This window comes from Acinonyx jubatus, chromosome C2 (assembly GCF_027475565.1).
Source record: "Acinonyx jubatus isolate Ajub_Pintada_27869175 chromosome C2, VMU_Ajub_asm_v1.0, whole genome shotgun sequence".
In the NCBI taxonomy this organism is placed as follows: Eukaryota; Metazoa; Chordata; class Mammalia; order Carnivora; family Felidae; genus Acinonyx; species Acinonyx jubatus.
Window position 1 is genome coordinate 16441031 of NC_069384.1, and position 288358 is coordinate 16729388.

The window sequence follows — 288358 nt, forward strand, 5'->3', positions numbered from 1 at the left end:
TCCTTGATTTATGGCAATATAACTAAATCTCTGCCTCCATCTTATTCCCAGCATGCCTCCCTGTGTCCTCTCTTCTAATGAAGTCATAAATCATTGAATTTAGGGCCCATCCTGAATCCAGGGTAATTTCTTCTTGAGATTCTAAGTAATTGTATCTGTGAGGCCTTATTTCCAACTAAGGTCACATTTTCTTTTAATTTAATGCTCATTTATTTATTTTTAAAGCTTTTTTTTTAATGTTTATTTATTTTTGAGAGAGAGAGAGAGAGAGACAGAGAGAGAGGGCAAGCAGGAAGGGGCAGAGAGAGAGAGAGGGAGACCTAGAATCCGAAGCAGGCTCCAGGCTGAGCTGTCAGCACAGAGCCGTGTGTGGGGCTTGAACCCATAGACTGTGAGATCACGACCTGAGCCCAAATCGGATACTTAATCGACTGAGCCATCCAGGCGCCCCTAATGTTTATTTATTTTTGAGAGAGAGAGAAAGAAAGAGGGCACAAGTGAGGGAAGGACAGTGAGAGAGGGGCACAGATAATTCAAAGCAGGCTCCAGACTCTGCATTGACACCAGTGAGCCTGACAGGGGGATCGAACTCAGGAACCCCGAGATCATGACCTGAGTGGAAGTTGGACACTCAACTGACTGAGCCACCCAGACACCCTTCCAACTAAGGTCACATTTTGAATTCCAAGTAGGTATGAATTGGTGGGGGTGGGGACATTATTTAACTCATTACAATACTCTAACACACAAAGTGTTTCTTTATTCTCAGTTTCTAAATCTCATCATGTTGAATTGCAGTATTTTGAATTTCATTTATTCAAAAAGTAATAATTGCTTAGTGCAATAGACTGAACACAGGTGTCCCCTGAAATTCACGTGTTGAATCCCTAATCCTCTCACCCAGGCTGTGCCCCAGAACTAGTGACCCACTTAGAATTGGCCTAACAAATCTTTCAGTTACAGGCAAAACCACAAAGAAGAAGCAAGGTAACAAAAACCAGTCAGACCCCGAATGATCCAAGATGGTGGCTGATTTGACCTTAATCAATCCTAGGCCTAATTATATGCTAATTATAATACATTGGCACGGTAAATGACACACCCTCAAGAGCCATGACAGTTCCGACTGTCGTGACAGTTTCTTCCTTCTAAGGAAGAAAAACAATTGACACCCCAGTTCCAGGTAACGTCTGCTTCTTTCTAAAAAAGCTTATGCATAATCTTCCCCTTATCACCCTGAACTCATAAAACTCTACCCCAAATGCACCCCGAACAAGAAGTTGATTTGTGAACTTGATTCCTGTTTCTCCATTCTTTGACAACTGAATAAATCTTGGGCTGTTAAATGCTCAGGTTCGGTTTTGTTCTTGGCTTTGCTGCATGTAATGGAAAAAGAACTCACAAGGAGAGACAGGGGATTCCCTCAGGGGTCCCAACTCTTTACTGGGGAAAGGGAAATGAATCAGTAAAAATCCCTGTTGGGATGATATTTAAAGCAGGGGACTTGGTGGAGTAATTAGGTCACGAGGGTGGGGCCTTTGTGAATGGGATTAGGGCAGGTGCAGGAGTCCCCTACTCTGTCTCTGTCACATGAGGGACCTAGAGGAGGGCTGTTACCAGAATGCAACTATGAAAGCACCTGACTTTGGACTCCCAGCCTCTATAAGTGTCACAAATACAATTTGGTTGCTTATCAGCCACCCAGTTTGTGGTATTTTGTTCTGGGAGCCCAGTCTGACTCTGACTAAAACACGTAGTGAGTATCAGCACTGAATTAGGAGCTAGAAGCTCTGTACCCTGAGTTCCTCAATTTTCCCAAAGCTAAATTACTTCACACGTCTCCTTTTCTCTTGGTATTTGTCACATCCTTCACTGGGCTCCAGCTTTCACACCTTCCTTTCCAGAGTGTGGCTCTTGCTGTCTCAGTTTGTGGACCCAGTGCTGCTTAGAGGAATGTGAGCCTTTTCCACACCACACAGTGGCTCCTTAACTAAGTGTGGCCTCAGGATCAGTTTTGATAACGGGACTTTGGGAAGCTCTCCTCTCATCAACAGCCCAGCACTCATCACTAGGTCCTGTCTTAACCTTTGGGGCCAGATTCTTGTCCCATATATGTAAGGAGAGGTGCAAACAGTATATTGGTGCTTTAACAAGGAGCCAAAGAGGTGACAACATCTGGAAGAATGATTAGGGAGGAAGGACCAATAAAGGTAGCAACAAATGCAGGGCCCCAGAGAGGGGACAGCCTCTGGATGTTGAAGGAGATACAGGTGTTGCTTATGGTGCCATAGCAGTAGGTGAGGTAGGTGAAGCTTGTGTGGCTTCACAAGAAATGTCACTGCTGTGAGCAGTGACAGACTCAGGCAGCTCTTTGATCTGCTGGGTTTGGTGCAGCTGAAAGAAATTTCCCTTTGATCCTCTCTGCCTCACAGTAAGGCCCTCAGAGGTGTTAGCTGGTTTCATGCATTTTGTGGCTAACCAGAAACATAGTTGGACTCTCCATGACAGGATATTATTCTGGAGGAAGGGCACAAGACACAGATTACTGTACTATTCTTGATGAGAAAGGCTGACCCAAAGTCCTGGGAATGGAAATAGAATGGAGAGTCCAACGTACCTCTGAAAGCTGCTTCATGGATGTGACAATATGGCAGCTGGAATCAGCATTTAGTCAAATAGTTACCTAATGTTTGCCAAATTGCTTGATTCTAAAATGTACATTATTCTTTCTTCTGTTTCAACATCTCTGAAATTGCAATGAATCTTACAGTTACTGACGGCATGTCAGTAGTAGTGATGTAGTAGTTTTACTTAATTGCCTAAGCATAGACATGAAAAATTCTAGAAGAGACAAGGTGAAGCACTCTTTTTAAGAAATACTATGCAACCAACATTCCTGATAATGCAAGAAATGTCATTGTGTGGGCAAATATAGACACTAACCTGGGTGGGTCATTTTGATCTGAAAAATATTTCAAATTATTTGGTCTCTGAATGGATATGAAGACGTTTCACAAATACTCTAATAAGTATCTTTGTTTTTTATTTTGCCAAAGAAATATAGGCATAGGTAAGCTTTCAAAATAGGTATAATATAGGGGCGCCCGGGTGGCTCAGTTGGTTAAGCATCCGACTTTGGCTCAGGTCATGAACTCACAGTTCGTGGGTTCGAGCCCCGCGTTGGGCTCTGTGCTGACAGCTTGGAGCCTGGAGCCTGGAGCCTGCTTCGGATTCCGTGTCTCCCTCTCTGTTCTCTGTCTCTGTCTCTCTCTCAAAAATGAATGAAGACTAAAAAAAATAAAATAAAAATTTAAAATTAAAAAAATAGGTATAATATAAAAATTCCAAGTGATGGGAATGCAAGTGCCATGGGTTAATTGGAAATATTTTTTAAGTAATATATTTTAAAATTAACAACTTTGATTTGATGAAGTACAGTGACGATGATCACTGTGCATTTGTGATGTACAGACACATGGAACACAAGCAAGTCTAAACTGGAGCGATAAACTGAGTCCTATAATTTTGGGAGGGCTGTCCTGAGGAAGTGGTACTAAGGATAAAACTTTACAGATAAGTAGGAGTTCGCTTAGTAAAGAAGTAGAGGGAGAGCCCCTTTCAGGCAAAGGCGTATGCTGTGCAGAGGCCCTGTGAGAGACCGCCATCATGGTGGAAGTGTGGATAGCAAGTAGGGGCAATTTAAGAGATGAGCCCGGAGAGATAGGCAGTGGCCGCTTCTGGAAAGGCCAGGTTATGGATTTGGGACTTTATCATGAGGAACTGTGTGAGAGGAAATTCTTACTTTAAGCTATCAAGTTTGTGGTAATTTGTAATGGCCATCGTGGAAACTAATACAGATGTCTAGGATGAGCTTTTAGGGAGAGGAGAGAAGGACTGGTTTTCTTGTTTGATTGTTTTTAAAATTTATTTTTGAGAGAGAGAGAGAGAGAGAGAGCGAGAAGGGGAGGGGCAGAATAAGAGAGAGGGGGACACAGGATCCAAAGCAGGCTCCAGGCTGTCAGCACAGAGCCCGACGTGGAGCTTGAAGTCACAAACCATGAGATTATGATTGAGCCGAAGTCAGATGTTCAACCGACGGAGTCACCCAGGCATCCCAGAAGGACTGGATTTGAATGAGAAACTCCCACGTGTAAAGGCCTCTAGAGGAGCACAAGTTGACTCCTCTAGAGAAATAAGAAATGAACAAAGACAGAGGGAAGTGTGGTGTTGTGGAAGCCAAGGGATAAAATGCTTTTTTGAAAAGGAGGGAGTTGACAACTTCATCAAAACCTGCTGAACTATGAAGCAACATGGCTCTCGATGTGGTCCTTGGGTTTAGCTACGTGGACGATGTTAGAACCCACACAGATATAAAACAGATTGTTTACCAGGAATTAAGATGTGCCGAGTATCTCCCAGTAGTACTCCTAATGTAGTAGTTTTACTTACCTGCCTAAGCAAAGACAAAAAATTAATTGCTTAAACATAGATGTTAAAAAATTCTGGATAATAATGTTTTATTATATATTGTTATATATATATATATACACATATATACATACATATATACATACATATATATACATATATACATACATACACATATATACATATATATACATACATACATATATACATACATATATATGTGTGTATATATATATATACGTCTTACCCCCTTGTAACCAGCAGAATGTTCTAGAAGTGATGCTGTGTGTTTTCTCAGCTTAGTTTGTAAAAGATAACTTTCACTTGTTGGGCTCTTCAGGTGAGAGCCTTGAGCTGCCACGCGGTGAGGAAGCTCGCAGTCCACACAGAGACCCCACACGAAAGAGATGCTGTGAGACTACATAAGGAGAAAGAGACTGGCAGCTGCTCGAGGCTGCATGGCTCCAGCTGCAGCAGACTGAATGTCAGGAGAGACCCCAAGCTGGAACCATGGAGCAGAACCCTTTTTCCTGAGTCAGAAAAACCCGGACAGATAATAACTAAGTGCTTCTATTTTAAGCCGCTTTTATTTCATGCAGGAGTAGTAATCAGAGCACGAGGTACAGAGTTAGGTGAAGAAAGGTAATATGCTTGCATTATTTGAAGCCGTTCTCAACAAGAGCACGAAAGAGAATCTCAGAACCACCTTGAATTATTTAATTTTATCAGGCCAAATTGGCACCTGAAAACCTGATCCCATTGGGGCGCCTGTGTAGCTCAGTTGGTTGAGCATTCGACATCGACTCAGGTCATGGTCTTGCAGTTTGTGAGTTTGAGCCCTGCATTGGGCTTGCTGCTGTGAGCTAGGAGCCTGCTTCGGATCCCCTGTCCCCCTCTCTCTCTGCCCCTCCCCTACTCATGCTGTCTCTCTCTCAAAAACAAATAAACATTTTTTAAAAAAGGAAAACTATGATTCGATTAATATTGCATTTTATTTTGTGATTAATAATCCCAGACACCTTTGAAGTTAGAGAATGAGTAAGGAAATAGTGTAAAATAAGGTGCCAAATCACCCCGCTTATGGCAAAATGGTCCTCAAGTGCACAGACTCAAAACCTTAAATTCTGGCGATTAGAGTTATATGGTTCAGGTCAGCTTTCTTCTTAAAATACTATTTTTGGCAAATAGATCTTTAGTAGGTGTTATCTGTACATTTTCACCATAAAAATAACATTTTGAGGTAAAATACAATCACAGGAACCAATATCATCACAGAGTGGAAGCACATCTAGAGTGCTATATATTCTTTTTCCACATTGCATCTCTGAGAGCATCTAATATATTTTTAAAATATATTATTCACCTCTGTTGACCTTAGGCTTGTGGATTATTGTGTTATAAACAAAGACAATATCAGGAAAATCGCTCTATGTAAACGTCCAGATTTCACAAGGGAAGGTTCAGGATTTATGTTCTGAGTTATTTCTCAGTTGGACAAATATTGCTTATCTTTTGAATTTCAAACCTTCTGGAGTAAGAGAAGTAATGGATTTTTTTTGTTGTTATCTTTTAGGAAGGATAATTATCATGTAACATATGATCTGTTTATAGTTTCTGTGGATGTTATCTAATGTAAAAAGTGAGTGATCAGTGTGAAGCGAAGCAGATGGCCAAGTGTCTGTTTTGTGTCTCAGCGGGAGCATATCTGAGAGCTGTGAAGTCCTCACACAACTGTGGGTCATCGTCACGCCTGCTGGCATTCAGCAAGGGGCTTAGTTGAGCCCGAAATCACTATCAGGCAATCATTTGGGAACTGTGAGGGTAGAACCATTGGACAAAACATATAAACTTTCTCAAGTCTTCTGTTTGGATTCCTGTGCATCGTGCACGCATGGATATACGCACATAGACAAAAATAAAGAGATTCTGGGATGAATGATTAGGCTCAATTTAAAACATAAGACATTCAAGTTTTGGTTACCATGGATTAGAAGTTTTATAGAAATGAATATTGAATTTTGCTCTTCAAGATGACATGAATTTCTCTTTGGTGCCCATAACCATCGTTAAGTTCTTTGGGCTGGAACTGTGTTTTACAGACTTTGTTACAAGGTTCTCCATAAACACATATCTCCGAATGAATTTCAACATTGGATTATAATCTGTTTCTGCGTCTGTCTTCCCACTATGAATCCTATTGACTCCCACTATGAATCTTATTGTTGTAATCTGGCACCTTATGCATGCATGGGCCCATCCTAGGTCTTCGATCAAAGTTTTCTTTAAGACATAGGTGTTTTATACATTTGTTGATTATAAATACATGCTTATACAAACAAACAAACAAGAGTTTACCTTCTCATTTACAATATACTTTTTATTTCTCATGGGATCTGGAATAAGAGTATATTTAATAAAATATACTTACCTTACATTTTATTTAGTAGTAGTTTTTACATCACTTTTATCATGCCAAATTCTGAAATGAACCTGAAATCAGTTCTAATTTTAAAATTACGTTAAGTGTAATTATCGGTTCATATATATATGTACATCAGCAAGTCAGTGGAGATGTATAAAACAATTAACTCATAAAAAAGCATGTTTACGGTATATTTTAACTACAATAAATTGTTAGTGTGAGCTTTTCTTAGCGCATGTTTTATAAAGTGTGAGTAAATGCTCTTATAATTGCACATTTAATGTTTGAGCTATCTTAAGATTGCTATGTAGTCAAATGTAGCAGTAAGAGACACGATTCCTACCTATTGCCTTTCACCAAACGTATTCGTGAATTCAAACACTGGCCTTGGACTTCTGTCTCATCACAATGATTGTGTTCTTTCTCAGAATTCCTTCCGGGATGGCATGTTCTGTGGGATCTCCCAACAGCTTTTGTTAATCCAGGTATAATTTACATGCATTTACATGCACAAATCATTAAATGAACTGGTTTGTTAGTTTTCATATAATAGTTTTCATATAGGTATACACCCACGTCATCACCACCTGAATCAAGATATGTCAAGCATGCTAAAAGGCTCCCAGTCAGTGTTCCTCCCCATAGTACCAAAGTAGCTGCCGCTGATTTCTGTCACCACAGATTTGTCTTGCTTGTTTTGGATTTCATGCATATGGAATCATAGATGTACTATCTTCTACCTTTTGACTTAACATTATGCCTCTAAGAATAATCCATGCTGTTGTGTGCACCAACACTTCATTCTTTTTCATTTGCTACCTAAAATTTCATTCTACCACCATACGCCCTAATATATTTATGGATTCTACTGGTCTTTTTCTCTGTCTCCTTGTCTCTGTCTCTTTGTCTCTGTTTCTGTTTCTCTCTCTTTCTTGGTATCCAAAGGAAATCAGACTTGTCAGCCTGATAAACATCCGGCTGTGTGCCTAAGAGAAAATGAGGATACTTTGGGTTTTATTTATCAATTTGTTATTTTTATGTGATGTTTATGACACACTAATTTTATTAAAAGTTGTTTTTACAAGTCTAGTGATGTGATAATGGAAGCAGAGAGTAAAGGATGAGAAAGTTTTGACACCTGGGTGATTCATTTTTAAACTCTTAGAAGATTAAACTATGCACATAAATCAAATACAGTTTAAATACTGAGCTTATACTGATAACTGCATTCATTTTTTTGTTCTTTAATTATTTAGATTAGAGGCATTTTAAATGGTCCATTTGCTTTAGCAAAATTGCCACATTGTCAATTATTTAAGTCTATTACTTTGTTTTTTTATGTGTGAGTTGCAATTCTAGAAGGTATAAGTAGAACAACTCAGAAATAAATAGAGAAATAGCCACTTGTCTTGCATTCCTGGTCTGAAACCAGGAATCCCACTTTCTTCCAAGCATGTGCTATTTCTTGACTCATTCAATATACCCAAATTAAAAAGAAAAGAGAAAAGAAAAGGAAAAAAAGAAAAGAAAAGAAAGTAAGAAAAGAAAAAGAAAAGAAAAGAAAAGAAAAAGAAAAGAAAAAAGAAAAGAAAAGAAAAAAATCTGTTTTGAATTTCTGGAAGAATTTATGCTTCTAATTCTTATTTATTTATCATGCAATTAAAATGTCATCAACTGTAGGTATCAAAAAGGGTCAACCTCATGATCATGCAGAAAGATGCAGATCATACTTCTAGATGGCTTTGCTTTTACCAACTTTAGGAGCATACTCTGTGCAAGTCCCCATAACGAGTAGCAGAACGTGCATTGGGTTTGATCACAATTCCCTGACATATGCGAATCACTATCAAATAATGCAATGTTTGCTTTGGAAACTTTTATTGCCTTATTTTATATGATTATTAATTTTACCACCAATTCCATTGTTTGGTGCTTCTATTACACTTGAGTAGAGGTAAAGTATCTTTCTGGCATTTCTGTATATTTCTACATTTATTAGAAACTATGTGTAGCTTTATTTATCTATATGTAATTTTATTAGAAAGTATATGTAACAAATTACAGTAACTTAAACATGTCCCTTATCTCTTTTGACCTCTTCCTTGTTATCAGCTTCTCAATTTTCACATTTAGACTATTGGCAAACTATGTGTCTATCAAAGACCACTTACAAATCCTAGTTAACAGCAACTCAAATGTACTGACATCAACCTATCATGAAGATTTCAGGTTTTTTTGTCTATGTAACACAAGACTGGAGTTCATACTTTTCTCATCATACTCATTTGCAATAATATCTAACAATTAGAGGCAATTATTATTATTCAGAGTGAATGATAAGCCCAGAAAAAAGGGAGAAGTCTCTAAGAAGTGAAAAACAAAAATGCTAGTAACAATTTCTATAACTTAATCCCCAGCAGTAGTCTATTTTAGAATTATGGTAAAAGCTTAATTCATTCCAGAAACACGCTTATAATCCAAAGCACTTGTATATCAAGATGAATTTCCCCATAAGAAATAATGGAAACTCAGACGATTCATTCCACAGCCCAAAAATATTCATATAAAAATGACTATGATACTGTAATATAATACAAATAATAAAAAAACACAAAATATAAAGAAAAATAAACAAATTAACCTGCACTTACCTGCATTTACCTGCATAAATTCTTCCAGAAATTCAAAACAGATTTTCTTTTCTTTTTTTCTTCCCTTTTCTTTTTTAAAAAAAGAATTTTTTTTAATTTGGCTATATTGAATGAGTCAAGAAATAGCAGATGCTTGGAAGAAAGTGGGATTCCTGGTTTCAGACCAGGAATGCAAGACAAGTGGCTATTGAACCTTACCTTTGAAAACCTTCATGGCTGGTGTAAGCAAGAGAGAGGAGGGTTGTTGTGTAGGACGACTTTCACTGCCTCAAAGAGAATCACTGCTATCTATTGGCTCAATGGAATCTTTTTCTTCATTGTATACACTTGCATGGATGTTGACTACAGTACAGTATTAATAAGCTCTTGTCATATACTGTATTTAATGTAAGTGGCAAGAAGGCAGGAGAGGAAAGGCTCTATATCTGCAGGCAGCCTGACCTAGAATGAAGCAAAGCATTCCTAAGCTTACTCTTGTATGGAAAAGCCAAAGACCGTCCATAGGTGCTTTGAAGTGACAAAATAATACACTAGTGCCAGTTAGGGCACATTCCAACATTTGAAAAACATTGTTCTGAAAAATGTTCAGAAATCACTGATTTCTGCCAAACACTGTAGCCTAAGACTGGACTTCCAAGCACGGAAGATGTTCACCCACAATTTTGCAGAGAGAGAGAAAGAGAGAAGAACCATTGGGTCATTTGTGATCATGTGATGTTCAGTGTCACATACTACTCATATTGTAAGACATCACTCCTTTATCAAGTTAAAATTTATTAGAAATGTTTGCACGTCTTGCAGAACACTCAGAGAACAAGTTACTTGCAAGCCAAGATTTTAGTCTATACACAAAATCAGGCTGTCTCTCTTCCCCATACTCATTCTTTTCCCTCCCTTACTCTTTCTTTTGTTTTTTTAATTTTTTTTAACGTTTATTTATTTTTGAGACAGAGAGAGACAGAGCATGAACGGGGGAGGGTCAGAGAGAGGGAGACACAGAATCTGAAACAGGCTTCAGGCTCTGAGCTGTCAGCACAGAGCCCGACGCGGGGCTCGAACTCACAGACCGCGAGAGCCTCCCTTACTCTTTCTTGATGTGGGGGTCACTTGGTCACCGTTCCTCCAGTTTCCATGTGGCCTCTGTCCTCATCCCTCACCCCAGTCATTCCCTCAGAGAAGATGAGATATCCAATTGGTGAAATGGGAAAAGCGACTGGGGTGCCCAATTCAGACCCTTTTGCTAGGGGTCCCAGACTGTTCATGAGAAACGGAGTCTGGTTTACTCTCTGCTCTATAGTATGGGGCTTGCCTTCGAGCGTAAGACTTGCAGTTAAACAGTTGTGCCAGCCTACTCACACCATCCAGATAACAAACCCATGTTTCTCACCAAACATGATCTCCATCTCTGTGTCTTCTATGTCGGGCCACAATTGAATCTGAGTTTAGATGGTGAAAGAGATACGATTTGTTGTCTCACCCCAAATTCCCAAGATTTTTTTCTTGCATTTTCAATTTTATGCCTTTCATTTCACTTCCTCCTCTGCTACTTCTACAAATACAAGTCTCCCCTAACTTCCTATCAGTCTTTGCTGTTTACTTTCTCTTTTTTTTCTCATTTTCTTAGCATGAAATCTCTCAAAATTTATTTTGTCTTTGCTCTTTCAATGGCTTCCTCTCTGTTACTCCTTTAACTTCATTGAAACTACTTTTGGAAAGGTCTCCAAAGTTCCCCAAATCCTGTATCTTTTCATTAGTCATCTTCCTAAATAAAAGTAGATTCAAACTTGACTATAATCTTCCTGATGAAAAGGCAATATATTCAGTTTTAGAAGAGCCCATGGTTTTGAGCACTCTGGTCTAAAGTCAGTTTCCCATTCTTGGCTTTACAGAGAGAGCCTTAGTATTGTAGTGAGTTATATTTTCATTTGAGCAAACACACTAACTCTCTAGTCTTTTGATAAAGGTGAGAAAAAAAGCAGTCAGTGAAGGAGATTCTCCAGGTGTAGGTATATCCCCAGCGTTAACAACTTAGAATTCTGAAAGAACTGGATGAAAGACATAATGCTCAAACATTCAACAAGCACCTCTTTATTAGCCAGGTTTGTGAGATCTGCCCTCTGTGAAACAGCCAGGATTATCAGCATTCTGTGCTCCTGAAGGAAGGCAACTGAATATGCTTTAGAAATTTTTAAAAAATCATATTTCTATTGCTTAACCACCTCTTGGATTACATTCTGAATGTCTGGTAGTTTCCTGTTTATCCTTGTAGCACATTATACTCAGAAAGTTTAAAAGGGAACTTTCAATTGTGTCAAATAGAGAATCTCAAATGATTCTTAGCAGTAATAGAGTGAGATAGATTTAAAAGAAGCTAGCAGAGGAGAGTTTGGACCAGTTACTATAGCCATGGAGGAAAGAAATATTTCTTTCTGTGAGTGATTATTCTAGGACTTGTGTTTCTTTTATTTTTAATGTTTATTTATTTATTTTGAGAGAGAGAGAGAGAGAGAGAGAGAGAGAGAGAGAGAGAGAACCCTATGAGCAGGGCAGGGGAAGACAGAGAGGGAGAGAGACAACTCCAAGCAGGCTCCATGCTGTCAGTGCAGAGCCCAATGTGGTCTCTATGAACCCTGAGGTGATGACATGAGCCAAAACAAAGAATTGGAAGCTTAATAGACTGAGCCACCCAGGCACCCCTCGTATTTGTATTTCTGAGTGTCTTCATACTATATGTATGTAAATATGAGGCTGTGGATATAGGGGGAAAAAAGCAAAAGAATTTTAGATGCCAACCATGATTTTCAAGGAGCAAAGAATCCTGGAAGCACACATGTGGTACAGTCCACCTGTTCCATGGGATCTTAGGGCCAAGGCCATATTGGTACAAGCCACATGAATCTGTCTCCCTACATCTCTCTTGGAAACCTGCAGTAAAGACAACTGACCAATTGAAGATTCTTGGCTATACTTCTATGTCTTTATATCAGAGACATGACCAAAATATACATTATTTAGAGTTACCTAATGAAAATTAAAAAGTAGAGATGTAAAATATTCTTCTTAATTTTGAGCTTAATGTCATGTATATTATACTTCATTTGTTTGCCTCCATAAAGCTGCAGCATGACATTTTGATAGGTGTCACAGAACCTCATAGTAATCCATTTTCAATAGTCACAAAAAAGAAGTCTCCATTGGAAATGGACCTAAGTCTTCTGGTATCTTCTTTATTTAAAATAAAATAAAATAAAATAAAACAAACAAACAAACAAACAAACAAAAAACACACGAAAACAATAATAATAACAACAAACCTAGATATTCTTAATTTTTCAAATCTATTAGCACAATCAAATCATCTTTGGAGATTATTTGAATTACCAACTGATGTTCTTGGTCTTTCATAGTATATGTATCAGCTTTGAGGCTTCTTTTTTCTTTCTAAAAAAGCAATAATATTGGGCATCATATTTTCTAAAATGAAACATGACTCTCTATGCTGTAATTTTTAACAAAACTGGATTTTGTAGTCTTGGTCTTCCTTCACTATTTATTTTGATTTTAAAGTAAATGTACCTTCTCCAAGCTGATGGAGTCAAAAGAGAAAGTTTCATGACTAAAGGCAAAACAGATCTATTCATCAGAAATTCTGATGTTATTGTGGTAGAGAGTTTTCAAAAAAGTAAATTAAAATTCATATTTAAGTTTATTTCAACTGGGAATAGAGTGACTGACTGCATCCTTCTGGATCCTTTGCTCCCATAAAGTTTCAAAGGAAACAACAATTAATTCAATTGACCTAATTCTAAACTAATGTCTTTTAGTCAACTTTATTAATGTGCTTAAAAAGGAAAGTAAACTATTGACCAATTCTTAGAAAATTAATGAGTCTGCTGACAATAATTGATTTCAAAACAATTCCAAATCACTTATCTGCCAAATGGCAGGAACTAATTCAAATACCTTGGTATTTGAGGATTTGGGAAAAGGTTTGGAAAATTTGATTGAACTTTCTTATTTCCTCTACCCGCTTGTTATCCTTTCAAACACTGGACTTTTTAAAACAGAAGCCAAATTCTTGTGGAAAAATTCATTTTTTATTACACATACCCATGATTTTTAATCAATCTGAACCCTCTAGGGATTGCTATATTTATAAATAAGAAATAAAACCATTGCTGCAACTACTACACATTTTTTTTTCTGCCTAGAATTAATAACAATTCATCCATGCTTCTCTTATGTAACCATCATTTTATTGTTGAACGAATTGAGATCCTTAAATTGTAAGATTTAATTTTATGCTACTTTAATGATCTTACTATATATTTTTCTGATTATTGATGTAAAATTAAATAAAGCTTCTGGAGACATATAATTAAATTTTGAAGAGAGTAAATTTTTCTGTCCTAAAGTACTCTTCCAGAACAAAGTGAAAAATGAGTTAATATTTATTGGGCTTTCAGAAATATGAAAAGTTATTGTCATTCACGTCATGGTCTACCAGCTTCTCATAAATTAATAAAATTGCTTCTATAGAGGCCAATGCATGAAAATAAAAACGTTGTATATATTTAACAGCATGGGGTCAAGAGTTGGCCTCTTGAGGGTTAGTCCTGTCTTCATCACTTACTGGATATGTGACCTTAGGCAAGTTATTTCACCTCTGTGTTCTTCCTTTTTTCTACTAGGAAGTGATCTACATCCAAGGGTTTGATGTTTAAATAAGATGATCATATGCTTAACATATGGCAAGAACTAACTCTATGATAGCTATTATTATTTCATCAAAATCTAACTGAAATTAACATTTCTCATTAAGTGGGAAATTACATTTTTAGCTGTCACAACCTGCTGATAATATATCCACGTGGATAGCAATTTCCTTGCTTTGCCATTTAGCTTTCATAATAACTCCAAGGCTTGACAAATGTCATCCATTAGACAACTTAGCACATCAAACAATGACTTATGTCAAGAATATTAGAATAATAATCATGTGAGCAGGGCACATAGAGATAAATTCGCCTTTACCTTAAGGGCGTGGATCTTCTGAGCAGATTTGGGCTACACATCTGGTAGCCTTCAAGAGAAAGGGGGACACAGTCAAGGTCTTAGACCCGCTAGGGTAGGAAATGTATGAAAGGCCCTCCCCTATCATTAAAGTGGGTCATCAAAGGGTTAGACACTCAGAGGAAGGGTGGCATGAAGTAATTATACCTCTCCTTCTTACGGACCTCAGGGAAGTCTCCCGTGGTTCTGAGTTGAGCATAGAGGATAAAGAAAGATGGAAAACAGTAACCTGTGGATTTGCATGTCATCCAGGACCATAGTATCCTCAAACTATGAAGTTGAATTGAGGGTTTCTTAGACTTATAGCGCCCCTAGAAACAAACCTAAATGAAGAGTAACTTCATCCCATCCTTAAGGAGAGTACTATGAAGTTTTTAATGATCATCCCCTTCTAAAGTAACCAAGGACAAAATGAAACAAAGCAACATGAGTGAGACACAGCAGGAAAAAAATGAAGGAAAAGAAACAGCAGAAAGAAACCTATATTGGTTTCAAATATAGTTATTACAGAACATAAAAGACTAGCTTTAAAATCTGAGAGAAATGAGTAATGTAAAACATAGCATGGTAGATTTTTAAAAAATCAAGTTGACTTTCTGGAAATGAAAAATCAAATAACCAATCATAAAATCTCAGTGGTTGGGCTGAACATCAGAATAGCACAATTGAAGAGACAATCTAGGATTGAAGTCAGAATTTATCCAAAATATTACATATGGGGCCAAAAGATGAAAAATATGGAAAAGAGGTTATGAGACATGAGGTTGTCAGTAAGTTACAACAGATGTTTAATTGTAGTTCAAGAAAAAGAGGAAGGAGAAATAGAATACATACAAAATTTGGAGATATCAGAGTTGAGAATTTTGTGGAAATGATGAAATATACCCATTCATAGACTCAAAATCCAAGTTAGCTAGGCAGGGTAAATAATAAAAAATCCACACTGAGATGCATCATAGTGGCACAGCAAGGCATTAATTACTAGAAGGAAGAGTTTCAAAACAGCCGGAGATGAAAGGGCTTGTTCCTTTCAAATGAGTGTGGGGGAGACTGTTAATGTATTTCTCAACAGCTGCACTGTCACCCAATGAAAACTTCCATTCTAGAATACCATACTTTGCAAAACAAACGTCAAGAATGAGGACTAAATAAAAAACAAGGTGAGGGGCGCCTGGGTGGCCCAGTCAGTTAAGCATCCAACTCTTGACTTCAGCTCAGGTCATGATCTCATCGTTCATGAAATTGAGCCTTGCATTGGGTTCTGCACTAACAGCATGGAGCCTGCTTGGAATTCTCTCTCTCCCTGTCTCTCTGTCCCTCACATGCTCACGCATGTGCTCTTTCTCTCTCCCAAAATATATAAATAAACTTTAAAAGCAAACAAAGACAAATCGAAACAAGGTGAGAGGGGTGGAGAGAGAGAGAAACCACAAAATCTAAAAAGGTTTGTTAAAAGCAGATCCTTACTTCAGGTTGAAGAACCATGAGCTCAGAGGAAAAGCATGAGAAGCAAGGAAAATGAAGTGTAAAGAAAAGGTAAATGTGGGCAAATCTGACTTAGGGTTTCTCAATGCCAGTGCTATTGACATTTAGAGCTGGGCTTTCTTTGTTGTGAGGAACCTTGCTGCTCATTGTAAGATGCATAGTAGCGTCCTTGGCTTCCACTCCCCAGATGTCAGTGATACTTCTTACCTTTCCAGTGTCCCAGTTATGACACCCAAGAATGTCACTAGACACTGCCAAACGTTCCCTGTGGGGTGAGATTGCTGTTGAGAACAGCTGAGCTAAATGAATATTCATTTATAAGACAAAAATAATGAATAGTGTCTTGTGGTTAAAAACGATGGAGTTAAAACACACAAGAATACTATATAAGTCAGGAATGGAAAAGGAATCGAATAGAAGAGGAAAAATTAGGGGGACCTGGGTGGCTCAGTCGGTTGGGCGTCCTACTTCGGCTCGGGTCATGGTCTTGCAGTGTGTGAGTTCAAGCCCCGCGTTGGGCTCTGTGCTGACAGCTCAGAGCCTAGAACCTGCTTTAGATTCTGTGTCTCCCTCTCTGTCTCTGCCCCTCCCCTGCTCGTGCTCTGTCTCTCTCTGAGAAGTAAATAAACATTAAAAAAAGTAAAAAAAAAAAAAAAAAAAAAGAAAAAGAAGAGGAAAAATTAACAATGATAAGGATAACCCAAAGGAAAGGAAGTAAGGAGAGAAAAATCACCACAGAGCAAGCAGGGGACAGAGAAAACATCAATTAAGATGGGAGACTTAAGCCTAAATATATCAGAGGTAAATCAAAATTACCTTTTACATGAAAGGTAGATGGAATAAATCTTCCATTAAAGCTAACACTTTATGGGGCGCCTGGGTGGCGCAGTCGGTTAAGCGTCCAACTTCAGCCAGGTCACGATATCGCGGTCCGGGAGTTCGAGCCCCGCGTCAGGCTCTGGGCTGATGGCTCAGAGCCTGGAGCCTGCTTCCGATTCTGTGTCTCCCTCTCTCTCTCTGCCCCTCCCCCGTTCATGCTCTGTCTCTCTCTGTCCCAAAAATAAATAAACGTTAAAAAAAATAAAATAAAGCTAACGCTTTACTGGTTAGTCAGGGAAATAAAATTTTAACTACATGCTGCCAATGAGAAATACTATTAAAATCAAAGAACAGAGACTATTCGAAAGTGGAAAAAGAAAGAAAAGATGAATCTTGAATAAAGGAACCAAAAAAAAAAATCTGGTGTAACTATTATTATCAGACAAAATAGATTTTAACCATTGTGGATTGGTTAACATTTCTATCTTGATTATTTCACCTCTGTGGTGCAATGGAGAGTCAGCTTTTTCTTGTCCTTCCTTGATGTGTTTGTACAGTTTGTTTTGCACACGTAAATCCAGAAAAGAAACACTGCAAGAAAAGAACAGGATTTTACTGTAGCCAGAAGCAAAACCGATAACAGTGAGAACACTTCCAGCAGTTTCTACACTAAAACAGGCTGGCTTTCATCTCAGTGACAGAAATAAAAACATTTTAGACAATATATGTTGAAAATCTTTAGTTGAGAAAGCAGTCTCTTAAAAAAAAATAATCATTTAGAAATCTGCATTAGCAGGCTTTTGGTGACTCTAAATCGTGGCCTTCCTCTCTTACTTAGGTTTGTATCTCTCTCTCTCTTTCATACACACAATAATAAACAAGAACCAGCTTATGGAGACATTTTGTACTCCCTTAGAAAGAAATCTGAACCTGTTTAAAGAATTGTTTAGCATAACCCCACAGAATCATCTGCTTAATTTTATTTATTTTGGCCAAGATGCTGTCACAGATGTTCATTATTACAAAATGAAAACGCGCCCATAGTTTAGTAGGTGGCGTAAGATGGAAGGGAAGACCAGTGCACGGAGCTAAGAACCCCAGTACCTTTTGCAAGTAAGTTTATCTGTGACCTGGTTATGGGTTAGTCAGTGTATATTAGCACCTTGTAAGAATCTGGTTTCCTTTTAGGACACAGTGATTCACTTAACCCTATTAGAAGCTGTTGAGATAATTGAGCAGTCTTGTTAATGGAAAAGGGACAGAATTGCAACCAGGTAAGAAATGCCTTTAAAGGCACGTTTTAGAAGATCTGGGGAAGATAAAATGCCCAGGCTGCTCTTTTATCACTTTCTCATGCTAGTGCTCCTTCTTTTCGACCTGGGGAATTTGGGCCTTGAGGTTACAGTCTCTCTTCACACGGGAATTCTGCATGACCTTGTCAACTCTGAGAGCAGTAGGATAAACAGCCCAGAGCTCTTTGGAATGACCGTGTTTTAAAAATTCTATAAATAGACTCTGTGGTTAATTATTACTCTCAAGGCTGTCTAGTAAGTGAACAATGAAACTATCAACCTGAAAAGCTAATGTCTACGCAGATTCAAAGCCTCTGAAGTTTGGATCGACTTCCTTCCTCATACTTGTTATTGACAGAAATTCTTGGTTCTCATCCTGTATTAATGAAAGTGCATATTTCTTTTTATATCTTCATATTATTTGCATTGCTAATAAAAGTTCTGTACAGACTGGCGGCATCCCAATTTCATGAATGCATTACAATTACTTCCTTACATTAAATATAATTTTACTGAGGATCTACTCTTAAGGAGGGGAGCATTTTATATAGACAATTATATTATACATTTGCTTAGGCTTTCTAAAATGCACAGATTCAGTTATATTCTATTTTCTTTATTCTGACCTGGCTTACAAATACCTTCTTAGAAACACTAGCTCTTTAGTCCCTGAAGAAGGATGTCTGTACTGTTATGAACTCTCTGGACCTTCATCTTCTTCAACTCTTACCTCCCCAGACCTCAACTCCGTATTTTGCAAAAGCCTATTAAATTTTAAAAGCAGCTGATACCATATTCGGATACGGTAACCCCAAAATGATAACACTGAAACAACATTGTCTTTGTTTAAACGACTTGCTCCCACATAGCAGGGCTGGTGAAAGCATACGTTAGACAGAACTTCTCATTTAATAAAATTTTTGGTAACTGAATCAGGCAACCGCTGTTACTATAGGCTACCTGCCAGGACATATTACACTTGTATGGAACCAGCCATTACAATGGTTTTCATTTAGATGAATTCTGTTTCTGGGGCCAAAAACATGCTTAGGCTCATGAAAATATTCACTCTCCCCAGTGTGAGTATGTTCTGCACACAGCACACTCATTTTATCATTTGGGTTGTCATTTCCCATGTTTATCCTTGGTCTAAAGTTGTGTTGTCCTCTCTCATAAAAAGTGATGTGGTTTTTTATTGTATTTTCTCGGTTGTGTTTCCAGAAATGTTGATCACTACCAAGTTAGTTCTGCTGTCATTATCCTGCATCAAAAGCATGCTTCTGTCTTACATAAAAAGAAGCCTTTAATTGTGCTAAGTGTGTTGAAGAGCTCTGACAAGTTGCCCCCACCTGTCTCTCCCTGCCAGATTATTCTGTTGTGTAATATTCCCAGAGGATGGAAGTACTCACATATGTATCAATTCAGAAATGATGTAAGTCGTCAGAATGTGAATAGCAATATTTTTAAATGTTTGGTAGAGGCATTTTAGTGATGAATTTTTACAGGTAAGATGCATGAGACCTTGAGAGAGTAAGTGATTTGCCACTATCTTAAATCCCTGTATTTAAATAGCAAGACAACAAAGATAAATATGAAAGAAGGGTAAAAACAGGCCGAGCTTTGTATTTTCATTATGATATTATTTCTTGATAATCAGACAGATTCAACAAAAGGACACAGAGCCTTTCTTTGTTTTGGGTCCTATTCTTGGTGATGGAGATGAAAAGACCCAGTCTCCAGGGTTGACAGCCTGGTGGGGAAGTTACCAGACCCCTTGTGTTTATTACACATCTATGGCTGTTAGAACGTAAGCTTCACAAAAACAGAAATTCTTATCTGTTTTGTTCACTGGTGAATCTGAGCCTCTACAAATAGGCCTGGAAAGTTGTAGGTACTTAGTAGTTATTTGTTGAGTAAAAGAACGAATATATACACACTCTATGCTAATATTATATGCCATAAGGTTTATTATACTACAGATATCATTGAGTTTCTTCCTGAGAGTAATGAGGATGTTGGGCCTTGAGGAAGGCATGAACTAGTCAACAGTTCAGCTCCAATGAAGAAGGTAAGGGTTGGCATTTCTTTGACTTGCCTGAAGTTTTAAAGTGTGTTAGTGTGTGTTTTGGTTAACACTTTAAAAAAATTTTTTTAAGCATTTATTGATTTTTGAGAGACAGAGAGAGGCAGAGCATGAGCAGGGGGAGAAACAGAGAGAGAGGGAGGCACAGAATCTGAAGCAGGCTCCAGGCTCTGAGCTGTCAGCACAGAGCCCGACACAGGGGCTCGAACTCAGAAACCGTGAGATCGTGACCTGAGCCGAAGTCGGACGCTCAACCGACTGAGCCACCCAGGCGCTCCTTATTTATTTATTTTTTAATATTTATTTTTGAGGGAAAGAGAGAGAGAGGCAGAGCATGAGCGGGGGAGAGACAGAGAGAGAGGGAGGCACAGAATCTGAAGCAGGCTCCAGGCTCTGAGCTGTCAGCACAGAGCCCCACACGGGGCTCGAACTCAAGGAGTGTGAGATCATGACCTGAGCCGAAGTCGGACGCTCAACCAACTGAGCCGCCTAGGCACCCCTGGTTAACCCTTTTAAGAGATTATATGTTCTGGGCATCATATACCTTAATACATAAATGAAAAACTTACCTTATTATTGCTATGTAAAATCAAAGCTATTAAAACTATGCTCCAGTTTTTCACAGTTTAAGACCAAACGGAGACTTGAAAATTAGTCACACAATACTACTAGCGGCACATCTGCATCGCGTGCTGAAGGGAGGAGGCAACAGAGACAGAAAATACGCCCTGGAATATGTGAGGGTGTCCACAACATAATACCCTGTTAAATGAAAACATTCCAGAAAATGAATTCACCGTGCCATGTTCGTAAAAAGAATAGAATAAGCATGGGAGGCAAAGGGGGTAAATTAAAGTCTGTGCGTTTTTTTTTCTTCTTCTTTTCCCCACTATCTTCTCTTCTGAGAAAATACAAAGCACAGCCCATCTTGAGCAAAGTCAAAATCACAATAATGAGTCATTATACAGTATAAGTATGCATAATAAAGGCAGAGTATTGTTTCAAGCATTTGCATTATATTTAAAGAGTAGAGGCAATAGATTTAGAACAGTATGTGCTAGGGAAGCTCAAAAAATAAGATTCAAAATACCACGTCCTCATCCCAACAAATGCCACTATAACATTGGAGGTTTGCATTCTATAAAGACTTGAGATGCATTAGAAATGCTTGTAGATTGCAAGGCAAAAAAATATTGTGTTAATTACTATTATGTGGGATAAAACTCTACTCATAGCATGTGAATAATAATTTTCTGGCTGCACACTTTCTTTCAGGAATATCTCATGCAGTGGGCCAGAAAAACTGCTCATCGGTGACTTGTGTCTCAGTTAGCAACACTCAGGAATGTTCTGAAGGTTTGAAAAATATCACTATGTACTGAGAGTGTTTAATTAATCCTATGACAAGTTTATTTAGCTGAGCTTCTTCGCCATCTCTCTTCTTTTCTCCCACGTGGAGTTTCCACATTTTTCTTACTTCTTCTCAGTTTGATTAGGAGATTAAAAATGTGCTTATGTTTCCTTAAGATAATTTGCGATGCCATTCATTTGCCATTTCTAATACACAGAGACGATTTGACAAGATAGACAATACTATGGAAAGCCTGTTCTGTCTTCTTGAAAAAGTTAGCTTTACATTAACATTGTGGATACTTGTACATTGATACCACAAACAAGTAACATATTTAAGATATGTTTATGGTAAGTGAGAGAAGTGAGGCCATAATACTCTACCTGTTCGGCTTGCTTCATCAGAATGCAAGGCCAGTAAATGTTTCTTCTGTTCATTTCAGTGAAGTTTATGGACAGCATCTGAATACTGACCTGAGTAGGGTAACCAGATTTGGCAAATGAAACTATAAGATGACCAGTTATGGGGCGCCTGGGTGGCTCAGTCGGCTCAGGTCATGATCTCACACTCCATGAGTTCGAGCCCCGCATCGGGCTCTGTGCTGACAGCTCGGAGCCTGGAGCCTCCTTCAGATTCTGTGTCCCCCTCTCTCTCTGCCCCTCCCCTGCTCATGCTCTGTCCTCTCTCTGTCTCAAAATAAATAAAAACATTAAAAAAATTTTTTTTAAAAGATGAACAGTTAAATTTGAATATCAGATTAACAAAGAATATATTAGGTATGCCCCAAATATTGCATTGAACATATTTATCCTAAGAAATAATTCACTGTTTCTATGAAGTCCAAATCTAATGTCTGTTTTATCTGATCATACACAATGCAAGGGACCGTTTTTTTCTAAGGGACCATTTTTAATAATATTGATCAGAAATTTCCTCTGCAAGATGAAGAAAATGCCACACAGGATAGGATTCATACTATGATTAAGCCAGTACTATAGCAGATTAATTGAGATAGGGCTGAATTTTCTGTGAAGAGACTTCGCCTCAGTCTGGATAGTGCCCTGCAGTGAAGGTCTGCGTGCAACATATCCCTCGTGTATATTGTTTGGTTGTAGAAATGTATTTCATTCAACAGACGTTTATTGTCTGTTCTCTGACAAGCATTGTAAAAACAGCCTGTGGTGTTAGGACCGATCAGTTCGTAAATAAACAAATTGCTCTCCTTCCTCTTTCTTCATTACTGAATTTGATTTGCACACGCCACTCCATGATTCAACTTCCCATATGTATGAAAATGGGTGATGTAATAAAGTGTTCTGTCTATTCTTTGAATTTCTGGAACTTGGATACACTGCAGTACATTACTAATGTAATTATAACCTGTCGTAGATGTTTTTGATCTGATAGTTGCCCATATAGAAGCTTGCCTCACAAATAAAACAAAACTTTCTTAATTATTTTGTTTTCCTTTAATAACTTGTGGTGTCTGCTTTGTTGAATGAAGAATAAGCCCCGAGGAAGATTTTAATTCGCTTGGAAATTTACTCAGAAACTTTCCAGGTAACTGATGTCAGCTAATGTTTACTTCACATGATTCTTGTAAGAATAATCGTGTAGTCATGTAATCAAGTGATAAGTAATAAGAATAAGAATAAGAATAAGAATAAGAATAAGAATAGAAGTAGTAAGTAATGAAATCATCATGGATAATCAGGAGAGTTTTTCCTCATGGTATTTGTCTTTAATTTTTGTATTCAAATGGAACCATACACATTCCTTATAGTCGGAGGAGCGTGGAACCTAGCAAGTAGATGAAAAATTGCACTACATCCATTAAGTACAAGTTAGTATATAATGATGATTTATATTAATTGTTTTTCATTGTAATGACCTCAGCAATGATTGACATACCCAAAGGAAGCAGGTTTTACCAATACGAAGCATTATCTAACAACCACCACAATAATGTGCTACAATTCAAATAAGTGGTATAGGAGATCTTTTGCGCAGATACCTCATAACATACTCTATTTGGTGACTTTCCTATAAAAATGGCAAATGCCCATGAATTTTTTTTCCATTTGACTCACACATATCACCATACCTTCCCTTATTTATTTTGTCATGCTTCTACTGAAATACTGAATTTCCTGTGAAACGTGAGTCATTTTTTATGCTCTTTTGAAGGCATTTCATTCTGTTCATTATCATTTTCCTTAAGTAGCTCTTTAATGATAGGATCATCAATAAACTAAGTGACTTTACATTTCATAAATCATTAATTACTTTAAATTAGTTTTTGCGAGAAAGATCAAGAAGCCCCCCCATATGTTGATTAGGACTGAGTAAAATAGAGAACAACTTGAAACCTGGGGAAGCGTTTTGGGGAAGCTTTTGACTCCAAACACAAAGCAAAAGGAGATAAATCCTTTGCTGTGGTTTTAAGTAGTCTGGCGCCCAAACAACATGATAAATGTGCTGATATTTACGGAGGCCCCAATTAGAGCCAAGATATCTTAATGCACTCTTTGGCATCTCAGAGCACACATACTCTATACGAAGAGCTTTGAGATTTATGGTGTGAAAGCAGCCTACCATATGGGACACAGCTCTTTCTTATTTAACACTTTCCTCTAGCATTCTACAGATGTGCTCTTTTGTTTTGATCAATCCTTTTTAAGGATTTGTAGACTGCATACTTTTTCCCCAAAAGTCTTTCAATATTTTCTTCTCATTCAAATCTTTCAATATCCATTTGAAATAGAAAAAAAAAAAAGGTATTTATGCCCATTTCACCACCCATAACAGGAGTTCTTATGTAGAACTAACCCACCTATGATATTCTCCCTTGTAAGGTTGAGTCTAACTATTTACTCCTAAGTGTATTTTCAAGAGAGAATGGGTGAGGGATGTGGGAAAACATGTATGTTAATGTTTTTCTTATGTTCTGGATGACATTTACTGTGCAGTTATTTTCACTAAGAAAGTACTGTTTAAAAAAGAATAAAAATTGAATCATATAACTAATAATTTTTGAGGATTATGTCTGATAACCACTTAAGTTAAAAGACACTCAAATGTAAAATGATTACCTGGAGATTATTTCTGAAATGAGTTTGCTGAGAATTTGATGGGGTAGCCAGTCATACTATTTGCCATATCACTGCAATGCTTTTTTGAATATTTTAGGTGCTAAAAATGTCATAAATAAAGAAAAGGCAATTATTTCCATGAGGTGTGCATCTTAATATTTTTAAAAGTTTTAACTGTTTATAAAATGATGAAACGTATTGAATTCAAGGTCATTTTGCTTAAAACTATCACTAATTTGTTGAATTCATGTGGATTGATTGGCTCTCTTTTAAATTCAGATGGCCAGCATTCATTTCAATTTAAAACATGAACAGGATAGCTTAGGAAAGCTCTTTGAATGTGGGTTCACCAGGGCTTCTTGCATGATAGCTTATGATTTCCTAAAGTTATATTTAAATGACAGTTGCATCAGAAATTAGCTTTCCATACTTATCAAGTTGTAAAATTCATGACATTGAAAGTGAGTAAAATATAAAATCAAGTTTATGAAACTCACAGACATAATTAATATCACATAAATAGTGTATATTTGGTAATCTGAAATTTTAATTAATAAATGATTTTAATAAAATTATCACATGATGATAATTCTGTATCCATATTTGCTGTAACTCATTTACATGTCATCTGATGTTAATATTTATTTTTGTGATATAATCCAAAATTAGTGTTTTAAAATGAGCATTTGCCTGCAAAAATGGGCTTAAGGGAACTAATTACACACATATTTAATTTTCTTCATTTTTTGAGAGAGAGAGAGGGTGTGCATGCGTGCACACGTGCAAGTGCAAGTGGGGGAGGGGCAGAGAGAGAGAATCTTAGGCAGGCTCCAAGCTCAGGGTTCAATCTCATGAACCATGAGATTGTGACCAGAGCCGAAATTAAGAGTTGGATACTTAACTGACTGAGCCACTCAGGTGCCCCCACACATATTTTAAAACATTTTTGTAGATAAAGTGTAGACTGTCAAGTATTTTAATACGAGATGAGTTATTTCAGGTCACATGTTGAATATATATTTAAAATATGTTTTCTTAATTATAGTATGTATTAATGTTTCATAGACGATATTGTTTGATGTTTTAAAAAGCAGTATGAGAACTTAGGGACATCACCATGTAATTTAAATGAGGAATCCTTCTAGGTTTTAATTTTTTCTCCAAGTTTTTATACCTTCTTGTCCACACCTGAAACTGGCAGCAATTTTTATCTAGTTTTGTGAATTCTTCAATGATTTTCCCTGAAGTGATTTTTTATAATTATATTGAATCTATGTGTGTATAAATGAACATATATGACAAAAATAACAGGAATGAATAGAATAAGCAGATTTAAGGAAAAGGTAAATGACTTGGGAGTTAAACTAAAATTAAGAGGGTAATATAGTCTGCAAGCAAACTAGCACGAGGTGTCTTCCGGGGGGAATAAAGAGAAGTAAGCAAATCGTTTAAGTAGGATTCCATTAAGAGAGCTTCTATTGAATTGCAAAAAATATGAAGAAAATAAAAATGTCATTTTCCAAGAATACATACTTCATATTTTGGATATTACTTTTCAGACATATAGCGCTATACTCAGCTGGTATGTTTATTTAAGGCTAAGTATTGTATCTTACCTAAATATCAAGACACTTAGATGCCGTTCAGAAATGCCGGTTTGCAACCTAGCCAGACAGTAGTTGACATTATAGTTGGTAATATTCCCCAGAGCAAGGATACAACTGACAGGTGGGGAAAATGTTTTCAGACTAGAATATTCCTTAGTAACCCTCATATTTCCAAAAAAGTCACTAAGGTTTACTGGATCAAATAAAAAAAAAGTCTTTTTCTTTTTCTTTATTATTGTAATAATATATTGACATCATCATAAGATTATATCCAAGATTCATTATTATTAATGTTATAAGGAAAGATTGGTAATGATTTCAATATGCCAGCGCTGGTTACTCAAATCCCTGTTAGTGTAAATATTATAGGAAGTTGGAAATGTAGAGAAAAGCAAAAAACAAAAACAAAAACAAAAAACAAAAAAAACAAAACGGAAAGTAAAAATGGTTACCTGTGATCTCATCATCCGGTCATATTAATGACTACTATTTGGTGTCTAGTCTTTTAGTAATATTCTGTGTTTGTTAGCAACGCATGATTACCGTAGGCAGGTAGTTCTACATTATGGTTACCACTGTTTGGTGTGGCCTGAGAACAGATCTCCATGTTGTATGGTGTTTAAAAGCTCAAGCTCTGGACTCTGCCTGAGAGATGAAGTTGATTTCATCTCTTGCTAGTTGTGTAGCCTTAGCAAACCGGAGTGTCTCCCAAGCCTCTTAAGACTCCTCATTGCCAACATGAGAATAATGGAATAACAATAATATCTAGCTGATAGGTTTAAATTGGGGTGACCTGTGAAATATTTGATTTTGGAAATATTAATCTTTTCTATTTGCAGCTTAGTGAGCCATTCTTTTTAGATGCTTAAGTCAAACAAACACGCTACTATTTCACGGAAATTCTTTTATAAGTTAGGGGAAAAATATACATGTTGATGCACTAATTTTCAAAAGAGTGATCATTCAACTTTAATTACAGTCATTTACATAGCCAATTAAATGATAAAAGGGGAAACTTCACAGTAAACAAAAAGACAAAGGTAATACCAACTGAACTAAGAAACTAGTTTAAGAATAAAATTAAATTATAAATCCTCCATTTAAGTGAACTTACTTTTTTCTGTTACATTTGTTCCTTTTAAAGGAATATTTGTTGCCCATTGGGAAAAAGGAGATTATATCTTGAGTATTTGTAATTTGAATTTCCAGAATGTGATCAAGGTTTTCAACTGGTTACTAAGCCTGTGTTGATAAAAAACTTAACAGATTAATGGGGCATAAAACATTTTTAAAAGTTGTCGTTTCTGTTCTAACACAGTGGTTAATATTTTACTGACTTACATGTTTTTCCTGTTCATGCTTATTGAGTCTCTTAAGTCCCACGATTCAAAGAAATTAATTAACTGAAAGAGTTTCTATTTGCAAGCATGTCACTTCTGGGAATTAATGTGTCTACAGTAAAATCCATGTCATTTTTTACACCAACTAGTATTACTGGATAAAGTTGAGTCATACAATATCTGTTAATTTTTAAATGTCTCAATAACATATTATAGAACCAAGAACTTCACTTTTTCTCAAAGATTACATGGTAAAATCCTCTTGGGGATTAATAGTTTGAGTTTGTATCATGATGAATGATGATTTTCAATTTCTCCTCCCTCTATAAGATCATAATTGGCATATGATTTTCAAGGACATCTTTCTCTTCCCATTTTCATATCCTTCTGAAATTCTTTAGTCTTGTGGGTCCTTCCCTCTTTCAAGGGTCCCTTTTCTCAAGTGCTTTATGGAATATGAAAAATCTGGAAACACCATTATGAAGGTTTGGAAACTTCAATAATCTCAGCCATCTTGACTCATGTTCGAGGGTCTAAACAATATTCTTTCCTTTGTTTAAAAAGTTTTTAGTTTGGAAGGCTGATGTAAGCTTACCATGATCAAAAGTTCAAGAATCCCTGAAGCAGTAATTGGCAAAGAAGATATCTCAGTAATAAAGCACTGTTTGCCAGCGTGCCTCTATATTTGATTAATAATCTACTAATCTCTGTGCCCCTTGAATGCTGAGATATTTTATTTTTCTCCGTATCGCAACTATGTTGCCTGACCCCTAATATTGGCTTGGTCAATATTTGTTGAATAAGTGAATGAGAAAATAAATTCATTTTCTAATCTGTTAGAATAAAGAATCCTTTTAACATCCTGACAAACAAAAGTCCAAACTATATTTAGATTTAGTATCTTAAATCTCACCATTCCACAAATTGTTCATTCTGAGTACTAGATCTTATTAAGAAATAACTGTTTTCTGGGAGATCTTGGGCAAAGAATTTAAATGCTTCAAAAGTCAATTTCATTATCTGTCCATGTACTGTATGGTTGTAGTGTATGTATATTATATGCTCACATCAAGACTATTATGAGAATTCAGTTATTAAGCATGGAGGAAACACTTGAGTGCAGGTAGCATTGGGCTCCCAGTTTGTGCTCAGTATGTTGTAAGTCAGTGTCAAGTGGATGATCTTTTCTTTCACTCAGTCGGTTGCCTAAAACAAATGTTCCTATTTGTTTTAGGCATTCTTGCACAACTTACTATTTTCCCAGCATCTTTCAGTTGACTTTGTTGTTATTGAATGAAGAGATATATATCCTTATTACAACTGACAGGTCATTCTTAATCACACTATTTGAGTAATGAGTCATTTTCTTCCCAAAGAAATTTTTGGTACCGTGTTACTTCCTGTTCAAATCACTTTGTAATTTCTTTTAATGTCATTCTTCAGTTTGGATCATTCTTATAGATCCACGAATTCTTTCTTGCTATACGTTTTGGTTTTCTGGATTACAAATCTCAGTTTTAAAAAATATTTTTTGTTGTTTTCAGAAGAGACTCATGGACACTAGGACCTGGCAGCAAAAAATGCTTTCATTTTAACTTCCTTTTTGTATTTAATAAAAATTTGTCTTATGTATAGAATTTTAGATTGAACATATGTTCTGGGAGATTAAATTCCTTTTTTTTCCTGACATTTAGTGGTACTAATGGGAAGGCTGATGCCAATCTCATCTTCTTTTCTCTGAAAATTACTTTTGTTCCCATTGACAGAAGTTTTATGATTATCTTTTTATGCTCAGAATTCTGAAATGTCACTACTCTCTCTTTGGGTTTGTACCTTTTATCATTTTTCGTATAATCTGCAAACTCCTTCAGTGTGAGTCTTTTCCTTAGAGATTTGTGTTACATTATCCCTGTGACAATTCATACCTACCAGTGGTCTCTCCTCTTTTTTTCTGGTTCTCCAAAAGTCTTGAACATTCTGGATATAACTGATAAGCATCTAAATTTCCAAATACTTTCTATTTCCCAGTCTTTTAAACTTTATATTGTGGATGATATCCTTGTCTTTCTCTTCCAGATTACTAATCCCGGATCACTGTTATTAAGTATTCTTATTGATTCTTTTCAATTAATTATGGCAACCATACTTTCAATTTCAAAAAATCCATTCTTGTTTGCACCTTATTCTTTTTAAGGGCAGCTTGTTTTTTATTTTAGGCATGGAACATCCTCCAAATCTCTCTGGGTTTGCTAACATAGATTTTATTATGTATTTATTTATTTATTTTTAATATTACTAACATGGATTTTAAAAAATTATTTCTCTCTTTTGCATTTCCTCCATATCTTCTGGGATCACTTGTTTTTCTCTGATTAGATTTTACAAGTGGTGAATTTCAGTGTATCAGTCATACTTGTGAATTAGTTGCTAAACTGATGAATCTCTTTGCCAGCAAGGATTGCTTTGCAGTTTGTAAGTCTGTTGCCCTAAAGGCCCTTTACTGTGTAGACAGTAAGCCTGACTGTGAGCCAGTCCAGTTCCCAGGCAAAGCTCTCTTCAGATTAAAGCTGCTATTTATAGCAGGAAGACTGGCAATGACCACAGTGTAGAGGACTTTACTCTGAGGGTGAGGCACTTGGATTTAGTTCATCCTGGGTAGAACTGCTCCTCCTTCTCTATGTCCAACACCCAACTCCATTGAACAGGTCCAAAACCATATCAGCTGTTTTCTGCCTCTCTGCTCAACCACCACAACTGCCATTGGGGGGGGCATTTAGGAGAATCATCTGCTCAGAGTGAAGGTGAGGTCCTCAGCCAGGAAAAGACTATAGATAGCTACTCTGCACCTACTGAGGAGGGGGTGATGGCTGAACAACTCAGCAGCTCTGTAAATGTGCCTTTAACTTAAATTCTGTCAAGGTCACCTAGTGGCATATTCTATTCTCTGTAATTCACAACTCCTGATTTAGAGCCACTTAATTTTATTTTTTTCATCACTGTAAACAGTTCCGGTCACCTGTAATCTTCATGTGTATATTGAGATGTGATTTCTGTGATCTAAATTATATTTCTATACCACCCTATTTCTTTACTGTCTTCTAAACTTTTGTTGACATTTCTTTTCTGCTTAAGACAGACACTTTTTTCACTTTTAGCACTGTCATGAGTTTATTATTTTTAGTAACACAATGTATACAGTAATTTCAATAGTATATTGGAAAAGATTATGCGGTATGCTGTGTTGTAAATGAAAATGGGGTGTTTTGTAAATGTGATTTAACTATAGACACAATTTTTGAATATTGACAACTATATATCAGTATTGTGTTGGCAGAAAGAGATGAGAATCAAAGAAAGTTTAGTAAAGTGGGAGTCACGTCCAACACTTTGAACCAAGTTTAGGGAAACCAATTTAAGGTGGAATAATACTTTAGGGCCCCTAAAAATGAGGGTAGGTTTACATCCCAAGCCTTAAGGGGCATAAAGTGGTGAAGGAAAGAGTAGTTACTGGAACTCAGAAGAATGATGAAAAGATTGTCTTAAAGGATCTGTGGCCTTTGATAGAAGGACAGAGTCAACTGACGGGAAGGAAATAAATAAATATTTCCTCTCTCTTCCCCCTTCATCTGATCTGCTGGTGACTCCCATGAGTCCTATTGGTAGTGAGAAGGTGAGAGAGATCATTGATATCTCTTGTATAGGTCAGCCTCCACACAACACAAAGGAAAGAAAAAGGTGGGGAGTGGATCTGGACAGACAAATGGGAAATCCATCAGGGCTCACCTTTCCGCATCTCCTTTTATACTTTCTCCAGATGAAATATTACAGGTTCAACACAAGGACCACCCAAATTCCCATCAGCTATGTTGATGGCAATTCAGTGATCTACCCACTTGAAACTTAAAATAGGAGGTATCACCACTATGGTCATATAAGGTAGGAAAGTTAACAAGAAGGGGAAATGAAAAATAAATAATTTACACAACATTTTACTGCTGCAGTTCCCATTTCTGATACTAGTAATAAGCCTCATTTGGTATTTATAGCCTCATTTCTTCACTACACAGTCCATTTTTGTTTGTGTTTTTTTGGCTTGTTTTATTCATTTTACTTCTGCCAGTCACCTCAGCTATATGGAAGTCTTGGACTGGTGAGATGATCCTGCATGATCTGAGTCCATGATGGTTCTGTCTTTATTGTGTTGTTATACTTTCCATTGACCAGGGCTCTTGAAAAAGGAAGTACCAAGAAGCACCCAAGAAAACCTCTGTGCTCCACACATAGACCTTCTTATCCCAACTAGTAGCAGTAATTCAGTTTCACCTTGGTGATTAGGATCAATCATTTCAGTCAATATGTGATCTCCTTCTCTTTCTATGAGCTCAATAGTTTGAGAAACCCTGAATGGCCAAGAGGAAGTTACAGCTCCCAATTAAATAGACCGTGACTGTATTTCTTGATTAAAGCATTTCTTTCTTTCTTTCTTTTTTAATTTTTTTTAACGTTTATTTATTTTTGACAGAGAGAGAGACAGAGCATGAGCAGGGGAGGGGCAGAGAGAGAGGGAGACCCAGAATCCGAAGCAGGCTCCAGGCTCTGAGCTATCAGCACAGAGCCCCAGGCGGGGCTGGAACTCACAGACAGCAAGATCATGACCTGAGCCAAAGTCAGACTCTCAACCAACTGAGCCACCCAGGCACCCTTAAAACATTTCTTTCTTAAAGAACACAAGTCTAAACCCACTTAACCTAAGGTTATAGGGACTAGAAGTAAAATTTTTCCAGTGAGTTACTTTGTTAATAATAAAACAGTTTATTCTCACCTCTAAAATTTAGTTCCTTTTCCCATATATTCTGGTTATGGGAGTGATGGCTCCATATATGAAGCACTAGTTTAAATCATATAACATGTCCTGTAGGACAGATCTCCAACCTTGCAAGTTGTTGTTTTCCATTTGGTGAGTTAATTGAGTCTGTAGTTGGCCATGGCAATGTTACATTAAGGCAGCAACTCTTGGGTTATGGGCACATGGTGAGGCCAGTAAGATTTGTGGCTATCAATCCATTGTACCATTTCATTTATGTAAAATGAGTCTTTTTTTGGAAATGATATTGCTTGGGTTTCCATGGTAGTGGACAAAGTTAACAATGGAAATACTTTCAGGGGCAGAGTAGAGTAGAGAAAAGTGGAGTGGATCTGTAGAGGCAAGTGGCAAATATTCCAGCATACAAAGAGACTTTACTGGTTGTAATGAAGAAGAGGGAGGAGGAAAAGGAAAAGGAGAAGCAGGAAAATGAAGAAGAAGAAGAAGAAGAAAAAGAAGAAGGAGGAGGAGGAGGAGAAGCAAGAGGGGAGGGGGAAGAGGAAGGAGAGGAGGAGAAAGGATGAAGAGGAAGAAGGAAGGAGACAAAGAAGGGGAAAGGGAAGGAGAAGGAGAGAAGAGGAAGAGGAAGAGGAGGTAGGAGGTAGGGAAGGAATACTGGATTAAAGGATGTTGAGAGAAAACTCACTTGGAGGGAAATGCAGGTAGGTTACTATTAAGAGAAATATTTTCTTTTTTCTTTTTCTCTTAAAACTATCAGGGGAAAAAAGGATAATATGGGTTTCAGTTTAAAAGCAAATCTTAATTGGAGAAAGAATAATAAAAAGTGAACTCTTTTGAGCTTCTAGAACATTATCACGGGAACTCACATCTACCGCAAGACCAATATGGTCCTTGTTATCTAAGTGGTTCTGTTAGCTAGTTGTGATCAAAGAAAGCAGTCCAGGGGCACCTGGGTGGCTCAGTCGGTTAAGCGTCCGACTTTGGCTCAGGTCATGATCTCACAGTCATGGGATTGAGCCGCACATGGGGCTCAGTGCTGACCATGCAGAGCCTGCTTGGGATTCTGTCTCTCCTGTTCTCTCTCCCTCTCTCTTTGCCTCCTCCCCTGCCCGTCCTTTCTTTCTCTCTCTCAAAATAAATAAACTTTAAAAAAAAAATCACTGCCTTAAAAAAAAAAGAAAAAAAAAAGAAAGAAAGTGGTCTAAGAAGTTTTCCTCAACTGGTGAAAAAAAATCTGTCATTCAGTCAACTGAGTATCTACTATGTGCCACATTACTGCCCCAGGTACCAGGCATACAGGAATGAAAAGGCCTTGCCCTCAAGAAGCCAATAGTATAATAGGCAAACGCGCAAACCAGCATATAATGCAAAGTGATAATTACTGTGTGCAACATGTGTTGTGAAGAAAGGAAAAAAGTTAGCTCAAAGGGCTAGGATGAGAAGGGAGAAGTGTCAGGGTGAGTTAGAGAAAAGTTCACAAAATACTTGACTCCTTGGGGGTAAAAGGTATTATACTAGTAAAGAATAAAGGGAAAAAGAGATTGTAGGCCGATGGAAGCAAGTGCAATTATACATAGGTATGACATATTTAGGCTACTAGTTTCATATGGTCTCCAAAAATCAGGTGAGAAGGAAAGAGGTAGAAGATAAGCCTTGGGGGGAAAGCTGATGGGAACAAGAGGCTGATGTAAATTATTTTCATTTTTCTTTTTCTTTGTTGAAAAAAATTTTTTTTGTTTATTTATTTTGAGAGTACAAGTGGGGGAGGGGCAAAGAGAGAGGGAGAGAAAGAACCTCAAGCAAGCTCCACACTGTTAGTGCAGAGCCTGATGTGGGGCTTGATCTCATGAACTGTGAGATCATGATCAGAGCAGAAACCAAGAGTCGGACGCTAACTGACTGAGCCATCCAGGAGCCCTGCATTTTTCCTTTTATTATTATTATGTACAAATGATTGGTATCTGAATGTTCTTAAGCTCTATATTTATGAGAATAAGGTAAGTCACAAATAAGTTTTCTTTCTCATTACTTGTTCTAATAAGCAATACAATTCTGGATCCTGCAATGGATATTATATTTATGGTCAGGGATCAACCATTTGTATCTTCAGTCTCTTAAAAATTATGATAGTGGAATTATTAAATTGGCTATATGTTCAATAATATTGTATTTATTTTTTAAAAATATTTACTATTTATTTTTTGAGAGAGAGACAGAGTGTGAGAGGGGGAGGGGCAGAGAGGGAGGGAGACACAGAATCTGAAGCAGGCTCCAGGCTCTGAGCTGTCAGCACAGAGCCCAACACGGGGCTCGAACTCATGAACTGTGAGATCATGACTTGAGCTGAAGTCGGATACTTAACTGAGTGAGCTACCCAGGTGCCCTTCATATTATATTTCTAAATAATATAAATATAAAACTGATTAAATGTGTTATTATGCTGTTTTTCAAAAGAATTTAAAACTACTTCAAATATACAGAATATACTAACATACTCAATATTAGACTGAGCTATTATCTATTAATAATAACCTTTAAAATAACATGTACAATAACTTAGAAATTTGAGGCAGGACGAGAAAATTTAGCTTTAGTTAATACATTATAAGTTTAGCAATGCTTTCTGGCTTCACATATAAAATCATGTTATATGCCAGAAGTGAACACTTGAAAATGTACTTGAAACACTTTATTTATTAAGTTAAAAAATTTCCCTAGATTATTTCCAAACTTCCACCCAACCTTAGCAATCTTCTATCTCAAATATTTAACAATCAGTGACAAAAAAAAATAAAATAAAATGTGTAATTTGTGCAGGGACATGTGAAGATTGCCCACCGTTTTTCATGTTCTCATTAGAAAAGAGAGTAAGCAGTCTCTAGGGCCTGAACGTGGGACATTTAGCCATGCTTACATTGTTAAAGCAAGTTCAAGAACAAACAGTTCAAGTACATACATGACATATTCCTAAACTTTTCTTGGAAAGGTTGAAGAAATGTTTTTAGCTGCTGACATATTATTTAGTTTTTATTTTTTCTGACACGAGTGGTGGCAAAAGATACCTACATCACTCTTGCTTTCTGTTTTTTTTTTTTTTGCCTGTTTTAATTTCTTATGTGAAAATATATTCTGTGCAGACACAGCAGGCTCTGATCTATAAAAGAAAGAAACAGACGTGACCCTGTCAGAGTGCTGTGGATTGTTTTCTCTTCCCTGCTGGACACTCTAGTGCCCAAACAGACAGAGCTCAGTAACACTTTTAATCTCTAGCACTTGAGTGCATGTTTACACACACACACTCACACACACACACACACACACACACATTCTCTCTCTGTCAAAGATTTGCATACATGGTTAATTAACTTCACTTTTAATAGCAGAGCAAAAACAAAGAAGGATGAAAAAGCTGAACTAGGAAATGGCAAGTAGCAGAATTGATTCTCAAGAAACAGACTGATGTTTTTCTAATCGGTTGTTCCTCCAGGATTTGGATAGATAATCTATATACGCAATTTCTGTTTTCTCTCTTCCCCTGTCTGCTGGTTGTTTTCTTTAGTCAAACCAGTGTGACGTTAGCTTATCTTTATGAGGTCCTCTGCTCTTCAAACATTCCTTTTTACTCACTTGTGTGTGCCACCCAATCTGGAATCTTTTAGGCCACGAGTAGAGATATTTATTTGAAAAAGAAAACAGAAAAGTAGGAAGAAGATTCTTCAGAAGATATTTGATTATAATTTGTACCTTGGGGAAATGTATTATGTAAATATTTTAAATAGTCTCATCTAATATATAACGACATAGTATAAATGTTAGCAGAGTATTAATCCTCTATGGATAAGTGTTGTCTAAGGACACTTGAATATCCTATTAATATGCAAATTATGTACCCCTAAAACTCCCATGAATGAATAAGTGAAAGTCATGGATTTTGTTCTTTTTCTGGCTAGAATTTCTGGCCTTTGTTCTACATCTTTCCTTTTTAAAATTTTTTTTAAATTAAAAAATTTTTTTAATGTTTTGTTTATTTTTGAGAGAGAGAGAGAGACAGAGCACCAGTGGGGGGGGGGGGGGGGCAGAGAGAAGGAGGGAGACACAGAACCTGAAGCAGGCTCTAGGTTTTGAGCTGTCAGCACAGAGCCTGGCACAAGGCCTGAACTTGTGAACCGCGAGATCATGACCTTAGCTGAAGTCGGACGCCTAACCGACTGAGCTGCCCAGTTGCCCCTACTTCTTTCCTTAATAGAAATGATTATGGAATATATCAGCCTAATGAAAGTACAAATAATTAACATTAATTAAATAAATGTATGCATTACTTGATAAATTTTCAGAATTAGACGTGCAAGAGTTACAGCTAATTCAACTTAGGCCATTTTCATTAAAAAATCTTTAGATATTCTGGATACTACAATAATGTCAAGTTAAAACTTGAATGTGGTACTCTATGTTTAACCGGACTGTAATGTAATAATGTAATAATGTAATGTAATAATAAGAGTGAACAGAGTTGCAATAATAATTTAGTGTAATAATAATAACAATGATTGGTGAAGAAAAGACACTTAGGAAATGACCTTCCAATGTTCCTGCTGGGACCATTTGAATGTCTGCTGACTCTCAGGTCTGTCCATTTGTGGCCGGTGTGGAATCTGTGAATTCAGTCTTAGTTCACAGACACTTGGCATAGACTGAATGAGATGGGTGACTATGTGGATTGTATCTTGTCTTCGTGTATGCTCTACTCTAGAGTCAGATAACATGGTCAAAGGAAAGCCATTCTTCCCTCCCCAATGCTGCTGCCTTCTGAAGTAGCAGGAGGACTGGCGGCCATGAGAAGAGCATCTGGTGATGCTCCAGTGACTTCTGGAACATTCAGCCTCAGGGTCCTCACTCCCAAGAGTAAAGTGAAGACTGAGTGACATCTGAATGTCTTTTGAGAAACATATGTAATATTTTTTTTCTCTTTCAAGAAAATATTTTTAATTAGGCTTATGCCAACTATTTACTGTCTGTGTAAACTACAGCTGCCCCGCAACTCGTGGCTGCTAGCTTCCCTCTGTGAACTGTATGAGATCCTACCACAGCACATCGAATGTTCATTCCCATTCAGTCTCTGGACTTAAGAAGTTTTGCCTCTCAGGTGGGCCAAAGGAAAATGCATACCCCTGCCATAGCACCTAGGATGAACCTTTGCTATTCTGATATGTACTGGAGCCTAGCTTCCTCAGAGACCATTTGAGCCTTTATTTTAAAAGGACAGCTTTTAGGGGCACTTGGGTGGCTCAGTCAGTTGAGCATCTGACTCTTGATTTCTGCTTGGGTCATGATCCCACGGTCTTGAGATGGAGCCTCGCATCAGGCTCTGCACCGCCACTTACGCACTCATGCGTGCTCTCTCCTTCTCCCTCTCTCTCAAACTAATTACTTAATTAATTAAGGAACAACTTTTAGAGCAACTACAGAGATTAAACAGAAGTGTCATTCATGGTCACTGAAAAGCCACTATTGTCATCAAAGTGTGATCTGATAATTGTGTGTGTGGTTTTCATACATTTTACATGTTATCCATGGTATAATTTCCTGAAAAGATTGGTTGGAGCCATTTTCCTTACAGTTTTTGTGGCAATCAATCTAAATTTGGAAGAATATTAGTCTTTATATGAAACTAAACCACAAAGATTTGGCTACAATCTTGGCAGATAAAAATAGTTTTAATTTTTTTAAATTTTTGATAATGAATAAGTAACTTGTATAAACACTATTTTATATGTCTAATTATGACTTTAAATGTACAAATAATTAGAAAAATCACAAGAACTAAAAATACATAGAACCGATGTACTTTTATTCTTTGAGGTGATTTTGTATATTAATTTATTTAATCCTCACCACAGCCATATGAGGTAGGCACAAGTGTTGTCTACAATTTTCCATGAGTAGTTGAGACATAGAAAGATTATGTAAATTTTCAGAGTCACACAACCAATAAGTTGCAGAGCTGTGGTACCAACCCAAGTTCTCTGGTGCCAATATTCATGCTTTTAAAATATTTTTTAACGCTTATTTATTTTTGAGAGACAGAGAGAGACAGAGCATGAGCGAGGAAGGGGCAGAGAGAGAGGGAAACAGAATCCAAAGCAAGGCTCCAGGCTCTGAGCTGTTGGCACAGAGCTTGATGCAGGGCTCAAAACCCCAAACCCCAAAATCATGACCTGAGCTGAAGTCAGATGCCCAACTGACTGAAACACCAAGGTGCCCCAATATTCATGTTTTTAATGACTGCTATGATGTCTTACTACAGACTGAAAAGTAACATAAAATATAAAATTCAATGCAAGTGCTTGGGAAAACAAAAAAAATGAAAAAGAAATTTAATATTGTTTTGCCCAAGTTTGGCCTTTAAATAATTTGATAGGGATACAAAAAACGAAAAAGTACATGGCCAAGATCTATTTTGATACTCTAAATACACAGGCAACCTTAGTGATGCATCATTAAAAATATATAGAAAAATAAATTTAGGAAGCAAAACACGCTTTGAAATAGAAAGCACTTGATATTTGAAAAAGGTGGCTGATAATTTTTGTAAAAGATAGAAGGAAATGAGCTGTTTTTCACTTATGGGTTAATTAATGACTAAACCTCATTCCTAATTGCATGCCAGTGGAGTTAGCTGAGCACATTCATTTTTAACTTTAAAAGTTGCTCAAACACAGCTTCAGGTGTTCAGAATTTCTTTATCTACTGATGTTCATGCTTTCAAACTCAACTCCAGTCAACAGTGAAAACTTGATTCACATTTTTGATAGAAGAGCAAATGCTTTCTTCAGAAGTCTAAAATCAGTTGGTACTGTCTTGTAATTCAAGTTTAATTTTAGTCATGAATGCAGCTTGAAATTTCTAAAAGTAGCCTACATTGTAAATTAAGATCTAAAGTCCAAAAGGTTTTAAAGTCAAAATATTTGTGGTGTTTTATTTGTATGGGATCCACAACAGGCTAGTTCTACCTCTTCTGGTACATAATTCCAACTCTGGGCTCTGTTTTAAAGAAGAAATTTCCCCTTTGTTTTTTGCAGGGATAAATAGTTTATGACATACATTCCTGGATGACTTACATGTAGGTATAATAGAGGCATCCGAATGGAAGCAAATACAGCACTGAGGTTTTAATTGCTGTTTGAGAATAGTTTTTCACCTTGTGGACAAAAACTATTTAAAATTATGTCATGGAATATGATATATACAAGAAAATAAATATGTACCTGAACAATACGAAGAAGAAGAAAATAAATACCTGTGTAACTCAACCTTTTACTTAAAAATATAGGTCATTATGAGAACTTCTGAAATGCTCCTGCCTGGCCACCTCAAATCCCTTTCCTCCCTCTCCAAATACCAGTTTAATTAGAGAACACCATGTTCTCTAAACCTCTATGTTTTATAACTGTTCCCAAGCTCTGTGTGTGCGTTTTTCCCACAAATGAATTGTTTTGTTTTGTGTGTGTGTGTGTGTGTGTGTGTGTATGTGTGTTGTCAACTTTACATAAATCAAATTTCTAGTAAATTTTGTGATTTGCTGCTTTGGTTCAACTTTTATGATTTAAGAATTCAGTCATGTTTTTGCAAACAGATGAATTTCACTTATTTCCCTGGTAGGGAATATTTTGCCACTAGGCTACAATTGATTCATCTTATCTTTTGCTGAAAGACAGTGTAATATTTCTAGTTTCCAGATTTTATAAAATAAAATATGTGACAAATTTCTTATATTTGCTTTTAAGGACAAATATACAAGAATTTCTTTAGGATATGTCCTTGGACCTAGGAGTGAAATTGCTTCATCATGACATATAATCAACTCAGTTTAGTAAGGCCAATATTTTTCCAAAATGGTTTTAGTACTTTTTACTTACATCAGCAATTGAGATTTCCTGCTACTCTATATTCTTGTCAAAACTTAATGTTCTAAAGAGTAATTTTTGTCAAATTGTCAACTGGAAAAAAATTTCTCTAAGAGATTTCAATTTTATTTTCCTGAGGTTGAGCATTTTTAAACATAATTACTGTAAACAATTTATCTACCCTTTCCCATCAAGTATTTCCCATTAAACATTGACCCACTGGTTGAAGATTCACTCCTAGGTATCTGGTTAGGTCGCTGGACCCCTTACCAACATGGGAGGTCCCAGGGCACAAGGTGAGAAGTTCAGGGCAAGGGCACAATCAGGTTGATTCTGCACAAAACTGATATGAGTCAACACTGTGTTGACGGTGACCCTGGGAACAAAGGAAGTGGAGGCCAAAGGGATCTGAAGTCACTCAGAAGGTGTGTCTGACTCTATGACAAGTTTTGTGTGATGCTGGAAGAACAGATCTGGGAATAATGTCTCAACTGAGTCACATTAGAGGTCACTTAAAGACTCCCCAGTATGTCCCCCCTGCCACCACACAGTATTGCCAGACACTGGACTTCACTCTAATTGCTCCTGCACTGACATTGATGCCACTTTTGCCTTGTAAATGCAAATCTGCAACCACTACCTACTCCAAAGATAACACATCTTTTACCTCTTCTACTCACTAAATGCAGACTCACCCCAGAGTCTGCTTCGTCGTTCTACTCTGAATTAAAGTCTCATATGGATACAGTTGATTTCAGGACACTAATCTATGTTCTAGAGGCATGATGGCTGTGAACTTGTATTTTGAATTCTTCCTAGGGAATTGGGATACCCCAACTATAGAAAGGTAACGCAAAACGGATATGCAAACATGGGTGTAAAAAATGCCCACCACAGGCTTCTGGGAAAAATTTTCACTCCTGCGATGGAGCCCCAGAAAGCTTCTGCCTTTTCTACTAGACATGAATGTGGAAGTCCGTGGTCTCCGTGGCTGCTGGTGGCCAGCCTGCAAGCACGACAGGATTAGTCTTAGGAGAAAACAGTCAGTGTGGTCAGCAGAGGGGGGGTGGATAGGACGACCTATCCCCTGGGTCAAACAAGTTTGAGGGGCCCACATTGTCCCTGAACTTCCAGTTTTGTGAGCTAAGAATATTTTCTCATTGTTTACACCACTTTGAGCTGCTTTTCATCCTCTTTGCTGATGAAATAATCCTAAATCATATAGCTATTTTTATTTATTTTTATGAGAAAGATCACCTCAGACTTCAATCTAAAATTACTAGGGAGAAAAAAAAACCCTTCCACTTAATTTAGAATGTAACTTCAGAAGATGTCAAATTTTTATCGGTTATTTATTTATTTTCAGCAAAGATCATTAGGATAATAGTTATAATATTTATAATTATGATAATGATAAAAACACACTACCAACTTGCTTTGTCTTTTTTAGAGTTCATTCATGATACTAACCTCATTTTAAGTCCTCCACAGCTGTATGATGTGAAAAGTTCATGTTGTGCTTCACTCCCTTTAGATCTGAAGAAACTGTAGCTAAGAAAAATTAATTAACTTTCCCAAGATCATGTGTTTAATAAGTAAATAAATTAGATTGAGAATCTAGGTCTTCTCAGATCTAGTCAAACAAGCGGTTTGTTAGAAAACATTTTATGATCCATGTACATGCCACATAAACTAATAAATTACATATTCATTAAACAAAATATATTTAGGTTATTTATTGTATCTACAAAGGAAAAGTAGTGCCTGCTTTGGGGGAAATGCCTCTCATGAGTCAATTTCCATGCAATGTTATGCTATGGACTCTATACAACTTTTAGAGCAAGACTGAAATGAGAACTTGAGTTATTATGATTCTGAACTCATATCTAGATCCTTCACTCATGTTATGGGGGTCAATAAATGTTATTCATTTTGATGAATATTTAATTTCTTGCCATTTTTAGGTTTAAACTGCTCCTTCCCTTGGTACTATCAAGAGAGAATTAACAACATATTTTTTAAATTATGAAACGTTTTCAAGTAAGCCTACAAACAGGTTTTTGGATACTTTCTCATATGAAAGGTTACTTCACAGATTATTTCAATCAACCGATCAACAAATAACATTTATTACTGCTATGTGTCAGCTAATTTCTGGAGACGGGTGAATGGGACTACAAAGGTCCTTGCCCTCGTAAAACTTGTATTCTTTTTTAAGGATGTAAACAACTAATGATTCAATTACAATACAATCTATTAGGAATTATGTTGGGTGAAATGAGAACATACACACTGAGCCTAGAGTGGCTGAAAGGCAGACTGGGTAGGAGTGGTCTCTAAAGGGTACTCTGGGAGCAGAGGGTTTCAGGCAGCAGGGGTAAGGCCCTGAACAGAGAACCAATACATCTTTAAAAATCGGATGGAATTGAATAGCAAGCCCCACAGTGAATGGTGGAGAATCTGAGCTTTGGATTCTTTCTTGAGTTCAAATCAGAACTTCATCATTTTCTAAGTGATATGACATGGGAAAGGTTACTTCACTTTTCAAATGGTCATCCTTCATAAAGAAAAGGGAAGTAGTCCTACCTTGAACATCTTTAGAAAGGATTAAACGTGATTTTTATGGAAAGTATCAGAGAACTGTATCTGGTACATAACATGTTCTTGATGAGTGCTCTTAAGTTTGCTGCGACTAGGCTGTAGAGAGCTGGGAGGAAGGCCTTCAAGAAGGGGGGGCTGGAGGATTGGGCCGGTGATGGCCACGTAGGCCATGTTCAGAATTGGAACTTTGTCCTAGGAGTAATGGCGGAGAATGTGAAGGTCTTTAAAACACAAAGTTACACCATCAGATTTGCATTTTAGAAAAATTTAATCCTGGGATTCAGTCATGAAGTATTACAAAAATGAAAAGTATTTTATTTTGTAAGTTATTATGAAGGTAAGACTGAATAGAAACAACTATGTGAATAAGGCATCAACAAAAACTACTCCTCAGAAATTTATACTTTATATGTATTTTTTTCTTATACACAGAAAATTCCTGGTAGTCAAACAGGATCCTTAGAGACTCACATATATATATATATATATACACAGGGAATGTCTCTGGACCACCAAACCAGTACATAACTTATTCATAATTTTTTAAAAATGTATGAAGATACCAGTTGTTGACATATCCACATGTGCAGAAAAATAGAAATCACATGCCTAGGAAACGGTCAGAAATTTTTATTACAATCAAATTCACTATTGAACATTTGTGATTTTTATGTAAATTGTTATCTGTTATTTATTATATTCTGTGTTTGCATTCAATAAATGTTTATTAAACCAACATTTATGTGCAAATCATTTTATTTTTATACCATAAATCATTTTACTATATACATTTTATTTTTATACACTAAATGTTATTTTATTGATTCTGTTAATGTGTTGTCTTACTACATGATATAAACTTGCATTTTTTTGGTTAGATTATTTGTTCATTTTTATTTCACTGTGTAAGATACGTCCCCAATAAATGTTGTTGACACTGCATGTCTTAGGTGCCTGCATCATATTTCTCTTGATTAAAATCAGTACTCCCCCCTTATGACATATAATTGCCAATATTTTTCAAAAGTATGGTCAGAGGACCAATTATATAGGAAAAAATCTAGGGAGAGGGGAGTTTTTGTACAAGTGCAGATTCTTGAGCCCTACTCCATATTTACTGAATCAAAATGCTCTGGGTATGAGTTCCTGGAAACCACATTAAGAAAAATTGTTTAGGTTATTGTGATATAAATTCAGGTTAGAGGGGCACCTGGGTGGCTCAGTCGGTTAAGCAGCCGACTCTTGATTTTGGCTCGGGTTATGATCTCATGGTTCATTTGATGAGATTGACCCCTGCATAGGGCTCTGTGCTGATGGCAGAGAGCCTGCTTGGAATTCTCTCTTTCCTCTCTGTCTCTGCCCATCCTGCTCTCTCTCTGTCTCTGTCTCTCTCTCAATATAATAAACAAACAAATAAATAAATAAATAAATAAATAGATTCAAGTTAGAAACCCACTTCAGAATGTGCATTACAACTCTTTTCTGTTGAAGTGAATACAAGTGGACCATCTCAATGTTGCCATTTCTGTATCACCTGACTGATGAAACAACATCCATGATAGAATATTTTGATTTCTACTAAGTTATTCAGAAAAAAGAATCTAATGAAGCATTGATGAATAAGCCATTGCTATTGTCTGAATGTTTGTATTTTCCAAAAATTCTTATGTTGAAATCCTAATACCCAATGTGATGGTATTAGGAGATGGGGCCTGGGGGCAGTGATTAGGTCGTGATCTTAACCTTCACTAAGTGTAGTATAATGCTGAAGGCAAGGAAAATCCTAGCAGAGGCCTGTTCCATGCATGGCCCTGGCACACAGCACCACATCTGGAGATGAGCTCCCAAGGGGATGGAGTCTGGAAACATAAGGCCAATGACCCGCCAGAAAAAGATTCTTAATGGAATCATGAAAGCTATTTTATGTGCTTGAAAGGCTCATTTTGTAGAAGAGGGATCACTAAGTACTTTTATTTTTTTCTCTGTTTGTTTCTAAAGAACACATTTAGAATCAATTGACTTTAATTCAACAAGCCCTAATTGATTCTCTGTTGTATTCCAGGCACTGGGCTTGGAGTTTGGGGCTAAATGGATGAGGAAGATACAATATCTTAGAGTTTACTTGAAAAACAAATATGAAACTCCTTCTCGACTGCTTTTACAGCTCCTGGGATGAATTTTCCAAATTGCTTTCCCAAAGTACTGCATCAAATTTCTCTCCCATCCGAATTATATGAGAGAGACCTTTCAACATATCATCATAGAAACGTTGTATATCAACTCTTTCCCTCTAGTTTTACATGTAAATGGTGTATCATTGTTTTTCGTTACTAGCATGATAAAGGTTTTTCAAATGTTTATTAATAATTATATATTATGTGAATTGGTTAATTTTTATTATGTAAGAATTATTTAAGTTGTTATTTTGTTTGGTGTGCTCTAAATAGACAATCAGCTTGTAATGCCCCCGATTTCGAATCTGAGAGACCACCAACGAGCCGATACCGATGCAAACGCACGAGGGTTTATTTGCAAGCTCGAGCTTGGGCCCAAGTATACCCGACACAGGGGAGCAGGGACTTGGAGCCCTAGGTTAAGAGGCGTAGCAGTTTTCTGGGGGGCAAGTGGCCAATGAGATTGTAACACACACAGAAAGTTGCATAGTCATGTCAGTCCACACGCAGGTGGCCAATTGAATTACAATTTACCCTATAGTAACTGTTTGAACTAGCCTATCACTCTGGTCAGAATTGGCGCAAGTTTGGCCGGCAAAAGGCGGGGTTTACATTCTTTGGCGGTTAGGGGTTCCGCATTCCTATATGAGCCGGTTTCCAGTAAGGGTGTGCTCAGCGGCTTGACTAGGGTGGGAGAGTGTCTTAAGCAATAAGTAGGTCATGTGGGGGTTATACACGAGATGGTGGGTGTAGCACAAAATGGAGTTAGTCTTGCTTTCCTTGTCCAGGGGTAGGGGATTTTTGTTACATTCCTTGGGTCCCACAAGCTGATGTTTACTGAACATCCAGTGATGTTTACTGGAAATCCTTCCTTTCTTCAGTGATTTCCAGTACTGCTCTTATTTGAATAAAATTCTCATAGTTAATAAAGTTAGTTTCTGAATTATCTATTTGGTTTCATTGCTTTATGCTAATTGAATTCTGCTGATTTTATCTAGTTAGATAATTCTTTATTAGTTTATTTATGTTCCCCTGTTTGTTTTTCTTCTAGATAATTCATAAAATTTTTGTGAATATGTTTTTGTGTGAATTATATTAAGATTATGAACTAATTTTAGAAAAACATCTATATTTAAAATAATATTTTATATCCAACAATATGGCCAGCCTTTGAAAGTAGCCTTTTATTAATTATTTCCAAGTATTTTTTTTCCTGTTTGTAAATGGGTCAGATCTAAATATTATTTTGCAATTTTTATTTATTGTCATGAGTAAATGTGTTTGGCACTGTGTTTTTAAAGAGCTGTTGGAAGAGATATAGAGCACAATGCTTCTGCTACTTTCTACCAGCAAGAACTAGGCATTTGATCTGGCCTTAATGCAAAGAAGTCTGGGAAATGTAGTTCTTGGATGAGCAGCTGTTCTCAGCTGTAAGAACTCGCCACTTCCCAAAGGCAGCAAAAGCCTGTCAGCTGGTCAGGACTGGTCAGCTAAGATGTCTCTCCTACACGAATACTGTTCTTTGCATTTGCATATTTATATGTGTCTAGATATTTTGCTCAATTACCTTATTATTTATAATAATTTTCAATGAATTTTTACAAATTTTATTATATACATTTATTGCATACAAATATATATCATCAAAAGGATATAATTTAGTCTTATTTACCTTCAATAGTTATATATTTTATTTGTCTGACCTGTCAGAACTTCTTTTTTTAAATTTTTTTAATGTTTGTTTATTTTTGAGAGAGAAAGAGAGAAAGCATGAGCAGGGGACGGGCAGAGAGAGAGAGAGAGGGAGACAGAAACCAAAGCAGGCTCCAGGCTCTGAGCTGTTAGCATAGAGCCCGATGCGGGGCTCGAACCCACGAACTGTGAGATCATGACCCACACTTAACCAACTGAGCCATCCAGGAGCCCCTGATCTGTCAGAACTTCTATAAAAGTGGAAATACTAAAAACAATAATAATTATTATATGTTTTAGATTTTACTGCAAATAATAGTTAGCGATTGATTTGAGATATATATTCTTTATCAGACTCACACTTTTATTTTCCAATATTCCTGTTCATGTACATGGAAATATGTATAGTGAGTTTAAACAGTAAACAAAATAGAATTTGAAGTGTGTTTTAAAAGTTAATGGTATAATTTTTTAAGATTTTATAAATTAACTTGGTCAAGTTTACTAATAGGTTTTCTAATATCAACTCATTCATTTTTGGTGTGAATATTATTTAATTTTCACATTTAATACTGTGTTTTAGGGACACCTAGGTGGCTCAGTCAGTTAAGAGTCCGACTCTTGATTTTGGCTTAGGTCATGATCTCACGTTTCCCTGGGATCAAGCCCCATGTCTGTGCAGAGCCTGCTTAGGATTCTCTCTCCCTTTCTCTCTGCCCCTTTCCCTGCTCATTTTCTCTCTTTCTTTCTCTCTCAAAATAAATAAATAAACTTAAAATATACCGTCTTTTAGATATTTTTTACTCAAAATATCTAGTATTTATTTCATCCACTCAATTGTCCTCCACAGGATATTCATATCTATCAAAGTACTGGACTTATTTGTATTTAGTGTTGGAAAAGAGATCTCTGCCAGGAAGACCGAATATAGGATCTAAAATAATCATCAATCACGTAGTGAGTCTTGAATTTAGATAGTTATTCAGATTGTCACTTTTTGTATGCATCTGCACATAGGTCTGGATAATTGGTAAATATTTGACCCATTTAGCTTATGACTTGCATGTGTTCTTTCAGCAATCATAATATTTTATATTTGAAAAAAGATTGGCTATTGAGGGACTATTTAGAAAGTTCAAGACATAAATTAATTACCAAAATTTTATCTTTTAAATGATGACGATCATCAATAAGTCAGTACACTTTGGTGTCCGTTGAAATGAATAAATATACTGATTTGGCACTGAAACAGTTGTGAATTTTAGTGTGAACTACATGGTTGTTATTGTGATTAGTGCTACCATGGACTGGATTATGTCCCTCAAAATCCATACAGTAAAGCCCTAACCTTCATCATGATCATATTTGTAGATGTAGCCTAGAAGGAGGAAATTAAGGTTAAAGTTGTAAGGATGGGGCCTTGATGTGATAGAATTGGTGTTCTTATGAGAAGCAACACCAGGGTACTCTCTCTCTCCATGCATGAAAATGGAAGGAGTCATACAAGCACACACTGAGAACCCAAGGACAGAGTCCTCACCAGACAACTCTGCTGCCACTTTTATCTTGAACTTCCAGCCTCCAGAACTCTGAGAAAATAAATTCCTGTTGTTTAAGCCACTCAGTCTGTAGTATTTTGTTATGGTAGCCTGAGCAGACTCATACAGGTGCTATCAAAGAATGAAATACTATATTTCCTCTAGATAGAAACATTACAAACAAAACCAACTCAAGGTTCTTGGTTCAGCAGAACATTATTTGTCCAATCTCTATACAACAATAAATTTTCTTGGCAAAGAGGAAGCATTGCCTTTCCAAATGACATATTTTCTTGTAAGCTACGGTATTATTTTAAAAAGAGACAAAATACGTGTAAATATTTTCAGTTTCTTATTATGCTATGTGGCTGTATGAATATTGTATTTTACATGTTACCTTTGCAATACATCCTTCTGTTTATATAATCATATACATTTATTGTTAATGATGATACTTCAGAAATGTTGACACACATTCGTGGAGGACTCATGTTCTGTAGATGAAGAAAGTTCAGCATGAAATTACTAAAATTGGCATTAAAATTAGTATATGATAAAATTTCCAAAAGGGCAAATAAAATGAAGTTAACGCATTGATTGATATGCAGGAAAATTAAATTTGGCAATCTGGGGATTAATGACAAAGTATATTTTCACTAGCAATGATTCAGTAAAGAATTTATACTTGCTTTTTTTTTTTTTTAAGTTTATTTATTTTTTGAGAGACAGAGAGAGCACAAGCAGGGGAGGGGCAGAAAGAGAGGAAGCTCGGAAGCAGACTCCACACTGACAGCAGAGAGCCCAATGTGGGGCTCGCGCTCACAAACTATGAGGTCATGACCTATGCCGAAGTTGGATACTTAACCAGCTGAGCCACCCAGGCACCCCATACTTGCGTAATAGTAGTTATGATTGTATCTTTTGAAAGAGATAGGAAATATAAGCATATTTACTTTATAGTCCTCTATTAGATGACTCCTAGAGTTGGGTGTTCTTATCTTTGATCCTCAGGTTTACAAGCAGTGTGTTAATTACATAGATAAGACTTGTATTTTACATTGTGTAAATTTGACTTTGCATAAAATTTCAGGTGCACACACTTTACGCCCAAATCTTAGCTTCTCACGAATGGGAGCCAGAGATCCTTGGAGAAATGACTGATTCCAGGATGGGGCTGGGAAAATACTAGATGATCCTGGAATAACTTGTTGGGCCAGCAATGTTGGAAATACATCAAGAAGGAAAAACAAAACAAAACAAAACCCCAAACCAGTTTGAAAGCTTCAGTCAGAAGAAACCAATGACCCCAAAGGGGCAATTTGAGAATCAACATAAAAAAATAATAGTAAAGAATTAGAGCCCATTGAGTAAAAATTAGAAACCGTGAGCTACTATAGGTATAAATAGGTTGAATGTTTGAAGGAACAACATGACATTACTTTCTACAAAATACTTACTAATTATGAAGGGAGAAGAATATAGGAGAGGCCTGGTGGTATCACCTTAATCAAGTGATAAAAATAACAGAACATTAGTAACGGCACAAACCAAAACTGCGCACAATCTTATAGAATAAAATGAAAGTAACACACCATCATTTAGTTGTTATGCCTGCTAAAAATTCATAACCTAAATCCAATCACAGGAAAACAACATGATAAACTCACATTGAAAGGAATTCTGCAACAGTGTCTGCTTGTGATCTCCAAAATGGAAATTTTCTCCTCTTTCATTCTTTGGCGTATTTCCAAATAAATCAGTACGCATCACTGCCTTAGGAAGTCAAGTTAAATGTACTTGTGATAAGTGTGTTTGATGATCTATCTGCCTCAGAGCATGCCATCTGTCAATGTTCTTATTAAAGGCTTTCAGTGGAGCTACTCCGGGTGGAGCAGATGGAGTGAAATCTGTGACTTTTTTGAAAGATATGGTTTCTGAAGTTGCTTTCAGGGATAAATCCTGGACATTGGCTAAGGCAAGTAAAAAATCTGGCCACATTGCAAGGATTCAGACGGTCTGATTTTCTTATCAAAAGTTTCCTCCCATCTCCATTTGCTAAAAGCTTTTGGCAATAAAGGCATTAAGTCCTCTTTTGTTTCCTGTAATGGAAAGCTCTAGATGCCTTTGGCTATTTGGTTTCTGTGCCTCGGGGTCTTTGCTGTATAAGGAGAGATATATTGAGAGAACTTACTTCACAGAATTCTCATGTGGACCATGAGAATAAAGTATGTGAATGAAAAAACCTTCGGTAAGAAGTGGCTCACTCAGATAAATACGATTAGTGGATGGAAATGCCTAAAAGCACTTCCACTTAGTTTTTCCCATTGAGGACATCAGGATCTCGATTTTAAGAGTCAGTATCCAATATCTGAATGGGATCTTTCTATAAAAACTGGAAGAAAACAACGGAAGAATTTGTGGGGTTTTTTGGGGATATGACTGCTCCACAGAATGAGAACCACATTTATTTTACTGAATTCAAAATAATAGATGAATAATTGTATAGAATAAGGAAAAACACTATGCGATGGGATTTTGAGCTGGTTTGAATTTCTTACTTCTTGGCTTGGGTGAAACCTCTAACTCAGGAATAGCTGAGAATGCATGATCTCTGTTCTGGTTCAGCCTAGATCATCCCATTGCTTCTCCCTGTCTACCTTGCATTTCTCAGGGGTTATGCCAGTTTACAGTGAACTGTTGCTTCCTCTGATCAGAGCAATTAAAAACTGTAAAAACACTTCTCATTCTCTGCCCACAACTGCTTAATTTTGAAGCAACAATATCTGTATTAATTATGTTGTGAAGGGGAGATTCATTCTGCCCCTAGCCCGAGATTAGTAACTGTTAGCCCGAGAAAGCACTGGATCCTCTCTTTGCTACGGTTGTCCTACAGCTTTATATTCCTGGTGAATCTGCAGGATCTGTGATCCCATAAGTCTCTGTGTTGTTCTGCACAGGCTCTTGGCTATAATCTGGCCATAGGAAGAATATTGTCCTCATTAAGGGCCAGGCTAAAAACACATTTGACCTTGGTGGAAGCATGCGACCACCATCACACTGCTTCTTGTCATGCCTCAAAGACATTTACTAGGTTACCACAGTGCAGAATTTAACTGCTGTTCTTTTTTGAATCCATATTATAAGGGCACAATTTCATATATATTGATTTTTATTATTAATTGCCTTTAATATTATAGAGAATTTCATGGGTAAGGATAAGTAGGGTAGGGCAGTGTTTCTCTCCAAAAAACATTTAAGGCAGTGAGAACGTCCAAATCACTATTACTGTTGGAGAAACTAACATTTCTCAAGCTGTCTCTTGGCATGGAGCAAACCATGTTTTTAAGTGTTTGAGTCAGAAAAACCATCCCCTATGACAAGAGAGTGTTAAGATTACGAAATGACACTCTTTAAATCTCCAATGTGTTTCACTGAATGTTTTGCTCATCACTCAGGCTCTCCACAATGCTGCAGTCATCAAGCAATGATCACTGGATAAATGAGTAAGTTTTACATTAGCCTTTCCCATCTCCTCTATCCCCACAAAGAAGCATCATCAGATACTAATGCAAGTGTGATCAGTTGATTTGAAAAGCAGTTCTTTGTACCATTTATAGTCGTCATTACATATTGAACAACACACAAATCATTTTTCAAATTGAAGTTCTAAAATAAGATTATTTAAAATTATTTTAAAAACAAGATTTATTTCAGCTAGAATTAATTCCACTGGGACCATTATAATATCTGAAAAACTAAATGTTGAAAGGTGGGAACAGAGCAAGTAATAAGACTTTGTTTGAAAGCTTATATGAATGGTACTGATACATCATAAATGAGAAAATTATCAATAATCTGAGAGAAAATTTTCTGTGAAGACTGTGCTTGACATGTGGTAATAGAAACTTGATTAGCAGGGGCTGGACTAGAGAGCAGTTTATTTTGCACAAATAACAAAAGCATGAAGGTGGGCATCCAGGGCAAGCATGTCTGCCATTGTAGATACTTCTGCTACTTCCATTCTGCTGGCCAGCAGGGGTTAGCCTGTGGCCTGTAACCTCAAGTTTCTGCACCTCAGTATACTGTGACAATGATCTGCGAGAAGAGCACGGGGCAAAAAGGCAAGACCAAAGGGGAACTGTCAACTGACTCTGCCCTTCTCACCACCTTTGCAAGAAATCACACGCAATGACTTCCCCTTAAATCTCATTGGCCAGAAGCATGACACGTGGCTCGCTTAATGGCACTGACTTCTGTAAATCTGTTTTAAACTAGACATGTTGCCATCTCACACAAAAGTGGAATTCTGTGAGTAACAAAAGAAATGGAGAATGGCTATTAGGCAGGGCACTAAAGGTGTTGGCCCCAAATAACTAACTAGAACCTCACTAAGATAACAATTGTTGGGTTCCAGAATTCTTTTTGAATTCTGATTAGTAAAATATAAGTTCCTTTTTACTCCTTATAAAGTAAAAGATTTTCCAGATGAGATAGTGTGACTTAATGCATGATGGCATTTACTTGCTAATATCAGTAGTTGGTTTAAAATGCTCAGGATTATTAATTTTTGACAAATGAAAAACAAAGTACATTTCAAGCGATCTCTGATACATCTTTAATCATCTTTTTTTTAAAGTGTTTATCTTTGAGAGAGAGAGAGACAGAGACAGAGCGCAAGTGGGGGAGGGGGCAGAGAGAGAGAGGGAGCAGGCTCCGAATCTGAACTCTGAGCTGTCAGCATCATGACCTGAGCCGAAGTCAGACACTTAACCAACTGAGCCACGCAGGCAGCCCTCTTTCGTCATTTTATAAAATTGATATATTCATTTCTTCTGGGATTAATGGATTAAAGGCGAAATTTTATATTAAAAATTAGTTAAAAGTAAGTTGAATAATTGTCTTTGGATTTTACAAACAGAACCAATTATTCTGATTTAGAAGGAAAATAAAATTTGAATTTTATTTGTTGTTTTATGTTGTACCAACATTATACATTAAAAATACTGTAAAATACATTTTAAAACTAATGTGATTCAGCAGAAAATATGTAAGATGTTTACTTCGTAAGTGTTGCATTAATCAATATTTTTATGAATTATCTTTACCAGCAAAAGTATTTATTCCAATTTATAAACAAAACAAAATAACATTTGGGTAAAATGAGCTCTTAAACAGAGCTACTCCAAATAAATTCTTAATTAAAGTTAGCTATTCATGTCTGAATTAATCAAATTCTGTAGCTTGCTATTAAAATTATTTATAAAATTAATAAACTTTGTTTTCCATTGTTTATATACATCTCATTTCATTTAAATAATTTTGATAAACACTAAGCTAATAATTATAAGAGTACTAATAAGTAGTTTGTAGTCTATATTCAGAGTTTGTAAATGTGTGTGTGTGTCTGTGTGTGTGTGTGTGTGTGCATGTTTGGGGGGAAGATAATATGGCAACTAGGAGGTCTAATAAAAGGGAAGAAAGGATCTTAAAGATTACCAGCCTCTTTAAAATAGCCCAGAATATCTGTTGAAAAAGGAAGTGCTATCAAGGTTTTCCCATTTCCAGACTATTGTTCAGAGAATGATGGATGCTACAGAAGTGCATGGAAATAGTAACAAAGTGGAGACGGCCCTGGTATGGAGCATGTAATGAGAACTTAGAAAGGAAAGAAAAGTATGGTGTCCAGCCAGACCTGCATAGGATCCCAATGAAGCTTTCCTTCCATCATGACTTGCTGCCTTAAAACTACTGAAAAAGTCCCTAAAGCATCATGTAAAATAATTTGAGGCTATGGATGACATTGCAAAAATTCACTATGACCAAAATAAAAACAAATGGCATATATATGTATGGGAAAAGAAAGACAGAAAGAAAGCATGAGGTCAAGGAAAGAAGATATTGAGCCAGCAAGATGATTGAGTAGTATTTTCCAGCCTTCATCCACCCACAAAAAAAGATAGCTTTCCAGAAACGGACTTCACGATTTCAAATTATGTTACAAAACTATCGTAATCTAAAGGCTATGGTATTGACATACAGACAGACACATAATGGTCAACTAATTTTTGACAAGGGTGCCAAAAATACAAAAGGAAGAAAGAATAATCTCTTCAACAGCGTTGGGAAAACTGGATATTCATATGCAAAAGAATAAGATTGGACCTTTACCTTAACTATACATAAAAATAAAGGACTTTTATTTGGGCTAATCTTTCTAGTTATTCTAATTATGTTTTGCTGTTTTCTCCCATGTCTCTCTGCCTGGTACCAAGACTCCATCACTGCGATAACCTCAAGCCAATAGATGATCCTTTCTACTCAAGGAGGTTCATACACATTACCCACATTAGATCCAGCTGCCTCTGCCTTTTGTATCTCCCCTATAAGTTCCCTGACTGACCAGTATTGACCCATATAGGTAGGGACAACTCTATTCCCCTACTCAGCAGGAAGAAGCTACAGCAGATGAGACCTTCCACCTTCAACAACCTTAAAGATTTAAGGGTCAAAAGTTGTTCAGGGGAATATGATGAGAGAGCATAAGGCAGGCTGAAGGCAAAGCACAAGCTAACACACTCCCACCCCAGGTGGGATCTGTGTGCTATTCCTTGGACACTCCCAGCTACCCAAGAGCAAAGGAAAGGGGTTTAAGTGCTTGCCATGGTAATTTGGGAAACTAAGGCAAATGAAAAATTAAATTCCTTTACTGCCTGCCCACTGACAAGTCCTTGAAACCAGCAGAGTGACTTCCCTCCAGGAGCTCAGCTGCCTCGATGATGACACTTTGCTAATTAAAAGAATTATTCAGCATGATCAAGTGGAATTTATTCCTGGGCTGAAGAACTGGTTCAATATTTGCCAATTAATCAATGTAATACACCACATTAATAAAAGAAAGGATAAGAACCATATAATCCTCTCCATAGATGCAGAAAAAAACATTTGACAAAATACAGCATCTATTCTTGATAAAAACCCTCAACAAAGTAGGGATAGATGGAATATTCCTCAACTTCATAAAGGCCAAATATGGAAGACCCACAGGTAATATCATCCTCAATGCGGAAAAACAAAGTCTTTCCTCTACAGTTGGGAACAAGACAAGGATGTCCATTCTCACCACTACTATTTAACATAGTTCTGGAAGTCTTAGCCTCAGCAATCAGACAGCAAAAAGAAGTAAAGCGCATCCAAATTGGCAAGGAAGAAGTCAAACATTCACTATTTGCAGAAGACATGATACTCTATGTATCAGGTCTTTCAGAAAACTTGAAAGACTCCACCAAAAAATTATTAGAACTAGTACATGAATTCAACAAAGTCACAGGTTATAAAATCAATGTGCAGAAATCTGTTGCATTTTTATACACCAATAATGAAGCAGCAGAAAAATAAATCAAGGAATCAATCCCATTTACAATTGCACCAAAAGCAATAAGATACCTAGGAATAAACCCAACTAAAGAGGTAAAAGAGGAAAACTATAGAATACTTATAAAAAATACTTATACTTACAAAGAAATGGAAAAGCATTCCGTGCTCATGAGTTGGAAGAAAAAACATTGTTAAAATGTCTATACAACCCAAAGCAATCTACACACTTAATGCAATTCCTATCAGAATACCAGAACCATTTTTCACAGAGGTAGAACAAACAATCCTATAATCTGTATGGAACCACAAAAGATCCCAAATAACCAAAGCAATTCTGAAAAAGAAAAACTAAACTGGAGGCATCATGATTCTGGATTTCAAGCTGTATGACAAAGCTGTAGTCATCAAGACAATATGGCACTGGTACAAAACAGATACATAGATCGATGGAACAGAATAGAAAACCCAGAAATGGGCCCACAACTATATGGTCAACTAACCTTCGACAAAGCAGGAAAGACTACCCAATGGAAAAAAAAGTCTCTTTAATAAATAGTGTTGGAAAAACTGGACGGTGACATGCAGAAGAATGAAGCTGGACCACTTTCTTACACCATACACAAAAATAAATTCACAATGGATGAAAGACCTAAATATGAGACAGGAAACCATCAAAATCCTAGAGGAGAACACAGGCAGAACCTCTTTGACCTCAGCTATAGCAACTTCTTACTAGACACATCACTGAAGGCAAGGGAAACAAAAGCAAACGTGAACTATTGGGACTTCATCAAGATAAAAAACTTCTGCACAGGGAAGGAAACAATAAACAAAACTAAGAGACAGCATACATAATGGGAGAAGATATTTGCAGATGACATATCTGATAAAGGGAGAACTGATTTTTCAAGGCAAATTTACCACAATATTCCAGAAAATATGAATAAAATTTGATTGGTATAGCACACTTCCTGGCTAGTTATTAAGCTTCCTGGCTTAGAAGGCAAAAAAAATTCAGACACCCAGGGGAAAACACAAGACACCATCAAGGAAGAAAAATTTGTTTAGCTATATTGAGAACCAAAGAAACCCAAAACCAAAACCAAAAATAACAACAACAACAGCAACAACAACAAAACCCCGAGACATTGTCTAAAATGATATGAAGAAAATAAAAGAAAGAATAAACTAAAAGTATTACATGAGCCAAGTTACCATTCAAGCATGAAGCATGAAGACATTCCTGCAAGCTAAGAATTGCAGCTAGGATTCCCTGAGTCCCTGCTCGGGGCTCAACCCTTTCCTGCATGCTTTACAGGTGTTGCCATATTAGATTCTCACAACTATCTCATGAAATGGGGTTCAATATATCTCTCTTTTACAGTGGAGGAAATGGAGGCAAGTTATTCACTTCATTTGTCCAGGATTTCACATCTCATTAATGATAGAGCTTGGGTTTGAACCCAGGTAGTTTGGCTAACGATACTGCATGTTTTCCACTATGCCACACTGCTAAGAATCTGAAATAACTTACAGAATAATGAACGCAAGATCTCTTCTGAAAAAGTCAACGTCTTCTAAGAAACCTGTAAAGTGGTGAAGTGCAGCCAGTAGAAAGATAATTAATTATGCTTACTGACTAGCCCTTAGTGCAACTAAAATGTTGATATGATATTGCATGTACTAACACAACCAACAAAAATGAGAGCAGAAAGAAGGGTGGTGGACATGATGTTAATAGTTACACTTTGCTTACATCTCTCATCAGGGAGAAAATGGATTCTGCTCAAAATTAAAATATATTAATTTTCATATATAATAAATAGATTGGCCCCCAACTATTCACATTATTCATAGTCCTTTTTTTTTTTTTCTTAAAGGAGTTTCATTGAAGATTCTGGAATAATAAAGTATAGAATGATTGGTGGGAATGAAGACTATGGTCATTGGAGGGATGGAACTCAACAAAATTATTGGATGCATTATATTCATGGATATTTAAATAATCAGGAATTAAAGCAATATTAATGGTAGACTACAGACAGTTATCCGGTTAGCTAAAATCTAAAAATAGGGGTGCCTCGGTGGCTCAGTCAGTTAAACGCTAGACTTCGGTTTGGGTCATGGTCTCAGGGTTCATGAGTTCGAGCCCAAATTGGGCTCTGTGCTGACAACTCAGAGCCTGGAGCCTGCTTTGGATTCTGTGTCTCCCTCTCTCTCTGCCCCTCACCTGCTCACATTCTGTCTCCCTTTCTCTCAAAAATAAATAAACATTAAAAATATTTTTTTTAATCTTCTAAAAATAAATAAAATAAAGACACCTTCATTCATCCTTGGTAGAAAGGGACCTGCTGGTAGTGTGAGTAGATAAACTGATCAAGGTGGAGGTGAGGGATTTACATCAGCATGACCAGCACTTGGCACTTCTGGGTTCTCAGCAGCTGGAAAACAGAACAAGCAATGGAGGCCAAGAGGATCCATTGGCGGAGGGAAAGCATGTCACTGGGGTCCTTGGCAACTTGCATGGATGCTTTGAAACAGGTTCAGGGTCTCCTGGCTGGGAAAGTTAGGCCACCCTACTGAAGGAATAAGTGTGTTGGTCACAGTGTGTTCATGTTTTTCTCATCTCTTTTCAGGTTCCTGATCTACTTCTCCCATCTCCACCCCACCCCCAAATTATAGTTATCTCGTTTCTTGCTGTTCTTCTGCAGCTAGAATCTGCCCCTTCTCACCATCTTGGCCTCCAAAATCTATGCAACTGATATTGTTTCCTGCTTTGGTAGTGTAATGCCACAGACCTTTTGTGCAAGTATCTGATTTCAGCAAGCCACCTGATTTATTTCAGCAAGGCATCTGATGAGATCTCTTCTGATAAATTTTCCCTAACAGTCACCAACATTAAAACTTAGTGCATTTTACAATTCCTTGTGGACGTATTTTTCAGTTATAACAGAATGACTTTAATCTTTCTGATAGCAAAGATTAGGTCCACCAGTTCTGCCACCACTCCTGATACCATCGAGGGCTTTGCCTAGATTAAAGTGTGCACTGGACTACATATGTTTAGTCTGGTTTTAGTAGTTATTGATTTTAAGAATCAAGTGTTGTCATGTAATGGGGCTCAAAATGTTTCAAGCTCTGGAGATATCTTCATGGTAAAATTTTAAAATTCCAAGGCAACAAGGCAGGCGGAAAATTAATGATCCCAGCATTGTATCTTATTGGAAGAAAGACTTTTAGCTACTTTTCCTCGTGTGCTCGCCTGTTCCTTAGCATTCTTTTCTCCATGTCCCCAACCTCCCATCCAAAGAAACAGTTTAATCTGATTATTCAAATCTGGACACCCTGATTGCATACAATTATTAGTTTGTGTGCAATCAGTGGGTATATCTTCAAGACCAGGGTACGAGGTTCTAAGATTTCTCATTGTCCTTTTCCTGTTTACATCATGTTGCAGAATTGGTAAACTAAGTCAGGGATTCCTCTTAAATTTTGGGAACCTTTTTTTGACTCTCATACTGTGTATGGATGGGTGAATAGACTCCAGCCGTATCCTTCTCTCTCATGCAGGTACCCCAGAGCATGATGATCTCAATATTCTCAAATGGGATAGTCTTAGGTGAGGGTGGTACTTAGGAGGTTCCTTTTGGACTTAAAGCCTAATCCAGGAGCTTCCACTGTCTTTAATCAGGGCTATTAGTCAAATAATACAGCAACCAATGGCAGGATACTCTTGTTCCTGCTTTGCCTTGGGTATCCTACTTAATAACCATGTGGGAGAGATTGTCGGGAGTTATGTTACTCCCAGATTTAAGTTTTCCTGACCTCCTGTATTAGTCAGGTTCTCCAGAAAAAGTGAGCTAATAGAAGATTTGTTATGAGGAATTGGCTGATGTAGTTATGGAAGTTGAGAAGTCCCATGATTTTCCATCTGCAAATTGGAGACCCAGGAAAGCTGGTGTGTAATTCAGTCTGTGGCATAAGATCTGAGACCAAAAAGGCTGACTGATATACAGGGGGTGAGATGAAATATGCCAGCTCAATCACTGGCGCGCACACACACACACACACCCACCACAAAATGGGGATGAATTCCTCCTTTCTCTGCCTTTTGTTCTATTCAGGCCCCCTGCCCCCAATAGATTATATCATACCCACCCATATTTCGGTGAGGGCAATCTACCTTCTGAGTTCACTGAATCAAATGTTAATCTCTTCTGGAAACACTCTCACAAGCACACCCAGAAATAATGTTTAATCTGGGCGCCCTGTGGCCAGTTGAGTTGACACATAAAATTAGTCATAATACCTCCTGACTGCAAAATAATTGTAATACCATCAAAATCTCTACTTGACCTCTTAAATACCTTAGACCATTTAATGAGAAGTACTATAAGCAGTTAGTTATAAGGCTTTGTCTATATTAGTTTTTGCTACCTGAGGACAGGCATTTCATTTCTATATCTCAGGCAGCTGGTATAGTGCTTATACACAGATACCATTTATTCAGTGAATGATAACATAATTCTAAGTCTTTCATTCTGAAAACATATTGTTCAGATGTTTAGAGCATTTTTAAAGGCAGCATTTAGTGGAGCATATGCTCTATGCCCTAAAAGGCATTATACTCATTTAGAGATGGGGAAATTAAAGCTCCATATGGGGCTCATCCAAGTTTGCATGCCTTGGAAGTAGCTGAGGTGAGGTTCACATGGAAGTATATGCAACTCCAGAGCCAGCTCTTGGCATAGCATCACTGCCTCTAAGCTAGATCAAGTACAAAGGGGGATTTCTAGCTCTCGTCCTTGCCCAGGCAACATTTCCTCATGTGAATCCATATCAGTCTTCCTGGCTCTGGGCAGCAACTTGACCATTCTTGGCGATGAGATATTTTTGTCTAGTGACTGCCCTGAGGACATAGTCAACTAAAAAACATGCTCACAAATAAGAAGTATCTCCCTCATTGTGCTTTATTTACAAAAGATTTGGAGTTAAAAAGAGAGAGAGGAAGGCGGGCAGGAAATCAAGAAATCTAAAGAATGAAAAGTAGAAACATTTGTTAGAAACTGAATTCCATCTTTCTATTAGTGTATTTTAAAATATATATTATATTGCATATATTAAGTAAATTATATTAACAATGTTATATTAATTATATTAAACTAAATACATTTTATTAAATATAGTAAACACATATAATGTAATATAATAATGTGTAATAAAATATTGAATTATAATACATAATGAGAAAACAATCTCTGTATCCTCAGTCTGGTCACTTCTGCATAGAAGGGGTCAAAGATTGAGTCTCTCTAGGAGTAATTAAAAAATAGTTACTGGAATATAAATATTGGAATACTGATTGAAATAATCAAGGAAGAGAACAAAAGCCATTTATGTCCTTTCCATTATATAGGGTCTTAATCACAACTAGACTTAGCAACATTAGGATATTCTCTATTGTTAAGACCAACCAATGGGATATAGAAAATTGGTTTTTATTGTTTCAAAAATATCGCTAATTTGACCAAGGCTTCCGAGTTTAATCTGAGTCATTCTAAAGAAGCAGAAGAGCAAGACACTAGCAGAATTTTGTTATTATGCGTTTATGTTGTTAATGATTTATATATGTTTGAATACCTTGTTTTGATGGTACAAAGAGACTGGGGCAATTCGTTAGATATAACATAGTAAAATAAAACAGGAAAAAAAGATAATAACATAGGGACATAGAAAATAAAGTTAGAAAATGCAAAGAACATATCAGGGAAAGTGTGGAAGGAGAAGCATGCCTGAATTTCCTAGATTGTTACTGAAGTTAGGACTAGAGGTTTAGCTTTCTGAGCTTTCTGGAAGCCAAAGAAGAAAAAAGAAAAGAGATTAGTTTTGAATTTTATGCTGTTCAGGAAAAACATTTCTTTAGGAGTTATTAGTATGACAACCATATCTGAGTCTTGTCGTTCGTGCACATTCTTGAAGTTTTCTCAATGAATGCTTATGATGGACAGTCTGTAGCCAGTGTGTTCATGTGCTCCCCAGAGGTTTTTCTCTCTTCTATGAAGATTTTCCTAAACCAAATGTTCACACTTCTGGGTACCATGGAACACAGCACAAAGGAGTCATGGCCATTATGTCCCATTTGGGTTCATATCGACAGAAACTTTTATCCTGCGATAAGAGAACCAAGGTTGTCTTCTGTCTTCATGTTGTTCCTTTACTCCTGGGATTGTAGATAATTATGAGCTATGGTCTGCCCCCACCCTGTTGCAGGGATGAAGTCCTGCCTACTGATTTCCATCTTTAAACGTATGACTTTGTGAATTGAGAGTACTTCTTTCTGTTCCTTTGAGGGAACACTTTACAATTGAAATCTCTTTAAAGCCAGAAAACATAGCAAAGAGAAGCAATGTGATCCTAAAATATACAACATTTTCCTGGGGAGAAGGAAGAAGAGAGGGAAGTATGTCCCAAAGCAAAACTCTATTTTCCTAGACACATACCAGAGAAAGATTCTTTTTTCTAGGTGGGCAATTCGATTATAGGAGTTCCGGGGCATCAAGAAGCATACCCCTCCCCCCAAATCCTTTTAATTCTAAAATATTTCCTCTCATCAGTAGCTGAGGGTTCAATTATTTTCAATTAATTGATATATTATTGGTCTAAAGCATTAATGCCTTAGTAGGAAAATATTCTGTTCAACCAGAGACTTTGCTCAAAAATATCTTGGGTATGATGAGAGACTAATGACATATTAAATATATTTTGGTTGGGAAGAATTGGAAAATGATTTAGAATCCAGTTTATTGCATAATAGTTAAACCCTTAATTATAGGAAAGCTCAGCCAGGGGTCTGATTAGTATGTGATTCAATGTCAGATGTATGAATGGTGAAAATTGCTGTGTTTACTTCATATCTCTTGTAAGATCTAACTTATAAACATGTTTGGGAATTTTGGACCATCCCTAAGCATTTTTAGAGGTCTTGATAAGAAAACATTTATTTTTTATTTTTAACTAGAGGTAGAAGACAATTAAGGAAACCAATGATAGAGTATATAACCTTAAGTTAGATATAAGTTAAGTATATTGTTGACCTTAAGTCAAAAGTTACTTTAAAATATACAGATAATATATAATATAATCTACATCTTTTCTTAAAGATTACAACAAAAACAAAACCTTAAAATAGTGTGTTATATTACATTACTTTTATTTGATCTAAAAATGACCTATTTTACCTCTCTGGTTAGGAATACCTAAGAAGTATAGTGAGTTACACATAGTAGATTCTCTTTTATGTATTCAAAATGAGGTAGGCCTACATAATTCTTTTCTGTCTCCTTTAATGGTAAGCTAAGTCATATGAAAAATCTATCGCACATGGAACATGGCTGATTAATGACAGTTCACACACACACACACACACACACACACACACACACCACCCATTTCACCCAAAGATATAATCATTCGTAGGCTACCTGTGTAAGACTGAAAATTATGACCTTATGTGTGAATTATAAATGTAAATTAAACAGTTTTTTTCCACCATAAGTAATATAATAGTCTGGCTGTTGTTAATTTTGATAACTTTACTGAATGTGAATAAAACAAGATTTTAGAAGTGGAAATAGTGTGCAATTTTGAGAGAATCTAAGAAACACAATTTCTTTTTCCCTTTAGCAGGCCCACAGCCAAGCCATTGAGAGACAAACCAATGGGAAACAAATTAGCTCATGTACCTCATGTGCTCCTGGAGCTTTCCCACAGTACCCCTTGGCCAGTGCTTGGACAAGGTAATTTACCATATCTCTGAGTGTCCTACTCCCAAGGGGACATTCATCTTGCCTTCCTAGAAGCAGGTTGAGGTCTGGAGTTTCATGTTTATGGTCATCAAATATATTTTGGCTAGCAGAATGAGAGGCACAGTTGTGTTTTCAGTAAACTCATCCATTACCTTGACTTCAGAGCTATTGAATTTATACTACCTGATGAAAATAACCAATTTCAAATGACAGACAAACCTGAAATATGGTTATACCATCAGAGGTCTCCCTGTGACAGGAAATAAAAATCAAATCATCTGGGCATTGTCAAGTAAAATGAGAGTTAGTAAAAAAGAAATATATAATTTTAGAGTCATCAAATGATGAAATACTGGAAGGGATATCTCTTTATTGAGGTTTGTTTTAATACCAACCAGACTGTCTTTTCAAAATCTGTGAATCTCATTAGGATCAAAGTAGCCTGAAGGGCATTTATGGAAGATTTTAAAGGCTGGTATAGGGTTTGAAGAACTTATATATAACTGTGAATATTTGAGGGAAATAGTTGATCAAAAGCCTCTAAAATGTGAACCCCAAAGACCGAAATTAATAAAAGTAGTTAAGAGATTTGGTTGTGAATAAAGTGGGGAAAAATTAACTAGATAAAAAAAATATTTATTGATAAAATACCTCTTAAAGGTATGATAACATATTTTAAATCACGCTTTGTCTAAACTTCCTAAACCTGGAAATATCTAAGAATAAGAGAAACTTCATAAAGTATTAATTATAGACCACAGCACTCTTTTTAGTATTAGAACCTTTCTTTTTCCCAATCTATTCTCTAATTAGGGAAACCATGGCTGCCACTCTCTACTTAGAAATCTACTCTTTTTTCTTCTAATCCATTATATGTAGTTGAACTAAATATACCAAAACACATATTTACAGAAAATGATCACATTATAAGGAAAAAAGTGGAGTGGAATGTTGTGGAATGTTGTATTTTTTTTTTTCTGATACAAACCACTACTTCATGATAGGTGCAATCACTTCTTGTATTTATTTCCCTGCCTTTTATTTCATTTTGAATTACTTTTTCTTGTGTTTTTGATGAAATTAAATTTTAATTATTGGATTGTTCATCATACATGTTTGTTCTGATCATGGTCATTATGATCTCATATAAGAGAAATTACAATGGACTTTAAAGGGTGCTAATGGCAGCTTCTGGAATAACCACTGAGGGTATTAGTGGAGGTGGAAAAAATCAGAAAGTTAAGACAGGCTCTAGATTTATGATTTATTTATGTATTTTAGAGATTCTGATCCATGGGAAGAAAGGGCAGTGAAATATAAACCTTGGTCTTGATGGAGAGAGACAAAGAGAGAGAGAGAGAGGGAGGGAAAGAGGCAGTGGGTGAAGGTTCAAGCACCAATTAGAGATTTAAATTTAAAATTTAAATTTGAAGTAAAAATATATTCATATAATTTTTGAGCAAAATCTAACAATTTGGTAAATTTAAGTCAAATATTTGCATTAAAGAATCTGTAATGATATGCTGAATATCTGTTCTCTTCCAAGTCAAGTAAATCAAATTGGACATTAAAGGACCACCAAATAAGGAATGACATGAACGTCTATTTTTAGACGTAGGTTATTTAGAGTAGGTTATTTAGAGTATTTAGAGTAGGTTATCACCACTGAATTTGTACCTTGCCATCAAGAAGACATTCTAGCAATATTGTCTCTAGCCTTGGCGTAATTGTATTAGTTGTCATTTAGTCACATTTTTGTTTTTCCTCACATGTGATTTTGTTTCAGAAAATGTCTTCCAATATAAAACATACCAAGTTACTCTTTGGATGGCAATGACAAAAAACTTGAATGGAGTGTAGCACAGTTTCGTGTAGCACCTCATCCCTGAAGTGACAATCTCGGTTCAGGTCTTCAGTCTTTCTTGCCTGGTTTATTGCAATCACTGGGCTCTTTTCCATCCAGGCATCCTCCCTCCACCTCCACTGGCTGCCATATTGATTTTTCAAAATGTAAATATGATTATGTCACTCTTGTTGAGAAAGTTTTTAAGAGATGGCTTATAACCTACAAGATAATAGAACAACTGAGATTGGCATGCTGGGCTCTTCAGGGCTCAGCTTCGTCTCCCTCCACTCTTGATCCTCTCCACATTGGCTTTGCCCCAAACATATCATGTCAAGCTGATTCCTTGACTGGGGCAGCTCTTTATCCTTGCTGTTCACTGAAAGCTCACTCTCCCTTCAAGTTCAAATGTTAACTTTTCCAGTTCACTGAGTAATACCATTAGGCACTCCCTTTTCTCTCTCTGGCACCTAATATGTAAACCTTTTAGACATCAGTTATTACTGTTTTGAACTTCTTGCTAGTACAGCACTTTCATATACAGGCCCTTTAATAATCGCCTGCTGAAAAAAGGGCCGGTTGATAAGACAAATAGCTTCTCCATAAACATCAAGGCCATGGGATGTTTTATTGCTGTGTTCCAGCAGGCTACTGAAAACTTTTGAGATCACACACATAATATACTTGATTTCCTCATATGACCAGAAATTCTATGACCAGATCTTGTCCCACAATGGAAAGTCCTCTGAAGACCAGGTTATCTGTGGATGGTTCACTCTAGTTTGAAAACATTTTAAAACTTAAAGGAACTCCTTTATTATATGCCCAAGAGAAATCAAGACCAGAGAGGTAAAGACAATTTCCTGGAATAACAGCTAAAATGAATGATGGGACAGAACTAAAACAAACTGTCCAGATACCCAGTCAGATAATCCTTATAATAATATAGGAAGATCTTCAGCAGGCCAAGAAATGAACCAAAATAACCCCCCAAATCCATGAATAGTACTATGTTAATAACTATATGTTATTAAATACCTACCATCACTATGTTCAAGACATCATACTAGGTGTTATGGGTACTAAAACAAATAGCCCATGGAGTCTGCTCTTCAAGTATTCATGCTTCAGCTCTTACCTGTCTCCTTTCTCTCCCCTTACCATTTACTCTTCCTCTCTACCTAAGGAGACTCTCTCAGAGGGGCTTCAGCTAAATCCTCTGAGTGAGTTAAGAGATGGAGGAAAACAAACATGGGATGGGGCATTGTAGGTTACACTCTACCTCCAAGCTTTGAGGTCCTGGTAGTGACTTCATCTTTCTGAGCATCAGTTCATAAATATAAATAGTCACAGTGATTCCTACTCTGTCTCTGCATAAGCCATTTTAAGAAGCAAATGATGGCTATGCTGTATTTCAAAGCCATTGGCTTTTGAGCCTTGATGGTTGGTTTGAATCTCTGCTCTATTACTTCTTAGGTGTGGGAATGTGTCTTCTCATGTTCAAAATGTGGTTATATTATCCACCTTATCTTGTTAGGGTTAGCAATACTGTTTTAAATAAGTTTATTTACCTATTTTGAGACAGAGAGAGAGAGAGAGAGCAAGAGAGAGAGCATGAGCAAGTGGGGGAGGGGCAGAGAGAGAAGGAGAGAGAGAATCCCAGGCAGGCTCCACACTGTCAGCAGAGAGCCTGATATGGGGCTGGAACTCACAAACCCTAAGACCATGACGTGAGCCAAAGTCAGATGCTTAACCTACTGAGCCACCCAGGCATCCCTAGGGTTAGCAATGTTGTAAGTACAGATAAAGGTCTGACCTTTAAGACATTATCAATTAATGTAAGTCTTATTCTCGTTATTGTTTTCAGATATGTTTAAGGGTACTTCATCTGTCTGAAAATTCTGTAGACACTTAAGAAATTATTTCCCCCAGACACATGCAGACTAAAGCGTGCTGTTTATGAGATGACTGGCATACTAGTGGTGTTAGAATTTTTCCCATAATTGCACACCTTTGCTACAAAGATCAGCAAAGATGCTGGATACACAGCAATGGCCGGGAGCCTGAGGCTATGTGAAATGAGGGCTACTCTGGAGTAAATTGTCATTTTCAAAAAATAAAGAATGAGTCAGACCATGCCTAATTCCACAGGAAAGAGATTAGTTGCAGCAGAAAACATGTGGAGTTAATTTGGTTAGAAAGGAAATATTAACATCTTGAATTCCACAAAGACTCCTTCCCTTGGAGTTTGTTGGATGATTTACAGAGCTCGTTTATAGATCTTCATAAATGCAGTGGGTACATAATAAAAGGGCAAATCAAGGATGACTATTGTTACAGTGACTGTGTTTTATGTACATTCAAAACCTTATCCCACATATGTAGCCTTTACTGATACAGAGCCTAGGGATTTTTGAGGGAATTAAAACAAGAAGTGATATTTACATAATGTTCTTTCGAGTTCCATTTTGGCTAAATTTTGAAATCTGATTTTAGAATAATGTATACTTGGAATGAGTCAGAATAGTATGTTTCTACAATATGGAAGTCAGCTGCAGCTGGAATAAATGGATCTTACGCTAATTTAGGGTCCCAAATGACAGCTAATTTTTTGTCATTCAGAACTTGAAATTTGCTTTTTGTAATAGTTCCTGAAATTACAATGAATTTTCATAGTTTTGGAGATCCTTGCCTTCATCATTTTTATTTTCTTTCATGCTTGACATAGGAAGAATGGAATATGTTTCTATCCAATTCTATCTGTAGGCTCATCCCCTAAGCCTCTGTTTTACTTTGCTTTTTACTTTTTGCTTTGGGACTTTTCTTTCTTTCAAACCTTAGACCGAAGTTGTCCTTCTTCAGGTACATCATCAACATTTTTTAAAAAGAAACTTCTGCAGGTGATTGTAAAAGGATGCTTAAAGATACAATACTGGAACATAAATAAATTAGGACCTTAGAGATAACCAAATCAGGACCAATATGTGATAATTTAGTTCATCACTAAAACTAGTTACACACAAAAATAATTATCTAATTTTTCTTACATTTTCCAAATATTTTTCTACATTATCTGAATACCTTAGCATTCTTTTATGTAGGTCCAGGGTAATTAAATTTTTTACTGGATTTCTTTGTTTTCAGGAATACATTTTTCACTTGTAGAATGCTTCTTTGCAAACAGTTTGAAATTAATTTTGTTATAATCAAGAAATGTATCTCTTTAAAACTTTAAAAATATAGACTGATGTTATTTTTTTTCTTAAGCTCCTGAAGTTTAAAATCTAAAACTCTCAGAAAAGTATATTTCAATTGCATTATGCAATGGTGTATGTGTGTGTATATATAATATATATGTATATATTTATATATATAATATGCAACTATATATTCATACTATACACATACACAAAGGTATATAAATGATTTGGAAATACTCACAATTAAAAATAAATGGTTTTAAAATTATATTTATGTCAATCACAACAATTTTGCTTTACTATGAATTCTCAAATTAAACCTTAAACAATGGTTACTTTTTATTAATGATTACGAATCAGGCAATACACAGTGTCCTTCACACATATTCATTCTTCATAAAAACCCTAAGTCTTATGAATTATCCTTATTAAAACCAAGCTCAGGGACAAAGTAATTCAAGGTCATAAAGCTTCTGAAAGGCAGAACAAGGATTACATTAACTATTGACCTTAATCATGACACTGTTTGTTGTTGTTGTTTGTTTTGTTTTGTTTTTACATGAACTGTCTTATCTTAATCAAAGGGAAGCAATTGAAAACACTTTTAGAAACTCAAAAACAGGAGCAATATGCCCATATGGTTTATATCAATAATACATAATGAACAATAAATATAGCGATTCCTCATTTTAAGCAAAGATATTATTTCATGAAACAGAAATATCGGATTGGGATTAATACTTCTACAAATGGTATCACTGTTGGTATTTCTCAGATGGCCATTAGGATCTAGGTGGAAAAATTAAACCGTGTTAGGTTAATTGATACAGGAAAAATGGTCAACAAGCTGCAAATGAGGCCACCCAGAAATTAACAACAGCAGGAAGCTGTTGTCACCCTCGTTCTGGAAGGGCACTAAGAACAGGTGGCCTTACCAGCTTCCAGAAATCATGGCTGCTTCACGGCTGCTGCAGTCATGATGGATGGGCTGTGGTCAGGAGCTGGAGCCTCAGAGGAACCAATGACAGCCAGAGACACCACAAGAGCAGAGAGAAGGGGAATATCCCGGCTTCTCCTTCATCTGCCATTCCCATCATTGGTTCCAGCTTCCCATTGCAGACCCCACTGGAAGTAAGAGTGCAAGGGCTGCACCCTAAAATCGAGTTTCCTGTAAAATGCAGCAAAACAGAAGGGAGAATATGGATATTAGAGAAGACAGTTCAACTATCCTCCCTCCTTCTCAGCCCACCACCCTCTAACGGGATGGTTTTGGATAAATCGAACTATTACAAAACTGTTTCCTTATGTAGAAAAACAACAACAACAACACATTACTCCTTATTTCTGCCTCACAGGATGATTTGAGAGAAGTAAATGAGATGGTGAGTTTGAATTCTTCATCTATAGGAAGCCCCAAATAAATGCAAATTTTACTACGTTTGTATGCAAAAAACATAAAAATTCTTGCTCTATTGATAAATTAGCTGTAGCAACCATTTCCAATGCAATTATACACACACACACACACACACACCTGAGGTGCCTTTCCAATCCATGTGTTTGGGAAAACTTTTATTGATTTTATAGCAATTGTATAAAGATATAATTATCTCTGATTAATGCTGGAATTTAAGGTTTTGTATACATTAAGTTTTTAATTAAACAAGAAAGTAATGGAACATGGAAGCAATTAGACTGAGGTGGTTCTCATGCCTTAGCAGCCTATATAAACAAACCAAAACCTAAGCCAGCATCAATGCACTTGAGTCCGAGACCTGAAACTTACAAAGGGCAATTACAATCAGTGAAATAGGTTTTCCTAAACAGGACGAATGCTTAAGCTTTAGCCAATCAAATTGTTTCCTTGCTTTGCTTCAGCTTCTATATTAAAAAACTTGTCTTTGTCTCCTATCAGCAGAATGCTCCTGACTACCTTTGGTTTGGTGCTGCTGTATTGGAATCAATGTATGCTGAAATAAACTCTCAAAAATTTAAATGTGCCTCACTTCCTCTTTTACCATAAAAAAATATATATAACTATATATATAACTATATATATATGCATATTTTACTTTGAGACCTAACATGATATGAGGGTTCTATTTGATATAATATACTAATTTAATATTAATATTTAAGGAGAAAATTTTAAAAAAATTTTAATGTTTCTTTTTTGAGAGAGAGAGAGCGTGAGCAGGGGCAGGGCAGAGAGAGCGGAGACATACAACCCGAAGCAGGCTCCAGGCTCTGAACTGTCAGCACAGAACCTGACAGAGAGCTCAAACTCATGAACTGTGAGACCATGAACTGAGCTGAAGTCAGACACTTAACTGACTGAGCCACCCAGGCGCCCTAGGGGGAGAATTTTTTTAATGACATGTAAATTTTGATACCCCAACTTGATTAAGTCAAACCATCTTTGATAACATATTAATACTGCAGAAACACTTTTTGGATAATTTGTACTGGCACTATGCAGGCAATACTCAAAAATGCATAAAAAGTTGTGTTCCTTAAGCTGATAATGTCAATTTTAGTATTTAATGAGAATTTGAAAGTCTTTTTTACATAGAATCGCAAGACCTTCTAGTAATAGCAAATTTTATCCACAATGAATTATAAATACCGGTTGCACTTGAGTTAAAATCAAATGTCATAAAGTAACTTTTCTTTTTCAAACATAGTCAAATGTATTTAAACTACACAACACTTTTAAAGAAACAGCTCACAGTGCCCTTGTAATGCCTGACCGAACACCAAACCCTGACTCTTACCAAAGAGCCAAAATGTCAGTTTTGCAGCTTACTCCAGTAGAAGCTAAAGTGGTACTTTTTCACCAGAATTGTCCTGGCCAGAAGAATGTGCCTGGTGAGAGAATTCCAGAGATGGGCAAGCCAGATAAGCAAACAACAACAACAACAGCAGCAACAACCACAACAACCAAGTAAAAAGAAAATACAAATTCAAGAATACTATGGTATCAGAGAAATTTATTTCTGATAGTTCTGGAGACTCAGAATCTGAGATCAAGGTGCTAGTCTGGGTAGGTTCTGATGCAAGCCCTCCTTGGGTTATAGACCTCTTGAATCCTCACATGGTGGAAGGACCATGAGAGAGCTCTCTGGGGTCCTTTTTATAAGGGCACTAATCTCATTCACTAGGGCTCCACACTCACGGACTAATCACCTCCCAAAAGCCCCATCTTCTATACCAACATATTGTAAGTTAAGATTTCAACACATGCATTTTGAGACGACACACATCCAGTCAATGACACAGCTGTTGTACTTGTTAACCAGCTAGAGGTGACTAATACTGATTTTAGTACCGAGAAATGGATGTTGCTCTAACAAATGTCCAAAAATATGAAAGTGTTTTTGGAACTGGGTAATGAGTAGATGCTGGAGGAGTTTTGAAGTGCATTCTAGAAAAGGCCTGGATGATTGTGAACAGAATGTTGGTAGAAATACGGATCTTAAACACCATTCTTGGGAAGTCTTGGAAAAAGTGAAGAACAGGTTATTAGAACTCTCAGGAAAGGTGATCCTTGTTCTAAATTGGCAAGAAGCTTGGCTGATTTGTGATCAAGTGCTTTGTGGACAGTAGAACGCAATTGCAAGTCATGAAATTCGATGTTTAGCAGAGGAGATTTTTAAGCAAAATATTGAAGGTGCAGCTTTGGTCTTCTGGATCATTTATAGTAAAATGTAAGAGAAGAGACATGACTTGTGGAAAAACAAAAATTGTGAGGCAAAAAGGAGCCAGAACTTGGAGATTTGGAAAATTCTCAACCTATAAATATTCCAAAAAATGAGAAGGCTTGTTCTGAGGGGAACACTAAGGGTGTGGCAGAAGAACCATTTGATAAAGAGATTATGTGTGTGACTCATGGACTTAATCAGCCATCTCTGCAGAAGCCAGAACTAGAGATGGGATTATACCAGTACAGTAACTGCCAGTTGGGGTTGAAGTGGACAGAAAATAAGAGACAAAGTGAAGGAAAGCTGTTAGACTTTGTAAATCCTACAGGATTGGAGCAAAGAGTTAGTTGACTGTGAACGTGCACTATTCTTCAAAAAAGGGAAGAATGGCCCCACAGGAAATCTGGACATCGTCAATACTGCTCTCTAGATTTCAGAGGGTTAGATCATCACCTCAGTATCAACATGCCCTATGGCCTTTAATTGCAGCCTTGGGGGTGGGAGCATCCTGCAAATCCTTAGAAGTGGGGCTGCCCACAGAGCTTTGAGGGCCTGGCCCCCTAGAGACTCAGTACGGAACCACTGCTCTCTGGGGTTTCTGAAGATGGGGCCACTGTCTCAATGGTTTGAGAGAGCAAAGCATTGAGCCAAAGAGGGTTGTTCTTAAGCCTTAGGATCTTGTAGAATTTACCTTTCAAGGTTTTGTACTTACTTGGGACCTATCACCTCTTTCTTCCTTCCAATTTTTCCCTTTTAAAATGGGAAATGTCTATCCTTTGCCTGCCCCACCAGTGTATTTTGGAGACACATAGCTCATCTGGTTTTACAGGTTCTCAGCTGGAAGAAAATTTTGCCTTACAATGAATCCCATGCTGAGTCTCACTCATACTTGATTTAAGTGATATTTAGAAAACAATTTGGACTTTAGACTTCAGAATTGATACTAGAATCAGTCAAGTTGTTGGGAGCTGTTAGGGTGGAATGAACATATTTTCCATGTGAGAAAGACATCAATTTTGGGGGACAGGGATAAAATGCTATGCCATAGTCCCCAAATTCATATGTTGAAGCCTCAATTTCCAGTGTGACTATATTGGGAGATTGGGCTTTCAAAAGGTAATTAAGGATAAACATGGACATAAAGGTGGAGCCCTAATCCAAAAGGATTGTTGGTTTACGAGAAGAGGAAGAAGAGACAGAGATCTCTTTTTCTGCCTTGAGAGGACAGTGTGAGAAAGCAGCCATCTGCAAGTCAGGAAGAGAGCTCCTATCAGACTTTGAATCAGCCAGAGCAATGATCTCAGACTTCCAAGCTCCAGAACTTTGACAACATAAATTTCTGTTGTTTAAGCCACCCGATCTAAGGTACTTGTTATAGCAAACTGAGCTAATACAACCTCCCCATGGTGCCAACCTGTTTTGGAACATGACACGAACAGGAGAAAAATTACATTGTTTTAAGCTAGTAAAAATTGGAATTGTTTGCCGAAGCAGTCAAACTGCTCTGACTAATACGGTAACAGAAGAAAATATGTGGAAAGATAATAATAAAAGGACACATAGTAGCTGCCAGGAAGCTAGAATAAAACAATTATTTACCGTATGAGGCAAGAGATTTAGCATAGGATTTAAACATGCAGAATATTATCACTCAGTGTCTGACAAAGAAGATAGTAATTATGTTACTTCCTTGAGCTCTGTGAGACTTTCTTTCTTTCTTTCTTTCTTTCTTTCTTTCTTTCTTTCTTTCTCTTTCATTCTTTCTCCCTCCCTTCCTTCCTTTCTCTTTCTTTGTTGCTTTGTTGCTTGCTGTCTTTTTCTTTCTTTCTTTCTTTCTTTCTTTCTTTCTTTCTTTCTTTCTTTCTTTCTTCCCTTCTTCTTTTTAATAAATTCTTCACCAGAATGTCCTAATCATATGAAAGCCTGAATCAGATTTAGCAATTATGGGTATAGCAAAGTACCAGCTTGTTTTTTGTTTTTTATTTTTTTAATAGATGTCAAAATAAAAAATTAAGAATAAACTCTGAACAGAAGGATATATCCCTAACAAACACATTTCTGGTTTGGGGAATGAAACAAAAGTGGAAGAGTAACAATTAGCTGAAACACAGCACACAAATTGTTAAATCTGAGGTCTTGGCCAATAAAGAAAGTCAATTTAAATCATGGCCACAGTCTTGAATCGGAAAGTTTCCTTTATTTCCCAAATAAAAGAGTATATTTTCAACAGTTTGTTTGAAAGAGAGAGAATATGCATGACATATTAGAGCCATTACTTATCTGTTTCCATGTTAACATCTTGCTAGAGAAAAGCTTATTTTGTTCATCACTCCTAACAGGCGAGGCTATGCAAATGTGCCCCCAAATCTATAGCAGCAACTACAGTCTCAGATCTTAGTGGTTGTACAAATCCAAATTTGGTAGGCAGAGTAGTGGTCTACCAAGATGTCCATACCCTAATCCTTAAAACCTGTTGAGTATGTTACCATGGCAAAAGGGAATTTGCAAATATGATTAGGTTAAGACTCTTGATATGGAAAGATTATCCAGGACTATCTGAGCAGGCCCAATATAATCATGAGCGTCCTTATAAGAGAGAAGCAGGAGGGCCAGAGTCAAGAAAAAGATGTGATGATAGAATCAGATGCTGTGGTGATGTGACCATGAGCTAAGAAATATGGGAAGCCTCTAGAAGTTGGAAAAAGCAAGGAATGGATTGTCCCCAAAGGCTTCAGAACGAATGGAGATGGGCCAACATCTTGATTTTAGTTCTGTGAGGACCACTTAATATATATGTTTTTAAGTTTATTCATTTATTTTCAGAGAGAAAGAGAGTGCAAGCAGAGGAGTGGCAGAGAGAGTGGGAGAGACAAAATCCCAAGCAGGCTCTGTGCTGTCAGTGCAGAGCCTGATATGGGGCTCAATCCCATGAACCGTGAGATCATGACCTGAGCTGAGATCAAGAGTCAGATGCTTAACTGACTGAACCACCTAGGTGCCTCTGTGTGAACCATTTAGATGTCTCAGCTCTGGGGCTATTAGATAATTTTTTCTAAGTCATTAAATTTATGGCTATTTGTTATAGTAGCAATAGGAAACTGATACCACAAGTTTATTCTTATCAACATCACAATACAATTGCAGTTCTGACTGTTTTTCCCTTAGCGGTGATTCCGGGATTCTGAGTCTCTTCAAACTAGTAGCTAAGTAATATGAACAGATTCCGAGTTTGCTGCAGAAAGCAGGAGACGACTGACCGATTCCTTAGGAGGTTTTTATGGCCAGAATTACCTGATATAAATTTCTTCCATCTTCTACTGACTAGAATTCACTCATATGGCTCCAATCTAACTGTGGGAGAGTCTAGAAACCTAGCTGAAACACAGAAAGAGGGCCTATTTAGTGAATACATAGAATTTTATTAACAGTCATGTATAAAACCCTTTCTTCTCAAAACCTTTTAATGACTGTGATACATCTCCTTAAATTTACCGTCGGCACGGAGGTGGTTGAAACCAATAAGAATATTGTTCCTTTGAACAAAATTTATTATTTCCTCCCTAGATTTTCATAGGATGCTTTTTATATTTTCCTCATATTTCATTTTTATCAAAGAATTATTTTAGAAGGAGTATATTTTATAGATATTTGCATAGAACACAGTAAGTCCTTCAAATTGAGTTGTATTGCTACTAATATGATATATACATATTTATATCAATTGGTAGTTTTTAAAGTGGAAAAATTTTTCTTTGGTTATTTCAGATTATTACTTCTTTTTCCTGTTTTTTTTTTGTTTGTTTCCAAATCAGGATCCCTTACATTTCTTAAAATCAAACTTTGTTTCCCTACTTTTGTATAATCTTTTATCATTGACCTTTGTCATGACTTTTCTATGCTTTCTGCAATAATTTCTCAAATTTATCCTCAGAATCATTTAAAAATACTTTCCATAACGTGAAGTGTAGTGATTTTAAAAATATGGATGTTAAATTTACCATTAAAATTTGGCTTGGAGTACATAGTAACTGTTTACTTGATGTCATAAGTGAACAAGCAGAACCAATAAATATTTTGTAGTGTTTATGTGAGGATAAAATTAGATAAAACTGTATGTCAGATATTTAGAGGTAAACCTCCAAACCCAGAATGACTGTTGACTCAAATATTTTGCACTTGGGAATATGACAATTGTTGAAAATTTTTCTAGGGATAGTGACTCAAAGATGAGGAAGACAATCTTCCTGTCTTTGGAGTGCATCTTTACATAATCAGAAATGACCATTTGAAGAGATAGTTACAATTTTAAGGAGATCGTATGTGCTTGGAGAGTTTTCGTTGACACACAATGTTACATTAGTTTCAGGTGTATAAAAGAATATCTTTATGCTGCATATATTCAGAACCTCAAAAATCCATGTGTTGGCGCTGAATTTACAGGCACATGGTAATGTGTCCTGGGTTTTTTCAAAACTCCAGTTGGAAACTGTACAAAAATTCGTCTCTAATAGCAGCTGAAGCGTTTCAATTTGAGTAAAAACTGGTCACTTAACTTATAATTCATTGTTATAATTTGAGAACCATTCTCACATTCATTCTCCGGTTTTGTTGTTTCAACATTTGTGGGTCATTGGATTTCTTAAAACATTAAAGCAGATATCCTGTTATTTTTACTAATTATGATTTAATACAATTGGCAAACTACAAAGTCTAGTTCAGCATATCTAAAATTAGGTGACTCTCTCCCACTGATTTTAATAAATGTGCCAAATTTTTTCTCTGGAGCATATGGATAAATATTGAAGTGCGGTTTCAAAAAGAGTCATCTAATAATCACCTCTTGGGAAGAATTTTGTTTTTGAAACATCCTGTTTTTTCATATGGCATATATTATAGAACTTGAAAGCTGTATTATAATGACTATTGCCTCTTGCAACTAAGGAGAGTGTTTATACAATAAGAATGGCAGGTTTTAAAGAAAAACGTCCCGAAGCACTTAAATAAAGCAAATTTTCAATAATCTTTGCAACTTTACCTTACCCAGAATTATTTTACAGGATGACTGAAATAAAGTCAAAGCAAACATTTCTGTAATCATGTAAGTAATATCTATTCCTGTTTTATTTCCACAGATTGAACTATTTAGTCATAATGATGTATGTTGCCTAATGATTAATGATAGAAAATCAGGTTGAATCATTTCAGACCTTTTATTGTACATAATAATGATATGAATAAATTGATAAAACTAATAGCTGTTTGAGTAAGATTGATTACATTCAATCAATGTTTCACAATTTCCAAAAGTGTACATATCCATTATGTCTTTTTATCTTTACCACTACTCTATGAGTAAGATGAGAAAGAGGTAACATTTACATTTTACCCAACATTTCTATTTTACTCATGGCCAAAGAATTAAGCAACCTGGCAAAGATCATAAACAAATTAGTTATAGACTTGGGAATAGAACTACTTTTTAAAATTCTGATAAATAAAATCAGTCCCATTAGTCTTTGGCAAATGAAACCTAGAGAATTATATGAAGATACATAAGGTCCTTTTCTAAACGAATGGTGGTCCTGTCATATTTATCGTCAAGCAATATTCTCAATTTATCTTGTTATTCTGATTTCATTGTTACTGTCTCGTTATGAGACAAAGTCATCTTTCAACTGAACTCCTCACAACTAAGTTTTTTAAATGTTTATTTATTTATTTTGAGAGAGAGAGAGAGAAAAGGGAGGCAGGGAGGGGCAGAGAGTGAGGGAGACAAGAGAATCCCAAACAGGCTCTGCACTAACAGTGGGGAGCTCGCGGGGCTCAAACTCACAAACCGTGAGATTCTGACCTGAGCTGAAATGAAGAGTCAGATGCTTAAGTGACTGAGCCACCCAGGTGCCCCTCCTCACAACTAAGTTTTGTGTCAGACCCAAAGAGTTTCAAATGAGTTCCAATTGAGTTAAATGTTTTTTTATGCCTGTATATTCCACATTATAGAAACTACCAAATCATTTTTTCCTATGTGTTTGTACCATTTTGTACAGCAATGCATGAGAAATCCAGTTGTTTCACATTCTTACTCACACATGCTGTTGGTAAGCTTTTACATTTTAGTCATTTTAATTGGGTTTTTATTGTTATGTTATTTAAATTTTGATGTGCATTTTTCAGATGCATAATGATGTTGAGCACCTTCACACATCCTTATTTGCCACTGGTGAGTTATCTTTTGTGAACCATCTTTTAAAATCTTTTGTACATTTTTAAACAACTGGGTGAGTTTCCTTCACACTGAATTGTTGAATTTTAAGGACTCTTTATATATTTTAGACACAAGCGTTTTGTCAAATATATTTCACAAATATTGAAAATATTTTATCGTTGTTTATGGTTTGTCTTTTCACTTTGTAACAGCATCTTACAGAGGACAGAGGTCTTCAGTTTTGATGAATTCTAATTTATCTTTTTTTAAGTCGTCTTCTTTTATGGTTTTGCTTTTTATGTCCTCCCTGAAATGGTTAGAAGATGTGACCACAAAGCAAAACCTCTAAATATTACATAAATACTTAAATTGCCAAATATTTGAGTCTGGGTTTCTTGGTATAGATTAAAAGAAAAAAGATATGTACAGTAGCAACTATTTGTTCTGGCAATAAGCTAATCCTTTCTCGAGTAAAACCATTTTCACAAACAATTTATACTGCGATGAAGGTCTTTGTTTATTTATATAGGGAGTGTTTATTTTTCTAGGAAAGTGAACTTTCCTCTTTTCTCACATGTGTCATGAAGAACTTGAAGCTTTCTTGAGTGGTGGAAACATATTGATGCTTTTTTAATCAGCTCAGACTCAAGCATTGTACCGTAAATTGCACATACAAGCTAATCCTCTTAAGGAATGTGACGCTCAACAGAGAGCAACATCCAAGTCAGAAAAACGCCAGGAGCGCAATATGTTTCACCACTGCACCCACACAAACTGCTGGGGTGATGGCTACTGAGTGGGGCACATGGTAGCAGAATCTCCCAGATTTTAATGCTTTATTAGAATGGGATGAAGACAATCCACATTCAACAATAACAGTGTGCTCTCATGATATCTATCTTGTCCAAATCTCCAGAAACTTGACTACATTTCATATATGTGAGTGTTTTTCTGAAGTGAAACTGACTCCAAATCCTTCCTGTTTAGAAGCATTACAGTGAATACAGCTCTTTCTAAAATAAATTGACAATAACATTTCTTCAGTATGCTGACTTCTCCCATAGCACTTTGTTTGTTTGTTTGTTTTCTGTTAATTTGTTTCTGTAGAGTATGGTTGGACCACCAAATGGATCCAATTTGGCTAACATTTGCAAAACTGAAAATAATGGTTAAGCCTGTTTCATAGCCCAAAAGAGAAACAAGTTTATTAAGGGAGTTTATTTTTAGTGGTTTTGTTCTCTTCCATGTATGTGAGAAGTAATCCATAGAAAATTAAGGTCCTTCTTGCTTCCAAATAGTGGGTAGAAATTTTATATATGGTCCCATATTGGATGATTAGTATGAAATTTGGTACAATCTGGCAATTTGTTGGGATATGGGAATTCTATAATAATGGAATATTTAGAGTGACCATAAACTATCACATCAAACTGATGTTAAAGAATGGTCTGTTTTAGGGGCACCTAGGTGGTTCAGTTGGTTGAGCATCCAACTCTTGATTTCAGCTCAGGTCATGATCTCATGGTTTGTGGAATTGAGCCCTGTGTTGGGCTCTGTGCTGTCAGAGTGAATCCTCTCTCTCCCTTTCTCTCTGCCCCTCTTTCACTCATTCTCGCGCCCTCTCTCTCTCAAAATAAACATTAAAAAATTGTCTATTTTCTTTAAATAGTTTTCTATAAAATGATGGGGCAACCATGGATTCTTATAGGATGACTTTGAAACAGGGGTTTTTACTGACATATCTAATGACCATTCTGGCTTGGCCACCAGCAGACTTGGATTTAAAGAGGGATAGATTTCTGGAAGATTCTTTCTATATGAATTTCAGGGCCATACACTAAGAAACACAAAATTGGTACCCATACTAAAATTGATTAGCAAGGGATCCATTCTGATCTCTACATTGCTTCCCCCCTCCCCTTTATATTTTGCTATTGCCAAATGCAATCAACATGCAATATTAGTTGTGGAGCCTAATCATGTTCTAGAAAATTCACACTGATGCAGTATGCTTTTCCTTTACTATGCAGAACCAAGAGCTTATAGAAAAAAGCAGTCTTTAAAATTCTGCCCTAACTTTTTATCTTCAGTAATTCCCTCATTCACTCATGGTAGACAAATTTTTGCTTCTATATTCCTATCATTTAGTTCTCCTGCTGGTTCTTTGGTTTCTTAGCCTTCTTTTTTAAATGTTGGGATTTCCTAGGCACAATAAAGAAAACAATTACCTTAATTATCTAGTAAGTTCACTTTCCATTTTGCAAAGTATTTGAAATATTTACCATTCCTATAAAATAATTCAATTACAAAATTAATCTTTGCTTATTTAAAATTCTGACACAGTAAATGATGTATACAGGAAATATTAACTACCTCTATTTTCCATACCTTGAGTACAGAAGTGTGCACATTCCTAAATACTATAGTTTATTGCCCTACAGATCATTAAACAAATGTCTCATATAAAAATAAATAAGTAAATAAATAAACAAACTATTTCAGTGTACCTTTTCTAATAAACTGTTTAAGTTCCTGTTCCTCAAATACTCTTTGAACCCGCATCACCATATTACTGGTTCTTTCGCTAATGAATTAGTTATTATTAATTAGTTATTAAATCATTGATATGAGCTGATTTCATACTTGCATGACAAAAATGTTTTCAACTTTTTAAAATTATGTTTTAACAGTATCATCAGAAATGCATACATGTGTGCACAAAAAGGTATGTGCATGAAGCTCATAGCAGAATTATTTGTAATAACCTACAAGTTAGGAATATTCTATATGTTGTTGTATATGTAGGAGGAGGATCTTTTTGAAAGAAATCTTCAAGTTTCGCTGGTGTTCCCTTTACCCAGTCTATTAAAGTGTGAAGTATTCACTTCCTTGGCTTCTATGACCATAGATTACTTTGGTCTGTCTGTCTGTCTGTCTCTCTCTCTCTCTCTCTCTCTATATATATATATATATATTCATTATAGTGTATAGTCTTCTGTTTCTGACCGGTTTTACTTACTACAGCAGATGTGAGATTCACCCTTGTTGTCACACGTAGCAATAATTGCAGAAAATTTCATAATATATGTTTTATATTCTTTCTTCTTTAGAAAGATATTTGGGACTTTATTTGTAATAACTAGCAGCTGGAAAGCGCCACAAAGACAACCTTTGTTGTTTCTATTGTTGTTATTGTTTCTACCGATTATAAATCAACTGCATGCCCCCCCCCCCGAAGGTATTTAGTTGCATTGAAATGGGACAAAAATTCTAGAATGGCCTGATGTATAGAAATCAAACATGGGTACACACTGGGTCATAGGGAACATATGTTGTCAATTTCTCTTTTTCTTGCACATAGTCTTTGCTTAATTGATTAATTTTGGTTAATTCAATTTACCTTTTTTTAAATTTTTTTTTCAATTTACCTTTTTTTAAATTAACTATGCTTTTGAATGTTTGAGTAACAACTTTTTCTATTTCTAAGAATCAAATTAAACTTGTTCTCTGTCCTTAGATAAAAATAAGAAAGCTCCTCTTAAGATGCTTTAATTTTACCTTCCCACATCCTTGATTGATATGAAGTCTTTACAGTTTGTTTTTACTTCTGTACTCCCAGAACAAGACATTTAGAAAGATTTTTTACTTCATTCATTTTTCCATTTGGCAGAAGGATTTGATCAAGAGAGTTAAAAAAAAAAAGTGACACTGCCCTCAAGTCTCCCTGGATGTATGTGGGGTTTCTCTCTCTGTCTCAGACCCTGAGACCATTTCAGCCAAGATGTTCTCTTTCGTTCTTGCCCCATGCCCCTCCCCCGGAAGTCCAACAGCATCAGCAGGATGCAGCAGGCCTTTGGTACCAAATATGATACGCAAGAAGATGTTAGTTACCTTCAGGAAAGCAGTGAATTACAGAGACAAGTTCACTTCTATGGCCACTTGGATGAAAACTTCGGTTTGGTTTTCTCAAAAATAAGTCAGACTTGATATGCTGAAAGAATACCCATGATCTTGCCTGACTTCACTCATATCTGGTCCATTTCTAGTGTTCCCTCTCTCAGGACACCATCAAATTATGCAAAGTAGAAACTTTGATCTCCTTCTTCCTCTTACCCTATATCCAAGCCACTACCATGATCTGTTGAATTTTAATTTCTAATCCATGAATTCTTCATGAGTTGTAGATTGGCCTTAAAGGAATGAAAATTAGTTATTTGGGGGGGGGCAACAAAACATTTTCCTTTTTTTTGGTTCAAATATATATATATATATATATATATATATTTTTTTTTTTTTTTTTTAATTTTTTTTTTTCCCTGTAACCCGATGGAGCTGATTTGGTCATTGCAGTATTCTTTGACATACTCCCCTTTCTTAAGACATTAATATTCCAGCAGCAGTCATAGCCCTTCATTTCAAGGGAAAGAAGTTAATCTTACAATCTTAAATGCAAATTTTGGAAGTCACTTATCCTTGTATGGGCATTAGAACCACTTGGTCAATTAAAGCTTAAATCCTGTCAGAAAACTAATATTTCTATAGCTTCTCTGAAATAAAACTGCCAAATTATTTTTGGCTTCACAATGTTTTTTTGTGTGTGTATATTACTAAAAATAAGGTCAAAGATTTAAGAGTTTGGGTTTCATTTTAAATGAGGCTTAAATGGAAGAAACACAATATCTTTACTAAATAGCTACAGAAACAACTGGGCCATCACTGTTAAATTAGTTTGAAAACTAGGTTTGAATTTACATATTTGGGAAATCAAAACTTATGGAAATACTAGCTGCCAGATCTGTGACAAGTCCATGTTCCTGTTCTTTTCTGTTTTCCTTTTCAGATAGGCTTACAAAGTAAGTGCTAAATTGAAGGGAAGGACAGTAACATGGTAAATTAATAAAAACGATATCAGAATATTCTTATCACAACAGGAAACTTTTTGCTTTCTTAATGCCTTTAATTTTCAATAATTTACTCCCTAAATTGAGCCTCTCCTTTTTTTTTTTTTTTTTGCCTAAAGTCATAGTTTGTAACTCTTCTGTGCGTTTTGTCTATTTTGTCTTTCTTTACATTTCTTCTAAGCAGAAATAATCAACATATCTAGAAGGCCTGCCTTCTAAGAATATTAGGTCTGAAATGGAAATAACTTTAGTTAATATTCCTAGCTCTGCTTAACGTTGAGACAAATTTGAAACTTTCCGACTGTGGTAACTTCTAGACCTCTGTCCTCTAGACTTTTGAATGGACTCCAGAAGGAAAAGCCAAGCTTTCCTTCTAGTTTACATATCAGTATAATGAGCTTAGTTGATAAGGTCTCTGAAAATACTTCCAGAGTCATCGAACCCACTGGATTTCCTAAGCATTCTGGCTTCGTAACTTTCTTGGTTACAGTACATTTTCAATCCTGTGGATTTGCAGTGTTGGCGAGTTAAGTCCATGATCGTGTTTTCTCCCTCATCTGAAAGACTGGAACATACTTAATAAATGTGTACTTTTCCTTTTTTCCCCCTACAACTGGGAGATGTTTGTAGAGTAATGTTAAGCCATTTACTCTCCATGAAGATTTGTGTTTTCTAAAAAGGAAAATCATGGCTAAACAGGCCTCATTGTCCTGGAATTTATTTAAACTCACAAGCCTGTTATTTAAAGATAATTCTCATGCTTCATAGAGCTATATCAATTCACTGGAAAAAAAGGGAGGACTTTGTTATTGATGCTTTCCAAAACCAAAATAATGTTTATATATTTGGGCACAACTAATTCTGAAAACGAATAGGAACCAAAATGTGAACTGTACTTTTTCAGGGAATGTGTATATATATGAAATATATAATATATATAACATACACACACATATATATTATGTACATACAGATATTTGTACATATATACATAATATGCATATATACACATATATGTGTATATATATACTATATATGACATTAAAATTGTCTAAAATAAATTATATATAAATTGTATATGTCATATACTATACACAATATATATACATATATATACATACAGATATATGCACGTATATACATAATATGCACATATACATATATACGTATATATAAACATATTATACATGACATTAAAATTGTCTAAAATAAATGAAAATCTGTTATTTGTGTTTTATTGCTATTAGCAAATAAGAACATGGCTTAACATTTTCCAGCTATACCTTCCAAAGCTGTTATAACAATTTCGCACAACTGTATTCACATGACTATCAAGGATTCTACAGTGTTACTAACTGCATTGAAGCTTTAACTTGTACCTAAAATAACACAGAATCAGAAAAATACAAATAAGTTTTTTCTTTTCATTTCCTTTCACAGTATTGTTGGACAGAAATGTAATTTTATAAATTTTAATGTTTAGACCCTTTAACATCCATTGACTTTTCCACTTTAGTCTTCAAATTCCGTGTTCTTATAACGCTCACATTTTAAAGTAGGAAAAGGCTGGCTAAACTCAGCAGCTACTACAATGTCACGCGTGCGGTTGAAGACACTGTTACCCAAGTTAAGAAAGTTCTATGTAGCTTCCAGTTATACCACTCGCATCATTAACAGATCCTAAGACGCAAGCACACTGCATGCTTTCCAATCACTTGAACTAGTTTATTTTTTCATTAGTAAGATGCCAATGGGCACCCTATCTGCCAACTCCACATCTCTGGAAAATATCTGTGCGAGGCCAACTTCACCTCACAAAACTTTAACAAGAAATCACAGAACTTGGCTGCTTTGAAGGGCTTTAGTGCTCTCTGGTGTCTTTTGTGGATGTTCTTTTTTGGACATTTTTTTTTTTAAGATAGAACATGGCTATAAATAATTAAATTTGAAAAATGTATTAAGAAATGTTTAGTAGAGTACTCATAAATTTCAGAAGGTAGGAATATCCTACCACCAAGTTACAGATACAAGGGCTGCAAAGGAATCTAAAATTGTGCCTTATTTCTTAAAAAAAAAAAAAAAAAAAAAAAAAAAAAAAGATACTAGAGGAGCTCAACATAAGGTTTTCTCCCTGCATTTAGAAGCCTGAAATCAGAGTAATTGCTATCACCAGCCCACACGTAAGATCAAGGGATAGGTTTTGAAGTAATGGCAACATGTAACAGGCTATGTCCCCCTCTCTGGCTGAGATACTTTTGGAGAGTGGTTTACCAGTTTAACAATGTAAGATAAGCTGATCTTGACAATTTCAGTATCATTTCTTCTAATGACATTAGTTGCTCTTTCTACTCCAATTCCTTCTAGATGCCTATTTATGTTAAGAAACACTGCTTTTGTTTAAACAAAAGAGATTTTCTTAGGAGGAGAATTTACACCACCTGCCCCTAACCCCAGTATCCCTCATGTAGCTTAGTGCTCAGGAAAAATATGGTCCTTCTGTTTTAATTAATCAAATATCTTCCTTGTTAAATTGTGTTTATTTATTTTTGAGATCGAGAGAGCACAAGCGGGGGAGGGACAGAGAGAGAGAGACACAGAATCTGAAGCAGGCTCCAGGTTCCAAGCTGTCAGCACAGAGACTGACATGGGGCTCAAACCCAAAAACCATGAGATCATGACCCGAGCCAAAGTCAGATGTTTAACTGACTGAGCCACCTAGGTGCTGCTAATTCATGAAATATCTTGATAGAAATGATTACTGCTGTTTTGCTGTTTACTCGCAGCATAAAACTATACTCGTTCCAACAAAAAGATTCTTTTTTTTTTAAATTTTTAAAAAATGTTTATTTATTTTGGGGACAGAGAGAGACAGAGCATGAATGGGGGAGGGGCAGAGAGAGAGGGAGACACAGAATCAGAAGCAGGCTCCAGGCTCTGAGCCATTAGCCCAGAGCCTGATGCGGGGCTCGAACTCATGGACCGCGAGATCGTGACCTGAGCTGAAGTCAGACGCTCAACCGACTGAGCCACCCAGGCGCCCCCCAACAAAAAGATTCTTAACAATCAGTCATCTACAGCCCACACTTTTAGACACGCTGTGTTACTACTGTGTGACCATCTTCATGCTTCTCTCTTTCCTCTTAGTAATAGAACCTCAAAGTATTAGCCAGGGCACATGTTCACCCCTCTTAAGACTGTATTTACCAGCCTTTTTTTGCATATTTGTATGATCATATGACTAAATTCTGTCTGATGGCTTAATAAACATATGATATGTGAAACTGGGGTGTCATATCTGTAAAAGATAGCTTCTTACTCTCTATTTTTTCATTCCTTTTTTCTGCTGGTGGGAGGCCATCCTTGAAGAGGTAGACAAATATTGCATATTAAGGGGGGTGACATGACAACCAACATGAAGAAACTATGATCCTTAGATGATGTAGTGACAGAGAAGTGTCTGTTGATCTAGCTAAGATTAGCCTCTATTGTAACATATGTAAAGCAATCTCTTTAGTTGTGAAAAATTCAAATAAAAACAAAAGCATAGAGACATCCACTTGTGTACCACCCAGAATCAGCAAAATTTAACCTATTATTAAAAAAATAATAATGTTTATCTATTTTTGGAGGAGAGAGAGACAGAGCGTGAGCAGAGGAGGGGCAGTGAGAGGGAGACACAGAATCTGAAGCAGGATCCAGGCTCTGAGCTGTCAGCACAGAGCCTGATGGGGGCTCGAACTCAGGAACCGTGAGATCATGACTTGAGCCGAAGTTGGACGCTTAACCAACTGAGCCATGCAGATGCCCCAAAATTTAACCTATTATTAAATAAAAGAAAACACTAAATAATTTATCTTTCTTTCTTAGAAGTAATTGCTGTTTTGAATTTGGTGTGTGTCTTTCCATTTGTGTTTTTGTAAGTGTATTACAAACATATGTATCCACCAAAAACATAGTATTTTTGTTGCATTCCAAAAAAGTCTTATATGAAGGATATCATATTATACAATGGACTGTACAACTCTCTTTTTCTTCACACACTAGTGTGCTTCATTCATTTACTTCTATTATGCTTATGTATATATTTTAATCTCTTTTATTAACACTTTGTGAGTGTGTGTTTACTTCCCTTGATTTCCTGTGCTTTTCACAAATACTGCCTCACCCCCTTCTGGTGATTTATTGATATGATTTTTATTCTCTTCTGCATCTATTCTTTACTGATTTTCAAGTCACATCACCTGTATCTATTTTTTCAGAGGTTATTTTATTTATTTTTAATTTTTTTAAGTTTATTTATTTATTTTGAGAGAGACAGAGACAACGTGAGTGGGAGAGGGGCAGAGAGGGAGGGAGAGAGAGAATACCGAACAGACTCCCAGCACTATCAGCACAGAGCCCCATGTGGAGCTCGAACCCACGAAACCGTGAGATCATGACCTGAACAGATGCTTAGCCGACTGAGCCACCCCGGCGCCCCTTTCAGAGATTACTTTCAAAATACAGGCATTATCGGGGCACCTGTGTGGCTCAGTCGGTTAAGCGTCTCACTTTGGCCCGGGTCATGATCTCAGTGTTCATGAGTTTGAGCTCCGGGACAGGTGCTGACAGCTCGGAGCTTGGAGCCTGCGTCAGATTCTGTGTCTCCCTCTCTCTCTCTGCCCCTCCTTAGCTGACGCTCACACTCTCTCTCTCTGTCTGTCAAAAATAAATAAACTTAAAGAAAATACATGCATTATTAATAAACTCTAAGATAAATAAAAAGTCTGTATTCCACTCTTTTTTGTTTGCATTTTATTTTCTGTTCTACTCTTAAATAACGTGACGGTTAAAACAATTAAGTGTACGTTTATGTTTTTTAGATCTACCTTATTCATCTTGCTTTTATTATAAATACTTAATTCAATTCACCAAAAGGCTCAATTGATCTCTTTCTTCTCCATTAATACTTGCGATATCTTTCTTAGTTCAGTTCCCTTTTTGCCTAAGTATACACGTTAGCACTTCTTTCAGTAGCTTAGAGGTAGTCAGGGTGCAGCTTCAGGAGGGTGAGTAAAATGTTTATTATGCAGTTTCTCCCCTAAAATACCCACACTTACACACATGCACAAATGGAAAGTAAAATATCTCATGTGTAGTATATAGTCTCTATAAATGTTTAAAATAGCCCTGAAATCAAACATTTCTCAGGAAATCTAAATGACCAGCTTTTAATATTAATTTTTATTGAATAATTGTAAATGTATGGAGAGAGACAATTTCAGAGGATTGAATTCATATGGCGAATTTAACACAAGTAACATAGAAAAGAACTCTTGTTGGGGTGCCTGGGTGGTTCAGTTGGTTAAGTGTCCGACTTCTGTTCAGGTCTTAATCTCGAGGGGTGTGAGTTTGAGCCCCGCATTGGGCTCTGTGCTGACAGCTCAGAGCTTGGAGCATGCTTGGGATTCTGTGTCTCCCTTTCTTTCTCTCTGTCCCTCCCCTGCTCATGCTCTGGCCTTCAAAAATAATAAACAGACATTAAAAAAAAATAAAGAAAAGAACTATTATTAAGTGTGTTTAAAACCATAAAGTAGATCTCTACTAAGAGGTCCACAATGGAAGATGGAGAAAGAAAGCTAAAACAAATGAATTCAAAAGAATTTTGTGTGTGTGTGTGTTTGATTTCTTAAACATCAAGTTAAAATAATATTAAAAATAGTATCTAATGGAAATCCTCCACACAACAATTTTATTCTTTTGACTGTACCATCATTTTATTTTATTATTATTTTTTACATTTTTTAATGTTTATTTATTTTTGAGACAGAGAGAGAGCACGACTGGGGGAGGGGCAGAGAGAGAGAGGGAGAAACAGAATCTGAAACAAGCTCCAGGCTCTGAGCTGTCAGCACAGAACCCAATGCGGGGCTTGAACCCATGAACCGTGAGATCATGACCTGAGCCAAAGTCGGACGCTTAACCCACTGAGCCACCCAGGCCCCCCCCCATCATTTTATTTTAATATAAATTCTTATCCTCTAAATTAATCCCCACTCTACCTATGTCTGAAATGAAGCAATGTGTGTTGCATAATTATTTTTATTTAATTATTTGTATCATAAACACTTCCCTGTTAATCTGCTTTGCATGCAATTGGATTGAAATTACTGTTTCTAGTAAAAATTATTTAAAAAATTTGTTTATATTCAGTGGCAATCAATGTCCCTTTCAGCTTTAAGGTTGCAATCAAAACAGAGGATATAATGCTATGATGAATAATCAAACAAAGATAGTTTGTTGTCCAAGCATCAATAGCCACATTTTATAAAGCACGTGCCCAGGTAGATAAATACTGTCACATATGTCTATTTATATTATCTAGCCTGGTCAGTTCACTCATTTTTAAAAATATAAACATTCAGAGGTTGTTCCATGAATAATGTTTCGTTTTGTCTTTGTTTAAATCAAGTAGTTGTCTTAGGTGGAAATTTGGGATTCATCCTTACTATTCTCTTCTTAGCATTGGTGTCTGAATAGTCATAGGTCCTGTCCACTTTAGAATGCACGTTAAAGCATGTTTTAAGAAATAAATCTAGTATGGACAGCACACAGCGTAATGTGATTAAATATATCATAAGATATTAACAGTTTTCTTATGCACCATGGCATGAAAGAGGGTTCTAAAGCACTAGACGTTTTCCATATGGTGATTCCTGAAGCCACAAACACTATAATTTTAGTTATTAAGAGATGGAGTGAGACAGGAGGAAGAAACACAGCTGTATGTGGTGGCAGTGACATGAATTTTGCCAATGCATTTTTCTCCAACTTAGGATTTCCCAGGGTGAGGAGAATGTTTTTTGTAACATTTTCAAGGAAAAAGGCATTTTCTCTTAGAACGTTTTGTTGGTAGCTCCTTCAAAATGGAAATAAATTAATCTAATAGACCAGTAGACAGGATAGAGAAAGTTTATATGGAACAGAAGTTCTTAGTTTAATCTTCAAATGTCAAATGAAGATAGGTGAAGGAATGGAGTGTTTAAACAGACATTTTCAGTTATATGGCAAAGAGTACTATGTGCTCACCATCCTACTTCCTCTATCCTGGACCTGGAAAGACTACAATCCCCAGGCTGCATTCAGTAAATGTTGGTGTCATGTGACTAAGTTTTGATCCATGTTGTGTAGATGATGTCGATGGCATATTTTTATAAAAAAATAAGTCCTGCTCTAAGTCTTTTTTTCCTATCACATAGTAACTTTAGAGGCCACCTGCACCAAATGACATAGCTAAAACATGGACACAGCCTGGTTCGTGAGTCACTGCTTGAAAAGGAGAGGTGCTCAGCAAAGCTCAGAGATGCACACGCCCGTACTGGGCTGGGGCACGAGTGAGAAATCCACTTTTATCACAGTGAGCCGATGAGATGTTGAAATGTATCTTTTTATCCTGTCCTGACTAATTCAGAACACTGCAGTAAAATATATCCTGTCTTGACTAATACAGAAAATAAAAATAAAAAAAAAACACCCTAAAATATGTGGTAATAGTGAAGAGCTAAGTGCAGGTGGTGAGGACTCAGGTGTTAGAGGCTAGAAGGCTGGCGATCACTATTATCGAGTGGGAAAACATTTAGTAAGTCTAAGATATACAGTTGCTGAACCGACTGAGACACCCAGGCGCCCCAGATATTTGTTTATTTTTAAAGTTCATTTATTTATTTTGAGAAAGAGAGAGATAGAGAGAGCATGCACGAGAGGGGGAGAGGTAGAGAGAGAGGGAGAGAGAGTGACTCCCACAGGCCTTGCATTGTCAGTGCAGAGCGCGACATAGGGCTCCAACTCAAAAACTGTGAGGTCATGACCTGAGTCAAAGAGTCAAGACTTGGACGCTTAACCGAATGAGCCACCCAGGTGCCCCTCTTCCTGATACTTAAATTGAGGAAAGAATTGTGGGTATGATTTCTGGCACAGTGAACTTACTGGAAGTAAGTAGAGCAGAAGCCTTCTAAGATTTGACAAAAATATACTAACAAGGAAACCTGGCTTTAACATCTAAAATAAGACGTGGGTGGGGCGCCTGGGTGGCTCAGTGGGTTGAGCCTCCAACTTCGGCTCAAGTCATGATCTCACAGTTCATGAGTTCGAGCCCCTTGTCGGGCTCTGTGCTGACAGCTCGGAGCCTGGAGCCTACTTTGGATTCTGTGTCTCCCTCGCTTTCTGCCCCTCCCCCGCTCATGCTCTGTCTCTCTCTCTCAAAAATACATAATCATTAAAAAAATAATAATAAAATAAAATAAATAAATAAAATAAGACGTGGGTTTCCATTATCAAGAGGCAGGCATCTACTAAAGAATTCTCATTTCATATGGAGACAAGTAGACTCATAGGCAGGGAGTAAATTCTTAGAACCTGGAGTCTGGGAAGACATGTATAAGAGACTTGTTTCCCTAGAATAAAGGAGGAATCTCCCTCAATCCCTAAGTAAAGTGCTTTCACAATAGCTACCCAGTGAGATTTCAGTGTTTCTATCAGCCCATGACTGCGGCATGTCTGATTGCACATGTTCATTGCAGGCATTCTTTCCTAGTATCAGATTTGCAGGAGCAGACAACTTGTCATTGCATTTTCTAGGTCAATGGACCTACCGCCACAGCCAGACTTGTGAAAGACTACTGATGGTCCTGGTCTTTAGACACATGCACTGATGAAATAGGACTAAATAGAACTGACTCCTTGAGAGGTGGCACGTATGTCCAGTACATGGGGAAAAATAGAAGAGGCTGGGGACCATAATAATGAACTCTTGGAGAGATCATACTGGGTTTTCACCACATCCTATACCTGATTCTGACCAATGGAATGGGGACAGGCTCATCCTAACATTGTCTCTCCTACAGTTCATTAGTATGGTCACCAAACTGTAGCCCAATTCTGTACCCAGACCTTAAAAATATTTTACATGACCCTGAAGTCCTACAATGTGTTTGGAGCCTTGTGTTCCAAATGGCCGAACTACAAGATTATTGGAACATTGGTAGCTGTTGTGCATATTTAGTATTTGTTACACAGAGATAAATAGATATACATGTGTGTATGTGCGTCTCTCTCTCTCTTTCTATATATATATATATATATAATTTATATAAATAATATAAATATTATATATCATATATATTCACGTATACATGTTACTTTGTAATATAAAGACATCCCTATTAATTCTGTATTAAGAAGTATTTCTTATAGCAAGTAATTCTATTGGGAGAATTGGGAGAGTTGGGAGAATACAAAATATTCTTGTAGACAATACTTCTAAAATACTACTGAACAGTGGGAACCTGTAGGAAGGTGATCCTGTTGAATTATTTCTCTGTAAAATGCACATAACAAGGTGTAATTTTCCTGTCTTTTGGAAGACTAGCATGGATGTGTGCAAAACACCCAGCACAAAGCCCGACATATGGGAATGATTGATAACTGTTAAGTGTTAGTGGTAATGCCATTTTACTTTCAGAATGGAGAGAAATTATGAATAATATGCTGTACAAACAGGGCAAATATCCCATCGAAAGGGATATGAGGCTCAATTGCTCCTCACATCTGACCCTCACAAAATGTGTCATTTGACAATTCTCTTTCCAAAATTTGTGCGTTTAAATGATAGAAGAGAAAGAACCCACAGCATAAAGGGGAAGTGACAAGATACATGTTCAGTGGTTTTGAACACAATGTGAGATTTTGTCTCCCACTCGTACTACCTAGGGGCTCCCACTCCCTCGGGTCCACTTGCAGGGCTCAGGTATATTTCACGCTGGAGTGGATGGAAGGAGAGGAGCAAAGTCACACATTAGGCACCTGCTCTGTTGACTGAGAATCTACTTGGACCTCTAGCATGTGCTCTCTGTTGTATAATTAAGAAAGCTTCATGTGCCATATCTTAAAATATAAACTGATTCATACCCAAAATTTTAAAACACGTAGTTATTTAGGAAATTGTCTTGGGGCTGAGTCATTTGGCTGTTACCTTTTCATTGTCCACTTTTTCCCATCATTTTTCCCTCTCTGATTTACACTGTGCTCCTTTTCTGCCGTTATATCTATCACTTTAACCGTTTATCATAAAAAATGTTTCTTAATGTAAACTTTGATTAATCTGTTGGCAATATGCCACCTGGATCCACAAATAGAATTCTGAAAATCAAGACATCAAATTAGACTGATTGAGACAGATTTCCTTTTAGAATTCTGTAGATGAGAGGGGAAATTATTAAAGCATGAGTTTGAAAATAATAGATATCAAACTCTTGCAAAACAACATTTTTGTCAGCTAATTGTAAATGAATGAGAAACATATGGATTAAGTTTCCATCAAAAACACACACATTTATAAATTCAAGGGAAATTTGTTTGGCAGAAGCCTTTTTTTATTTTGCCAATTTCAAAATATTTGAAAATAATTTGAATGTTTATTTCAAACATAAAAAGTCATAGGATATTCATTATTACAAACTCAAAAAGAAGAAAAAACTATAAAGTGACTTCTACAAAAATAAGCTTATACAGTTGTAATTTTGATAGCCCCTTGGATTATTTCAAATGTAATTACCTGAAGGGAAAGAACATCATGTTCTGCAAACCAGAAGCGTGTTGGAAAACTCAGGAAAATATCAAGGACCCAAGACACGAATCTATGCTGCTTACTCTCAAATAGAAAAAGGGCAGAATATTTCCAAATAACTTAAAAATACATTTCATATTACTAATAGCATTTATCAAATTTAATATAAGAGGATAAAATGTACTGTGTATCGTTGGTTTCAAATACTAATTAGCCAATTTGACATTAGCTCTTATAACATTAAACAAGACTCAATTGGAATTTGATTAGAAATAGTGGCAGAAATACTAGGTGATCATGTTAGTCAGGACTTTTTTTGGTTTAGTAGTAGAAACCCTACTTTATTTTAGATAAAAACATTTAATTTTTTTTTTAGCAGAAAAGGAGTACATTGGGTCATACAATTGCGGAGTCCAGATCTTGGGCTGAATTTTGTTAAAGCAGGGACCAGGGGCTCACTTCCTGATTCTTATTTCCCCTCTCCGTGTTGGTTTCTCAGGCAGTGTTTACAAAATGTCTGTGAAAAACCCCTAGCTCCTGGGTCCCTAACATAATAGCATTAGGGGAAAACAAACTCCTCCTTTCGAAAGTTTTGTCAAAGAACCTAAGGAACTGCAATGATGCTGTGTGATGTGTTCGTCTGTTCCCAGGCCTCACTCATGGGAGAAACCCTGGCAGCCTAGGAGTCAATGTCATCCAAAGCAGATAGACTGAGGGCAGAGGCCTTGGTTTCTTAGTAAGTAGGGCTGATAGTTCCAAAAACAAAAGAGAAGGAATATTGAATAAGGCACCTCAGAGATTCATAGGAAAGAACACTTGATTTTCTTCCAATACTATCTACAATTTCTATAAAGTTGTTGGTATTATTCACTATTCTGATACAATATACTAGATGAGTTGTTTTTTCTAAAATATGAGAAAATGAACAATTTAATGTTCCCTGTTTGGTTAATTGCATTTTCCTCCAAAACACTCTAATGCGTTTTAATTGAACAGGGCTAGGGAAAGTGAACTCTTCCCTCTTGTAACTTTCTTAGACTATTTTTGTTTTTCTTTCAGATTGTTTTCTGATTCTCTTTCCTCTTCCTTACCAATCTTCAATGAGGCCGGGGTGGGAAGCCTGACCCTAAGTGGTGGCTCTCCTAGGACACCTTGACTTCAGAAAGGCTGGGACTGAAGCAAACAGGCAGGGGTCTCAAAGAAGGAAGATATGGATAGGGTGACAGGTCAGTTCTGCTTAGAATTGAAGAGATATCTCTCTTTGGTTTTCTTTTTTGAACTACACTCATCATCAGAGTGGTAAGAATTAAGAGCCTTGGTCAGTCAGTTGGGGACAGGCACAGGGGAAAGGAGTCTAAGAAATAATCTGGTCAGTCTCTAAAATATGTGAAGTGGGTTGTAGAATCTCAGGCTATGCAATGAGATAAAAAACTAACTGCATAGAGTTTTGGACACAGCCCTGGCTAGTGATAAAATATATCCTCTGTGTAAAATCTATTCACTCTGTAATCAGAACAGGGCTGGTTGAGGATTCTAAGATTGTGCTTGTCATTTTTGTATCTTCTTTGATGACAGGAATACTGGTCATAGAGGTCACCCTCTACGTGGTTTCAAAAAGGAAAGATCTTCATGAAAAGGCCTAGACTATACCAGAAGGGGAATGAGGCTGGGTTTCTGTGTCCCTACTTTCTATGAGTGTTATTAATAAAACAGATATTCTAAATTCTTTCTTCACTTGCAGCAAGGAGCTACCTCATCTTGGAATATTAGTGCCTTTTAGGTCTTGAGTATTTGCATGTACTTCAGAAATTAGGCCACAGGGAAATGATAAGGAAAAACTGAAGCACAATTCAAATCCTTAATAACCAGAGAAGCATTAAAATCATTGCTACTATAATCTGGTTAAGGGCTTATCTTGGTATCATTTGAAAACTAATGATCTAAATCATGTACTTGGGAAAAAAAAAGAAACAGTATTTTTTTAAGGAAAGGGAGTAAGAAAGAAAGAAAGAAAGAAAAAGAAGAAAACCCTTAAGCGTAAAGAGTGTTTTGTTTTAAGTATAGAAAAATCAGGGCGTATATTAGCTATTTGCTTTGTGGTTTCTTGAACACCTTCAAAAGGAATATTTTTCCTGGACAGAAAAAAATTAGGTGTGATTAAAAAAATAAAGTCTCAAGGATGTTTTCAGATATTTTTTGTCGGATTTTATAAGAATTTTATTTGGATAATGTTAAGCAATATAATCCTTGTGCTTGTGTTACATTCCATTGTAACAAACCAGGTGGACAATGTCTTTGTTAGTGGGCCTTAATCGACATATGTTTATGCTTTCATTTGTACCACTCATAGAGTGAAGCAGTATTTCTGTAATTCCTATTTTATGATGTAAATAACTCGGGAAATATTTACTTTGCCTAATAGGTGTAGTACGATAATGTTTATTAGCCTTTGAATCGTCTTTGCCACCTTCACTTCACGGAAGTCTTGCATGTAGAAATATGTCAACACTTAAGCACGAACTACTCATTAGTGTAACATTTATTTTTCTAGTACAATACACAGACACATCATGAGGCAAACAAGGACAACAATACTTGCTAACATTTCTCCAACACTCTTTCAGGTAACTGTCATTATTCTAAGTGTTTTACCTGTGTGAACACACTTAATCCTTAAGGCAACCTAATGGAGTAGCGAATTATTATCCAAATTTCACTATGAACACTCTGAGCACAAAAAGGTTAAGTAACGACTGAAGGTCATGCGACCAAATAAAATCCCACCACTTTCTTTCCTACGTTTAATTTTCTAAAGCAGTTTTGAACATGCATTAAAAGGATGCTTAAGGGGGGCATAGGTGGCTCCACTGGTTAAGCGTCCGACTTTGGCTCCGGTCACCATCTCACGGTTCACGGGTTCGAGCCTTGTGTTGGGCTCTGTGCTGAGAGCACGGAACCTGGATCCTGCTTTGGATTCTGTGTCTCCCTCTCTCTCTGCCCTTCCCCCGCTCATGTTATGTCTCTCTCTTAAACATCAACATTAAAAAAATTTTAAAAAAATGCTTGATTCCTTGAAATGAATTATTGTTAACAACAAACTTTGTAATTAGTGTATATCAAGAAATCATGTGACACAAAATATACCAAAATGGCGTTAAGAGCAATAACTTCCTAAAATTGAGAAAAACAAGGAACAAAAATATAATACTAAATATTCTCAAAATGTATACATAAATTGTTTGTCAAGCTTAACGTTGGAATAACATCATTTGATAAAGAACTCAATCATTCAACAGACCTTTATTAGACACCTCCCTTCTTGCTGTTTTTGGGTAAAACTTGCATATGGAGGCACAGTGTATCCTTTTAGACAGAGAGACAATTCCCTCTAAGTAGATGGAATGATTACATTCAATTTTTTTTCTTTTTTTTGTCTCCCTCTGTCCTTTTATATTTATGTAGTATATTTTTTCTGATATAACTCAAGTAATACAAAGTTCCCTGGTGGGTTATTAAAATGCCTAGCTCCTTTGTAATAGTAAAGATTTACTTGCTTTAAAGACAGGGCTTATCCTGCTTCCTTGTTCAGACTTGCTTCAGAGAGGAAGCCAACAGTCGAGGTAAAAAGTCAAGTGGCTGATTTTTTTTTCTCTTTTTCTGCTTTATAATTTTACTTGTTGTTTCCATTTTTGGCAACACAGGTTCCTGTCCCCATAAAGATCAAGGGACAGGGAGGGACAGGAGGGGCTACTGTTATACTCCTTTGGGCCTAAAAATATTTTGAGGCTGATGCCTTTTATTCTGTGGACCCTTTTTTGTCTTCTATTCCTCACCCTCGGGTGATGTTCCCTTCTCTGTTCTTTGTTTGCTTCTTTTTCAGCCCCTGCGCATTGGCAACCTTTCTAGTTTTTCTTTACCTAAGCCTGTTTGTCCCTTTAGGCAAACCTCTTGAACACACACACACGCACACACACACCTTTTTGGCATTGATAAAGGTTCATCTTCAGTAGATATCCTGCCTTCATCTCACATTTTAAATTTTTTAGGCAGAGCCCAACATCAGTTGACCTTGTCTACCAGTTGTAAGAAACACTTCTCAAGCTCCCGGAGTTATCCTGTTGAGAAACTTTTTCTAGGTTCGAAGTAAGGGAGGGTATACTCACTCCTTCCCCTTTCCTCTCTCAATAATCACATTAAACATATATATCATTTGCTTTCCACCAGCCTAGGGGTCAAAAATGGTCACCTCACCCCTCCTGCTGTAGGCAGAACCTTCTAAGGATTTCTCTCAAAATCAGACTCTCTCAAGTAGAAGCGAAGGGGAAAATTGTTACCAGGTTTTAGCAAACAGATTTGTAAATTCGGCATAAAGCCTACGAAGGCCTTTGGAATGTGATATCGTCTTTTCGTATTTCAGCCAAGTATTTTGGTACCATGTTGTGTGTGTGTGTGTGTGTGTGTGTGTGTGTGTAATTTTGGTGGCCAAATATCCTGAAGTCCTGCTCTGGTCAGGATTTGGTCTGAGCCCTAGGTCAATCACATTAGCATACCCCTTCCAGGGTACACACCTTGGCTGGGAGCAGCACCTCACATAGTCAGCATCTGCCTCCCTGAGAAGTGCAGCAAATATAGCAGTAGTATTAATTAGCTTTAAAGTGAGTTCATCGTATATCAATAAGTAGATGAGAAAGAGTGGATGAAACAAATCCAACAGTAAAATGACACCAACGTTTAGCTCTGATAATATCTTCTGAAATGTGACCATACAGACTAGCTACATAAATTCAAACCAAGCAAAACTCAGTTCCATTTCCTAGAATGGCATTGCTGATTTATATATGTGTGTGTGTGTGTGTGTGTGTGTGTGTGTGTGTTTATCTATTATCTATCTATTATCTATTATCTATCTATCCATCTATCTATTATCTATCTATCTACCTATTATCTCTTATCTATCTATCATCTATCTATCTATCTATCTATTTTTATCTATCTATCTATCTATCTATCATCTATCTATCATCTATATACATGTATTCCTGAAAATAAGGAAATGAAAGACACTCCGTCAAGCACACACAGTGTTAGCCAGAGTCTTCAAGTCCCTTTCAATTAAAGGACTCGAATCCCAGCTCAAACAACTCACTCTAATAGAACAAAAATAATTCATTGCTGAGTAGTGCAGGTGTAGCTCTCCACACAGGGCCAGTGGCAGCAGCTCAACTGATGTAATTTGGACCCTTCTGTTCTCCCTGTCACTCATCCTTTCTTGTCTGCAACTCTTTATGACTTGACTTCCTTATCTTTTCCATCAGAGCTTCTTCTGCACAGCACCAAAACCCTAGGCAAGAAGTGGCTCTGATAAGAAGTCCTAGGAGGAAACTATGGGTGTAGGGACTCTAATTGACTGGGCACCGGCATGCACCTATGAATGCTGGAGAAACTCCAAGCAGTGGAGACCAGGAGAGGAGTTTGTTGAGGAAAGTGGAGGCACCAAGAATGAATTTGTAAGGGCTTCCATGATAGCATGCTACCAAGTGAGTAGCTTAAAAACCAGAAATGTATTGCGTTACGATTCTGATGTCCAGAAGTCTGAAATCAAGATGTCAACAGGGTTGCTTCCTTCTGAGGTTCTGATAAAAAGGTCTGTTCCAGGCTTCTTTCCTTGGCTTATGGGATGGCCAGTTTCTCCCTGTATCTCTTCACACTGTCTGTCTTCTATGTTTGCCTGTCTATGTGGTCAAATTTTCCCTTTTTATAAGGACACTGATCATATCGGATTAGGGTCTACCTTAATAAACTCATTTTAACTTTTATTTCTGTAAAGACCCTATCTCCAAATAAGGTCACATTCCGTGGTACCAGGGGTTAGGGCTCCATATTTTTTTTTTTTTTGAGGAGGGGCACAATTCAACCTGTAACACACTGTTCCTTAAAACGGGGAAGGGTCAGAATTAACCTTGAGGAGACAAATTTCAACTACCATACTATAGACACATATGCTCTATGGCAACTATATCAATCAAAACATTTAAGGAGATTGCTATCATTCTTCTTTCTCTTTTTGTCTCTTCAAATGTGTAGACAAACTTAAGTTTTCCTTATATTTGTACTTATAAAATATATATCTTGTCTTCTTATATTTGTGTATATTTTTATTGCTTCTAGTCCCAAGAAATCCTGCTGTTTGGTGATTTTTTTATATGTATGGCCTGATAATTTTGTTTCATTGTACTTTAAATGCCATCTTTCAGTCTTTTAGAAGAAAAAATATAACTAAAAGTAATGGTTCATTATAATTATTTGTATGTGAAAATAATGTTACAAAATCCATTTTAATCAAAACATGTATAAATAAAATAGCAATATGCATTTCTTCCCTATACCCATCTAAACATTACTCCAGAGTTTCTAACTTAGACAGGATTTAACATCTCAGTTGAAATATACAATTACTTCAATAAAATCAATGAGATTTGTTTCACAAAAATCTTACCACACATATTGAATAGTCTATTGCATAAGCTAGTATGTGTCATTATTTCTTACTACTTCATTAACTGTAAAGTCCAGATCTTTGTCAATCACAAAAATTTATTAATAGAATTAAATAGAATTAATAGAATAGAATTAATAGAATGAATGAAAGAAAAGCCAAGTCATCCATCAAATAAAAGAAAATAGTATCCTTATCTTTATTTTCCCTAAAAGAAAAAGACAGAAGGCAATTAAGAGATAATACAGAAACACACACACACATACACACACATGTTTAGAATCTATTTTCCATTAAAGCAAATCATTGTTTATTCTGATGTTCTGATATGTTTTTACAGCATTTTTGAAGCATGATTGACAAAATTGCAAAATATTTAAAGGATACATCATGATAGTTTTATATACAAATACATTGTGAAAGGATTCCACTATCTAGTTAATTAATACATATTTTTATTTGTTTGCTTTTCTGGGTTTTTATGAGCAAGGAAATCTAACAAACAATATGGGTTGGCTTGATATTCAACCACTTTAGAATAAATACATGATGTAATTTAAATATAATATGGAGTGGTTTGTTTTTAAATTTAATAGTTGTATGTCCACAATTTTTTTTTTTTGTTATTGGAAACTCTCTTCCCAAATAATACTCTTTGGAACAAAGTTCCTTCTGGAGCTGATATAAGTTTTTAATGCCAAAAGATATGCCCCCACATCATGCTGTGATGTTCATCTTACTTCCAGATGTTCACATCATCCCTCTTTACACAAAACAGCCCCTAATGAATAACTATGTCAGAGATTTGAAAAGCAAATATCCAGATTTTGGTACTTTCTATCAATAGATTTATACAGATTGAAATGGATGCCTCCAAACTCCCTTCCTACTCCCAAGATTCTAGAATCCCCCTTGGTTTATTTATTTTTGAGAGACAGAGAGACAGAGCATGAGAAGGGGAGAGGCAGTGAGAGAGGGAGACACAGAATACGAAGAAGGCTCCAAGCTCTGAGCTGTCAACACAGAGTCCAATGCGGGTCTCGAACCCACAAACTGAAATCATGACCTGAGCCAAAGTCTGATGTGTAACCAACTGAGCCACCCAGGTGCCCCTAGAATCCTCCTTGTTTGAACTATATGGTTAAAGACTACACGAAGGCAACAGTGTTGTGATCCCACAATTAGCATCACTGTCACATCTGGCATTAGTCATTGTTAGCTTCAAGATGTCTGATGTTATGATATAGCAATTTAAATGTAGCTAGACTTCATTTTCTGGAGTCAGTTTTATCATTTTAATATGGAAGCATACTATGTTGTATGAAATATAAAAAAAAGCATAGCCCACCTGTTTGGGGAAGACACAAAGATAGGAGATTAAGTCTGCCTCTGAAACACTCCATCAGTTCACTAAACGTAACATATTAAAAACCTATGAACCTAGACTTTGCAGAGATCTAACTGAGCACCAGTTTCCAGCCACATTATCTTCTGGACTCTCTCATTTTGGGGCAAGACAACTGACATTTTACAGGCTAGAGCTCCCTTGTATACAATAGGAATTATAATAACTACTCACATTGTGATGCAAAAAAAAATTGAATGCAATGGGAGAAAGATACCTGGCTTATGACAGTTTCCTAAATGATGATTTTTTCCTTTACATTTGCATTAATAGAAAAAAAACTTAAAAGAAAAATTATCTAATAATTAAAAAACACTTATTAGAAGTGCTTGTATACACTTCTATTTACTATGCCACTCTTTAAATGATGTTTTGGGGTGCCTGGGTGGCCTAGTTGGCTAAGTGTTCGACTCTTGGTTTTGGCTCACAGTTCATGAGTTTGAGCCCCGCATCCAGCTCTGTGCTGACAGTGTGCCTGCTTGGGATTATCTGTCTCCCCTTCTTTCTCTGCCCTTCCTGCATATTTTCACGCTCTCTTTCAAAATAAAGAAATAAAAACTTTAAAAAAATGATGTTTTGATTTTTAATCACAAACATAAAAGCTTTTAGAACTCATAGATACAATGGAAGAATGGGAAAAGGATAAGATGTATAAAAATAATTAATAATTAAGAACCAATTAATTAATAATTAATTAATAATCAATTGCACTGCATGCTGACAAAAATTAAATTTAAAAGAAATATATTTACTACAACACAAAATTTAGGTTGCTATGGTTCTATTTTTTTTTTTAACGTTTATCTATTATTGAGAGATGGAGAGACAGAGCATGAGCAGGGGAGGGGTAGAGAGAGGGGGAGACACAGAATCAGAAGCAGGCTCCAGGCTCTGAGCTGTCAGCACAGAACCCGATACAGGGCTGGAACTCACAAACTGTGAGATCATGACCTGAGCCACAGTTGGTCGCCCAACCAACTGAGCCACCCAGGCGCCCTGCTATGGTTCTATTTGAATTAATTACTAAAGAAATATATGGCCTTGATCTAAGGGTTACTGACATTCTCAGTTTATCACAGAAGAACTGACATAGATCATTGACAAATAATTTGATACATTTCCTGTATATGTTCTTTGTCTTTGGATTTACCATTTAGCATTTGAAAATGTTTGTGGAAAACATGAAATGTGTCTATACATTTGCCCAAACTTGAATTGTGGAAAATTTCAAGAAAAACATATGTAAGAAATGTTTTAATATTTTCTAAAACATGGAGTACTGAATGACATAGTTCATATTATTACTAAATTTAATATCTATGAGGCTACATTACTAAGTATATAATTATATTAAATACATTGCTTTTATACAAATAAATAGTTCTTAGCTGCTTAACAATCTGAACTTGTGTGTAAGAATGAATAGTTATTTTGAAATATTTTTCCCCTATCTTACTGATTTTGTGGTAAATTCTTGAAACATACATTATTAAGAAATGTCTATGCAAAAAGTACTTCACAGTGAGAATTAAAATGTGCAGCGACATCTTGGCCATTACAATAGTCGAGGCAGAAATTGACTCCAGACACTGATTTTGGTAGTTAGTACAGAAAAGGATAACCAGAATAAAAATCATCTTCTTCTCCCTAATTATAAGTCTATTTGATAACTGAAATTTACAGGCAAATAACTTTCCCTACCTAACATAATTGAGATTCTATTCATCTCTCATTGTAAAAGTGAGAGAGATCCTGAAAGCTAATAAGAACTTTTAAAGAATAAAAATCAATTTAATTCCTGTGCTTGCAAAGATGGAGGTATTCAAGATTACTAAAAAATGTGATATTACTCTTTCAGCTATAAGTAATATCTGTGAAACACAAATGCTGTAATTGGTACATAATGAATGATTAAAAAAGGAATCAATTAGGTGGCTGAGTTCATATCAACTACTATAATTTATTATATTAACTTTATGAAGTAGAAAATCAGTATGATTAAATTATTAAAAATCCATTTCTACACATAAATATATCTTTAATAATAGATTTTCCGCTAAATATCTTACCCCTTCTGGTTTAGTTCAAAAAATGGTTAGTAATTTGTATGAGTTGCTTTTTTCAGTTCAACCCCTATGAAGAAAGATTTCATGATAAATTACCAGACTGGGCCAAATTATATATTATATAACCAAGTATTTTATTTTTGAATGACACCAAAAGACATGTAATTAAAATGGGACACAAAATTGGCCATAGGACCCATCCCTGGAGAATCTTGTTTATATTTTTTTCATCCAAAGATGAATTATCTCTTTGGTTTACTGTTTCTTAAGCCAGTTCTCTAATCACGTCAAAATATTTTTCATGATCTTGTGATTTTTCTGTAAAATCACTTGTGTATGCACACCTCATACACACACACACACACACACACACAAACACACACACATAGATACTCCTTTGTTCACACTTTTTTGCTGTCGTAAAAAATATAGACAAACTACCATAAGTTTTCCATGACTATCTGGCAGTGATTTATATTTACTTAAGATCTTTTTTCAATTTTTTTAGTAGCGTTTCAAGGGGTTTCTTGGTAGGACCTCGGAGCTATCACACAGCAGTTTCTACTAATTAAAAAAAAAAAAAAAGAAAAGAAGGATAAGGTTCTGTTTTAGTCCCTTCAATCTACTATAACAAAATACCACAGACTGGGCGGGGGGGAGCTTATAAACAATAGAAATTGAGTCTTGGAGGCTGGAAGTCTGCGAACAGGATACCAGCATGGTCAGATGAGGGTTAGGGAACTCTGTGGGAACCCTTTGCAAAAGTGCTAATCCCATTCACGAAGATTCCATCCTCATGACCTTGTCTCCCTAAGTCACCAGCTCCTAACGGCATAGTCATGGGCATTAGGATTCCAGCATGTGAATTCTTGGGGGACACAAGTGTTCAGACCAGAGAAGATACATAGATAGAGGAAGACTGATAGCTTTTTAGATAGATAATAAGGGTGGGAAGAGGGATCCCAGGAAGGCTGTCTATGGGAGCTGACTCTTGAAAGACATGTTGAAGGATGTAGAGGGGCTCACCAGATAAACAGCAACTTGAGCAACATTATGGAACCTAAGGCATGTCGAGAAAAGTGCATTTTTTTTTGTTTTTTTAGCGATTAGGATATAAGGTCTATTTGGGATGAGTAGCTGGAAATACAGGCTAGGTAACAAAGTTATTTATTTAAAATGCCATCTTTACAAGCATTTTTCAAACTTTTAAAATTGAGGATTGCACTTTTCTTTGTAATTCAAGACTTCTCTCTATATAGTTAAGTCTTCAGAGATGGACAAGACAGTTCTTGCTCTGCATGATCCTTATGGTTCTATAGGTCAGAAATCCAATACAGACATGGCTCACTGGGCTAATATCCAACCTAGTTACTAGGTGTTGACAGGACTGCATTTCCTTCTGGAAGCTCTAGGAGGAGAATATCTTTCCTGGCCTTTTCCAGTTTCTAGAGACCAGTCACTTTCCTTGGCTTATGGCACCTGCTTCCATCTTTGAAGCCATCAGTGGATCAAGTTGTTCTCATACTACCATCTCTCTGGATCTGCAACAACAGGAAGACTTGGAGAGATTTGGTGCTTATAAAAACTCATGATTACATTGGGTCTACCTGGATAATAATCTGTTTGTCTCAAGTTTTTAAAAACTTAATCACATTTAAAAAATCCCTTTTGTCATGGAAGGTAACCTACTTATCAATTCCTGGAACTAGAATATGGACATCTCTGGTGACCCATTATTCTATCTAGTATGGTCCACTTTTTTGTCCCCTAAAATTTACATCTGTCCCCCACATAAATTTCACTCATAGGACCCAAAGTCCTCAACAGTCTAACTCATTAGACTACCAACTAAATGTCCCAAATTTTATTAAGTCTCATCAGTTCAAAAGTTCCAAGTGTCATCATCTGAATGATGTAAATAAGGAATGGGTGAGGTTCTGAGTTTAATCTATCCTGGAGTACAACTCCTTCGCATCTGTGGATCTGTGAAAATAAAGAAACACATTATCTGCTCCTGAAATACAATGGTAGGACAGGCATAGGATAATAGTTGAAGACAGGAGAAAATTTTAAATAAGGAAAAAATTGGGGTGCTGAGTGGCTCAGTCAGTTAAGCATCTGACTCTTGATCTCAGCTCAGGTCATGATCTCACGGTTCATGAGATTGAATCCCATGTGGAGCTCTGTGCTGACAGTGCAAAGTTTGCTTGGGATTCTCTCTCTCTCCCTCTCTCTCTGCTCTTCCCCTGCTCAGGCTCTGTCTCTCTCTCAAAAATAAATAACATTAAAAGAATTTTAAAAAAGTAGTTACAAACAGAGAGGGAGGGAGGCAAACCATAAGAGACTCTTAAATACAGAGAACAAACTGAGGGTTGATGGGAGGTGGGTGAGAGGGGAAAGTGGATGATGGGCATTGAGGAGCGCACTTGTTGGGATGAGCACTGGGTGTTGTATGTAAGCCAATTTGACAATAAAATATATTAAAAAATAAAAATATAATTTTTTTTGAAAGTTTATGTATTTACTTTTGAGAGAGACCATACATGTATGCAAGCAGGGGAGGGACAGAGATAGAGGGAGAGAGAGAATCCCAAGCAGGCTCTGGGCAATCAGTGCAGAGCCTGACACAGGGCTCGATCTCACAAACCATGAGATCATGACCTGGGTCAAAATCAAGATTGGATTTTTAACAGACTGAGCAGGCACCCCTCAAGTTATCTTAATACAATTAGATATCCAAATATAGGAATTTTAGGCATTCCTAACATTTCTTATGGTGTTTTCTTATGGTAGCCACTCAATTCCATTTGTGAATGATATTGCAAAACATGACAGAAGAATGGTTTAAGGAGGGAAGTTTCCTTTATGAAGTAAAATTTTTAGAAAGTCAGAATACTTTACTAACATCAAGACGCTGTGCATGTTTTAAATAATAACTTGTCATTACTTCAAATTTATAAGTGTGGCTGTAAGTAAAATATAAAGTATAAATAAAATATTTTAGCTTATAAATCCTTTTAAAACGTATCATCTCATTTGATCTTTATACATTCACACAAACACTCTTACACAGAAGAGGAAAATGGAGTCACATGTAGATTTCAGTTGTATTTGCTGACATGTGCACTGTCAAGAAAGATGTTAGGAGCAAAACAAAAACATAAATCCAAGACAAAGGATTCTAAAAACCTGTGTTTTTCCCACTCTTCTGTATGTACTCCTTTCATATAGATTTTAGAATAAATTGGTACCATTTGTGCCATTACATTGAGTTCTTGAGAAATGGGGATGGTACAGGAAGGAATAATTAATTTTAGGGACTTCACTTTTGGTTTAATCAGTGAAAATATGGTAACGTTGTATTTGTCAGAGAAAGCAATTATTTTCATGAGAAAGGAGGTCACATCATGAACAGTTGAGTTAACTCACTGTAGCAAAAGAGCATTGACTAATTTCATTTTTCTAAACGTTCAATACACTTTGATTATTACTATAATGCCTTAGATTGAGTGTTTTTTGAAGTTGTTATCAAAGCACATTATTAATTGTAGGCTGCGCCTAACGTATACTAAAGGTAGTCCCAAAAGTTAGAAAGAAGTCATAGTATTGAAAAGTAAAGTATGGAAAATAGGTAATTAAATGGGTGAATGAGCAATCTTGGTTCAGGGGCTCATTACTATTTGAGAAATAGCAAAGGAAAAAGTTTGACATTCCAACATACCAATTAGAATACATAGCATGAAATATTGAAAACTAGAAATCAGAGGAGAAATAATTGATAATGCTCATTCAAATACTTAACAGAGGTTTAGAGAAACTCCAAATTTCTTCTTTCTTTTTCTTTTAGCAGAAGAGTCCAGCTAATGAGGATAAATATATATTAGGGCCCCATTATTTGATCCTGTGATTGATTGTAACCATGTGACTTATTAAACTCATGGACACAAAGCCAACCCCTTGCAATTTTACTTCTTCTAAATAAATACATTTGCATTAACTTCCATAAGACCATCTCTCATTAATTTTTCTTTTTTCTGAATCAACTTACTGCCTACAAGCAACAGAAATTGTCTCTGGTTAACTTCTGCAGCCAAGTTCTTTCTTAGAATCACATGAAGAAGTGCACAGAATTGGTATGAGGGTGGGGAACCAGAGTCATAAAATGGTCAGGAATCAAAAGAATCTAGGTCAGACCCTTCTTTTATATTGTTGTACAAGGACCTTTTCCACAAGATTTTCAATGCTGGCAGCACTGGCATTATGAATAATTTCTTGCTCATAGTGTCTTGTTCCCTGTTTCAGAGTCAAAATTCTAGGTAGGAACATCGAATTGGCCAACCCTATCAGGACGTGAGGAAAGTAAATAGATTTCCAGTGTGGGTAACACTCTAGATCAGGATATTGAACCTGAAGCCTAGCTTGAAGACATTTTTTCTTCCAAATGCTGCCATCTGTAAACATGTTAAGCAGTTTATCACTGTCTTCATTAACTATTGATTTAAAACCACAACAGCAACAACTGAGCAGAACAAGGTCAAGTATAAAGTCCTGGGACTTGTCCTTTAAAATCACTATCAGATGATATCATGAAAGACTCTGATGGATGCGTTTTGGAAATACAGATCTGTAATATTTTGTGTAGGTGTTCTAAGCTGTTGGAAAGGTGTCAATATTCTTACAGGGCTTTAAAATATAGACATTCATTTCTTTCTATAGAGAACAGAAAACCTCCCTCAATATCTGCATGATTTATGTGGTGGGAGAAATGGTTTGGTTTTAGGTCTTTTACTCTTCAAATGTATCCATTTATCTGAGTGGTTGAGGTCTTAGGATATTGCCACATACCATCCCAAGTTATGCGGTGTATAATTTATAATAGTACATATTATATACATTATGGCATGCAATACTGTACCTGTATTATGTGGTTAGGGGAAGGGCTGTCTTTTCATCAAATTAATATTTCTTTGGTCCTCAACCTCCTTGAGAGCTTCTTGGGTGAAATCCGAAACTGGCTCCTGTACCCAGAAGGCAGAAAGAGACCGAAGAAAGAGGCAAGGCCATCCCAGATCACTAGGTGGCAGGTTTAATAAGCAATAGAACTTGCCCTTGAGACTTATCTTGGGGGACTGTAAGACAAGTAGATTTCCACACCTGCCTGTGAGAATCTTAAATATTTTTATAGAGGCCTTAACTGGGTTCAGTCACATATTCCGTCTAGGACTTCTTGTCGCTACGTCCTGTGTCCTTGGGGCAGCCTCTGAAGGGTGGGGAAAGCAAGTGGAATGCACATTCCAAGGACAGGGGAAGGGGTTCAGCTCATGGGTCAACTGGAGGTCACATCCTCTCAATGACTTCTTCTAACATTTTATGAAACCCCCAGAGTACTGAGGATTTTTCCCTTAATTTAGGGCCAGGCAGATACTGTAAATTAAACAGAATTAAATACATATGATTATTCTTCACCTCTAAAAAGAAATACTTTCATTTTCATTCTGTTTTATTTTATTTCTATTTATTTACTTTAAAATGTTTATTTATTTTGAGAGAGAGAAGGAGTGCATGCACACAAGCAGAGGGAGGGGCAGAGAGAGGACAAAGAGAATCCAAAGTAGTTTCCATGCTATGAGCATGGAGCCCAAGTCAGACTCAACCCCTCGACTGTGAGATCATGACCAAGCAAAAATCAAGAGTTGGACACTCAACCAACTGAGCCACCCAGGTGTCCCAAGAAATGGTCTCATTTTTAAAATCTGTTTTATCTTGTTTTTGCTAAAGATGTAGATGTGTACAAAGAAATATTTCTTTACTCTTTAAAACTACAGGTATAGTGATAAACGTCCAGTGACACTCACGTTCAGAAGTGGAGAATATTAGAGAGTGGTAGGGACTGTGTTAAACAGAAGGCATTCCTTTCTTGTTGGAAAGCCATCATAAGTATCTAGCCAATTATCACGCAGGCACGTAAGCCCAGTGTTGCCAGGTATTTTCAATTTTTTTCAACAGAAGCCAGAAATCTGGATTTTTATGTGAAATTTCCCAGTTTTAAATGTTGGTAACATTTTTTTAAAAAAAGAAAGAAACAGTTTAGGAGCCAAATAAAACATATCTGTGAGCCAGGTTCAGCTTGCAAGTTGCCAGTTTGCAACCTCTTCTAGAAATGTAGAGCTGGAACCTAACTACAATAGCGATCTGCCCAGTAATTGTTGTTCCCTGGGGACTTGTGGCTCTTAATAGAAACTGAACCTTGATATACCTATCTTGGCAGTCTGCCCACCTGTATCCAAATTCCGATGGTGGCAAGCCAATGTACTTCCTCAGGGGCTCTCACCACATTGACTTTAACCATTAACTTTCCCACCAGACCATGAATTTCTTAAGAGAAGAAAGTCTTTGTTCATGAGCAAATTGTATAGTGGCTGAGGTATGTTAATTACCATGAACAAGCCTCACTTTATCAATGGTTCTTCTATAGTAACATTTCCAACATTTCTTTCCCTTTGTTCTAAGAGACGACCTTCCTGAAACACTGACTTACTTTTTTTTTTAATGTAAAGAATGAAAGATAATTATTGATCTTTTGGCTAAGCAGTCTTTCTGACTAACTCAGAGGAAGAATTAATTCTTTACTGTTAAAGGCATAGAGTTGATATGATGTTTCAGGATCAGTAAATAGTTACTGAGTATATACTATATGCCCCAAAGTTTCAGATGTAGAAGTAGCATGCCCAATGTGAGGAGCAAATGCCTGCCCCCAAACCCCCATGCATAAAGGAAAAAGTGCCTGTCAAAATTGGCACAGAAGTGTCCACATAAAGGTCTTAGGTCCAGATCTTGGGTAAGAGTGGCATGGGCACCCCATCTAAAGGATTTTTGCGTTTTGGGTCCAAGGCTAAGCTGTGCTCCACTGGGTCCCCTCTGAGGGTTCTCAGAGACAGGACTCAATGTGCACCCATAATTCCCATTCTCCAGATCTCCCCACTCATGCCACTTCTGTAAATGCCAGTGTGGACCTTGGACCACACACGTATTTTAAAATAAAATTGAAAGAAGAAATTAATAAATGCCAAAAGTTAGTTGTGCAAGATAGGTGTTTGGGTGCTCACATCTGGAATTATAATTTTAGACCAGTTTCCTTTCACGAACACAATTCTTAAGTTAATGTAATAATAATAACTATGTTTATAGAGTGGAGACTTTATGTGTTAACTATTATTCATGTGCTACTTTGTTAAAGCCTCACCAAAGATGGTCAAGGGATGATTATACATGCTGTATGCTTTACATCTGTTACCTTTTTATTATTCACTAAAAAAATTAGGAAGAAATACATTATTATTACACTTAACATTAGAGGAAAATGAACTTTTAAAGAGGCTTAAATGTTTTGCTTAAATTTGTATGGTTGGTTAAGGAACCAAGCTTGGATTTGAACCCTAACCCATGAAAAGTCACACATTTTTTATTATACTTACAGAGTCTCTTTTATTGGGGTCTAAAACAGTTTTACCCCGTGGTTTCTTTACTAGTCTCTTCTTTACTAGACTTTACTAGTCTCCCAATTGTCTCATGCCTTCATGTATAAATTAGGAACAATTTTGGCCACAAAAAACATAGTCTAACAGTGGATTAAGCATATATTGTAATTTGGTTTTGTCAGAAGCAAACTGGGGAAAGAGGTTAGCGTCAGAACTTTTTAGAGGAAATATTTTCAGAAATATCATCCTAGGGGATGTAAAGGAAGCAAGACTCTGGAAGGATAGTTGGGCTAAAGTTTCTTTATAACAAGACCCCAGCCATGCTACGGTGAGTGCCAAAGATAAGATGGCTCTTAGAGATGGTTATCTTGTGTTGAGGTGTTTGCACCGCACATCAACCAGTCATTGAATATGAGTCCCCCCAGAAGAGGACATATCCTCAGGTCAGGAGGCATTCTTTAGCTGCAACAATTCTGGAAAAGGGATTGACAGCAGAGAGATGACAATCCATAACTTTCCTAGTGGCTGGGAGATTAAGTCCTTTAATCCTGAAGGGGCGGTGTATGTGTGTGGGGGGGGGTGGGGGGAGCGGTAATCTAGGCAGCCCATCAGCGTATTTGCCACAAATGAACATTTTGATTTTTCCCTCATATGAGAAGACTAGACATCTATGGTTGTTGTGGTTTTGGTTCAGCCATTTAATAATGTTAGGACTTCGGCATGCTTCTCTTAGTCTTTTCTTGGTCCTTTTCTCGATCTGTTCCTCTTGGTCTTTCTTCATGATGGCACAATGGCAACTCCAACCCTAGCCTTCAAGATAAGGAAAAGGGAGAAGTGGATGGTACCAATGGTCATGGTCTCCTTGATCAGAAAACTTAAAGTCCTCCAGCTGACTTCCTTTAATTCTTAGAGTCCAGAATTGGTCAGAGAGCAAGGAAAATTGGCAAATTTAATAGTTCTTTGAAAAACAGAATTATCTTGATTGACTTAGATTCATTTTCTGAAGCTGGGAATATTGCTGTCTGATGAGGTCTATTAATAAGACAGAGGATGCGATTAGTGTGCTGTAAACAAAAACCAGTATTTTCCACAGGTCCTTTTATTCTTAATCTGTAACCATATTGATCCTTCAGAAATGTACACTTTACGGCCATACATGGAGCATGTGAACAATTGGGTGAGGAGAAGGATAAGATGAGGCTTGGAAAACAACTAATGCTTTGCTCAACTCAATCCCTTGGGATCTATAGAGTATAAAGAAGATGAAGAATAAAGTGAGGATGGAAAAGATCCCAGGATAATACACTGAAGTTAGGGGGAAAACCAGCCTTATATGTAGTAAGTACCACAAAGAATGACTGAAGAAATCCAGTTCTATCTAATGAGAACTAGACTGTGCTTTCATTTATATCAATATCTGTTTGCACCATCAAAAACATTTAGCGTCTTATTAGCTGTTTCTCAATGTTTATTGGCATTGATATTGGACAAGAGTACATCTGTGGTAAATTAGCTGAGGAAGACTTGAAAATGGGGTCATAGAGTCCTAGTAATTCAGGGTTGGAAAGACTTTGGAAATCATTTAATGCAGACTCATCATTTTACACACAGGGAACTGAGATTGAGAAGGGGCAAGTTGCCCAAAATAAATATAGGTATGAACTTTTGAAAAATCCTTTCTTTTTTAAATTTTCCATTAAGCAACAGTTATGGGTTTTGCTGGTCTTGAGCTTCTCTGTGGACAAATTTGAGCAAAATGTGATTGTCACACACACACACACACACACACACACATTGAAAATGCTTCATTTGTATTCAGGGAAAATAAATGTATTATAGTTCAAGTAATTTATATAAGATTGAAGTCTTATATAAAGAGCCAAAGAAATCAAACGTTAGAAGTACCACCCTTTGACAAAGTAATTATTTAGATAATAATTGATATAATCACTGAATTCACAGAACAATTAACATGTTTCTGAATCAGCAAAATAAAACAGACATTTAAGCAAACATCTATTTAACTTGGTGATGTCCCAACATCCCAAATCTAAACATAGATTTCAATGACAAAAGTTTGTTTAGTGGGAAAACCTATCCAAAGAGAAACAATTTGTTTCATGTGTAGTGGGGAAATATCCATCTGCTCTTAGGTTAATACAGAAAGCCAAGAGTTTTGTAAAAATTTCCACTGGTTGGTTGTTGCTTGTAATCCAAGGGAAGTGACTTTTTGAAAAAACATTCAGTAGGGGTGGATCAATTACTTTTAAAAGTGCTACTTTGGCAAAAATCTGCATAAGGTTTGGGTAGTTCAATTAGTGAGCAACATTTTTCTGTCACTGGTTGTGCTACATTTGGGAGTATAAACAGAGTTTCAGCACAAGTGAATTGGCATAGGTAAATCCTTCAATCTAAATAGCAAAGCAACTTATAATAGCGACTATTGTCATATGGACACTTAAGATGTGTGATGCTTTTGGGGCTCCTGGGTAGCTCAGTCGACTGGTTAAGTGTCCACCTCTTGATTTCGGCTCAGGTCATGATCTCACAGGTTCGTGAGATCAAGCCCTGCCTCAGGCTTTGCACTGTCATTGCAGGAGACTGCTTGGGTTTCTCTCTCTCCCCATCTCTCTGCCCCTCCTCCCTGCTCTCTCTCTCCCTGTCTCTCTCTCTCTCAAATAAATAAATTAATTAAATAAAAGATGTGTGATGCTTTTTAAGATTTATTTTTAGCTTACATCAATTAGCAAACCATCCAAATTATTACTTTCCATCTCCATTCCATTCATCATTTCAAAAATATGTATTTTTTAAAGTTCTTTATTTATTTTGAGAGAGACAGAGTGTGAAAGCTGGAGGGGCAGAGGGAGAGAGAGAGAAAATCCCAAGTAGCCTCCATGCTCAGTGCTGAGCTCAAGGCAGGGCTTGATCTCACAACTGTGAGATCATGACCAGAGCCAAAATCAAGAGTCCAGTGTTTAACTTATAATAATATAGTTGGGTTAGATGAGTGATAAGTATTAAGAAGGGCACTTGTGATGAGCACTGGGTATTGTATCTAAATGATGAATCACTGAATTCTATTTCTGAAACCAATATTGTACTCTATATTAACTAAAAAAAAAGTCAGATGCTTAATAGTCTGAGCCACCCAGGCACCCTCTTTTTTTAAGTTTAAAAAATATGTATTAATTCTGATTGAGGTTTACACCATAGAAATTTATGTCTAAGGTGGGACTTTGAAGAGATTGTTAGTTAAACTTCCTCATTTTACAAACAAGGAACCAAGGACAGATAGAGTAAATGACTTTGCCACGATCATAGAACTAGTTAGTGACAAGTTTCCAGATTCTTTCATTATCTTGTGTTAGTCTGTGAAGAAAGACTGGAGACTCCCTTAGTCTCTAGGTCTTAGCGTATAAAATTAGACTATTCATTGAACCAATATAGTTTTTATTCTAATTTTTCAGAACAAGATAGGGTAGGAGGGACAGATTAAGGGACAGTTGTTAAGAATTGACATATAAAAGGGAAAAAAAATGCTGTGAAGTACAGGGGTTTAGTGTACTTACCAGAAGGGCAAATATCATATTTCAATAGACCTTAAGGAGTGAATTACATGAAACACACTTCAAAAGTTGAAGTTTGTGTAGCCTATTTTGAATGAAGAAGGCATTTCAGTATATGTGTACTCCATATTGTATATATCTAATATCTTCAGGGGAAGAAAGACTACAGTAGTAATCTGAATAGGACAGATTTTGTTTACAACCTCCAGCACTTAGAAACAAAATATAATTCAGTGATATGCAAAGATTTCTTGTGACTTCTGAGAGAAAATTATGTATTGATATATTTATAATCAATGCATTGTATCACATATAGTTGGATTATATTTTAATATTCTGCTCTTAGTAATTCCAATTTCACTTCTAAATGCACTTAGAGGTGAATTAATCATAATAGAAATTAACCATTCATTCAAATAAACATGTTTCCCTTGTAATTTGCAACTAGAATTCATTTTCAATCATAAAGTCATTGTGGAAATCTTCTATTTCTTTAAATTAGGACTTTAAATACAGGATATTAGTGATATTTGTGGCTTATTAATCATTGTTTTATGGTGAAGTATAATGTAGACTTGCTCTAACCAAATGTGACAGGTAAGAAACATTAGCAACAAAATTATTTTAAATATAATATCTCATGATATTTATTAAGTATGGAGTCTATTAAACTGATAGGTAGAACTCTATGAAATTATTGGTTACTAAAAATAACTCTTCCAATCATAAAAAAACTAGAAAGTTACATTTATTATAATTTTCTCATCCCTTTCCTTCTTTGCAAATTAGACAAAGCTTAGCATGATTCATTTTTCTTCTGAGATAAAAGTTTAAATCAATAATCTTCCAATTGTTGTAAATAATAACAATTCTAAAAAAAATGCCTTCAAATGTTAAATAAAACTGAGGCTCCAGAGCTGGATATGTCAATGTCAGGAAGAAGGATTCTTAGGATCAGTCATGAATTTCTGGCTAGAAAACAAATAATGTTGCTGCATATAAGTAACTGTCATTTGTTTTTTAGTGCAAACCTAGAAATATACATTCTTAACAGTTATAATTTTTTCTTGTTTCATTACAAAACAATTAGATCAAAACATTAAAAAAAAAGAACAGAGACAAACCAAGAAACAGACTCTTTTTTTGAGACAGAGAGAGAGAGAGAGAGAGAGAGAGAGAGGGTTGGGGGAAGGGCACAGGGAGAGGGAGAGAGAGAATCCCAAGCAGGCTCCATGCCTAATGCGGACCTGAGCCAAAATCAAGTTAGTTGCTTAACTGACTGAGCCAACACAGCACCCCCTAAAACAGATGCTTAACTATGGAGAACAAGCTGATGGTTACCAGAGGTAACCTACTAGAGGGTAGGTGAGTGGGGGGAATGGGTGAAATAGGTGATGGGAATTAAGGGGTGTACTTGTCGTGATGAGCACTGGATGTTGTATGAAAGTGTTGAATCATTGTATTGTACACCTGAAACTAATATTACACTGTATGTTAACTAACTGGGGAATTTAAAGAAAACTTAAAACAAAACAAAACACTCCAGTGCCATTCTGTGCTGTTTTTCTATTAAATCCCTTCCCTGGTTGTGCCTTCTATCGTGACATGAAGGATCACAATGGAGAGTGGATTTTTTTTTATCTCCTCTCCTACGTTTGTTTAAGATTGGTCTCCACTATCAGTAGAACAAGATACAGCTACCTGACCCCCATCCTTGACACCAAAATAAATCCTTTTATGTTAAAATAGTTACAAGTTAATTCTCCAATATTATAATTAAAACCTTGATATTATTTTAATCAACGTTTAGTCATGAAAACTGATGTTTCAGAAGACTTGAAGCCAGCTGGATGTGTAAGAGCAGTATGACCATGTAACAAACCCTGTGCCAACATCAAAACCAGCCGAGATGTTGGATATTGCCGCTTGGAAAATAGCTTACAAGTTCTCTCTCTATACCACTCAAGGAAAGGTAGAGCAATAAAAAAATTGACAATAACATAAAGATTGAATGAGTGAACCCCTTAAGGTAATAATTTACATGCCTGAAATAATTTAATTTTTTCTAGACTTATTTATTTTTGATAGATAGAGAGAGACAGAGCACAAGTGGGGGAGGGGCAGAGAGAGAAGGAGACACAGAATCCGAAGCAGGCTCCAGGCTCAGAGCCAGAGCCCCACGCGGGGCTGGAACTCACAAACCATGAGATAATGACCTGAGCCCAGGTGGGTTGCTTAACCGACTGAACCACCCAGGCGCCCCCTGAAAAAATTTATTTAAAAGGACACCTAATGTAAATGCATTTCCACCCAAGGTCTTAAGATGCATTTTTAAAAATTCTGTGTATATGATAAAAACAACTTATGCATACTATATATTTACATGATTTTTTGGTAATATTTAAGTAAGTTACCAATCTTTAATCTTTCAGTAACTAGTTTGAGAATCACTATATTTGCACTATATCTTTCCTGGAAACATCAAAGAATTGGAAATGTCCCTGTTCTGTGAAGGTTTAGCTGTGGAATGAAAACTATAAAGAAGCTTATTCCTTATAAATAGGTGATCCAACAATTTCCTATAAAACAACCTAGACTCAAACATAAACATGTTTGGATAATTTATTAAACACCCTGACATATTTGTGCTCTATGCTTTCTACCTTTGTGGTCCTGGTAAAATTCAGATACTATTGGAGGTTGTTGTTGAATGAATATGGCAACATCTGAGTAGCATAGCTACCGCACAACACTAAAATGGAATTAATGAAATATCTTATTTATTAGCAGAAATTTATGGTATATTTAGTTTCATGCTTCTTTTTTCCTTTCTCCTCACATCTATACTTGACTCTCCCTTTAAAAAACTCCCAGTTCCATAGAAGATAAGATTAAAAATATAAAGATGAAAAAAGTGGAGAAAAATGAATGGAAGGAATATAAATCCTAAGGTGAGCTTTACCCTGTAAAGTAAATAAAAACTTAAAAGTACATAAGGAAAAATAACATTGCCATGCAAATCAGGGCGATGGTTAAGTGGCACCTTCCTCCTGGATGTTGGTGCCGCATTCACTGGGGAAAACTCATGAGTCGCTTATTTATTTCAGAGCAACACAAGGTCTAGCAGGGAAGGCTATCAGTCCTCGGAGAAGAGTCCTGGCCTCATGACTGTGGGGCTTCTGAGCTGCAAGATTTCAGAACTTGACCTCTCCATTAGCCACTTGATAGGACAGAAACTTTGCTCCTGTCCTATCTTGCCAGCCCATTCTCTGGATTAGGATCCATGCCTTTCGGATGATTAAGAATTGAACGCCTTAATCACAGTGTCAAATTTGGTTTATATGAAGGTTTGTGAGACAGCAACTGTTTTTTCTGACAGGCCAAGGGGAAGGGCTCAGTCTTGGATGAATTAAACCTTGCCCATCAGACATGAATAAGCATTATTCCACATGAATATAAAGATCATTAATTATACATGGATATCTCACGTAAATGATCTTGCTGTTTAGTTTCTCTTTTATCACTTCACTGAATTATTAATGTGGCTGCTTATTAATATCTGGTTTACGTTTCTGGAAGGTACTATGACTCAAATATGAGAAGTTAACTTCCTTCCTTCTTCCTTCCTTCCTTCCTTCCTTCCTTCCTTCCTTCCTTCCTTCCTTCCCTTTTCTTTTTTTCTTTCTTTTTTTCTTTCTTTCTTTCTTTCTTTCTTTCTTTCTTTCTTTCTTTCTTTCTTTCTTTCTTTCTTTCTTTCTTTCTTCTTTCTCCAGATTATAAAATCAGGAAAAGGTCATTTAAATTAATTTACTTGAAGAGTCCTTGTGTTTAAGAAAATGTTCGACTTGTAGCAAATTTCCTTTAAAATTGAATTTCTGTTAAAGGAGCCTTATTTGTCTGTATGTACAAGAGTCAGATACTAGCCATTTATCAAATTTGTTTCTCTCTTTTAGATGCCCAGTGTGATTCCACTATCCAGCCAGTTGTGGTCACATGACTGAGCTCATCTAATAGAATGTGGACCTACATCCTTGGTTCACAAGAAGCTACTTCCCACCACCAATTCTCTCTCTTTACCCAAGCCTGCTAATCATATGTCAATATTCAGCATGTTCTCAAGATTTGCAAACTATGTGTTGAAGATGATAGAGTTTCCTTCAACCTAGAGCCCTGAATGATTTTGTGGCACACCCCATCCCCCCACCAATTGCTGATAAAAACTTACACTAGCGAAACTTAAACCGATGTCCAAATAAAAACCCTGCAATTTTGGGTGTATCTGTACGGCAGCTGAATACACCCATTCTAACTTCAGAGATAGAGGCCCAGAAAAGATATATAGTCTGTAGACCATACTCAACAAAACATTAAAAATTAAAATATTTAAAAATTATGTATTTAGGGGGACAACTTTCTGGTAGTGAACTGATCATTAAATTTAAAACCATAAGGGTATTCTATGCTTTTTTATGCCTTAGGAACTAGTAGTGGTTTTAACATTTTGAAGGGTTGTTTTAAAAACTAAAGAAAAAAATCAAAGGAGAATATGTGACAGAGACTATTATGTGCCTCAGAAAATTTATCTGGTCCTTTACATAAAAAGTTTGCTGACCCTTATATTAAAGTGTAGCAGGGCGAGGATGGGGGTGGGTGCCTGGGTGGCTCAGTTGGTTGAGCATCTGACTCTTGATTTTGGCACAGGTCATGATCAAGGAATCAAGCAAGCCCCTTGTCAGGCTCCACACTGAGCCTCTTAAGATTCTCTCTCTCTCTCTCTCCCTCTCTCTCTGCCTCTCTCCTGCTTGCGTGTGCGCGCGCTCTCTCTCTCAAATAAATAAATGTAAAAATAAAATAAAGCGTAGTGGGAGGATTTTACTGATTTGATTTGGAGGATGTGTGGATCAAAGGGTGTTTGGAGGTACAGATTGAAAGTTGCTTTTGTTATTACAAACATAAGATGTATGAACCCACACTTCTCAGATAGCTTGTGGTTATTCGTGCTTTGGTTTTACAGGTAGATAATGGATAACTTATTACCTATTATGCCCAATTTTAGTCAAGAGAAGCAACCGTTTCTCATCATATTCTATTTTTGGAGGGACAGTGGCCAGGTGGGAAATGTAAGTTTGAGTGTAATAAGCAAGTACTAAGATTGATGAATAAGAATTTCAACATTTCTAGAGGTGATGAGATTAAAACAATAGGCATCATAAAGTTAACAAAAAGAGTAGATATTTAATTCATGAAGTAACAGAAAATATGTGAGTCATCAAAGGTGTAGTTTACTATAAAAATTAATTACAAGATTTCTCAATGACCACTCCATGAATTAATAATAATAATGCTTTTATCCAGTATTATGATCAGAAAGCAACAATTTTAACTTTTCCCTTCTACTTCTGAAAGGTTAAAATGGGGTTTATGATAAGCAATTCAATTTGCAGCATGAAGAATATGAATAGTTTCCTTAATAGTTCTGGATAATAAAGTTTAGCTAAATCTGGGAAACATATCACAGCTGGTATTGACTCATCATTTTCCCCCTTGCACATGCCCTTTGAACTAATGTATTTTTTTTATTAAACTGAGATATAATTTACTTATTATTAGTTTTTGGTGTACAGCATAATGATATATGTATATATCACAAATGATTATCACGATAATTTAGTTAACATCCGTCACTTAAGTTTTAGGAACTAAAACTTCAGGGAAAATATTACTACCATAAAAATTTTTTTTTCACAAGAGATTGCCTAATCCCTCTTTCATCAGATTAAAGAGTATCCATGGCACAGAATCCTAGTACCATTTTTTTTTAAAAGACTAAAACCTCACAGAGCTCTTTCTAAAATAATTCATTTAATATGACGTAGATTTGCAAAATGAACTACATCCTAGTGTTTTAGTTTGCAGAAATTATACTGAAATTTTCAAGTTGACCAACAGAGAAAGAAGGAGAGGGAACAGAAAAGAAAGGAGAGCAGTGGGGGAGAGAAAAAGAGAAGGAGAAACAGAGGCAGGGAGAGAGAGAAGAGACAGAGAAACAGAGACAGAGAGATGGAGACATAGAGATAGAGATAGAGAGAGATAGAGATAGAGATACAGATACAGATAGAAATAAGAAATAACAGTTTTGCTTTGAAATAAGGAAGAAAACAGATGGTAGATGTGAATGATCCTGGAAAGTCATGGGATCTCACAGCAGAAAGAAAATACTTTAAACATAAGAATTATTAATGACTCAACCTAGTGCTGGCTTCTGTTAAAGAAAAAAATCACCAAAAATTTGAATTATAGTGTATTAATTTGTTTAGAAGTTTTCTAACCTTAAATTTCTAATTATATATATAATTATATTATGTATAATATATTATATATATTTCATATATATATTTCACATATATATGAAAATCCTTTTTTAAACATTTGACTGCTCCTTTAAATTACAATGTCAAAATACGTTTAATAGTTATATATTATGAATCATTTAGAAATCATATTATAGTGGGTCAACTATTTAGGTTGGGCTCCATTGGGAAAATCTTCTTATCTCAGCTATATTTCCTCACATGTAATGTGAGGCTGTTGGATTATTTATAAGCAATTTATCTAGGGTGATTGGGAAAAGACAGCTGTTACGTATCTCTCTTCCATCAATCCAGTATTCTAGACTAAACAAGTTTTCTTATTTAGGGCAGTGACTTAAGAATGAGCAAGCCCAGTCAAGCAAGAGTTTCAGAACAGAAATGAACACATACCCTGCAAGCTTCAGCAGGCACCACACTGACTATTCTATCGTTGACCAAAGAAAGTCACATGACTAACACCAGAATCAAAGTGGAAGGGCATTTCATTTCAAGGACATAGTCCAAAATGCTTGCGTAAAGGAGAGTCATTAACTGGGGGAGCTTGAATACTTCATATTCTTATTTCTATATATACCTTTTTCTCTGAATCACCAACCACCATGTCTACCCAACGCCGCCTCTGTCGAAATGATTTTTAAAAAGTATTTCAAATCACGTTTATTGAGGCATAATTTATATACAACAAAATCCATCCATATTGAGTAGACAGTGCTTGAGTTTGGAAAAATATATACACTCATATTGCTACTATCCCAATCAAGTTATAGCTAGAACATTTCCATCATTTCAGAAGGTCTATTCATTTTTCTTTGCAATAAAAGACAAATACCCTAGATGAGTCAAACTTGGTATTTATTTTCCTTTTATATAGACTTTATTATTTAGAAATTTAAGTTCACAGTATAATTGAGCAGAAAGTAGAAAGTTGCCACACATCCCTTGATCTCAAACATGAACAGCCTTCCCCACTATCATGTATATTTCAACTGATAAACCTACTTGGACACATCATTATCACCTATGGTTTACATTAGAGTTTGTTCTTCGGGTTTTACTTTCTATAGGTTTTGTCTAATGTATAAGGAGATGTATCCATCATTATGGTATCATAGAGACTAGTTTCACTGCCCTAAAAATCCTTTGTGTTCCATCTCATTATCTTTCTTTCCCCTACAGATTCATCACAACCATTGAACTTTTTCTCCAATTTTGCCTTTTCCACAATGTCATATAGTTGGAATCCTACAGTATATATAGCCTTTTTAGATTGGCTTCTTTTGCTGAGTAACATGCGTTTAAGGAAGACATTCCTCCATGTATTTTCATGGCTTGAGAACTCATTTCTTTTCTGTGCAATTTATTTACCACAGTTTATTTATTCATTCACCCACTGAAGGACATTTTGGTTGCTTCCAAGCTTTAGCAATAACACATAAAGCTGCTGTAAACACCCACATGCAGGTTTGTGTGCCTTTGATATGATTTTTATTATGAAATATTAGTTTTTCTCTTCTGGAATTAGGATGCAATCAATTACTCATTTTGTGCCACTTTGTGTCTGGCTTCTTTTGCTCAGCATAGCTTTTTCAGTTTCATACATGAATCAATTGTACATATCAGTAGTTTGTTCTTTTCTGTAATTAATATTCCATTGTATGAATATGTGAAATATATACAACTTGTTTATCTCTTCAGCTATTTTTAAAAAATGTATGTACTTAGCTTGAGAGAGACAGAGACAACACGAGTTGGGGAGGCACAGCGAAGGGGGGGTGGAGAGAGAATACCAAGCAGTCTCCACACTGCCAGCTCAGAGGCGGATGTGGTGCTCCAGTCTATGAAACTGTGAGATCGTAACCTGAGCTGAAGCCAAGAGTCAGATGCTTAACTGACTGAGCTACCCAGGTGCTCCTCTCTTGAGTATTGATGGAGGAATAATTTCCAGTTTGAAGATATTAAGGATAAGGATGCTATAAACATTTTTGTTCAGGGCTTTTGATGGGTGCACTTTTATTTCTCTTAAGTAAATGCCTCAAAAGGGATTTTGCATCATATTTTATGTGTATTTTTTAACTCTATTAAAAACTGTCAAAGTGTTTTCTAAAGTGAATGTATGATTTTCCACTTCCAACAGAAATATGTAAGATTTCACTTAGCATCACACTCTCCAGTTCCATCCACGTTGCCACAAAGGGCCATATTTCATTCTTTCTCATTGCCATGTAGTACTCCATTGTGTATATAAACCACAATTTCTTCATCCATTCATCAGTTGATGGACATTTAGGCTCTTTCCATAATTTGGCTAGAGAAAGACAGATACCATATGTTTTCACTCTTAGGTGGATCCTGAGAAACTTAACAGAAACCCATGGGGGAGGGGAAGGAAAAAAAAAGGAGATTCCAGTGGGAGAGAGCCAAAGCATAAGAGACTCTTAAAAACTGAGAACAAACTGAGGGTTGATAGGGGGTGGGAGGGAGGGGAGGGTGGGTGATGGGTACTGAGGAGGGCACCTTTTGGGATGAGCACTGGGTGTTGTATGGAAACCAATTTGACAATAAACTTCATACGTTGAAAAAAAAAGAAATATATAGGATTTTCAGTTGCTAAACATCCTCTCTCACAGAAAAGACTTATGATCTATTTACCTACAGTTGATCTTCTTAAAATCAGCCATTCTAGTTTTTGTCTGTGGTATCTTTTTATGGTATTATTTTTAAATTCAACATTATTGAGGTATAATTCACATATAGGTAAATGCATCCTATTAAGAGTGCAGTTTGATGAGTTTTGCTAAATGTACGTATCAATGTAATCCCCGCAATCGAGAAATAGAATATTTCTATGTCCCCAGAATCTTCCTTTGTGGTCTTTTGCAATCTTCCCCACTCCTCAACCCAGTCAACTGTTGATCTAATTTCTGCCACTATTAGATCATGTGCGTGGAATCATATAATATATGCTTTTTTTTGTATTCGAATTTAGTTGCTCAATATAATGCTTTTGAGATTTATCTGCATCCTTTCGAGCTTCAATAAGTCATTCCTTTTCCTTTCCAACTAGGATTAATTGCAGGATTATAAACAATTTCTTTTCCAAAATAGTTATTCCATTATACGTTTTCACCAGCAATGTATGAGAGTTCCTGGTGCCCCACATTCTCTCTAACACTTGACGTTATTAGTCCTTTTATTTTAGGCCATTGCATGGTAATATCTCACTGTAGTTATACAGGAATTTCTGCTTTCCTGATGATCAATGATATCGTGCATCTCTACATTTATTTATTTTTCTTTATGCATATTTTCTTTTGTGAAATATCTGCTCATATTTTTGAACAATTTTTAAACTGCATGATTTGTTCTATCATTAAGTTTTGAAAGTTCTTTATAAATTCCTTTTCAGTGCTTATTCAGTTATTTCACAATGAAGAAAATATCATAATTAGATTGCTAAGTAAAATTTCATATTATATTATATAATTTATAGTAAAAGCTAAACTATCTGAAAAAATACATAGAAAATGATATAGTGAGATTAACATGCCTTCTTTTCCTTTTCTAGAATTACCATTGTTAGATGATGACCATGGAGAAAAAAAAAAGACGCTGCTCAAAAGAATATGCAACTGAATACATATAGACTAGCCTTTTAGTTTTAATGAGGTATAAGTGATATAAAAATTGCACACATTAAAAGTACATATCTCGATGAGTCTGAATGTATGCATACACCTGGGATGCCATACTAAACATATCTATCACCTCCAAAGTTTCCTTCTGTACTTTTGTCTTGTCTTGTCTTTTTTTCTCCCTACCTCCTTTCCTTCCTTCCCTTCTTTCTTTTACTTTCTCTTCTTTCTCTTTTTCTTCCTTTCTTTTTTAAAAAAAATTTTTAATGTTTATTTTTGAGAGACAGAGAGAGACATAGCGTGAGTGGGGGAGGGGCAGAGAGAGAGAGAGAGAGAGAGAGAGAGAGAGAAAGACACAGAATCTGAAGAGTCTCCAGGCTCTGAGCTGTCAGCACAGAGCCCCACTTGGGGCTCAAACTCACAAGCTGTGAGATCACGACCTGAGCCTAAGTCAGATGCTTAACCAACTAAGCCACCCAGGTACCCCGTCTTTTTCTTCCTTCTTTTCTTTCTTTCTTTCTTTCTTTCTTTCTTTCTTTCTTTCCTTTCTTTCCTGTAACAACATTTAAAATGAGATATATCCTTTTAATATATTTAAAATTTTTCTAATGTTTATTTACTTTTGAGAGACAGACACAGAGTGCAAGTGGAGGAGGGGCAGAGAGAAAGAAGAGAGAGTGAGACATAGAATCTGAAACAGGCTCCAGACCCTGAACTGTCAACACAGAGCCCATTGTGGGGCTTGAAGCCACGAACTGTGTGATCATGACCTGAGCTGAAGTTGGTTGCCTAACTGAGCCACCCAGGTGCCCCTTAATATATTTTAAGGTGTACAATACTATATAATGAATTATAGGGACTATGTTTTACAGCAGATCTCTAGGACTTATCTATGTTACATAGCAAAAACTTTATTTCTATTGAAAAATAATTCATCATTTTCTCCTCCCCCAACACTCTGGCAACCACTGTTCTACTCTCTGCTTCTATGAGTTTGGCTATTCTAGATACCTAACGTAAGCAGAATCATGTGGTATTTATTCTTCTGGGTTTGGCTTATTTCACTTAGCGTAATGTCTTCACAGTACATCCATATTGTGGCAAATAGCAGGATTTATTATCTTGACCATGTACCCTGCAATCTTGCTAAATTTACTTATGAGTTGCAAGAGATGTTTTGTAGATTATTTAGGATTTTCTACATACACACTTACCATTTGCAAACAGATCTGTATTGCTTTTATTTGTTTAATTATTTTTACCTTATTCTACTGGCCAGGTCTTTTGGTGCAGCGCTGAGTAAAAATAGTAAGAATGAACATTATTGCCTTGTCCCTGATCTTAAGCAAGTTGGGTTTTGTCTTTCATCATTAAATAATATTAGCCATAAGTTTTTTGGGTTTTTTTGTTTTTGTTTTTTGGAGGTGGGATAAACTTTATCAGGGTGAGAAAATTCTCTACTATCTCTTGACTACCAATGCAATTAATTTCCACAAACAGCTTGTATTCTTTACATTTCTGTTTCTATTTTAAGTTGTTTCTTTCTTGCTAAGTTTCCATTTTTTTTTCAATGGGATCTTTCTTTTGGTTTTACTTAGGGTCTCTCATATAGCTATGGTCAGATAGTGCCTGGGGTAGAGGTCATGGAAGGCTCAATTGAAATGCTGGGACAACTATACCTCTCTCCCTCACTACATGGACTTAAGGCATTGCCACATAGTCTTTTCAGCTGGATAACTGGATGCTTTTCATGGTGGTGGCTCAGGATTCCTAAGATCTGAATATTGGAAACCAATGAACTTTTTCAACATATAGGCACAAAACTGACTCATTATTTTTTTAGGAAGGGACAGTGCAAGAGTTTAAGTTCTAGAAGGCTGGTTCTTTGGGAGCCACATTTGGAGACAAACTACCACAACCTGCTAGTTTACATTTAGTTAGTAACATTTTAAGTGCTTTTCTTGGCTATTTCTGTAATATGAATTTCGGCTAACATCCTTCAGCTATGATCTGAACAGCTCAAAGTGGTAGATTTAGCAGTACATCCCACTGCTTTTTCTGAAGCACTTAAAAACAAATTTCAGACCATTTAATATCATTGATTTGTACTCTTGCTAATTTATATTTTTGTATATTAACACAAAACATTAAACCCATAATACTAAACCAGCAGAAAAACATATTGGAAGTAAATATCAAATTAATTCACTTACATAAAAACTTCCATGAATTTGAAAGGTAAATTCTAAGCCTCAAATAAGAATAAAAGAAAAACTGGAGAACTGAATAAAAAGTGTTCAAGAGTTAATGTGAATTGGTAACAGCATGAATAAGAAAATACACTTAATCTTTAAATAATGTTATGTTTATAAATATTGAAACTAACAAGAAGGCAAGCAAATATTCTAAAACAAAACTCTAGACTTAGCCTTGCACTGCTGAGGGTTTCCACAGGTGTTTGCCTTCAGGAAATCTGTACAAAATAGTGTGTCTCCAAAGGAATTCTTCCTGTGTGTGTAACGGATTTCTAGATAAATAAACACAAGAAAATTGTGTAGATAAACAAGCTAACATAGTTGATGAATATCGTATTTGCAGAAGTAAAATACACTACAAAATGTTGTAACTAAAGTCATTTCTTGATTATTTAAAGATGACTATCCAATTGTGAATTAGTCATCCTGGAATCTTGTTCTCCAGTTTACCTTTTAGTTTTTGCTCATTCTGTTCACATTCTTGGTGCTCCATTCATTATGCCTTCTCTTCCGTTCTCTGGACATCTGACTGACTAGGGCAGTGGCAAACACAAGTCCTAGTTCTCCAATAATGTCTTCCTACAGTATGTTGGTCCATAGTGAGCTCTCCCTTCATTTTAGTCTGGTAATTGTTACACTTCTCACTTTGGATTATCGGCCATCTTGTACTGGTATTTTATTGTTTTTTTTTCAAGTTTATTTACTTATTTTGAGAAGAGAAGGGAGAGCAGGAGTAGGGGAGGGGCAGAGATAGAGAGAATCCCAGTAGGCTGCGCACTATCAATGTAGAACCCGGTGGGGAGCTTGACCTTACTAACCAAGAGATCATGACCTGAGCAGAGATCAAGAGTCAGACGATTAGCCCACTGAGCCACCCAGGTGCCCCTCATCGTTATTTTTTAATTGAGATTTTCTCATTGAGATTTTTGATACTGATATGACGAGAAACTAAGCCTTGTATCTATTGTGTCTTCCATATTTTAAACAGCAAAAACATAAAGATTCTTTAAATATGTGTTAAATTAAACAGAATGCAATCTAGGATTTTAAGTTTCTCTCAACATATTTTTCACTAACTTCTTAATCAGAAGTCAGTAATGCAAATATGATTTGCAAAATAATTTGAACATATGATGTAATATTCTTATCTTCAAAGATTCAGATACTAGAGAATGGGCATGTGCATATACACACAATGAGCCATGCTGAAGATTCCTTACATTGAAAAACAGTGAGAGAGTCTATGTGTCACTTAACTAAAACATATGTTGTGTTCACTTTAAACTGTATTCTACAAAAAGTACTGAGTTTTATACACTCACCAAAATAATAACATCTATTAATGATTCTTAAGAACATAACTCCATTTGGCATCACTCTATCATTCAGCTCCACAAACTCCATGGATGTAAAGATTGAGCTGGAGAGTGCCCATAAGTCACTTAGGCTTAACAGGTAGCATCGGGAGAGCAGGGAGTGTGTCTGAGCATCGCTATATCGATAGCAGTTAGCAGGAACTGTATTGAATAAACACTCTTGCAAGTTTCGGAAGCCAATAGTCATTTACATTTGTAGGTCTGTTTGGGTATTTGTAAATATGATAAAATAATTTTCTGCACAATTCTGCACAATTTTCTTCAAGCATTATGGCTGTCATTATAACACAGCAAAGTTATTAATTTAATGGATTAAAGCTACGTTTCAAAATATACTTCATTCTGTTCATGTATGCAAAAGGTTTCTATAGAAAGAACTTTCAATAACTTTTAATCTCTGCATGAAAGAAGAACACTCGCCAAAACCCAAACGTTCTTATTAACAATCTGTCTTACTAAGGATATAGGGAGGTGAGGCCAAAAAAGGAGAGACACCAAGTGAAGCAGAACACATTTACTTATAAAGCAAACACAGAGCAAACTGAACAAGCAGTAACGTTTTGTGACAGCGCAACGTCAAACCTACACAATCATGAATGAGGTGCCATGATAGCTTCATGATTCTAGTAGCAACTAATAAGGTCAAACAAGAGAATTTCTGGCAAAGCATGAAGGTTTGAACTTCAGCCATGAGATAACTGCAGTACTCTACTGTCAGGCTACGCCACAAGAAACACCCAATAAAAGAAAACTTGGTTTGCATGAAGTCAGAACATTAGCAATGTTAACGGTGGCCTTACGTTTGCTATAGAAGAGTATAGTTTGCTGTTGTAACTTCGGTGGGTTACCTCCTATTTATTGTTCACCAGTGACTGGTACTTGAATTCAATTTTTGTCTGAGAAGCAGAAATCTGCACTATATAGTAGCAGGTCTCTTTGGTTTCTGAGAGTGGTCAAAAGTCCTTCTGTGTGTGTGTGTGTGTGTGTGTGTGTGTGTGCGAGCGCGCGCGCGCAAGATGTATTTCAACAAGAATTCCAAAATATTGCTTTTGGGGAAGGAATTCAGATTTTGGGAGAATATAGTATTTTTGAATATATGTTTAATTATGTCTTTTGTGAATTTAAAGAATAAGAAGTCTTCCAAATGTTGGCCTCTTTGTCTCTTCTCTCCCTTCACCACTGCATTGTTCTGCAACGCAGAGCATTTTAACCTTTCAATTTGATCTTATTTTCTTTTGCATGGATAGCATGGTACAGGTAAGCCGTAAATTGCTTTATTGCACACTAAATACTTTTTAAAAGCATGGTAGGAACCAGCTATTGCAAGAACTATTATTTATCCTAATTGATCCCAGCTGAGCTTGGAAGGTAGTCTGGCCCGAGAGCCTTCCGAGACTTGCCAAAAGGCTGTCAGATTTGATAACTCACATCACTCTGAACTTGGCTCGGAGGGGTCAGTTACGGAGTGAACACTAAGCTCCCCCTGATATCCAAGCCTGCTGAAAAATGCAGATACACTGCCAGCTGACTTGCAAGCCACTAGATTCTCAACTTTGTTTTAACAGGCTCATGTGTTCTTGGAACTGGGGATCGGCTGCTCAGCAATGAGAAGATGTTCCCATGTGGAGCTACGGAGCAGATGTGACTGTCCTGTGTGCTGGGAGGCATCTGTTTTTGTTAAAACATGGTTTATGCGTTGGCCTAAAGATTTAGGATGAGCTGGGGATATAACAAAACCTTAAATTATGCCTCTTTGATTGAATAACTGAATGCATCCATGAATTTGTATTTTATTGTTTTATGTTACATTAATCTTTTTCACATAAAATTCTCATTTATAGATTATACAAAGACGGTTGTTGTTCTATGCTATCAAAGCTCCAACTGAATGATCTTTCCAGTTGTTTTATAACATTAAGTTGTAAGCACTATGAAGGAAAGAAAACAATATTTGTCTCTTTATTATTACAACTTCTTTGTCTAGTACAATCCCTGGGCCCATGAAATCCCTCAAAAAATATTTGTTGGATGCATGAAAAAACAAAGAAATAATTATATGAATGAAGAAAATGGACAATCTATTTGAAGGGATTTCTTTTTCTCTTAGCTCTGATAAACTTCCTCAACTGATGGATGTATTAACTAACCTTAACGTGATAATCATTTTGCAATATATACAATCACATTATACACCTTAAACTTACATGATGTTATATGTAAATTATATCTTAGTAAAGCTGGGGAAAAAAGAATCCAGTATGTAGAGAAGTCAACTTTCTCACTATTGTCACAAGAGCCAGGGAGAGAGAGAGAGAGAACATGAGTAGGGAAGGGACAGGCAGAGAGGGAGACACAAAATACTAAACAGGCTCCAGGCTCTGAGCTGGCAGAACAGAGCCAAATGCCATGCTCAAACCTGCGAACTGTGAGATCACAACCTGAAACAAAGTCGGCTGCTCAACCGACTGGGCCACCCAGGTGCCCCACTTTTACCTTGATATCTGAAATCTGGCTTTATATTATGATCGATTCAAGATGACCATAAATTCTTTGCCTTTCTTAGATGAGAAGAGGGGTCTATTTCCCTTCTCCTTGAAACAGTGGGCCCTGTGATTAATTTAGACCAGGAAAATTCATCATAAAAGGCCTGGTATAATTTCCAAGCTAGAGTTTAAGAAACTTGCACCTCTGCTGGTATGCTCCCCCTTGGAAGCCAGCTGCCATGTAAGACATGCAGGTGACTGTCATCTTGTGAGGAAGCCTAGTCTTCCTAAGTGGAGAGAAACAGAACACAAGAGGAAGCATATGGGTGCTAGACACATGAGTCAACTTTTTGGACCTTCCATCAGAGTGAGGGGAGACAACTGATGAAGCCAGTGCCACATTATATAGGCTTCCTGAGACTTCTTCCCAAATTCCCGATCCATGCTCTCATGGGCAAATAAAGGGTCATTCTAAGCCACTAAGTTTGGGGATACTTTGTATACACAGTAGTATATAATAAACTTGCACCTTCATTATTAAGAATAATACTCCTCTAACTATAATAGTTGAAAACATACTAAGTATTCTCATCGTGTGTGTGTATGTCTGTGTGTGTGTATAATTTCTCAAAGTATATATAACTTCTCAAAGAATATATATATATATATATATATATATATATATACTTTGAGAAAAGTGACAAATGACTCCATATTATAACTTTTTTAAGTATGAGCCCTCAGGGGATAAAGCATTCTAATATTTATCTATAATATCTATAGATATTATATCTATAAAAAAACACTTGTAGTTAAAAATAAAACTGAAACTTTATCATGCCATTATAACCCTCAGTATTCAAAAGTTCAACTTTTGAGGGGTGCCTGAGTTGACTCAGTTGGTTTGGCGTCTGGCTTTGGCTTAGGTCATAATCTCACTACTCCGTGGATTCAAGCCCCATGTCAGGCCCTATGCTGACAGCTTGGAGCCTGGAGCCTGCTTTGGATTTTGTGTCTCCCTCTCTATCTTTGCCCCTCCCCACTCGTGCACACTCCCTCTCTCTCTCAAAAATAAGTAAAGAAACATTTAAAAAAAAGTTCAACTTTTGAAAAGTGATTCTCAAGTTAAATGTTTACTAGAGTTGATTTTATGAACATATTTTAACTTGAACATCGTCACACTGGATTCCAATTGGTTACATTCTCTTTACTACAAGCAAATACCCCAAGTCTCTGGGTTATATGTAAAAATGGTATTAAGTAATGGGGTTCTCCCTTGCCTAAGTCGCAAAATGCTTTCTATCATTTTCCTCTGTGACTTGCTATAAAATGATTCAACCAACTATCGACTTAGCAATTACTATAATACAGATGGTTAGGCTGAAGCCATGAGAAATGCTGTATCTTGCCATACTCTCTTCCTCTCTGCATTAGTTAGCATTTGAGTTCAAGAGTGAGGAGTAACTCAAGTGAGGAAGAATTAAGCATGACAGAAGTTTATATTTCTCTCGTAAAACTCCAAGCAGCTATGACAACTCTACCCTCAAAGTCAAAATGAGCCCAGTTCTCTCCATCCGGCAGCACTCTATCACCTCCTAGGATGCTGCATTTAACTTCAGAGTTCATTATGGACCAGCCAGAGAAAGAAAAGTTGAAGGGGATGTGATATTCTTTCCTGTAAGGCCATTACCTGGAAGGTGAACTCATAACTATCTCCCAAATCGCAACCTATCTATGTGAGTTACATGGCCACACCTAAATGCAAGAGGCTTGAAATCGTTTTTTATTCTGGGTATTTTTGCAGAGTTAACATTTTGACTACTATGGGAAAAGGGAGGTAAAGATATTTCAAGACAGCTAGTGTTTGTTACATTTGTTTTGACCACCTGTTCAATATTTTATGAACGTTTAGTAGTGAACTGACCTTTTCTGCCATCATGGTCAATCCTAGTGAAAACGATGAAGCTGAAAACTAGAATAATACTTGTCTTTGGTAAACATCTCTCTAATCATTTTGTGCCCTCAGTCTGACTTTTGCTTCCTCAAATTTCTTCCCTGAACCACATAATGCACCAATGTGGCACATTAACTGTTTCTGAAAAAGATTCTAAGGTGCATCCCATCCCTCTGTCTCCGTCCTAGGATAAATTAAACAGATATCTTAAAACAAAACAAAACAAAAACAAAACACCTCAACCTATCCTTTAATTACCAAAGAATACTGTATTCTGTTGGGTGATATTTGGTGGAAATTGGTTAATCATTTTTTGGAAAAAGTATTTACTTAGGACTCCTTAAAGTTAAATAGTCAAGCTGATGATAAGCATTCAGAAACTAGATTACACAAATGACAGATAGTTTTTCATTAGAAATGACTTTTTAGCTTTCTTCAATTATTCTAGGCAGGTCCTGCTCAAAAGTTCCATCCAACAGTATCTGGAATCATCCACTTTTATTTTGAACTATTTTATCTATCAATTATCTATTATATGTATGTATGTATTTATGATCTATCGTCTGTGTATCTATCTATAATATATCCATGTTTTTAGCTAAAGTACTGGGAAAAAAAGCCAACACTCAGAACAGGAAACTTTTATTATTTATTTATTTATTATTTATTTTTATTGGAGTATAATCCGCATACCGTGTTATATTGGTTTCAGGTGTACAATATATTGATTCAATAATTATATACATTACTTGGTGCTCGTCACTTAATCTCTTTTCTCCGTTTCACACATCCACACACCGACCTCTCTGGCAACCATGTTTGTCCCCTGTATTTAAGAGTCCAGGGCACAAAGTTTTTATCCATACTTGCTTATTCTCATGGTGAACCCCATGAAAAAAACCATTCCCCACCCACTGGGTGCTAGATCAGCAAGACCTGGGATAAAACCCTGCCCAACAGCCTCTCACCCTGCAGTAATGAGGCAACACCTGTCCCTCATGGAGCCTGTGGGCAGATCTCTGGCATCACCTTTCTTCTTTAGGGTGAAGGAGTAATCCTCTTCCACAGACTCAGGGCAGAATTTTGGCATCCACCCCACCCCAAGAGGAGGCACACCTACCTGGTGACGTTTGTGGGTGGTGCTGTGCTCTCTATTCCTGTTCTGCACTAAGGAGAAGGTGTCCTTCCTCAATAAACATATGAATGGAACAGAGTTCCACCTTCCCCCACTGTGGTCATATCCTGCTCCAGCCCTTGCCGTGGGAACTGTGGGGCAGAGTCTTGTCCTCTGAGTAACACACAAGTGGAGGAGACCAGACTCACTGCAAGAGACGTTTCTGTTAAATTGGCGCCTGGGTGGTTCAGTCGGTTGCGCTTCTGACTCTTGGTTTCCTTTTGCTCAGGTCATGATCTCATCATTCCTGAGCCTGAGCCCCATGCTGGGCTCTGTGCTGACAGTGTGCAGCTTGCTTGGGTTTCTCTTTCTCCTCCTCTCTCTGCTCCTCCATTGCTCATGTTCTCTCTCTCAAAAAATAAATAAACTAAAAAAATAAATAAATTGGGGCGCCTGGGTGGCTCAGTCAGTTGAGCGACCGACTTTGGCTTAGGTCATGATCTCACGGTTTATAAGTTCCAGCCCCGCGTCGGGCTCTGTGCTGACAGCTAGGAGCCTGGAGCCTGCTTCAGATTCTGTGTCTCCCTCTCTCTCTCTCCCCCACTCATGCTCTGTCTCAGAAATAAATAAACATTAAAAATTTTTTTAAATAATAAATAAATTGGCATTTGATAAACAGCCTGCAAAAGTGAGCTAGAACATGTATTTTGAAGATAAACAGGTTGACTGCCAGCTGAAATAAAATATATATATATGTATACACACACACACACACACACACACAGACAGGAACCTTAGTCTTATAATATTCAAATCATCCAAGATATAGTCCAAAGTTACTCACATACCAAAAACTAGGAAAATCTCAAGTGAGAAAAGATAATCAACAGAATCTAGCATTGAGATGATATAAATGTTAGAATGACCAGACAAGGATTCTAAAGGAGACACCATAAAAATGTACTCAATAGTAATAATGTGTACAATTTAAAAAAAAAAAACCATGAAAACATACACAATTTCATTAAGAAATAGAAGATATAAAGAGCCAGATGGAAATTTTGAGACTAAATACAATAATGAAAATAAAAATCTAACTATATGGGCTAAATAGCAGACTGGAAATGACAGAAGAAAGAATCAGTAACAGTAAAGGTAAATTAGCAGAAATTATCTATTCTAAATAACACAGAGCAAACAGATAGGAAAAAAAAAAGTAAACTGAACTTCAGTGATTTCCAGGGCAATAATAGAAGATCTAACATTTATGTCATCGGAGTCCCAGAATGAGAGGAAAAAGAATGTGGGGCTGAAAATGTATTAGAAGAAATAATGACTGAAACCTTCCTAAATGAGGTGAGACACAAATCTACATATTTAAGTAACTCAGTTTCTTCTTATCCAAAGAGGATAAACCCATGAAAACCAAAATAGTCATTTTATTATTCACTACTCTAATTTGGTCAGAAATAATGCTATAAAATACTACTATTAGAGAGTATTTCATGTGCTAGAATCCGAGCATAAAAAACAAAACCATAGGCACTTTAAGCAGCCTAAGCACATAACCACTGAGAAAGCTATATTTTGGGTCTTGGTTTATGTTTGACCCAGGTGAACAAGGCAACCATTCATTGCATGAAAGAATCCTTTTATTTTTTCATTTTTTCAAAGTTTATTTATTTACCTTGAGACAGAAAGAAAGAGTGGGAGAGAGAGAATCTCAAGTGGGTTCAATGCGGTCAGTGCAACGGGTCTCCAACTCAAGACCGTGAGATCATGACATGAGCTGCAAATGAGAGTTGGACACTTAACAGGATGAGCCACGCAGGTGCCCTGAAAAATCAGCCTTTTCTTGTAAAACATCACTTGATATCACCACAGTTGTTTGTTATTTGCTCTTATTTTCTTGTAAGAAATATTACCTCTATGTCCAACACTCCACATTTACTTATTCTTGTTAATCTTGCTTTTTCAAATGTGACAAATACTTCTCTTTGTGAATGTTTGAAACTCCTCCAACGCTCTAGATCCAACTAACTGAGATATTTTAAAGTTAAAACTTTGTCCCAATTTTATACTAAAAGGTAATTTTATACAAGCCATGAATCACTTTTTAGGAATTTGTGTTCCTTTTTCAAATGTATTTCAATTCATTGATTATAAAGATTGACACACACTAAAACTAGTTATGCTTTTTGAAATAACGTGATGACTAAATCATGGTGAGTACCCAAGAAACAAAAACGTTGAGACTTAATCAGGAATAATTTCAGGAATAAAAAGAATTTATTTTTATAATAACCATTATCAAGTATAATCACATCCTTCACCAAAGGATTCAGTTTTAGCATGTACATTTTAACAGCTTTTTTTAATCCAATAAGTGTCTTCTTTTGGCTTCAGAGATCTGAGTTACAGTGAAACATATATACTATATTATATTTTCTCTTCTCTTTTGTAGCCACCTAGAATGGAAATTTCAACATATGCCTGAATGTTTGTATGTGTCAGTATCCTGCTTTCATCTGGTAAATCCAGCAGCTCCAAATAACTCTGTGATTTTAATAAGTGTTTGAAAGGAAATATTTCACTTCTACACCTCTGACAGCTCTCACATAGCCAGTTTTGGTTTATCATCTCTATGCTAAGTTTTTTAGGAAAACATATTAATTTTCATTCTGTTGTCAACATTACATATTTTGGTTGTCTCTTCCATGTTCCATGTGAATATTTTTAGAGAATCCTTTTTTTAATGTTTAATTTTTAAAATTTATTTTGACAGAGAGAGAGAGAGAATGTGCACAAGTAGGGGAGGGGCAGAGAGAGAGGGAAAGAGAAATCCCAAGCAGGCTCCACGCTGTCAGCACAGAGCCCAACACGGGGCTCTATCTCAGGGACTATGAGATCATGACCTGAGCCATAATCAAGAGTCCGACACCTAACTGACTGAGCCACCCAGGTGCTCTTTAGAGAATTCTTATTAATGTTATTAGGTAATTCAGTCTCCTGGGTTACTCAATCAGTTAAGCATCTGACTGTTGGTTTGGCTCAGGTCATCATCTCACTGTGAGTTCGAGCCCTGTGACTGGCTCTGTGCTGACAACGCAAAGCCTGCTTTAAGATTCTCTCTCTCCCTCTCCCTCTCTGCCCTCCCACTCAAAAATAAATAAACTTAAAAAAACATTACAAATATTATTATGAAAAAAATTAGTAAAATACAAGCTCCAAAACTTGGCCACATGCTGTGCCAGAATTTCTTCCACATCTTATCTGTGGCTGATAGTGAGCTTTCTCTGATATCTAAAATTCTCACTACCTTTCTGATAGTGGTCTCTTTTTCCACCTATATAAAAATGAAGTATCAAAGATTACTTACTCATGATTTCCCTTACATGTGGAATCTAAAAAAATAAAACAAACAAACAAATAAACAGTAAAAACAGATCCATAAATACAGAGAACAAATTGGTGGTTGCCAGAGGGAGGGAATGAGGAATTGGCAAAATGGGTGAAGAGGAGTGGGAGATAGAGGCTTCCAGTTATGGAATGAATAAGTAATGGGGATGAAAGGCACAGCACAGGGAATGTATTCAGCGGTATTGGGATAGTGCTGCATGGTGATAGATGGAGCTACATCTGTGGTGTATAACATAATGTGTAAACTTATCGAATAACTATGCTAAACACCAGAAACTAATGTAACATTATATGTCAACTATACTTTAATTAAAAAAAATTACTTAGGGGTGCCTGGGTGGCGCAGTTGGTTAAGCGTCCGACTTCAGCCAGGTCACGATCTCGCGGTCCGTGAGTTCGAGCCCCGCATCGGGCTCTGGACTGATGGCTCAAAGCCTGGAGCCTGTTTCCGATTCTGTGTCTCCCTCTCTCTCTGCCCCTCCCCCGTTCATGCTCTGTCTCTCTCTGTCCCAAAAATAAATAAACGTTGAAAAAAAAAATTACTTACCTATGGCCATGATTTTCAGACATGTCTTTCACCATTCAGTGATTTTTTTGATTTTCTGTGATTTTTGTCGTAACATATAGTTTCTCCCCTTTGGCAATCTACAACCTCCTAACTTTCTCATTTCTTGAGTGTTTGCTCCACTATTTTTTCTCTCCACTTCAGTCCTATTATTAGCTTATCAACCAAGTAAATGATCCTTCTAGAGTACTGACTCAGAACCTGCCAATCCCTGTAAAACCAAAGTCTATCCATTTTGTTTGTTACCCACAAACATAAATGTAATGTTGATTGAAATAGTCACATCTCTGTTTCATCTCTATAATTTTGAAGGCTGAAATTTTTCTGCCTTGAAAATGAAGTTATAAGAAGAGTCGTTTTACTAACATGCTTCATCTCTCACCTCCATAACCCTAGTAAGACTGATCATTTTAAAAAAAAAAGACTGATCATTTAAAAATCTTAATTCTAACTTCTACTATTACTTTATTCTCTAAATCCAAAACTTACTTCTGATTTTCCTTTCCTTCAGTGCCAACCAGGATACCAAAGGCAGCCAGGTCATTTGCCACACACAGCTTCCAAGGGCGCCAAGACATAGGTTACAGTACTGTGTTTGCACTGACAATTTTTTATTATCTCTACTGTCTGTTTTTTCTACATTTGCCCTCCAAACTGAAGTTGTTGATTAAAAAAAATTTTCAAAAAACATGTTCACCATATCCACTTCAAGGTAACTTATTTCATCATTCTTCACTTGAAAAAAATCATGATCATGTCCCTTTCAGCAGACTCAACTAACTGCCAAGTAGACTCAACTAATTGCCATTTCCTCTGCTCCTAGAGGAGCCCATTTGCTCCCTCCTCAAGAATAGTGAAGTCGGAGGCACCTGGATGGCTTAGTTGGTTTAGCATCTGACTTTGGCTCAGGTCATGATCTTGGGGTTTGTGGGTTCGGGTGTTGCGTCAGGCTCTGTGCTGACAACTTGGAGCCTGGAACCTGCTTTGGATTCTGTGTCTTCCTCTGTCTCTGCTCCTCCCCCCTGTTTATGTTCTGTCTGTCTCTCTTTCAAAAATAAATAAACATTAAAAAAAAGTGAAATCATATGGAGGATTATTTTACCTCCATTGAGCTATTGAATAAATATATGTTGAGGAACCTGCCATGTACTAGGTGCTAGAGACAGAAAGATTCTAAGCCAGGGTTCATCTATCCCAAAAGTTCATTTCTGAGAGGAAACACATAAACAGTGATTCTGATTTCATATGTTAAAGGTTACACCTGTGACTCTTCTTTCTTTCTTTTAATTATTTCTTAAAATTTTTGAAGTTTTTATTTATTTTTGAGAGACAGTGAGAGACAGAATGCAAGTGGGAGAGAGGCAGAGAGAGAGACACAGAATCCAAAGCAGCCTCCAGGCTCTGAGCTGACAGCACAGAGCCCAGCCCGATGCAGGGCTTAAACTCATGAACCACGAGATCATGACCTGAGCTGAAGTCAGATGCTTAACCGACTGAGCCACCTAGGTGCCCCTACTCTTCTTTCTTTCTTAATTCCTCTTCTTCTCCTCCTCTTCCTCCTTCCTCCTCCTCCTCTTCTTCTTCTTCTTCTTCTTCTTCTTCTTCTTCTTCTTCTTCTTCCTCTTCCTCTTTTTCTCCTCCTCCTCCTCCTCCTCCTTCTTCTTCTTATAATAATTCTTCTTCTTCATCCTCTCCTCCTCCTCCTTCTCCTTCTTCTTCTTCTTCTTCTTCTTCTTCTTCTTCTTCTTCTTCTTCTTCTTCTTCCTCTTCTACTTCTTCTTCTTCTTCTTCTCCCCCTGCATCTCTATCTGCTTATTGCTTCCTACTTTGGAGGAATTAATATTTTTCTCCTTTCCCATTTTCTCTCCTTAAGTAAAACACCTTTGTCATTGCCACACAAATACTTGGCTATTTTGATTGGCTGCTTATAAAGGCTTTTCCCCTAACTTCTTTTTCTCTTTCTTAGTCTACAAATATTTTGAAATATTAAAATGAAAATTGTCTTCCCTGGGTCTAATTATTTTTGATAATTTTAAAATAATTTTCTATAATTGGTTCATCATACCGTTAAAATCTAGCTTCTGTCTCTTACCACATACTGACATTTGCTTTACCAACTTCTAATTCAATTATCTTTATTCATTCTTCCTCTTTCCAAAATATCTTTTTTTTTCTGAAATTCTTTTCAACTGTCCTTTAAGTTACTGCTCCCAGCAGGCAAAAGCTACTCATCTTTCATATATTAGTTTCAGTGTTTCCCTTCAGTGAAAACATCACAACACCTCCAGACTCTCAGAAGTAATGTGTTTAATTTCACTTATGGTTTGCTCATAGTGCTATCATGGTAATTCATAATTGTTCATAGTTTAGAGAAAAAACAGTATGAGCAAGGAAAATGAAAAAGTTTTCAGACTATAATAAGCTGTTGAGCTTATTATATATATGCTCAATATATGACAAGGTATGTATGGGAAATGAAGATCAGTGGTAGATTAGTGTTGAACTGGGGAGGTCCTGGAGAGCCACAGAAGCCTTCAGAGCTCTAATCTGATTTTTCATTTCTCCATATGGAAAGTTGTAGACCCATTTTTTATTTTGCCTTTTAATAGGGTATTTTTGGTAGGGCAACATTGATTTAGGCAGAGTTATTTGATCAACTGTTGAAGGAACAGCTTCTGGCATACTCTGTATTTGTAATAGCTTTACCCTTTATTTGATTCTGATGCAGTTTTCTGATAACACTGAGCTGGATTGTCTAACATATTTATCTCTATGCTATCTATGTAGACAGATCCATAGATAGCTGGAACCAATTTTAAAAGCCTTAAGAACATTACATATTCAGAGCTCCTATTGAATGAAACTAATTTGATGAGAAGAGTTTAATGTCTGCATTGACCATGAGTCTCCTGAAGCTTCATCCATAGGAAATCTGGATTGTGGCCATTACTTCCCTATGGGCTATTTCTCCAGGGATAGATGCCTAAACAAAGAAAAAAAAATGTCAGTGTTCTTTATGGTAACACAATTCTAAACATAAAGAATACGCTTAGGGGAAATTTCTGTCACATCCTTCGTTATGCACCAACTTTATTGAATGATAGTCAACCTTCATTTTATTTTCCCTATGCTTAATATATTTTAGAACAGAGTCTCTTTAGATCAGATTGAAAATGATCCTTACATCCTCTATACCACAAATTTGATTATTTGCCTAATTGTGTGGGTGTTATGTCGGGGGGAGGTGAGATTATGGAAGTAATTTGCTCCTTTCAATTGCATAAGTAAATCTGCTGATGCCAAGGAAGACACACTATCCTGCTAAAATGGTCTTTTGGGGGTGAGGGGAAGTTTTTATCTAATTACATACAATTGGATTTTATAAAGGTTTAAATCAGCCTTGACTACCACATGTCTGGGCAATAGTCCATCCTGTATTCTGAATCACTGAAGACTGCTGGGAAGCAAAATGAGAGTTTTATCCTAGCAAAAGTAGCAAAATAGTGCCATAAGATGTTTTCAGATGATGTCAGTACAAAGCTATTGCATTCAAATTATCCTTATTTCAGCAATAGCCTTTGGGAGTGGGAAGAAAGTGTGGCACAGATATTTCCTCTGGAGGCTCTGAGCTGATCTATGAGAACCTGAAATGGATACAGGTTCGAAGATGTGAAATATGCCATGGCTTCTATTAAAGGTTAAATAGTAGCATTTTTCTATATTGGTGACTGATAGCACAGTTTACTTGAGTTTAAGCCTTAGGAAGTTCCATCTGTATTTTATATTATCAAGAATTCTCCCTAAGGTTCTGAACTAGCTCACAAATCACTGAAAACTGGAAAAGATCCAGAAGAAGCTCTTCTACCACCAGAATTGTTCTTATTCTGCTTGGTTTTATGGGCTTCAATTATTATTAAAACATCACCCCTAATCTGCAGATAAATTTCAATAAGCATATAACATTAAGGCAACTGTTTCTGGAAAAATGTATTTAAAGTTAAGAATTCCAAGTGTTGTCTAGGAGGCAGAGCAAATAGAACTTTCGTCCATTGCTGATGAGAGTAGAAAGTGGTGTAATTATTATGTTTTTATTTTTTAATGTTTATTTTTGAGAGAGAGAGAGAGAGAGAGAGAGAAAGAGTGTGAGTGGGGGAGGGGCAGAGAAGGAGGGAGACACAGCATCTGAAGCAGACTCCAGGCTCTGAGCTGTCAGGAACCTTGAGATCATGACCTGAGCCAAAGTCGACACTTAACCAACTGAGCCACCCAGGTGCCAAATTATTTTTAAAAGGTTTAGCCAGTCTTATAAAGTTAAGCTAAAACCTACCCTATGATTATGCAGTTTCTCTCCTGAGCATTTACCCAAAAGAAATGCAAATTTATGTTCCCAAAGAGACTTGAACAATAATGTGCATAGCAGTGCTATGCAAAATAGCCAAAGACTAGAAATAATCCAAATGTTTACCAAAGGAGAGTTAATAAACAGATTGTAGAACACAACTCCATACTGAAAAAGAATGAACTACAGTTGTAAACTACAACATAGATAAATTTCATAAGTATTATGTTGGTACAGAGAAGACATCTCTGTGAAGATATCGCACAAAAAAGGATACACAGTGATTTCATTTCTATGACATTTTAAAGTAGATCAGTGGTTTCCTGGTTCTAAAGGTGACCAAACAGGAATTCAGTGTTAAGTTTTATTATGTACTGGGTATAATAGTGTACGTATTTGCATCCAAATGTATCAAACCATACAGTTAAAATGTTCATTTTATTGTATGTATTTTATCGATATATAGTATATCAACTGATTTACAATGTTAGGAAATCAATTAATACTATAATGCATCAATCATTCTAATAAGAAAACCCAGTATTCTCATAAGAAAGTCATTTCAATAGATGTATAAAGTAAAAAAAAACAAACAAACAAACCTTGAATGCTCATTTTTCTGAAAAGCAAAGCAAAACAAAAGGAAAAAGGGGCAAAAGTTAAAACTGGAAACTCACTTTTTAAAAGTATGGTTAAAAATAACTGTATGAAATTAAAAAAAGAAAAACTTTATGAAATCAATAGCTATTGGTACACTTAATTATGAATTGGCAAAGGCTTTGCAATTAAAATCAGTTAAAAGGGAAAGAAAAAAATTCTTCCACTAATAACATAAGATATGCAAATATTGGAAATTAATCATTATTGAAAGACATTTTGATTAATCCTAGAAAACTCAGCTAACTGAGGCAGCTAGTTAGGCAGCTAACTAAAACCAGAAATATGAAAGGGGTCAGTTAGGAGAATTAGAGCAAATACAGAGAATACTGGCTTCCTGTGTAAGTGATGAGTTAGAGAAAATATACACACACAAATCAAATATGGAGAATATGCAAATCCTTATAGAACTCATATAAGACCTGTTCAAAGAGGGTTAGAAAAATTATGCATATATATATATAATATTTTGAATAAATTAAAATATATTTTGTTTAAGCTATTAATTGAAAGCCCAAGCATTGTGTCCCATTTCCCCCCTAGATTAATTAATACCTTCGTGGTAGGCAAGGAGCGAGAAAATGGTGACTTTAGCGTGACAGCTGCAAGGAACAGATTCTGCCAAGAGCAGAAAGGAGCTTGAAAAAAGGGCCCTTAGTTCCAGATTAGAACTCAGCCCTCTGTCATTTCAACTTCAGTCTGAACAGAGAGGCCAACCACAGCATGCTAGACTTCTGAAGCAGAGTTTTGAGCTGATAAGATTGCGGTCATAAATCACACGACCATAGAAAGCTAATGTAACATTTAAATATATCCAGAATCCTGAGGAAACTTCTTTAATCTTAACATGTTAAGGCTTTTTGTCTGCTAGAATGAACAGTTTTTTAAAAAGTTACGAACATATGAAAAAACTTTAGAGTAGAAAAGGGCACCTCCAGATATTTTAGATATAATTAGATGTGTTCTATTGTCTCAGGAATTTAAAGCTGTATTGAAACAGAGATTAGAAAACCCATAGGCAACCACTGTTTCTCTAAATTCTTTTTCTAGATGCTTCTACACATATGTTCACTAATTTATTTTTTTGAGTTTTTATTTAAATTCCAGTTAGTTCACATACAGTGTAATATTAGTTCCAGCTGTACTATTAAGTGATTCAACATGTACAACACTTGGTGCCCATCACGACAAGTGCACTCCTTAATCCAAATTCTTAATATAGGATTTAGGGTGCCTGGGAGGCTCAGTTGGTTAAGCGTCCAACTTTGGCTCAGGTCATGATCTCACAGTTTGTGGGTTCAAGCCCTGCATTGGGCTCTGTGCTGATAGCTCAGAGCCTGGATCCTGCTTCGGATTCTGTGTCCTCCTCTCTCTCTCTCTTCCCCTCCCCTGCTCACTTTCTGTCTCTCAAAAAAAAAGACAAATATTAAAAAGAATTAAAAAAATGAATACACAGCAAAAAAAATTTTTTTTTAATTCTCAATATAGGATTTAAAACCATCAAAATCCACAAGGTAGATATTTCTCACTCAACAAAATGTGTTTCAAACATTGCCTAGGAAAGAAAATTAAATTAGGTCCTAACTATACAAAAATAAGTTATAGTTGGAGTAAATACTTAAAACTGAAAAATTAAACCACAATAATCTAAGAAAAAAAAACAAGCTTAGAATTTGCAATGGCCTTCTATATATAAAACAATGCAAGAAAATAAAAACCTTTCTGTATGTCAAAAACATAAACAAAATGAAAGACTAATGAAAACGTACAATATTGGCAAGGTATGTATCCTGAATATAGAAGGAGCTTTAAGAAATCATTGAAATCAGTGGGTAAAGATGTGGATGCACATAATAGGGTTCTCACAGCAGTAGTGATGGAAATGGATAGATGCATGTTCATAATAAAAGGAACTAAATAAAGTATGGTAGTTTTCATTTATGAAACTGGTAACATGTTTTAAAAAGTAATAATGCTAAGATAGATATTGCAGGCAATTTGAAACAAAAGTGTTAATATGTTCTTATCCTTTGATAAAATAATCCAACTTCTAGGAAACATGATAGGAAAAAAATCAGAAATTTGGAAAATTATTAACCCACAAATTACTTACAGCACTAATAAGACAGTGCAAATAATCAAAATATTTCACACACAAATAAGTTATGGAATAACTACATAGCACAATATTCTGTGGATTTGAAGACATTTTAGAAAAAAAATTAATGACATGGGGGAAATGCCCATAGTTTGTTAAGTAAAACAGTAAGATGTAAAACTCCATATGTATTAGGCAGCTATATCCAAACAAAATTTTACTGGAAGGAAATGCCCAGTCCATGAATGATGAGTTCAGAATTTGAAGACGGCGATGCTTTTGTTTATTCTTAAAACATGTTTTTAAGTTTTTCTTTCTTTCCTAGGTTTTCTATAGAACATTCTTATTGGCTTTTAATCAGAAACAGATCTATATAAATTATTACTTTAGGAGTTGCCTGTACCCTTGCTACTGAAAGTGTGAAGTAGTCCATGAGGTTCCTCTACGGTCAAAGAAGCCTTCCTTGTCCCCGCCCCCCACCCCACATATCCTGACATTTCACAATGTTTGTTGCTTCCTTCCATGTGTTTTATTTTAATATTTTTGTGTCTTAATTATTCCCATCTCTAAGCAGAGCAAATCAATCTTTAAAGAAAAACATATTGGTATTTTGGCCATGGCTTGTAGATAACAGTGATCTTTGTATAAGTTTCTTAGTTTTTTTAAATAACAAAATTGATAATATTAGTGAACATAATATTTTAATATTCTATTCATTCAGTAACAAATTAAGTGAAATGTCACATTCCCCAAAACTTTATTTTCTCAGTTGAAAATCATAACTTAAAAAAGTCAGAGTTCCATTAATTATCCATTATTGGGGATCTACAATATTAATCTGTGTACTAAAATTTATGATTCAAAGCTTTCACTAAATGCTGTCTCCTTGGCTTTTACAGAGAGATGTTAAAAATGAATTACAGTAAAACCTTGGATTGTGAGTAACTTGTTCTGTGAGGGTTCCACAAGATGAGCAAACATTTTTAAGAAATGTTAACTTGAAAAACGAGCAAAGTCTTGGAATACAAGTAGTGCATGGTACCGAATGTCACATGATCACAACTGAGCCAGTGGTTCTTGACATTTACTTTGATATACAAGTGCTTTGGATTACAAGCATGTTTCTGGAATGAATTAGGCTTACAAAACAGGGTTTTACTATAATCTAATCACACTGACCATAATGTTATGCAATCTAGCATAAGTACAATTTCCGAAGATAAATATTTTCCTGCTAGAAAAAAAATAAAACTCTGCATCGATGATGTTTCCAGTGTTAAATTGTGAGTGTTATTGAAGATAATAATTGTTTTCTAATGAAATGCACTTTATCTTATGGTTTTTTAACTCAGAGCCAAATCAGTGCTAAAAAGCTAATAATTCACGCATCCTGGATGTCTTATACACATACCATTATTCACTTAAATGCCTTTTGACTTTTTTCCTTTAACTTATGCAGATTACACAAGTTTATGTATAAAATGGGAAAAACCATCTTCGCATGGTGGGTTTTGAGAATTAAATAAGATAACACATGTTCTTCAGAATTTAACTGACTTTCAGATACATGATGATATTCTGCAGTTATTATTACCATCAATTTCCTATTTTTAAAAGTATTTTGAAACATAATCCAATATAAATTTTTGGAAATAGGTATAAATACAAATATCATTCTTATTTCTATAAAGCCTCTTTTAGAAACTTCTTAAAGAATCTCCCTCTAAATATTGCAATATATTTTAAAACTTTATAGTATTTTGAGATTTAAAAACACCAAAAGGGGTGTATTAGTTTTTTGACTATTAATCTTAAAGCAATTTGCCTACAAGTTACCAATTAACCACAGACTAGATTTTAACAATGTGTAAGTCAAGGGGAAAGTTGAATTGTTACATACCGGCCTAAGGGTTAGAAGACCTGGTTTCTAGACCCAATTCTTTAACTAATGAAACCATTTAATTTCCTTTGAACTTTAATTTCCTCATCTGTATTGTGACAGAATGAGACAAGTTTCTCGATAGCCTTCTTCTGACTCAAAAATTTCAAAATGTCATTTATGTCCTTCTAATCTGAATTTAGTCCTTTAAAGTCAAGAATTTTTTTCTTTTATATTTTGCTTTTTCTTTTTTCTTTCTTTATTTTTTTAATGTTTATTTATTTTTGAGACAGAGAGAGACAGAGCATGAGCAAGGGGGGTGCAGAGAGAGACGGAGACACAGAACCAGAAGCAGGCTCCAGGTTCTGAGCTGTCAGCACAGAGCCCGACGCGGGGCTTGAAATCACATGGGAGATCATGACCTGAGCTGAAGTTGGACGCTTAACCAACTGAGCTACCCAGGCACCCCTCTTTTGTATTTTTCAAAACTTATATTGAAAGGTTTAAAATACATTTTTTAAATGAAAGAAGCTAGACAAAAAAGAATATATTCTGTATGATTGCATTCATCTGAAATTGTGGAATAGGCAAAACTAATCCATAGTGACAGAAATCTATAGGGGCATTTATTTCAGTGGTTGCTTAGGGCAGAGGATGAGGGGTGCATATAAATCCACCGTAAAGGGACAATGATATTTTTTTGAGAGATAGAAATGATCTATATCTTGATTGTGTTGATTTGTCATAACTCATTAGACTGTAATCTTAAAATAGACACACTTATGTGCAAACTATTCCTCAATAAAGTTGTCTAAAAAACAAAAAAATAAAATACATTTGCATTTTAGAAGTCTTGATAACCTTGTTCTGACTCAGAAATTTCAAAAAATCATTTATATCTCTCTAATCTGAATTTAACTCCTTAATGTCAAGAATAATGATCTTTACTTTAAAAAATATAATTCAGGGGCGCCTGGGTGGCACAGTCGGTTAAGCGTCCGACTTCAGCCAGGTCACGATCTCGCGGTCCGTGAGTTCGAGCCCCGCGTCAGGCTCTGGGCTGATGGCTCAGAGCCTGGAGCCTGTTTCCGATTCTGTGTCTCCCTCTCTCTCTGCACCCCCCTTGCTCATGCTCTGTCTCTCTCTGTCCCAAAAATAAATAAACGTTGAAAAAAAAATTTAAAAAAATATATATATAATTCAAAATTTACTTGGTAAGGTTTAAAACACATCTGCATTTTAGAAATCCAAGTCCTGAAGAAGATTTTGGGAGAACAGAGCTAACCATTATCAAATATTCCAGGAGCATACAATGGCTTTCAAATTTTGATTTGTTTTCTTTGAGGTCTATAGTGCATACCTGTTCTTAGATCTTGTTTCTGATTCTGCTATGTTCTTGGGAAGCTGGAAATGTTGAGATAATATGATGTTAGTTGGGAAATTTAGTCAAAAGCATAGAAACTCTTCAGCAGGAAACTAAATCAGGTGTATAGAGGAAGCTAGATTAACTTCACAAAGAAACTTGGTGCAATCATCTATGTATCTATGTATCTATGTATCTATCTATGTATCTCTATCATCTATCTATCTATCTATCTATCTAATCTGTCTCTATAATCTATCTACCTATTATCTATCTTTATCTCTCTACCTAGCTATCACCTATCATCTTTTTATCTACCTCTTATCTCTCTCTCTCATCTCTGCTGACCTATCATCTTAGTAGAGGTTCTAATTTGATACACAAAAAGCAAGCCAATGCATTCCGAATGCAGAATTTGCATGTATGCGATTAGCATGTGCTTCTGTTTCCTGTCTCAATAATAATATTGAGATTGATATTATGGAAAGGAGACAAAATGCCTGTCAAGAGTATTGCTGGAAATTAAAATACAGTCATGCATTATAATGAAGTTCTAACTGCCACACTAATATTTCATCCATTACTTAAATTAAAAGCAGCATATTGAATTGGTTTGTGAATGAACATATTTAGTATACACTATAGGCCACAGAATACTTACAAGCAGGGTGGTGGTTCTATTTGGACCAGATGGAGTTTCTGGGTGGTCTTCAAAGTGAAGCTCGAGAGAAGATCTATTACAGCAAGGTAATTTGAAGGGATTAATAAAAGCCGCGGATCAATACTATGTGGGCTATATTACATCGAAAAAAAAAAACCCTTAATATTTTTGTAGAGGCAACTAACAAGCTTTTTTTTTATTTGGAATGCAAAAGTCTTGTTTATAAGATCACTTAATGTACTGCTTCAAAATATTTCAGACTAGGAATTTAGTCTAATCTGGTTTAAGACTTGGACTAAGACCAACTTCAATATATATGAAAATTCAGTTTCCAAATTTAAGGCTAAACCATATGCTATATGTCAGATTTATTCTCGGTTCTCGAAGAAAAGACAGCCAAACCAGAGCAACACTTTTCAAACACGTTTGTTCTACACCTTTTTTCCTTAATACAACTTCCATACACATAAAAGTAGATATCATCATAGGATATTTATTTTGATAAATATAAACTTACAACTTCTTAATTTAAAGAATGGTTTACAAAAGATATATCATGTTATCAGCTTTATTGATTGATCCTATTTGTGAAAAAGTTTTAAAACTACAAATAGAAATGTCTTAACACAAGCAGTGTACTGAATTCTTTCGCTAAAATATTCCCTTCCATTAGCTTATCAGAAAACTTTTCTTTTTTAAAAAAATTTTTTTAACATTTATTCATTTATGAGAGATAGAGAGCACAAGCAGGGTAGGGGCAGAGACAGAGAGGGAGACAGAATTGAAGCAGGATCCAGGCTCTGAGCTGTCAGCACAGAGCCCGACGTGGGGTTGGAACTCACAGACCATGAGATCATGACCTGAGCCGAAGTCGGACGCTCAACCGACTGAGCCACCAGAAAACTTTTCTTGATGACAAGCCCAGGATGCTCTTCGATGCATTGCAGTTATAAAATTTATTTCACTATTATTTACACCACATTCACACTGCACAGAAATATAGCTATTATTTTGCAGCTGTAGCTGGAGCTTCCACAACACTATTACTGAGAAATAGAATTTGGTCTTCTGGTCCCAAATTCTTTGATCTTTTCACCAAACCATAGGATGTATCCTTGGGATTCTGTCATATTATTTCAGGTAATTGAGAAAAAAAAATGACAACATTTCATGTAATCAGAGATAATTTCTAAGTTGATATCCTTCTCTGATTTACAAGAGCCTCAAATTTCCTTCTGACTGTGAGCATATTTGCTGGCAACATCATTTTCCTCCATTTACCTGATATACAGTGATGAACTTTATTTTTACCTATAATATAAATGATCATATTGTGGTATGTCTGTATGCAATACTGAGCAGGTGTTAGTTGGAGCACAAGTTACTCAAGTGTTTTTGGATACTTTATACCATGATTAAAGATAAGCCAATGGCTTCTGGCTGCGTTGTAGGCTTGTCAATATATATTCTTTGTCTTAGAATTGCACAACTTTGTTCAGAGCTCCCTGAACTACAGCATTTAGGAGGACAATGATCAAGATTATAATCTTTGCATTTTTAATTGATCGAACTTTTGAAAATAACTTTAATTATTTAAATAATGACTTTAATAAGAATTTAATAATGACTTTGCCGAAAAAGATATTTGAGATAATATTATACTCCTATAAATCTTAACCCAGGTGCCTGAGTAGCTCAGTCAGTTGGGCGTCTGACTTTGGCTCAGGTCATAATCTCTCTGCTCATGGGTTCAAGCCCTGAATCAGGCTCTGTGTTGACAGCTCAGAATCTGGAGCCTGCCTCAGATTCTGTGTCTCCCTCTCTCTCTGCCCTTCCCCCTCCGCCCCCCCAAAAATAAGTTACAAATTTTTAAAAAAAATCTTAACCCAATACATGATGAATGTCGTTTTAACAACCTAATGTTAATTTATAATCCCTGCAAAGTAATACACATTTACAAAATGTGCTTTAAATTTCTATATTAGAACATTTAACTGTTACCATATTTATTCTGTAGGATACTTTTCATTGCATATTTTATTTCTTAAATGTATTATGCATAATATACGCAAGAGAAATAATGGAAGTAATCTGTCAGGACTGAAAGTCATTTTATCATCATCAACTAATCTAGAATGTTAGATTCACCATGCCAAACATTTTTTGCCTGACAGGAGCTACTAGACCGAGCAGAATTTAAGGAGAACCAATTAGCTCCAGGATGGATCTATTAAATGTTAAGTCAAGTTATCGGAATTCTATTCTCCATGCATTTGTGCTGTTATTTTATATTCCATTTTTGCCAAGAAATGTAGTCAGTGTGATTTAGCTTTTGTACAATAAATTCAGTAAGATCTTTGAAAAATGTAGTTCCATAAAACAGCCCATGTAAACCAGCTCCCATTTAACAACATGACTCTTAATACAGAGAACAGTATCAAATAGTAGCTCTTAAGCAAAAGTAGAACAATTCACCAGTTCAACCAAATTTATCATTTCACTACGCTCATGGTGAATATTTTAGTGAGGCTAAAGCTAAAAAAGAACACTTTTAGAAACACATCTATACAGAAATTTAATGATCATTAAATATGGAATAGCTTATTTTGAATACATTTTATTATTTTTTGCTCTTAAACTTGATGTGGACCTTAACCACCAATTAGGATACAAAGCAAATACAAATTTAATATGTGTTTAAAGACAATTAATTTGAATCTTTCATTTATCCATTCAGAAAATATTTGCATTAAAAGAGTATGAAAAATTCACACCAAATTATTAATTGGTTGCCTATGAGGATAGAAGTAGCTTTTGATGGAAGAGAAAAAGTTAGGGAGTTTTGTTTTCTTTCCTGGGCACTTGTAATTGTTTGCTATTTTTAATAAGGATAACATACGTATATTATGCAGTGAGTTAATTACATGGTATTTGAAACAGTGGAAATTAAGAATAAACATTACATTTTGCATTGACCCCTTACTTAAAAACCTCATCTATTAACACAGGAAAGAGCATGTATGATGAAAAACAGAGGATCTGGGCACCTGTCATGGAAACTCCATCCTTGCTTTGATTCTTCATGCTGATGTGCTGGTAAAAGAGGTGGGGGTAGGAGAACCCTGATTAGTGACATCAACTGATTTATGTGGGGTGAATATTCCTAACATGGTCAATTCCAAGTTACCAACATGATGTCACTGGATGCAAAAATTTGTACAGGGGCACACAGAAATAACCTCAAGCACATGGAATAATAACATGTAATACAATAATTAGGGAGTGATTACTTTGAGTATTTGATGCTTTTGTTTGTAATATAATTCACTTATTTCTAAGTTTATGTGGTTTGTTAAAAAAATAATGCATTTAACAAATTGCAAAATTCAACAATTGACTTCGGTAAGCCTCATTGGTTGTGTCCAGCACACCACTGGTGCCTCTTTGCTCCCCATGGTAGCCTTGTCCCTTAAGGGCCCATAGATCAGTCCTAGTTAGGAGCCTGGCCCTCGGTGAAGCAGACAACCAAACAAAACCATACAAAAAATATGGATCCAGGCAGAAGAGTACATTTTACAGTAGTTAAAACTGATATACTACCATCAGAGACAGAATAAATGAAGCATTTTTCTAAGGAGAATTTAACTTAGATCGTGATACAATAGTAAACAATCCCCCAGTTTAAAAATAAGTAAAAATATGCTATATAGTTAATTCTTTAATTATAGCAAGAGGAAATGGATCAGTAAATTCTATAAATGAATGCTGTTTTCTGCTAGACCTTCGACTTTGATGTTAGATCCACAAGTACTAATGTAAACCAGTGGTTCTTGATTTTTGGCATGCATCAGAATCATACATGCTGGGCTCCAGTCTTAGAGTTTCAGATTGCGTCAGTCTGGGATGGGTCTGAAAATTTGTATTTCTAACTCATTTCCAAGTGAGGGTGATGGTGTTGGACTGTTGACCACAGGCTGAGAACCACAACTATGAACAATACCATCGATTGAAGAGAAATCTGACCATCTGATATAAAATTATGAAAAAATTCATGGACATGATAATTTGCCTCTGTGTGTACATGTGTGTGGGTGTGTGTGCGTACTGGGAAACTGATGTAGGGAATTACATAGAACACACAGCTCTATTAGGAGCAAATAGGTTCAAAAATTAAACTGAGTAGGTAGATGAATGTTTTTGACATCATTGTTTAAAGAGTTTGTATGTCTCAAATCTTTCATAATTCACTTTTTATAAAAAGAAAAAGTTGCAATGACTAAACTTGTATAAAATTAAGTACTTCTAACCAGGCACATTGTATTAGCCAAAAAATATAGAACTTCTAGCTTTTAGGTTTATTTTAATCAAATAGCTTAAGTAATATAACCTGAAAAACTTAGAAACCCTTCCTTAAGTGACATCATGGAGAAAAATATTGATAATGACTGCTCTTTTATATTCATTAGTTCATTCAACAAATATTTCTTGACTGCCTACTATGTGTCAGAAACTGTTGCAGTTTGAAAAAAACTGTTGTATTGAAAATACAATAATGCAAGTTTCCAAAACAGATGAAAATCTTCCTCTCATGGAGCCTACATTCTATAAAAGTCATTTTTATTTTTGCTTAATGACAAGCAAACAAGCAAACAAGCCAGCAAAACATTACCAACGTTGAAATTGGCAAAAGAAAAGACATGTAAACCTGGATTTAAAAAGTAACTCCCCCCAAAAATAAATAAAAATTTAAAAAAAGTAAACCCAGTTTTGAAATATAAAAACAGTAGGGGGAAACAAGGCAATTCTAAGGTAAGGAATTTCCTGCAGGAATGCTAATAAGGAAAAGTGAGTCTGACAATAAATATATCAAGTGAAAATTAAAGTTATAAGTTTCATCCAAATTTTATGGGAAAAAGGAGATTTTTTTCCCTTTAATGTCATAATTTCCCCCCCAATGTTTTTCTTGTTGAAGTCAAAATCAGTCTTATGTAACATGACTACAAATGATTTATACATGCAATGCATTTTACAAGGTAACATCTCTAATTAAAGCCTGTGATTTGGAGGTGAGGGTAAAGTGACTCCATGGCTCCTCCCCCACCAAGCAAGAATTTTTTCCCTCAAGGGTAATGCTCCCTTTTCAGTTGGGAGTTAATGAACTAATTCAGTAATAAAACATGATTTTTCCCTATTTCTTTACTGCTTCACTAATTTTACTCAGCAGGCATATTTGGACGTCTAATAAATTACCAGCACAGGGCACAACACTGAAGATAAAAAGATTAGTCAGATATGGTCGTGTTCTCAAATAGTTGCAAAGGGGCTGGGGGAGATATGAAAATGGACAAGTGACAATAGGAGAGAGAGAGGGAGAGAGAGAGAATCCAAAGCAGGCCCCACACTGTCAGTGCAGAGCCCCCTTGAGGTTCGATCTCACCAACCATGAGATCATGACCTGAGTGGAAATCCAGAGTTGGAGGCTTAAATGACTGAGCCACCCGGGCGCCCCTCTTGCTCTTACATTCTATGATTTTAATGCTATGAAAACTTTATTTACAATACCACAGTAATTAATTCATACATTTATATTTTTCCACATGTCAAGTACTTTCCTATGGAGATATTAAGTTTGTCTATGAAATGATTTTAGTAGACTTTTAGTATACTTCTTTTTTTTGGATAGTATCTGAAAGGAAATTCAAAACAAAACCGACAACTGACTAAACAAAACAAAAATCCTGGTTTTTCTCCAACTATAAAATGTACCAGTGGTCTCTCTGCTTTCTCTCAAATACAAAGTCATATATTGTCATATATTTTAAAAGGTATCTGTTAGCTATTGTTTTTGGTTATTTATACCTCTTTCTATATTAACTCAGATGATATTTGCAAGTAAAAGCATGTGTTCTTTATACTTTTAGACTAATAAAAATATGCTGAAGTAGTGGCAACTAAAGAGAGATTATTCACCCAAATATGTTATGAAATTGTGTATACAAAACACACAAAGCAATCTAGGAACATGGCTCATCATACGTTTTCTCCCTTATATCAAATTATATCCTGGGGGTGTATTGTAGTTCATGGAAAAAGTATTAGCGCCTTTTAGAGTTTTGTTTCCTAAATTGGTTCATGTTGTCCTCTAAATTGAATCCTGCAAAACTTAAATTATTTTTTCTTTGTTAGCAATATTAAAATGAACAACATGCATAATTTTTTCTTAATTAGGTTTTAAATTCAGGGAAGTCAGAAACTATGTTCGGCGTCCTTTATGAAATTTATACTCAGCTGTCATAGCAAAAACACAGTTAGCTTGGTTACTAGCATGAAAAATGAATGAAGCTTTCTTTTTACTTATTTCTAAAGTTCAGTTTTACGTTCACTAGTGCTTTGGTAATACAGCAAATTTTAGAATTAAGGTTAGAAACCTACTGATCCCCAGATTTCATGCACAATTATCTCATGGAAAACATATTATTTAAAATAAGTGTATGGTTCGAGACAGTTAAAAAATGTGTTTTGGCGGACCAATAAAGGAGCAAGGATGATAACCCACGTCCTTGCCCTTTTACAAATATTTTTCTTTTATTCTAGTGAGGCCATAGAGGTATCACAAAGAAACTTTCAAATCATACCATTATTTATTTAGTAGCAATAATTCAGATATGGACAGTCCATTAAGAAAGAGCTCCCCAGAGCTCCTGACACAGCATACTCCAAAACGAAAGTTATTATGATTTATCACTCATCACAGAAACTTACCAGCCACAACAACACTTACTACACTCAGTAAATGCTAGCTTGTTAAGACATTTCTTGATGTATTATCACATTTATAAGGTAAACTTCCCACTTTTAGTTCTAAACCATTGACTCAATCTTGTACCCATCAAATAAATTGATTTACATAAGGGGGAGAAAAAGAATCTCATTTATTTATTCATTGATTTTTTACTCTTGTGACAGACACCTACTGTAAACCCAATGCTCCAAACCTACTAAAATGCATTCAAGCTCGTATTGGGGAAACAAACGTGTGACAATCTTGCCAGTGAGACAACATACTCCCTCGAGTCTATTCTCATCCTTAGGCAGACAAGTGAGGAAGAAAATAGGTTTGCTATGAAGATTTTTTCCATTCTGTTTCTATGTTGGTATTCTTCTGGTTTACCTCTAATTTTGTGATGATTTCTGTTTCTTACTGTAGTTGCTAAATTGTTAAATTCTTCCAGTGATTGTGCATTTCACACTGGGGGTCACAGTAACCCAACAAGAGAGTTTAAGCAAAGAACCATTCATCCTCCTGCTCATTCCTAAGTAGGATGGCAGAGACTCTAAGACAAAGCAGTATTTATTTCCAGCCCTTTGCATTTATGTTTAATGCTTAAAATATAATCTCTCTTATTGGAAACTTTTGGAAATCTTTAAGTTTTAAAGTGAAATGTTTAGGAAGGTTACCTTAAAGGAAACCTTTGGAAATCTTAAATTTAAGTCTTAAAGTGAATCTTTATTTCCTAAAACAATAAAACGAGCTGTAGCAACTTTTGACCCAGTCAAGACCCGAGGTGAGTATTTAACATTTGCATCTGAGAACCAGCCCTTGAGCATGATTGCTTTTTGAAATTCTTAATCCGTAAACTTGGTTGAAAATGCACTGCTATGTCCACTGATAGCTTAAAGTAAACCCCCAGACTCCCTAACTGCATTTCTAGGAGATCTCACTACTTTCCAGAATGAGTTTTGTGTCTCTATTGTCTCATATTCTGGCCTTTTCTTGTTCTGCCATGTTAGCGAAAGTCGATGAAAATTAACTCATTCAAAACCAAATTCTAGCATATTTTGAAGACACGCTTTTGCTTGTGAGGGTTGTTTTGGGCTCCCAACCTTAAACATTGGATTCTTTAGTAAGCAGAAAGCCAGATAAAGTCAGAATCGATGTACATCCGATTCAGGTGTCCTGATATAAGACCACATCTGGAAGTGGTGGGTTTTAGGTTAAGTGCCTAAACCAATGAGATGGTATTCCTTTGTATGTAATTGTCCTTCGATTTCCTTCCATCTCTCTCTTTTTAATTTCTTTTTAATCCTTATGGAGACCTTGGGGGTCTACATAGCCCTGTTGATAATCACAGCCAATACTTTGTAAACTTGCACCTTGGCAAGACTAGTAGGTAGCAAGGTGGTTGCTTACATATTGGAGAAAAATGATACAAGTCTTCAAAAATTTAGAATCTGGATAGGAAAATCAAGCTTGAGTTATTCTTACAGCTATACCTCTTAAGACCTCTTACATAACACTCATTTGACACAATGTAAGTTCAATTTCTTAAAAAAGAAAAACATTTAAAACCCCCAGAATACTTTGAGGTAATAACATGCTGTCATTATAGTTTGCCAAATTTCAAGAAGAAAAGGAATAATATAAGAACTAGATTTATTTTCACACTGAGTCAGTGTTTTGCTTTCATTGTGGTGTAGGGCTAATGCAATTTTCAAGATTTTTAGATATTTATTTTGTGTGATTTCCCTAGACCAAAACGTATCCTCTTTGAATTTTGGTACTTTTTAATGGGAAACAATTTTGCAGCAAATTAAACTGGTTGGATTTTATAGTTCTTGCTTAGAATGTCTCCTACCCCACCCCCGACTATTCTTTCATCAAATAGCAATTACTCACCGTCCACACACCATATTACTTGATTTCTTTTTCTTTTCCGGAGACCTCCAGTCACACCAAAAAAAAATTAATAATAATCATTTTCATCCTAAGTGTTCTAGTATAGAATTTTCCTTTCACAAAGCATCTATCTATGTTCCCTATTACAGTGATTAAAATCAGTTTCATGTAGTGCCAACAGGAGGATCATTTCTCTCCCTCAAAGAACTATTGTAAACACCTAATCTCTTTTATTTATATTATTCCTACTGTATAAGGCCTCTTTTATGATATCTCTGATTCTAGGGTCACACTGTCATGTCCCAGATCTTTATAGGTGTGTAACGCCTTTCATCTTGCTCCAATATTTGCTTTAAAAATGGATGAGATTTGATTTTGACTTGGGTAGTCTACACTCAGACAGCAGCAACTGACTTATCAGGATCCAAACACCCTCCCTACCATCTGTGGGCAGTTGGCACATCCAAATTAGACAACAGATCAGATTGTAAGGTCTTCTCTGACTGCACAGACTCAAAATGAGATCTGAGTTCCCTTCGCAGCCTTCATCTCCTTAGGAATGTTCCAGAATACACTGCCTTCTAGTTCTTTCTCCCGATTCCCCATAGCTAGTATTTAAGTAAATCCTTCAAAAACAGTTTAAAATTATACTTTACTGACACTCCCATATTGGGAAGAACACTAAAAATAGTCCCCTCTGAGGCCCCAAGTTTGCCACTTCACCAGTAGGAGGTCTCGTCAGGAATTATGATCTCCCATCAACCCGCCAGACAAATATGTCTTTTAGGGGCTGATGTTCCTATTGCAGAGGCTTTTCTTCTAACTATGTAGAGCCAGGTTTACATTGTTATGTTTAACCCTGCCTTAAAAGGAAAGGCCTACTCAAATAGAAGCAGACTCCCCTCCTCCACTCACTAGTTACAAATTCTGAAAGGTTACATACTGAGGCCTTTATATCACAGATAAAATCCAGATTTTAGTGTGTATTAATTTTGTGAGTTGGGCTAATTTCGTTACTTAAACTGTCTTCCCTTCAGTTGCCTCATCTTTAAAATAAAGCTAATATGGGGCAACTGGGTGGCATAGTCAGTTAAGCCTCCGACTTCAGCCATCTCCGGTTTGTGAGTTCGAGCCCCGCGTCCGGCTCTGTGCGGACAGCTCAGAGCCTGGAGCCTGTTTCAGATTCTGTGTCTCCCTCTCTCTCTGCCCCTCCCCTGCTCATGCTCTGTCTCTGTCTGTCTCAAAAATAAATAAAACATTAAATTTTTTTTTAAATAAAGCTAATAATATAGCATCGAGTTCATACACAGAGTAAATGTAAGATAGTACAGTGCCTGATAAAAATATAAACACTCAATGATTATTAGCTATTATTGTCTTTTTAACATCAGTAACTCTGAGTTATTCATTCTCTTTCAATTATTCATGGTCTTTAGCAGGTTGAATAATAACAGAGCTCTCTGGAAAAATGAGGGTTGACATGTACTTTGAGTAGGGTCCAACCCAGATATATTTTTGACATATTTATTTTATTTACCTTGTAATACATGTTTTCACAGTATGGAAATAAAATATGATCAATATCCAATATTGCATAGCATTTTTATTTATATATATATTTTAAATATTTATTTTTGAGAGAGAGAGAGACAGAGACAGACAGAGACAGAGCATGATGGGGGGAGGGGCAGAGAGAGAGAGACAGAATCGGAAGCAGGCTCGAGGCTCTGAGCTGTCAGCACAGAGCCCGACTGGACATTCCAATTCACCAACTGTGAGATCATGACTTGAGCCCAAGTTGGACCCTCAACAAACTGAGCCACCCAGGCACCTCCTGTATAGCATTTTTGTATACCACACTCAAACATACCTAATTCATTACACATTAATTATTTATTAATTTACAGTTAATTATTTTATGTTATGTTATATATAATATTATGTTACATATATGTTACATTACTTTATATTCTGCTAGCTTGTTATTTTGTCATTGAAGTATGTCTTTGTAATATGGGAAGACATTGCTTGGTATTGTGTGGGCTAGACATGTGCTCTGGTTATTTTTCCTAAAAAATAAAATAGAACATGAGATTTTGCTATTTGAATTTTCACTACCCAACAAAATTTTAGGATTACAGATAGCAAGCATTACATATTCTACCTCATTCATTCTCTCTTAACCATCATACTCTCTGTTGACTCTTACACTTTCAAATCCTGAATGAGCACTGTCCCTTACTTGTTCACTATTTGCACAATTCAAGTCCTCTGACTACTTTTGCACCTGTCCCTTAACCGATCTGCTTTCTAAAGTTGACCAGTGTCTACTGAGTAGTAGTCTTTCACTGGAATTATTTTATTCATGGGCATTTGTGATATTTAAAATCACTGATCCCTCCTGCCCTTATTACAATCTTTCCCTCATCTCTCTGAAACGAGAACGTTATTTTTTGTATATGTCAGTTGGTAGCTAACTTTGTACCCTGTCCTGTTCTTTGAAAAATAAATGTTTAACAATGTCTTTCTTTGGTTGGTTTGTTTTTAGTGGGTCTCCACTTCTCATAAATTCAACCATCGTTTCACAACTAGATGCCCCTGAAAGCGCTAGCTTCAGTCCTAATTCTAGTTTTTGGTGTACTTTTAGTAAATTTCCAGGATGTCTCCCATTTAAAATAACTAAACTGATCTCATTTGTCCCCCAAATCAGCTCTTACTTTCTATGTTCCTATTTGTGTGCATGGTATTATCATTCTCCCCGTCACTCAGATTTGAAACCTCAGTCATCCAAACGCTGTATTTCTCCTCATTTCTCACAAATTTTCAATCTCCATATCCCACTTTTTAAAATATGCTAGCACCGGTTGAATCTTTCCCTTAATCTTTATCTCAATTTGCGTTACTCTAGATCAAACCCTAGTTGTACTGTCCTGGTTGTACTACAATATACCAACTTTTGTCACTTGTGAAGACTGATAAGACTTTGACAGGTACACAAAAGACGACATTATGTATCAAGAAGATACATTTCTTTGAAAATATAGGGCTCATTTTGGTAAGTTTAAACAGTAGTAGTTAGAGAGGTTTATACAGGTAAAGAATAATATCGTCTGAAAAGTAGCTGGGACTAAAATCTTGAATCCTAGACCACTGAGAAATATTAGGGAACATGCTTTCTTTCCCATTGCTGTTTTTTTCTTCTTTAGTATCCATAGTACCTTGCAAAATGTTTTGCATACTTTAGATGTTCAAGAAATTTTTATGTTAGGAAACAAATGGAAATATTTTAAGCATATTGAATTACTAAAATGCACATTGATTCAAAGCTTTTAAAAGTATAAAAGACACAGGAATTATCTTTATTCTGTTTCTGTAGTTTATTTATTTAAACAATGATATAAATTTTAATGTTTTCCTTAATTGTCATTGATAAGTATCATATACATATATATCACATGTATTTGTTCACTATATTACACACATACACATATATGTATGTGTACTATATTCAAAGTTAATAATTGATTGAAAGAGCCTATCTGGTGCCAGAGTCTTGCTTTACTTTTGAATTCTTATTTTTGGTCTGCTCTGTTTACAGAACATCCCTTTCTGTATGATATTTGAAGAAACTACTGAGTTAAAAATAGTAACTGTTGTAAAAGAACTCAGCTCTCGGTACTTGGTCCTATTATTCATCTTACGTGGCTGATACACTTATAATGCAGTGATTCAGATACATGTGGCTTTTCAAATTTTTTCAGAAAATATGAAGTCATACATCATAGATTAATATTCTTCTCATGCCCTCCCTGCTACACCCATACACAAATGTCTCTTGTGGTTAGGGATATTAATCCTTTCCTGTGGTTTTGCAGTCCAGGAGAATATAGTGCAGCATGCCTCCTGGTTTAAAACAAAAAGGCTTATGGTGTTCTTTGACTTTCTGTTCCCTTGGCTTTCTGCAGAGGTCAGCATCCATGGGAGGGATTTGCTTTGTTTTTCTAATTATTGGCAGCTGGGTGAAACAGCATCCAAAATGGGGGGGGGGGGAAGCAACAGAGAGAACTTCAGACCATGCTAATAACAGGTGTTTCCAAGGATCAAGTTCTTAAACAAACTTAGGAGTAAAATGAGATCCATTTTGCAGCTGAATTGTCCCTGATGATAGATGAAAACCACCAGGAATTTGCATACAATAGCACATTTGGTTCACTTCCAAGTGTATTAAATTGATTTAATAATTTTTTAGAAGGTGATTTTGAGTAGAGAAGGAAAGTTGTTCAAACATGGAATGCCTACAGAGAATAATTTCATTTTGGCTTGGTTTGTTGCTCTTCCTCTCCTAGTCACATCTTTACCCCCAGAACACACACATATACACGTGTGCATGTGTACATACACATTTACATGGACACATAACTCACCGATAACCTTGTTGTAACTGTTACGATGACATACAAGGCCATTCATTTGTAATTGAAGTTATAAATTTCATAGAATTCAAAAGAGCACAAGAATACATGGTGAAATAGGTCCTTGGGGTGATCCTGAGTTGCAAGACTCCTTAAATTATTTAGAAAGTTATCTTGAGTTTATAGAACTTGGTACAAATGTTGACATGATAAATTTAAGCAAAGAGAGGTAGAAACTATTAAATACTCCCTCATGAAAGTATTCTGTTATGTTAATTTGAGAGAGAGAGAGAGCATGCATGGGAGAAAGAGGTCAAGGGAGAGAAAGAATCTTAAACAGGTTCCGTGCTCAGTGGTCGTGACCTGAGCTGAAATCAAGAGTCGGACACTCAACCGACTGAGCCACCCAGGCACTCCCTTCATGAAAGTTTTCTTAAACAAATATGAGCATAAGCCAAATTTATAGCAAAATCATGATCCCAAAGAGGTTATCCCTCATACATAAGGTGCCAATGTTGAAGTTTTAGCAACCTATACATTCTACCAGAGCTTTTAGGAGGTGGGTGAACTAGCCCATTAACTTCCAACACTCACAGGGCTCATTCACCAACATGTGAAAATATGTTATGTTATAGTGACTTAGAGTGTATCAAAGGCTTGCAATCAACATTAGAGACAGAAGCAGTGACAATAAGAAGAAAGGGAACCACAAGAACAGACAGTGAAGTAAAGACACTCTTTCCTTTGGTGCAGGTTTCTCCCCTGCTCCAGGACATTGAAGAGAACAAGGAGACAGCTCAGAGCTGGAGCCCACCTCATCCAACCCTGGCCTCCTGCAAACACCGGGTCTCAGCTCAAATCCAGGCTGGCTTAGGAGAAGTTGACTTCTACATTGAATTTGAGATTAAACATTAAATGGTACCTCTTTCAATAACTAAAGGTTGCCAAAACAATTTTGAATCCACTCAAATATCACCAAAGGAAGAGAAGGGATAATCGATGAAGCATAAGTGAAGACAGTAATTGAAGAAAAATCAAATCAGATCATTTAGTTGACATCGTGTGCCATTCTAGTGTCATATGGACGAGACTGAAGTGCTTTGTACTGAAGAAACATAGAGGCAGAGTCTTGAAAAATTCCGGAAATGACCTTGTATTTTTCTCTTTTACCTCTGTAAAATAAACGTAAGAGAGGATAAATGGGAGACTACCTGCTTTTCTGGGCAAAATGCAGTCAGTATTTGAACTATTCATTAGTACTCAATGATTAGATCCAAGTTGCATTTGTCAAGCCATTTTAACATCATCAACTATGTCTTGGGCACTTCAGTTTTCAATGAATTTATATTACATGTGAATTTGTTTTCTGCATCATCTTTGTCTTTCTCTGTTATTTTTATTTTAAATTAACGAGGGATAAGGTATGAAATATGGTTTATTTCTTCCAAAATTATAGGACATTTTTCTTATTATTTTACCAACTTTTCCTCTTTAGAATATTTTTGGGAGTGGGGCGCCTCGGTGGTTCAATAGGTTAAGCGTTTGACTCTTGATTTCGGCTCAGGTCATGATCTCACAGTTCTTGAGCATCAGGCTCTGCACTGGTAGTGCAGAGCCTGCTTGGGATTCTTTCTCTTCCTTTCTCTCTACTCCTCCCCTGTTCACTCGCTCTCTCTCTCTCTAAAAAAAAACCAAAAAGACAAAAAAACAAAAGCAAAGAAAGAAAAGAATATTTTGGGGGAGGAAAGGTTATTAAAATATGAATGAAAGTTTCTGCTAGCATTTTTACACTTACATTTTCACTAAAATCTATGCTTATGTAAAATAATAACTTTCTTTTTTTATTTTTTTTTAAAGTTTATTTATTTTTGAAACAGAGAGAGACAGAGCATGAACAGGGGAGGGTCAGAGAGAGGGAGACACAGAATCCGAAACAGGCTCCAGGGTCTGAGCGGTCAGCACAGAGCCCGATGCAGGGCTCTAACTCACGGACCGTGAGATCATGACCTGAGCCGAAGTCAGACGCCCAACCGACTGAGCCACCCAGGCGCCCCAAAATAATAACTTTCTAAATTGTTCTCTATATAACCTGAATAATGTCTTGGTATATAGGTACTATCAATAGGTAACATTTAGATCAACAAATTTTATCAGTTAGTAGTATTTCCCAGGAATAAAAATAATTATTATAAAGACTCTTACCAGACTAACTGCTTTAGCAAAGAAAGCTGTTAATTAATATAAGAATTTGTGGGAATTATGTTTCCAAAAAGACTAAATGTTTACTTCAGTTGATCGAAAACACCTACAGAGAGAACATTAATTTCCTTTTATCCTGTATGAGAAAAAGTGGTGATCCCATCAATTTTCTCTTTGCTACGTGGCATTCTTTATTCAAATTACACATGCTCTCTCCTCAAGTGTTCAAATTACAGCTTTTTCTTTATTTGGAACCTGGGTCTCCTGGGCTCTCTGGTCTCTTTACTTCACCAAGATTCTGAGTATATATATCTAAATATAAATGTATGTATGCATAAATCACACAATAAATAATCTTGAGTACATTTATGTGAATTTTGAGACCTGCTAACCTTAACAGTTTTCAGATACAGTACAATGCAGGAGGACGGCTTCTGCCATGTGTAATTTGGTAAAGTCGACAACTCACCTTTACACTCATGTTGAAATTTGTATTTACCATACTGCTCTGTGTATTCTTATTTGTCTTGCTTTTCCCATCTCTAGGAGTTTTTCAATCCTTATGCCCCTGCTGCATTGTGGCCATTTCTAGCTGCCACTCAAGATTTTTTAGTCTTTGCAATTAAAATTTTCCTTTTGTAGCCATTTTCTTGGATCCCAGCACCTCATCTTGCTGCACAGATTTTTCCACTTATTTCAGCTTTTCTTATCTTCTGAGCTCTGGCCCTTGAATGACTGTTTTTCTAGCCTTTTGTTCAGTGGTTAGCTAACCAGGCCCGCCACTCGTTTGGATTTAGGATCTTCTTGGTTAGTGAACTGAATTATCGCCGTGTTTTCTTTACTTCGGCTCTAATGAACTTTACTTGAACTAGAGTTTTAAGTTCTTCCTTTGACTGCAACTTCTGCCCTTGGAAAAAGACAACCATGACTTGAGGGTTCTGCTTAATCAAAGTGTTACTGTACTTGAAAGATGGTCTCACATAAATGAATCTGGCACCCAAGAAGAAACATAATTATGCTTTCAACCTGACTTTTGTAGAATTAAAAAAATAAATAAATGAAGCTACAGCCATGTTTTTTTTATTCAGTCAACCAAATCAAGGCTGCTTTTCCTCTTTTTTTTCAAAAAGCTTGAACTCAATAAAATGCACATGATCTTCTGCCAAACAATTCTTTTTTTTTTCTTTCTTTCTGTGTGTTTTTTTTTTTTTTAATTTTTAAGCCCATGGGTATTTTAAGGGAAATTCAACCCACATGTTTCTGATTCATTTACACTTAATTCATTAAAATGTTGTTTTGTAAGAGCTATTTGATGTCCAAGGGCCTTATGAGTCTCTTTGTATGACTTTTTATGCCATTTTTTTTCCTCAAAAACAGGAAGTGGTATTTTGCTAAGAACTCAAACTCCAAAAGGGTTGAATTTCATCTGAATCACATAAAGCGCGTCAAGATGATTGTATCTCTCCTGGGTCATCTTTGCTACAGGAGAGCACCTAAAACTGTTATCTGAACAGACTATGCATTGTTAATGAAATCCTAAATCTGCCCAGCACAATGCCGAAGTCTCCCAAGAGAGGGAGACTTCCAAAGTCAATTTTCAAAGGGTCATGTAAAATGAAGCTCATTTATGTGAGCTCAATATTTAGCTCAATATTCGCATGAATATAATATTATTAATTAGGACTGGTGTTAGAGAAGAGATATCTCACATGTGATACCACTCAGGATACCACTAGAGTCTGTTGATGGAAATTCAACTTCTCTTTCTTTTCCGCATCTCACTCCAAGAAAGGAACTTTGTGTGAAAAGCAGGCAGGAGAGAGGAGACAGACTGTAACAGATGAAGCAAACAGAAAGTGTGTGTTCACTGACAGTAAGAAACACTCCAGTATAAAGTATCTTTGAGTCAAGCTTTCCAAATTGAAGGAAAAACTTAACCAGAGATGTTTAAATAGCAGGTATGCAGTATTTTCTTGGTGGGAAAGCATTGCTGAAGTACTTGTATAATGGATCTGCACTTCATTTGATCTGCTTTCTTTACTAGGACAGCACTGAAGGGTCTTCTCTAGAACTCCAGTTTAAAAGCAGCTTGGGGTACCTGGGTGGCTCACTCCATTAAGCACCAGACTCTTGATTTCAGCTCAGGTCATGATCTCCTCGTTCGTGAGTTCAAGATCTATGTTGGGCTCTGTGCTGTGAGTGGGGAGACTGCTTGGGATTCTCCCCCTCTTTCTCTGCTCCTCTTGTGTACATGCTCTCTCTCTTTCTGTCTCTCAAAAATAGATAAATAAACATTACAAAAAAAATAAAAGCAGCTTTGCAATCTCTAAATGAAAACCAGCACAACTGCCACTCTTGAGTGTTCTGACTAACCAGTGATTGGTTTCCAATGGAGGCAAGTCTTATAAGCCATAGTCCTAGTTTGGATCAGGGCTTCCACAGCCCAGATCAAAATTATTAGAAACACTAAATTCACAGGAAATTCAATCATAATCAGATGGCTTATTTTTCTGGGGCTGGACCCGGTCCTAGGTAACATGAGATCCTTATAAAGGATTCTAGTGTTCCCATTATCTTGTAAAAGACTTTCAAGGTAGTTCACTGAGTTTCAATTTTGAATGTTCTAAAACAAGTATTAGATGATAACAAAATAAAGTCACTAGTCAATTATCATTAGTATTTTTTTGGACATACAATGTTTAAAAACAAAAAGAAAATATGCGACCCTAATCCTAGAGTATTCACTAGAGACTTAGAAAATTAATTAAAACACACTAATTCTGAGATCCAGTTAGAGTTTTAAGGATGTATTGAACACAAGAACTTAAATAAAAACTCCTGCTCCACATTGTGAAAGAAAGATAAAGTGCTGTCTGTAGAATCATTAAGCCACACTGACTTCTAAAAGTATCACAGGTGGGAAATAGTGCCTTGGTCAAAGAATATAACAAGATCTCATTCAATATGGATGCTTATGTAGACATGGTTGCATTTCTAAAAGTATATATATTATTGCCCCATTTAACAATGTTGTATAACAAATAACTCTAATATTTAGTGGGTAAAGCCATATCACTTTCTGATTATTTTACAAATTTAAAGTTGGTTGGGTAGTTCTGCTAATCTGGGCCAGCCTTGACCAACCTCTGCTGGTTTTGCTCATGACTCTATCAGCTGGTGGTTTGGCTGAGGGCTGGCTGGTCTGGAAGGGCTTCTCTAACATGGTTGGGATCTCTTTCTCCCTCATGGTCTCTCAGCCTCCAACAGGCTAGTGTGGCTTGATCTCATAGCAACAGCAGAAGTAAAGAAAAAGAACAGACTCTCCAGAGAGTATTTCAAGACTCTGTTTGCATCATATAGATTAACATCCTACTGGAAATCTCATGGCCAAGACTGGAGTCAGAATGGGAGGAAACTACAAAATTTCAGCAGAAAGGGATAGATTGAGAGGAGCTGCTAATCTGAGCCACTGATATGACTGATCTATCACACTTATCTAGAAAAATCCTTAAAGTATTTTTCACAAGGAAATCCTTTCTCAGACTTTTCTGTGTGAGTTAGCACGGTAGGTGATGCATATGACTGACATGAATATATTACATTTCCAATTTTCATAATTAGCATTCTATATATTTTATTCTTTCCCAAGTTATTACAGTGGAATTATGCTACTTTTCTTCCTCAAGGAGGCTTTCTTTGCTTCTTTAGTTCATCTTTCTATATGCTCTCTTTTTCTTCCTTTTCCCAAAACTCATCTCTTTATTTGAACATTATAAAATAGATATCAAATTTGATAGCTCATTTCTTTTTATTAAGTTTATTTATTTATTTTGAGAGAGAGAGAGAGAGAGCCAGCAGGGGAGGGGCTGAGAGAAAGAAGGAGAGAGAGAATCCTAAGCAGGCTCTGCACTGTCAGCACAGAGTCCGACATGAGTCTCAATCTCACAAAACGTGAGACCATGACCTGAGCCGGAATCAAGAGTCTGATGCTTAACTGACTGAGCAAACCAGGTGCCCCAATAGCTCATTTCTTTTTAATGCTGAATAACAGCTCATTGTTTGGGTTTACCACAGTGTATGAATCTACTCATCTACAAAATGGCATCTTGGTTGCTTCCAAGTTTTGGCAATTGTGAATAAAGCTCTATAAACATCCATGGGAAGTTTTTGTGTGTGTATAAGTTTTCAACTCCTTTGGGTAAATTTCAAGGAGCAGTATTGCTAGATCATATGGTAAGAGCATATTTAGTAAGAAACTGCTAAACTGCCTTCCAAAGGGGATGTACTATTTTTGTATTCTCACCAGCAATGAGTGAGACTTTCTGTTGTTCCACATTCTCATCAGCATTTGGTGTTGTCAGTGTTCTGTAGTTTGGGCATTCTAATAGTATATAGTGGTATGTTTTAATCTGCATTTCCCTGATGACATATGATATGGACAATCTTTTCATATGCTTATTTGCCATGTGTATATCTTTCTTGATAAAGTATCTGTTAGGATTTTTATTTTTATTTTTTTAATTATTATTTTTTTAATGTTTATTTATTTTTGAGACAGAGAGAGACAGAGCATGAGTGGGGGAGGGGCAGAAAGAGGAAGACATGGAATCCGAAACAGGCTCCAGGCTCTGAGCTGTTAGCATAGAGCCCGACGCAGGTCTCGAACCCACGAACCATGAGATCATGACCTGAGCTGAAGTTGGACGCTCAACCACCTGAGCCACCCAGGTGCTCCTGGCCCATTTTTAAATCATGTTGTTTCCTTATTGTTGAGTTTTAAAGATTCTTTGTATATTTTGGATAATAGTCCTTTATCAGATATATCTTTTGAAAAAGGTTTCTCTCAATTGGTGGCTTGTCTTTTCATTCTCTTGACAATGCCTTTAAACAAGTCCAACTAATCGACTCTTTCTTTTGTGGATTGTGCCTTTGGTGTTGTATTTGAAAGGTCATTGCCAAATGCAGGGTCATTTAGATTTTGTACTATGGTATCTTCTATGATTTTTATTGTTTTGCATTTTACATTTGGGTCTGTGACCCATTTTGAGTTAATTTTTGTGAACGGTGTAAGGTCTGTGTCTTGATTCATTTTTTGCATATGGATGCCGAGTTGTTCTCGCACCATTTGTTGAAGAGACCATCTTTGCTTCATTGCACTGCCTTTGCTCCTATGTCAAAATCTGTTGACTATATTTATGTGGGTCTGTTTCTGGGGTCTCTAATCTGTTCCTTTGATCTGTCTATTCTTTTGCAAAAATCATGCTGTCTTGATTACTGTAGCTTTGTCATAAGTATTGATACCAGACAGCATCAACCCCCAAAAAGACTTGGTTCTTCTCCTTCAGTATTGTGTTTATTTTTTCTGGGTCTTTTACCTCTCCATAAACTTCATAATGAATTTGTTAATATCTCCAAGATTACTTTTGGGGTTTTAATTGGGATGGCATTAAATCTATAAGTCAAGATGGGAAAAACTGACATCTTGACAATATTGAGTTTTTCTATTCATGAACATGGAATATCTCTCCACTTAATTTTTCAATTTTATTTATCACAATTTTGTGGGATTTTGGCGCTTTAATCTGTTAGTGTGGTAAAATAAACTAACAGTAATTAAAATATCCTTGATTTTTGGAGATTACAAAAAAATAATTTTGTAATTTTCTTCACACAGATCTTGTGTGTATTTTTTAGATTTATACCTAAGTATTTCATTTTTGGGTGGTGGTAATGAAAATTCTATTGTATTTTTAATTTCAAGTTCCATTTGTTCATTCCTGATGTTAGTAAAACAATTGAGTGTGGTATATAACTTTGTGTCTTGAAATCTTCCTATAATCACTTATTAGTTTCATGAGTTTTTTGGTTGGTCCTTTCAGATTTTATACATAGACAATCATGTCATCTGTAAACAAAAAACGGTTTTGTTTCTCCTTCCCAATCAGTATACATTTAGTTCCCTTTACTGTGTCATTGTGTTAGCTAGTACTTTCAATATGATGTTGAAAATGACATATTTGCCTTGTTCCTGATCTTAGTGAGGAAACTTCTAATTTCTCACAATTAAGTATGATGTTAGCTCTAAGTTTCTTGTAGGTGTTCTTTATCAAGTTGGGGCATTCCCTTCTATACTTAGTTTACTGAGAAATTTACATTTCATTAATATATTGTGGTCCTAGCCAATTTTCATGATAAAACACTCATTCTTTGGAGATTAAATAATAATTGCATAAAGCAGTGGTTTTTAAACAGACCAGAAATCCTAGCCTAATATAAGTTCAGGAACTTATTAGAAATGCAACTTCTTGGGCTCTATTAGAGACCTATTGTATGAGCCCGGCAACCTATAATTTTTTTTTAAAAAATTCTTTTTTTAACGTTTATTTATTTTTGAGACAGAGAGAGACAGAGCATGAACGGGGGAGGGTCTGAGAGAGGGACACACAGAATCTGAAACAGGCTCCAGGCTCTGAGCTGTCAGCACAGAGCCCGACGCGGGCCTCGAACCCACGGACCGTGAGATCATGACCTGAGCCGAAGTCGGCCGCTTAACCGACTGAGCCACCCAGGTGCCCCAGCAGCAACCTATAATTTAACAAGCCCTCTGGGTGATTCTAGTGTGTCCTAAGGTTTAAATAACTACTGATACAGAAATCTTAATACATTTTGATAAGTTTAATAATTTCCAAAAAGTTAAAGAAAATAAACTGAAAAGCTAGTAGAAAGTAAGAAAAGCAGCAAAGTGACTGAGCAGATAATAAATTTTATAAAACATTCTCATATATTAATAAAAAATTATTAGGAAATGAAATATAGAAATACATTAATTATATAATAATCAAATCCATAATATAAACCTGAAAAATAGCTTATATGAATAAAAGTATTGAAGTCTTACTGTCAGAAAGATACTTAGGGTGAGGTGTTTGGAGAATATATGAGAGAAAATATCATTATAAGTAATATATAAAATATATTTCAAATAAATGAATAAAAAATGGATAAAATATATGAATAAAGCTAATATAAATGACTAATAAATATAAATATCAAATAGAATCATAAAATTTAGTGCAGGAATAAAGCATAAGGTATTTTTATCCATTATATTGACAACATTGAAAGGTTTAAAATCCAGTATTGTCCAGGATATAGAAAAATGCACACTCCTTAAATATTATGGGCTCATAGATCGTTAAAGTTTTTGGTAGGAAAAGTGAAAGATTAGTATTATTCATTAAAATTAAAGTTACATTCTTCATTGGTCCAGCATTTATACTGTAGGATTCTAGTCCCATAAGGAATACTACAACTTATGTCCTGTCAAATCTATTCCCTTATACCAGGACTATACTGTCTTTATCACTGTGGTTTTATATCCAGTTTGAAATCAGGAAGTGTGACTCCACCAACTTTATTCTTTTTTCTTCCTTACTTTTCAAGATTGGTTTGTCTCTTCTGGATCCCTTGAATTTCCGCATAAATTTGAGGACCAACTTGCCAATTTTTACAAATAGGCCATCTGGGATTTTTATAGGATTTGCTTTGAATATATAAATAAGTTTGGAAAGTGTTGCCATCTTAACAATATTAACACCTTAATCCATAATTATGGACTGTCTTTCCATTGACTTAGCTCACCCTTAGTTTCCTTCAACAATATTTAGTAGCTTTCAGAGTACCCATTTTGCCTTCTTTTTATTAAATTTGTTCCTAAGTATTTTACTTTATGAGGCTATAATAAATGGAATCAATTCATTCAAGTGTATATAGTGTACTTGACTTGTCTATATTTTAAAAAATACTTTCCATTATAATTCCACTTCAAGTTCAATTGACTTGTCTATATTTTAAAAATATTTTATGTTTATTTATTTTGAGAGAGACAGAGAGAGAGAGAGAGAGAGAGAGAGAGAGAGCACGCACAAGTGGGGCAGGGGCAGAGAGAAGGAGAGACAGAATCCCAAGCAGTCTCCATACCATCAGAACAGAGCCTGAGGTGGGCTCGAACTCACAAACCACAGGATCATGACCTAAGCTGAGATCAAGAGTTGGATGCTTAACCGACTGAGCCACCCAGGCACCCTGACCTGTCTATATTAATTTTGTGACTGACAATTTTGGTGAAACATTTCTCAGTTCTAATGTTTTTTAGTAGATTATTTAGTATTTTCTTTATATAAGACCAGGTCTTCTGAAAATAGAAAAAGCTTTACTTCTTTTTTTCCAGGTTAAAGGGAGGACAACGGGTTTGGAGCATTTCTTCCCCTGGCTTTCTCTGCTTGGTTACCATTTATTGGCTATATCTATACTCTGATTGTCACAGTTCATGTCAGGGCAGCTGTGACTCATGGCTACTTTTATGGGGGCCAGTAATCAGCCCCACTATTTTTTCCATTAGGCCTATGGGTGGTAATGGCTTCTTGTGATTCTTAGCCCCAGGGAGCTACATCAACACTTTTTCATTTCTTCTATCGCTACAAATACAAGTTTTCTTCTCTTACAATCTTCTTCTGAACTGTATTTTAATGTATTAAAAATGTGTAAGGATCTAGAACATAGTATAAACTAATAAAATAATTTACATTGTTTAATATTATACTATCGCTGCTTCCAAGGCTAAATAGCTGAGGTCCTAAATCCTAAATCATTACTAATTTACCTTTCTTTTAAGGGTTTAGAAGTATTAATGCAACGCAGAGTAAAACATTTCTGTAATATACTAGTAATTATTATTTTGAGAATTTCTTCGTGTTCATATAGTGTTCATAATTATTGAGTAAGATAGATTTGGGGAATAAATAAAATCATTATAAAGAAAACCATTAAGAGACAGAATTGCAGATTTTAACTTAAAAGTATTATGCTTATATTTCAATTGACTGTAATTTTCCACTTTTATTAAAATTCTAATTAGATAGATATTAATTCCAATATTAGTTATTAAAGACAAAACATTTGAAAATGTATAGGATTTTGCCTTTGAAAAGTATCCAAATTTTATGCTAGCCTCAAAACGAGCATGAGGATATTTTTTCCATATAAGGTAAATATATTCCCTTCTGTTGTTCCAGGGATATTTCATACAAGAAACTCAGGCCCTCTAGCATTTGTCTGCTTTATAGAATGTACTCTACTTTGCTGGTATTCAACTTAGAGTCAGTTTCATTCCTTCTTCCCCACCTCTTCCCCATAAGTCAACCTGCAAAGATGTGTTACTGGCCTGTGGAATGTTATCCTTCAACATATGCAGGATTGTAGAGAGGTCTGTATCCTTGTTGCTTTGATCTCCCCAAACTAAAAGAATGCAAACGTCATTATTGGGGATCACTTTGGAAAGATCTTAAATCATGAGTAATTCCATCTCTCTGCGTGAGGAATGATTATCTACAGAAACAAGGAAGGTGTGGAGAACACATAAAACCCCTGGGCCCACGTATGTTTATCATAAGAAGGTTGCAGAATCTGAATTTATGTCCAAAGATAATGGTAATGAATATAGATCACTTTATAGCTTCTAAAATGTGTTCCAGATACATCATTTTATATATATCCCCCCTCCCCTTTAAGGAACAAAACTATAGTTGCAAAACTTCCCTCCAAATTCACACATACCCTCACTGACACCATTCTAAAATAAATTTCTAAGCCATTTAATAAAAACTTTGCCAAGACATGGCCCCAAACCTATTCTGTGAGCACTCATACTTTGCCCATTATATAAGACAAAGGTTGGAAGAGAGCAAGAGAGAGGGAATATCATTGTGACTGACATGCCACACATCTATCATCATCCGTGGGGCAAAAGAAGAAGACATTTCTTTTTTAGCTTAAGTCAAGTGACAAGGAGAAGTTCAGGGGGAGAAGAAAGCTCCACCTCTGAGAACTCGATTTGACCCCTGGACTTCAGGAGCAACTGGTAATATTACCGCTTACTGAATAAGATAAAACCAAGCTCTGTTTTTTTTATAATTGCAAAACAAAAGCATGGATTTCCCAAACACCAAATGTAAGAAGACACTGGGCTTGTGCTATTGTATGAGGGTTCTTGATCGGGACAACCATTGAGAGGAAATGTGATTCCAAGAAGGAGAGAGAATCTGACATCTAACAGCCTGTTTCAAAGAATAGTAGTTGAAGGTCCCCAGAAAGGATCTCAGAGGAACCTTCAGTAACATCCTACTGGAGGACAAGTCCACTTTGAACTCACCAAGTCTAGAGAGCATCCAAGTTATGTTGCAATTGTACCTTACACATAAGCCTATGTTCACTACTCCAATATCACCTTACCCAGGGCTTATCCGGCAGCCTTTGTAGCAGAGGGGAAGGGAAAGGAAGGAGAGGGAGAGGAAGTCATTGGACTCTCTCCTTCCACTCCAGGCTCCCAAGGTTATAGGTCAGAGTCAGGGAAGAAGGAAATATTAACCAGATAGATTGTTTCAGTTTGGATTTTTACACTAGACTGGACTTCAGTTATTGAATGTGTTGTAACTTTTTTTTATGCCAAATCATGGATAATAAATGTCAGGAGTGGTATGGTCTGCTGAAGATTTTATTTAGTGGGACAGAGAGAAAAATAATAAAATTGGTTTCTCCTACATACAAGTGAATCCAGGATATTTTGTTTTTATCTTATAGAAACAATAATTTTACATGCAGGTGGTCAGAGAAAATCACATGAACCCACCTTCTTACCATATAAAATTGATATGTATTTTGGCCTCACAAACACAGATGAGCAGCCATTTCCTTCTTTTTAAATCATATTTTTAAAATCATATGTAGATGGCTTTATCAATCTGTCTCAAATTGATTTATGCCAAATATGCCAGATATAAGGTTAGCTCATTCCAGATGTGTTCCAAACCAGAATACCCAAAAGCCAAGTATATCGAGGGAAACGGATATTTAATAAAATATGGAACTTTTGTATGAAACCCAACCTTAGGTATGTTCAAGAGGTATATGGTTTTTAACTATTGGGAATTTAAATATTTTAAAATTAAATATACGTAATATATCTTAAAATTAAAATTGTATTATAAATACAATTAATAAAGGGAAACAGATACAAAAAGAAACTGTCAATGAAAGGCATTTCATAAATTATCAAGATATGAACACATTTTAATAAGGAAAAGTGCTGAGTATATCTGAAATATTTAACCTTACCAATGTGGTAGAACTCGTTTTCAAGCAATCAAGAAGCCCAACTATGGATTGCATTTCTTGAAGGTAGCAAGTATATTCCTAAATCTGGCTTTTGTTTTTTAAGAGCAGAAAAAAAGTAGCAGAAATTGGCAGGATGAAGCAGATAAAAGGACAAACAGTACAGAGTTTAGTATTTTAGTATTATTACTTGGTTCAAATTTAAATTACATTCCATATTCCTTTGAAGTCTGTTAGTCCGTTAAAAGCAAACACACTCTTCCCTTTAAGGGTTATCAATCAAAAATATTCACTGAGAAAATATCATAGGCCAGACTCAATATTCAGGCTATAATTCTTTCACTATTTGAAATAAGGCTTAACCAGAAAGTTTACATGGAGTTAAAAAGTGACCAAATATTTAAAATGACTCCAACAATATGCTTTGTTTGGTTCAGGTCTGTTAAATATCAAGAGTGGAGATTCCAGCCTTGCATAAGGTCAGTACTTAAATCGGTCAGCTATCTCCTACAGATAAATAGCAAAGAGGCAAAGGTGACATTGTAAACTAAATGGTCTTGAGAAATTGATACCTGAGTCTTCTGGAAACAAATCCATAGACACAACTATACACACCCGTACAACACCACTCTGTCTCTCGCTCATTCTGTCTCTCCCTCCATTTGGCCTCTCTTGTAGGTGCGTGCAGGAACGCACACACACACACACACACACACACACACACGCACGCACACGCGGAGTCATTTCTCAGCAAACAGTTTCTTCAACTAACTGCACACATTTGGGGAAAACAAACACGGGAGAAGATAGGTGAGAATCTGTTTTAGTGGTAGCAAAAAAAAAAAAAATGCTTCCATAGCATCCTTGGGTCTTCTTAAATACAATACCTGGGTTAGAAACAAAGAGTGTGCTGGAAAAGGAGTTTACTTTCCACCCACTTTCTCAAAGCAAGGGACAAAACAACCACTGTGGGATTCCAGATCCGTCAGCAACCTCTCTTCCAGTTCACTCATCGCGAAGCCCTGGATTTAACTAGCGTTCGGCATCTCCCGCTTCAAAGACCACGGGAAGACCCACCTCTTCAACAAAAGTCTCCTTTGAGCCTAAGTGGATTTTTTTTTTTCCCTCACTGTTCATCCTGGAGGTTAGTTCCTGGGTTCACTGATAATAGTGATCTTGAACAACAGACTCCGCGAACCTGAATGCGAATTGGCTGACCGTCTCTCATTTAAAATAAAGTTATTGTCATTGAAGTTATGTCACAGGTGTTGAGTTTTTATTAAAAAAAAAAAAACACCTGCATTTCAGGAGATGTAACGCTTTTAGTTTGTATTGTGTTTGAAAGAGCACCCACTGGCAATAGAAAATGAAAAAATAGTATTTATAAGTGATTGCTGGGTTTCGGACCTCTGTTCCATTTCCATGGCATGCACCTTAAGAATTCACAGCTTGTGTATTTTAAATAGATAGCCATAAAATATTTATGATCCCTTTTCAAATTCTCTTGGATATGCCTTGGTGTCAGGAATACAGTATTTGTTTATTATTCTTGTTTATTTTTCTCCTGGTTCATTTCCCTTTGTGTACTCTCGGGAAACTTTTGACGTAAACACTTTCCTTTTTTATTTACACGTAATACAAATGGCTGGTAATTCACCATGTGACAGGCACTGTACTAATCTTCACCACATGAAATAGATGCTAAGTTTTACTCTGTTGTACAGATGAAGAAACTAGAATGGAGAGTCGGTAGATTGTTCAAGGTCCCATTGCAGGAAAGTTGAGAAGCCAGAATTCTCACTTCAGCCATCTGTCCTTTTAGCAGCAACTTATCCTACTCTTCTCTGACCTCTTGAACTCCAAATCCTTTGTTGCATCCCCGAGACATCCATTGTGTCTTTTATTAGAAACATATGTACCATTTAACATTGTCCTCTAAGTGGACCTAGAGCTTGTAATGAGCAAATCCCAAACCTTGTATCATCAAGAGACCTAAACCTAACGACATCCCTATGAGTAAATGCTTAGTAGTTGCTCTGTTTTATAGTGTTTACAAGGATGGAAACAGGTTATAAAGAGTTTTAAAAATATAGTTTGAATAATAGGGTCATAGATTTTAATAACATTCCTTCACATTTCCTACTTGTGTATATACAGTGTTTATTGTCACACAGAGTTTGAGGAAAATTGAAAGGATCTATTCATTTTCATCTGATAATGATCACCCAAGTCATTCTATCAAAAGTAGGTACTGATTACAGGCAGATAGGAAGGCTTCACAAGCCCCAGCCAGCACAGATCACCGACAGTCTTTTTCCTTGATATGCAGACTAAGAAACATAAATAGTTAAGAAAGGAATGTTTTTTAACTTTGAAAGCGAAGCATCTCTGTATCACTCTTCCTTTGATGTTAGGAATAAGGACTCTGGAATAAATTGTGTCCCCCGCCCCGCCCTGCACTAATCAGAATATCCTCAAATTTTCCAGTTCCAGCCACTAGATGTCATACAGAGACCACGAAGTAGACTATCTTGGGCCTTTTTCACCTCAGTCAATACCAATTTGGGAAGCTTCAAAATTTAAGGTGGTTTGGAAGAATTTTAAGCACCAGCCATTAAAGATGCAGGCCAGTAAAATCTATTTCACAGGATGCATGCACGTACTTTGTTTCAAAAGCACAGGGAATGAAAAGTGTTACCTAATCTATTACAAAGCATTATTTCAGGAATCTGAAAAATTAAGGCAAGAGAGTTCAGGAGAAAGATTCTACAATCTTTCTAGAGCAGTAATCAGGTCCTTCACCCTGGTAGGAGGAACCTGGAATTCAAACAATGGGAAAGAAAAAGTCATAGAATAGGAAAAAAAAAATCAAAGAATTTGGACTCGAAAAGTTTTGGATTAAATATTAGTTTGGCTGTGTGCTAATTGAGTCAATCTGGTACAATGCTTACCTTCTGTGAGTATTTGTTTTGTGGTCCATACAGTGAAAATAATACCTAACAAGCAGTGATCGTGGCGATTCAATAAAAATACTGTATATCTACCATTTGGAAGAGTTCTTGGCATAAAGTAATAAAAAATTTAACCTTTCGTTTAATTTAGCATCATCTTCACAATGAAAACATGATGTAAAAAATATTATAATAGAAGTCTAAAGCCTACATAAGGAACTTACACTTTGGAAGAAGAGAAGCAAGGGTGGCTCACATATAAAGTCAGCAGTGAGGGGTGCCTGGATGGCTCAGTTGGTTAAGCATCTGACTCTTGGCTTCAGCTCAGGCCAGACTTTGCAATTTTGAGAGTTCAAGCCCCCGTCTGGAGTTGGGCTCTGCACTGCCGGTGTAGAGCCTGCTTAGGATCCTGGCTCCTCTCTCCCTGCCCCTTCCCGACTTGCACTGTCTGTGTCTCAAAATAAATAAATAAACTGAAAAAAATAAATAAATAAAATAAAGTCAGCAGGGTGTAGAGCCTGCTAGGGATGCTCTCTCCTCTCTCTCTGCCCCTCCGCCCACTTGCGCTGTCTCTGTCTCTCTCAAAATAAATAAATAAACTTTAAAAAATAAATAAATAAAATAAAGTCAGCAGTGAATTCAGTCTTGGAGGAGGGTAGTAGTTCCTCAGGAAGAGGGGAGAGATTCCTTGCCTGGGGACTGTTTCCTCTGAGAAAGAGAAGAAAGCATGGGTCTTTTGATAAATGGCAAGGAATTTGTTATGCAAATAGAAGTTGATGGTGGGTGAGTAGTATATGGATGATGATGAGAATAAGATTTTTTCATTAAGAAGGGTAAAAAGGATAAATGTTCCTACAAGCCATTTGAGGAATTTGGAAATTTTTTTAGTATTCGTGTGTTTTCTAAGAATTTTAAGTTAGGCGAGTCGTAGGATTAGATGCGTGCTTGATAAAGACGTCCGTGTCGCCAGGGTATAAGTTGTATTTGCAAAGTCTAAGCTTAATTGGTTATAACAATGGGTTAGGGTCTAAAATAAGACAGTGTCAATGTGTCGAAGAGAGTAAGTTCAAAAGAAGCACACAGATCCAAGGTTATAGGAAAAGAAAAGAATTTGATACAGAATTCAATGTTTTCCCTTGAGAAGTAAGTGAAAGAAACATTAACTCAGGGGAAAAAAGGAGACTTTACCAGGTTAAGTGTGAACAAGGCCTGATGCCCTAATCCATTAGGTTATTGTCAATACCTATCTGGATCTCAGAGGAGAGTTATTGATTTGCAGTTAGCAACCCGTAAACGAGAGCTGAAGCCACTGGGAGAAGATTACGTTGCTTAAAAAGAACATTAGATGGAAAATAACATCTGCACAGGACAATTTAGAAATTAGTAAGTGAAAGAGGAGAAAGGGACTGCAAAGAAAACTGGATATATAAGGAGAAAAATAATTTCAAAATTATTTCTCAGTTGTTTAGAACTGGATAGGCTCACATTAGTGGGAAAGGAGATAGATAGGAAAAAGAGAAAATTGACCATAAAATGTCTCAGGGAGGTCAAAAGGGAGGCGATCCAGCTCCAGACAGGACTGACTGGCAAGATAAAGGGTATCTTCCAACGTATAATTAAAAATTTAAACAGTAATAATCCAAAATAAGTATAAGGAAGGCCAACAAAGTTTGTGGAAGAAAAAAACCTTACTCACCACCCCCTTAAACTAGTTTTGAATTTTTATAAAATAGAAAATTTATAACATAGAAATCATAGCCTTTATTAGTAAGAGCCATACTAGACATAAAAACCTCTCTGTAGCACAAAATATGTATAAGATATGTATATGTAAAACATATATACATATATGTAAATATACATAACATGATATATATAACTTTTTTGAAAAATAAAATAATAGCGAATTTCTCTTCATATAATTTTTGCTTACATCCAAAAATCCTGCAGTTAAGTTATATGAGAGGGGACACCTTTTCTTAAACACCACACTTTGACTATATAGTTTATTTTTAAAAACTGGGTTAACTTTTTCTTATGAAAAAAATTAAAACTAATTTTTGTGTTGAAATAATTTTGAATTCTCTATACTTAAAGATGTTATTGAGGTTACTACTGTAGAGAACTAAATTGAAATGCTAAATATGACATTGAAATAATACATTCTTCTAATTAGTACATTAAAACACGAGGCATTTAAATGCTTTATTTTTTAATGCATTTCATAGGAAGATTTTGCAATTTGTGACATACCATAAAGGTGGGATAAGGAATTTTTTAGGTAGGAAAGAGAAAAGTAGGAAAAAACTAGTATTCTGGCAATAAAGGGGAATTTTAGGATACCCAAAATACTTTTTAAGCCTTCAAACTTTCTTAGTTTTCTACACTCTTTCCAAGCCATAAACTCATTTGATGGTTTTTATAATTCATTGAAGTAACTGAACTGATAGGAATGTTTACAATGACCATATTGACCACATATTTCTTAGCAATCTTTTATGCTCCCAAAGGTATATGTTTGCACATTAAATTCCTGTTAATAAAGATTTGTGTGACCACTTCTTAAAAAGAGGAAAGGAAGGCAGAGAAAACTGATTTTATTTCTACTCAGAGCTTGATTTCAAGTATGCACACCCCAACTACGTAATCTGGTACACAAGGATCTCATTGTTTATTTTCATAGTTGCTGCTTTATTTAAAATTTTGTCTCTCACTAAACTTTATATTTGGCAAGACCAGTAATGAAAATAAGCTGGTTTATATTTTTCTTATTCCAAGGTGTGCGTGTGTATATATGTGTGTATGTTTTAATTTTTTGTGGCTTATCCAGATGAAGGTATCGTTCTTAGAGACATGGCAACCCATGTGGGAATGTTTATATACAGTAGGGTGGAGAAGATCAACCATGTCCAAATTCTAATTTAGAGCACTTTCACCTTGGTAATGTTAAAACTGTATGACTCTTCAATTTCTCTACTCTCCCCTTTTCTCCTATACTCTTGCTCAGAAAAGCATTTAATTTCAACTCAGGTGCATTTATTAATAAAATCTTTCGATTTCAGATTTTTGAAAGTCATTGGAAGTAGAGCCCATGTCCTTATAAATTTGAACAATAAGACATTTACTTTTATAAACTGTGTATGTCGATGGTGAAGTTTTTGTTAGGGAAAAAAGAGAGAGAGTGAGAGAGAGAGAGCGCGCACATTTGGTAACTATGGCAACAGAGATGTTTCAAAAGAAACATTAACTCTTTTTCCTTGAAGAAATGAGATATTTTCCTTGACTGGTACTTAGGGATCCAGGTCTAGAAAAAGAACAGGATTTTTTAAGGTTCACTATTTTAAGGTTCTTTCTTTCTTTTTTTTTTTTTTTTTGAAATTGTTCCCCAGTCACATCTGACAAAATAAAAGATTAAGTTTGAGGCTCTAGAAATAAAATACTGTTAAAATTTGCCAGCATCTAGGCCACATGAGGCAAACAACCATGATCGATTCCCATTTATCTAAAATTTAAGCAATGGTCATGCTCAAAACCAGCATTTGTTTTCTTACAAAGATTTATTGCAGAAAGCCACTTCAGGTGTAAGTTATTATGTAATGATTCAGCCTAACTTCTAAGTCAGTAGTTTTAAATTAACTATTTTCATTACAAAGATTCTTACATAATTTATGACTCTATGACTTAGATAGTCTAATGGCTGTAGATGAAATTATCATCTAAATCAGACACATTTTTGTTTGGTATAATTTTATGGTTCCATGTGCACTATTCACCTATGAAGTCTTTGAAAATGATGATAGTGAGTGTAGTATGCTTTCAGCCATCATCCTATAACAGGAGATTTCATCGTGGGCACAGAGGAGGGGTGAGCACACTGAAATTTGTCACTTCAAGAGGATGTCAGTTGCACAGGAGAGCCTGAATAAGACAAAAGAATAAAATTAAAATAAAAAGGAGTTAGAGACAGGACAAAACTATTCCACTGATATACAATAAGGCATCAAATGTCAGCGTGTGTGGGGGTGTGTGTGGGTGTGAATAAGATCCAGAGTTAGTGAACACATCCAAGTACGGTCTGGCATCAGTGAATGCAGAGGTGTTATGAGGAAAGTAGATGTTGTTGCCAATAATTTGGTTGGATTATGATGATGTTTTTAGATGTCTGAACTTTTGAATGTGTAAAACATTAAATTCATTCGAATATTTAGTTGACACATCTATTTTATACTCATTGTAGATGAACTAAATTTCAATGTATATAACTGTGAATCATTGAACACACCTAGGCACATGCACAGAGATAAACTGCCTTCTAAGTATAGTTTCTGCCTGCAAGAAAGCAAGAACCAAGTGTTGTCCATGTGTTCATGTGTCCAGCTGAATTAAAATGGATGAAACTCAGTGCTACTTGCTATCACGATAGCTTTTGCATAACATTCTGTTCCATTAAGGGGAAAAAAAAGCAAAACATTGAACATAAACATAGTGTATCATTCTCTCCAACAGGTTGAAGACTGTGTCTTGATGTGTATATTAATTTCCTCTGGTCTTCTTTGTAAGATAGTTTACTTTCCCCTCCTCACAGGTGGATAGACAGATAGATAGATGGCTAGATAGATAAATAGATTAAACAGACATAGTACTCTGATATTGCAATAGAAACTCCTGAACATGATTGGACTGCTCCGTGTAGTGTTTTACTTGGAACTGGTCAATTGCCAAAGGGTTTTGTTTTTTTCAAAAGAGACCAAAGCCATCATAAACATGTGTGTGTGTGTGTGTGTGTGTGTGTGTGTGTGTGTGTGTGTGTATACTGTGTGTGTATATATACATACACATACACTGGTTAGAATTGTTCACACTATTATTAACTGTTTCTTTTATTGTTCTTTCTTGTTCTTTGTGTTTCTTCTAGTTCAGTGTCTACCATTCTTTGAGTCGTCTTGATGTGATGTCCACCAAGTAAGCACCTATCAATTTTCTAAATCTTTGCCTTAAGTATTGCTTCTTCTTATAAGAAAGTAAAGATAAAAGTTTGCTTCATGTCTTTTCTCCATAAATTAAATGTGATGCTATTTGCTATCATGATAGTTTTCAACAACTTTCTGGCCTAAGTTGGAAAATAACCAACAATGAAGTACAAAGATGGTGTGTCCTTTGCTCCAATAAGTATAAGATTGTGTTTGGATGTATATCTTATTTTCTTTCAAGTTTCGTGTGCAAGATATGTGAAATCATGTGTCATTTGTTTCTTTCAGTGTGACTTATTTCACTCAGCATAATACCCTCTAGGTTCCTCTGTGTCATCTCAAATGGCTTGATCTCAGCCTGTTTATGGCTGTGTAATGTTCCACTGTAATATCAATACCACATCTTCTTTATCCATTCTTCTATCAATGGGCACTTAAGCTGCTTCCACATCTTGGCTATTGAAAACAATGTTGCAATAAACATGGGGATGTTTATGGTTTCAAACTAGTGTTTTCATTTTCTTTGAGTAAATACCCAGTGATGGAATTATTGGATCATATGGTATTTCTATTTTTTTATTATTATTATTTTTAATTTAAATCCAAGTTAGTTAACACATAGTGTAATAATGACTTCAAGAGGAGAATTTAGTGATTCATCACTTATTCTAACAAGTGCCCTCCTTAATGCCCATCATCCATTTAGCCCAGCCCTAAACCCAACCCCCTACTAGCAACCCTCAGATTGTTCTCTGTATTTAAGAGTCTCTTATGGTTTTTATCCCCCTCTGTTTTTATCTTATTTTTGCTTTCCTTCCTCCATAGTCATCTGTTTTGTTTCTTAAATTCCACACAGGAGCGAAATCATATATTTGTCTTTCTCTGATTGACTTATTTAGCTTAGCATAATACACTCTAGTTCCCTCCACATTGCTGCAAATGGCAAGATTTCATTCTTTTTGATCATCAAAAAATATTCTATTGTATATATACTACATCTTCTTTATCCACTCATCAGTCAATGGACTTTTGTGTTCTTTCCATAATTTGGCAATTGTTGATAGCACTGCTATAAACATTGGGGTGCATGTGTCCCTTAAAATCAGCATTTTTGTATCCTTTAGATAAATTCTAGTAATGCAATTGCTGGGTAATAGGGTAGCTCTATTTTTAATTTTTCGAGGAAATCTTCATACTGTTTTCCAGAGGGGCTGCATCAGTTTGCATTGCCACCAGCAGTACAAAAGCGCTCCCCTTTTTCCACATTCTTACCAACTTTTGTTGTTTCCTGAGTTCTTAATTTTAGCAATTCTGATAGGTGTGAGGTGGTATCCTACTGTAGTTTTGATTTGCATTTACCTGATGAGTGATGTTGAGCATGTTTTCATGTGTCTGTTAGCCATCTGGATGTCTTCTTTGGAAAAGTGTCTATTCATGTCCTTTGCTCATTTCTTCACTGGATTTTTTTGGGGGAGGTGTTGACTTTGATCAGTGCCTCATAGATTTTGGACACTAACCCTTTATCTGATATGTCATTTGCAAAGATCTTCTCCCATTCGGTTGGTTGCTTTGTCATTTTGCTAATTGTTTCCTTCACTGTGCAGAAGCTTTTTATCTTGATGAGGTCCCAATAGTTCATTTTATTTTTGTTTCCCTTGCCTCCAGAGACAAGTCAAGTAAGTTGCTGTGACCAAGGTCAAAGAGGTTGTTGCCTGTTTTCTCCTCTAGGATTTGGTATTTCTGTTTTTAATTTTTTGAGGAACCTCTATACTGTTTTCCATCATGGCAGTACCAATTTACATTCCCACCAACCAAGTTTGAGGGTCCCTTTTTTCTCTATATGAGAGTTCCTTTTTTCCCACATCCTCATCAACACTTGTTCTTTCTTTTTTTATTTTAGCCATTCTGAGAGGTGTAAGATGATATCTCATTGTAGTTTTGGTTTACATTGTATTGATGATTAGTGATGCTGAGCCTCTTTCCATGTGTCTGTTGCCATCTGTATGTCTTCTTTGGAAAAATGTCCATTCAGGTCCTATTTAGGTCCTCTGTCTGTTTTATTATTTTTTTAAAGTTTATTGATTTATTTTGAGAGAGAGAGACAGAAAGAGAGACAGAGACAGAGAGACAGAGACACAGACAGAGAATCTCATGCTGACAGTGCAGAGCTGGATGCAGAACTGTGAGATCATGACCTGAGCCAAGGCCAAGAGTTGGATGCTTAACTGACTGAGCCACCTAGGAGCCCCTCCTATACTGTTTATATGTTTCATTTAAGGAAAATGAATTATTTTTAAATACACTTTATTTTTAGCATAGTTTTAAAGTTACAGAAAAATTGTGAAGTTAGTACAGAAATTTTTATACACACCACATCCAATTTCCTCTATTGTGAAAAAAGTTACATTCATATGCTACATTTATTATAATCAAAGACCATTATCAGTAGCTTATTACCAACTAAAGTCAATAATTTATTTAGATTTCTTCAGTTTTTTTTTTCATCTATCTTTTTCTTTTACAGATCAGGATGTGACATTACATTTACTTGTTATACCTCTTTGGGTTTATCTTGGCTATGCCACTTTCTCAGACTTTCCTTTTTTTTGAGGACCTTGAGAGTTTTGAAGACTACTTGTCAGCTATTTTTGTAGGATGCTCTTCTATTTAAATTTATCTGAGGTTATTCTCATGATTTGACTAGCTATGGATTTTTGGAAGGAAGACAGAAGAGTTAAAATGTCATCTTCATTGCATCACATCAAAGGGAAGACCATCGACATAACTTTTTACTATAGATATTGACCTTGAACCCGTGGCTGAGGATGTGTTTTCCAGGTTTCTCCACTATGAATTACTCTATTACCTCTTCCCATACTGTTCTGTTGGGAAGGAGGTCATTATGTGTAGCCCACACTTAAGGAGTAAGGAGTTATATTACAAGATGTTGAGGGAACAATTGGAATTCTTGGAATGGGAGATAGATCTTTTCTCCACTAATTTATGCATTCAATGTCAGTATGGTCTTATTGATATTCATTTGAAATTCTGTTTCTGTTTCATAATCCAATACTACTTTACTTGTTGTTCAACTTTGGAACCTTGGTCACCGGCATCTGTTTTGTTGGCTTCTATGAGCTTTGCCATAGCCCTTTCAATATGGGTTTTTAATTTTGCTCTGTTTCATTTTAGCACTTTCTTACTTTCTCTCACCACAAGATGTTCCAGCTTCACTTGTATATTTCCTGTCCAAGCTACAGTTCCTTTTATTTGCAGAATGGTATTAGAACCCAAGATCTAGTTGCTAGGAGTGTTTATTGTCATTGAGCATTCTGACTTCTAGGCCCCCTCAGGTAACAGAGCAAAGAAATATATATACTAACCTATCTGTATATGCATATCTATAAGTTTTTCTATATGTAGCATTTATATTTATAATATGCTACTCATGAAGTCATACTGATGTCTCCAACCTCGATGCATCACCACACGAATACTTCCAGCCTTTTCCCTTTGCATATCTTTAGAGTATCACTCAGCGGTGAGAAACCTAGCTCCCAACATCTGCAACCCATTTACTTAATTGTCCAGTTCCAGTATGCATACATATCACCACAAAATTGTTAACCCATTTCTCCTGCATGGGAAACAGTTTTATCAACTAGGATACAGTGCCTATGAGACCAACAGTATGCACTGTTTCCAAAGATGCTTAGCACATTTTCCTCCCCTAACCCTTTCAGTAACAATACAAATGTATGACACATTTATAATGGAGCTAGATTCTTTTTGTCATAGTTATATTCTGTCTTGGGATCCTCAGAACTAATCATGATTTTTTTTTTAATTTTTTTTTTCAACGTTTATTTATTTTTGGGACAGAGAGAGACAGAGCATGAATGGGGGAGGGGCAGAGAGAGAGGGAGACACAGAATCGGAAACAGGCTCCAGGCTCTGAGCCATCAGCCCAGAGCCCGACGCGGGGCTCGAACTCACGGACCGCGAGATCGTGACCTGGCTGAAGTCGAACGCTTAACCGACTGCGCCACCCAGGCTCCCCTACATGATTTTTTTTTAATTTACATGCACTACAGTTGACTTTTTGCTCTGCAAAGTTTTATGAATTTTGACAAGTGCATAATGTCATGTATCCACCATTACAATGTCATACCATATAGTTTTCTTGCCCTAAAACTGTCATTGTGCTTCACCTCTTCCTCCTTCACCCCTACTAAAACACTTGGCCACCTCCAGTATATTTTCTTTACGATTTTATATAGAGACATTTTAGGTTCATGGCAAAATTAAGAGACGGGTACTGGGATATTTCCTTTACCCCCCTGTTGCCACACATGCATGGCATTCTCCATTATCAAGATCCCCCACCAGAGTGGCACATTTGTTACAATTAATGAACCTCTAACAGCACATTATCATCCGATGTCCATGGTTCATCGTAGGGCTCACTGTTGGTGTTGTACATTCTATGGGTTTGGACAAATATATAATAATGTGTATCTGCCATTATAGTATACTACAAAGTATTTTAACTGCCTGGAATATCTTCTGTGATCCACCTGTTCAGCCCTCTCCCTCTTAACTCCTGGCAGCCACTCATCTTTTCACTGCCTTTATAGTTTTGCTCTTTCCAGGATGTCATGAAGTTAGAATCACAGAGCATGTCTTTTAGCCTTTTCAGATTGGCTTCTTTAACTTAGGAATGTGTATTTAAGAGTCCTCCATATTGGGGATGCCTGGGTGGCTCAGTCAATTAAGCATCCGACTTTGGCTCAGGTCATGATCTAGGGGTTCACAAGTTTGAGCCCTGCGTCAGGCTCTGTGCTGACAGCTCAGGGCTTGGAGCCTGCTTCAGATTCTGTGTCTCCCTCTCTGTCCCCCCACCCCTGCTTGTGCTCTCTCTCTCTCAACAATAAATAAAAACATTTTTAAAAAATTAAAAAAAGAGTCTTCCATATATTTTCATGACTTGATAGCTTATTTCTTTTTAGCATTGAATACTATTATATTGTTTGGCTGCCCCACAGTTTATTTATTGCATTTACATACTGTAGGACTTCTTGGTTGCTTCTAAGTTTTGGCAATTAGTAATAAAGCTGCTGTAAATATCTGTGTATAAGTTTTTGTGTAGACATGTTTTTAACTCACTTGGGCAGTTACCGAGGAGGATAAATGCTGGATCATATGGTAAGAGTAGGCTTAGTTTTGGACAAAGCATCTTCCAAAGTGGCTGTACTATTCCCGCCAGCAGTGAACAAAAGTTCCTGTTGCATTATATCTTCTCCAGAATTTGGTATCATTACTCTTCTGTGCTTTGACTACTCCAATAAGCGTATAGCACTTTTTGATCTGATCATTTAGGGTGTCTATAGTTTTGTGTTTTTCCTTGTGTGGAATATAATGTAATGGGAATCATACAATATGCAGTCTAGCTTCTTTCACTTAACAAAATGCATTTGAATTTCCTCCAGTTTTTTCAAGGCATGAAAGTTCCTTTCTTTCTTTTGTTGAGTATTGGTCCACGGCATGGAAGTATTACAGGTTAGCCTTTTACCTATTGAAGAACATCTTCGTTGCTTCTAGTTTTTGGTGATTATAAATAAAAAGTTACTCTAAAAATTTTAAAGTAGGAGTTTTTGTGCAATAAATATTAAAATAAGTTGCATAAATATCAAGAAGTATGTTGCTGGATTTTATGTCTGGTTTATGAGAAACTGTGAAACTATCTTCCAGAGAGATTGTACTATTTGCACACAGTGACATTTCCTTTTTTTCTGCATCTTAATCAGCAACTTGCATTGTCAGATTATTGAATTTTAGCAGTTTATGATGCCTGAGTAGAGGTTCTTCGTTATTGTCTTAATTGCAGTTCTTAGTGACAAATGATATTAAACATCATTTCAAATTCTTGTTTGACACCTTATATATCCTCTTGGTGAGGTATCTCTTTAGATCTTTTGACTACTTTTAATTGGGGTGTGTTCTTGTCACTGACTTTCAAAAGGTCATCGTATATTTTAGATACAAACCCTTTATCCACATCTGTGTCTTGCAAACATTTTCTCCCAGTCTGTGGCTTGTCTTTTAACTATCTTAATTGTCTTTCACAGGGCTGATTTTGAATTGGAGTGACATCCTAGCTCCCTTTTTTTTTTCTTTCACAGTGTCTTTTTGAGGTTGTATCTGAAATCTCATTGTTGTATCCAGGTCACCTACAATTCCTCCCATGTTTATCATTTTTCATTTTACCTTTAGGTCTATGTTCCAGTTTTTGAGATAATTTTTGTGAAAAGTGTAAGATTTGTATTTAGGTTCATTTTTAAATGCATACTGATACCTAATTGTTGCAGAACCATTTATTTTCAAGACTATCCTTTTTCCATTGAATTGCCTTTGTGCCTTTGTCAAAATTAGTTAATTTATTTGCATAGGCCTATCTCTGGGCTTTCCATTCTGTTGCATTAATCTCTGTCTGTCCTTTCATTAATACCACACTGTCTTAAAACATTCCAGCTTTAACCTGAATCTATATGCCTAAAGTGAGTTTCTTGTAGACGATATATAGTTTGGACTTTATCCACTATGACTGTGTCTTCATTTGCATTTAAAGTGATTACTGATACACATGGATTAATGTCTCCCATGTTTTCCATATAGAAAATGGATTAATGTCTCCCATGTTTTCCATATAGAAAATGAATATTTTCTATATTTTCTATGATTCCATTCCTCCTCCCTTGGCATATCATTATACTTTTTTTAACAATGTTTAGTGATTGCTCTAGAGTTTGCAATGTGGATTTTCAACCACCTATGTCCACCGTCAAATAACACAATGTAGCTTCATATGTAGTGCAAGTATTTTACAACATAATATTACTAATTTTTAGCCCTCATGACATTGCTATCATTCATTTTCATATCCACGTTAGAACCACCCAACATATTGTTATTATTGTTACTTTAAACACAGATATCTTTTAGATCAATTAAGAATAAGCAAAATTATCCAAAACTAGTCCTCTCAACAAAAAACAAAACAAAGCAAACAAAAAATAATAGGCAAAACAAAAAATTTATTTTATCTTTATTCATTCTCTGACTCTTCCATTTTTTTAATGTAGATTTGAGTTTCTGACTATATTTGTTTCCTATTACAATGATAATGAATTAGCACTAACTTAATGACTTAAAACAACATGAATTTATTATCTTATATTCCTGGAAGTTAGAAGTCCCAAAGACATCTTAATGAGGCTAAAATCAAGGTGAAGAAGAGTTGAATTTATTCTAGAGGTTCCAGGTGATAATGCAGCTACCATAAGCGGTCTACATTCCCTGCCTCATGTCTACATCACTCCAAACTTGCTTCCTTCATCACATCTTCTTCTCTGACTGTTGACTTCCTTTTTTTCTTATAAGGACTCATGTGATTTAGTCCAGAATGAAGGACAGAATTAATCCAGAATAATCATCTCATTTAGAAATTCTTTTTTTTTTAATCTTTTTTTTTAACGTTTATTTATTTTTGAGACAGAGAGAGACAGAGCATGAACGGGGGAGGGTCAGAGAGAGAGGGAGACACAGAATCGGAAACAGGCTCCAGGCTCCGAGCCATCAGCCCAGAGCCCGACGCGGGGCTCGAACTCACGGACCGCGAGATCATGACCTGAGCTGAAGTGGCCACTTAACCGACTGAGCCACCCAGGCGCCCCTCATTTAGAAATTCTTAATCCAATGTGCATGTAAGGTAACATGTTCATTAGTGATTAAGACTAGATCTCTTCAAAGAACAATTTTTCTTTCTATTGTTGTCTTCTGGAGCCCATAGATTCATATCCATCATGCATCAAAATGCATTCACTCCCTCCAAACCTTCCCAAAAGTTTCAACCAAATACAGCATTAACTTAAGGCTCAAAATTTCATCCAAGTCTCATCAGCTCAAGGTCTGATATTTCATCATCTAAACCTTTAAATCATGGGGCGCACGGGTTAAGTGTCTGACTTCAGCTCAGGTCATGATCTCGCGGTTCTGGGGTTTGAGCCCCACATCGGGCTCTGTGTTGAACGCTTTTTCAGAGCCTGGAGCCTGCTTCAGATTCTGTGTCTCTTTCTCTCTCTGCCCTTCCTCCACTCATGCTCTGTCTCACTCTGTCTCTCAAAAATAAATAAATGTAAAAAAAATAAATAAATCATTTAAGTCATGTGTGAATTAGACTGTAGGTATAATCCATCCTGAGGCCAAAATCTTTTCCTTTTGAAGATCTGTAAAATCAAAAGACATGTTATCTACTATTAAAACACAATAACTGGACAGGCATAATATATCTGTGACAGATATCCCCTTTGAAAAAGGGAGAAAACAGAAGGAAAAGTGAAGTCACTTGTCTTAATATATTTCAGAATCCAGGTAGGAAAACATTAAGTTTCAAGGCCTAAGAATGAACCTCTGTGGCCTCATGGTCCTGTCTACTGGAATCATGGTTCCATCTTCTATGCTCAGAGCTCTATCCTCTGGGCTCAAATTTCCACCCTCAGAATCAACCTTGTTTATTTGTTTGTTTGTTTGTTTTCTGAAGAATAGAACATGTTTCCAGCCAACTCATTTTATCAGCCTGTTTTCTGCCTGTAGAATTTCGGGAGCCCTTCTCTCACTTCATATTCTTTCTGTGTCTTTCAGGTTAATGTGCCAGTGTTTCTGTTGAAGTAAGATTGTCAAGAACCTTGTGAATCTCTTTTATATGTAATAGGGATTTACTGGAGAAGGGGCTCCTAAGATCTTGCTAGATAATCCCATCTCTGTCTCTAGCTTCTGCTGAGATGACTGAATATGTCTATGTTTCACATGCTAAATCTTCTCAAAGTACCTTTTGTGTGACAGTCCGAATGCTCTGAACTTTTGACTTTCTGAGGTTTTCAAAAAATGTCCAGCCACATTCTCCGATTTTTCTCTCGATCGGGCTTTCCTGACTGTGAAATTCTTTTTTTTTTTTAAAGAGATTATACTAATGTTTATTCCTCCTCCTTGGCCAAAAAAATATATATATATATTTTTTTAAATTCAAGTTAGTTAACATACAATGTAGTCTTGGCTTCAGGAATAGAATCCAGTGAATCATCTCTTACATATGACACCCAGTGCTCATCCCAACAAGTGCCCTCTTTAATGCCCATCACCCATTTAGCCCAGCTTCCCATCCACCTCCCCTCCAGCAGTCTTTAGTTTGTTCTCTGTATTTAAAAGTCTCTTACGGTTTGCCTCCCTCTCTGTTTTTATTTTATTTTTCCTTCCTTCCCATATGTTCATCTGTTGAGTTTCTCAAATTCCACATATGAGTGAAATTATATGGTATCTGTTTTTCTCTCACTTACTTATTTCACTTAGCATAACACCCTCTAGTTCCATCCAGGTTGCTGCAAATGGCAAGACTTTATTCTTTTTCATCACCGAATAGTATTCCATTGTGTATATATACACATCTTCTTCATCCATTCATCCATCGATGGACATTTAGGCTCTTTCCATAATTTGGCTATTATTGATAGTGCTGCTGACAGTGAAATTCTTAATTTTAACTACGTTTCCTATCTAGATGTGCTAATAACTTCTCAAATCATTCTTTTGGTTTATCAATTCTTCTCCCAGTTTGGGTCTTTTTGCATTTACCTAGATAAGCTGTAAGGAGAAATCAGAGCATACTCTCAACACTTTCTTGTTAGTATCTTCAGCAAAATACCTAATTTTATCACTTATGAATTTTTCTTTCTACCTAACTTTAAGATACAATTCATCGAAGTTTTCTGCCACTATATAATAAGGATCCCCTCTCTTCCAACTTCTAATAAAACGTTCTTCATTTCCTCCTGAGTCCTCGCTGGTAGCTCATAATATTCACATTTCCACCAACAGTTTGTTTATGATGATGTAAGTATTCCCTTTCTTTACCATGTTTTTCTCTTTCTTCTAAGTGCTAACAGAGTTATTAATATTCATATTTATACCAACAGTCTGTCCAAGGCAATCTAGCTCATTAAAATTATGTTTCTTAAAATTCTTCCTGCTTTTTCCCATTACTCAATTACAAAGCTGGTTTATAAGTATTCTCTATTCATAAGTATTTACTATAGCAGCACCTCTTTCCAGGTACCAAAAATCTGTGTTAGATTCCTACTGCTGTTGTAACTAATTATTAGAAACTTAGTGGATAGTAATAATTTATTATCTTCCTTTTTGTTATCTTTACTTAAAATTGAAAGATATATATGGTAACATAACATTAAATGTATTATTTATGTTACGGTCTGGATAACAGAAATTTAAAATGTATGTTATAGGGCAAAATCAATGTTCTATCAGAGATGTGTTCCTTCTGAGAGCTTTAAGTGAGGACTTATTCCTTCTTTTTTCCAACTTTTGGAGCCTGTCCTCAATCCTTGGCTTATGACCATATCACCATAAACTCTGTTCCTTTTGTTATGTCTCCTTCCCCAATTCCTCCATTTCCTTCCTTTTCTTTTTTTTTTTTTAACTTTTATTTATTTATTTTGAAAGAGAGAGAGAAGGGGCAGAGAGAGAGGAAGAGAAAGAGAACCCCAAATAGGCTGTGTACTAATCTCTGAGATTTAGGTGGGGCTTATCTCACAAACCATGAGATCATGACTTGAGCCCAAATCAAGAGTCAGATGCTTAAGCGACTGAACCACCCAGGTGCCCCTTTTTCCTTCTTTTTCTTATACTGACCTTTGTGGTTACATTAGGTCCACCCAGATAATCTAGGAAAATACCTCCATCCCCAAATTCCTATGTTAATCACATGTGCAAAGTCCTTTTTGTATGTAAGATCACATCATATTTACTGATTTGGGAGATTAAGGTATAACCTCTTTAGAGGGCTGCTGTTCTGCCTGCCACACCAACCTATATCACTTTCCTTCTCCCTGAAAAACTGTTTTTATTTGTTTGTTTTAACTTTTCTTGCAGGACAGGTCTGCTGATGATGGCTTTCCCCCGTTTTTATTTGTCTGAAAAAAGTCTTATTCTGCCTTTACTTTTGAAAAATAATTTCCTTGGATATGCAGTTCAAAGTTGGGAGGTTTTTTTCTTCTTCAATACTTTAAATATTTTACTCCACTTTGTTCTTTCTTACATGGTTTCTGATGAGAAGTCTGCCATAATTCTAACTCTTGTTTCTCTAATAGGTAAAGTTTTTTTCTTTCCCTTCTTTCAAGATTTTTTTCTTTGTTTTTCTGATGTTTGAATATGATTTTTTTCCATATGTTTTTTAAAAAAGATTTATTCTGCTTCTGTTATCTGTGCCTCTTGGATCTATGGTTTGGTATCTGTCACTAATTTTGGAAAATTCTTGGCCATGATTACTTCAAATATTTCTTCTGCTCCATTCTTTCTTCTGCCTCTGGTATTCCATCTATATTTATGCTACATTTTTTCAAAACTACCTCATAGTTCTTATATGTTCTGTTTTCTTTTTCAATTTTTTCTGAGTTCCAGTTTTTGACGTTTTTATTGATATATCTTCAAATCTACTGATTATTTTCTCCACCACGTTCAGTCTGGAGTTCACCAAAGTCACTCTTCACTGCTGGTATATAGTTTCCAGTTTTTCTTATATTCCATTAATCCTTTCTTATAGTTTCCATGATTCTGCTTACTTTACCCATCTTTTTTGCATATTGGTTGCTTTTTCCATTAACTCTTCACATATCACTCATAGTTATTTAAATTTTCTTGTATAATAATTCCAAAATCTGTATAATATTTGATTCTGATCCTGATTCTTGTTTTGTTTGTCTCCTCAGACTGGAACTTTTTTACCTTAAGAATTTCTTGTAACTTTTTTTTTTAAGCCCAGTTGATATATTGGATAATAGGAGCTAAAATAAAAGGCACTCCGTGTCAACCATTTTTCAAAATGGTTACTTTTACTCTTCTCCCAGCAAGAGCTACCAAGGAATCTTTTTTTTTTCAGTGTGAGAACATGTTGGGGTTCCTGTAAGTAAAACCCATGAAACCCATGTCCCTAAGAATGTGGCCATCAGTAGTTTTTCACTCATCCGGTACCAAAACTTCAGCCATTCATCAAAATGATTATTTAGATGTTCTTACTAGTTTTTGTCTTCTGCTACGTCTGCTCCAAGTAAGCTGATGTTTGCTGTTGATTCTCTGCATTTGTCTGTCCCCTCAAATGTCAGGGTAACTGTTTGTCTTGTGGCCTTAATTCTCTGGTGGATCCCAGAAATGTCACTGATTTTCAGTTTGTTTACTTAATTTTATTTTTTGTTACAATGGTGAAAGTAAGCAAAAACTAAATGTCTCAGAGTATAGACCAAACTGGCATTGATAATATATTAAGCATAAATGTAGCAAACAATTAATGTACAGGCTATCATGACTTAAGTAATTTGAAAATGAACTTTATGAGGGTACTTTTGTTGTTTATATTTTTCTCTAGTACACAAAGAATAATTCTTTGGCAGACTTGTGACTTAGGTTAATTATCAGGCAGTTTTATGCTGTTAGGGTTTTTCTTAATACATTTTAAAGTATATATTTTGAAAAATATTCTGATGAGTAGTAGGAGAACCAGAACTTACTAGGGGGAAAAAACTCTCATAAGGAAGTTAATGATTGAAGTTATTTCTGGGTGGGTTGTCATAGCATTGATAACTAGATATCCGGAAATTTTTCTTTGCCCTATGCGTGGTCCAGAAATCAAATTCTCAAACCAGGACACTGATACTTCAATTGACAATTTCCCTTGTGTTATAGGGTTTTAGGCTATAAGACTGTGGTTAGAATATCTACTGTCGCTCCTTGAATGAAGTCTTGAGCACAAATCTAAAAGGTCTCAGGTAAGTTGGAAAAAGTATCAACAAAAATGTGCCCACCCTATGGCAGAATAAGTAAAATACCTTTAAAAAAGACTACATTCAACATGGAACAAACATGGAAAGCATGTAAGAATGCTAGAGCATAAAGACAGGTATAAGGCACATAAATGACAAAAGAATTCATTCTGGAAGAAAATGTAACTCAAACAGAAAAACAGAAGAAAGTTTCCCCCATATGTTTCATGCTAAAGACAACATAATTTTAATGAGGGACCACTTCAAATATGAGATGATTAAGTGTGAATGAGCTGAAAGGAGAGATTGGAAAATCAAGTGAATAGAGGACCAAAGTGGTGCCATTACAGAAATGATTAAATAGAAATCGTAGGAACAGATTAGACAGTGTGGAAAATACAGTTAACAACAGAAGAAAGCCATAGAAGTAGTCTCAATAAAATGAAGGGGGAAAAGCAAAGAAATCAAGAAGACATTACAGTCCATGGCATATACAAAATGTTGATCCAAAATCAAGATGAATGCTGTAACTGAAGTGAAAACCCAACAAATGGAACTAACAATAATAATAATAATAGTGAAAATATTTCTGAAATTGAAAATAGTACCCACAAATCAAAGGCACACCGTTTTCAAGAAATTCATTAGAAGAACCAATTTCATGACATTCTGGTAAAGTGATTGGATTTCAAGGATAAAGAAAGGATTCATTAGATATTCAAGAAATGGCAAAGGGAATTAATCTGGTTAGGCTCAAATACCTCCATGGAAAAAATGAAGTGCCAGGAGATAATAGAACAATATTTACAAATTTTAAGGGAAAAGCATGTCTCGAGAATATTATAACCAGGCGAGTTATTACCCAAGTACAAAATGGCATATTCACTAATGGCATACTCAATCATGAAAAACCTCAGGGAATATATTAGCCCTGATCCCATCTTGGAATGAAACTACGTAAGAGACAAGTGAAGAAACCAGTGTAAAAGAATGGAACAGTGAACGCTGACTCCATGTATACAAAAAATAGAGAGTAAATATGTAAATTATACATAAAGAATGCACATTTATGCATATATCACATAGAGAGGAATATTTTCTAGAAGGTAAATGAATCAGTCCATGAGTAAAAAAGTAATATATTAAAAAGAATAATAATTACTTTAAATATTTTTTAATATTTATTTACTTTTGAGAGAGAGAGAGAGAAAGAGAGAATGTGAGGTGGGAAGGGGCAGGAAGGTAGGGAGACACAGAATCCAAAGCAGGCTCCAGGCTCTGAGCTGTCAGCACAGAGCCTGATGCGGGGCTTGAACTCACAAACTGTGACTCATGACCTGAGCTGAAGTCGGACATTTAACCAGATGAGCCACTCAGGCACCCCAAATAATAGTTACTTTTAGATTAGTATTTCCTAATACAGTTTTTAAGTTTCCCTAATGCATAGTTTGGAACATGGCAGAGTTTAACAATTCTGTAAGGAATTTAAAATTTTTGTTAAAAATGCAGTAATTCTGTACAATTTCTAGGAAGGCAAATTTAGTGGTATAAACTACCTAGCTTTATGAAATATAGAACATCAATAGAATTCATCAGTACATATTGGGGGGTTTTAGGAGAAATCTCGTATAAATATTCTAAGGTTCTTAGGTGGTTTGGAAAACGACAGAAGCAAAGCTCTTACGAATACTTAAAACTGTGTGGTTAGCATCTTACCCCCAGGGCTGGGCATTAATTCAGTGGTTATTTATTTGGAGCACAAAGATACAAGGCCATATGCTAAGACTTTGACAGTCTCCGTTCTTCAAAACCCGAACTTCACATTTTACTACAGGACTTTCACATATATGGTTTCAAATCAAGGCATCCTGTTCGGTTCCTTAAAGTTCTCACAGGTATCACTTACTGTGAAATTCCCATGAAGTGTAAAGACCTTTTCGGTATAGTGGTTCAGCCAAAGAGCAAAAAAGGTGGAACGTGAGTTGTACTCAGATGCATTGTTGGGTTTGGAGAGGCAGAAGTGAGGGTGGTGGCATTATAAATTTGGAAAACGGTATGGTAAAGGCACGATGGATGAAAAACCAGCTTCTTTAAAGTGCTAGAGGGAGGAGGTCATGAAAGAAACAGTGGAATGTAATAATGGAGGAGTAGGTGGAATTGGGTCTAATGGTCAAGCATCTTGAGTGCCTGTACCTAGTTTGGATTGTTTTAGTACAGGAGCACAGTCACGGCAGATTTTAAGAGCCTATATAGGATCAAAGGAGGACAACGGTGTTGTGAAGATTGGCAGTGGATGTCGTTCATAACTAAATGCCTTTATTAATTAATTCGGAGTCCAGATATAACCATGTGCATGAAGACAGAGTTGTTTTCCACCATTCATTGGGGGTCCTGACAAGAAACAGATTTATCCCTTCATCTTCTTTCGGAGGCACAACTATGTTTAAATTTTCTTGTCATATTATTGTTTTTCTTTTCTCATCTTCCCCCCACAACTTTTTGTAACTCAAAAGTTCTTTTCCATTTCTAGGTCAGTTGAGTGTTCATTTATACTTTTTTTATGGCTCTACTTAATTCCTAATAATACTTAGTTCTCTAATCCATCGGGAATATGTTTTGTTAAACGCTTTCAAGTGGGGATATATTTTTATAGCAATTGGAACATATTTAGGGAATAGTCCTATTTTTCGAATATACTGGTGACCTATATTTATTGTTATTGTTTTTTTAAGGAAGGGATAAGTTCTGAGTATTTGTTATCCTTGTCTTACATGTAATTGTATATTTACATAATCAATTTTTAATAACAGCTGTGTTTCACAACTATCTTGGAACAGAACTCTAACAATTTTTTAATAGTTAGTTATGGCAAGCCAGTACAAGTCAGCCACAGCACATCACTGCCCCTAAGCCACTAGGAAGCCTTAAGATTGTAGTGCCCACTTTATGACGCTGGCCAAAGAGAGACAGCCATAGAGCTGCCACTGGTTTGTTACAGCATTTTGTTTTGAAACATTTGGGAGGAAGCAAGGAAGGAATGTTTAGGCAGACTGCTACCAAACTTCACCTAAATTCAGCTATGTCCTGGTCTTCTCCCAGGGGGGAAGACTGTCCTGAACAGAGATGACAAGCAGAGGCAGGATACAAAATACACAGTTGGAATCTGAAAAGGTATCAGGGTGAAGTAGATAACATAAGCAAGCCTACCAGAGCATCCAAATAAAACATCCATCAGGGCAGAAAGAGGCGGATTCCCCAACAAGGGCCCCGCTGCCCTTTTCAGGAATATGAGGGGGGAAGCTTCTGCTAGAGGTTTCCTACTGTGCCTTTGGTGCCATCACCACATCCCAGATGTTGTCCTCGGCAGAAACAAACACCGCTACAGGTAGGATTTCTTTCTGTTCCAATTCTTTAATTGTTCTTCTATTTTTGTTTCTCTAACAGTTGATTGTGAATTACCTCCTCGGTCTGAAGAATAAACATTTCTCCTACACCTTCATATACATTACTGTTACTCAGCAGGCATAATGTCCTTATCTGTAAGATGTGCATGCTTTTTCATTCTGTTTAGCTGTTCAAGCCGTACGTCTGCAAGCTTCACCTTCTGTTGAGTGTCAATAACTTTGCTTTGAAGCTCTGGGAAGGTGGTCTGCAACTCCAGATCTGCCATCTTGGTTTACCTTGAGCACCTGCACAGTGGGAGAAAGCCAGAAAGGGGTATCTTTACTATTTACTACGAATTTTTACATGAGGATCTATTTTCAGTATATACATTTTCCCCCATCTATCTCATTGAGACATTTGTGTTCCATTTCCCAACCACACACTGGACATTACTAGTTTCATTGTCTGTCTGCTTAAATACCTTCCTACCCATAATGAGATTCCTGGACCAGTAGCATCAGCATTTCCTGGGAGCTTATTAGAACATTGACTCTTAGAGCCCAGTCTGACCAAGTGAATTAAAATCTACATTTTATAAAAGATCCCCCTATAATTTGAATGAGCGTTAAAAATTTGAGAAGTGCTACTTACTAGATTACAGCTCATTGAGAAAAGATTATATATCTTGCTCATCATTATCTTCCTTTTCTTTGGGCAATGACTGGCATGTAGAATTTGCTCAATAAATATTGAGCGAATACATGAATTAGGCATTTTATTTTATTTTTTAATTTTTTTAATGTTTATTTGCTTTTGAGAGAGAGACAGAATGTGAGCGGGGAAAGGGAAGAGAGAGAGGGAGACACAGAATCCGAAGCAGGCTCCAGGCTCCGAGCTGTCAGCACAGAGTCCAAGGCAGGGTTCAAACCCACAAACTACAAGATCATGACTTGAGTTGAAGTCGGACGCTTAACCAACTGAGCCACCCAGGTGCCCTGAAGTAGGTATTTTTAAGATATATATATATATATTATATAAGATTATATATATATAATAATATAATATATAATATATATAAATAATATATATAAAAGATATATATTATATAAGATTATATATATAATAATATATATAATATATATACAATATATATATAATAATATATATATAAGATTATATATATATAATAAGGTATCTGTGCATTATTACTTAGAAACATAAAATTTTAATGATGTGGAGACAATTTTGAGGAGCCTTATGAGTATTTATGAGTGCTTATAGTAAAAGAAAAAAGAAGTGTTAATTGTGACTTGCTCTTATTTTTAGAAAACTTTGTACAACATAATCCATGGCATGTATTTTTACCACAGCACCAAATTTACCCTAAGTGCACATACAAGTTGAATTTAAGACTTTCCTTTCGCACAAGACATGAAATCTATGGAAATGTAACTTCAGGAATCTACACCTGAACCTTCCATCTGTCTGATGGGGCTTTCTTTCTCTATATTCTTGTCATCATTGTCCTTATTTCTTTTGTGCCACTTCTAGCTTAGTGTCTGTCTGTTACTATAATGTTATCTCCTCAAGGGCAAGAACGTTTTTCCAACAGTTTTGAAACTTCAGGCTGAACATATACATTTATTGATGTATTTCATTCTTACCAGAAAAGGAAAACTGTTCATTTTATAAAGATCTTAAGGGCACTTACAAATACTTTATTTTCCAAGTTAGGTCATTATTACGCTATTATCAGACACAGCTTGTTACTCAATATCTCACCGTAAATAAGGCATCAACTGTCACCACATTTATTTTATTGTTATGATTAGTGAAATAGTCATACAAACCAAAAAAAAAATACACACAGAAAAATATGTTTACAGAACTTAAAACAATTACAAAGACATTACATATACTTCGTTACTGGATGCCCAAAACAACTTTTTCAGGTAAAATGTCATTATTTTGGTTATTCCAACCATATGCAAAAGTGAAGAATGGGGTGGCTAAGCAACTAACTAATAAGTTGTGGAGTTGAGACTGAATTTTGAATTTCTGACTGTAAATTTCAGATCATTTCATTGTCTAATGTGACATACGATGTGGTGCCTAAATCAGAAGGTTAAGTGATTTCTTCACAGAAAGAGTTCTGGAAACAAAATAAATGAAAAGAAGCAATGCCTGGTTTTTCTGGAAATTTTATTATGTGTTACAAAACAATTACAATAAATATTTTTCAAGATAAAACATCAACTTATTAATAAATTATCTTCTGTTGAATCATTAGTTTTCTTATGTGAGCTCAAGTATTCTTATAAGGTAAGAACACTGTGCAAAAGATTTAATTTTAGTTTTACTTAAAGAATTGATAGAAATATTAACTGCCCTCATATTTAGACATTTTCTTATTGCAAAACTCCAGACAAGATCTTTGTTAGATTGGTAGATATAGAGCCGTCGTGGCAGCTGGTCTGGGGCAGGTCATATATTTCACTGATTGAAAGATGTCATCATTTATTTTTTTCTTTGTAAAAAAATTTTTTAACGTTTATTTATTTTTGAGAGAGAGAATGCAAGTGATGGAGGGGCAGAGAGAGAGAGAGGGAGAGAGAGAGAGAAAGGGAGGGGCAGAAAGGGAGGGAGACAGAGAATTCCAAGCAGGATCCATGATGTGAGGGCGGAACTTGACACGGGGTGAAAGCCACAAACTATAAGCTCATGACCTGAGGATCAATCAAGGGTCGGATGCTTAACCGACTGAGGCACCCTGGCACCCCTGAGTTCATTTTTATTAAAGAAGAAAATCTTTTCATATGCTCAGCTCTCACTCTGAAGACATTCACATTTCTTATTTTTCAGGAGCAAATAATTTTGTTTACTCGACAATAATTTATGATCCCAAAAAATGCAGTTCAGGAAATTACTAACATATGTTAAAGAAGATATAATTATTTCTGGATCTCATATCTAATGTCTCACAACAGACTTGTTTTAGCAAATAATTTATGAAGTGCTAATATAAAGAAAATTTCCCAAAATATGTCTAATTTCATCCATGAAGTGAAGAAGCTATAAATTATAAAGCGCTTGCTGAGAATTAATGGTTAGTGAAAGAATGCCAACATACTTTTTCTTTCCATGAGTGTAGGTATACTGATAATTTAAAGAGCATTTATGTGTATATGTACATAAATGTACATATTTGCATATGTATGTAACAGTATTTATGTGTACACACACACACACAGAATGGAATATTGTTCAGCCATCAAAAAAAATGAAATCTTGTTATTTGCAATGACATGGATGAAACTAGAGGGTTTAAGACTAAGGGAAATAAGTCAGTCATAGAAAGACAAATTCCATATGATTTCACTTATATGTGGAATTTAGGAAACAAAACAAAATAAATGAGCAAAGGAAAAAGAGAAAAGGAGAGACAAGCTAAGAAACAGACTCTTAACTGTAGAGAACAGAGGGGTGGGGGAGGGGGGAGGGGATGAGTGAAACTGCAATGAGGCTTAAGGAGTGCACTTGCGATGAGCAATGGGTGATATATGGAAGTGTTGAATCACTATACTGCACACATGAAATTAATACAACACTGATAACTATACTGGAAATAAAATCAGAAAGAAGCAGTTTTTATACAACCATCTTGAGCATAATCTTAGAATTATGACTTTAATTTACTTTCCTCTGCCTAGTAGTTTCCTATTGCTTCTGTAACAAATTTCCCCAAACTTGGTGGCTTAAACAACAGAAATTCACTCTGTCACATTTCTGGAAGCTAGAAGTCCCTTTGGGGGTCCTAGAGAAGAATTTGTTCCTTACCTTTTCCAGGTTCTGGTGGTAAGTGGCATTTCTTGGCTTGTGGTGTAACATTATAATCCTCTCCTCCATGGTCACATTGCTTTCCCTTCTTCTGTCTGAGTTGTATGATAAAGGGAGAACAAGGTGATGGAATTGAGATTAGATGTAAGGAAATGTGTGTAGGTTTGATGAGGACAAAGCCCTTGTTTATTTTGCTCACTGACACAACTCAGGCATCTAGAAGAGTGTCAAGCATGTATAAGCATGAGACAAATATTTGTTGAATAAATGAATGAAATCTAATGCCTTGAAATATAAGTTGGGCTTGGAGGCACATGAAAACAGGAGTGCGGAGAGAGAGAGAGAGTGAATAATGGTAAGATTAATGGATTGTAAATAGCAGAGACTAAGGAGATACTTAAATATTTAGATGTGGGTGAGCTACTTAACAGTTCTGAGGGGTTTTTTAACCTCAAAAATAAAATTGCGATATAGAGTTATATGTAATCACTGCAATAACTTAAGAAAAATGCTTAGCACCATGCCCAGCACATAGTGAGAACTCTCCAAATATTCTCTGTCATTGTTGTATACGGGGGGGGGGGGGGTATGTATTATTTTCATTTTAAGTCCTAGGCTTAACAAAATCTTGTTGGTATCACATATGTCTGGATATTCCTATATACTATTGCCAAAATAGTACTTTTATGATTAAAATAAAAGATAACTTATTAAATTGAGAAGAAAAAAATTTAGTTAAATACAGGGACTTAAGTTTAAGGGGTTCCACAAAAATCAGTGCTCTTTCATTATTTAAATTCCAAATTGGCATAAAACCACCTTCTAAAATCTTAGCATCCTAGAGTATGTAAAATCTTTCTAGAAGTTTCTTTATTAGGTTATATATTTTATCAACTTGTGTCTACAAGCACTGTGAATTACAGCCAACCCTAGTGGTTGAGGGCATCAGCTTTAGTAGAGTGGATTAGATTCCATGTAACTAATACAGATCTCCCCGAGAGATATGCAGACTGATTATGGTTGTACAGATACATAAGGAGGCTGTGTTCTTCAGTTTCTCCTGTTCCCTTGCCATTTCTCCATCATTCACTTTTAATTAAAAGATTAGTGGAGAGTTTTGAAAAAAAAAAAAAAAACAAGACAGGAAGTTCCTGTTTCCTTCTATGGTTTCAGGTACTGTGGTTTTTAAAAGCAAGAACTTCTTGCCAGAAAGACTTGGATAAAATACAGATCTCATCTTTTCATATATGTGGGGTTTTTTTTGATGTGTATATTGAAGTACTAAATCAATAAGTGCTATAATGAAATTTGCTCTGTATTTACTGTTTTTAGGTAGGTATCATTTTTCCCATGTATTTGATCTCTTTTTTTTTTTTGGTATGTTTATATTTAATGTCAGGTTCTTGATTGCAACTAAGTTAGGTTTGTATGTTGAATCTCTAAGTTAAAGTTGGTCAGACTTGCTCACCCTATGTCCTAGTTATAGCCAATAGTCTTCAATATTCTCTTGATCTTCTTTATTCAGGTTAGCTAATTACTGAACTCAGTTAAATAGATAAGCAAAAAATACTCAGGTTCTAAGCCCGGGAAGATATTAAAATTTTGTAGTGATTTGAAAAGAGCACTGGATTATGACATGGGAATTGGGTCTTTACTGTGATTTTGCAGCTAACACATTGGGGTTTTATTTCCTTATGCTTTATATGAGAAGTTAATCTTGAAGGTTTCCAATGTTCCCTCCAATGTGAATATTCTACAGGGGTTGCATGAATATGGATTAATTATTTGAGTTGATCTAAGAATTTTTGCAGGTGTAGCAAAGTCCCCAAAGAGAGTGGGAAAGAAAGGCTAAGACCAAGTTTGACTCTGTGTGTGTGTGTGTGTGTGTGTGTGTGTGTGTTTCTATTTGAGAACAGGACAAAGGGAAAGTCTAGAGCCAACCCAGGTGCATTGATTACTTTCTAGGCAACAGGTAAATCCTAGAAGATTTCAGACTCATTGTTGTCAGGAAGCAGCTGAGGAAAGGGAAGAAGGATTTTCTTCAGTCAGGAATAAGGCTGAGGCAATTTTATTGGTGGCCTCTATTCTTGCCTCACTCTTCAATTCCCTCCACAGAGCCTTGAAGACAAAGGCAAAGAGGAGGCATGTCTCAGCCATGCCTCACGAGACATTTACCTCAAATCACACAAAAAGGAAATAATTTAGTGGTAACTAATTAAATCTCCAGTTCTTTTTCACTTTGTGTGATAAACAAGCATGAGTTTTAAGAAGTCCTAGATTGAAGAAGCCACTTCAAAAATCCCTTTTAAGAAAAAATATCTACATTATTTTTTACATACATTCAGATAAAAATATTATATGTGTTACATTTGATAATTATTATCTTAAAGAACACAGATTAATAGTGATTCTGTAGAACATATTTGAATACCAAGTATATTTTAAGGTCACTGATTTTATTTTAATGCTAATGTGTATGCGTGTGTGTGTGTGTGTGTGTGTGTGATGCCAACAAGATTTTTTAAGCCAGACACTTAAAATGAAAATAATACATATCCTCCTCTATATAATAATGACAGAGAATATTCAGAGAGTTCTCGCTATGTGGTGGGCACTGTACTAAGCATTTTTCTTAAGTTGCTGAAGTGATTCCATGTAGCTGTATATTGCAATCTTATTCAAAAATGTTAAGGAGCTCACCACATCTAAATATTTAAGTATCTCCTATACATACACATATATGTATTCACCCATATATATACACTCATATATATATATATGTACTCATATACATATATACATATGTAGATATATGTATACATGTACATACATGTGTATATATGTATATATATGTGTGTATATATGTATATATGTACTCATTAAACCCAGATATCTGGGCTTAATGAAGAGAATGATATCTCTTGCCTCTGTAATAATACCAGTGGGAAAGGAACCATGTTAGAGTGGTGGGACAATATTCTAAACAGTTTTCCAGGCTGATTGAGTCCCTACCATCTTTAGCACAAGGTTTTCTAGAGCCTTCTTCTTGTTATCTTGGCTCTATCAAGCTAGAAAGGAAAAGAACATGGAGGAACACCTGCGGGGCATTTTTATGGACCAGGTTCAGAAGTGATTAATATCACTTTTGCGTAACAGTCCATTAGCCAGAAATCAATTTCATGGATGCATTTACCTGCAAGAGCCTGAGAAATATGATTAAGCCATGTGTCCGGGAAGAAGAAACAAATGTGGATTTGGATGACTTATTAGCAGCCTCTGCGTGAGTGTTACCTATGATAATTCTGATTATACAAAGAAGACAAATGTCGGTGATATATTGACAACCTTTATACTAACAATATTTTAAGGTCACTGATATTTAATACTCTAAGGAGGTTATTGCTAAAAACAAAATATAGTGCATGATATAAGTAACTTAGCACAATAGGATTTTTGTTGTGAATATTTATTAATACCTGTTTTATGATTGCTATAATTGGAATCATAATGATAATGGAGTTTTTAATTTAATCTAATTGGATTTTTTAAATAAACAGTTTACATGTACAATCTACATCATGTTACGTAGAATGGTATTTTAGTCCTTTTGGAAATTTTCTTTATATCTTCTATTTAGTTTGTTAAATTATCCAATGCAAAATAAATGTGCTTTCATTCTTGATATGTATCACAGAACATATGTTTTTATTCATAAATAGCATGTTTATTTATTTTTTTTTAAATTTTTTTTCAACGTTTATTTTTTTGGGGGACAGAGAGAGACAGAACATGAACGGGGGAGGGGCAGAGAGAGAGGGAGACACAGAATCGGAAACAGGCTCCAGGCTCTGAGCCATCAACCCAGAGCCTGACGCGGGGCTCGAACTCCCGGACGGCGAGATCGTGACCTGGCTGAAGTCGGACGCTTAACCGACTGCGCCACCCAGGCGCCCCTAGCATGTTTATTTTTTACAAAAAATATTTACTTTCTTTTTGAATCAGAAAATCAGGTTCTACACAAAAGTTAAATAATATTATCAGAAATCACACAGACAGATCTTCTGAAAACACAAATTACTGTAAGTTTCAAATTAAGACCACCTTCAAATTGATCGTATTTATCCCTAATTAAACACTGATGATATTAAATTATATTTCTATCTTCTTAGAAAAAAGACAACATATCAAATGAAGATGGTTTCTCTATCCTGAAGAGAAATTAAAAATTGGGAAATTATATGCATTTAACATTACTTTCAGTATTTCTACTTTCAAAGTAGAAAATGCTAGTATTTTATTGAATATTAGTTAAATAATTTTAAGAAAAATGAGAAATACAAACAGAATAAGTTATACCAATTATGAGGAGCTTAATTATTAGTTTGTTAAAACTCATTTGTCATGAAAGAATTTTTGAACTTTTGATAAAATAGGAAAAGGAGATAAAAGCTAATATATCTAGCTGAGATATATATCTATATAGATATAGATATAGGTATATATAGATATATCTGCACTGATAGCTAAGAACAAATATTAAACTCATCTTTGAATGGCATCTGATATTTTTTATTTCCACAATCCAACCTAATGATGAAAAAGCACATACTACTAATATATTTATATGTACTTTTGGAGCTTTAATAAACATTAACATCATTTATTTTCTTCCTTTGATTTTTTATCATCTTAATTTCTTCTGATATGAATTGTCCTTTCAAAAAGGACAAAAATGGTAAAAAAGTAAATTTATCATCAATAAAACATATGGTAATGCTAATGCTGAAAAAAATTCCCTTTACCTTCTACTAGTATTATTAAATTAGGCACCAACTATATATATTTTTTTATTTGGGGTAAAAAGACTTCTGTGATGAAGATAATGGGCATTGCTTTAAAAGAATGGTAGCATAACAAGGAAAGAATTGTAAGAAATTCAAACTGCCATTAAAAATCTGGAGAGCAGATTTATAGAATTCCTTGTTTGTCATTTAATTAGCAATCAAAGACCCTCGAGTTTAATCAGAATTATGTGAAGACGCTAATTTGAATGAGAAACTGTAACATTCTTGTGAGAAGTTATAAGAAGTAGCTGAAGACATCCACATAGGAACTGCCAAGCTTCTGCATCTTGACTTGATTTTGTGGTACTTTAGGTCTTGTCCATGTTTTATGGAGAAAATTTTATGCTCTGTGAATGTGAGATTTTGTAAAGTTCTCTGGACCTCTTCTAAATGTCCAAAGCCTACTTTATTCTAGGTTTTGATATTCTGGGTAATTTTATACATTGTGACATCCTTAATTTTAATAGAATTTGAAATTATAGCAAAAACGATGGCAGCAAGGGTATATATTACTAAGGTTTGTTTGTAATGGGATAGCGAGTGGAGAACTATATAACTAAAAAACAATGCATGTGGGAGTGTGTGTATGACTACACGTAATATATAGCATCCCTGGTGTCCAGTTATGCTATCATTAAGATGATTTAAATGTGGTAGATATAACTTCATATGTTTCAGTTTTTCTTTTTTGGGAGTGAAGAAACACTCACCATTTTGTATTTTCCACCAAAATATGTTGCACAAATATTCCTGCCTAGAGTAACAAGATCTCTTAAAGGATCGTAACCAAAAGATGAAGAAACAGATGAAAGGCAAATATATCTGGGGAGAAACTAGAAACCAATTTCCTTCCCTAAACATACTTAGGATAGTGTTATTTTCTAATTAAAAAATATTTTCCAAATGAATTTTACGTAGCATGTTGAAACAAAAATTTTCTACATAGTGACCTGTACAATCACTGACCTACTTCCCTGAGTCTTGAATACTCCAAACCCAATTCAAGTTCTGGCCTCCTCAGGTCCTACCACCACCTTGTTTCTTATCTCCCAACTGCTGAGTCATATTACTCAGATTTCCATATTTAGCTGCCATCCCCGGGGATATGTTTTCTCTCAGGAGCCATCCAGTGATAATTAATTCAATCCTGCTAATAGTACATATTTGGCTTTATGCCTCAATCTTAGTACTTGGCTTCTGCCCCTGCATGAAACCCGTTTTACTACTATGGCTTATTTCCAAGAAGAATCCCCACTTCCACCTGGTTCCTCTGTGCCCAAATTCCTGACTTGGTATTCTGACTCCTCTTTCTTTGATCAGTGTCCCTACCTGGGGCTAGACTTCTGCCCTCTAACTGTGGTGTTGGTTAGAACGTAAACCCCCTAAACTCAGGACTCCTTTTTGTCACTTGTTTGGTTTGTGACCGGTACCATTTTCTCTGTTTCTTTCAGTTTCTGCATAGCTGTTGGGAACATACTTATTCTTCCTGGACTTTTTGGATGTTAATTCTTTTGGGGACTGACTTTCATTATCTGAATTGCTTTTTAAACCAACACATCCATGCCTAACATGTAAAGAAGGGGGTTACCACTTTTCTACCTAACATTAAATTTTAAAGTGTTTCTGGACAATAAGCTAACATTATGGCAAAATTTATCCCTTGAGTACTGGGGAGACCCCTTGCCTACCACTGTCACCTGTAAGCCTTAGTTTGGGTTAAGAGACCTCACAGTTAGGTGAAAGAAAGCCTCCTTCCTCAATCATTGGAGGTGTGTGGGCATAATGGCAATAAAGATCTCTATTCTGCCCTAAATCCAAACCCAGTGCAACTTTTGATTTTGTTGTGTTGTTGCTTCAAGTGAATATACTTGGACCTTCTGTATATATACTACCTGACATTGTCCCAGATCACTGCCAAGACAAAGGTTCAAATAATGTTTCAAATTCATTAACTACCAGGCACCACTTAACCCCTATTAAACCTATCAAAAAATATGAGGGAGGAGAGAATAAGAATGAAGTAAGGCGCTCTAATCAGTAGTGGTGATGCTTCATCTATTATGTCAAGGGAGCCAGGGGACCAGTCTTTCCAGGACTTATTTCCTACAGTTATTAAAAGGGAATGAATGTTAGACATTGTTAGAAGACAGATGTTCCCTGGGGACTTTTCTGAGCACTCTTAAGAGAAGTTAGATAGTTTTAGTTGTTTCATAAATTAAAAACTCAAGCCAAAAATATTATCCAGAAAATTATCATACCCTATATCAGATTTCAATCTTCTGAATATCAATTAAATCCATCATAGCTTTTACTTAAGCAAGCTATCAAGGGCCCCAAACAATAATAAAATGTTTTCAAAATACTTTTATAAAAAAATACAAATAAACAGGACAGGAATGAAGTTGTGTAAGGGAGACCCAAGTCATTTTGTGAGCTCACTGAAGGAAAAACCCTTTAATATTTACTGAGGTATCATGTACATGGGGATAAGAGGCATTTGAGACATTATGGCATTGGTCAAAGAACTAGAGATCAGGTACTGATTGGAATTTTCCTCACATTTTATTCTGGTCTCTTCCCTAGAGTGCATTCAAATGTACACATTTACTACTGTTAGAAATTTGCCTCTGAAATTCAGATTTATGATTCACCAGGAATAAATTATAATGTTGCCTTCCAAATCTCACCAATAGAGAGAGAGAGAGAGAGAGAGAGAGAGAGAGGAAGAGGAAGAAGAAGAAGAAGAAGAAGAAGAAGAAGAAGAAGAAGAAGAAAAGAAGAAGAAAAAGAAGAAAAAAGAACCCATTATTATATACTTAAGTTACTGATCCAGTAGGGCTCTGGACTTCTTGATTGTGAAGTTGTCTTATGATATAAACAATGCTCTCTCCTTCCAAAACAAGTGTAATTCTATGTGCTATGTATGGTGTTCTCTTCAGTTGTGTCTTACTAGAGCCCTACTCCATGTTGAACTGAATCATGAGATACAATGACAGTCAAGGGGATAGGGCCTTAATAATAATCTCAGATCCTTTTGATTTGCAAAAATGGATTGCCCTTATCTATTACCAGATGTAGTGGTTATTTTTATGTATCCACTTGGCGAGGCTATCGTACCCAGATACTTGGTCAAACATTATTATAGATGTTTCTGCGTGTTATTTTTAGATAAGATTAACATCTAAATCAGTAGTCTTTGGGTAAAGTGGATTACACTTTGAAATGTAAGTAGACCCCATCCAATCAGCTGAAGGCCTTAATAGACAAACAAAACAAAACACAACACAAAAAAAACTGGCTTCCTCTACAGAAGAAGAGAAAATTCTGCTGAAGACTCTGCTTTCAGATTCTCACCACAACATCAGCTCTTCCCTGAGTCTCAAGCCTGCCAGCCTGCCCTGCAGATTTTGGACTTGACAGCCTCTGCAATTGTGTGAGCCAATTCCTTAAAATAAATCTCTCTTTCCCAATTACACACACACACACACACACACACACACACACACACACACACACTGGTTCTGTTTCTCTGGAGAATCCTAATGTACCAGGCAACCATTTTAGGTCTTTAAGTTTTTTTTTAAGTTTATTTGTTTATTTTGAGAGAAGCAGAGACAACATGGGGAGGGGAGAGGCAGAAAGACAGGGAGAGAGAATCCCAAGCAGGCTCCCCATTGTTAGCACAGAGCCTGATGCAGGGCTTGAACTCATGAAATGATGAGATCACAACCCAAGCTGAAACCAAGAGTCAGAATCTTAAACAACTGAGCCACCCAGGCACCCCTATTTTAGCTGTTTTATAAATGTAAATGGTTCTAAATGGCTCTTCTAGCTAAAATTATCACCACTCAGTCTCTTAGAGATATACCCAGTTTCCATATTTTATTGGATAAAGTGTTATTCTAATTCCTTTGCACTCATTATCAACTTGGTGTGAATCAATTTGTCATTGCATGTGGCTCAAGAGGTTGGGCAGAAGGGTTGGTTCAATTACCACTGAGTGGTAGAAGGTAGGAAGGAGAGAGCCTCTTGTGAGCCTGTCACCCAGGTAGTAGACTGGGGATGAGAAAGACACAAGATAGATGCCCTGTTGTGCTCAAGTGAGCCCCACTGGGGAATTAACCAAAACAACAACAGTAACTATGCCCAAACAAAAATAAAAACAAAAGAAAACAAAAAACAATAAGCAAGTAAAATATTAACTAAAGTTTTAGAAGAACGCGGGAAAGTTAAAGCGGCTTGTTATAGTAATCCATAGTCCAGAGCAACGTCTATTGAGAAAGTGATAAACTTAAAATCAGAGAACTATTTCCATGGAAGGCAATTGCAGTATAATGAAAAGCACTATCAGTCCCAAGGTCTAGATATGAGTTCTGATTCAGCAAACTTCGGCAAGTTAGTTACTTCTTCAGGGTTTCAGTTTTCTTCTTTGTTTCATGCTAATGTTAAGGTCCTGAGATTTTAAGGAAATTCGGCATGTAAAATACTCATTAGTTCCCAAACCTGGCTGTTCAACAGACCTTAAAAAGACTGCAAAGATCTTTAAAAGTATAGTCTCCTAGACTCTATCCCAGATATACTAAATTAAAATCTCTGAGGCATGAAATTCCAAAATTATCCCTGGAATAATGTCTTTAGGTGATTCTGATATGGTTGATGAAGGGATCTGCCTTTGTGATTCATTGAGCCCTAAAGCATCTTGTCCACTACATGGCCAAGGCAAAAACCCCAAAGAAGGATGAAACTGAATGAGTAGTATGAATAAATGTGTTTTATGCTTTCTTTATATCCTAATTCCTCTTCCTATTAGCTGGAATTCAAACGGGGTCATTGTTCACAGGCAGAGTCACTACTGGTCTATACAGACCAGCACTGTGAGGACAGTGGTTTCTGCCATGTGTGAAAAATCTGTCCAGCTCCACAACTGTGGAATTCAGCTGGAGGATATGACCGACCATAGTCAGATTTTTCTAAAAAAAAGTTACTGAATGTTCCTGGTTTACTACATTTTTCTTTTCCTTCCAGCGGGTTTCCTTAAATTTTAGTGGCTAACCCGAACACCTGATTACTACATGTAATGATACTCTAATCAAGAAAGAATTCAGAGATGAGATTAGAAGCAAGACCCATAATGCTTGCTGTATGAATTTTTCAGAGCATGAATGGAGGACTACAATATATTGAATTTTACCATATAAAATGAATTTTACCATCTTATATTTTGTCATATAGAGTCCAGTTTCATATATAAAGCTACTTTATTTATTGATTGGTCCTCTAGAGAAGAATATTTTATGTGAAAAGTCATATGTAACAAAAGGATAGTGGAGGATATGTCATTATTATTATTCTTTTATTAACAGGAGACAACAATGCTACCATTCAGCTGAAATATAGCCCTTCATGAGCTTGGCAGTGATCACTATCTTGCTAATATTAAGCTGTTCCCCATTTTTGATAACTCTTTCAATCTGGTCTCTTTATTTTTGATTCCTTACTCCTTCTGAAAACATATTACTTTCTCAGCTTTCCTTAAATAATAGTTGACCTCCTCTTCTGGTTCTGCCAACTTCTGAGTCTTTTGCTTCTTCTCATATGACTTTTCCATCCTGCTTCTTTTCAGTCCACACTCCATCCATCATGGAATCCACTTACTGTGATGGCATATGGTTTACATGCCCCAAACCATTAGCTCTCTTGTCTAACTCTCAGATTTACCCATTGTGGTACTCTTTAACCAGTTTCCAGGCTGGATAAGTTAAAGCTACCTTTTATCTTTTATGTTTCTTCATTCCGTAGATCCGTTCTCTCATGTAATGCCTTTGTTTCAATTGTTAGAAATATTGTAAATTCACAACTTTATTTCAATTTTCACATTTCCATTATTAAGCCAACTTTATATCAACTAGTTCCTGGACTCTTATAGGAGTTCCTTTCTGATTTTTCTTGAATCTAGGCTGCTGCAACAACACAAGCCAACTTGCCCATTTTTCCAAATTAATTTTTGGACATCAGTTAAATGATCCAATCAACATGTACTAAATTCTTACTTTATTAGAATTCTGTATTTGACATTATATGACATAAAAGCCAAAGAATATAGAAAGAGACCCAATTTTCAAGGAGTGTACTATTTATTGGTGAGGTAATACAATGTACAGATAGATAGAAAACAAAATGGAAAACATAAAATAACATAATACATGTATAGGCACAGATTTCTAAGTTATAGCATCAAGGAAGGGGGCAAAATGCCAATGTTCCATGAATCATTAGAATATGCGTTGCATTTTAAACTGGCAGATATCTTAGAATAAATATTCACTGTGTAAGAGTAGAAGGAATTGAGTGCAATATGTTAAAAGCCTTTGAAAAATTTACCCTGGATAAAAATGGGGTAGAAATAGAGAATACAGATAAAAAATGATGGTTGAACCCAGACCATTGATTGATTGCACGTAAATAGATTGATAAATATGTATATGGGTAAATATTAATATATAGATATGTAGATGCAAACAAAAAGATGTATAGATATTAGATGAAAGGATAACTAAATGGGTAGATTAGAATAATAGAAATATAGGTAAAGAAAGAACATGATGCATAAAGATGAAAAAATTTATTTTTTTAAGTTTTTAAAATGTATTTATTTTGAGAAGGAGAGCAAGCAGGGAGGGGCAGAGAGAGAGAGAGAGAGAGAGAGAGAGAGAATCCCAAGCAGGCTCCATGCTGTCAGTACCCACCCTGACACAGGGCTTGAACTTATAAACCATGAGATCATGACCTGAGCCAAAATCAAGGGTCAGATGCTTAACTGAGTGGGCCACCCAGGGACCCCAAAGATGCAGAAATTTAAAAGCCTCCAGGAATGATGTTCATGGAAACTACTTTGAATAACTTTTGTTATTCTAATACCATTAGGTTGTAATGTCACCTGCTGATGTTTCAGTAAAAGGGTAGAGACAGATAATTTGTCCAGAAATTAAATTCAGAGCAAAATTTCCAAGAGCTATCTTCTCTTTAGGTAATAGGAGCAAAGTAAGGACAAACCTAGAAATTTTTTATTTGTAGGTGAGCTCTTGAGAAGTTGAGAGAATTTTCTTTTTTTTTTTCTTAATGTTTATTTTTGAGAGAAAGAGAGAGAGAGACAGAGTGTGAGTGGGGGAAGAGCAGAAAGAGAGGGAGACAGCCTGAAATCTGAAGCAGGCTCCAAGCTCTGAGCTGTCAGCACAGAGACCAACCCAGGGCTTGAACTCACAAACCAGGAGATCATGACCTGAGCTAAAGTCAGATTCTTGACAGACTGACCCACCCAGGCATCCTGAGAGAATTTTCTGTTGGGAGCCTGCAGTTCATAGGCTGAAGTTGAAGGCTAAAGATAGTACCATTAGTTGATTTAATTTATTTTTGTATACTTTATTTTCTTAAATTGCAATATGGTTGTATCTCATCCTTTAAAAGTCACAATAGAGAAAGTGTAAAATTTGTGTTTTTCCTTGGTAAATATTTAAGCAACTGAGTGTAATGACTGTAAAAGAGAGAACCCATTCCTGCTTTAGTAATAATTTCTTGATTTAGAAGTAAACATTTTTCATTTGTTTTATCCATTCAAACCCTGACAAAGGTCCATATGGAGAGATGTAGAATGGATATCAACCTTCAAATTTAAATAAGATATGTTGCATTTTCTAAGTCTTGTGTGAACTCTTAAAAGGACAATACTTTTTTTGTAAACCTTTCATTCTTTTGTTGATAAAAATCGAGTCTCAATTGGGTGTTTTTTTTTAAATGTGTGTATTTTTTCATGTTTATTTTTGAGAAAGAGAGAGACAGGGCATGAGTGGGAGAGGGGCAGAGAGAGGGAGAGGAAGAAACAGAATCTGAAGCAGGTTCCAGGATCTGAGCTGTCAGCACAGAGCCCTACACAGGGCTTGAACTCATGAATCGCGAGATCATGACTGGATCCAAAGTCGGATGCTTAACAGACTAAGCCACCCAGGTGCCCCTCAACTGGGTGTTTTTAGCCATGATATTTATAGACAGAATCATTTTCTAGTGAAAAAAAAATTAAGTTCAGTAATGCAGAATTCCATCAAGTTGAGAGTCAGGCTCAAACTTCCTTACGTGATATAGATTATGAATAATACTTATGGTGGTATGTCCAACTAATAAACATCTAATACTTGTTGCACAGTATGATCACATATTGGCCCCCAAGTAAATAATACATTATTTTCCAGCCCTTCAACAATAACCAAAATGTAGGGAAAGGGAAGATTGTGGCAAGAATAATTCAAGTAAAATAGTTCATTAGGAAGTACTTATTGAACCTCTATATTGGGCTTCCAGTAATTCAGAGCAATGCTTAGGGTAAGACAGCATTGTGTGGGCTTTTAGCCTTCATTTAACTTTTATACTTCATTTAACTGGTATTGTAGAAAATACTTTTACAGTCTTTGGCTAATTCATAGTCTCAAAAACATAACGATGGATTCCATTAGACCTTTTAAATAATTTTCTACTTCTCTGCCTATATCAAGTGTCAAGCCACCGATCAGCAGTGCAATTTCTTCCAAATATCCCAAATTAATATTGCATATATAGAAAAATTCCTTAAAATGATTTATTCTTAATATTAATTTCAAGAATTGAATAGATCTAGTAAATGATTAATGTTCTAACCTTGCGGCCATTTTAGGGCAATGTTTGCACATGGCTAAACAAATAGAACTTTGCAGAGCATAATAAAATATGCGTCTGCTCTTTGCTTTCTTGATTGATTTGGATCGCTGTACAATCATTAAGCTGAAGTCTTTCTTAAAGGGTAGAAAGGGCTGCTGGCAGGGAGCCACTTTGGCAGGCTGTTCCATGTTGTGGTCTGTTTGGTTCATCTGCAGAGACAAGGATTAAGATAGAATTATAGGAAATCCTATTGAGGCAAAGGCCTACTGGATAAGAACAGGGAAAATTAATTTAAGCTCCTGTACTCCTTCAACATAACCTTTTAAAATACTAGGTTACAGTGTGTTCATTTCACTTGTATTCTGACATAAGATACTAATGGGAATGACATTTGAAAAGGGACTGACTTGTGTGTATAAACCGTCACAGGTATGTCCTAAAACTACCTTTCCTTGTGGGCCTTCAATATGATAACATTTTCCAGGTTGTGAGCAGAGATTGGAAGCTATTGAACTCTGCTTGTAAAGATAAGCACGTACAGTCTCTAGCTCTTAGAGAGGAAAAAGTTCTGGAGTTCTAGAATGTTGCTTTATAGATTTAAATATTAACCCATCATTATTATAGATATCATAATTTTGTTGTTGCTTTAATGGACATGGGGCCGTAAAAAGACATCGCTGTTTTTTCAGATCCTTTAAAAAGCCTATATGAGGACACCAACTGATGCTTTCAGAGTAGAGAACAGTTTAGCCTAAAAGCAGCCCTCCAATAGTGAATTGGATTTCTTCAGCTCATGGACCCCGCGTCTTGGTCAGCCATAGATAGATGAGGGGCCCACTGACCTAAGATTAATCCTAATACATAAACCAGTCCCCTCAAATAGCCTATAACAGGGCTCATTTTTGTACATAAGGTTATAGAAGCTGAGAGAATTTAAATGACTTCTCCAAAATCATAATCAGTCAGTAGTGGAGCCAGGAGATGAATTAAAAGCCTCCAAATCTGCTGTTGTTGATGTATTTTCTAGGAGATCAGCTAAACGTGTAGCTCAGATTGCTCTCAGGAATTGTAAAAAAGAAAAAAAAGGGTGAAAGAAAAGAACAGAAAGGAAAGAAACAGCTCCTGGAATTTGGGCAGAAATACCTCTGATCCCCTGAAATGAAGGCAAGGCTTCAGATTCCAAGACCACAGATGTGTGGCATGCATGAAACGGCCTCTGGCCAGACAGCCAAATACCCATCCAGGGAAGGCTCCGTTCTGGTGCTAGGAGAATAAAGTGGGGGATAGGGCATAAATGGCTGGTGTGCCCAATAAAATGAAAAGGCCCACATCTTGCTTGCTTAGCCCGCTTACTATTGTAACCAAACTTTTGGAAGCCATAGCTGATGAAAGTATCCAAAAAACGTTTGAATAGCTGCTGTATGAAACAGGCTGGAAAATGAGACTGGAAAGACAAACAAGAAATGAGAGAGTGGGTCTGTGTGTCCTTCATGCTGAGTGAGGATATCTCGGCTCACTGGAAACTTCCAGGGAAGATGGCAGATTGTTAGGAGCAATTGTCCTGGGGTCCTTTTCCAAGTGTCTCTGGAGTTTGATAGGCCGAACTGTTTTAGCCACTCATGGGGAAATAAGTAACAGAAAGGGAGCATAGAAGAAGTCAGAATTAATGCTTTAAAGACTAAACGTGCCATCTTTGTTTAGTGAAGAGCTGTGGTTAATTAACTCAAAATGACTTCAGCTTTGGCCAGGAAGAACCCGTCTCTTCCACTTACTGATCATCTCTAATTCATTTTTCTCTTTCTCTTTGCTTTTTTGGTGTGTATGGTTGGGACTGGGAAGGGCAGGGAAGGAATACAGAGACTACAGTTTTAAAGTTTCAGCCCGTTTTCCATTCATTCTGTTTGTTATGAACAGCCGTGTAGAATGGAAAGAAAATTAAATCTACCCAGTTTTTGAAATAAAAACTTGTTACACGACACAAATAACGTACAATGTGCATCAAATCATCAGCACAAAAAATCTTTAGTTTGACATAGTGTTTGAACATAGAGCATACATGGTGAGTGTGTGTGTGTGTGTGTGTGTGTTGCTATTCCACCTACCTTTCTTTCTAATAGGTAAGTAAAGACTTCATCCATTATCTCTGCTTTCAGGCAAGCCAAAACATTGCTGATATTACTGATAAGTAAGCACATATTCTATAGACATACTGGAATAATCTATATTGGATTCACCAAGAGTGTGCTAGTATCGCTTTCTCTGAAGGTTATTGTCTGCCTAAAAGAAAGTGGGAAAAAGCTTCTTATTCCCTAATCCAACTCTGGTAAGAAAACGATGTGACAGAATACTTCAAAAACCATAATAAGAGGATGCCTTGGAGAACAGACCACGGGTCCCTGTCCAGTAAATAGAGATGAGTGCCTGCCTTATTCAGGTACCATCTGTACAGGACTTTCGGTTTGAGCAACTCGCAGGCTGTGGAATGTATAGGAGAGAGCTTTTACCAATAAACCTGAGAAGGAGGCTGCTGGGCAGGACAATCCAGGTGAGGAACGCACAGCAGCCTACCCAGAGAGTAGACGTTGAGTGGGAAGAGGTGGATGCTGAGGGATCTCAGCATCTGGGGGTAGGTCCCAGTGACCCTTCAAAGGCACCCCCAGGGGATAAATAGCAAGTATTGGCAATTGAGACTCCACAGAGGTAGGATGTGACCCTTGTAGGCCTCCCATCTGGTAGCATAATGAGTGGGCGAGGAAAAAAAAAAGAAGTAATAAACACAAACACGCATGTGGCATGTGTACACACGCAAAATATACCTCTGTGCGTACATAAATTTACATACACATTCCAGCCTTCCTACTCACTGCACACACCGTGTGTGCACAGAATTTTCAAAATGGATGTGAGAATAAGGTTTAGATTTGAAGTTTGACCTTGGTTAGCCTCAGCTTGAGGAAATTCACAAAACGTGCCGAGCCATACAATTGATGTTGTGACATATACATACTAATTGCTTATCCATAAGCCATGTAGATACCTAAGTCTGTTTGTGGGCCAGATGCACATCAGAAGAAACATGTTTGCATTATAACGTACACATACAAATTTTCATACAATAAAATGTTGATATTTACAGCTGATCTTTACCTGCAAATGACCAATTCAAAACGTAATGAGGATTTTAAAATTGCCTCACTTTTTTGAATTGAAAGGAACTCATTCTGGGAGACTTGCTGTGTAATCATCAAAGACTTTTTCCAAATATAATGACAAAGCTGATGCGTAAATTGCTTTTGCTGCCTGGCATTTGTACTTTCATGATCAATGTTAGATTTAAACAAATCTTTTATCTATGCCTCATCTAATTTCATTTGTAACATTTCTCGCTATAATAAACATGATTTTCATACTACTCAAATAGTTTTAGCGGATTTATCCAGTGACCTTAATGATTTTCAAATTTTAATGTTTTAAGTTTATTTATTTATTTTGACAGAGAGAGAGAGATGGGGAGGAACAGAAAGAAAGGGGGAGAGAGAATCCTGAGCAGGCTTTGCACTGATAGCACAGTGCCTGACCTGGGGCTCAAACCTATGAACCGTGAGATCATGACCTGAGCTGAAACCAAGATTTGGAGGCTTAGCTGACTGAGCCACCCAGGTGCCCCAATTTTCAAATTTTTAGAGGAAAGGTATGAGGACAATTCTTCTCTCATCTTTCACTAAACTGAATGAACAATTGGGATGTGAATAAGGGACATTACTACCCAAAGAAAATAAAAGTGAAAAGGTTCAAAATATGCACATGTGATCCGCTCCCCATTATGCAACTATTTGCTCATAGGTGGCCCATCAGTGAATTATGAGCCAAGAATAATTCCAGGAATGGGGGGAAAAATTTATGTCAAGACCACTGCCTGCAGTCAACCCTTACATTTTTCTCATTAAACAATATGTCATTATATTCAAGACTCAATTATTTATTCTCATTCCTTCCTAGAAAAAAACCATTGAATAGCAATTTGATTTTCACCTATATTTGAATAATGTTCCCTAGTAGTAAAACAGACTTTGCTAAATGAAAAATGCATCATCTGAAAATTTTCCGTTTTCTTTGCGGCTCTTTATCTAACCCAACAATATCATCAATATGTTTTACAAGTTAAATGTTTCTTTTCTTACAGAGGGACATATGCCAGTGGAGCATGTATTTAAGTCCTGACGTAAAGATGATCCTTATTATCCCACCTTGCCCCTTTATTTTTGGTCTGCGTAGTTTGGATTCTTATCTCTACTGACAGTGTGTGGACAATACCTCTAGAAATTCATTTTAGTCAATCTATCCCCTATCTGAGCAACAGGACAGCTTGAAGTGTTGAGCTCTAGGCAGGCCAAAGTGATAGCACAGAGGTACTGGCCATTGATTGCCAGAATCACCAGTGGCAGATGACGAGACATTTTGGGACTGACAAGTGATGAAAGATGATTGCTGTCCTGCAAAGCAAGACGTCAAGAAGCATTCCCAGCTGTTTGCCAGATGACAGACTGGGTGGGAATCTTTGGTGTGAAATGGTCCTTCTCATTCACACTCAGACTTCTGAGTAATGACTTCAGCATTACCCTAGAGATAAAAAAAGAAAAGTACATGCAGAACCAGACGTTCAGTCTATCTTGTAAAGAGCCATTAAAACGATCCTTCTTTTCTGGCTACATATATTTCCCTTTCATGGTTGTTTTACATGATTTGGGGAGTTTCCTCTCATTATAAGTAATGCCTGGCTTGAAGACCCATAGTTGGAGTGCCTAGTGGATGGAATTTGGAGTTCTACTCTGTTGGCTTCTTCAAAGAAGAACAACTACCTTGTTTTAAGAATGTCTAAATACCTCATGGAATAAACCTTATGTGGCTCTTCTGCATGCTCTTTTCTCCTTTTGTCTCTAGGGTAATGCCAACATCATTGTTTAAGAAATTGAGTGTGAATGCCCAACAAAGGACTCTCAAACAGATTCATGCTAGTAGCTGGCCCTTGGAATGAGCTGTACCACTGACAGTGACCCTTGTTTACATGACCAACTCCAGATAATCAACTGAGAAAGCCTTACATGTCCATTTCAAGGGTGTGTAAAAAGGGTCCCGGTCTGCCTGGAGGGTAACTGAAAGTGTCTTAGTAAACAGAAATGGAAGACTAACAGGACCGAGATACGGTACCGAAAGAACAGAGAATTATACAGAAAGTTGAGAAGAGATTAATGTATTTTGAGTGGAAGCCTACTGGCAAATTAAAGTCACATCTTTGATGAGTGACTTCAAACTACCACAGAAGAAGCTTTGTTAAAAATTTGTCTGACTGGGGCAGCTGGGTGGCTCTGACTGGGGCAGCTGGGTGGCTCAGTAGGTTAAGCCTCCAATTCTGGATTCTGGTTCAGGTAATGATCTCAAGGTTCATGAGACTGAGTCCAGCATTGAGATCTGCTCTGATTGCACAGAGCCTGCTTGGGATTCTCTCTCTCTCTCTCTCTCTCTCTCCCTCTCTCTCTCTGCCCCTACCCTGCTTGTGCTCTCTCTTTCTCTCTCTCAAAATAAGCATTAAAAATTTTCTTTTCCATGATGTAGCTGCTGTCTAGATACAATAGTATTCACAGTTCTAAATGTGAATCATTCTTAGATATTGGCTTACTTAGCATAAACATGCAACATAAACACAATCTCACAGGAAAGCATAACAACTTCCTCAGGTATGTACCTGCACCTTCAGTCACAAACATTTGCTTCTGCGGTCCCTAGAGGTACTCAGTTCTGTCCTTCATGATTACTATAGACAGCTTGTATTTATTCAATTAACTTGAATACGTAATAAATTTAAAACTTTGGTAGCATCCCATACATACAATACTCTGGTCAACAAACCCAAAAAACAAATAATTCAGCTAAATATTATAGGGTTTTTTTCCTCCAAGGCTGAGACAGGAGATTTGTGTTCCATTTGTTGATAAAAAGCTATATCTGGCTTGAAAAATGGCCAAATCTCTTTACGTAAAGCCCATGTACGTCATTACTCCCACACTGCTTCTTTCTAACATTTAGAAAAAATGTTTACATAGACCCGTTCATGTACTTCAAAACCCCCACAAAAAGAAATGTGGCAAAGTTTAAACAGCAATACTGCCTTTAGATTTTTTCCCCCACGAAAATCAAACTGAGTTGTTTTCCCAAAAATATTCCCCAAAGAAAGCAGAGCTTTATCTTGTTGTGGCGACTTGGGAATTTTCCATAAAAGATTTTAAAGCCCATTTGGAGTTTAAAAGCTGTATTGCAGTACATTACTATTCAAAAAATGTGTTTAAACTGTTTTAAAATTCCAGTGCCACACCTGAATGCCCTATAGAGCACTTAACTGTCTTACAATTCCTCTGTAATTCTGGACTGGAAAAAAAAGGCAAAGTGTAATAGGAAGACTGAAAATTCATCCCTTCACTTTAGGATTCATAAATAGAAAATCACGGTTATGTCCTCACAAATTGACATTTGTTTTCACTGGGAAACACACGGGCTCAAATGCTTTTATTGATGATATATGATATCCTCAATTTAGCAGTTTATAACTAAGGAGAAGGTAAGACAGGTGCTCATTTGAGCTGATTACTTAGATGCTAAATGACCCACTTATAAGTTAATTCCTACAGTAAAGAGGTCCCAACACTTGAATTCAAACAATATAATAGTTAGCGACCAGGGCAAAACATCTTACCCCGTAGTTTAATAGACAATAATTGAGTCTACAAAAGACCAAATAATCCTCAGTCTAATTTGATTATTCCAAAGTATTCATAAATAAATGTTTACATATATATTTTTTTCAAATAAAATTTACTGGAGTGCAACACATACTGGTAGAATTTGGGTTCATGAATTATTTAAGCTCTTGAGAAAACTGTAAATGTTTGAACTGCAGTCCTTTCTTCTCTTTCTTTCCTCTTCATTAAATTTCAGTAAGTGTGTGAGTGTGTATATCTGTATTTTAAGTTGATGACAATAAAAAAAAATTGGAACATATAGGTTCCCAGATGACTACAAGTAAGAGACTGAATTCATGTCATGGCCTCAATCCTCCCACAGTTAATCTCAGAAATATTTTCAAGTGCAAGTAATAACTGATGTTAAAAATATAATACATTTTAGTATTTTCAAAAGAGGGATAAAAACAAGGTGTGGACTATTATTATTATTACATAGTGGAGAAAGTCCTTAAGGTCCAAGCAAACTTTCTCTTTTCTCTTTTCTTTTTCTGTTTTTCCATTAAAATTAAGAGTATCACCCACCTCGGGGCACCTGGGTGGCTCATTTGGTTAGGCTCTGACTCTTGGTTTCAGCTCAGGGCACGATGTCACAGTTTTGTGGGTTTGAGTCCCGCATCAGGTTCTGTGCCGGCAGTGCGGAACCTGCTTGGGATTCTCTTTCTCTACCTCTCTCTGACCCTACCCCCCTCACCTGTCTGTGTCTCTATCAAAATAAATAAATAAAGTTAAAAAAAATAAAGCTCTACAAAAAAAGTATCACCCACCTTTTCTTCTTTCATACAGTCATCAGCTGGCTGGTCTTTCCTCTGTGGCCCCTCTCCACAATCAGACTATGGCAGCAGTTAACCCCCTACTCCCCACCTTTTGATCTTCCCCAAGGAAAACCATGTAGACTCTTTGCATTGCAAAATTTTACTGCTCAGCACCATGGGGAGAAACGTAAAGAACAAAGATAGTTTAAATAAAAAAGTTAAAAATACTCATAGTAGGTATTCTAAGAGCAGAATCTTAGAGTCAGATTTGTCAAAGTTAGGTCAGCAGTTCCACTACCTACTAATTAGCGTTGTGATGGTGATCAAGATATTTAACTGTTCTTTTCATTACAAAGAAGATAATCATGTGCCCACCTCCCATGGCGTTGTATAGATTAAATGAAATCATGCCTATAAAGTTCTTTATACAGTGCCTGACACATAAATCACAGTGAGTGATTTATTTAATACTCATAAGCTATTCTATTGTATATCTATATCCATGAGATGTCTATTCTCTCTTGCTCTCATTTTCCTCCTGTCTTATATTTTCAGTCCTCAATTATGTCTCAGCAAAATAATTTGGTAAATCCCTTCTTGTCCTGATTTATCACCATCCCTTGTTGTCCTAGGTAAAGTTGAAGACAAATACCATGGACGTCTTCTTAACTTAAAATGACCAAAATGGATGTTTAGAATGTTTTTTTTTACAGTGGATTAAATTGTAAAAGATCTTAAATTTTGCATCCTTTAAAATAGACTCTCAAGATAATTCACGGTTCTTGAAAGTATGCACCTCTATATTCCTCCCTCCTCTTTTTTTTTTTTTTTTAGAGAGAGAGAGTGAGAGAGAAAGGGCACAAGTGAGCAACGGACAAAGAGAGAGAAATCCAGAGAGAGAGAGATAGAGAAAGAGAGAGAGGGAGAGGGAGGGAGACAGAGAAAGAGAGAAGCAGACTCACCCTAGAGAGGGCTCGTGTTCACCTGAGGCAGGGTTTGAGCTCACCCAAAGAAGTGGGACTCTGGCTTACCTGATGTGGGACTGGAATTTAGAAACCAAACCATGAGATCATGACCTGAGCCAAAGTCAGATGCTTGATGACTGAGTCACCCAGCCGCCCCCCCCCCCCCCCTTATGGTATGGAGGAATAAAGAGTGTGCCTTATCATCCTTCTTCCCTGGGGGTATATAATGGGAGAAATAATGGTAATACTAATAAATCTTTAATGTATGGACACTGTCTCCCTAGTGCTGAAAAGAACCAAGGGGAATCCTCTCAGGGGCATAGCCAATATATAAATAGGTCTAGATCAGAAAATAATTTTACCATTAAGAATTGTGTTATACTTACACCAGGAATATGATGTGGTGGGCAGTATAACCAAATCCATGATATAATGGAACACCAAAATAGGCTTTTCCATGTCATAGCTTAAAAAAAATAATAATAACACAAAATATGGAAACCATGTGGTAGAAGTTGCTCCATGCACAAATAAGCTTTTCTGGTTGCCCAATGTGTTTGTTTCTTCTCTTCTCTTTTTTTCTTTTTGAATGGCCACAGAGGCTAGTCATTCTTATGTACTTCAAAGCAGAAAATGTTCATGCAGAAGATGGCTTGGGATATGCAGGTAAATATTTCATTAAAATAATTGTGTGAAAGAAATACACAGCAGTACAAGTAAAGTTCCAAAATAGAAGACTCTAACTATCTGAAAAACTCTGACTTATTTTTGTGGGCTTTGTATTGGATAGAATTTAAGCAAGTCATTTCATTAGAAGGAAAGATAAGGAAGAGGGTAAAAAAAAAAAGAGTGACAAGGCAGGAGGGGATGGTAAGGAAAGGATTTTGTTAGTCAGCCTGGAGCCCTTGAGATTGCTTCTTTGGGAAGAGAGGTCAGCCTTGCTGAAGCTTTATGGGTCAATCAAAGGAATTATTATTGCCTTATGTGTAGAAATGGGATGAACAGTAACATTTAGACTGTTTCAATGTTCGTTAATTCACTGAGCACCTCTGATGCGTCAGGCATCATTCTAGGTTCTGGTGCTATAGTAGCTAATACTAGGTTCTGGGGCTAGTAGTTAATAACCAGATTCTGGCACTATAATGGTTAACACTAGGTTCTGGGGTTAGTAGTTAACATGAGATTCTAGGGCTATAGTAGTTAATAAAAGCGACAAACATCTTTGAACTGATATAGTTTATTTTCTGTTGGGGTCAGACACATTAAAATACAAAATTAAATATATAATATGACAGATGGTGATAAATATGATAGAAAAAATAAGGCGTTAATAAAGGGGGATAAGAAATGCTAAATAAGGGGGAGACTTAAAGAGTTGCAGAGAAGCCCTCTCAAAAAAGGTAACATTTGAGGAAAGTCCTTAAAGAAGTGAGGGAATGAGCCATGTGGACAGTTATGGAGAGGACATTGCCAGGTAAAAAGAAACAGCAAGTTCGAGGACCTGGGTTGGAAATAAACCGGCGTGGTTAAGGCATGGTCATAAGTCAGCGTATCTTTAGAGGAGTGAGGGAAGGAGAGAGTGGCAGGAAACAGACTGAGCAGAAAGAAAAAGGAAATCCAAGTTAAGCGAGTACAGTTTTCTTGTATTTTAACCAGTCTAATTATTTGAGGAGCATTTGAGTTACAGAGCACCCTGCCCCTTTTTATTTCTCTTATCTGAACATCATTGCATGCATATTCAATAATGTCATTCAGTCTTCTAGCTCAAGGGTAAATCATTTAAAGCATTGGAGGCCACTGTGAGGCAGTCAGTGAAGGTTTGGATGGGAGGAAGGCCGTGATCTGACTTGGATCTCTTGGCGATCTCTCTGGAATTTCTATGCCAGGAGTAGGTTGAATAGGGTGGAGGCAAAAGCTAAGCGAGATGCCATGGCAATAATCTCAGTGAGAGATGATGGAGACTGGGACCATGGCGGTGAAAAGAGATTGAATCCAGAAATATATATTTTAAAGGGAGAGGAATTGGAAGGATAAAGTTGTCAATGACTGAGACGGAAAAGGCTGCAGGATAATATTTTAGTCAAAAAGAGTTGAACTCAGGTTTGGACATGTGGAATTTGAAATATTTATTATTAGGTTACCTGTACTAATGAAAATGACTATGCTGTGGATATGTAATCGACACAAAATTGCAACTCATTTGTATCACTCAGTTATTCAGTCCACAAATATTTATCGAAGGCTTACTACTGACCTACACCATGGTTGGTACAGCGTGTGTCTCAAAAGCAATACAAATGTTTATATGCTTTGATTCTGTAGTTCCATTTGTAGAAATTGATATTCAAGACAAAATTAGAAGAGCAATCAAAAGTATAATCAGGGGTGCCTAGGTGACTCAGTCAGTTAAATGTCTGACTCTTGATCTGTACTCACATCCTGATCTTACTGTTCATGAGTTCAAGCCATACGTTGGGCTCTGTGATGACTGCACAGAGCCTGCCTGGGATTCTCTGTGTCTCCCTCTCTGCCCCTCCTCCGGTCATGTTCTAAAAATAAATAAATACACATTAAAAATACATATATAACCAGAGTGCCATTCATTGTAGCTTGAGGTATAGTAGGTTTGAATGCCTTGTACTATCCTATCCCTAATTGACATATGTCATAAGAGGTGAAGGAAGATCAAGTGTAGGAAAGGATCACCATCCACTCCTAGACTTGTTTCCTCTGTACTACATTTGTACTTACCTTGCTCAGCTTACAGGCTTTTCTGGCATCAAGAATGAGAATTTCAGGGCATCTGGGTATTAGGCATCGGTTAGGTGGCTGACTCTTGATTTTGGCTCAGGTCATGATCTCGTGGCTTATAAGTTCGAACCCTGCATCAGGCTTTGCACTGCCAGTTCTCGGGGTTCTCTCTCTCTCCCTCTCTCTCTGCCCCTCCCCTGCTTGTACTCTCTCTCAAAATAAATAAACAAACTTAAATATAAAAAGAATGAGAATTTCTTTTTGGTCCCTGTAACTTCTGGCCACAGTGACACTTTAACACTTAGGAGCAAGTTATGAATAGATTTCAAAATAAATTCCCACTGAAGATATAAGAAAAAGGAAAGGGATTCCAAATTAATGCAGTATAATTTCCTTATTATAGTTTAATCAAAATTTAATTATATTGAGAAATGAGGAGTTATAGGCACCCTGTCTCTTTCCATTTCTCTCATTCTAACTTTGGCTGTTGGATGCCTGATTCTGTCATTCCAGCTTATAGTGCAAGAGTGATTTAAACTTCACTTCTTTGGGCTTTATAGAGATTTCAGTTTCTGACAGATCTGATTGTTAATCCTCTGAGTAGGTATGGCCAGCTCTTAGGGAAATGTTGTATCAGTTCAGACCCATTTTATTTTTTTGTACACTGAATATTCTCTCTTATTTGTCAAGAGCCAAATTTAAAGGGAGTCATCTACTGTGGTGACACTTGGCTTTGCTCTAGCACTCATTTTCTAAGCCAGTGTCAATACCTATGTTCATTGTTTTGGCCAGCCACGAAGGCTATTGCCATCTTGTTCCGGGATAGACCTATCTTGTTCAAGTCTATTTCCAACAGCCATGCCAGAAACTTTTGGTTTTGTTTTATTTTATTTTTCTAAGTGTTTATTTATTTATTTTTCAGAGAGTGGGGTGAGGGGAGGGAGAGAGAACACAAGCAGAGGATGGGCAGAGAGAGAGGGAGAGATTCCATGTTGTCAGCACAGAACCCAACTCAGTACTCGAACTTACGAACCATGAGCTCATAACCCAAACCAAAATTAAGAGTTGCACTCTTACCTGACTGAGTCACCCAGCTGTCTACAGAAACTTTTGGTTTTAAATGCTTCCCCTTTGCACTCGAAGGTCCTTGAATGCCTTATAAGGTCCTTTGAGGAGCACTTCCAATTTTCAGGTCCTTTGCAGCTTTTTCTGGTGCAAGTTCGTACACCAACCTGCCTTTCCATGCTTACTCTCCATCTCCCCCTAATCAACACTTCCACTTAGTTTACTATCTTTTCACAAATCTAATATTTAAACATAAAATATGTTGAATAAATTATTTTAGAGATAATGAACATAATTTTTTATAAATAATAAATACTATTGTGTTTAGAAACAATAAACATTATTTTTAGACATGAACTAATTATTTTATTTGTATTAACCTATAACTATAAAACAAATGTGCCAGTTTATACAGGTTATGAATCTACATAAAAAAAGTATTGTCACTTGTACCCCAATGTTTATAGCAGCACTCTCAACAATAGCCAAATGATGGAAAGAGCTTAAATGTCCATCAACTGATGAATGGATAAGGAAATTGTGGTTTATATACACAATGGAGTACTACGTGGTAATGAGAAAGAATGAAATATGGCCCTTTGTAGAAACGTGGATGGAACTGGAGAGTGTGATGCTAAGTGAAACAAGCCATACAGAGAAAGACAGATACCATATGTGTTCACTCTTATGTGGATCCTGAGAAACTTAACAGAAACCCATGGGGGAGGGGAAGGAAAAAAAAAAGAGGTTAGAGTGGGAGAGAGCCAAAGCATAAGAGACTCTTAAAAAGTGAGAACAAACTGAGGGTTGATGGGGGGTGGGAGGGAGGGGAGGGTGGGTAATGGGTATTGAGGAGGGCACCTTTTGGGATGAGCACTGGGTGTTGTATGGAAACCAATTTGACAAGAAATTTCATATGTTGAAAAAAAAAGTATTGTGTCAGTAGGGACTTCTATATTTTGACAAGTTGTGTCTGACGGTAAAGTAACTAAATAATACGAAAATAATTTTGTAACAACCGTAAAAAATAACCTATTTTACTGCCAGAGACAAGGGTCACTTTACTGAGGTTTATTTTTGGATTACTATTGGAAGGAACTCAGCAAATATCATTGCGGGCTCTGCAAATGCTAGGAACACCAAAAGTCTTACTAATTTCTTAACAGCTATATATGATTCTTATATTTTCCTTAAAAGTATACTACTATAAAACTGAATAAACCATAGTCTAGTTAGAGGGGATAACTTATGGAATTTCTTTTAAATTTGAACTCATGATAAAGGGGGAAAATTTTTTCAGGCTTTATGTAGAAAGACAGAATTTGGAAGTTCTTATAACTCTATAAACATCCATTTTGGAATCTTTCAATTTAAGGTAAAAAATACCTATAGTGATAATATTATTAATACAATAAAATAAGTATCATTTTGGCATTCAATTGTATTTCTCTTGTGTTAATACATAATTCAATATGGGTGCACAAAAATAATTGTTCACAGGGCACCTGGGTGGCTCAGTAGCTTAAGTGTACAACTCTCGATTTCAGCTCAGGCCATGATCCCATGGTTTATGAGTTCAAGCCCAGCGTTGGGCTCAGCCTGCTTGGGGTTTTCTCTCTCTCCTTCTCTCTCTTCCCCTCCCTGTTCTCTCTCTTTCTCTCTCTCACAAAATAAATAAATAAACTTAAAAAAATAATCATTCATTTACAAATTTACCCATCCAACAAACGTTTTGTTGTCCATTCAGGGTACAATGGGGTTCTAAAGGATGGTGAAGAAATCTCTCTACAAGGACTTAGATGTTTAGGAGACACCAACAATTAAATAGTAATATGGGAATTATTATAGAGATGTCTATAGTTTCTATGGAATTAAATAGAAAGATCACATAATCAATATTAAGATAGAGGAGTTCAGGAAGTCGTTATTTCAATAGTTATTTTTACTGAGGGACAGCAGAAAATTGGAAGTAAAAAAATGTGAGGAAAGGCAAAGAGATCCAATGAGTTCTATAGAAGAGAGAAACTCAAGAAAGGAATCTTTGTAGACATCTAAAGAAGACTGTACACATTACATTTGAGGAGCTATTAATTATTTCCCAGCATTAGGACACCAGCTGAGTTAAAGGTATTGGTGAGAAAGTAAGACATGGAAGAGAAATTAGGGACACATTCTTTAAGTACTACCTAGAATACTTTAAGTTTAGGTTATTTTTTGAAGAATGGTCATTCTCTGAATGAAGGTCATTCTGTGTGTGTGTGTGTGTGTGTGTGTGTGTGTGTGTGTGCACAGAGGCAGGTATATGATACACGAAAGAGGAAGGGTTGGGAAGGAAGTTAGTGATGGGACCTACATTTCAGAACGACTCCTGGATGCAGGGTAGAGAATGACTAATGTAGGTTAGGACTGATACAGAAGTGGTAAGAAAAGAAAATGACAAAAAAATACAAGCAACAAGAAGTAGGAATTACCAGTCACAACTACAAATGAACAAAAATAGATACATTTACGAGTACATTTTCTTAGTGCAGGATCTGTCTGGAAAAGTCAGGAAGAAGCAATCCATGGGGAACATTAGGTCTCTATGAAACTGAAGAGAAGGTAGGAAAGGTCATAGGTGGAAAACATATACATTTGAGACAGAAGATGTGACAGACTCAAGTTTTGCCTGCTTCACAATTTGGCTTCATAATGGCTCCAATTATATTATTACATGGGGAAGATAAAGAAACTCTCCAACAACTTTCATGGTTTCAAATTCATATAACCAGTAGTTGATAACAAAAGATGTTTTGGTTCCCCAGTACTGCATAACATTCCATCCCCCAGAACTAAAACTTCAGTGGCTCAAAATAACAATTACAGATTTTGTTTATGAATCTGCAGTTTGTTCAAGGTTAAGTAAAGACAGCTCATATCTGATCCTAATGTTTGGAACCTCAGCTGAGATGATTCAAATCCCTAAGGGCTGGAACTGCTGAAGCTGTTTGGATCCCTCCCACCCTTCTCTCTCTCTCTCTCTCTCTCTCTCTCTCTCTCTCTCTCTCTCTCCCTCTCTCTCTCTCTCCAGATGATTTCAGCATTCTCCATTTCTTTAACAGCAGATGTCAGAATAGTGCAACTTCTTACATGGCATCTCAAAAATCTAAGAACCAGTATTCTACACAGCTTAGTGAAAGCTTTGAGGCTTCTTCTGAGCTAGCTTGAGAAGTCTAAGGATGTCTCTTCTAATGCATTATGTTGATCAAACAAGTCCTTAATGGGACACCCCAGGTTCAAGGGGAAAGGAATTAGACTCCACCTCTCAAGATAAAGGGTAGGGAAAATTCTGGTCAACCTTTCACTAGGGTGGGGCATTATGTTTATATTTTTGTAAATAATATTAAAAATGAGTTTATATATTTTACCCTTTCCCTTAAAGGAGAATTGCTTATAAATGTCAACTTCAGAAGATAATAAGGTCCATCATAACACAACTATAGTGTCATTTATGTATTATAGTGATGGACCAGAAATTGACCTGGGCTGATTTTACTAAAGGAACAGCCAGATTGCTTTATAAACAATGGCCAACTCCTTCCTTCTAACAACGAGAGCAGATGAGGAAATGTGTTTAACTACTAATAATTGCTATCGGGAAACTGTCATTTATATTGAGAGAAATTCAAATATTCTCTTGGTCACATTAACTTAACTAATAAAGGTAAGCATCCAGAATAGGAAGAGAAACATGCAAAAAGACTAAAGATCCAAGAGTCTAAAGCGCTATGAGGGGTGTCAATCTGAAACTTGTCCCTGACAGTATGAGGCACCAAAGGACAGAGGGTCTCTATTTTGGACAAATGATGGTGATAAGAGAAAGACCTGAGTGATGAGTGATTACCTGGAATCAGAGCTGTTCTTTAGTGTTGGAATGCAGTTAGTCAGGACTATGTGGTTTTAAACAACATGGCAGAGGCCAAGTTCCATGGGAGCACGTAAAGTTTCAAGAGTCCTCTGCCAAGGAATTGGCGAGGGTTTGGATCATTGTGCAACCTGGATGTCTTTGCCATGCATGTGTCAGAGCTGAACACTTGCTACATTAGAAAGGAAGGAATTTTTCCAATAGCAAGCAGTATTCGATGTTGGAATGTTCTATGAGTGAACTTTAAATAGAATAAATGTCAATTGTCAGGTGTGATCCTGTTGGAAATTTAAATGAGAGACCCTTGATTTTTGTCCTAGAGTTTTGATTGTAGAATATATTTGAAACATACCTAAAACTAAATATTCTTAAATCACAAATTTAATTTAAAAAAAAAAGTATTTGTAGATTTCACATCTTGGTTTGGAAACTTCCAAGTTGGTTAGCACAAAATAGACACTTCCAGATATTTTTTGAAGACAATGGCAATTGTTCTAATCTTTGTATAAGTTTGAAGACCTCTGTAATTTTATTCAAAGAGAATATTAATGAGATGTATATATTCTTTTTTTAATATTTTAAGAAAGTAGAATTAATGGAGTCTGTCCAACATCACTCTTGGAGTAAGATGCACTGATTTTTTTTTCTCTGACAATAATTGTATTGAAATTATAACCAAAGATGTTCTAAAAAATGTTTTAAAAATTTGTAAAAATGGTGTTGGGTATTGAAATGCTTTCTTCACATATTCAAGTATATTGTAGATACAGAATTAGAGAATTGTTTCAGCTCCTGTGTTAAATTATTGAAATGGCTACAAAGTTTAAATGCCCTGAGGACAGATGTAAGTAGCTCACTAAATCAACATTAAATAAATCTTTGTATATTCTTCTCCTGATTCTTGAAGATTAAGGGAAGAACAAGTCTCAGGTCTAGGCTTAATGTCAGCATTAAGACTTAGCAGGAAGAATGCATCAAAAAGGAAGAGGAAGTATTTAGAAATCAAGGAGATAACAGTGTAGAGGAAGAGAAGGATGTCAAGAAAGAAAGGGTAAAATTCAAAATGGAAACATTACAAAAAACTTGCATTTCCTTACCTTACACTTAGGTGCAGACTTACAACTATTCATTAACCTCTGCTGAACTGGTGAGAATATCCTCTTGTGAATTTTAAAGTTTGCATATCTAGGGTACAGTTCCAGTTTTAAAGAAAAATCAAGGACCAAGCTCTTGACCCAGACATCATAAATTAATGCAGTTTCAAACTTCGGGGTCAATATACATTGGTAGTTTAATGAGTAGCAAGTGGATTAAATGAAAAATACATTCAAGCTAAGTTGACTTCACAAGAGCAAATTCAGTTTCTTCTGGCTCATGAAAAGATTGGTCATAACTTCTTTTGACTTTCCTAAATCTTTAAAAATATTCTGATTTATATATACATAATTATGTTCAACTGGTTATCCTCATTACTATTAATTAATTTCCTCAATATGTGCACACTGCTTCAATGGCAACAGAAAGGAAATATGCAATTAGAAATATTTTTAGTCCATCAATTGGTAAAATATCCCATCGGAAGGTAGATATAAAGCTCAGACAACATCTAATGCACAGCATTCCTAACCCAGGGAACATTTTAATCATTAGGAAAAAACACAGTCTGTGTCTTGTTAGCTAATCTGCAAGGGACGTGAGACCAGGTAGGAATTGATTCTGAGCAAGTTCTACATCCCTTGATATCCATCTGCCTGATTCAGAGCAGATGCTGATCATCATTTATTGAATTTGATGAAATCTTGATAAGCTCAGTTTTATGAAAGCATCATTATCTCATTAAATTTATAACTCAGGAGAACATTTGCTTCTATAGGAAACTAACTGAAGTAGTACTTATAGAACAGTAATCTTACACTGTCACATGCTAGAATTCACGTACAGAAAATAAAAGATTAAAACAGATATAGTCATTCGGAATTACTGCCCTGGAATTTCAAATGACATGTTTAAGCTTCAGAATTGGCTTGAAAAGATAAATAGAGCCTCAGAAATGATTGATATCTCAAATGTTATTAGAATCAACCCTGTTTCATTAGGAGAATCTCAGTTGAACTATAAGTATTGTTGGTGATGTTAAGATGTTTTATGCAATGGAATTTCTTTTGCTAGATTCCATGGGATGGAAGAAAAGAGATGGGGGTTGTAAATATGTTCTCTTTCCATGGATCTCCCAAATCTTGGCTAAAGAAAACTCTGTCTACCCAACTTCCTTTTATTTTTGGCAAAAACTTGTTTTTTTTACTAATTATCCCCAGCTGTACCAGATTCTGTACTTCTTTTAACTTCACATGCTCTTACATCTGTGTACTTCTTGTATGGAATATGGGGTCTTAAAATGGGAAATCCTTTGGGAAGGGTGAGTACAATATAATTGTCCAAAGAGAAAAAACATAAAAACTTGAGGCCAAATAATAGTCTCTTCTATTCTTTCTGTCTGTTGTCAGTCAACTACTGAAAAGCCATTGTACTGGTATTTGCCTGCAACAGCAATGGAGCATACTCTTTCAAATGTATGGAATTTTGATGTAATTCCATTTTTTAAAAAAATCTCATATTTTCCTTTCTCTTAGTTTTCTGTCAAAGGCAATCAATGAGCCAATTTATAATTTCGAATGAACCAACTGCCCCATTATGCAGATTTGTGCTTAAAGATCCTTCAGAGGATCCTTCATATTTCCTGGTGAAGGATGACAGTAAAATTGTTATAAATAAGGGTTTGGCCTTGTCATTGTACACTGTTTGGGTGATAAAAATATTAAACTGGTAAGAACAGGTACTACACTTGATCTTAGGCAAAAGGCCAAGAAGTGACTGGATGATAAAGATAAAAACACAGAAGAGGTACAGAGCACATTTAGGATTAAATTGGATAGAGACTCTACCAGGAAAAAGCAACTACTTTTATTACAAATAAGGAAGCGCAGAGTAGACTGAAGAGAGTTTTAACATGTTATATATCTGCTCACTTTTTCTTTGCCCTGGTTGGCCTTATCTTTTTCTTACTTTTGCAACAACTTTGTCATGTATACTTGGCTAAAAATAATGAAGATAAATCTAACAGTAATCCCTTTGACTTCTAGCTAGGGCATTTCTTGTTAATTTCAAAAGTTCGAAAATGACAATTTGGGTAAATGTGAAAACAATATGCATTTCCATATGCTGTAATAGATTTCTTTGTAAATGGCAAAAACACATTGACCTTTTAATCAGAAAAATTTGCTAATTTGAAAACCATGGAACCCAGGAAACGTTACCTTCTCCAAGATGTTTGACATGAACAATAATAATAAAATTCAGTCATATTTGATATTTTGCAGATGTTCCTGGTATAAAAATTATACTTTTATTTTTTGTGAATTTATCTTTAATTAAATCACTTTGTTGAATTCTCTTATTTGCTTTAAATGGTTTGTCTGTAGATTTTGTGGGCTTTCTATGTAGATGGAAATATCTTCTGCCAAAGTGACAATTTTTACAAGCCCTACACTTCTTTTATTCCCCCCGCACTTTCTTTATTACACTGACCATATTATATTTATGATAAAGAGTAACCAGTGTTTGGGGAATGCTAGTTTATTTGTTTTTCCTACTCTTAATTTTTGTCTATTATATAGGATGCTTGTAGTAGATTGGTATATTGCATTAGTAGAATATTATAGTGTAGATCAATTTTTGTATTATTAGGATACATTCTATTTTCACTTGATGTTTTTAAATGTAGGCCATCAGATTCAATTATCAAATGTTCCATTTGGAACTTTTGTATTTACATTTTTTTAACATTCGTAAATGAATATTTTCCTACAACTAATTTTTCACTTGTGCAAACAGTTACATAATCATCATTGAAAATATAAAGCTGGACAGAATTTATGATTTGTATAAGTGTTAATTACTGTTTGAATTTCTTGAGTAAAACTCAAGAGTAAAACCACCTAAGCCTCGCACTGGAAAAAGGGAAATTTGTTTCTTAATTGCCATTTACAATTTCTTAATTTTATTTTCTCATTCAAGTTTTCAATCTTTTGGGGCCATATTTTATTTTTATAATCTAGATGTGCATTTATTTATTCTAGGCTTTCAAACATTTTAATGAATTGTTCAATATGATGCCCTTTTATTGTATTTTAAAATTTCTGTTGTTTTCTAAATCACCTCTTTTATTCCATATTTTTATTGGCATCTTTGTTTCTATTTTTCATTAGGTTTTTAGAATTTATCTTATTAATTAAAAAATATTTTGGTTTATCACTTTTGTCATTTGTTATTGCATTCATTATTTCTATCCTGTCTTACTATTTTCCTTTCTGTTTTAGAAACTTGCCTTTCTTTGCTGGTTTTAAACCTTTCTTTTTTTAGTTTAAACATTTAGCTCATTTTTATTTCGCTGACATTTAAGTGACAATTTGGTTGCACATAAAATTTATATTCAACATCCTTACCTTCAACATGTGAAAAATATCACATTATTGACTTTATACATTTTGGTTTCTTTTAAGCATTATCTTGTCTATCTGATTCTTGTAACTTTATTGGTGTTTTGTTACTTTTGAGAGCTGTAATTTTCCCCTTTTTAATTTATGTTCTTAAATTCTTTTATGTGTCTAAGTATGGGCTTTTTCTACCTAACTCTGTCAATCTGCGATGACTTTCAACCAGAAGTCCTTCTTCCTTTAATTCCAGGAAACGTGGTATTATTTCCTAAAACATTTTCTCCTTTCCAGTAATTCCCACACCCCCCAGCCCTTTGTAGTACTCTAGTACTCTATGACCAAGTGATTGGTACACCTACTACTGTGTGCAACATCTGTTATGTTTCCTTTGTATAGTTTCTCCTTATGCTCTATCTTCTGGGGAGATTTTCACCGATATTCCAGTGCACTCGCTTTTTCTTAGACTGTATTCATCCTTCTACTTATTCCATTGAGTCTTTATTTATGCTCTTATTTAACTCGTATCTAATGTCTCAACTTTTGGGTTTAGTAAGTCCTTGTGGATTCATATTGCCAACATTTTTAATTATCTCTTGAGAATAATTTATAGCTTATAGATAAATTTTGGGCCATCTGTTCCAATAGTTCTGCTTTAGATGGTGTACTGCATATGGTTTTCTTTTGTTTTCTAGTAATGATCTGTTTTAGGTTTTTTGTTCAGGAGTTGGCAAACTGTAGTTCATAGACCCAAACTGGGCTAAGCGGCCAACTTCGGCTCAGGTCATGATCTCTTGGTCTGTGAGTTTGAGCCCCGCGTCGGCTCTGTGCTGACAGCTCAGAGCCTGGAGCCTGTTTCAGATTCTGTGTCTCCCTCTCTCTGACCCTCCTCTGTTCATGCTCTGTCTCTACCCTGTCTCAAAAAAATAAATAAAACGTTAAAAAAATTTTTAAAAAATGTGTATTGGAGAAGATAGGAAGCCTAATCCTCATTGGTATTTCTAATTAAGACTAATTGAGAGAGAAGGGGGCAGGGGAGAGAGAGAGAAAGAGAGAGAGAGCTGCTCCAACATTGCTGCCTGTATCGCCTTCCAGAAACTGCTCTCATGCCAAAGGAGCTGCCCTACCTCTCCCCGCTGTCCCCAGTGATTGGCACCTGATGACTGGTCATTGCAGTGTCCAAAGGCCTGGCTCCCTGTTCTCAGGTAGAGATCTCTCTGAAGAGTCGCCCCAGCTTTAGAATTCCCTGTGGGACTAGCTGACATTGTTGAAGCGGCTGCAGTGCATTTCATTTTCTCTACCTAATTCTGTCTCACTTGCTCTTTTCTAGATGGTGTTCCAGAGAACACTCCCTACTTCCAGAATTCAGAGTCTGCAGTCAGTTTCTTGGGGCTGCCTTGAGAGAGAAGGAAGTCTCCTTTGCTTTTTACGTTATCCTCGAGATGCACAGAGTGAGGGGGATAGAGAAGAAAAATCACAAAAGGGAAGACAGTATGGCTCCCATCATCAGCTCCTTACATTAATATCCTTATGCTGTCCTGATTTGACTTAGCCACATTTGGCAGTCTGACCAGTTGAGATATAAACCCATGTTGTGAGTATTCAAGTATAAACCTCTACCTTGTATTAGTAAAATTCATCTAATAATAAGGAATTTTTCCAATGTTTTAACTGCTCAATGCAAGGAGGCCTCCTAAAACCTCAAATCTGCCATGCTAATTATTAATGTGAGCTCTCTATGTTCCCAAGAATGGATGCCAACCTCCATTAAAATATTTTGGTTTATGGCCTTCCTCTGAATGGAAGTTGAGGACTGCCCTTATTCTTAGCACAGTTACCCTAGATAATATGTTCCCCTGCATGACACAATAACCATTTCTGAACTTCTCTGCTTTCCTCAGACTCCCCACCTCAGGCTCTCTCCCTTCACACTCCACCATGCAGATGGCTTTGATTCTTGCTTCACAGAAAGTAAAAACCATCAGAGTATCCTATGAAAAATGACTTTCCCATTTGGATATATAGCATCAGGACATCTTGTCTGAGCTCTGGACTTAGTCAGCCAGTTACTATGTCACATACATTTCTATGTTCCAGAGCCCGGTTCAAATCAACATATCTGAAATAATAATCATTATCTTCACTGTTAAAATTGATTCTCCTCCAGTGTACCCTCTCTTGTTGTATGGCACAACCATCCATCCAACTATGGAAGTCAGAAATCCGGATGCCCATACATCATTCTCATTTGTACTCATCAATCACTTCTGACATTTCTACATGTCAATTCCTCTTGAATCTGTTTATTCATCACCAGCTCTTTTGCCCTCATCCCAGTGTGAACAATAATCAATCCTTCACTTGTATTGATGTGACAGACTCTTAACTGGCTTCCCCTTAACTAACATTTCTACTTCTGCCAAGCTCTTCAGTCATATAGGCTGATCTTTTAAAGATGGTAAATATGATTATATTCTATTTAGGTTAACTCATTCTTTAGAATAAAACCTAAAATCCTTAAAATGGTCCATTAGACTCCACACTCTCTGGCTGTTGCTGACATCCAGCTACAATGTGTATTCTAGTGTATCTTATGCTCAGGTCACGATCTCACAGTTGTGAGATCAAGCCCCGTATTGGGCTCTGGGCTGACGGCGCTGAGCTTGCTTCGGATTCTTTCTCTCCCTCTCTGTCTGCCTCTCCCAGACTCGTGCTCTCTCTCTCTGCAAGATCATGACCTGAGCCAAAATGAAAAGTAGGTTATTTAACTGACTGAGACACCCAGGTGCCCGCAGATGAACAAAGAGTTTAAACTTTAGGTTTCTATCAAGTGCAAGAAAAGTTTGGCATGTTCCTTTTCTTTTCTCAACATGATAAAGTGATTTACATTTCAACTTGTGCTTTTGTGTTCATCTCTTAAAACATTGCTTTTAAGAGTCAAGTTCACATAACCAAAACACAATGTCAGTTTTGTTTTTTGACGGGTATTTGGTCTTGAACCAAGCCTCAGTGAAGCTTTAGTTCAAAAAAGTTCAAACTTCAGGGGCGCCTGGCTGGCTCAGTTGGTTTAGCATCTGACTCTTGATTTCAGTTCAGGTCATGATCTTGTGGTTTGAGGGATGTAGGCCCAAGTTGGGCTCTGCTGACAGTATAGAGCCTCCTTGGGACTCTCTCTCTCACTCTGCCCTCCCCCCCACTTGCTTTGTGTCTCTTTTTCTTAAAATAAATAAATAAATAAATAAATAAACTTTAAAACAAAGTAAAAGAAAAGAAAAGAAATAAAATAAAGTATAAACAAAATACATGGGTTCAAACTTCAAAGTCCATTAAGATTTAATCAAATTTTCAACTCATATATTCTAACACAACACCTTGACTTTTATTTCATGTGCATGGCCACAATTCAAATATCATTAGTAGGTACTAATAAATGTATAAAGGTATTTATAATGATACATAAACAATATTGTTCAGATAACTGAAAAAAATATTGCTATATTCTCCATCTATAGTTATTTTCCCTAATAGTATAAGATCTTTTTGCTCTTCTCAATTTTTTCCCCTGACCTAAACTTGACTTAGGACAATAAAATAAATGTTCATGGTCATTTTGACCATTATGCCATGAATAAACTACATGAGTAAACACCTTATATTTTGATATATATAGTTGAAACTAATAACTTATATATTTTAAAATATAGCTGATGTGAGGATAAGTTGAAGGAAGCCACTTGCTACAATGAGAAATTTTAAAAGAGGAAGGAGATCAATGTCATGATTCCCAAAGAAGTCCCTGCTCCTCCAGGTATACTTTGCTCTCAAACGAATGCTCAGAGCACAGAAAACAAAGACCCAGTTTGTGTTCGGTACCTGTCCCTCTTCCTTCACTCATAAGTTGCTGGAAAACAGTCATGAAGAGGGGTTTCTGGTCCCCTTGGTCTTCTCTCTCCAAGGACTTAGAAGACCACCAGACAGAGTCATGGAGACAGAGCATGAGGGATATTGTGCTCTACTGGATATTATATAATGTCTGTTCTGCTACTTTTCCAATCAAGTATATTTTGGACTCCCAGGACAGGTTGTTCAACTAATTGTCAGTCAACCCAGAGAAGCCTCTGTCTCCTCTCCTCTCTGCTTCCCTCTCTCTCCATCTCTCCCTGCTCATCTCTCTGTCTCTGTCTCTAATTCTGTCTTTCCCTTTCTCCCTCCCACATACTTAAATTAAATCCAAAGTTGTCAACATTTTGGACTTCCTTCTCTATTGTGCTTTTCTTCCATAAAATAATAGGCAGATTTATCTCTCAGTGGTAGGATATTTATCTTTTTAAAAAGCACCTGTGGAGTGCCTAGGTGGCTCAGTCAGTTCAGCATCTGACTCCTGATTCGGGCTCAGGTAGTGATTCCAGGGTTGTGGGATCGAGCTCCTCATTGGACTCTGTGCTGAGTGTGGGGCCTGCTTAAGATTCTCTCTCTCTCTCTCTCTCTCTCTCTCTCTTTCTCTTTCTCTCTCAAATAAAAAAAATTTAAAAAGCGTTTGTATTTTTCAAAATTATCTCAATAAGTATATTTTATGATGTAGAAACTATTACCAAAGATAATTTCTGGTGTTGGAGAGGATCCCGTAAAGGTGCACAATCATACACTGCCAATGGAACAAGTTCCAAAAGAGTTTTAGGAATCGGGAGGTTGGAGCCACCATGTGGAACTCAAATTACCTGCATGTGCAGGTCTCAGCCTTCATGTTCATTTCAACTTTAGAGATAGAAATATCATGTACCAATAAATAAAAACGTGTTGGTGGATATACAACTTTATTAAAAGGATATTAATATATCAAGAACATCAAAGAAAATATTTTAATAAAAGCACAGTAGGAAAAGAGATACAAACCTATTTACTTTGCAGCCTAAGGTAATGTAATGAGCTTGCTAATTTCCTTCAGTTAATAAACTTTAGGAGCTTAGTTTTGGCTGCATTAAAAATGTATTTACTATGCTTATAATAAATACTTCTTTGAATTCATTTAGAACATGACTCTGTTTTCTCCAAGTGTTGATAATGCGAAACCATAGTTTTAGCATAATAGATAAAAGATGTTATTTGATAAGAAATGGCAAAATTCTAATAGCATAAACAAAAAAAGTACATATAGCTCCACCATTTAGGTTATAGAACCTAAATGTTTTAGTGTTTTTCTTCCTAGAGTTTCCATAAAGACATATGTATTATATGAACATACTTCCACAAGATACTTGCACTATTCCATTCCCATGTAATTAAATATTCTTCTACTGAATGAATTTTTATGTCTGCACATGTTTTATTTTATGAATATTCCATTATTTCACTCTTTTTCTACTATGGAAAATTAAGATTATTGGAATATTTGCTATCATAATACTGCAATCAATAGTATTAATAAATACTTACATTCCTTTCTGACAATGTCTTTAAAATAAATTGGTAGGAATGAAAATACTGGGGTAAATGGTGTGAACGTTTTAAGTCTTCTGAAATGTGCTCTCAAACTATCCTCTACTGTGACTAACACATAATTACTTCGCATTCTTATAACACACACGCATATGCTTGTATTCATACAAATACATCTTTGTAATGTAGATATGTAGGCAAGCACCTTATTTTATACCTACTTCTAAATCTGTATCATAAGTGGGCATCTTGCTCAGGCATGCCCAAGCAAGCAAGTTGAGTTGTACATAGCTGCCTTGGTTCCCACCTTGACCCCTTCTCCAAATACTTCTCAAGGTTTAGTAATCCTCTGGTCATGAACCCCATGGAAGATTATTATAAAGCTGTGCAACTAAAAAAGAATTGAGGTTAATTAGCTTTCATTTTCATTCTACCCATTGTGTGATGCTTTAAAGAGTTCGCTGCTTTAATTTAAAATCTCTTACAAAATCAACTAAGCATTTGCCATTTTTTTTATATCCTTCAACATTCTGATCCTTTAAACTCTGTCCAACAGCTTTACGTAGCACATGATTCTAGTTAAAATCCTCTACTAATGCTTGATGGCATTACTTTCACCACTGATTATATCAAAATAAATTGGAAGCCCCGTATATTTAAAAATATATTAAAGCTTAAAAATGTGGGCTTATTTGTCTCTCCACATATTCTCACTGTCATGATTTATCTTTGGAAGTAACTGTAACTTAATCACATATATGTTAAAAGCAATTAATTAATAATGACTGAGGTAGCCACTTCATTATTAAAGAAAGTAAAATTTCTAAGGTTAATTTAACCTTTTTTTAGTAAGGGGATCTAATTCTACAATAGTCTAGACCCTTATTAAGACAATTTCAAATGCCTAAATGTGCCTCCTTCCTCTGCCATAGGGTGTGTGTGTGTGTGTGTGTGTGTGTGTGTGTGTGATTGTTGCCCTCCAATATTTTAAAGGCTCAAATGACTTACACTCGTCTAAAAATTTACTTACTTAATATAGTAAAACATTTTGGGAAAAGCAAAGTTTAGTTTGGTTGAATCCCCACTCTGTAACTTGTTGGTTGCATAATCCTGGGAAAATCATCTTGGCCCTGTAAGCCTTCATTTTTTTTTTTAATTTGTCAAATAGAGACACTGATTCACTTACTTTCTATAATTGTTGTGGTAATTGGATCAAATATTAATATATTCAGGAAGCTTGGCATGGATAATGTTCAAGTTTTCCATCACAATATAAAAGCAGAGAAGAATAGTTGGTTATTCCCAAAGAATGGGAGGTGAAAACCTATGCAGCCTGCTACAAACATCTGAAATCTAATCCTAACTTTTGAATTTCTCATTCCTCTCCTCAATGTATCTGTTTTCTTTCATATGAACATCATGCTTTTCCTACTCTTCCACTCCCACTCCTGAATCCTGAGCTAAAATTGATACTTCAGGAAAAAACACCTTGTTTGTGTTATTTGAAAAGTATAGAAATTCATGTATGTCAACCACTATTATTATTTTATTTTGTACAACATTTTTTGAAGATTCGGCTCTCAATTTCAAAGCCTAATTTTTGTTTGCCTCTTCACCCTTTTGTCTCGGTGACTCCAGAATGCTCACCACATTTACCGTTTCTGACCAACCCCCCTTTTGTGCTGTTGTCCCTGCAGTGCTCATCATGGAAGAGAACCCTCATTACTCCGGGAAAATACCTTTCCTTGGAATATTCCTAAACAGCTCTTGAACACTTTGGATTAACATTTATATTAACAATTTCTCTTTAAAACACAACAAAACAACTTGTTACAACTCGGTATAAGTTACAGTTTTAGATCGTGTATGAGACTGAAATTCATACATTTAAGTAAAAAATAGTCTCCTTTAGGGAACTTGACATTTTCACCTCATCTGGTTTCTGAATCTCAAAGGAAAAACAAAAACAAAAAACAAAAAGAAAACAAACCAAACCGACAAACAAAAAACCCTCCCCAAGAGGGAACAAGCATTTACTGAGTGTACACATCACATGAAAGTCACAGGGGGAGGCAATCATACTCATTCATATTCATCCTTTAAACTCTTTATCAAGTCAAGGAGATAAATCTCTTGAATTTCATCAAGTTAACCTTATTCCTCTATTGTTTATTTCTCAAGAAACTATGAATGCTCTGATAGCTCTTCTTTATTACCAGAGTCAGGTGGCATATAAGAGGCACAGAAAGGTGGTTCGGTGTAATCACTCTGGGATATTAATAAAGAGAAAAATGGAAGTATAATAGGCGACAAAGTCATCATATTGAATAGTTTGTTCATTGGAATCCAGTAACAATGACACTTCAAAGACTTCAATTTAATTACTCAATTGAGCTAAACCAAGCTTATCTATCCCCAAGCCTATTTGGAAGAGGATGCCATTCTTAAATATTATAGTGTATGACAGAATAAATGGTATATTAGAGGGAACACACTGAGAGAAAAAGCACTTATCAAATTATAAAATATATATTTCACAAACATAGTAATTGCACTTGATATGACTTGGAAAGCTTTCTGGGTAATGTTTAGCTAAATTTTGCCTGGAAAAACACAGGGAATGAAAAATGGCATACAAATGTTTACAAGAGTTAATTTAGTGTTCTTACAAATGGCAGTTATTGCAAATTTAAATCATAAAGAAATCTTTTTGATGATTTTACTAAAATTATTACTTACATTTCTTAAACAAAACCCAAGGACAAAACCTGTTGGTTTTTTTTTCCTATCCTGCTTCCTACACTTCTTTTGGTTTCTCCTGGGAGAGCTTCCTTATTAAATCACTTGCTCTCCAGTCCTAGGCTCAGCGTCTACTTCTGAGCAACCTTGACCTTGATCTTGGCTCCATCCAGTATCTGATACTTTAAAGTCTTTTAGTGATGTAACAAAAATGTTGTAGTAGACCTAATTTATAAGGATGAACAAAGCTGATACAGTTAAAAAAAATAATTATTTCCTTAACTCAACTTCTTGATTTAAAACCTTTGCAACTATCATTTTCATGACAGGAGTATCTAATGTCTCAATATTTATTTGTATCCTTAACTAATTTGCTATGTTTTATATGGCAAATATATTTCATTAAGTTTTTGTCTTTATGACTTAGATAAATAAATCAGATGCAAACATTTAAAAGGTAGAGTAACTAGAAGGAAAAGTTAACATTATAGCTACCATTATATGATCACTGTAAATTATTTTACGATACATATATGACTTTTAAAGTTTAAAATATTTTATACACATAAATAAATTTATAGGCAATAATATCTTATTTGAATTTCATGAATCTAGGTAGGGAATAGTAATGACATTTTATTTGACAAAAAGGTTTTTTTTAGCTCAACTTTCATTTTGCTTTTATAATTTTAAGTTTCCAAAACAAATATAACCTTACCAATATTGACAGTCCTAAATCACTGAAGTATTATTTCAGGACATAAGCAATTAGGAAATATTTTGGAATGTAGAATTATGTAGAGTCCAGTTGAACACAGCACAGCTATATGTTCATGAAACACCCAAAGGCTTTGAAATTCACCGGCAAGTGATTTCATTGACAAATAACGCTTGCTTACTCTTCCCCTTCAGAACAGGATCTAACAGGGTCTACACTCTGAGATTCTAAGATCTCCAAAGTTGGCAGTTACTCTTGAAATAAGACATTTCCTTTGGTGATGACCTCATCTGAAAGGTCAAGAAGTGGATAGGAAATTCTTAGAGACTGAAATGGCATTGCCGAGAGAGGGAAGGAAATCACTCACTTCATTATTTTCAAAGGACTTTTTTGTTTGAAGGTCAGATTAGGGCTTTCCATCCTCTGTTTTTTCCCTCATTAAGTCTCACAAGAACAGAATTTGTTTCTTGCCTCCCTGTAATAGGCAGGATAGATTCCCATGCCTCGTGTGCATTTTCTCTACATAAATTTGATAAAGAGTGACAATAATTGGTATCTAATTTTCTTACATTTACTATGACTTAATATACCAAATACAATCTCAAATAGGCCTTTATTTTAAAACAGCATTCTATTTGATAATATGCATATAAAATACCCCTGTAATGAACTGTTTCTACCTTGTTTATCTAGCTATTTTGGCAGTATTTAAAAAAAAGAAAAAGGAGTATTTCATTGTAGAGTTATTTTGTGAGCCTTAAAATGTATTTTTCATTCATTCCTTAGTTATATCAACAAATATTTTTGCAGACAATATGCATGTCAAAATGATTATAATATTGATATAAAGAACATATGCAGACATCTTCAGTACAAAGAAACAGAAGTCATATGTTACACGAAACACATAGATTAAGACAGATGATGAAGGAAGGTAGTCCCTTGGGGGAATCAGGAAGTTTTTGAAGGTGATGTGTCATGATATAGTGGAGCCACTTCTGAGAGAATGTGATCACTTCCCTAATCCTGAGAGGTGCATGTATTCAAACTGTGCTTAAAGAACAAATAATAATCCAGTTTGTCTAGAACCTAGATTATGGTAAACTTGACGGTTTTGTTCCTGATAGTAGAGTATCCTGATGCCAATCCACAGTGTGACCTTAATTCAGAAAGTGGAAAAAGTGCAAATTTTTGGAAGGAAGATTACATTTTCAAAACCACTTTAGAAAGATCAAACTGCCAGTCATGGTTTGTGTGTTATCTTGGAGAAGGAGAAACTTGAGGCATGGTGGAAAGTCAGGTGATGATTGCATGAGGCCAGAAAAGGCCAAACCAGGATGGTGAGATCGGTAACGTGATGGATCAGAAAGGCACTGGCAGTGAAAAATTTCTAGGATCAATGGACAAACAACAGGGAGAAGTTATAAATGTCCACTGGCTTCCTAGGCAATATAGTGAGAAGAAGGAAACGAGTAACAGTACGCACAGTCACAACAAATGCCCAGCGAGAATTTCTTCTATATTATGTGTTTTTCTAAGAGCTTTATATGGATTAATTCCTTTAACTCTCCTGGCATGTCTGTCATCATAGGGCGTATCAAGCCATAAAAGCTGTGATCATCATCGTTAGGTAAACAGAGCAAGTATAGATTCTTTATGTAAGAGTGTTTCTACTTCCACAATTCAGGTAAATTGTTTATCAATTGAAATAAATTTTCCAAGTAAGAGATTACATATAATGAAGTTATTACTATCATAATCAATTCGCCACTGTTAATTTTATTGTAAATAGTCTTTATTATAGTTTCATATCCATAGGTAAACCTCTGCTCAGAGAATCTATTTCTCAGAATGCCTGTCAAGAAAATCCTATTTTATTGGAACTTACAGTATAATTTCTACTGAAGTTGGTTCATATTGCTTTGACCAAACAAAATTGATGGAGTTAAAAGTGGGATTCAGAAAGGGAATGCCATTTGTTTATATTTACTTCAGAAACATGCTGGACAAACGAAAAGCACTTTGTAAGTCCTGGATGTACTGTCCAGGCATTTATTTTGTTTCCTTCATTAGTTTCTCTTCTTTCTCTTCCTGCTGGATCGTAGTACCCCCTCAAGCATTAATGTTCAGCTTCTCCTTCTTTACGTTTATTTGTTCTGCATCAATCTCATTCACTCTGGTGGCTTCGATGTCCCTAAATTGCTGCTAATTTTCTCCTGCCTTCCCCACCTTTGTCTAGCTTCATTTCTTTAAAGGTCCATTAGACAATTTCCTCCACTTCCTCTCCATCCCTGCAACTATGTGTCCCATCCCCTTAGTGACACAGTCCTTCTTCCACATACATGGTCCCCAAAGCCTGTCCACGATCATGGATGTCCTCCACTGCCTACCTTGCCACCTCAAAACCAATGCAATTTCTGCCCTTAGTAATTAATAGAATCTTCTAAAATCGTTTTTGTAACATTTTGGGTGTGTTACGAATACATTAGTGACAGCTTATGTTTGTTTCCTATATGTGTCCGAAGGTACATGTCTATGTAGCCAAGCTATTCCATATCCAAAGATCTTATATTTGCCAGACTTGATATGGGAATTTTGACCCGCTGAAATTCACAGGTGACAACACTGGTCAATTATCATAAAATGTGGTGATTAGATCTCTGCGGTGTTTAAGCTGAGTATGATAGGTATATTTGGGTTCTCCACAGAAACAGAATGAAGTATGTGTGTACATATACACATATATACAAATGTACAAATATTGTATATATACAAAATACGTATATATATTTATTATAAGAAATTGGCTCATGTGATTATGAAGGCTGCCAAGTACAAAATCGGTAGGGTAAGCAGGCAGGCTGGAGACCCAGTAGAGCCAATAGCCCAGTTCCAGTCCACAGAATGGCTGCTGTAAAATTTTCTGCTGGAAGGCAGATGGTCTCTTTGTTCTGTTTAGGTCTTCAACTGATAGGATGATGCCCACCCACATAATGGAAAACAATCTGTTTTACTCAAAGTCCATTGAATGAAATGTTAATCTCATCCAAATACACCCTCACAGGAGCACTCTGAATAATGTTTGAATAAAATAAAAGATTGACAGGATTAAGAAAGGCAGAATTGACACATAAAACGAACCATCTCAATAGGCTATATAGATATCTTCATAGCCAGACTCCCTTCAGGGCATCATCTCCAGTGTAAGTTTCTGGTAATGGACTTGATGACAGAGAATTCCATGTATTAGAAATTTATGAATGGGGGGCACCTGGGTGGCTCAGGTGGTTAAGTGAACGACTCTTGATTTCAGCTTAGGTCACGATCTCAAGGTTCGTGAGTTCAAGCCCCACATCAGGCTCTGTTGTTGACAGTGCAAAGCCTGCTTGGGATTCTCCCTCCCTCTCTCTCTGCCCCTCCCCTGCTCACTCTCTGTCTCTCATTCTTTCAATATAAATAAATAAACATTAAAAAAAAGAAATTTATGAATGAGGAAAAAAGAGAGGGGAGAAAGTTCAGACTCAAAACCATAGGTATTTCAGTACCCAGTGAAAAGAATAAGCATTAAATCTTATAACAGAATATGGAGGTCCAAAGTTAAGGCAAAATCACATTTAAATTAGAAGTAATTTTACACCAGAAGATTTAATATAATAAAACTGTTTATTTGTGCCAGAAAAAGGCTTACTAATCTTATTGCAAAGAAGTCTGTAAAAATATATGCTTTCTGTTGTTCTTCACATGTAGAATAGATCCGTTTCATCAAAAGGAATAAAACACATTCTGCTTCTATTTTCTTCAGAAAGAATGCTCATGAGACATGGATGTGTAGTCTTGCTATGTAGTAATCATAAGAAATTTATCATCAAGAAAAATGTGTATGTAATAACATATTTTACTGCGATTCTTTTTTTATCTGGTAAGTCATCTGTGAAGAAAAACAAAATTGCTGGATGACAAGACCCGAATAAAGTTCCCTCCAAGCCTTAAGTCCTATAAGCCTGGCTAAGTTCATTTAATAAATGAGAAAACTGAGCATTTGCAATGCTATATGGTTCGCTCACATTTATGGAAGACACCAGAGTAAGACATGGGATTCTGCTGAGCCTTGGTTTGTCCACTGTCACCAGCTCTTCTACTCTGGTTCAGTCTGTTTCTATATCATCTTGAACGTGGAAGTCACCAATGCAAGATCCACTCAGACTACTCACCCCTCGATATAAGGGGCTCAAAATGATATCAGGTTCTCAAAAAAAGAAAGCTGTCTCTTGATAGTTTGTGTAAAACATTTCCCTTCAGTTCCGCTTTTCTAAGTGTCTTAACTATTTAAAAATGAGAAACTTTTGAGGATGCCTGGGTGGCTCAGTTGGTTAAGTGTCCAACTTGGGCTCAGGTCATGATCTCAAGGTTCGTGGCTTTGGGCCCTGAGTCGGACTCTGTGCTGATGACTCAGAGCCTGGAGCCTGTTTCAGATTCTGTGTCTCCCTCTCTCTCTGCCCTTCCCCTGCTCACGCTCTGTCTCTGTCTCAAAAATAAATGAACATTAAAAAATTTTTAAAAAATGGGAAACTTTGGTTTTATTTCACCTATAACTTCTGTGTGCTGAGAATTCATTAAAAAAAAAAAAAAAAAGCCAGGACCACAAATATACAGCCAGTGGCTGTCCTACTATCTGGGTTTGTTGCAGACATAACACTGAGGAGCAGACATCCATTGCTAATTGATTGCCATTTACATGCAAGATAAGACCTGAGATTTACTTTCCCTGATGTATAGTCACCTGGCCATTTGCAGCAATATTTGATTAAAATAAAACATTTAATATCCTGGGAGAATAAAAAAAAAAAGAAAAAAGACTGGTCTCAAGAAGCAGGCAGACCCCAAAGCACGGTATCTTTTTCTACATGTTTAGTCTCCAGAAACTGGTGAAGGTACAATAATTAGCGGCCTAGAGAATTATATTTTTAATGTTTATTTCATTACTCATATTGTTTTATTATATTACATGATTAAACATTATATTAAAAACATTAATATACCTTATAACATACATATGTTATATAATGTTACATATATACATATGTTATAGATTATATAACATATCATCTAAACTGGAGATATATTGATGAAATATCTTCAAAAGTGTTGTATGTTTGCCCTCTGGAAGTACATAATGAGTGATGTACCTACGGCCCAAATTGTGCTCTGTCAGCAATTCAGACGTTTCTCAGCAAGTATAGAGTAGGAACTCGATAGGATAAGAAAACAAACAGACAAACGATTTTGGGAAGCTGTGACCATCATTTAGCCTCTTTCCTATATCCCACCATTTGGGAAATACCCAAGCTGGGAAAAATAGCTTGTTTTCATTAGTATTTACTATGTGCTAAATGGTTAACATGCTTATGTGCTTTAAGACTTTCAACAAGCCTGTAAAATATATGTTACAGAAAGTCTTGTATTGCAGGTGAGAAGATTCAACTTGGAGCAGTTAAAAAACTTCCCCTAGGTCGACGATCACATTCTAATAGAATAAAAACCATACAAAAGTGGACAGTGAAGCTAAACTAGTGTGTGTGTGTGTGTGTGTGTGTGTGTGTGTGATCACATGTGTGTCCTCTGACTTTCAACGTGGAATTGAGAGAACACAAAACATTACTCTTGTGGATCTAAGGCAAAGGGCGACACAGTTAAGAAGAAAAGTGTTTGTCATGCCTCGTATCATGATGGGAGTTTGATCATCCTAGGAAACTCATCTTTTAACCAGAGAGAGGGCTTCTAGGTGGGTTTAGATCCTAATGGTAGATCTTGCAGTCAAAGGCAAAAGGAAAAAAAAAGTTTTGTTACAGTTTTTTTTTATGTTTGCTATGTCTTATCCTAGACTTATAGATGGGAAATGCCTACAGGTAATAACTATGAATAAGATATTGTTTTTTGTTGAAATCTCTAAACCATTATTTGCTCTCCCCTTCTCGTTTGTCCCTTCACACTGAGAGACAAGCAGATTGCCTAACGAAAGCACCTTGCATGGTGCCTGGAACTTATAAGTGCTCAGTAGGTGTTTCCCCCTTTTCTCTTCATGCTTTTTCTTCTGTGAACCAGAACTGCTAACTCAGAGATTTGCAGTCATGGGACTGCTTCTTTCCAAGATTATGGGTTTTTGGAAAGCTTAGGCATATAATTATTACTTGCATGCGAACTGAAATGGTAACTTAATTTAGAGTTTAAGATCAAGGGATTTTAGAAGTCAAGTTAGTGCTGAGTTATGGTTCCTTCTAGGCATTTTCTGAGGCATCACATGGCCTTTCTTCTAACTTCCCGAAAGCCGGGTGTCTTCACTGTAAAGAGCACACTTGTGTTTATTCTATTTGGTGCGTGTGTGTTCTGTGTATTTGTCAAAAACCAAAGCAACAACTGAGAACACATCTGCATCTTATGATGCGCTCACCTCCCCCTTGAGAAGGCAGGGTGTTCAGGCATTTCGCAATATCTGTTCCTCATGATCTGAAGGGGCCCAGGATTTCTCAGACACCTTTCTTTTTTTTTCTTTTCTCTTCTTTTCTCTTCTTATCTCTTCTTTCTTTCTTTCTTTCTTTCTTTCTTTCTTTCTTTCTTTCCTTCTTTCTTGTGATCTCCACATTGCAAAAGAAAGAATATTCTGATATGTCTTCAAGGATATTTTTCATAGTGGCATCTCATTAAATCAACTCGTTCAAAAGGGGGAAGTAATACCCCACTTCTCTGAGAGTTGAAGACAAGTGGAATGTATAGAAGTGTATGGAGTGAATAGAAAAACAAAACATCACTCCAAAAGGAGTCCCTGCAATGCAATTTTCTAGTCATTCTCCAAGTGTGACAAGAGCCATGATTGGGTGCCAAGCACTGTCACTGGGGAGAAACACCTGCTTGTTTTTTCAACAAGCTTGCAGGGTGTCCTGTCTAAAGACTAGAAATTAATCTCTAATCTTATTCTGGAAGCCGTTTGTTCAATCTAAAGTACCCAACACAAGGTAGGTAAAAAATGGACATTTTTGAATGAATGAATGAAAACCGTTGAGAGGAGGAGTGCCTGGCTGGCTCAGTAGGTATAGCATGCAACTTTTTCTTGGATTTGGAATTTGAGCCCCATATTGGAGTAAAGATTGCGTTTTAAAAAAGTAGGGAGCTGGTGTGAGCAGAAACACTTTCCTCTCATGTGAAATGTCATGGTGATTACTATGGGTGCTGTCACAAATGGCTGAGTATAGAAACAGGGAACCCTCTTGCCCTCCCCCTGGCTGGACATGCACATGCAGTAATATTGCTTCCATGTCTGAGTATTTTTTTTTTTTACAAGACATCTCATAAAAAAAAATCACATTTGGAGAAGGGAATGAAAGCCACAACTAGATTTATAGATTTAACAGCTCTTCAATCAAATGTTCTTTAAAAAGCCCATTTGTTTTTGTATATTCTCTTGAATAAATGAAGCACCTTGCTTTCCTGAAATAAACCAGGAGCTAATGACAAACACAGGTGGCTAAATCTAGGCCTAGGGTTTTAACGATTCAACCAGTATGATAAATTCATAATAATGGAATCAGACAGCTGACATACTGATCAGACACTTCCTAAAAGTTAAACTACATCAGATGGAAATTAGGCCTGTGGTTTCATGATGATTCCTCAAACTGGTGGTCACAAATTTCATATTTATCAGAAATGACATACCTGTCTCTCCCTTTAGATCTGAAAAATGCGCTTCCATGATAACATATCAGTGTATTCATTTTGTGGGGATTCAAGATAATAGACACCAAGAGGATTTTGTCTCTCATGTTATTTGCAAAAGAGCCAGAGCTGAGTTTCAACCCCGGCTCTGCCACTTACAAGCCACGTGACCTAGTTTGAACGTCTCATTCTTTTCTCAGTTGATATCTTATCAGTGCAGTGTAAATAATCATGGTAACGCTCTCCTAGTGGGAGCGGTGAGAGGTTTAAATTATATAACGTGTATAACGTAATAAGTATCTAGCATATAATTCATTCTGTGTATAGAGTAGTTCTTTCCTTTCATTCTCTGTGAATGGTTCCCACCCATCACCATCTTTCCTAAGCACGGTGACTGTGGAATGGCATCAGGCAAAATTAAGGCAGGACAGGACAACGCTGGACAGGCGTGCACCCCTGGTGACGATAATGTGATGCTTCTTGTGGCCACTGCTAGCCCAACCATCTCCAGTTTTCAGACAAGATCCTGATGAGAAGTAACAGAAGCTCTTCATTTCTGTATCTTGAAGGCAGTAGTTTCCAAACATAGCTCTCTATATTAAAGTTTCCCGAGCTCTAACACAGGAGACTCTGATTTTGTACATCTAGGCTGGTCCTAAGGCATCTGTATTTTTTTTTTTTAAGTTTCTCAAGTAATTGTAATATGAGCTGCATTTAGTCATGACTGCTCTTTGACATGTGTTTGATCTAAAGTCTGTGATGAGTCTTTGCAGAGCAGACTGATAGCTCTTGGTTTGGAAGGTTAGCACTAATTACAAGAACAGATTCTTCATGTTGAAGATCCTGAATCCAGTCTGCTGTCTTGAAGTAAATTGGATTTACGATGTGTTTGGTGATGTGTCCCTTTTCTAATTTTTCTCTCTAATGCTACCTTCATAAAACAATAATAAAAACTAAAACGACAACACATTTACAGGATGTACCTGTACCAGAAAAATCCTAATTCATTAGCAGTTACAGATTTGGACCTTTGTGTTAAAAAAATAATCTTTCTTATAATAGAGATATCATCTGCTGAGAGAATTAAAGTGATTATTTCCCTGGAAACTATCCTGAAGATATTATAGTTTATTACCCTGAGATATATTTTTCTGGCAGGACATTTAGTTCCATTTGGTTGTTTAAGTTGAATTTTATTTATGATCATTAAGCTTCCAGTTAAGACCATTCTGATTGAAATTGTTCTTATGTGATAGTATCCATCTGCCTCTTCTATTTTGTATTAGGAAATAAGGGAATTGAAATACACTTTGGAGATGACATTAAGCCCATTTATTTAATTTTAGCCAAGTTCATGTCTGATATTAAGTTTTTCGTGCCTTTTCAAATTCTGCACAATTGCAGTGTTGGTATTGTCCCTACAGCATCTGAGTCCATAAAATACATGTCACAGTATGTGTGACTGTCCTATCAGGAATATAAACTTGTTTTTTATACACACACACACACACACACACACACACACACATACATGGGTAGTATCTTGCCAGGAATTAGTTCTGATCGCAATGAGAAGACTTTTAAACAAAAGTCTGTCCCTTTCTGTGTAAGTGTGTGTATGTATGTGTGTAGAAATATTAATAACATTGCTACCAATCCATTTTTGGATTTTAGATTAAGTTCAAAAAACTTTTAGAAGCAAAATGTATAGGGCTATTTAATTAAACTACTGTATAAGTCTGATTTAATTAAACCCAACCTGTAAGATGCTTTATTCCCAAGCAAACAACTAAATTGTACAGGCTTAATACTACAATAATAATAATATTAATTTTGACCATTTTTACTGGGGAACTTTTTTATTGTGAATTTTGTGTTTGAGGAACTACTTTGAGACTTTTTGCCCGTAGTTTCTGTTTTGCTAAGTCCAAACAATATGTGCCAAACATGTTTTTCTCTCAATATTTTCACATGTGTGTCAAAGAAAAGTTAATCCATATGCTCTTTATTTATTTACATTTACACTTACACTCATCAAAATGTTGTTACGCAAGAGCTTTTTGAATCCCAGGGCACATTGCAGGACTACCAAAGTCCTAAGGCAACGCTTTGCCGAAATTAAAATACTTTATTTTCTGGGTGTTCGTTTTTTCCTAAGAAATCAATATGATAAGCAGATCACAGTCTCCTGTCCCTTTCTGATTGGAATTTATAATAATTGAAAATTAACATAAATGTGAAATAAATAACTAACACAGTACTAACATTTATTGAATTCTTTTCTTCTTAGGAATTCAAAACAATGTGAATTGTGACTCACCAATTTTTGATCCTTTATTCTGGCTCCAATATTCTCATGATTGTCATTCTGAAAATGTATATGCGAAACCCGTTGAACAGGATGATTATGCACCCACATTCATCACAGAGCCCTGAGCAACACAAATAGGACAAGAAAGAGAGAATGTCATCCATTTTTAAGGATTAAAAAAACATTCTAGTAGTGGATAATGAGGGCTCCTAGATGAAAGGAGTTGAGACCAGCCAGCTAAAGCCTCAAGTTATACAAGAGAAAACTTCAGTGCAGATGGGAGCCACTCTTCTCTGACATAACATCTCAAAGTCTCAAGAAGATTAAAAAAAGATCCGAAATCATGAAGATTAATTGAAAGACTGTGTAAGAACCAATTTTACTATTCCCAGGCCACTCCTTTGCATGGCTGCTGTTGACCCACAGACATCATTGTGAGGATTGGGAGAATAATATTTCCAAGTCTTAATGGGCTATATTTCTGCCCAAATATATTGCCTTTCCAGCCAGGTGAATTTGTATAATGAACAAATACATGTCAGATTTTATCATCTACCTTCATGAAGGTAGTTAGAAATTCAAGGGAAAGAAGTAGTCTTCTCCAAAGAAAAACCAACAAATTGGGGAAAACTTATATGGTGGGTATAGGTATCACCAACAGACATTTTCCTTGTTTAGTCTTATGGTGCACAGGCTCAGATTTGCCCTTTGAATTTGTCATTCAGAAGCAAAATTCACTAATTAGCAGGTGATACCCTGTCCAGTGAGTGTATCTAAGCAGCTTGACAGAGTTCTCACTTACAGAAAGACTTGGGTGAAAAATTTACTTATACAATTATGGTTGTTCATATGTGGCTCAAAAAAGACCACCAGGTACACAAAGAACACAAAGATAAAGACATGGAACACCTGATCTAGATTACTCAGAAATAATTCAATAAACAGAATGAACTTAAAGTCATATAAGCTACCGCCGTGGAAGGTATGGGTGAAATTATTACTGTCATATAACAAGAGTAGAATGTCACAAAAAAGGCAGAGTTAAAGTTCTTAGAGATTGAAAATATAATTGCTAACGTTAAAAAGTAGAATCAGTGGATAAATTAGAAAAGAAAAAAGGGTAGAGAAAATTTCCCAGGAAAAAGGAGGTGGAGAGGAGAAATAAATAAATAAAAGTGTTTTCAGTGTTTCCTTTTTGGATGAGTAATTCTTTGTTAATTGCTGTTTGTTGATCACTGATGTTCAAGGGCTTAGAATGGCTGTCATTGTAAACATGTAAAACTTCACTCATTTTCAAGCCCCTCTAATGGAGAGATTCCTCTGTTAATTAACAACTACTGATCTAGGAAGTCCATACACAACTAATAGAAGCTCTAGAAAAGAACACACACGCATGTGCACGTGCACACACACACACACACACACACGTGCACACAGAAGGAGCCAGAACCAATGTCTGCTTTTAGGAATATAGTCAAGTAGTTATTCTGAAAAACTCTCCTATAAAACACTTGGAAAATCTAAATAAAATACTCAAATAGCTATATTAAATGTGTAACTGCTTGTAAAAAGTTAAAGGAAACTCCTAAGGACAACAGAATAATAAATGAACTCCAAAGACAAGGTCGCCTTGAGGATATTTTCCAATCCTAGGAATATGAAACATCTTTTTAAATGTAGCTTTTACATGCTAAATAATATTTTACTACATACAAGAGTAATAATATTCTTAAGAGCTAGACTATTACACGAAACTATTGCCTCTGAGTTTTCTCCTCTATTGTATGCTAAGGTCTCCCTCAGAGATGTAACTATTTCCTGAAACTTGCCTGAAATTCCCTTTTATATATTTAAACAATTACCTATATACTTATTAGATTTATTTGCATATGACATTTGTAAACCGTTATATATTCAATTTAACCCAGGGTACTATTTCTTGACTTGATTTTTTCTATTCAGAATTCTTAAGATTCATCTACTTGTGATGATTTAACCAATAGAACATGGGAAAAATGATACCTTGCCTAATTCAGATCTAGTTCTAAAGAAGATTTGCAGTTTTTACCTTGGTATCTTATGGATCTGAGGTGCAATGGGGTCTGTATGTGGTCAGAGGGTGGTGTGACTATCCTGCTGAAGAAACCTTGGGGAAAAGCTCTGAGATTCTGTGAAGAGAGGCAGAAGGGCCCATCCGTTGGAGGCCAGCCTTCAACTATCTCTCTTCAACTGAGATAATAGCCATGTGGGTAATGCCTTCATGAAAACTCTAGACTAGACCAGTTACCTGTCTGATAACAACATCGATTGACCCCATTGATGGCATTTGGAGTGGAAGAATCACTAATCTGTGCCTTTCCTGAGTCCTAACCCAGAGTATTAAGTGCATAATAAAGTTAAAGCTATTTGAAACAATTAAGTCTATAGATTCCTTCGTGTGTAGTAATAGATTACCAAACTGGTACATTGTGTAATTTTGTTAGGAAATATAATTAAAGGTGGAACAGGTGGGTCACAGACTATGCAAATTCTGAGTTTTATAAGATAATGCAAAAATGTTTTTTCAAAATGATTATGCCAAATTATATTCCTCTGCCCCAGCAGCATACGATGTTAATCAATTGTAGGAAACTACAATTATTCACATCTTATGCTTCCTCTTTTAGCACAATGCTCATTTCTGCCTATTTGCTCGTTTTAGGGGTTGTTTATTTCTTACTGATTTGTAGGAGTTAAAGATTTTTGAAAGCCTATCCTTCCTTGATTATATCTCTGAGTGTGTCTTTACTTTTTTTTTTTTTTAGTTTGCTATGATAAACGGAAGTTCTTAATTTTCACCTACTCAAATTTATAAATATCTTTTTCATGCTTAGTACTTTCTGTACCTTGTTTAAGAAATTTACCTCTACTTTCAGATCAAACAGATTTGCCAATATTTTCTTCTAATATTTGCCTTTCATATCTGTCTATAGTCTGCCAGCAACATAATCCATGTGTTTTGAGTGTGTATATATGTGTGCAAGTGACATAGGGATCAAATCTTATCTGATTTTGTTTTTGATGTTGTGGTTGTTGATGATGATCAATTGTCTCAGTACTATTTTCTGGTGGGTCCTTCTCTTTGTAGTCAGTCATACATCAAGTATCAATATATTCAGGAATCTAGCTACGCCTGGGTGGCTCAGTTGGTTAAGCATCTGACTTTGGCTCAGGTCACAATCTCACAGTTCATGGGTTTGAGCCCCACGTCAGGCTCTGTGCTGACAGCTCAGAGCCTGGAGCTTGCTTCAGATTCTGTGTCTCCCTCTCTCTCTGCCTTCCCCCACTTGTGCTCTGTCTTTCTCTATCTCTTAAAAAATGAATAAATGATGTTAAAAGATTAATATATATATGTATATATATACATATATATACATATATATATATAATATATCTGGTATATGGTAAGGCAACCCCTCTTACCTCCTTCTTCAGGAGCACCTTGCTGAATTTTGCGTCTCTGAACAATCATACGTGTTTTGGATTCAGCTTAAATGACTTAAAATACAATGTTGGATTTTCAGTTCTAAATATGGAAACCCCATAATTAATTTTCAACAATTACCAATATTTTGAAATTATGTTTCATGTGCTCCACATTTTCTCTAGAATATTTTAAAACAAATCCCAGGATCTATTCAATTTTGTCAATGTGTGCTTTGGTTTTCATCTTTAAGAAATCCAGACTTATGTAATTCCAATAATTCCTTAATATAGTACTTACTCCATTTTGAAATTTTCCCAGTTGTTTGAAAGAGGTCCATTGCTTTTGGCTATTTTATTTTTTATGTCTGCCTGTTTGTCCTTCTCTCTCTCTCTCTCTCTCTCTCTTTATAGCAATGTCTTCCCTCCATTTAAAAAAAATCACTTTCAAGACCAATTTTTGGTTTTGATTTTCAACTAGCCAGGAGTATTGGGTATCTAGAATGTAAGTAAATAGGGAGTGATAATAAGGTTTCAACCAATGGGAACAGCTGATGACAAGAATGTGAGAAATGAGTCAAGGTATTGCTAATAACATTGGTAAATTATAGGTCTTATATATATGGATATTGTGTTTGTTTGCCCTCTCATGATTCACAACACACATGCATCCTATGTCTTTATAAATAGGATGTTCGTGCATCCCAGAAACATTAAATAGCAATATTTTCTCATTACCTCAACTCTCATCTGTCACTTTCATTTCTTACCTAAGGGACTTCTTTCCATCTCCAAAATGCCTGGACCACAAATATATGGACAACAAAAAATGGCAAATATCAACAAAGCATCTATAATTTACTATTGATGACTTCCTGGGATATGCCCCAACCACATCCATGGACTCAAAATACATGCTCCCTTTTTCCTATGTTTTTATGTTTTTTTCAAATCTTGTGATAGACATTTAAAACCAATTTAGGAATTACCCATCAAACCCTTTCTCGTCAATGAGGCAGAAGGAACAAATTGCACAATGAATTGTTCCAGAGAATCCTGCTATTTGTAATGGTTTTTGTTTATTCCAATGACTGATACTTCAGGTGGAATTTGCAGGTTGAAAGACTAATTATTTTTCTAACATCTTTGGAAACTGGAAGGTAGAGATCGACTGACCTGAAACTGAATTTCTTAAATGGCCACGCTTCTGAGAATACGTGTTGGATTTTGACATACCTTTTAGAAACCATGCTCTTGTCCCTGAAAGCTATTTATTTGCTTGTTAATAACCCTGTTAAAAACACATAAAAGTTCATCACCCCTTGGAACTTCAGGTCACCTTGCACATGGCCCATCATTCTGTGATGAAGTCATTTGTTTATTCTCAATTTGAATGGCTTTAATCAGATCAAAATTTTCCTTCTAAAGAATTGTTTTCAATTCAAGGAAAGAATTCAAACATTCTTTTAAAAAGTCTTTATAATATACCTCATTGTAACTTACGCTCATGAACAAAGTGCAAATGACAGAAATATTCAAATCATTTTTTTGAAAGTCTACACAACATAAGAGAGTTCAGAACCTGACCAGAAATATATATTTTTTTACTTTTACTGTTTTATAATGCAGGCAATATATTTTAAATAGTCCACTAGATGATATGTGGCTCAAAACTAGCAAATTATATAACTGCCTAATCTCGGAATATTCCTTTTTATTGAGTTGATTTGTGTGACTTTCCATGTTTTGAAAGCAAGGACCTTGACTAAGATGTCAATTCAGTGTTGGCCCTAAAAGTTATTATCCCATTTGTGATATGATGGGTATGGAAAGGGGGTAGATGAAGTTTATTGTAATTTCTCAGCACATCAGACACAAGCCAGGGCTATCCTGGCCACACTGGGATGTATGAACATCCTATTTATAAAGGCATTTTACAGAAGTGCTGATAAATACTTTAAAGACTGTAAATTTCCTCCCATTCTTAAAAAAACTTGAGCAGTTTTCTCCCTAATGATTCACTCAATATGCTCTCTCCGGTAAGTATATTTATTTTAAAAGGTTCAAAATATGTTTTTAAAGAAGGTATACTGTTTACTTTTGGTTTATTTGTTAAACTTAACTTGCCCTGCATGACATTTCTAAAATTAAAGCCCATGGTGACTAGCAATAAGATTCAGTGTGGCTTTCCTTTCTTTTTTCTCCAATGAAAACTGTTTCCAGTTTAAGTAGTCTACATATGGGAATTGATGGGAGGAAATATCAGTCCCTGACCAGACCACAAACATTCAACATGTTCAAATTAAATTATTGCTCCAAGAAGCTCAACAATGGCTATGTTTTGCATTTTGAGAAGTGTTAGCAAGGACTCACCATATAAGGATGGAGTCTACTGTATTCAGGCACTAAAAGAAATAGACTGAAATAAAATATCTAGCCCTGACCTCAATATAATTATAATTTTCTTAGAGTGCAAGGCATGCTTACAACTAAAACAGCAACAACAAAGCAACAGGAGGCAATAAATAATGATAGAGATAAAAAACACCAGAAAGGAGTTCTGTGTAAGTTGGGATAGTCATGGACCTAATGATCTCATGTGGGTCTTAAAGTACTACAGGATTTAAAATAAAGGATGGTTTAAAGCATGGCCAAAGGTCGAAAGCATAAAATTTTTTTAATGTGTCAGTAAAACGTGGTCTTAAATGTACCCGGGTAGGGTTTTTGAATCCTTTTGGGTTGATCTCCCATAAAGTAGAGAACTTGCCTTCCAGCAAGGCAGATGCACTTGAATGTTGCCCTGGAAAGAGGCTTCCTCAAGGGTTGAGGAAGAGTTTAGAACATTCCACTCCCTGAAGTCTGACAATCAGGGATTTGTGAAGTGGGCAGTTATCCACTGCTAAGAACAGTGCTGGGGTGGATTTGTTCACTTCAGGCAAGCTACAGAGAAACCATCTGTGGGTGACTACTTTTGCATGAAATTTTCAATAAACTTGAAAAAAAACGTCCTGGGGGCAAGATTCTCTTCTTTCTCTGTTACAAGTAATCCTGAGACAAATGGGCTTCTAGCTAGAATTGACTCACTCAAAATGTACAAACACCGCCAATCACCTCTCTCTCATCCATATCTCTAAATATGCAGTACAGTCCTCCAACTTATTAAACAAATCTGTACTCGACTTTGTCCCCTCTCCCTGCCATGCTAGGGGCTCCTTTAAGGCTAATCAATGTCAGCTCTCCATACTGGCTTCAGGTTGTATGAGGGACTAAGTTTAGAAGGGGAGGTCTGTATGAATGTGAACCGGGCAAGAATTTTGTATAAACAAAAGACGTTTCTGAACAAAACAGGATATCCTCCTTTAAGGTATCTGCCCATACCCAAAAGAATTTGACTTTGTGTCAGTAAAGGGTTATTCAATAATGTGAGTGAGCGTATATGAGCAGTACTACTGATGCTGTTTGAAATATAAATAGATATAATTTTTTCAGAGACATTTAACAATATAGAACTTAGCAATACATGTTTAGAGACTTAACATTTACACCACTGGACTCTAGTTCTCAACTCTGTAAAAATGCTATCCACATGAGTAGGCAAATATAAAAGTAAATAAAATACTTAGCTTTGCATGGTAAGTATGCAGTGATCTTTCAATATATAAAAGTGACTGATTTTTCAATACATAAAACTCCTCCTCTATATTTGTTAATCAAGGAATCTAGCAAATGAGACAGTTTTTTACCGTTATTATTTTTGCTATTCTGTAGCATAGTTATATGCGCGCACACACACACACACACACACACACACACACACACCCTCTGAAATAAGACAAGAAACTTCTAAACAAAACAGTAGAGCATTTCCTTTTCAAATGCATAGGTAGTTTTTAAGATGTGTGATTGCAACTAAGTCTTTGGATCATATCTCTTAGCCTTGTCTTACACATTTCTTCCTTCCCATTAAAATACATTTAGTGTTTAAAAAAAATACATTTAGTGTTTGATATGAATCACTGAATGATGGGATGGTGAGATTTCGTTTATGGTGAGCAAACACTCATAGTCATTATCATTTATATGCATGTTAAATTATTTCCTACTTTTCATGTTCAACTAGATTTGTCTTGGTATTATTAAATATTAAGGAAAGAACATACGCTTATTATGTATGCAATTATACCCTGATGATGAAATACAACTAAGGAAATATTGCATTTATACCAAAATTTACCTTATATTTATACTATTATAATCTAGTTCTATAGTATGTTATTAACTATTATATTTAATAAATTTTAAATATTATTTGACTATTATAGTACTAAAGCATTATTTAGAAAGCATGTTAACATATTATTAAATAACACCATCTTATTATGATACCATTTTATCATATTGATATTAATAAGTATTAAGTAAGTAATAACGTAACTATCTATTAAATAGTATTTCATTAATGATATTTTATTAAAGTCTGCCAATCCTTTTATAACAGTCTAGTTTCTGATTTGATCAAAATATGAATATTTAGTCTGTACTCATAGCTTCTGTTATAGGATAAAGACTTGTTGCTAGGACTTCTTACAGTAAGTAACAAAATCAGTATGATGGTGAAAAAGATTGAGGTAAATTGGCTAAAATAGCAAACTTTCAGGAAAAGTAAGTTACAGAAGCAACAATTTGTATAACCATTTCATCTTTGATAATTTTTAGAGTATAAATATCTTTTAGCTATTTAAACTCCTGATATTTAAACTAAAAGATATTGAGTGGGATCACCTGAGTGGCTCACTCACTTAAGCATCTGACTCTTGATCTCATCTCAGGTCTTGATCTCAAGGTCGTGAGTTCAAGCCCTGTGTTGGCCTCCACTCTGGATGTGGAGCCTACTTAAAAAGAAAACAAAAAAGGTATTGAGTGAACTCTATCCCAAAATGTATACAAACCACTTACATGAATCACATATTTTGTATCGGAACGTTAGCTCTAGAAATCACCATCAAAATGGTCTATTCTAGATTTTTATGTTTACATATAAGGAAAGGCAGTTGGATTACTACTACTAAATAAAAGAGTAGAATTCAGGACTTCACAACTTCAGGAAACTTTCTAAATGTGCAAGACTTAATCTACTAAACTCTGGGAGGTACTTAAACTAGAGGTACTTAAACTACCATATAATCTCAAAGCTAACAAATAAATGAAGATCTACTTCTTATTTTATGCCCAGCATGTACCATGTGCCTGATGCTATGATCTGTTTTAAAATATATGGAAATCAAAGAGAGATAAATGTTGGGGTGTCTTCCAAGCTCCAACTTCTCTGGATGGCTCTTTAAATATGTAATCCATTTGCTTGTTACAACTACCTTTAGAATGATACATTACAGATGTAGATACTAAGATTCATAGATGGAGCGCCTAGGTAGCTCTGTTGGATGAGCATCAGACCCTTGATTTCAGCTCAGGTCATGATCCCAGAGTGGCAGGATCGAGCTTGGCATCGGCCTCCATGCTGATCTCCCTCCCTCTCTCCCTCTCTCCCTCTCTCTCTCTGTAGCCCTCTGCCTCTCTTCCCTGCTTGCATGCTCTATCTAAAATAAAAAGAAAATTAAAAAAAAAGATTCATAGGTCCAAGTTACAATCTTGTTTTAAAAGCTTATTTATTTATTTTGAGAGAGAGAGAGAGAGACAGAGTACACACATGCAAGCTGGAGAGAGGCAGAAAGAGAGGGAGAGAGAGAGAATCCCAAGCAGCCTCCACACCATCAGCACAGAGTCTGAAGTGGGCCTCGAACTCATGAACCACAAGATCATGACCTGAACTGAAATGAAGAGTCAGATGCTTAATCAACTGAGCTACCAACCACCCCTACAACCTTAATGTAGTAAAATTCCAGATTCTCTCCTGAATCCAAAGGTATCTATAAGACTCTTCAGTAAAGTAATTGGCTTAAGATCCAATACAGGATTTTGTTTTTCATCTTTGAAGAGAAGGATCAATGTCACGCGTCAGAGATGTCTGGTTACCAAAAGACTCATATTTATTCTTAATTTAGCCAGTATGCTTGAGGTAGGTGACAAATGACACACTCAGAATCGGATCGTTTTAAGGAAGCTTCTTGACAATAATATTACACAAAGGTGTGGACTAAGTATAGGAGTCCCTTAAAGGACATGAGGTTAGTGGCAGTGATGCTGTTACCAGGCCTGGACTCAAAGGTAGGGTCAGGTTACCAGAATCTGGAAGAAGAAAAGCTGTAGAAAACAAGTTGCTTTGAGAAGAGCAGTGACCTGTGCCTACAGGCAACCTCACAGGTAGGCGTGAAAGGGGTTTAATACCTTAATTCCACTCTCATTCTTCCTCTGAGAGTTGGCTAGACTCTCCAGGATTCACTTGATCACAAGCTCAATGTAAGCAAATTAGGTGATGAGTGTCAGTGAAGCGATGCAAAGTCAGGCTTAGCTAGCAGGAAGAGAGCATTCAGAACAAGGAGACAGACTATCACTACACACTATTCTGCATTGGTCATGTAACACAGTTTTGCTCGTTTTTGGGAAGTCCATTTTAAGAAAAACATTGTAAAAAAGCTTTGCTTTGAACAAAAGAAAACCCTTATGGAAAAGAGTCCAGAATAGGTTTCACACTGAGTACAGAAAAAGAATTGTTATAGAGGGAAAAAGAAAAGCAAGCAAAAGTGTAATATAGACAAAATATATTAACAACTCATTCTTGGATAATGAATGAACAGAAATACCACTAAAATAATTTTAAACAAACAGACAAAAAAGAGGGGGTGGGGGGTTGGGGCGGGGGGCAGATCTTGGCTCACTTGACTAAGAAGGCTAAGAAGGGTGCTGCTTTTTGATATGTCAACTCCTGGAATAATGACTATACTAAGACACAGTATCTTTTTTTCATTGAACATTTAAAATTTCTTTTCTCCATCATTATTCCCCAGAGTTCAACTAGTAGGAGAGGCGAGTCTTGCTCCCGGCAAAATAATATGGCAATGAGCCAGTATGTGATGCATTAGAAAGCACAAAATATATACACGCTAACTTAATGAGTAGGCTGCAAGGATAGGACATGCAGAAAGGAATGTGTTGCTGTTGTTGTTGTTGTCAGTGACAACTCATCACTTTTCTTTGTGGAAAGAAAGGTAGAGAATTAAAGCAGTTATCAATATGGTATAACATTATGCAAGTTCCCAATTAAAAAAAAAAGGTTTTGGTAAAACATTAAAAAGGATTACTTTTCATCTCAGCACTACTTCGGAATAAGCACTATAGCCGTCCAAAAGATTTTGTGTTCTGTTCTGTTTAAAAACAAAACAAAAACAGGGAAAGACCTCAGTTTAGTATTTTGTAAAGAATTTAGGTCGGATTAAAAAAGAGCAGGATGGTCTCGTGGGCAAAGACTCAAGTGTTTATTCGTAAAAGCCTATGATATCTGAGACTAAAATTAAGGATTCACTTGAAAGAAGAAATATGAGATGATGAAGCCTGGATATGCGATGTATTTTCTAAGATGAAGTTTATTAAAGATTAAGAGAAGAGTTAATCCTTGAAAAAGTGTGCATGATTATACATGAGCGTTTCTCATACAATGATTCTTGTAGTGATTATCTCTTATCTTTAAACTTTAGTTAATCTCTAGAAATGACAGTATGAATGCATTGTGTATTCCTGGGACATTTTTTTAAAGTTATGAAGATGACTTAGATTGTTTATTACATGCACTTATAAATTAATCCAAATGTAAATGTCTATCAACAAACAGGAAATATATCTAGTTTTCCACCAAAGTACTCTGTGGTGATACTTAACTACTTATATCCTTTATTTGTCAAGCAGTAGTGATAAGATGACATAAGGATCTTGGACGACTAACTTAGATTGCATTGATGAAAATACAGTGACCTTCTCAGAAGAATTCTTACAAATATTTCTAAGATTTGCTTGTTATTATTACACCACTATTGACTGGATTTCTCTGAGAATAGAATGTTCTAGTTAATTTAATTTAATTCTCTGTTCAATTAAGCGTTAATGGCTAAAACCATTTTATTTCTGTCTACATTGTTAAAGTTATTTATAAAACCTCTTGGGGCATGTTTTTCTTGCCTAAACACAGTGCAGTACACATAAACAACCCTCTATGTGATGATTTACAATTTGATGATATTATTTATATAGTACTATAATATATGGAAAATTGAACTAAGCTTGTATTGCCACCAGTTGAGTTGGGTTGATGATTGACAATCCCTGAAATAAAATTATCTTGGTCAGTGTCCCTTTTCTTTCTAGTTTAAGATTATATTCATTTAGATTCTAGTTTGTTATTCATTCCACTTAAATGCAAGCTCGTTGAAAAACTTCAGGGAGAAAGCACTATAACTTTGAAGGAATTGCATAAAATATCAAGAAAAAGAGAAAATATAATCTCACAATGAAAAAGAAGATAAGCAAGTGTGTGGGGGGGGTGGCAAAGGGAAATGCTTCACCTTTGTCTCTTTGTGATCAAATCTCTGTTTTACCAAAGCTTTCAACTAATAAATGCATTTAGGATTGTACCTCTTCTATTCCATTTCTTTGTTAGCGGTTGATGTTAATCAACTATTTACCTATACTCCGAGTAGGCAACAAATTATCTGATTTCACTAAATGTGCACATTAGAAATCTGATTCTTCCTGATGTCTCACATTGCCTACATTATTTCACTTCTTTAAGGCTTTATCAACAGAAATCTAGTAAGTGCTCGTTCATTTTCCTAGTTCATTGTAGCTACATATTAATTAATCTTTAGATCACGTAGCTGGAACCAGACCAAAGGAAGGATAATTTCTTCTTCTGGCTAGGATGTAGAAAGCCAGAAGGAACATTGATCCTATTCTAACAAAGAGCTAAACTCAAATAAGCTTCAAAATCACAACTGTTCTCCAGTCCCTCAGAAAGTTGAAGTTGGCAATCCCTACTAAATTATTCAAATTCCAAAGAGAAACATGCCCCTACAACATGAGATAGAGCATAAGAACTAACTGTCCTGGGTCACAGCATTGGGAGAAGAGGCTGTTTAGCAGTTGCCATAAAAGCAAATAAGAAAATAGAAATCAGCTTCAATTTTCACAAATTATTAAAAGCCAACTGTGAACTATCATCCATGTAAGGCTGGAAGAACTGAGGGCCCATGCACTCTCTTATAAACTTTTTTTTCCTTTTTTTCCCCATGAATCTCCCTCAAAAACTCAAGAGAAACCTGGAGGCAGGGCTAGCCATCAGAAAAAAACTCTTCCCATTGGTGCAACCTCCCATAAAATAATCTTTCACTGCTAGGGGGTGGGGGGGGTGGGTAAAAATATACAAAAGCCTAGACTCTTTCCTCCTTTGAAACAAAAACCTACAACTCCTAGAGGAGAGGCAACAGCTCATCCATCACCTTAAGGGCACAACAAAAACTCTTTGTCACTGGGGAATAGGCAAAAGAAAAATCTGGAGTGGAGGGACAGAAGCCATCGTGGGCCCAGAATTCTAAATCCATCCCCAGTTAGAGGTTTGCTTCCAATGAGGTAGGATTAAGGAATACCCAGTAGAGAAAAACAAAGATCAAAGGCATAGTTTGGCAGACATGGGCAAAAAGAATAATAAGAAAGTCCCTCAACCTTTTTTCCCCATGAGACTTGGCACACAACATATGTGTAGTTCACACAACTGAAGGTAAACCTGGATAAAGGAGAACCCTTGCCACCTACCACCACTAGCCCAGAATCCAGCAACAGACAAAAGTAGTCTACACTAGAGGAGGGCAATAGCACAGGGTGAGCTCCCTTCTGAAGTGCCAGTATATAGACACGATGAAAGTTGAGGAAGGGTGATAAACACTTAAAAAAAGACAAAACACAAAAAAATGAAAACTCTCTTGCAGAGTGCTCTGCCACGGTGAGCACAAGGCAACAGTTCTGTTAAAAGGTTGTGAAGATTGTGATAAATTTTAAAGGAAATAGCACCAAAACCTAAACTCTGTTCAACCCTTGCCACCCACCACCACTAGCCCAGAATCTACTCTGTTCAACTGTAAAAATGCTTAATGAACTCAAAAGAAGTAGAAAAAAAGGCAACAGAAGAATAAAAAGCAAAAGGAAGAGAAACTAAACACATGCTAAAGTGGTAGACATAATTTCAAATATCCGTAATTATATTAAATGTAAATTGTATAAATACATCAATGAAAATGCATAGATTTTTGGAAGGGGGTAAAAAAAATGATCCAAATATATTCTGCTTATAGAAAACTCATTTTAGGGGCGCCTGGGTGGCTCACTTGGTTAAGCATCTGACTTTGGCTCAGGTCATGATCTTGCAGTTTGTGAGTTCAAGCCCCGGGTCAGGCTCTGTGCTGATAGCTTGCTCAGAGCCTGGAGGCTGCTCTGGATTCTGTCTCCCTTTCTCTCTGTCCCTTCCCCCACTCACACTCTATCTCTGTCTCTGTCAAAAATAAATAAACATTTTAAAAAATTAAAAAAAAAGAAAAGTCACTTTATACAATGATATAAATAAACTAAAAATACAAAGATGGAAAAAGATACATCATAAAAATACTCAACACAAGAGTGCTGAAGTGACTGAATGGATATGGAAGCAAAATTCAAAGCAGAGAAATATACCAGGAACAAAGAAAGATTTTTACATAACAATGGAAAAGTCAATTCACCAAAAGAATGTAAAAAATTTAATTCTGTATGTATCTAACAATAGAACTTTAAAATATATAAAGCCAACACTGATACAATCGATAGGACAAACACACAGATTCACTGTTACAGTGGGAGACTTCAACACTCCCTTCACTAATCACTTGAACATACGAAAAAAAAAGATCAGTAAGAGATGGATTTGCTGGAGAATTACTTAAAAACACTGAATCTAAACACTATGCTAGAGAACAAATATGGGAACTGAAATATTCGTTAGCTTATTTATATTCTCCACTGTCTCTGTGTGGAATTAGCAAAATAGCCATTAGTTACTCTTGCTGAATTAGACAATAAAATCAATGATAGTCATATATCCTTCCCCCACAAACATACATACTCACAATCCCATCACCTTCCCACCTTTTTAAAAACTGATCATATACGGTGCTTCCAAATATCAAATACTAGGGTACAGAACAGTGAGTTTCACTATAATGGTTTGACTGTTTACTCTCTATTCAAAGCGTCAATCACTGTACATTTATAGAGAGCAGCATGAGATGAAAATGAGTTTGGGGAAGATCTAAAATCTGATCACCTGACTTTGCCAAGGGTTGTCAATAAATTTAAATCATAACAGCTGAAGTTCTAGGGACAGCGTCACATGAAAGTCTACTGTGTCCCAAGCTGATGGGTAATTTGGTGTTTTTCTAACCGGCTTTCTCAAACCATTGATTCCATATTTATCTGGGAGAGAGGCTGAGTGTTGTATTGCTGAAGTATGAAGAAAATTAAGTGCTCTGTGGGCTACTCTTAGACTCCTCTACGGAGTTCCTGCTATGAACTTCTTTACCCCACTAACGACAATAAAGAAAAGTAGAACTACTTTTCTAAGAAGTAGCTTCTGTGTTAACCTAATTATGTTTTCTTTGCCAGCCCCAAGGACTACCTCACTTGAAAAAAAAATTGTGATACAGTTCTTTTTAGCTCAGTATAGTACAAATATGTCCAGAGCAACAGATAGAAATCCAATTGTTCCTGCTTACAATCTGTCCTTTTCCCTTCCCAACATAAGGTAACTTCCTATGATCTAGAGAGTGCATGTGCCTCACTTCTAGATACTTCCTCACTAATCTCCCCCTCATCTTGTCAACAGAGGGGGCTTCCAGGAAACGGATAAGTGGCAAAAAAGAGTCTCATCTTTTTTAGGAAATGTTGTAAAGATAAGGTTGGGGAATCTAACCAGGACATGGATTCAAATCTAAGAATGGTGTGCTTGTAACACTCCCCAGTAGGGGCAGCAAGAGTTCAAGGGTGTTATTATTTTCCTCTGGCATCTCTGGATGCCTTATAAAAATACCTTTATGGTGGTCCTTAAGAAACAACAACAACAGCAACAATTTCTTAACTGTGGTACGGAGACATATTCTTATAAGCTTGCTTTTCGAAAAGAAAAAGATAAAAATTGTTTTTTCTCACTTTTCTCAAGAATTTGACCCTTGTCCGCTTTCTAACCTGAACTAATTGGTCTTCTCGAAAGAGAAAGGGAGAAAGCGTTCTACTTTTTTGTTATTGCAAGGTTGTACAGGAATACGCGGGAGTATTTTGTACTAATTATACCACTTTTGGTAGCATGCCGGCTGGCTGAGCTTGCTTGTTGGTGGCAGTGTTATAGCAACTTTATAGAAAATATTTCAGTCCAAGACTAGTTTGGCTGAAAAAGAGAGAAGTGAGAAAATGCTGAGGCTAGGAGAAAAACAAAAGCTTAGATAGCTAAAGATTTAATAAAGGTAATTGCACTAGGGAAAAAAGATCTCTGTGGTCAGAATATAAAATAAATCCACCCCCCGCCAACAATACACTTGTGCAAAAATACCTCTGAATTTTTAATTAATTATTTAGTATGATTTTGTTAAAATTGGACTCCTTGTCTTCTACTAAGTTATAAATTTGACTCATTTACATGACATCTTACTGGATTTCACGATATGTGTACAACATGGTGATCCCAGGGGTAGTGATTGAGATGACAAAAATCTGTATTGAAAATTTAAAAATATTACAACAAAAGGGGAGAGATTTCACCGTCTGTTAGTTAAACTGAGAATTAGAATTCATGGCTCTTCTGGGCGCCTGGGTAGCTCAGTTGGTTAAGCAGCTGACTTCAGCTCAGGTCATGACCTCTAGGTTCCTGAGTTCAAGCCCCACTTTGGGCTCTGTGCTGACAGCTCAGAGCCTGGAGCCTGCTTTGGATTCTGTGTCTCCCCCTCTCTGTGTCCCTCCCTACTCACACTTTGTCTCTCTCTGTCTCTCAAAAATGAATATACCTTAAAAAAATTTTTAAAAAAAGAATTTATGGCTCTTCTAAAATTTAGAAATTGTTTCTACTTTTTTTACAATATGGATGAGAAAAAAATGAAGCTCCAGAGTTGTTTACACAGGAGGTTAGGGACAGAGTGGAGACTAGAACCCAGATGGTCTGCTTCCTTGATTGGCAGTCTCACACCGATTCTAGAGGCAGTAAGTGTCTAGATTTTCCCTAGAGTAAGAGATACTGGTTCAAACTTAACCTTGAAGCATAGTAGAGAGAATCACCAGAACTAAGTGCAAACATCATGAAGCATGCGCCTCTGTTTCATTCTGCACAGCATTTAATAAATGGGTGTGTTAACTTTCCATTCTCTTTCTCCTCTGCCACTGGCTAATTTTGGAATCTGAATTTTAATACTTTTCCACCAGGGTTTCTGTTCAGGAAAATAGGATCATTGTACATGAAAAAGAGGCTTAGATTCTCACTTATGCATAATTCATAAGAAAGTGAGGAAGAGACACTAAACAAAATTAGGAAACGATGTGAGCAAAAATGCACCTCTACATATTTATGTGTTTAGTGCGTAAACATACCACATTCAGAAATAATGCATTCACCATTTTGAAACCTTTGATCTAGTTGGTAAAAATTCTATTTTGCGTAAATTGCTTCAGTGACACACCATCTTAATAAACATAATAGTCACTACCTTTAATTTACCGTAACCCCCGCACGTAGGAATGGTAAAGGAAATTGCAAGTGTAGTTTTGTTTTCGATGAAGCCGGCTCACAAGTTGTACAGATCTTGATTTCAATTAAGGAAGAGCAGTCCTCAGTCATTACCATATGCTTTTTAGAGAGTTTTTGACAAAGTCACTTGCTTAGCTCAGTCAGTTGAGTGAAGGATTAGAATCAAGATTCTCCCGTGGAAAAATGCCAGGAACGTACAGTACCACTGGGAACAGAGGCAGAGCTGGAAAAATTACTGGAGTATGGGGGAGCAGTAACAAAAAATACAGAGGAAAGGGTGTGCTGTAACTCAGGCTGGAGCAAAGCAAACCTTACTCCTTTTTCCTAAGAAAATAGGGCCAAACGCTATTTCATATTGCCTTGCTTTCCACCCTGGGCTCCAATCCCTCTGCCATGGCAGGACTGTATGTCCTTTGCCTGGAGTTGACACAGAATTGTTCTTTTGCTTCTAATTAAAACAGTCAGGGGCATTGCTGATTAAAGGTAAGGAAGCGGAGAACTGTTTTCATTTTATTCCAAATTAGTTTGAGCTCACCCAGATCAAAGGGAAGCCGGACCGAGAAAACAAACAGACCACAAACAAGTAATTTGCTGACCTGCCACTGTTTCCTGGAAGTAAAAGGGCTCTGGCCCTTTGGAAGGCTGGCTCAGCAACCATGACACCAGCAAGGGATGTTCCAGCCAGGGAGGGTCTTAGGGCTCCGTGTTTCAGAAAGCACGGTTTGAAAATGAGGTTTTGATGACACAAAGCCTGGTCAAGACATTCTCAAAGGTCCAAACACAAGTGGACTTATATGGAAACATATGTGCAAGCATGCGTGTGAACGCACACATACACACACACACACATGCACGCACACCACTTCGTTCATGTGCAACACTTTGCTTGCTCTGGGTTTCTGATTGTGTGCAATTTAGCAGTATATCCTTTTGCTAGTGACAACTCAGTCACTTAGTAGGATGTGCCAGTAAAACAGCCTCCTTTCAGGTATATGATATGTCTGCTTCCTTACGGTATTTGAAACATCAGGATGTTTTTTCTGAGTCAATTACTTTTATGATGTTTCTTTCTGTTTTTGTTATTCCTTTTTTAGAGTGGTGATAAAATTCTACTCATTCAAAGTCCTAACACTGTCAGTTGTGCTTCCTTTAACCTCAGATTCTGGTTAAAAGTAGAAGATAGAGAACTGGACAGAGTATGAAGGAAGCATTTTGGATTGGGATTAACTGCGCAAGTTTGTACTAAAACAAGAACGACCAAAAGCAAATACACACTTTGTGATATAAATATACATCTCCCTGATTATATATATCATATAAAACCCATTTATCCCATCGTAAGTCATAATTTCTCATGAAGTACATAATGATGTCCAAACTGAATATGCAGTGGATAAAACATACAATTTTTTAAAGAGCAGTTGGTCTTGATATAGAGATGTCCAATTTATTTATTTATTTTTTAATGTTTTTATTTATTTTTGAAGGAGAGAGAGAGAGAGAGAGAGACAGAGCATGAGCAGGGGAGGAGCAGAGAGAGAGGGAGACACAGAATCCGAAGCAGGCTCCAGGCTCTGAGCTGTCAGCACAGAGCCTGAGGCGGGGCTCCAACTCACTGACCATGAGATCATGACCTGAGCCGGAGTCGGACGCTTAACCGACTGAGCCACCCAGGCTCCCCAAGAGATGTCCACTTTAAAGGTGAGTATGAAGTCAACACATTCTCACGAGTTGTTTAAAAGACCTGGGTGAGCAGAGTAGCATTCTTCTATTTCCCATTATAATGGGAAAGGACAAGCCCTTCACCTTCACAAATACTAACGTGACTTCAAGAATCAGAGCTCTGCTGTCAGGGTTTTGAAAAGGAATGGGCCCAACAGATACAAATAGGTATTTTTATTTTTTGTTTTTTATTAAAAAAATTTTTTTTAATGTTTATTTATTTTTGAGACAGAGAGAGACAGAGCATGAACGGGGTTGGGTCAGAGAATGGGAGACACAGAATCCGAAACAGGCTCCAGGCTCCGAGCCGTCAGCACAAAAGCCCGACGCAGGGCTTGAACTCACAGACGGTGAGATCATGACCTGAGCCGAAGTCGGACGCTCAACCGACTGAGCCACCCAGGCGCCCGCAAATAGGTATTTTTAGAGTCAGGCACTTTATAAGATGTTTAAATTGCCTGATGGTCTTGAGTCTTTTGTTTGTTTGTTTGTGCTTTAGCGGTTGGAGCAGTTTCTGTCCCAGAGAATTTTTGAACTGAAGCTGAAGAGATAAAATAAATGGGTCCTCAGTAAATGTTTCAAGCTATCTATTTTGTCATTTCTGTATTCAGGATAAATGAGGAGGAAAAACAAAAAAGAAACAGGAAATGAAGGGAAATTTTGGATTAAATCCAATATTTAAAACAGTGGTTTTAAAGGAAATTGTCTCTGTTTAAATTGATTTATTTTTAAAATTTTTCTTATATTATTCAAGAAATGGAATACAACAGGGGCGCCTGGGTGGCTCAGTCAGTTGAGCGTCTGACTTCGGTTTGCGGGTTCGAGCCCCGCATCGGGCTCTGTGCTGACAGCTCAGAGCCTGGGGTCTGCTTCAGATTCTGTGTCGCCCCCTCTCTCTGCCCCTCCCCCACTCATGCTTTGTCTCTCTGTCTCTCAATAATCAATAAATGTTAAAAAAGTTTAAAAAAATGGAATATAACAGTATATTTGTATCACCTTTGATTTATTTAAGGTTGACACTTTTCTCACTTTTTTTTTGAGTTTATTTATTTATTTTGAGAGGGAGAGAGTGAATGTGAGCAGGGAGGGGCAAGAGAGATGGGGAGAGACAGAATCCCAAGCAGGTTCTGTGCTGTGCTGTCAGCAGGGCACTTGATGCAGGGCTCAATCTCAGGAACCATGAGATCATGACCTGAGCTGAAATCAAGAGGCAGACACTCAACTGAGTCACCCAAGTGCCCCTTTTTTCTGTTTTTTTTTTAAGGAAAACATAAAATGTATCTAAAATGTATACAAGTTTCCATTATTTTCCCTCTTTTTCCCCAAATATAGGAGTTAAGGAATGGATTTGTAACTGTTTGGTGTGGTCTCTATCACTAGGTAGTGTAATACTTGGGCAAAGAGACCCAAATTAAGTGGAACACCTAAGGGTTATGATTTTTTTTTAACTTTCACACATTCTTCTTACAATGTAATATAGAATTTCTCACTGATAAAAACATTAGGAAGCTTAGCAAGTTTGAAATGAGCTCAGAGAAAGAGGAACTATTATGGTGTTGTATGGGTTGTCTGTGCTGCCATAACAAATTACAATTAATTTAATGACTTGATCAACACAAATTAATTACCACAAGTTCAATATGATGAAGTTTTGGGGCGATGGGGGTTCCTGGAGTCTGGAGCCAACAGTCAAGAAAGAATTCTTGAAGACGTCTTTGGTGCAAAAAGGTGATTTTATTAAAGCACCAGGACGGGGCCCTGGGCAGGAAGAGCGGCACTGCAGGTGGGGGTGGGTGGGGGGTGGAGGTTGGCCCTTTTATGGGGTTGGGGGAGATAAGTCAAGAGGGAGCTTCCAAAGAGACTTTCACATGCTAAAGACTTACTGGAGGCCTAGCCATTGTCAAGCTAAGGTTGTTTTTCCCTCTAGCAAAGTATTCACATGAAGATAGTAGGGAGTTCCTGGACTCTGGGCCATTGATGGTTTAACCATTTGTGTTTTTGTCCTTTCCTGTTTTGGGGTAGACTGTAGTGTCCAAAGAATACCATACATGTCCCATCTGGGGACAGGAAGAGGGTGGGGGTGGGTGCGCACGCTGCACGTGCACACACACACACACACACACACACACACACAGTTAGCCTGTACTTTGCCCTCAGCTTATCTCAGGCTCCCTCATCACAATATAGTTTTCATGGTACTAAAGCCAAGGTGTTGATGGGCTGTATTCTCTTTGAAGGCTCTAGAAAGGATCCATCTTCTTCATCTTTGTGTGTGTGTGTGTGTGTCTGTGTGTGCGCGCGCGCGTGTGTTTATTTATTTTTGAGAGAGAGAGAGAACTCTCCTATGGGAGGGAGGAGGGGCAGAGAGATAGGGAGACAGAGGATCTGAAGCAGGCTCTGCACTGACAGCAGGGAACCCTGTGCGATGTGGAGCTCAAACTCAGGAACTGCAAGATCATGACCTGAGCCAAAGTTGGTAGCCTAACTGACTGACCCACCCAGGCACCCCTTCATCTGTGTCTTTATTCAGGTTTTTAGCAGAATTCAATTTCTTAATAAATGTTGTAAGGGGAAGGTTCCCATTTGCATATAATTAGGTTTTAGGCAAGGGCCCTTTCCAGCTTGCAGAGGCTACCCATAGTCCCCAGCGTCTGCTCACCTTCTTCCATCATCACCGGCAACAGCTCTTGTCACTCTCACCGGTCACTTTTCTCCTTCATCTCCGGTCTCCTCTCTCTCTCTGACCCAGTCACGAAACATTTCCTGCTTGTAAGAGATGTTGTTTCAGGGTGGCAGAATATGCCACCAGAAAATATTCCTCTTCAGGTTAAGGATTATTTTCAGATGATTACTTTGAGGAACAACAGGCACAGGGGAAGTACTGAAAACAGAGTCAAAGTTACCCTTTTGTAAGGGAAATTTATTCTTATAAAGGAAATCTCCATTTGTTATGAGTGTCCCCTCTCTGTACCAGGAAGAGAAGGATAACTAAATTACAAGAAACTTTTACCAGAGAAGAAGGTACTGATTTAAATCTGTGTAATCAACTTCACTCTCCCTTAGGGTACTTTTCTTGGCCATTTGCACTTTGCTGACATCCTCCAAACTCTTTTCACTTTGTCTTTTACTTGAAGGTTGTATGTATTTAAACCTGAATTCTAAGCCACCTTTGAATGTTATTCAATTTCCCTGGGTGTCTCCCATGTGTATATACATGAGGTATGCATGTTAATAAACTTCTATTTGTTTTGCTCTTAATCTGTCTTCTCCTTACCAGGCTCCCAGCTGAGAACTTAGAAGTGTAGTGGGAAGTTATTTTTTCCTTCCCTACAATGAAATTATATTGGGTTCCCCCAATAATTCAGGATAATCTTCCCATCGCAAAGATTTAATTATATTAGCGAAGTCCTATTTTCCATGTAAGGTAATATATTCAGAGATTCTAGTGACTAAGTATGGATATCTTTGGGGGCCATTATTCTCCTTAATACAGGCTTTAAATGATGCTGAGTTTCTAAGAGAAGATGTAGACAGGGTTTAGTGAGGCCATAGGATCACTGGGGAAACCGCTTGTGGTTTGAAGCTATCGTTTTAATGGAACATCACTGATGTGTAATGTGCCACAAGCACAAACATTAATTTTTCTAGCAGTGAGTTACATAATCTCTGTAAAGGTTATTTGTCAGGAATGATGGGTACCAAACAAAATTTAGGAAAGAAGAAATTTGTACAATATGCAGTTTAAAATGTGATGAGGGGATTTTTTTCCATTGTATTTCTTTTATTATATTACTTTTTACTTTTGGCTATATTCACTAATTAGCTACTGATGAGGGAGCATGAGGCAGGCTGAGGGGCAAAGCACAAGCCTGCACCACCCCCCAAGCCCAGGTGGGATCAGTGTGACAGTCTTTGGGCACTCTCAGTTACCCCAAAACAGGAAAGGACAAAAAAAATGGTTTCCCTGAAAAAGGCAATCCCATCATAGCCTAAAGTCCAGGAACTCCCTACTGTCTTCATGTTAATGCTTTGCTAGGGGGAAAAACAACCTTAGCTTGACATTGGCTAGGGCTCTAGTAAGTCTTTAGCATGTCAAAGTCTCTTTGGAACCTCCCTCTTTGACTTAATCTCCCCCAACTCCATAAAAGAGTTACCAGCCCCCCGCCCTTCCTCCCCAGTGCAGCTCTTCCTACCCAGGGGCCCTGTCCTGGTTCTTTAATAAAAATCACCTTTTTGCACCAAAGATGTCTTCAAGAATTCTTTCTTGGCCATCAGCTCCAGACTCCAGGAACCCCCCCATCACCCCAAAACTTCACCACTTGTAAATTTACTTATTACCTATCGTGTCATCTGTTTACGGTTGGAGATTGTTTTTCTCTGTAGACCCAGAGATTAGGGGTAATTTTGCAGCAAGAGCTGCACTGGGGTCCTGACAGGTAACTCATCAAATACCCTCAGGTTGGGAAGGGATCAGAGAAGGGGTAAGTCTAAGGAATTTTGGAAGCAAGTTTTCCTGGACCTTGAGGGGACTAGTGTTGCTAGGGAAACATCCCTTATTACCATTTAATAAAACCTCAGTCAAGAGACCCTTCAGATGCATATCAGGGGCCATAAATTTGGAGCATGATTGCCAGCATATCTCCTGGGGCAGTTGAGATAAAGGAAGTAGATTTACCGGATCCTCCAAGTTGGGACAACATTAAGCCAAAGTTGTCTTTTGCACCCTGCAAAGTGTCGTCCTTGAGCAGCTGAGCTCCTAGAGAGAGGTCCCCCTGCTGGTTTCGAGGACTTGTCAATGGGCTGCAGGCAGTAAGGGAATTTAATTTTTCATTTGCCTCAGTTTCCCATATCACCAAGGCAAGTACTTAAACCCCTTCCCTTTTTCTTGGGTAGCCGGGAGTGTCCAAGGAATATCACACAGATCCCACCTGGGAAGGGTGTGTGTGTGCCAGCCTGTATTTTGCCCTCAGCTTGCCCCAGGCTCCCTCATCATAAGTGAATAACAGACTCTGAGTTCCTATGGAATTTTTTTTTTCTGCAACTCAGATTTGCACATACTTTCTTGAACTACGTAATTTGACTAAATTCATAAAAAAATTTTTAAACACTTTTTTTTCCTCTTATAGCTCCATAGCAGAGTGGGTATAAAAGAAATATTGCTACCAAAAAAGCAGGTGAATGGCACGTAGTCTGACTGTTACCTGGTGCTCTTCTGTGGGGAAACATGGAATATGAGGGGCAGTCATTTTCCCTTTTCTTTTTCCTCTTACCCACGCTATCCAGTAAGTATATAAGCCTTAATCGTTACTTCCTGTTTGACTCATTATCCTGACCATCTGAACACCCAGACCCTTGATTATCTTTTTAAGTTTGGAACTTAGCATATAACTAACAGGTTAAAAAGAGGAGACTATACATATTTCAATTAAAGAAGTCCCTCAAATGAATTTGCAAATTGGCAAGTTTACATGAATTTGCCATTATTGGAAATTCTTCTTCCTTCCTACTGTGGTGATTCCAAAGTAAGATATTTACATAATGTACTATTAGGAAGGCAGATGTCACATAATTAGGAAAACTAGATTCAGCATTTTAGCAATGTGGCAACATTGGCAATTAAACTTTTGAGTACTTCAAGATTATATAATTCTTGTAAAAGTTCTCCAGGCTATGCGTTTGCTTCAAGATTATTAAAAATAAGTTAAATAAATTGTTTTCTCCACTGTTCTGTTTATATGGATATTACTTATATAAAATGAATCCGTACTGGCACCGATAGGAAATTGAATACCAACAAAATTATTTAAATAATTATCAAGTAGAAAGTTATAATTAGGAGGCTAAATAAAACATTGAAGGAGATATAGAGGGGTAGTTTGAAAAACGCTAATTTGAAAAATGCTTCTCCTATTGGGTACTGTCTGCATTTGTTCCTAAGATAGGGATAAGCTATGACATGAAGAAAAGAAAGCATGATGTTTTTAATCGTCCAGATATGCAAATAGCATGGATCAAGGAGATTCCAAAAAGACTCAAGAGCGAACTTCGAGTATTTCACCCGTCCGCTATACCTCAATATCTTCATCTTTGGGAATGATGACTACAATGGTCAAGCCAATGCTTTTTCACGGCTTTGTGGAAAGGATCAAGTAAGGTAATTAATGTAACTCTCTTACTATAATACCTTGCACTATTTCAGCTCTTAATAAAAGGCAAGGGATTATTATGATCATCATTAACCAGAAAATGTAAGTTGAATCACTAGTTTTGTGATCAAAGCAACAATTTCTCACCCACATGATGACATTGCAAATCTCTTAGGAATGTAAATTTGAGGATTTTAGAGAAAATGATGAGTATGTAGCAACCCAAACGAAGTTATAGCTCTCAACATTAAGTGTAAAAGAAATTATCCCACTTGTGTTTTGAAGATGACTTGTTTTTTTGACACTGTTATGGAAACTTGTAACATTACTTACATAAATATTAAATGTATTAATATATCTTACTTATATAATAATAAATATATCTTATTTATTAATGACACTCAGTCTCTTGATGATATTTCTGATGAACAAGCCATGTGGCTAAGATTACTGTTTTTTTAAATGTTTTTTAGCCAAAGAAAGATCTCCTTGAAATTGTCTTATATAGAAGTCCAATATTAATGTATGTATGTATTCATTTATTAAAAAAACTTTCTTGCCACTTTTCATGGGACAATATCTGGTAGATACTGTATAAAAAGGTGCTGCTTACAGCTGGAAAACCAGGTAATCTGGCTTCTCCATCTTTTGTGGGGACATAGTTTGAACAGCAGTGACAAAGAGTTTAATTTTTCCATGTCTTCCTCAAAATATGAGTAATTATTTTGTGAAGCATGCATGTTCATCCTGTCATTCACTGTACCTTCCACATATTAATTCACGTGATTCTCTCAATAACTTTTTATTACCTTTTTAGAGACAAAGACACTAAAGGACCAACTCATTTGCTCGGGATCATACAAGTAATAAGTAGTAGAAACGGGACTCGAACCTAAGGAGTCTGAGTTGTTATTTCTCCATTCTTAAAAAGGGAGAAAAGAAAATCTTAGTGTTAAAAAGGGCTTTAAAATAATCGATTTTATTGTTTATCCAATTTTGGATAACTTTATTAAAATCATCTTTCAAGGGGTATTCTGCCTCTTTTGAACATTTCTGGTGATGAGGAATTTACTACCATCCAAGGCAGCCCATATTATGTCTATTAACTTTAGTGTGTCTGAATTCTAAATTTCTGTTAATAACTTCAGTTCATTTGTCAGACAGATCAGCAGGATCCCTTGAGACTAGAGAGGATACATATAATGTCTTTTTTACATGACATCTTTTCATGTTGGGAATTATTTGGTTTTACCCAGAAGAGTTTCACTTAATGTAAGAGCCTCAGTTTGTTGATCTATACTTTATCAGCTGACATCAAATTTCTTTTAATCTCTTTCTTCCGAACATGATTAGGAAGGCCTACACCTCTTTTGAGATGCTGCACCTAGAATTAATGTTTCTAACATCATTGGAGGAGACATGAGTAGACCATAAATTTCCATTGGATTCTAGTGTTTTGTTTTTTTCCCAAAAAGTCAGACCACGTTGTTCATATGATATTAAAGTTGCAGTAAAGTATAACTTCTGAGATTTTTTTCATCTATCCTACTAGTCATTTATATTATCCTTCTCCAGTACCTTTGAAATTGGAGATCCAGATGCCTTTCTATAATTTTCTTTTGTCAGGATCACTGTATTACTTTGGTCTGCAAAGTAATTTGTATCCCATGCTTGTATCCCTCACTTGTATCCTATGTTCATGGGATACAACATTGTTGTATCCCAACTTAGTCATCCAACTGATATGCATCCACTTATGATTTGGGGTCATCCATACACTTGATAAACATGGACATGAGGTCTACATAAGAATAGCCTCCTATACAATTTGTGCACTCATGCATTGAACAGATGCTTTTCATATGATAATTATGAGTTGAGCACAGCACCAATCACATGTGATATGCGTGAACAAAATGGACTTTGTCCCTTCCAACGTGGTCTTCTGGCTTAACTTCCAGGTCCTATAAGAAATCCTCTTTCAGGTATGATCCTTAAACTAGGTGCTAATTTACCCAATGGCACTATAATCAATCTGAACACTATTCTGAAACTCAAAATATGAGACACTGTAACTTACCAAAGTTTGAAAACAAGATATATTCCACATTTTTCGTGAACTAAAGTCCCTATAAAAAGAAAGCAAGTTAATCTTAGATAGCTTATACTTATTCTGAATCTGCCCTTTATAAACTGAGCCACTTATACTTCTTAAGCCATATCTCCTTTTATTCCTTTGCCAGGTAATATTTCATCATCCAACCAAAGCAACCACAGTGACTCATCATCTTTTGGCCTGGAACATAACTCAAATGTGTTTTTATTTGTTTGTTTGTTTGTTTTTATAGGCCCTTTGTTGATTTCAGTATTTTAACTTTTTTAACACAGCTGCAAGTACTTTCTCGAACATTCAGTTGATTTTTGAAGAACCTGAAGCCTCCTTCTGCAGGCAGAATGATTCCTTTGGGACACATCTTAATTTTTATGTGAAACAAAAAAAGATGTGGAGAAAAATCAGTCTGTGTATAGTACCAGGAAATTTTAATTCAGCATATTCAGGGTATATAATCTACACAGGGTATTTAACTTCAAAGTAAAAACAAGCCAGAGCAGGAAAAGAAAATACAAACAAAAAGAAAAATCAGGTGAGTCCTATACTTTTTCTTCAGCATAGTGCTTCCTAATGACAATGGAGTAATGTTTAAAAGTTTAAAAGAGAAAGGAGTGTGACCCAATAATTTTATCGCCAGCTAAGATATCTTTCAAATGTAAATAGAACATGGAGACACTTGAAAACATGAAAGAATGAAATAATTTATGGAGTATAAGTTTTGACTAGAATAAAGAACTGAAGTATGGAGAGCCTTACAAATCATCACTGATGTAAATCTCAGTTCCCTTTAAAAATGTATCTAAATATCCTTAAAAAACATAATAATATAAAAAAATAAGACATGAATAGTGTAAATACTATAAAGTAGCTTATAAATGTTCAAATGTAGGTAGAGGAGGGATTGAAATATGTGACATATTAACAATATCCTCATTTATATCAGGCATTAATAGATTTCCTAAATGAAAATCTATAGTTAAGGGGCGCCTAGGTGGCTCAGTCAGTTAAGCATCTGATTTTGGCTCAGGTCATGATCTCACTGTTTGTGAGTTTGAGCCCTGTGTTGGTCTCTGTGCTGACAGCTCAGAGCCTGGAGCCTGCTTCAGATTCTGTGTCTTCCCCTCTCTCTGCCCCTCCCTCCCATGATCATGCTCTGCTTCTCTCTCTCAGTAATAAATAAATGTTAAAAAAATTTTTTAATAAAAAAATCTATAGTTAAAACTATAGATATCTTAATCTTATGGGTAAAATATTGTTTGAACTTTAGGCCATTTTTAAATATAAAAATATATAAAATAGCACTGTGGTAAGAAAACATTTATTTAAGCTCCAATAATATATTTATGTTTAATTTTCAATGTTTTTATCCTTAAAAAATAAAAGTAAATTACATTTAGTATTCTTACTATAATGCTTTAATTGTATGGTCCCATTTTCTTAAGAATATAGGTTTCTGTTGATCTGTTTTTCCATTTTTCTATGTGTCTGTATATATAGAAAGAAATATCTGAAATGAGGTTCACTCACATATTTGGAGTGATACGTCTTTTTTGTGATTACACATTCTTTTGATTTTTTAAAGAATCAATGTGCATTCTATACACAAAATAATAGACTGATAGTTATTTAAAGAAAAACAAGAAGCAAATATCACTAGATGTTAATTCTTCATGCTCAGTTCTTTGATGCAGGAATATGGACATGTTGAGCTTCTTACTTTGCCCTCTGATCCCAATCTACTCTTTGTCTTTTCATGCTCTTTCTGCACTGAGAGGCTGAACACTTGGACTGTGTTACCTGGTTCAGATTGCTGAGTTCGGCCAATGGGAAGCACTTGTAGGTGAATCACAAGGCAAGGGAGCAGGCTGGGATATTTGTTTCCCATCCTTATCACAGTTGGCAGCATTTTCCTTTAATGTTTGCTACCCTGCATCACAGCAGCTCTGTTAGGGAATTCCCTATGGTAGGCTCCATCTTTCCACAGTTCCAGTAGTGCTATTACCTTCTTTTGCCCTGCCAGGTAAAGAGTGGTGATAGTTTCCTACTGTTCGTAATCAGTGGGTGCCTCATATACGTTGCCCATGTCCTTACTCTGGTAAAATTTCTAGAACTTTCTCAGCTGGCTTCTGTGTCCTATAGGACTGATGGCATAAGTAATAAATGCCATTTGTTTTGTATTTTCTGCTATTTTTAATTAAGAACAAATTACATTTTTCCATAAATTTATTGCGACAGGCCGTAGGTTTTTATTTTAACATTGGAGCTGCATAAATATGACTCAGTTTTAGAGCACAAAAATGAACATCATTACAGTAAATAGCAAAACACTTATGCACATAAATACAGCATTGGACAAGACCTATTTAAATATTTGATTGTGAAAAGATAGAAATTATTTCTTGATTGGTTTGATTTATGATTTAATTTCAAAGTACTACTACTACTTACAATCTTTTATCCTAATATAGGTGAGATAAAGCAGAATAGAGCTTTTACGTGGTGAGTTAAGCAATCTCTGGTGTACTGTGTATATTCCCTGGTTGCCTAATCTACACAGAGATTTACATGGATGTTTCGCTAAAAGATTTTCACCTCTAATACTGGGGCATTTCGTGACTGCTAGAATGAGTGTATGTATATGAAACATTTCAGACACATTGGCAGGAGAGAACACTGAAGGAACATATTAGTTCCCTCCTCCAGCCCCTCCCCCACTGCCATCAAGCTCTTTGTCCCCTTTGCCTCTTGAAAGTCTTTGAATTCAGCTGGGATTTTAGGTAACTGCTGGGAAATATTAAAACTCATTATTTGGTTGACCAGAATATTTGCCCTCTCTTAGTTTCCAATAATGCTCTCTGAATGGTTTCCTTAATACTTTTAAAAGCTGTGTGGCACTGTAGCAGAGCGCAGCGTAGGACAGGAATTATAGTTATCGTTTCAGATGAGGTGTGTTGAAAGAGTTCAGAATGACGCAGTTGGCAGCTTTCAGGACTTGCCTCCTTATTATTACCATCTGTGTCAACTTGGAGGCTCCATTATAGAGAGGGCAAGAAAAATGAAGCTGTCGTTGTGTTTTGGGGAGGTTTTTTTTTTTTCCTTATGATTGACCCTGGTATACATAGTCAGTAGGTGAATGAAACTGAACAATTGTTCCAAGGTTTTGCGGGATACCACTTGTAACTATCTGCATATACAATTAGTTCTCCAAAACTTTCCTTCTCCACACAATTTTCTTACATATATTTCTTGAGAGAAACAGTAATAGTGATGATAAAAATACATCACTTTTTGGGGGGAACCTGCTGAAATTTGCAATATAACCTTTATAGCAAATATATTATTATTACTGGCAAAAAAAAGTGGTTCATTTTTATAACAAAGCACATTGGCAGTAGAAATGAGCAAAGAACAAGTATCGTGCAGCCTATATGAAGTGCTTGGAATGCTAAACTATTTGGAAGGGACCAGGCTCATTTCAGGGAATTTATGTAGGTCAGAATGAACCACAAAATGAAGAAAGCAAAGAAAGTGCTGAGAGTCAACTTTTAGGTTTCTCATGGTGGATTTATAAGCAAATGACATCATTTAAAGACTTTCTTATAAGGGTTCACTGAAAAACATCAAATGCATCTATAAGTCATAAGGATCAAAAAGCAACCTGAGCAGTTTATCCTTCTTAACAATACACATTGGATAATTTTCATGTGGTAAGACCACAAGAAGACTTTGTTTCAACATGAGACTATAGGAAGTACCAGTGCATTGTGAGAAAGGAATGAGATTTAATACCCAAAACACACTACACTAGTGAGGTTTGTTTATATATTCCTACACTTTGTTTAATTAGACAATAAAAGGGTACATTTCTTATTTCAGAATATGGGCTCAGTCATCAATCAACATTTTCACTGCTAATAAAAGGACCTAAGTAAAGCATGTTAAAACTTTAACTGTTTAAACAAGTTTCACCTGAGTAAGAGATAGTGTCACAATTCAAACCTGTAAACGTGAACATTGTAATTGGTCTTCTTCCTGACATCGTGTATCAGTTGATAAAAACCATTTCACAAAGAGCCCCATTTTCATATATGAGATAATTCATCACTGAGACCAAAGGGGTAGTTGAAAGATCCTTGAGGAGCCAGCTAGATCTCTTCCAGCAGTGGATCCCACTATCACTTCTGTCTGAGAATTTTACAATGTTTTGTGGCTCTCAAACTAATTAAGAGGTCAAATAGAAATGCCTGAAAATTTACTCACAAAAATCATCATATAAAAATATAATTTGCCGTTTTTACAGTGAGAGGTATGAA

The 288358-nt window shown here is 36.2% G+C and overlaps 1 long non-coding RNA gene and 1 pseudogene across 2 annotated transcripts; one reads left to right on the plus strand and one right to left on the minus strand.

Moving 5' to 3' along the window:
- Positions 1–30194: 30194 nt before the first annotated feature.
- Positions 30195–163414, plus strand: LOC128315128 (uncharacterized). 2 transcript variants are annotated; one of them, XR_008297575.1, is made up of 3 exons: positions 30195–30444; positions 47690–47796; positions 163033–163414. It is a non-coding gene; the product is annotated as an uncharacterized LOC128315128 (long non-coding RNA). The 2 variants fall into 2 exon arrangements; XR_008297576.1 differs by lacking the exon at positions 163033–163414 and adding an exon at positions 63435–70118.
- Positions 163415–236178: 72764 nt separating this feature from the next.
- Positions 236179–236308, minus strand: LOC113594465 (uncharacterized; annotated as a pseudogene).
- Between the last annotated feature and the right edge of the window lie 52050 nt (positions 236309–288358).